This window comes from Rhyacophila brunnea, unplaced genomic scaffold (genome assembly GCF_057557595.1).
Source record: "Rhyacophila brunnea isolate RB1 unplaced genomic scaffold, BYU_Rbru_1.0 scaffold_21, whole genome shotgun sequence".
Lineage (NCBI taxonomy): Eukaryota > Metazoa > Arthropoda > Insecta > Trichoptera > Rhyacophilidae > Rhyacophila > Rhyacophila brunnea.
Window position 1 is genome coordinate 3101429 of NW_028232871.1, and position 243793 is coordinate 3345221.

Here is a 243793-nt window from a genome sequence, read left to right on the forward strand (position 1 = left end):
AAAAAAGTGCTTATGTACTAGCTAACAAATGAAGTGAAATTTATCAGTATTGCCCCTCGTTAAATAAGTCATTACCATTTTCATAATATAACCATTATCAATTGATTCTATTATTATGTATATATTATTATATAATGGAAAATGTCTGTTTTTTGACATTGTTATTATCAAAACTGGTGTCGGTGGTCGCCTTCTTTAAAAATCTTTATCACTCGCTCATGCCTATCCCAAAACGTTTCCTTAAAATTAAAAGTAATTAAAAAAAACGTCCCTGTTTAAAAGATTCTAATCAGGGCGTGTATTAAAAATAGTATTTACGGATTGTATAAATAATTAAAAATTCAAACAAATCTTGGATAGTTAAAGTTTGGGATAGGGCAGCAGCTAGTTTACAAAGTATATATATATAATATATATTTATAGATAGGCTTCAAATAAATAATTTTGTCATAATATGACAAGCGATGCGTCGACAAAATGGTTCCTCAGAAAAGATGATGACGTTGTATGTGATTTTGGAAATGTTTGATAGGTTCAAAATGACCAATAAAACGACTGTCATATCGCACAATTGTTTGAATTAAATATTACATAAATTTTCTGAAAAAACGGTATTTTCAATATTTAATATTCAGTGACAAACTCTAATAAGAACATAGCTCGAGAGTAGTCATGTTGTTATAATATTGTATGGTTGTTAAACATCTGTTTTTTTAATAATCTAAAATATTGTTGCGTAATGCTTTTTATATTTTTCTAATAATTACTCACATTCAAAGACTTGCCCGTGAGTCTAATAAATAACCCAACAATTTATTCTAATGATTGATTGATGTACCTACCATTTTTATTTTGTGTAAAGCTGTCAACTTGTTGAAATAATTTGTCAGTAAAACATTAAACTCACTCGATATAACATTAAATATTTACCATTGACAAGTAATATTCTGACGTACATAATTTAAGACGTGCGTTTCTTTGACGTACGTTAATATTTTTTTTTTTTTAATATTGTGCATAATTTAGGACAGTCCTTTTATTGGCTCAAATGCAATTATATTCAGTATAAGTTTGATTGGGACGAACAATTGTGTGCACTTATTTATTTGTGATGCATGATTTTCCGTATAAAAGTGTGAATGAATAAAAAATGCTTTGAATGATAATATACTATTACAGTTCGAAATGAATACGCGACAGTCTGTTTGTAGTAACTTATGATGCTTGGGTTTCGTATCTCTCGGGATATCTGAATGGAAAGTCACTTTCTGGAATGCATTTTTGTAAACTGACGGCCCAAATTGGGTTCTGCCATAAATAATGCGCGTTTGATGACAGAATCAGTGAAGGTGTGTTACGGAACGGCAAAATAACGCACGCCGTGTGTAAGCTTCATTTCATTATACAAAATAATATAAAATTTATATAACGTTTATGTCTAAACATATGAAAATAACCAAATTGTAAAAAAATACCTTTCGAAATATTTAAGAAAAACATGTTAATGAGCCTTGGACTGAATCAGTGACAAACTTAATATTATTTATCTATCACTTTGAAATAGATTTTAAATTATAAAATGTCATTACTTGACAAGAAAAAAAATATTTTTATTACAGTTTTATTTAAATTCTGTGCAATCGATAGGATTAACATATGAGCAGTGACGTCCCTAGACAAAATACCGACCCTAGGCAGCGCGAAAATGCGGCTCCATTTTTTATACAGTATTTTTTATCATTCTTTCACGACTCCAATATCTAAGAAATGTGTTGTATGTATACATTACTTACTAACAAATTATATATCGACCGCTAAAATATACAAAATTTAATTTACATATAAAAAGCGAATAAATATAATAATATGTAATCGTGTTAGAAACTTACCCAAATCACCAGAAGTCTGAGTTGGTGAATATTTCTGTCACATTTGGTCTGTATCATTTAGCAATACAAAGATTTATCATTTTCAGACCATTTTTTACTATACAACACGTAAATAAAATAATAATAGCTATTTATATATATTCCAAATAATTCTCCTCGATTTGCCGCCCTTCAAGTAACTGCCGCCCCCAAGCGACGCTCAATCTGCCTACCTCCACGGGACGTCACTGCATATGGGGTGGTTCACAATAATTATGGATCAAGTCCATCAAAATGGACCCTGAAACATTTGGACCTAAAGTTAAAACTCATTTTGTAAAATTCAGAAATGTTTTCACTGTATATACTTACCATATTTTGATAGTACATGGATCAATTTAAATAAATAGTCGAAACATAAATTATTTTCAGGCTTTATTAATATTAGCAAATTAATGTTTGCAAATACCTCTTTATACTGCTGAAGTAACTGTCAAAATGGACATGATTTACATTCAATATCAATACTAGTATTGCCATTTATGCGAATAATTGTAGAGCTACGATTGTGATATTAACACACAATATAGAAATCTGTTTTATCTAGCCAGTGAAATAAAAAAAAAACGAACGTGACTTGATCCAAAATTATTGTTAACCACCTCCCATATTATTATGATTTTTTTTAATTAAAAAAAATGTTTATTATTTAAATTTTAAACAATATTTATAAACCAGAGAAATATCGTAAAATTACATGCTTCTTAATAAAAATACAGTTAAATAAATAATTGTTACTGTATATTTAAGAGTAAATAATATATAAAGGTGATTTTTTTTATATTATTACATTAACACTTAAATTTGTAAATATGAAACATTTCTCATTAAATATAATATAATAACTCTCTTCAAATTTCATTTACAGCATTTGTAACAAATATACTTAACCGTTTTCTTATATTTCTGCCCAAATAATGTATTGTATTGGTGCATAATGTAAGATGTGAATTTTCATCTGAGTAATTAGTTTGGATTCTCAATCTTGTAAAGCCGATAATAATATATTTTTTCATAATAATTAAAGTGTTGTCTTACGTCCAAGGCTCAGCGAAATAAATTACATAAGGTAAAACAACCGGAACAAACTAATACTGTTGGTTTTGGATTCCCGTTTCATTTTTAATGAAAAAAAATATTATGAATTGTATAATATTCGTTCATCACTTTCAGACGACTTTATAACCTACATAAATACAATAAATTTTGAAGATAACACAGAAATTACATTCGTTTTATTGCCCCTATCAATCCTATCCGTGTGGTACGCCACTTTTTTTTCCGACCATGTCCGATCCTAATAGGATCATAATATCGTCTCTGTTCTAGCAGAACACACTAACTGGAGAATACTAGTTTTGAGTAATTTGACTTTGAAGTTGTTAAAATGTTTGAAATGGTCTATCATGTGAGTTTATTAAGTACTCGTAAAAAGGATGACTTTAAAATAAAGACTGTTTATTTATTAAGAAGGTTTCCAGACGGTAAAGTTTGTAATAAGGAACATTTTGGTATAACTAACTCAATATGTCATTTTTACGAATTAGTGTCTTCTGCCAGAATAGTGATGAATGGGCCTCCACAGAGTGCAGGTTTGTATTAACAGATTTTGTTTTTACGAGAAATGGATGTCAGCCACTTGCTCAACCTATTAGGTCCATACTCTGACTCATACACAAATTATTGAAAAATAATATGTGTACCTACTTGCTAGAATCAGGCTTCGAACCTGGGACCCACGACCCTATAGGCTGACGTTTAAGCCGCGCGACCATCGTGGATGGTACGCCACTAATAATTAATACACTGATAAGTATCACCAATCACCATTGCAGTGGGTCTATTCTATAGACAAGGCTGCTATCGACAGCTATCAAGAGTAGTTTAACATAGTTAAGTATAGAGGCGGTTAATTTTTACAATGAGTTAACCGTCTGAGCTGTCAAAAATGCTATGCTTTAACAGTACCTCTTTTGGCTGTGTTAACTTTTAGAGCGAGATACGCTCCTTTCACATTATACGGTTTTGACGGTATGGCAAAACATCGAACAGCGACATTCCTTTAGTGCAATGATACTCAACCTTTTTTTTTGTTCGGGCCAAATAAATATATTTGTAAAGTAACGCGGGCCGCATCACTACTGGTGTGACAAAAAAAATCATGAAACCCCCCCTTTTTTGCAAAACATTTTTGAGATTTTAAAAATTATGCGTGTTTCTTAAATTAATCGTGTGCAATGGCAACACTCTTATACCAGATCTGATGTGGACCATAATGACAATCCTCTTCGGGTGTCACTATCTGTGCGTCAAAGTCGAAACGAATCTCAAGATAATGATATACGAAATTCCTGATAGTAAATGTGTTTCGGCCGCACATAAAAGCTTAAAGGGCCGCATGCGGCCCGCGGCCCACAGGTTGAGTATCGCTGATTTAGTGGCATGAAGGCCCTTTTCACGTTAGACGCCGTGACGCCGCCGTGACAGCACGTCAGTGGCGTCTAGCTGAATATTAAACGGATTTATTATTTTTCTGATGTTATGGCAGCAGAAATAGTTATTTATTATCCGTGAGCATCCGGCGATTCCCCCTGTGGCATGTGCAGGTTCATAAACGTCACTAGCATAATATTTTTTTCCACATATCAATTGATAAAAAAAATCAATCTTGAAAGTTTCGGGATTATGTTTACTAATCCCGGGATTCATAGGAATTGAAAATTGGATACCCTATGCAAAACCATGACACTCGGAAATGTGTAAATTTAAAGACAAAAAGTGATATCACGTGTGAGGTTGGTGGTGCGACGTGATACGTGTGAGGTGACTTCAGTATGGTTTTTTTATACATTTACATACCTGGTTGAGCTGCACTTTCAGATATTTTCGGAATCGATAGAGCCGAAAATTTTTCGCGTTGGTCTTTAGCATTGCAAAAACTAGAATAAAGAAGGGCCGCTTATTGGAGTGGCGCTGGTTTATTTCTATACACTTTAACTTATATCACTAAATAAATTATATGAAATTATTTCTTGTTGTTTTTATTTCATTGTTGGCCAACAATAATAAATTCGTTTCTTAGGCAACGGAACAATTCTACTATCAAACTTGCATTTGTATACATATATACGTCAAATCATTTTGTTGAAATTTGAGGCAAATTTGTTTAGAAACGATAATTTTGTTGTTGAACTTGTCTATTTGGTTGAAATCTAAAATCAATGCAAGGACCACTAATGCATTGGAAATCAAAATTACAAAAAAATAACTACGCCATCCACTTTTAAATGATTTCTGCGCCAGATATATTGAAGCAAACCAAAATATATTTACTGAGTTCTTGGTTAGTTTACTAATGCACTTTTCACATTATTTTATTAATAGTAAAAAAATTCGGCTGCGGCGCTGCTTTGTTTCAGGGCTATTAAATATTTTAAATATGTGGTTGTGCGTTGTAATTTTATGTGATACTTATATGATGATTGATATAATTAAATGATAACTCGCTTGTATAATTTAGGAAACACTACATTAGAGCACCACACTGTCCTTAACCTCAGCGATAGGTAGCTGGGCCCGCCAAAGATCTTGGCCTGGGGGCCTGCTTCAGGATGTGAGGCCCATGATAGAATCCATTTGTCAATGAACGATTATGGATTTGGATTGACTACTATTGAAATTGATTGTGCTAATAAACAAGCACATTCATCGCATGAAAAACAAATTTATAATATAATTATAATAATATATTTTAAATATAATAATTTAAAAATGAATTTAATATAAGCAGTAAAACCTTGTTTATTTTTATATATATTTTTTTCATTTTTGTATAAGGTAGTACATTATAAAAAGGTGTCTGTATTATTTAATGAAATAAAGGGGGGGAGGCGCCGAGATTAGATTTTTTTAAAAGGGAGGCGTAGTAACATAAATCTTGGAAACCACTGGGTTACGGAATAAACAAGTATAATTACAATCTCAGAGTTTAAATAAATATTTAAATCCATTTCAATACATAACTAATAAGTGTTGCCTTAACATATTATATTAGGTTATCGCATTGTTATTTATTTCTGATACAACCTGCCATAATTATTAAATAACAAAATATTGAACAACGAAAATCATTATAATAATTCGGAAACAAAATAAACGCAAATATTCTTACGTATGTTACATAAACAAAACCGTTATTTTTCCATAGAATAATCCATTCTCTATATTATTGTTATGTACCTTCTCAAGTTATTTTTAAATAAATCCAAAAACCATCCATGTTATTATATTTTTCATTGGAAATAATAAAATTGTTTGAAGCGTATGTTCTGAAAGATTAACAATGTGCAAACAAACGCAAGCTGCTAACACGTGCCAGAGGAAAACTCATTGACACAGGGTTGACACATGATTGAAAAAGAAATATTTATTGATTTACATATTTTAATGAATTTTGATCGCAATCTCTGTGGCTCGTTGATGTACAGGATACGCTCCCCCATAATAAATCTACTAAAACGGATACATGTTGCAGCATAGATCTAAAAATATCTCTTATTGCTATGAATGAACTTTCAGCAGTTCATTCCCATCTATATACGGTAAATATGACCATCAATAATTACCATTGATACCAAATATGTGGAGATGAAACCTTAATATAATATGAAGATTAATGAAAAAAGAACCACATGTCTAAAAAAATCCAAATTAACGGAAAACAGAAGAGTAAACTGGAACTGGGACCAGGGAACTCAGAAATAATGGGAACTGAAATACCTAACGGGTGTGGAGAAGCAGGCAACCGATCTCGAGTATGGAAGAATACTGTACTTATAAACTTAAATACGTGTCAAGAACTGCTAGCGCTCTCGGTTTATGCATTGACGTTCATTTGATATTGGTGTATTGAAAGTTGCAACACACACTATTGCATGTTTATAACGCGTGGTTCATTTTCGTAGGACACTCACACATTCAAAACCCTGCGTCAAAATATAGTGTATTGGAATATAGCCTATCGGAATTCTATTTATTAATCTGTTCTGTGACTGGAACATACTTACAATTACATTTTTTATGGATGCGAGAAGGCTCCATCTTCTATATATGCAAAATCTTTAACGCAGACAGACTAAGTGTAGCTCCTGTGGTTCAATGCGTAATACGAGTACATTGGCTTCTTATCCTAGGGCTCCCGGTAATTGTGATGTCACAATTAGGGATTCCAATCCCGGGATCCCGAGCTATTTTCGATACCTATGAATCCCGGGATTGATAAACATAATCCCGGGATTTCGGGATTGATTTTTTTATCAATTTTTATGGAAAATAAAATAAAAGCGAAAATATAACAGAAAAAATACTTTTAATAAAAACATAACTATCTACATTAGAAATAAACTAGGTTTGAATGAAGTTTGATTTATACCCATGTGTAGGTTGCCGATTCATTTTATTTTTTCACATAAATTATTAAAAATGAGAAAGATTAGAAAAAACAATGCTTCGCACTTTTAACAAAGTAATTCCACCATGCTATCATACGTTTTACGGCAGTTTCATATTTGGCTGACTAATTAGATTTATGAAGCGGAAAGGCCATAAGTACACCATGATTATTTGCTTTACTATTTTAAATCTCGCTAATCCATTCATTATGTCTTTACTATCAGAAACAGCATTCCCATATTAAATTCACATTATTATTTGTATTACAATATTATTTTCTCCATTAAACTTGTGTATTTCCTAGATTGAACGTATACAATATTAACAATAAATGTCTTAAATAGTATAAATTATACTAGATTTATTTTTGACCGATTTTATCAATGTTATTTGTAAATATAAAAAAATTATATTAACAATGGAAAAAAATGCCAATCCCGGGACCAGTCCCGGGATCCCGGGATTGTAAAATTGTAATCCCGAATTCCCGGGATCAGAATTTTGGCTCGGGATTGGATTCCTTAGTCACAATACATTTTAACTCAAATCCTGGACGTTTGTTTGATATTGCTACTACTACACTAGTAACTTGCAGCTATTACTGCACAACTTCCTTTTACTACACTACTGTCTGCATTCATGTTGTAGTATTAAGAAATTAAAAAAGTCATTATACCAGTAGTAAAAAGTACCTGTTGGAGGGATATAGACTGTGGGGATCCAACAACAGCATTAGGACAGTCACACTTAAGTAAAATTAGTTGAATTTGGTTTAATCAGTAGTTTACTTACAATTTTACTGATAATAAAGATATTATATTTACTATTTTAAAATAGATATTAAACAACAACAAAAAATGACCAGCTACGAAATCAAACCTGGACTCACGTTTTTATCATGTTCGATCATAATATGAAGATCAGAACATGGATCTCCATAGAATATAAATTGTATACAGATCTTTGTTTATATGAGAAAAGGATCTTAGCCACTTGTTCAACCTATTAGGTCCATACTCTGGGTCCAAACTAACTTTAAAAAATAACGTGTGAATGTTTTTTGACTTACCCTGGATTTGAACTCAGACGCACGACTATATATCGTTACTGTGGATTGGTTTGTCGTATAGACTAAATGTCAAATGTTCAAGAGACGAAAACAAATTTTATTATCCTATATTTAAATACATTGAGGTATTTAAATTGTTGTTTTTACAGCATTTTGAGCATACGACTGCTGTATTCATTACAAAGCATTGAAAAGAAAAGGATGGTTTTGGTCCATTTAGATACAAAAAATCATTCTGCATTGAAAGGTTGATTTCTACAAAAACGGATATTCGACAAACCAATCCTATAGCGACGATATGCTGCCACGTTACCGCTCGGCCATTGTGCGCTTTTGTATAGAACGGCCAAGACCGTGGCGTAATATGTAGCGTGAATTCGTCAATACAGTAGAACCTCGATATAACGGACGAATGCGGGTGAGGGGGTTGTTCGAAAAAGCCGAAAGTCGGTTATATAAAAACACAAACAAAATCCTGTTTATTCGTCTTCGGATGATATATCCAGACACACCCATTGTGGAGTGGCCTTAATGTTTGATGTCGACGCGCTTGCTTTCGACAATCCAGCTTTGAAAAAAGAATCAAGTTTTGTTTGCACTTTTAACGTCTGCTGTTATTACAACGTTTTTCTTAGGTCGTATTCTTATTTGTCCGGTGGTTGTTTGTCCGGTACAAATCTTGCAATCGATTTTTAACTAATTTCCCGACTAGCTAGACATTTGAAACTTTTAGAATATATGCGATGCCAATGCATTTTTTTAATACTTTTAGCCATCTTTAAGTAGAATTGAATTCATTTTTAGTTAATTCTGTTTAGCGTGAAAAGTTATTTCGATACCATTATTGGTTGCTAGGGGGTCCTAGCAACTAAATTATTAAATAATATATACGTGCGTTACTATGGAAATCAATATGAAATGACATTTCATTATTCAGTATTTCTATCAAGTACCAATTTTCAGTCAAGTCAAGTTTATATGATTCAACAGAAATTTTAAAAACGTTTTATATAAAAAGTCCTTTTTATCTTGTAATTATTTTATAATCAACTCTCTAAAATTACGAAAATGCATGTAGTATAGTATAGAATTTCGTTATCTTGCTTTTCCCTCCACCATCCGCCCCGTCTCAACACCCGTTATGCCGGCGTATCCGTGGCGTCACGAACGGTAGGCGCAAATTTGTGTCCCAGGAGCAACTTCCCAAGACCTTGGTTGGCGTGCACTAGAGTGTGCGTGATTCCTACTTCGATATAATGTATTATGATGAGAAAAGACCTTCTCGCTCGCCGTAAAATGCCGCAAACTTTTTATAGGCTGATAGATTTTCTCTCGTAGATACCAAGTCGCAATGGCCGACCGGTCCAACTGAGGGTCGGACCGACTTGAGAAACTCTTCCCTTTCAAGCGACATATGGGGTCACTCCCAGATGATGTGATCGGCATCCTGCAATTTGCCACATAATCAAGTCGGAGATTCTAATAGGCCAAATATTCAATAAATGTAATTAGACACTTGGATTTAAGGCTATACTTCAGTTGAGGCATGTTCTAAAAAGATCGTGGCTAGGCGATGCGCGGATTGTGCAAATGACGCGTGCCGAACGAAATATAATTTGTCATAAAAATCCAACATGCGTCCGTTTAATGTTATGTTTATTGTTATATTACTAATAATAATAGTATATTCATTGACATGTTTTCTTTTTTAAGTATATACGTAAAGTTTTTTAGTCACCTTTACAAGATTTAAGAATATTTTCATCCGACGCCATGACAAAACAAATCGACGTGCAGACTCCTCGACTGTCGGTCTCTGATTGGCGACTAGTGAGAAATTTCGTCGCACCTACTGTTGAAAATTATTTGCCGTTTCACTGAAGTACGCCCTTAAATATGTATTACATTGACAGTGTTTTTAACAATTTTCACATTTGACCGGATATTTTGTCCATTATATTGAGGTTTTACTATAACATAAAATACTATAACACAAATAATTTAAATTTTTAAATTTTAAATTTAAATTTAAATTTAAAAAAAATTTTAATAAATTTACTATAACACAAATATTTTTTTTACAATTACATATTTAAATTTTGTACGTAATTACATAATAAATATTTACAGTACCTATCTACCTTTGTGTAGGTACCTTCGGTTACTTTTCTCTCTTCTTTCACTATCTTATAAAAGGCAGTTATAGCCATTGCATTTAAGATACATAATTATCTAAATATTTCAATAATAATTGAAAGTTAAACCAATAAGTATTTAAAAACGTATTGCAATTTGCAACAATGAAGTAAAAATAAGAATTTTACAAACGAAAATTCTTATATTTCGCAGTAAGCAATAGTTTTGTCATTTCTCATGGCAGTTTTCGCATAACAATAAAACACTAAAAATTGGGCTGAGATCCAAGAGAAACACTGGCGCCGGCCCTGCCTCCGTTGCGATGGCCCGTGATCGATATTGCAGGAGCCGCTGCGTCTGGCGACCAGTGTCTGCCGCCATGACAACCGCTGCCTTGCCGCCCCCCTTTAGCGCCCCCTCTCAAGCACAAAATATCACTCCCATAACAAGATGAATTATTTTTCACATAGCCGTTAGCATTGAAATCGGGCAGCCATATATCAATAAATGATTGATGACATAATTAGAATATGACTTTTTCCCGCCGTATTATTTGAATAATGGCTAATTTTGTTCATTTTATAATAGTAATTGTTTTAAATATCGTTTTACAACCTCATTGAGTGAACTGTGGAACCGTCAAAACGAGGGGTATAACTTAAGGGCCCACATGCTCAGCGTAGGTCAAAATGGAGCTTTTATGTTATTTTCAGAGCATAACCCTAGACATTCCTTAAACGTTGTAGATAATCCATATATATATATATATATAATTTTGAAGCCTTATTATCCTCTATATTTATTTTAAACATTTGATGACTGCATAAAGTATTTTTATTTCATAAAATAGTATTCTTTTAAACCTCTCGCTCTAATGTTTTAGAATATAGTCATATAGTCCATCCATTCCATGTGCAGTGGTGTTACGATTTTTTTGGTTTATTAATTTTAAACGCATTTACAAAACCATTAATAAAATTAATGTTAACATAGTGACATATTTACGCTAAAAAACATATATTTTATAATCTTTGTGATCCCAAATTTGACAAGAATTGGGCATTTTATTATTCAAAAATGGACACGATTAGCACATTTGAAGATAATTCTAAAGATACGGATTCTATGTATTCTAAATTCTAAAACATTAGAGCGAGAGGTTTAAAAGAATACTATTTTATGTAATAAAAATACTATACATAAATGCAGTCATCAAATGTTTAAAATAAATATAAAGGATAATAAGGCTTCAAAATTATATAAATAGATTATCTACAACGTTTAAGGAATGTCCAGGGTTATGCTCTGAAAATACCATAAAAGCTCCATTTTGACCTATTTTGACGTATTTTTATTCTTTTTAGTTTTTTTTTTAAATCGTGTTAAAGCAAAAAAATCGGGTCTAGGACGATTTGGCACCGGACAACTGGACGCCATGGAATTCGAAAATAAATAGACGTTAGGTACTTATAGGTACTTATTCAATATTATTATTTATACTTCAATGATTATATTATGATTTAATAGTTGGTAAGAATGTAAATATGCCGACGTAAACAATGATTTAATCGTGCATATGTTTAAGTTCCAACGAAAAAAGAGTTTTTTATTTTATATAAAGCCTTAGGCATGGTAATTCTCAATCCGCGATAAAGAATACATTATGTTAAGAGTAAAATGAATTCAAACTACTAAGTAGTAGATAGAAACTGATTAAAATACCTCGTCTATACGTGTCTACGACAGTGCGGCGTCCAATTGTCCGGAGGCCAGTCGTCCCATTCCCAAAAAATCAGTGTAAATAAAAGATAATAAAAAATAATCGGAACTTTTTTAAACCATGTTATTTCAAAACCGTGCAAAAAGAGGATCGGGTGTAATATAATCTGAATGTTTTAGTTTTGGTATAATTCAAATATATTATAGATATCGATTGCTCGCAATAAATACATGTTTCATAGTAATTTATATTAACAGAATCTGATTCATTTAATAACTAATCGATATAGGAATGCTTACGGTTTTTGAGAGATGCGGTAGGGATAGTGCGAAATTTTCTACAAATGGACTTGCAATGCGATATGAATGCATTGTAGCTAATTTAAACGGTACTCTTTAAGCCATTTTGTCAGCATTATTTTCATATACTTATTCAATGTTTCTTTGCTGTCTTTTTAATTTCAACATAAGATAGTTCATAAAGTTATTCATCAATTTGAATATATTAAAATTTTTATATTATATTGCCTCTCAAATAGAAATATTTTTTATTGTGTATATATCATTAGAAAATATGAAACACTAAAATCATTTAAATTTTAAAACAACATTCTATTAATTTACAATAATATGTATTCATAATATCATTATATTCTAAATTTGAAAATATCATCTCTAAATACACACATTTAAATCGGTTGCTTAAATACTTAGAAATTGAACGTGGGTAGTCAGAATATTAAAAGAGATCGAAATACCTACTTCGAGGAATTAAAAAATAATATAAAATAATTTATTTAATAACAAAATTTATTCTAAATTTAGAACATGGTCTTCAAACTGCTTAAACTCTTGAGTGTTGACAGATAATTATTGTCAAAACTTGAAAATACGGAATAAACCTTCCACTTTTGATGTCAATTGGTTGAGACCATTATTTCTGAGTTCCCTGGTTGAGATACTACCTCTAGTTTAAGCTTATCCCCCTACCCCTAGTCGGACGCAAATCGCAACTTTAGTGAAGTCACGGATACAGATACTCAGCTGTTTCTTGTTTCCGTTGCGTCTTATCAAAACGTTGCATTCCAGTAAACATTACTTAGGTACCTATATGAAAATTTTCTAAGCAAAAAGGGGCGTACGTACAATTTGCAATTTTCCTGGAGAGCAATTTGAAAATAGAATTTTAATGGTTTCGTCACCAAAATGAAATGAAACACATAAAAATCGTTGTAGTGGCCTGGCTTTATTGAAAAGATAATTTTCTGCCATTAGCGTATGGGATATATATATATATATATATATTGTGAATTTAACGGCGTCTCAATAATGGCTTGTGGATTTTCTTCACTCCAAATACGGCAATTTTGCTTATTGACATAGATAGCCATTCAACCAAAAATGACCTGAGGCTCTGAGTCGCTGAACAAAATTTTGTGGACGTAGCGCATGGTATGTTTCACGAACTGAACCACGATTTTCGAAATAAATTTGCACAATTTGCAAGCGTTGTTCTGGCGTAAGTCAATCCATGGTGAAATGGCAAACCAAACTGAGCATAAATCAGCTGTCAGCTGTCAAATTGACTGTCTCTGGAAAAAGTGTTACTAATTCGAAAAACAAACCTCTAAAAAAACACCCTTATAAGTAGGTATCTTAGCGGCTTTTTCCTAACACACTTTTGTGGCGCTGAATCTGACAATGACATTATAAACAATATAACCGTATGCATAACCAATTTTCACAATAAATAAACCGTATGCCCTTAGTGTACTTTATAGACAATATTGTTTTGTGTATATTTAATTAAATAAACTAGCCGAACCAGCTAGCAACGGCCAGCTGCCAGATTGTTTAATATTGAAAGGCAATTTATAGGACCGAGAGAAATGGAATCAGCCTTCATCCGGCAGTAGATTGATCCAGGCTGATGATGATAATGGTGATAAACCTACATAGGTATATGACATCAATAGTTAGTAAATGCTATTTAAATATTTTTAGGTACGAAGGAAATACTAGATTATTTCTAAATTAAAAATTGTTACATTGTTTTCATAAAACCAATAGAATGTGAACAGCAGTTAAAATAAATTTGGAACATTATGTAAAATCGTCTCTGTTCTGGCAGAACACACTAACTGGAGAATACTAGTTTTGAGTAATTTGACTTTGAAGTTGTTAAAATATTTGAAATGGTCTATCATGTGAGTTTATTAAGTAATCGTAAAAAGGATGACTTTAAAATAAAGACTGTTTATTTATTAAGAAGGTTTCCAGACGGTAAAGTTTGAAATAAGGAACGTTTTGGTATAACTAACTCAATATGTCATTTTTTTCGAATTAGTGTCTTCTGCCAGAACAGTGACGAAATGATGATTCCATCAAGGGTTTAGAATTTTATTAATATTTATCCTGTGGATATTTACACGCCTATGTGGTCTTATGGAACGTATATTTTGTCTTGATTTATCTGTAACGCATAGAGAAAATATGTAAATGTGTAGAAAAGAGTGAGACAAGAAGAGGACGCATGAAAAGGGACAAAGTGAGAGAAAACATACACGTAAACACAAATTCTAAATTTGAAAAATAAACAGACACGCAAAAAATAAATCGTTTATTTTAAGATAGAAAATGATAGGATACTCTCATAATAGTTTGACAGATGACTGAGAATGTTAACGGGTGGCACTGTCTACTGGTATTTTTTTCTAGCAGTATTAGAAGGTCATAATACACAAAAAAACACATTTTTGCACACAAAGCATAGTGTCGGTTAGAAACATAGTTTTTAACATGTTCTGTCTCTGCAAGTTTCAATTTGCTTAGCGTACATAAGTGAAACGGCAAATAATTTTCAACATTATGTGGGACGTAATTTCGGACGCGTTGCCATTCGGAGAGCGATAGTCGACTTGTGAGCACGTCAATTTATTTTGTGATGGCGTCGGAGGAATATATTCTTGAATCGTGTAAAGATGACTAAAAAACGTTCCGCATGTACTTGAAAAAGAAAACATGTCAATGAATATACTATTATTATTAGTAATATAACAATAAACATAACATTAAATGGACGCATGTTGGATTTTTATGACAAATCATATTTCGTTCGGCTCGCGTCATTTGCACAATCCGCGCATCGCCTAGTCCAGTGGTCGGCAAACCGCGGCTCGCGAGCCACATGTGGCTCTTTGGCCCCTTGGGTGTGGCTCGGCCACAAAAGACCACGTATGGGCTAAAACAGTGAAAGATAGAACAGTCAAAATATCTTCGAATATAACCAACCAGCAAGTCGGAGATCTTATTGGTTTCAGCTTTATCAATAGCAGTTAACGAATCTTGTGACATAAATGATACGCACAAGTTTCACGTTTTGTACGATTTATTTCATCTACCTACAGGTCCTAAAGAAGAACTTGTAGGATTATTGCCACTCAAATGTCAAACACGTAGAGAGGATATTGCATATGTTGTAATTGAGTGTTTGGAAAAACATCATATTATTCTACTCGATAAAATTGTGTCAATTTCAACAGACGAGGCGGGCGTTAAGTATGACTGGCGTAAGAAAAGGGGTTGTTGCTGTTTTGAAAGAAAAAAAAATCACGAGATACTTGCTTACCATTGCATCATTCGTCAAGAAGAGATTTGTGCGCATACATTTGCAAAGTTATGGAATTGGTGATTAAGATTATCAACTCTATTATAGATAAAGCTTATCGATAAAGAATTATGGAGTTCTAAATTTGAACATCTCTGTGATTATATGGACATATTGGAGAAAAACAAATGTGAACATGTTTCACAGCACAAGTTTGGTAGTCTGCTTTGAAAGACCTGGAGAAGGGAGACATGATGATTTTTAATACCTGGAATAGTATTTCTGACGCATGTGATCAGTTCAAAAAACTAGCGTTTGCTCTTCTTTCCCTTTCCGGATCTACATATTCATGCGAACAATCTTTTTCAAGCATAAACCTTATCAAGAGTAAATTGAGAAGTCGTCTTATTGACGAGAACCTGGAATCGTGCCTAAAATTAAAAACAACAGCATACAAACCTGACTTATCCAAACTTTTCAAGGAGATTCAAGGCCATTGTTCACATTAAGTGTTTTTCAGTCATTGTCATGATTTAATTTTATGGATACCTTACTTACAATTTAATTTTTATCAATAAATTAGATCATTATTAAGAATGATATCACGTCAACAGTGTACCTACCTATATAGTAAGTTTAAAAAATTTGGCTCTCAAAAGAAATCTCAATCGTTGTTCTGCTGATATTTGGCTCTTTTGACAAATGAGTTTGCCGACCACTGGCCTAGTCACGAGCTTTTTAGGTCATGCCTCAGCTGAGGCTATAGCCTTTCAGGATTACACAAATCAAACTGAGAATTTGAAAAAATCAACATAGTGGCGCTTAGATAATAAATTAGCAACTTTACTTAACCTAACCACAATGACGTCTTGTTTGGAAGCGCTTTATAATAATTTGTAAAAATTAAATTGCTGTGTTCGTACCCATTATAATTATTATTGTAATATTAAATAATATACATAATAATATATATAAAATACAATTAAATTTCATACGATAGATATGAGTGTGTTCTTAAGCAGTGGCGCACCCAGGGGGGGAGGGCAAGGGGCCCTGGCAAATTGTAAGGCAATAAACTATACCTTGGGCTTAGACAAATAAAAACACGGCAAAAAAATGATTTGTAATTATTCTCCAGCACCCTTTTTAGAAATTTTTCTTAGATTTTAATTTCTAACACAAAAATTTCGAAACACTAATGTCGGGTTTTTTTAGAAACCCAATCCGTAATGGAACTGTCAAAAAATTCCCAGTGTCCACCCGAATTCCGGAATGGTGTAGGTCATGGCTGGGAAGGGCTGACAGGGCTCTAGCCTGGGGACCCGGCGTGTCGGGTTGACCAGATAAGTGAGATAAACACACATCGTAAATTAGCTTTAATAGTAAAAAAGTCGCCTGCGGCGCTATTATACTTTGTACCCATGAACATTTTAAATTATATAATTGTGCAATATATTTTCTGATTATTATGTGTCGATACTCAACAGCTCCATTATTAAAGTATATGTATTAAAAATCCCTAATAATTCACTGTATAAGTAGATACTCTTAATTTGAACTAAAACACAATTTGAAAAATGTTAATGTAGTGTTTCACACTGCCTTTAATCTTAACGGTAGGTAGGGGGGCCGCCAAATATCCTAAGCCTGAGTGCCCGTTTCAGGATGTGGGGGCCATGGTGTAGGTACACTGAGTGCAATAGACAAAAGATCGATAAACGAAATTTAGGCTGTGTTGTATTGAGTAGGTTTATGTATAAGTTAAATGCAATAATACTTTTTTTTGTCCATTTTCAATTAATATTTTGGAACCTCAAAAAAAAAAACCAAAAATTGACGATATACATTCGGCGAAAAGAACGACTACACCCACTACAATCGGTGGTGGTGTAAATCAACAGAATATTTTTATTCAGTGGAATTCGGCATAAATATTGTAGCTCAGATATTAATTTAGTAATGTTTTAGCATACTAGGCGCACATATCCTGCATGGTCGCTGTTAGTCACTTCCAATCCGCCAGTCGCTGATGACACGCTCAACGGTTACCGCCACTATGCCTCCAATTTAATAAAAACTAGGAGAAACTGTAAAAATATACCGCCGTGTATTGTGAAAATAAATGTAAAAATAATTATACAAAGAAGAAAAAGAGCCTATGGGACTAATTTATATTCTCCTCTTTGCCCCCTCCCCCAATATTAAATCATGAGTGCGCCACTGTTCTCACGCATACTAATACACATTATCTCGTGAAATTCTTCATAGATTTTATATTGCCATATAAGAATCTCAAGCAATGCTAGCCAGCCTTATTGGCGCCGAACGAAATATTCGTTTCATGGTCAAATTTTATATCACACAATAACAAAAAAATGTTGATGTCTAAGATGAAAATTATGCTTCTTTCAAAAGAAAATATTCACTTTGCTTAATATACTACTAACTACAAACATAATAGAACGGATGTAATGTATTATGCAACATTGCAAAGTAATCACGGTGTCCATAGAAAATAATATATGGAACTACTTATTCAAATAATATTAATTTCTTTGCACAGTAAAATTGTTTATCACCAGATATGTTTTTGAAACATCACCCTAAATCTTTTTTTATACGTATAGGTACACTTGAAATCTCATGAAATCGGGGGATGTTCGAAAGACTGATAACTAGGGATTCCAATCCCGGGATCCCGAACTATTTTCGATACCTATTAATCCCGGGATTGGTAAACACATTCCAGCAACTTTCTGGATTGAGTTTTTTTTATCAATTTTTATGGAAAATAAAATAAAAACGAAAATATAACAGAAAAAATAATTTTATTAACATACAAATACATTAGAAATAAACTGAGTTTGAATGAAGTTTGATTTATTTCCCATTGTGTGTTGCCAATTCATTTTATTTTTTCACATAAATTAATAAAAATGAGAAACATTGAAAAAAACAATGCTTGGGCGGACGTGCTCAGCGTGGGTCAAAATTGAGCTTTTTTCTATTTTCAAAGCATGATCCTGGACATACCTTAAACGTTGTAGATCTCTCGCTCTAATGTTTTAGAATATAGTCATATTTCAGTACATAAATGTGCAGTGGTGTTAAGATTTTTTACATTTATTAATTTTTAAACGCATTTATAAAACCATCTGTATAATTTTTATCGACATTATTATAGTGAAATATTTACGATAAAAAATTATATTGATAATCTCTGTGATCCCAAATTTGACAAGAATTACGCATTTTATTATTCTTAATATTTAAGGTATGTCCAGGAGCATGCTTTGAAAATAGAACAAAAGCTCCATTTTGACCTACGCTGAGCATTTCCTCCCTTCACCATGTTTGAGTCCACCATGTGTGATTCCATGTGATTCCACCATGTTTTTAATGCATTTGTCATTTTTTTTATTTTAATTTAACTTGTATTTGTTATCTTTTCTTAAATAAATGAAACTGTTTTACTTTCACATTATTATTTATACATATTACAATATTATTTACTCCATTAAACCTATGTATTTCCAAAATTTAACGTACACAATATTAACAATAAATGTCTTAAATACCGTTTATCAACGTTATTTGTACCTATATATAGAAATTTTATATTAATTATTGAAAAAAATGCCAATCCCGGGACCAGTCCCGCGATCGTCAAATCGTAATCCCGAAATCCCGGGATCAAGATTTTGGCTCGGGATTGGATTCACTTCTGATAACCAACACTAAAATATTTCTCTCCCTCGACCATATCCGATCCTGATAACATCATACGTACTATGATCCTCCACAGAGTGAAGGTTTGTTTTAACAGATTTTATTGTTTTTACGAGAAATGAATGTCAGCCAATTGTTCAACAATAGGTCCATACTCTGACTCATACACAAATTGAAAAATAATATGTATAGTTGCCAGACCCAGGATTCGTACCTGGGACCCACGACGCTATAGGCCTACAATTAAGCCGCGCGGCCATCGCGGGTGTAAATATTTCAATATAAATATTTCGAATAGCCTCAAGACTATAACAATCTACAAGATAAAAAAGGTCTTGACGAATATCTTGCATGAAGAATATATTTTTATTAGAACGTTTTTATTGGCTCGTATTCTTGTTTGTCCGGTGGTTTTATGTCCAGTACAAGTCTTGCAATCGATTTTTAAATAACTTCTCGACTAGCTAGACATTTTAAACTTTTATAATATATCAGAACACGATGCCAATGCATTCTTTTAATACGTTTAGCCATCTTTAAGCAGAATTGAATTCATTTTCAGTTAATTCTCTTTTGTATGGAAAGTTATTACAGAAAAATCCGTAAAAAGTAAAAGACTATTTTTGGTTGCTAGAGGGTGGTCCTAGCAACTAAATTATTAATATATACGTGCGTTACTATGGAAAATAAAATAAAATGTCAAAATGACACGTCAGTATTCTATATTTGTTTGTTTGTTTGTTTTTTATTTACTTCATATCCAGTACAAGTTTGAGCATATTGAGCATAATAATTCAACAGAAAATTTTGAAACGATGTATATAAAAAGTTATTTTTATCCTGTAATTTTTATCACTAGATACTTTAATAGTCTACATTTTATAATATATGTCTTTTTAGTCTATGATCAAGATAATCTATGGTATGAAGTATTGTCAGATGAAATTATCAGTAGATTAACAATAATGTATAAGAATCAACAACTTTACTTGGGCGACTCTCGTTGTGCAGTGCCTAGGGCGCTGGTGACATTCAATTCCCGGTGAGGACACAAAATATTTATGTAATTTTCATAAAGCCTGGGTAGTTGTTCAAAATTACTAACAAAACCACCTTGTACGGAAAGGGCATATGGCTAATAATAATTAAAAAAAAAAACTTTACTTGATGAAAATTGGACCTTCAAAGCGTGGTATTATAATAATCATCTTCTAAAAAAACATAACTAAGTGTAATGTGTAATCCAATATTAAATAGCAGTTATACTAGATCTACAAAAAGTTCAGTAAATACGGCAACACTGGGTTAAAATTTTTTGAGATTTTTGACAGCTCATTTAAAAATCGAAGAAATTAACAAACAAAACATTTGGTTGTAGAACCTATACAATGCTCTGTGTTAATAATAATCGCCACCCATATTACCTACAAAAAAATGGTAGGTTAAAAAATGTATTATGATAATACCAATAAAATTCTATTTCCGAAAAACATCAAATCATTGAAAACAGGAATTGAATAGAAATTGAAATCGTCAAAAAATTATTTTGTTGTAAAATAGCACAACAGATTATTATTATGTATATAAATTATAAATAGTGGTTTACTTGTAATAAATATTTTTTTAGCATATTGTAAAATACATATTATGTACCTATTTACACAGATATATATACTACAATAGTCCAAGATGCCCAATAGCAGTTGTATAGTGAAACAGTACTAGTTATTTAGTAATATACTTACGTGAAACAATCACAAACACCCAGGCTTTGGGGAAATATTGTGAACCCACCGGGTCGAACCTGAAGCCCTCGGATGGAAGACCAGCGCCTTACGGACTGCATCACGAAGTATTAGCGAATTATAAATAAGAATGCAATTCTTATTTTCTTATTACACGGAGCGGTAGTCAAAAATAAAGCTCCTACAATAAAGTAGAATAATCTTCAATTCCATATTGATTTATTTTTATTTCAACATGCCATAGTATTATTATAATATGCTTGTGTTTAAATCCCTAATACGAAATAAATTAAATCAGTTGATGTAGGAATGTTGTTCCAAGATCCAAAAATAAATTTTGCGTATGCCTTCTAATAACACTGATCAAAATTATTATTGATCTATACCTATACTGTATACTCTATGTACGAATATGATACCCTATAAATCTGTACAGACATATTATTGCGAATCTGCGAATTACCTCAACGCGTGGGTGTTTGTAATTCACAACCCTACCAAATATATTTTAACCCTTATCATACAGAATAAATAAAATAAAAAATCTATTAAAAATAATAATAAGATAAAAATAACTTTTTATATACAACGTTTTTAAAGTAGGGAGTTTAGGGAGTAAAATTATGTTAACGCGCGTGTTTGAACATGTACCTAACCGAATTTTTTTTTATTTTTTTTTAAACGGTACATGTTCAAACACGCGCGTTAACATAATTTTACTTCCTACTTTAATTATAGTTTGTCAATTTATGGCTACTGCCGTATGTTGTAGCTTAACCACTAGGGAATGACAAAAGAAATGGCGTATTTCAAAAAAACACTACCTTATTCTTAGGTCAATAATTATTATAAAGCAATCATTATTCATAAGATGTTTATCACACTTGAATGGTCAAAGATATAACTTATAATGAATATCTTTAGAATCATCTTCAAATGTGTTAATCTTGCCGATTTTTTGAATAATAAAATGCCTAATTCTTGTCAAATTTGGGATCACAGAGATTATCAATATAATTTTTTATCGTGAATATTTTACAAAAATTATCTCGTAATAAATTATGCTAATAGTTTTATAAATGCGTTTAAAAATTAATAAATGTAAAAAATCTTAACACCACTGCACAGTTATGTACCGTAATATGACTATATTCTAAAACATTAGAGCGAGAGGTTTAAAAGAATACTATTTTATGTAACAAAAATACTTTATGCAGTCATCAAATGTTTAAAATAACTATAAAAGATAATAAGGCTTCAAAATGATATAAATAGATTATCTACAACGTTTAAGGAGTGTCCAGGATCATGGTTTGAAAATACAATAAAAACTCAATTTTGACCTTCGACGAGCATGTCCCCCCTTAAAGATGGCTAAAAGTATTAAAAGAATGCATTGGCATCATGTAGTGATGTATTCTAAAAGTTTCAAATGTCTAGCTAGTTGGGAAGTTAGTTAAAAATCGATTGCAAGATTTGTACTAGACAAACAACCACCGGACAAACAAGAATACGAGCTAATAAAAACGTTGTAAAATAAACTTTATTCTTCCATAGAATGCCTTAAATATTCTGAGTATACAATTAGCTGCGAAATTAGAATGTCTTGTAATTCCAAGTTCATACCAAAATACTGTCTGAATACGAATAATACAACGGTTTTTAACCTAAAACGATGAGTGCACAATTTTATTATTAGTCTGAAACTCAACGTACTTGCACATCCATTAAAATTACTATCAAATTAAATGTTGTTTTGACAATCTATATCATGGCTATTAAAATAATATTCCATTCGTCTAAATAATTTGTATTTTTTTTCGTTCCTTCAGGGGTCCGGACCCTAATCCCATGACCTTGTATACGCGCCTGTTGCTTACAGCTTCAGTCTACATAATTTCTGACAGTCAACGTTCTTCGAGATACTGATGAAGTCCAAGACGATGATGATGAAAAAGAAGAAGATATCATATATTATTAGGGTGTGAAAACTGCAAAATAAAAAAAATAGACAAAAAGGCTATGCAATGTATGGAGTTAGTTATGAAACTAAAATGGAAGTTGGCAGAATATATAGTTCGAAGAAGAAACAATCGCATGAACCAATATTTGCTGGATCGACGATATAGTTAAGTTCTACGGAATAACGTGCTAAAGCTAAACGAAAGCACAGTACCGAGAAAAATGGAAACATCTAAGAGAGGTCTTCATTTAACAGTGGATTGATCCTGAGTAGGGAATCCAATCCCGGACATTTTTTTATGCATATGAATCCCGGGATTAGTAAGCATAATCCCGAAACTTTCGGGATTGATTTTTTATCAATCATAATCAATTGACACGCGTACAAAATCAGTAAAGCCTCAATTACATTGAGCTTCTTTACGAGCTGTTTATTGGCGAATTTACAATCTGCCTGTAAAGTCGCCCAGTGTAATCATCGAATAAGCTAATAAGCATGTTGTAAACACTCTACCGAGAAAAGTTGAAAGCCGGTCAACTTTGAACGCTACACGCCGGTGTGTGGGCCTACTGCGTCTGCGCAGTAGAGCGCAGTACCAACCTCCCGGTAAAAAAACGAACTACGTTCCGTCAAAATAGTCGCTGGCTTGTGGCTTCTCAGCGAATGGAAAGTTTTGTGTGTAATCATCAAATCGCAGTAGCTGAATCGCCCGCTTTTGAATTCGCCAATAAACAGCTCGTAAAGAAGCTCAATGTAATTGAGGCTTTAGTCGCCCCGGACGTGCATGTACGCACTTGTTTCTACGCAAAATTTTATGAATGTATGTTTTAATTTTCTCATCGAATTTAATTATCAATTGATAATTAACACAATATCTATAAATGAATAGCAATTGTTAGAATCTCAGCTGAATTTTATTTTGTATTGTATTTATTGTCAACACAATATGTTATTTTTTATTTTCATTGAACTTGTAATTATTACCTTTTCTTATAAATAAATAAAACTGATTTACTTTCACATTAATATTTATATCACAATATTATTTACTCCATTTAATCTATTTCCTATATTGAACGTACACAATATTAACAATAAGTTAATATTCTCTATAAATTAGACTGGACATTTTTTTTATCAATATTATCAACGCTATTTCTATGTATAAAAATGTATATTAACTATCGGAACCCAATCCCGGGATCGTCAAATTTTAATCCCGAAATAATCCCTGGACCAAAATTTTGTCTCGGGATTGGATTCTCTAATTCTGAATGATTATGATATTATTGAAAAGAATTCTAATAATTTTCTAAAAGATTTATGTGTGTACACGGGTTGATTGTATGACTTTGTTGTTTTGCGGCAAAGATAAATTATGCTGCGGCGAAAGAAAGCTCTATCTATCGGTACGTATGTAAATACACATAGAATATACAATAACCCAAAGATCAGTCACAAAATAATTGTAATCTATTTATATACCTATTGAATAAAGTGATACGTAACAATTAACTGCCTAAGAATATATTTTTATAAAACATCACTATCTCTACTAATTATATAATTGAGTCGCTTAGAATCATAACTCACATATTGCAATTTTGTCGTTTTTTAGTTAAATATGCCAAGTGATTCTAAATGAATTAATCTATATACCGAAAAATAGTTGAGTATTAAAAGTCAATTTAAGCCATGTGAAAATCGTTGACAAAGTTCATTGTTGGTGTAATATGTCGTATATTTCAAAGAATAGAGTTTTGTCACCAACGCCTTCCTAACCAATCGGGGAGCTCTATTTCTCATAGTATGCTGTATGTCTGCAACGTTAGGAGTATTAGGTATGTATATTTAAAAAAAAAAAGTTATTCGACTCTCTCACTCATTAATATTCTAGGGAGTTCAATACAGTTCTTCTAATTACAAAAAATAGTGCTCTGTTGGTTTTTAGCGATTATCTCAAAACTTGATTTTTGGAATATGTGAGTTATGATTCTAAGCGACTCAATTATCTATCTTCGATTCCAAAATATTAAATTTGTATCTTCTTCATATTTGACCATTGAATCATATCGTCTCTGTTCTGGCAGAACACATTAACTGGAGAATACTAGTTTTGAGTAATTTGACTTTGAAGTTGTTAAAATGTTTGAAATGGTCTATCATGTGAGCTTATTAAGTAATCTTAAAATGGATGACTTTAAAATAAAGACTGTTAATTTATTAAGAAGGTTTCCGGACGGTAAAGTTTGAAATAAGGAACATTTTGGTATAACTAACTCAACATGTCATTTTTTCGAATTAGTGTCTTCTGCCAGAACAGTGACGATATGCACACCACCTCTAAATATCTAAATATATTATCGTCACTGTTCTGGCAGAAAACACTAATTCGAAAAAATTACATATTGAGTTAGTACCAAAATGTTCCTTAATTCAAACTTCACCGTCTGGAAACCTTCTTAATAAACAAACAGTCTTTATTTTAAAGTCCTCCTTTTTACGATTACTTAATAAACTCACATGATAGACCATTATTTCAAACATTTTAACAACTTCAAAGTCAAATTACTCAAAACTAGTATTCTCCAGTTAGTGTGTTCTGCCAGAACAGAGACGTTATGATGCACGTCGCGTACTATCACGTGACGTCACTGTAAGCTGCGGCTACGGGGAAAAAACGTGTGTAATGTCGTTTTTCGTGGTGTTAAAATTGTTATCAGACTGATGCTCCCATGCCGTAGCATATTTTGAAAGTTTAAACGAAGATTGTCAGTTGGCAAAATCTGCCGAAATCACCAGAAGAAAAATGAGGTCACCTCACGCTTACCGCACTGCATCGATATCTGCATGACTCAATGAACGTTTTTTTATCATTTTCTACATGCCTACACATTGTTGATTTAAGTCAAAATCGCGTGTTTTTTGTTTTTAGCGGTTGGCACTATATATTTTCTATAAGAATACTGCCTATTATCTACGGTCTGCAGGTTGGGTTCTGTTCAAAATATTATCTATGGATATAATATCGCAAGTAATTTTATCGTACGCACACGTATAAACTATTAAAATACTAATTGAAATTATCATGAATAATGAATAATAATTCAAAATACTAATACATTAGAGTTGGCTCTCTCCAACATTGAATTTACAGAGGTGGTGATCGAAATATTCTGCAAAATAGAGTAAATCTCCTCAATCACAACTTCCTACTCCTACACAAATTCCTCTCGCTTTTCACCTTTCTTGTATCTTCGCTACGCCGGACGCTACCAGAACGCCAATCCGCATGGCTTAAAGAACATGTTGGCCAGATTGAAATTCTTTTGAGACATCCGCAGCACCAACGTCGCCTCTTCACTTTCAGTGTGCTGAGAAGATGACTGATCCACTCTCTTATCTCCTCGTTACTCCTAAAGTTATACCATCACACACCCAATATCAGCCGCAAACATCTGTTCTCGAAGCTCAGTATACGGCTGCAGTGATCTATCGTAATGACGTGCCATGACTCGCTATCGTAAAGCAGTACCGTCGGAATGCAAGCGTCGAATAGGCGTCATTTGGATTTAACTGAGTACCATGGCCCTCACAAGGGGGGGGCTTACAGGGCTCTAGCCTGGGGGCCCGAGCTCAGGAGGGGCCCGGAGAGGCCAGTCGACCAGATAATGGGATAAACACAAACTTGCTTTAATAGTAAAAAAAGTCGCCTGCGGCGTTATTTCCCTTCAATAATGTTATAACTTAAATTTATATGATTGTACGATAAATATTTTAATTATGTATCGACACTCGACAACTCCTTAATTCAAATGAATGTATTAAAATATACAACAAAAAACACTAAATATACACATTAATTTTACCGCGTACACCATTTAGAAAACGCTACTGTAGAGCATCACACTGCTTTTATCCTTAAAGATAGGTAGGGGGGCCCGAAAAAGATCCTAGCATGGGGGCCCGGTTCAGGATATGGGGGCCATGCTGAGTACAGTTCCAGACATTCCGTATAGAGTTAAATGTTGCTCATGCATTCCCATTGAGATAGCGGGCTCTCTTCGTGAAGTGCCATCTCTTGTGATGTGCACCTTTCTCCGGCCTCCACGTATTTAAGGCTGTCTGTATCTAGATAAACAATATTATAATATATATGCCGTTAACACAATCTGACATTTAATAATTTTATCTTACCCAAAATTTTGAATTTTGAACGGGGCTATAAGTACCCAATATTAAATTCGTTTTTTTAATATTGTGAACAAATTAATATTAATTTTCCTAGTATTGAAAAGGTATCGAGCGATTTTATATCATTAGCAAGGTACTTACCACTAGGGAATCCAATCCCGAGCCAAAATTCTGATCCCGGGATTTCGGGATTACAATTTTACAATCCCGGGACCAGTCCCGGGATTAGCAATTTTTCCATTGTTAATATAAAAAATTTATATTTACAAATAGCATTGATAAAATCGGTCAAAAATAAATCTAGTATAATTTATACTATTTAAGACATTTATTGTTAATATTGTATACGTTCAATCTTGGAAATACACAAGTTTAACGGAGTAAATAATATTGTAATTTAAATAATAAAGTGAATTTAATAGGAGATTGCTGTTTCTGATATTAAAGACTTAATGAATGTATTAGCGAGATTTAAAATAGTAAAGCAAATAATCATGGCGTACTTATGGCCTTTCCGCTTCATAAATCTAATTAGTCAGACAAATATGAAACTGCCGTAAAACGTATGATATCATGGTGGAATTACTTTGTTAAAAGAGCGAAGCATTGTTTTTTCCCAATCTTTCCATTTTTAATAATTTATGTGAAAAAATAAAATGAATCGACAACCTACATATAGGTATAAATCAAACTTCATTCAAACTCAGTTTATTTCTAATGTAGTTATTTTTAATTAAAAGTATTTTTTCTGTTATATTTTCGCTTTCATTTTATTTTCCATAAAAATTGATAAAAAAATCAATCCCGAAATCCCGGGATTATGTTAATCAATCCCGGGATTCATAGGTATCCGAAATAGCTCGGGATCCCTACTTACCACCAAGTAAAAGCTAAATCTTAATATAATAGAACTTTTAGTTAAAAGTCAAAATTGATAATTACTCATTAATACTATCTACCGGAGGTACTTGAATAGAATGTACACCCGATCCTCTTTTTGCACGGTTTCGAAATAACACGGTTTAAAAACGTACCGATTATTTTTTATTATCTTTTATTTACACTGATATTTTTTGCTTTAATACGGTTTAAAAAAACTAAAAAGAATAAAAATACGTATGTATGTACATATTTATCAAAAAAATGCTTTGCAATCGACCGCACGCCACTGTTGCATACATATGTTGTCACCGGATGCTGCCCAGACATACATGGCGCCACTAGTCAATCACTTCGGGTTCGATACGAGAGACGCACCGCGTGCTTCGGCGTCAGCGTCATTAAATATTTACAGCGATGAGAGTGATTTTTCGCCAGAGAAAAACAGCAGTAAACGGGGACGTTTATTGTCAAGTAACGATGCTGAATGAATATATTTCTCTATGCTAAATTTAATTTAAATCGAAAACTATGTATTTTTGTGTATGCTTATTTTAATGTATACATAATAAATAAATTCGATTTATTTTTGAGTTCAAGAATTTCGTATTTTAAGTTGATTTTAAGTAATGTAACCTATCTACCATTTTTGTATGGGCACCTTATCTTTTTTTACACGGTTTTGTTTTGCACGGCAGTCTTTGGAACGTATCCCCCGTGCAAAAAGAGGATCCGGTGTACACAAATGGAACAGTACAAAACTTAAATCCATTAGATTAGAATTTTAATAATTACTCGTAAATAATTCAAATTCAAGTGTATTTATTTAATGTGACCATAATGTTTTTGCCAACGAATTTGAAAACTATATCTATTTTCACACATTTTATTGATTTTTTATTTGATATTATAACACACTATGTACATTAAAAAGATTTTTTAATATAAAAGTAAACTTACAATACATTTTTAGAAAAATGTGTATGAAATATGCGATTTTTTGAAGTCAGATTTTTATCAGTAAGTACGTCATATTTTATGAATATTTTTGTATATTGAAGCACACTATAATTATTATATAATACGATTATGTTGCGTTAGCCCTGTCGCACATACAAACTCGTCTCGACTGCAACATGTCGAATTTGTCGATGTGATTCGTTGTCATTAACTTAAGGCTATACTTCAGTTGAGGCATGGTCCAAAAAGGTCGTGGCTAGGCGATGCGCGGATTGTGCAAATGACGCGTGCAGAACAAAACATAATTTGTCATAAAAAGTCAACATGCGTCCATTTAATGTTATGTTTATTGTTATATTACTAATAATAATAATATATTCATTGACATGTTTCTTTTTCAAGTAAATGGGTAACGTTTTTTAGTCATCTTTACACGATTTAAGAATTAATTCCCCCGTTGCCATCACAAAACAAATTGACGTGTTCACAGCTCGACTTTCGCTCTCCGATTGCCAGCCAGTCCGAAATTTCGTCGCAGCTGTAGTTGAAAATTATTTGCCGTTTCACTGAAGTACCGTCTTAACACATAGCGTCGGTGCGTCATTTGTGGTAGAAAAAACATCAGCAATTGCGCAGATGCTGCTTTTCGCGGTTAGTCATTCGTTTCAACTAGCCATGTGACGTCACTTGACTGTCCCGGTATGGTCTCGCATGTGTACGGAAGAAAGTTGCAATATTACCGGCCACGTAGGTCCAAGATTTCAATCACTATATGTATTATAATATCTGCAAAATTCAAAATGTTTTCTATTTACTATTCAATAACAATAATTACTACTAATTCTAGGGCATGGATATTTGTGAAGTTGTTCCCCACTCACCCATAATTCTTTCCGCTGAGTATTCAAGTTTCCACTGTACAAACTTGGGGATTACGTAACAACTTTATAGAAGTTTTGTTCTTTTTTTTTTAAATACAGCGTATTAATTTAGTTTTGGAACCAAATTTTAAATAACGTGGAATAATTATATAACTATAAGAGAGCATCTTTCTTATAGGCGGTATCTATATGTTACTGCCTACAAGATCATAATATATTACCACCTACGGCGATACCTACATAATATAAAGGACCTTTGTTTTCAGTTTCTTTTAAAGAAATTTGACAGTTTCCTAGAACGCAAAGCGTCTATTTATCAATTTATCCAACAACGATCAATACCCATTATAAAAACATGAGTGGGCACGGTGTGGCACCTTGATAACATCAATAGGTTTCCCTGAAAATACAGAGAAAAATGAATAAAATTGAATATTTTTAAGCGGAGTAAAAATAACCGTGGACAATAAATTCTTAAGGAACCTTTTTCCTTTCCTTTTAAGACTGTCGTTCTATATATTTATTCTCCGGGTGTCCTATTCAATTTGGACGATTCATTATATCCATCAAGTCATGTCGAGTGAACAAAACCGCGCGGGCAGTAAAAATACACTCATAATCCGATCAAGGAGCAAACTTAGCAAGTGAAAGAACGAAAAAATTGTGAAAAGTTACCTGCAGATCGCGCGCAACATGCGGCCAACCTTTTCTTTTTTAAACTTAAGCTCAAATTTCATTGGCTCAACCTTCTGGCCCGACCGTCTGCAACTATCGTCCCTGTGTTGTGACCGAATTGGAAAAAAAATATTTTAGGGCACGATCGTGTAGAAGACAGGGCTCGAAATGAACCGGAGCGCACCTGAGCTCCGTTCCGGTTCATGAAATCGGTAAAATTATCGCTCCGTCTCTTGGAAAAATAATTTGACCGTCTGAGCTAGATAGATCATAATATACCATAATACTAATTTTTATATAATACTTTAATTAATTAGATTATGTTAATGATTAGAGTATGTTAATATCTTCAGAAAATTATCGGGCGCTCCGGTTCGTTAACTTTTCCATTTCGAGCGCTGGTAGAAGATTACCGAGAACGTTCGAAAATATCCGAATTGGCCGTGAGCTTTCAAGAGTGGCCGCGAGAGCATGTCCAGTCTTGCGTTTGACATTTGGGGATTATGAAGTGGAGGAGATGTAAGGTCGTTGTTGCTTGGTTGTTGAGAATACAATAATAGAGATGACCGCGTGAGATTATAATCGCGGGTAATGATGCACTGGTGGGATCGATTTGATCAATAGATTCATTATTATGTTTTTGAACTGAGAGACTTAATTGGAGTGGAGTGATGGTTAACTACGTCGAGTGAAGGACTCGTAACGGTAGCAGTCCGTCCCGTGACGACTCGATGAGTCAGTGAGGATCCATGCGTTATCTTTCCAAATTATACAAATGCAGTACATATTACAAGAGATATTGTCGCAATTAACTAATCATAACAGACCCTACTGATCTAGTTATGATTGAGGAAATGCTGACTTTTATTATCGCTCTATTGTTTTGTTTTGACAACAAAATATACATATTATTAAAGTGTGTCACTCATTTAATGCTGAGTGGTATAATTGCTACAGACACAAAAACACAAATTTGACGTTTACACAATGTAGGTAGTCTGACTTTATTCATTATTTTAACAGATAAAAATAATACTCTAGCAAACACGATCAGTAACTCGTTACTTGTCTAAATTTCATTTGTTGATTTACTTGTAAAATTATTCTTTTTTGTTCACACTAAACTAGTACCTAACTGAACGTATATTATGAACTATCATTTCACGTATATACATACATATAGGTACACACACTAGTAGGCTACCAGTGACGTCCCGTGGGTGTAGGCAGATTGAGGGCAGCAAATTGAGGAGAATCATTTTGTATATAATATAGAAATAGCTACATAAACTTAATAATAACGAAAATATCCTTCCATTAAAAAAATCGGCTTACTGGGTGGAAACAAAATGTATTAATTAACATAAACGGTTTAACAGGGCTGTGTTTGTCGGGTTCGCGATCTCTAGTTTATTTCCGTAGCCCTTCGACGTCCTTTGTGACCAGAAACGACCCGTGCAGATTTGCGAATAAGTACCTACAGTCTGACTTACGGACGGGATTCGAAACTAAAAATATGCACCCTCCTCTTACAGAGCGTCCCACCTACTGCTCCTGCGGGTCTATTCTATACACAAGCTGATTATCGACTGCTAAAGTGATAGTATTTAGTATACATTTGTATTGTGGTATTATAATTGTTACAATAAGTTAGCCGTCTAAACAGCCAAAACTGTCTATCTCGCTCTAAATTGTATCACAGCCAAGAGAGCTGCTGTTAAAATATAGCACTTATTGCTACAATTACAACCACCTTATTGTAATTGTTACAATAAGTGCTAATACTTTGATACAAACCTACCGTAGTCAGCCGTCGTATTTATCACTTTAGCGGTCGATAAGTATAGAATAGACCCACTGGTCCACGATGTTAGTCTATATCAAAGATAATCGATTTAATAATGCCTAAACCTTTACGATCTCAGACTAAAAATATCATTACAAATGTTGCCATTTGCCAAGTTTTGTGAAGAAACAAAGCGACACGGATCGCCCTTAATTCCTCAAGACAGAGCGAAGGCAGAGGAAAAAATATGTATAAACTTAATTTTGTATGTTTTAGTTGTAAGTACCTATATATTTTGTTAGTAATGTCTCCATACAACACATTTCTTAGATATTGTAGTTATGAGAGGGTGATAAAAATACTGGAAAAATGTGGCGACATTTTGGCGCTGCCTAGGGGCGGCATTTTATCTAGGGACGTCACTGTAGGTTACCTACTATATAGGTCCACGCTTATCGCAAATACTTAAGGGTATACCTCAGCTGAGGCATGGTCTAAAAATATCGTGACTAGGCGATGCGCGGATTGTGCAAATGACGCGAGCCGAACGAAATATAATTTGTCATAAAAATTCAACATGTTTTCTTTTTCAAGTACATGCGGAACGTTTTTTAGTCACCTTTACACGATTTAAGAATATATTCCTCCGACGCCATCACAAAACAAATTGACGTGCTCACAGGTCGACTATCGCTCTGCGACTGGCAACGCGGCCGAAATTACGTCCCACACAGTGTTGCCAACCGTACTATAATTATAGTACAATACTATAATTTTTATTCTGCAAAAAATGTTAAATACTATAATTTTACGCCAAATATGCCAAAATACTATAATTTTAAAGGATTTAAGCCGAAAAATGTTCCTGTACTATATTTTTTATAGAAATACTATAATTTGTACGCCTTTGTACTATAATCAGCATAGAAAAAGATGGCAACACTGGTCCCACATGCTAATTATTTGCCGTTTCACTTATGTACGCTCTTAAAATATTTGAAAAAAAATCTAAATACATTATTTTATACCGGTTCTTAATAAATTGTCTATCTATTAATAATTCATACATTTCGCTTTTTTCGTTTGTTATCACTGTCATTCAACGTCAAACTCCCACGCGTAAGATCGCAAACCCTTACGTATTTTAGTTCGTAACGCTTTCATTCGAATTACTCAAGATTCTCAGTTTTACCTTCGCTGGGTGAAAAACTTTTTTGTGAATCTTTCTATATCAACCAACACACAAACCAGAGTACCTTAAAATAGTTCGCGGGATACTTAGATTAATATTATATTTGCTGTAAAAAAATAATGATCGGAACGGTAAACTGTACACAACAGTGTTTTTTTGACATTTTTGTCGATATGCTCTTTCTTTCTGGATATTTCGTACCGGGTCCGGAAACTTGTACGCATGCAGTTCGCCGTAGCACACTTCACCGTGAACTGTTGTATCGGAGATATAATATGGCTGTACTGACATAAAATCAGGGCTCGAAATGGACCGGAACGCACCGGAGTGGCGTTCCGGTTCGTAAAATCCCCAAAATTATCGCTCCGTCTCGTGGATATATACATTTGACCGTTTTAGCTAGATACGCATGTAATATACAAATCTAACATACTCATTTTTATAAAATACACATACATACAAGATAACTATGTTAATATTTTCGTAAAATTATCGAGCGCTCCGGTTCGTAAAATATTCCACTTCGAGCGCTGCATAAAATTCATGTCTAAATAAAATACGGTTCTTGTCGGTTTACTTACACTTTACAGGAAGCCAGCAGCAAACAAATTTTGAACTAGCCGATATACTGGATTATTTGTTATGTTAGGTTTTCATTCTTGAATTCATGAATTTTGCCAAAATCAGCTATGAAAATAGAATTAATGTTCATATTGAATCTAATAAAATTGGAGACCGTATAGTATATGTCATCTCTTTCCGATAGAAAGCTCACGGCGAACTGTGCCACGGTGTAATGTTTTACGTCCAATTTACATGTATCCATTTCTTACAAGCAGGCACAGAGCAGAAAAATAACATGGGGGGGGGTCTATTTTGAAAGAAAAAAATCCGTGATACAATAATTTATTAATGTTTTTATAGAGGGGAGGATTATATTAAATTACCTAATTCTACTAGGTACATTTTTTGTATTTAATTGTGGGAACATAGAAAGCACACAGAATCATTGCTGTTAATATACAAAACCTAAAAATAAAATGTACTAGGTAGTTTAAATTACTATAATATTATTTAAACTACAGCATATGGTGGCTATAACTAGGTATATATTAGATATATTATATCAGGCGCACACACAAAGAGGGGATGGTGAGTTTCGGGTCCGGACCGCCCCTCCAGAAACGGAAATACATAAAATTATTTAGATGAATAGAATATTGTTCTCTTCTTCGTCAGGACCTCATGACTGAGGACCATGACCCGAATGATTTGACTGTCAAACAGTCTTCTCAACGGATTGGCCCCTACTCCTTTTGGCATTCTATGCAGTGACGTCCCTAGACAAAATGCCACCCCTGGGCAGCGCCATAATTCCGGCCCATTTTTGTATACAATATTTTTTACCATCCGTGTTCATGTCGTTTCTGGTCACCAAGGACGTCGAAGGGCAACAGAAGTAAACTAGACATCGCAAACCCGACAAAAAAATACAGTCCTGTTAACCCTTTTATATTAATTAATGCATTTTGTTTCGAACCAGTGAGATGATTTTTTTAAAGGAAAGATATTTTCGTTATGAAGTAGGTACTCAGTTAAGGTAGCTATTTCTATATATACCTACCAAATGATTCTCCTCGATTTGCCGCCCCTCGAGTAACTGCCGCCCCCAAGCGATGCTCAATCTGCCTACCCCCACGGGACGTCACTGATTCTATGAGACGTGGCCCCCGTGGTACTCTTAAATTGTTACAACCATCTGGGACATCAAATGTTTCCGATGCGGCATGTCTAAAAGATAATACACTGCGGATGAAACAAACGGACATTAACGATTCTAATAATTATTATGACCGTTAAACCACACGTATTCGATAACCACTTGTGGATACGACAGCTCTCACGAGTTTGGATTGATAGTAGATGGGCCGGGTTGTACCTGCGGACATGACCACCAAGATGTTGAACAAATCCTCTGGGATTGTCCGCTTATATATGGAACTCGAACAAGCGGAGCTGTTTGCCAGGGTCCGTCCTCACACGGGCCCAATTGGTCATGGAGATCTGATAGCAACCGATGCCGACTTTTCGGAATTCGAGAAATTTGCAGCGTCGTATGGGGAGCGGGATAGTCCCGACTCTTCTGTAGACTCATCCTTTTCAATTCGTGACACTCAGTATGAGGGTACACAAAGCGCTTAACGTCAGCGGACAGGAGAGCCAGTCCAAAAAACAAAAAAAAATCTTTCTTAACTTTCTTCTTTAAGCACTACGGTGCATGGTTGCAGCATCAGTCCCGTGCGGCTCCGTCTCGGGACGGAATGAGCACTTAAAATCACTTCTTTCAGACACGTTTAAAGCATAGAAAGCGGCCGTACATATCCACGGTTGTACATATATGACGGGTGGTGATGGGAACTTTAACGTAGCTCGCAATAACTCATAAATTAACACCCTTAGTTTATACCTGAAGATTAGGTATTTATCGCTAGACTCGAAATGCATATCTGGAAAAATCGGTATTACGCAGTTGAGGCGACGTCAGAAGCTATACGTAGTAGGCGGATTAAATATGGAAGTCAGTGGCACCTGCTAGATTTCCATACCCCGCCACCTTAAAAATCCATAAAAATATAATGAATATTTTTTCAAAGTTGACCCCTCCTAAACCACTGTTCTGTGTTTGCTTACCAACATCCATACAGTGCTATGAAATTCTGTATCTCTTGGGCATATTGTGCCTTATAATAATATTGTTTATACCTACCATACCTATTTATTTATTACGAACCAATATAAAAAAATATTTTTCTTAGATTTAAATGAACTGGCGCTATTGTAGAATAGTTAATACTTTTTCTACTCACCGCTAGAAGCGCTGCAAACACGGTACCATAAACTAAAAAACATTATTTTTTATCATTGATAATACATTTTGAAAAATAACTTATTATTATTATAATATATAAATAAAACAAATAATACTATTTTTAATTTAACTGTCATCAAATAAATTTATCACGTATTTTTGTTTTGTACGACATTATTTTCTTTGTTTAAATGCCTAAGTATATTACATTATCTCTATGGTCTATGACCTATCACCATTTTGTATTCTGTTGTTTATGGTCGTTGTGACTGTTTCTTTGCTATTTTTGCGACTTTTTTCTGGGACAAAAATAGCCATATTTTGTTATATTTTCTGCCGTTGTGGCATCCCTTATCTCCATGTTAACTTCAAGTGATTTTGTTCTTTTATTTCAGTGTTCAGAAGTATTAATGTTCGACCACTTGATGTATAGGTTACCATGTCAGCTTCGGCTGATCCAACTAAAAGCAGAGATAGCTATATGAAGATGCTTTTGACTACTGTATCGAAGAATTTAGATTTGGTAAATAGCTTTACGTCTAACGGGAGGATCCTTCGGAATTTCCTTTCGATTAAATGTTTGGATGATGTGAATTATTCGTGTTAGTGCTTTTGATTAACCTCACATTTGCATACTGTTGTTGATTCTCATTAACCACTAACATGTTGCGTGTTTTCCCATTTATGACCTTATGTTATTATTATTTTTGTTTAATTACATTTATTCTATATTAATTTAATGTATTTAGTTATATAGAGGCCTGTGTATCGTGAGTGATAATGCATTATGCAATTTTATTGTTTCCATTACCTACCATTGGTTTTTAAAAGACTCAAAACAATTAAACTTTAAAATGCGTAGGTACCTATATTGTACAAAATATATTATTTTTAATAAAGTCCCATCAAACTCTTGATGCCGTAAGTAGTCAGATAGCTAAATAGGACATGCTGTCTCTGTCTTTTGGCGTATGTAACATCCATAAATCAGTCATAGTTTAATTATTAATTCATGACATCATTTAATAACTTGTTTTTTCTTAGTTATCAAAATTATCATTATCAGCTCAAGAATAACTACAAATCTTAGGGTGCTTTTTACTGGTTCTCCGTTATCATTATCTGTCAAGTCGCCATTTTGAAATTCAGCTATCTTTTTGTCATCGAATTATAGTACGCGGTCCAAGACATTATAGTATTTCGACAAAAATTATAGGACGAGTATACAACGCAAGACTACGTCCATAGACTAATATCGCACGCTGAGATCTTAGATTATTTATATTATAAAGATTATACTTACTACGTCCCTCGCTTCACGTTATTACGATTTGCTTTGATTGAAGTACGATCATTTTACAGAATTTTAAACATCGACAATATAGACAACTTTTAAACGCAATGAAATAAGCAATGGGGAATATTCACAAAACCGGCGAATTCAGTTAATTCCATTTTTCAAATATGTGGTATTTTTGATGTACTATACTTTTGTGATAGTACGCGGACGAAAATGTTACTTTTTTAATAGTACGTGAACCAAAATGTACCATAATTATAGTTCGGTTGGCAACACTGCGCTCACTGACAGATGACAGCGAGCGGTGGCGGAGAACCAGTAAAAAGACCCAATCTTTGATATGAATCCGTTATAATTAAAATGCCACCATCGTTTGTAAAATGTTACATCGTATTGACAATAATGTTGATATTAGATATGGTTAAATCATTTTATTGTGGCACCATAAGCAATTCGCATGTGTATTGGTATTGTTTGTCACAATGCCTGTTTCAATGCTAGCAAACAATACCACAGTATTGCAAAAACGATTTTACCGTACCCGTGGCGCCACTGTAGAATTATTCAACTCGACCTTGGGGTACTGCGCTAAATTCTGAAAGAAATATCAAAACGGGACAGCATGTATATACCAGTTATATGCCATCCTAATTCGGTTCGAGTATAACTACAGCTACCCTTTTGTGATACCACAAAGTCTGCTCTGAAATCTAACACTTTGTTAAGTCCTGCTGTACGGAAAATATATATCTTACAATTGGCTGTACGCTGTATAATGTATTGTAAAAATAACCTCTTTTTCAACTCAACCAATCTCTGATAGGAAACATCCAAATAAAACTCGATGAAGAATATACTCGTAAGGTATACCTCGCCCATCACGAAGGCTGGACGCAACTACAACTCGCAGAATGTAACAGTCTCTATGTGAACATTTTGGGAACAGTTAGGACATGGAGATATTACACAGAGGGGTGCAGAGGTGTTGCACACCTATCAATTTGCGGTGCTGTTCAGTCGCAGTTCTTTTCCACAGATGGGCATACGACACTTCTGCACTCCCATTCGGAATATCTCCATGTCTGAATTGTCCCAGTTCATCTAAACTATTACATCCTACGATTTGTGGTCGCATTTGGTTGTCGTAATGGGTGGTGGGTCTAATAGTCAAAGACAACTTTCTGTTTTTTGTAAGTTAACCTGACGAGCAACGAGTAACCAATGCTTAATTAATAATTGAAAAAAATCATGTTTACCGGCCTCAGAAATATTAAAGTTTAACCACCAATAGCCTTAGTATGTGACTAAATTAAAATAAATAATTAAAACATTTACTTACTGATATTTTCTATATTTCTTTCTCATTTTGATAATGTAAAAGATAGAAAATACTAGTAGGTCTCACCGTACCCCACCCGTTTACTATTTTACTCGCCAAGCCGACTAAGTTCATTCTGTCATTGGAATGTAGAACATAAATAAACCTTTCTAGAAGTTGTTGCTTATTTTATTACCATATTTCACTGATTGTTTTCTCCTATTTTGGTGTCTCTGAAATCAGGTGTCTTATAATCGCTGTCAAAACAATTTGCAGCTTAATCTGTTAGTCACAGGTTGTTGAAATTCAGTTGAAACCAACTGCATTGAAACATAAACTTATTGCCTATGGAAAAGAACACGAAAATAGAGTTGCCGGATGAAAATTTGAAATGAAACGAATGAGTCTTGCAAAGTCTTGATTATCACAGTTTATTTTCTTCATGATAAATTTTTTATATTGGTTTTTAAAAATAAGATCATATCTTAGAGTGATATCTTACTGGGACAACATGGCAACATTACCAACCGTGTTGCCTAATATTATAATGTATGAAATTCTGTAATGGGTATACAGGAGTTATTTATATATTATCTTTGGCAGCGTAGCTGTGGCGTCCTGCTGAGATATGGCCCTTATAAAACAATGGAGTCTTCAATTTATTGTTGTAATAATGGTATTTTACATGTAAAATGTAGGATTTGAAGATCAACTGCACAAATTTGACCATTTTACTTGCTGGTCATAACTGATGAATATTCAACAGCACTTTTAACGTGTCAGCCTATATTGCTTATAATATACCTATGTCGGCTCTCACATCTAAACTCGCCTCGTGTGCCGCACAGCCATAAATCAAACCTTCCGAGAACGGCGATCCAGCTTTACTTGTCAAGACCGCACCGCGCACATCTACCTAGCGACAGTCGCATGTAGCCTTCGAAACGTATAGATTGAGGGCTCAGAGCCCGAGAAGCATGTAACTTGTCGATTGCAACAGCAGATGTTTTTTCAAACGAAACAGTCGCATTTGACTAATCTGCAGAGCTCCATTTGGCAACGTGTGTTTTGTGAATAACTATGACGTCAATTCGACGTATTCGATTCTAGGCGAGACGAGTTTTTATGTGATAGCTGGCTATCGCAATAAAGTGACTGTACATTGATTGCAAAATATAGTCCATACCTCGAGGTCAATTTTATTTATATTTCAATAACGTCACTTAAGACTATCGGTGGTGATACTTTAACTACATAATTAACCATGTTGTATATTTTTGTGTTATGAAACCCCCCCCCCCCCACTGTGTGACTAAATGGATTGTGATAATATTGTGTCCCCCGTAATACCTGATAAATTTTATCTATGTTAAACTTATTATTATAAAATTATTCTTGTAGGGACAGTCTTTATACCCTAACGATTGTTACATTTTTTCAGGAAACTAGCTCTGATAGAGACTTATATCAAAACGAAGAGAACCTACACGATACCTTTGTGTCGTATATTCAAGCGATAACAGGCTCTTCTGTAAGTAAGCCACGCTATGTAATCTAGCCGAATAACCCATGGAGGTACAATAATCTCACCGCCACACTACGGAGGGAGCATTATTGGACAACAACGCGTTAAAACTTATAAATAAACCTCATTTACAATAAAGATTTATTTTGTTTTACATACTACGCAATCAGCACGATGACACTCTCAAAGTAACATCGATGAATATTTTTAAGTCTTTAAATTTATGATAACACAAAATAAAATATATTGATAGTGTTATTCTCTTACAGTGGGTCTATTCTATACTTATCGACCGCTAAAGTGATAAAGTAATAAATATTATCATACTTAGGGTAGGTTTGTATCAAAATGTTAGCACTTATTGTAACAATTACACGAAGTTGGTTTTTATTGTTGCAATAAGTGCTATATTTTAACAGCACCTATCTTGCTGCTGTTGAAATATCGCACTTATTGCAACAATAAAAACCAACTTCGTGTAATTGTTACAATAAGTGCTAATATTTTGATACAAACCTACCCTAAGTTTGATACTATTTATCACTTTAGTGTTCGATAAGTATAGAATAGACCCACAGGGGTGTTAATTTCTGTTTTTCGTGTATTCGAGTCTTTGTCAAAGCGATGCAGTAATGCTTTTTAAAATGCAACTAACTTCACTCGTGACTAGGTCGTACTTTAATATTTACACAATATGCTCTCTCCCAAGAGATTAATATCTCCATGGTTATATTATTGTTTGTCCTATCAGTATTAGGTATTGCAGCTAGTTTCATTATTTGTTATTTTAACGTACATTACGCACATTTTGTAGTGGAAAAGATGTCGGATATCCAGTTGCAGCTCATTAAATTTATTTGTAGATATCTTCATATTGCACTAAGTAAATAAAAAATGCATTTGTTTTCAATGTTGCCAAATTACTTTTGGAAGGATAATCACATAAAAAATTAATTAAAACAAATTTTATTCACTTCAATTGTTTGTTGTCGCAAATAAATCGAAAGACTCATTTCATTAACTTCTTCACCGCAGAGCATTTAATTGCTATTTAATTACCACATTTAAATAACATGTTAATCATACCGAATGGCCAACTAATGAGGGCGCAACAGGTGTGCCGTCAGCGCACATTAAATTAGACCTTTGCTAAAGGCATTAAAGTAAATTGTAATATTATGCAGTAGTTGAGCGAATGACAGACTACAACTACCAATCCTTGCAGGTCTTTCAAGATACCTGGATGTTGTAATTGTCCATATTTTTTTTTAATACCATGTCTGACATTAACACAAATTGAAAAACAATATGTGTATTTGTCTGACCGAGGATTCGAATCTGGGACCCACGACGTTATAGGCCGACGCTTAAGGCACTCGGCCATCGTGGGCGGTGATTTTTTATGATATGTTAAAAAATTAAGCGGTTTGCAATTGAATATTAAATTAAATTTAAATTCAAATTTTTAAAATTTGATCGCATTATTAACCTTTTCTATGCCTCACGATGTTACCATGGCAGTATCTGACAGGCCGCAGATTTTTAACGACACGTTGAATGTAGAGCAAAGCTCTTACTAAAATCGGTGTAATATCGATAATTTTTGGCTTAGTATTTCATAATTATTCAAACAGATGTCACTGTGTGTTTAATTTTTTAGGTTATGCAAATCAATCAACAGTGGCTAGTAATTTGAATTTAGACCTGTCGATCACGGCCTTATAGAGAACTCGTTGAAGGCATAGAACCGGTTAAACTATATCTATTTAGTGCAAATTTATTCATGGTTATTATTTCAATGGCTGTAATTTGATAATTAGATTTCGTATTACAAATATTTTTGAATGTATTTGAAAAAATAAACAATTGAGCTAAAACCTTCAAAGAGACTGCGTTTGTGTTTGCTCATATTTTTCCGGTCTCCGTGTTTTTCTCACACTTTATCAATGACTGACCATTGGGTTAGTGTGGTTACAAATTAAACTGGTGATAACTGGCGCATAATTCAATATTCATATTAAATATGGTCTCCATACAGTTTGAAGCTTTCTTACTCGTTTTGTATATTTTTTTTCTGACAAAAAATACCTATATATAGTTATAAAATATACACTATCATCTATGTACACGTTATAAAAAAATGTATTAGTATAATATTCATTCATGTGCATCTATTCTATACACAAGACTGCTTTCGGCCGCTATCTAGGGTAGGAAAGTATTCAAGTATTAGCACTTATTGTAACAATTACAATAAGTTAGTTGTAATTGGTACAATATGTGTTAAATTTTCGATACTGTCCTACCTTAGTTAGCTGCCGTAAAGGCCGAAAGCAGTCCTGTGTATAGAATAGATGCGCTGATATATTTCAAAAAAAATTGCATACATATGAAGCTTGCCTATAAATTTTAAATCCAATGCATGTTTAGTAGTTAGATTGTTTTAAATTTTTTTATTGATTTGCGTGTGTGCTGATGGAATTGGAATATAACAATTGAATTATTTGTAGATATTATGTTTATTTAAATTCAGCAGATTTTATATATTTTACTTAGCACTACTGAATCTAGATAATGTGTTCAATTGGGCGTGAGAGTTAATTCTTACAAACAGGACACTTTTTGTTGTTAAATTCAGAGTAACTGTGGATGACTTACAATAGTAAAAATTAGTAATATGTGGTTTTATCCGTTAAATATTATTTCAATTGACTTTGAATGATCACCTGATTTTAGTATCATATTTCATATTGCAATAATATTGCTTCGGTTTGGGTTTGAGTAGATAGAAGTTTTTTAAGTTTAAGTGTGACTAAGTTGTGTGAAATTTATGTCATGGTGATGGGGTGATCTCAGCGTTGCCAAACTTAGCATTTTTTAATAGACATTTATAGGCCATCCATGGACTGAAACCGTATGCGGTTTCGAACCGCGTGCAATACTAAGCTTATCTTTTCTGGTTATGGAAATATATTTCCACAAAGTATATTATAAGCATTTGATCGTACCCGTTTATACCATACATTTGCACTTACAAATTTAGTGAAAATATATTTTCATGAACGAAAATCATAAGTTTAGTATGGCATACGGATCTAAACTGCATACGGTTTCAGTCCATGGATGGCCTCTTAGCTTGTAAAATTTCCATTTGCAAAGTCTGGTATATGGCGTTAAATCTAGCATTTTTCGACACCGCAAACAGTTTAAGATTTCTCTTAATAAAGCCAGAATATTACTCCAGATGTGCTTGAAAATCAACATGCTGGTCTTTTGGCCTTGATATCTTATTAATAAAATAAAATGTTAGATGCAAAATGATGACAAAATGTATTACATACCTACCTGCATTATTTTAACATAGTTAAAAATACAAAATTCTTCTTTGTTCTTGTAGAAACAATGTTAATGATTATGACAGAATTTTGAGATAATCTAAATGTCTAAAGATCTACCATCGTAAGTTGGCAGCCGGTCGAATTTGAAACTAAAATTGTCTATCGAGGATAAATTTGTTATAAATGGCATTTAATTTTACAACCATGTTTCTCGAATTATGGATTGCATAATATTTGTACAGAAATCTACTACCAATAAAAAATTATAAATTACCATTTTTTTGTTAGTTATGGTAAAATTCTCAATGTCATACTAGCGCCCTCACTGAAATGCCAATTTATGATGGCAGATCTATAGCTTATTTTCTTACCCCATATAGGATATTTTTCTGAATCGCATTTGGCAACACTGGGTGATCCTGAATCTAATCTTGGAATAATGAATAGGTGGGTCAATTGGGAGAATACATACTTAACAACATGTGTCGTTATATTTACTAATGGCATAGTAGCATTATAATACAATAAATTCTTGAGAAACAATATTTATCAATTTTATAAAGTTTTAATAATATTATATTGTCACAGATCGACCAATCGTTGGATTGGGCTAAAACGGAAGTTTTTTCTATTTCATCTGCGACTCTGAAAACATTCAAGAAGATATTTCTCGATCTGGCCAAAACTTCATTAAATCTCTAAAATGAGGTTAGCCTAAAATTGAGACTATTTCAATAAAAATACTGGCCTTATTCTCATGTTAAAATATACAGGTTTAAATTTATAACAATACAAGCGATCATGAGAGTATGTCATACCATAACATTATATTCCCTCATTGAATTAATGTCTTGTGTAATGACCATTAGAAGCGGATACCCTTGGTGTGGATGGAGCACAGCTACGCACGCTCGGGGGGCAGGGGATGCGGGGTGGGCGTGGCCGCAGGGGGCGGCACCAAGCTACTCCTGGTCCGCCAGCCTCCCAAGTGTCCCGACTGCCACGGCGCCTCTCCCGACGATGACGATCTACTCGATGTGGAGTCCTTCGACAGTGTAATACTTTATTCCATTACTCAATCTCATCTTTAAAATGTCATTGTTGCATAACATCCATAGATGGATATCTCATTTTGTTTTGTACCGTGTGATGTGTGTATAATTTACATTTAATTTTGCATTTGTAGGAACCCCTGCCACCCTTATTATTAGACGAAGTTCCTCCGATGGAAAATGGTCTGGGCGATGATGATATGATTCCAGAAGATGAAGAGAAACCAGACTGGGAAGAGAAACTTCGAAAGTATGATAATAGATATTATTTTATTACACCATTATTTAAAAAAAAAAATGTTTTGCGTACAAGAAAATCCAGTGATACAATTTTATAATGGCGAAGGGTGGAGGTAGGTTGTTAAGATCCGATATAAATAGTGCACACTAAATTTTGTCAGTCAAGCATATTTGAAGCGCCTAGTTTCAAAAGCCCCTAAAACGATTTTAGGTAGTTCTGAGAAAAATGAGAAAAACATATTTTAGGTAGTTTTGAAAAAAAATGAGAAAGAAGAAAATCATATCTATTAAATCTGTGAACTTTATATATTTATTTTTTAATTCGTTACATTCTAAGGAATATTTTGGCTTTCCATTTTAGGGGTATTTGAAAAGCACACCTAACCATTTTAGCACGTTTTGAAATTTACCCAAATTTTTGATCACACGTTTTGACGATTTTTAAAGTTCCATCTTTGACCATCATATAGGTAACAAAAATATCCATTTAAATACATATCCAACTCAAATTTCCAAAAACCGTTTTAGGGGCTTTTGAAACTAGGCGCTTCATTTGTTTTCATTGAAATAAGACTACAATGTGTAGATAGTATTTGTTAGTTTTTAAATTTAATTAAACCCTGGCTAATCCAAGCCATAGTAGATGGATAATAGTCAAAAAATATCTGTTTATACGAGGGTGGGTCAATAAGTCCTTAGAAAAGCTGACAGGTGGCGCGACTAGTACTGTAAGCGGTTTGTTTTCATGCAGCGGCACTACCGATTCAGTATGCTGCGAAGTTTCAATCAGATTGGTCGGGTTGTTGTTTTTTATTTTCGTACATTTAAAAAAAAAATTTGCTTGTTTACAAAAATGGAGAAAATTGAGTTTAGAGCTGTTATTAAACATTTTAATATAAAAGGGTTAACAGCAAAGGAAATAAAAAAAGAGTTGGATTTAGTTCACGGCATATCTGCTCCTTCACTTGCAACTATTTATAACTGGTTAAATGAATTTAAACGTGGTCGTACATCAACAAAGGATGAACCACGCTCAGGACGTCCTGTAGAGGTGACTACACCAGAAATGATCAATAAAATCCACGATATGGTGTTAAGTGACCGAAGATTAAAGTTGAGTGAGATAATTGAGGTTACAGGGATCTCAAAAGGTAGCGTCATTTCTATTTTACATGACAAATTGGGCATGAAAAAAGTTTCTGCAAGATGGGTGCCGCGTTTGCTCACAGTCGACAATAAACGCAATAGGGTGGTGGCCTCTAAAGCCCTGTTGTCGCTCATGCAACGCAATCCGGATGAATTTTTTCGTCGCTTTGTGACTGTAGATGAAACATGGATACACCACTATACTCCCGAGACGAAAGAACAGTCAAAGCAGTGGATTGCGAAAGGCGAACCATGTCCAAAGAAGGCGAAAACCGTAAAATCAGCTGGTAAGGTTATGGCTATTGTATTTTGGGATGCACGTGGAATTATTTTCGTTGACTATTTGGAAAAAGGAAAAACAATAACAGGGGATTATTATGCATCTTTATTGGACCAGCTAAAAAACGAAATTGAAGAAAAACGGCCTCATTTAAACAGGAAAAAAATCCTCTTTCATCAGGACAATGCCCGTGTTCACACATGTTTACTATCAATGGCTAAAATTGAAGAATTGAAGTTCGAATTGGTCGACCACCCACCGTATTCGCCAGATTTAGCCGCCAGTGACTTTTTCCTTTTCCCAAACTTAAAAAAATGGCTAAGTGGACAACGTTTTTTTTCATATGAAGAAGTCATCGATCGGACAAATGCTTATTTTGAGGACCTTCCGAAAACTTATTTTTCTGACGGTTCAAAAAAAATTGAGAAACGTCTAACCAAGTGTATTGAGCTCCAAGGAGATTATGTTGAGAAATAAAAAAAAAATACAAAAATAAAAACTGTTTTAATGCTTTTTTCTAAGGAATTATTGACCCACCCTCGTATCTAAAATTATGCCATTAAACCATATTAAATATTTTATAGAGAGAAGATTATTTTTTATGGATTATGGTTTGGTTAATGAATGTTAAAAAACTAACCAACACCATCTGTAATATTACGTATTCTTAATTCAACAAAAACAGATAAGTATGACTGAAGAAGTGTGCATTATTTTTGTCGGATCTCCCATAGCATACCTAAACTATTATGGTTTGGTTTGGACAGGGTTGAATTAAATTTTGAAAACCAGCACTATCTGCAAATTCTCAGCTCAAGAAAACAAATAAGTATGACTGACAAAGTTTAGTGTGCACTATTTATGTTGAATCTTAACAGCCTACCTCCACCCCTCGCTACTGCAATGAACATAATAATTTATAATTTTTATGAATAATCACACAAAAGTAATAGCGCCTGTACACGTGCATGGTTTTACTGGCAGTGATAGTGCGTATTTTAAACTATCGTGACAATAACTGTTTACAAGTAAAAGTGCAGACTGCCTCTCCAATCTCATTCTTCAAGAGTAAGCGAGACGCAATGTTGTCATTTTATGGTACTACTTGACAGTTAGTGAAAATCGGTTAACCTCAAAATGAGTATTGTTCATTATTTTGCCGGCAGGTTCGCTACTATCGTTCTACTGCGCAGGCGCAGATCGAAAAAATCCGTACTGTCGCATGAAAATTCAGAAGCATCCAAACTTTTTTGATTCATGCATGCAAGTTGGCAACTGCAGGATAATACATGTTTAACCATACATTTTCTTGTTATGGCCGCGATAATACTTACTGTTAACAGGCAATCCATGCACGTGTGAACGGGGTGGGGTATAAGTAACTAAAGCAAGGCGTCAAAGGAAGGCCACAATTTTATTTTTTATTTACAAACAATGCTATCAAGTTAGGATTGCTTCTATTGTAAAAATTCTATCCGTCAAGCAATTTTATTCTCGTGTGATGGTTACAGTCTAGCATGGAGCTCATCCCAAAGCCACCTCCTGGAAGGAACCCTGTCGTACATCTTGTCGGCACGAGTGGCTCTCTTGACAGTCGGGACGGGCGGTGCGAGGAGGGCAGCCGCATTAGGAGGTGCCTCTCGCTCTCTCCGGCATCTTCTCGCCTCACCTCCTACTAGATGGCAAACCAGATTAGTCCAGTGGCTCCACAATGTTCTGATCGAACACCTGCCGCCACCACTCTTGGCTTGCTACAAGGATATCATGCTGGTGAGGACGTCATTAGTTTGTAAATTTCCCAATGAGACATGTAGAGTACAACTTTTATATTGTGACTGACACGTTGCAATGGCCTCTTGGGAAACCACCACTTTACAAGTACAGTTAGACCTTGGATTGTTGGCATAATACATTCTGGATACTTGATTGTAATCTGCGAATTTCCACGTAAGAAATAATAAAAATTTAGATTCGTTCCAAAATCCAAAAATATTTTTGAAAAATGTTTAATTTAAAAATACTTTTTATATTTTTATTATTTAAAATAAATATAACGTAATCGAATTCATTAATTATTGTGTACAACGAATTTCACTGTCGCTATCGGAATCAATGCTATGCTTGTCGGCTCACTGGAATCTTTTTCTGCGTCTTTAATCTGATCACTACAACATATGAAATATCTCGTATATCTCATTAGTATCTAATCATTTAACCTTTCTAACGCGGCAACTGACTTTAGTCAGCCTATACGCGCGAGTCATCCGCGCGTCAGCTGACTAAAGTCATTTCGATTTTCGTTTGCCTAGTACTCCTTTCGGCCAGGCGCGAATAATTCGAACATTGATTTAATTTATTCAGAAATCATCCTTCTCTTGACATCTGTCAATGGATAGCCTAAACTTTTGTTCTATCTAATTTAAATAAATATTTTTCGGGAGCGTGTCTTGAATAAAAAAATATCAGTCATCGGGCCAATTCAAATTTGCCGCGTATATAGTGTCTTATCGCTTCTTAGTGCATGTGCGTCGAAGACATTTGACTGACGTGTTTGTAACGATACGAGTTTGCGATATAATAAGTTATATTGTTTTTTAATGATTGAAAAACTATTTGGTGCGTAAACTGTTAAATAGAATATTCGAAATTTACATTGATCAAAGTGAATTTACAAAATATTTTTACAAAAGGAATGCTTTTGGAGATTGCATTCATTCGCCTATCTGCTATTATATTATCCGCGAGTAAATAGTTTCGGAAAATAATTTGAACAAGGTGTCATTTAAATATACCTAGGAGTCCGCGATTCAATATGTCTCTTTGTTTATCATTGATTAACATTTTTAAATACTATTTTCTGGTTATAGAATTAGGTGAAACAGACAAAAATTATTTATTTACCCTAGTTATCAGCCATTTATAAAGAAAAGACACGAACAATCAGATGCCCGTTCCCGCATAAATGCGGAAATTGTCGTATTACGCTACACCAGGTCCCGCGCTACTGAATTTTTATACACTGCGCGGCAAATCATCGTCTGCTGGTGTGAGACAGACACTTGAGAATTATTTTTTTCGTAACACTATTCAAAAGGGTTTGATTCATGACTACTATTTTTTTTTATGGAGAATTCTTCTTATATTTATAGTCGAAAATAACTCGAGTTACTTACTATCATGTCATTATAATAAAATAAGAGATTACCTATTCTAGTACCAGTGGGTCTATTCTATACTTATCGACCGCTAAAGTGATAAAGTAATAAATATTATCATACTTAGGGTAGGTTTGTATCAAAATGTTAGCACTTATTGTAACAATTACACGAAGTTGGTTTTTATTGTTGCAATAAGTGCTATATTTTAACAGCACCTATCTTGCTGCTGTTGAAATATCGCACTTATTGCAACAATAAAAACCAACTTCGTGTAATTGTTACAATAAGTGCTAATATTTTGATACAAACCTACCCTAAGTTTGATACTATTTATCACTTTAGTGTTCGATAAGTATAGAATAGACCCACAGGTTATTGAAGTAATATAATAAAAAAAAAAACAAATGAACTTGAAAATAAAATTGTGGTGACTATAAAGCATTTAGAAGTGCAAAAAGTGTTTGAAATTTAATATTTTACGAATTGTAATAGCCTAATAGGTATTCGAAAAATAAACCGTTTTGTTATAAACTATGTGTCATTCGATTCCATTCAGTTCGGGGTCAATGGTAGGTACAAACCAGGCACTGGTGGTAAGTACATTACTCTCAAATAGCCAGTAGTTCTCAAGGATGATTTATTTATACTCGACCTGCAGTGCTGCAATGTGTATGGGAGTTCAAATAAAAGTTACACAGTTTGAGATGTCCTGGATGCTATAAAAATGAGCTATTTATGACTGATATTTTTTTAACACACTCAACAAAAATGCTCATAAAAGTCATAAACCATATTATTATTCATTATGTGTATGACATATTTGTCGAAATCGTAGCCGTAGACTATAATACTGAACTGTTCTTACACTTGTTAATCTGTCATCGACGCATTAGTCCAGCACCATTTCGTAAGTGTCATGGCGCCGCTCGAGTAAGCCGGCATTTTTTCAATGAAGAAATCTTGTTCGTGATTTCTTATCAGTTTTAGGCGACGAATGTTTATTTTTAGAGTCACATAAAATATTAGGTTCTGTCATAATCATTTTTGAACTTGACTCCGATTTTTTACTACTCTATTTGTGTATGTTTGACTGACATTTATTACGATTTATTGATGCTTGAAATAACAACGCGCACTGTTGTACTAAGTCGGGATTCGTAACGCTTAGAAAGGGTTAAAGCGAGAGAGAGACACAGCTACGTACTACTCGTATTGCAAGACCTCGCTCGTTTATCAAGTTAAAATTTATCAAAATAATTTGCTCGTCTTGCAAAACACTTGCAGACCAAGTTGCAAGCAATCCAAAGTTTTACTGTATCTTGTAAAGCGTGTTTTAATTTGACAGGTCGGGACTTGAAGCGTAGTTACGTAGAAAGCAGCCAGTCCAGAATTTGGGTAAAAATGGCTTATCACGTTTACATAATGTTTTTTTCTTCGTTCTGCATAAATCGCAGAGGCTCGCTTCATACAAAAATTTTCTGCAAATACATAAAGAAAATTTTAATGATCGCAGAATATGTCACCTTTATTTTGCTGAAAACAGTCATATTGTGTACACTAAAATAATATTTCATAATACCACATTAAGGTAACATAAATATGTATTATATTTATTTAAAAGTACAGGGGTCCTCATTATCTGAGTATTTGTTATCCGAGTCCCCGCAGTTATGAATTTGCAGAGAAATGCAAAAAAAAAACTATAAAAACACAAGCGCAATAGATCACAGTCATCAACTGTCACTTTCAATCATTCAATCCCACACTCCTACACTATTTCTGTCTTGCTTTAAGAAATATTTTTTCCGTCCCAATTACCCCTGGATAACATGGACCATGGAAAAAATCTTACACGCTGTATTATAATGGTGTGTGTAGTTTTAAATAATCACACCTAACAAATGCTTATTTATCTATATTGTGTTCTGTGTGATCTAACTGTTTTAATTACACTCAAATGATATACTCTGGTATCATTTTAACACTAAAAATTGTTTGATTATAATACCAGACCTTGAAAAGCAAAACACCAATCCTCGTGGAGAGAATGACGATGGGTCACCCTCTGTCGGGCCGAGTACGAGGTGCGGAGAACGGAGCAAGCGGTCCCACGATCGCGTCGGGAAGCAATCATCCCTCCGATCCAGGAGTTCCACTTCTCCTGCTCATTCCGTCTGGTCGCTGCAAGAGGGACGCCAGATGGGCCGAGAGACTGAGAGCCGTGGGACAGGTGCATGTCGTTCACTCGCATCAATGTAAGTACTGATTATTTCTAGCCAAAATTAACTAACTATACTCAATCTTAAAGATAGATATTTTATGAATCGTTAAAATAATATTAGGTGTATGAGAATGTTATCAATGTAGTGGCACCGTTTGCCAATCGAAGTTGATAGATCCAGTTCCCATGTGCAGGAAGTAGGCGGGGCTAGTATTGTGTTTATTGTCTATGGTTGACAGGGTTTTAGCCTGGGGGCCCGGCGTGGGGGTTCAACCAGTTAAGTGAGGTAAACCGACACCACAGATTTGCCCTAATAATAAAAAAGTCACCTGCGCTATTTTACTTAAAAATATTAACATTTTAAAATATGTGAGATACAATTTGATAGGATATGATCGATATAATTAAATGAAAATTCACGAATCGAATTTTATTTTATAATAATGTGTGTTTTCTGACTAATAAAAATTGCTACTTATCCTATATAGCGAATGGTCGCATGTTACTTGGCTATCATAAAAGGGGGTTGCGATCAGTGCTTGATAATATGATGTTGAGTGCAGACAACTTAATAATTCAAGTGGATTTATTGTAAGATAGAAATAAATCGCTAAAAGTACACGGAATACCCTCATTGGGTTCTACGGAATACCATTTTGGGTAACTACTATAGAACATCAAACTGTCCTTAACGCGATGGGTAGGGGGGGCCCGCTTTAGGATGTGGGGGGCATGATGGTTACTATCACTGATTATATTATGCCTATTGTACCGCCTTGTCTCACCCGGCACTCCTGCACTCTTTCTTGTTTCTTGCCAAAACTATCATACCTTATAATGTGGTACATTTCTAGAATTAGTAACCTTTATTTTCGTATATTTAAGTTCAATTTTAATAGGTTTTCTTCAATAGCTTTGCTGACAATATTGTTTATCTCTAGCCAACTGGCCGGCTAAACTGCCGCTGTCTGCCTGCCTGGCTCAGCTGGTTGGAGCAGGCCGAGCGAGGGCTTCCTCTCTGCGATCAGAACATCCGCATCGACCACTTGTGCTAGTGGGGCAAGGTGCGGGAGCCTCCATAGCCATTCAGGTAAATTGGTTATATTTTTTCATTTCATTTTTCAATTTTGGTTTCTATATTTTTACCACCCACGGTGGCCGCGCGGCATAAGCGTTGGACTATCACGCCGTGGGTCTCAGGTTCGAATCCTGGGTCTGGCAAGTACACATATTGTTTTTCAATTTGTGTGTGAGTCAGGGTTTGGACCTAATAGGTTGAGCAAGTGGCTGACATCCATTTCTCGTAAAGACAAAATCTGTTAATACAAACCTCTACCCTGTGGAGGCCCATATGATCCTATTAGGATCGGACATGGTCGGAAAAAAAAAAAAATATTTTCACTTAAAGGTGAAACGAAGAGATATAATATTTAAAAAACAGTTTTTGTTCTAAATCTAAACATGTCATGTAATGTATCTGGAATTAAACCTTTGACCTTCTGTAACAGTCCGATGCATTACAACCTTCGCCAAATGTTTTACATTTATTTATGTGTTTGTTATAATTTACAGTTGGCGGTGAGTGTTGCGGGTGTTGCAGGGCTTGTGTGCTTGGGTTTACCTTTATTGACAGCCGATGGACCCCGGGGTACTCACGATGATTGTATCTTGGATATTCCATGCCCCACCCTCTTTATCATCGGACAAAATGGATGCCAGTCCACGTAAGTTAACATTCTGTGTTCTCAGTCTGTTTATTTCCATAAAATATTAATCACTAACTAATCCAAATAAGTGACTGAATTATTTTTAAACCTACTAAACTTATGAACTTGCAGGCAGCAAGATGTGGAAGAATTGAGATGCAAACTTCGAGTGAGGAGTCGTTTAGTGGTGGCGGGCGGAGCCGATGACCTTTTGAGGCTTCCCAGGCTCAAGAGACACATCGAAGGAGTCACTCAACGGATGGTGGAATGCGCTATTGCTGTAAGTGATCAAAAAATTACCCGTTGGATGTCTGAATTAAAGCTGTTGGCGAAAACATTCTCTTTGTATACGAAGCCTAAACATAATATGAAAATATTGCAAGAAAAAAACCTCCGGCACCTCCAATTTTCATGTACAGTCGAACTAGCGAGATCTCGGATGTAATGAGAAAACATTCGTGTTTATGATTTTCTCTATACATTTATTCACTTTTATAACGAGCTACTTCTCTGGTATACCGATCAAAACTGTTAATGTGTCGATCGTTTAAAAACAACATTTTCGGCCCTAAGCAATAAAATCTGACTGGGCAGGTAACTAGACCGATCCCTCCGGGATCGGATTACGTTTATGACACTATTTATTGTCTTAGTACCTAATTGGTGTTTTCGCCGACAACAATGAAAAAGTATCCACGCATATGGTTGAAATTGCATGTAAAAAATCCAAGCTTTGTGAAGTCAGTAGGTACCTATCAGCGCCGGCAGCTCAGCACTTCATTACAATAAACAACTTCTTTTGTAGTTTATGAATGCCATGCTTGTTTCGGGGATTTTTACGATGGTTTTCAGATTTTTTATGTTCTATGCTTAAATAGAACGTGGCGCGAAAAATGTTATATGACGATATAACGAGTAATGTCTATAACAAGCAAATTCAGTCAGTCCCATCTTCCTCGTAACAACCAAGTTCGACTGTATATACAAACTTCTAACTGGAACTTTATTTCAGCGATTCAGGTTCCATCTGGAACAAGATTCAACATCTTTGGTCTAAACATAAAAATGTTTCATGTTCTAAATTCATTATATTCTCACCCAAACATCAGAAGATCTCATCTTAGAATAGGTATTATCTTACGATTATTTCCAGGGCAACTGTTACTAGCGTTTTGTATCAAATAACCCTGAAGGCGATTATTGTTGGTCGCGTAGAATAATGGAACTCACTTCCGCCATTTTGATAGAGAAAAATAGAAAGCTTGGTCTCGCAGAAGAAGGTTTTCTTCAACATCTTAGCTGTTAGAGACCGACAAGTTTAACGCACATGAATACATAAATTAAATTGGTTTCAAACCGCCCAATAAATAATAAATAATTTTGGATGTCAATGGGTTAAGGCTATACCTCAGCTGAGGCATGGTCTAAAAAGATCGTGACTAGACAATGCGCGGATTGTGCAAATGACGCGTGCCGAACGAAATATAATTTGTCATAAAAATCCAACATGCGTCCATTTAATGTTATGTTTATTGTTATATTACTAATAATAATAGTATATTCATTGACATGTTTTCTTTTTCAAGTACATGCTGAACGTTTTATAGTCATCTTTACACGATTTAAGAATATATTCCTCCGACGCCATCACAAAACAAATTGACGTGCTCACAGGTCGACAATCGCTCTCCGACTGGCAATGCGGCCGAAATTATGTCCCACATACTTTTGAAAATTATTTGCCGTTTCACTTATGTACGCTCTTAAGGTTACACAGACATTAAATTTGACTCGGCTCTTTATCTGAATTAAGAAAAGCTTACAAAATTTTGTTTCCCAGTGGAAGCTTATTACATATAATAAAACGTCAAACCGACTAAAGGTCATTGAATAGAAAATCGTCAGATGAAAAATCAGGAAAAAGGCAGGAGTTAGTCCAGAAACCAAAACCATATTATTAGAAGAATTTATGTATTGGGGGATGTATATTGATAATGGTCCAGTAGATGTGTTTGTTTGATAATCTCTATTATTGTAGGATGAAGTAGGCAACTTCCTTACGTGTCTGAGCCAATGGGAGGGAGAAGCGGGCGGTCGATCGTCTCCCGACAGTGTGGTAGGAGAAGAAGACTCTAACCTCACCATTCTTACACCACCTACGCCTCAAAACATTGCTCGGTCGCGCCCCCTGCCACCAGTGAAGCGCAGACTCGAAGTTATCCCCAATGCATTGCCTCAGCCGCCCAAAAAGAGAATTAGAGTCAAGAAACCAAAGATAAACGTAGATGGCAGCCTAAAAGGTTTTAATTTCATTATTTGCTTGCTGATTTATGAATTTCGCATGAGTACTTAAATTTACTATTGTTGAAGAGTGCAGAATATCGAAACTAAATAACCAACCCGATGTAGTATTCATTCTGCAGTTATGTAGATTCAAAATAAATTAATAATGTTGATATTACTATGTCACTCAGCATTACCAACTAAGAGCGCGATGCAGAATCGTTGATGTTAAGCGCTCTAATATGACTTATGTCTTTCTCACTGAACTTAGGTTGTCGAAATCAGCTCCTTAAAGTTAGGCGTGTATCTTAGGGACTTACGCGCCTAAGTATGATTCTGCATCGCGCTCTTAGTGTTTTCCTTGCCAGATTCAACATTTTTTACTAGTCATAGATACAAGTTAAAAGCAAATGTTGCATCTGGTGTGTGTGATGTTAAATTTAGCATATTTTTTCAATACAAAATTTCTTTGACAAATCAAATAGCAAAAAACCAATACATTCTTTTTTTACTGGCATATTTTGTCGACTACCACCATTTAATATCAGAAGATAGAGCTTATGGATTTCCATAGTTCGTAGATATTGTAATAATAGATTTTTTACAAGGATTTGCTATTTACCATTTGCTCAACCTGGATCCAAATTCGCATATTGGTTTAAAAATCACATAGTGAATTTTAACGCAGCCAGGGAATATAAATCTCGCCAATTAAGAAGCTATCCTCTGGTCCACAGTGGACAATTTACATACCTACTCTACTACTTCACCATGTTCGATCCTTAGAGGATCAAATGGGTCTCCACAGAGTGGAGGTTGTATTAACAGATTTTTGTTTTTCGAAAAATGGATGTTAACCACTTGCTCAACCTATTAGGTCCATACTCTGACTACAAACACAAAATTGAAAAACAATATTTGTATTTGCCAAGCCCAGGATTCGAACCTGGGACCCACGACATTATAAGCCGCTCGGTCATCGTAGGCATTTTAGTCATCTAAATTCATTAAATATTTTCTTCTCTTCATAGATCCTAAATCGACATCCCCCATCAAAAGTCGAGGGAAAGCCCTTTATAAAGTTAACAACCCACCACCGGAGGGAGCTACAATTAGTATGGGGCAGTTGCTCTCTACAAAGGGAGGAGGTAGGATTGTTTAATATTGTCGGTGTTTTGTAAAAAGGGCGAATCAACCATTTTGGCGAAATCGAGATTTTAATGAAAATACAATATGTACCCCACTAGCTTTGTTGTGTAAAAACGGCGAATTTGTATCTCCACAGGAAAGTACTTAAAAACGATAATCGACTAAAATTAAATTAATTAAAATTACGAAATAAAAAGCAAATGTGACATATTAGGCCTTTTAAAATATTATATAATAATACCTATTATAATGACAGTATTCTTTCGAAGCTTTATTATAAACTTGTTAGATATTTATAATCATCTACAGGTAATAAACAAATAAATGTCAAAAGTTAAAAATCCTCCTGTAAAATAGCATTTTGGTTATTCGCCCTTTTTATAAAACACCGACGATATCATTCACATACCGTTTCAAATAACTGTCTGTCTTAAAATTACCAGTTTTAATCTTTTTCGTCTTTTAAGCCTAGTATATAGACCTACATACACATGCCCGCAAACAAATGCACGGTGAACAGTCCATGAAACATTTAGTCTATTTATGTTGGTTTACAAACACTTATATAATTTGTCTCCGGGCATATTGCAACTCCAGGTTTTTGTTAAGGTAAATAAATTGGATACATTTGTACAGAAGGCAACCAAAGGAACAAATGAAAGGCAAAAAAATAATAAATGTCAAGCATTTCCTTGCCTGACAAAAGCGACAGGATGTGTTACACATTAATATGTTATTTATTAATTGTTTTTTGTGTGCTGGTTACACTTCTTTTTCATCTTTTTTCAGATGATAGTACTGCAGTTGATAATAGCAACAGCCTTTCGCCTCCACCAAAGAGACAGGACCACAATTCCTTCGTGCATAAATCCAATAATGTAATTAGCAGGTATGTGCATTTCAAAATCACCTTTTATTGAACATATTTTATGTTCACACTATTAACCAAATGGTAATTTAAAACCTTTTCTATGCCTCTTGATATCACTATGGCAGTGTCTGACAGGCCGCAGATTTTTAACGACACACTTTGAATGTAGAGCGAAGCTCTTACTACAATTGCTGTAATACTGATAATTTGTGGCTAGATGTCACTGTGTGTTTAATTTTTTAGATTATGCAAATCAATCGACAGTGGCTAGTAATTTAAGTTTAAAGTCGGACGAGATAACTCATGAAATTTGTATGTGCTGCCTGTCGATCACGGCCTCATAGAGCGAGATGACTCGCTGATGGCATAGAACCGGAAACACGTGTCTTCAAAATCGTAATTTTTTCTTATTTTATTTTTTTCAGAAACCACCCTATTAGTGGAAATGGCACATCTGGTAAATATCATAACTTTTGCATTGTTAAAATTAGGTATTTTTTTACAACCCCATATCAATGGATAGCTTCTTATTTATATGTACAAACACATTCATAAACAAGCTTTTCCTGACTTATGACCAAGAATCTAGATTCTAGAATATTATTTAGGTATATATTAATTTCTACTCCACAACCAATATAATATTATCATAGTTTCGTTTACATAGCCAATAATGTATGATAACATAGTATTAAATCAACCTCAACAGAAATTTAATGATTTTTGCCATAATCAGTATCCATACAAACTGTATTAAACTTGTTGCATTATAATATCTTCTTAAGATTTGTAAATTATAATTTCACAATATGAAATTCAACTTCCCACTTTAAATTTAACCCAAAATCTAATTAATAGTTAATACGACCATATTATGAACATAATATTTCAACTGCTATTCTAAATTTATAATTCTTTCTATCTTTTTCAGATAATTCAGGGTCTGGTGCACATGGTATTAAAGGTAATTTAACTTATGACTATTTTGTTTATAGTCTTGTAGCTCAAATTACATTTGCAGATTTTCAGGATTTGTGGCTCGTCCTGTCTTGCGTTTGAAATAGACAACACAAATTTGACGTTTACATAATGAAGGCTGCCTGACTTTATTCATTATTTTAACAGACAAAAATAATGTAAAACACAAATAGTATCAGAATAAATACGATCAACAGCTCGTTACTTGTTTGATTGGTATTTAAAGTAACAACATAATGAGAGAAGACTGTTTAGTGTTGCCGCCAAGCTGACAGATATGATATTTTTTGGTTAACTTATCATTCTTAACACTAGCAACTGAGCGTATATTATGAACCAATCAAATCAAGCCTCAATACGATCGTGTTGGTAGCTGAATCGTTCCGTGTAATTGCTATTGCAAGTCAACTATTGCTCGCGACGATCATTGAATCTGATTGGGTCCGAGTTTGCTGGTTTAATTAGGCCTTAAGGCAGTGGTCTCCAACCTTTATGTTACTACGCCTCCCTTTAAAAAAAATCTAATCTTGGCGCCTCCCCCCTTTATTTCATTAAATAATACAGACACTTTTTTAACACACAAGTTTTTACTACTTACTTATATCAAATTCATTTTTTAATTAATTTTTTTTTCATGCGACGAATGAGCTTGTTTATTACCACAATCAATTTTAAAAGAAGTCAACCAAATTCATCATCGTTCATTGACAAAAATTAATGGATTCTATCATGAGCTCCACATAGTGAATAGGGCCCACAGGCCAGGATCTTTCACCCATATATTAAAAATATTTAATAGCCCTGAAACAAAGCAGCGCCGCAGGCGACTTTTTTTACTATTAATAAAATTATATGAAAAATGCATTAGCAAACTAACCAAGAACTCAGGAAATAGATTTTTGTTTGCTTCAATATATCTGGCGTAGAAATCATTTAAAAGTGGAGACATGTATTATCGTTATATTATATTAAAGAAATCACGTCAAAAACAATTTAAAAAAAAAAATATCACACCCTGCCTACACGCTTCAGTTGACACTTTAGCTACGAGTGACATTTAAATTTGAGGTTATTGTTTTCATGCAACCAGCGGTCGTTTTGTGCATTACCGAAACAGAGCGTTTGCAAAAGCGCCATTTTTAAATTTCTCCGCTCCAAATATTTTTTTAATAGGATTTAAATATATGTATTATATATTAAAATAAACATTCATGCACTGAATTTTCACTGTTACGTTAAGATATGAACTTTTATTTATTTGTAGATATTATGGTATAAAAAATAATTTATTCAAAAATTTTGGCGCCTCCCCTGGCAATAGATCGCGCCTCCCAGGTTGGAAACCGCTGCCTTAAGGTATTTAGCTGACAGTTATGATTGTCATTATAAATAAATTGTCATTAACTATCATGATACTATGTATTTTTGCCAGCCGGAATGGAGACGTATCTTATGTTACGCATATTATATTGTTTTATTTACCTTGTATTGTCCAGCTTTCCATGATTCAAAATACACTCATTAGTAACAAGATTTTAGAAAGGAAGTAATATTGTGGATGCATTTCAAAGGTGTTGAGTTAATAATGTCATTCAAGGTCCAAGGTTTTTCTTTATTAAAAATTAGTCAAAAATATCATCAATGTCTCATAAAATTAACCTTGGTGTGCCTAATCATTAATTCAATTATATACAGGAATGTGTCGATTCCTTGTTGAACTGTAAAATTTCATTGTGCATTGCTAAATTCCATTAGACCAAAGAAAAAAACACATTTCCTTCAAAAATCGAAGCTTTAAAATAATTGAAATAAGAATTAGTGCAAAATAAGGTTTTTCTGAGTTGTTTCCCTATTGACCAATTGTATCGAAATAGTGTATATTTGATATTTTGGTTTAAATAAAAAGCTGTATACATACATAATATTATATCTCTATTAACTTTTGTTCACAGTTTTGGAAAATATCCCGTTCAAAGTGTCAAAGCTCCTAGGATCGCGGTTGATGGGCAATTCATCTGGAACTCCTAAACCTCCTTTGATGATACCGCCACGGAGAAATCAACTGGTGAATTTGCCATGATTTTTCTATAATATTGCGTTAAAATTTACAGTTTCAGTTTAAATTTCTTTATCACAGATGTCAGTATGGTGATACAACACCACAATGGCGAGAAGTTATAATCTGCAATATTAATGAATCTTCAGCTAATGATGATTTAACATATCAATTCAGACACCATAATTTTCTTGCCGATACATTCAATAGACGACATCGGGAGTGGATTATATTAATTGATTTACCTCCCGGGTGATGGTCTCTGTATCACAATGTCTTCATAAATCAGTGAATGTAGTGGTCTACGTATCGATGCAATAATCTTTATGTTATTGCTATTTTCAGATTTCACAAAGCAACCAATTGTCACCCATAAGCTCTACCAATATTATGGATATACCGATTATATTCGCTGACGACAATAAATCAATTGGTATGTAATGGAATAGTTACAAGTTCCCTTATCATTTACGAGGCATGTTCGTTAACTTCCCAAATTGACTGTGAGGAACCACTGCAATGGATTGCGTAACTTTAAGTTTCAGTGTTCTTTAGGCCGCTTTATATTCAAGAGTATTGAAGACCGTCGTTGTGAATTGATTACTTGTTTTAGATTTATAATAAAAGAGTGTTGTAACCAGTGTTGCCAACTGTCGTTGACAAAAACATGCCAGACGGGCTATGAAAACAAGCTATTTGGGCAGAAAAAACACTAGATTTTGTGAAAATAAAATTGCAAATAAATTTATTTATTCTACCTAGAATGAAGTCAATACCTTTGCTTTGGCATATAGAATAAATGTTAACACGTGTAAAAACCACACATTTTAAGAATAATATATTTCAAAATTGACAATAAATGCCCATGTTGTGTCAACGGCGTGGCGTTCAAGTTTCATTTCATGTTTGAAGATGAAACCTTTTTTGTAGGACAGACAGAGAATTAAAGAACATACTTTTTAGATGAATAATTTAATTGTTAAATTATTATTTTATACGTGCGGAGATTCTGAATAATATACAAAAACATTAAATAATGAAATTGTTTCATCGTGTTTCATTTCTCACTAAAATACGCACCGACCTAACTGCATTAAGTATCGGATAGTCAGAAATTTGATGCGCATGAAAATATCTAGCGTTTTTTCAACACATTTAAAGCTGTTGGAGGCTTCAAAGAACGTTAGTAAAAACACCACAAGCCAGATGCATTTTTTCCAAGCTATACCAATCGAAAAATGCTAGATCTGGCAAGAAACACGCGAAATTGGCAACGCTGGTTGTAACAAAAATATCTGTGAAAACGAAAACAACATGATTCAATTTAAAACAGTGAGTCTTTAAAATAAAATGTCTACTCTGCAAGAAATCCTATTTCGTTAGTGAATATCAATTATATTGATCATTGGATCAATATCTTTCATACTTCTTTTTCAGTCAGCATTCCACACGGTCATTTTGGGGTCTTTTGAATGCATATCTGTTGTGCCAATCACCACGTGTCTGTCCATTGATCGTTCATTAAAATATTGCTTAAGCTAGCCGTTCGAGCGTGGCGACCGAAACTGCGGCCACTATAACTACCTATGACAATATATTGCATTACTACTGCCATAGCGATATTGTTTCGACAAGTGACACCATGCTCGAATGGCTAGCTTTAAAATACTGCCATGCTGGGTGACAATACTTCTAATAATTTAATTAAATACATTCAAATCATGAAGGGTAGTTATATTATATGTAATTATAGAAGGCAAAAGTGTACAGTACAGTAAAACTTTATTAATTTTTAAATCTGGCTTGAATTTGACTGTTTGTTAATTTTTAATTACATTATTAATTAATCCTTTCCATATAAAGTTTTACAATACATGATTTGTAATTTAAAGTGTTCTTTCACTCAGTGAACACTTTAATAACTCAAACAAAGATACATAACATGCAGATACAGTAAAACCTCGTTAATACGAATTCCATGGGACCGAAAATCGAAAAAAAAATTCAAATTATGAAATATGAAATGTATGGGGGAAAATATTAAAATTTAGAAATTTTATTTTTTTGGTTTTCATTAATTTTGTTTCTGATAGATTTCATAGATGTGCCTACTGAATTGGGTCATAAAATGTCAGGATTATTTTTATTACCTTCATAAAATAAGTAATTTTTGATTTCTTAAGGCCATGCATTAGTTGAGGCACGGTCTAAAAAGATCGTTGCTAGGCGATGCGCGAATTGCGGGTCGCGGGTGTAAATGACGCCTGTCAAACGAAATATTATTTGTCATATAAATCCAACATACGTCCATTTTATGTTCTGTTTATTGTTCTATTAGTAACAATAATAATATATTCATTGACATGTTTTCTTTTTAAAGTAAATGGGTAACGTTTTTAGTCATCTTTACACGATTTTAGAATTAATTGGCCCGTCGCCATCACGCAGCAAAGTGACGTGCTTCTGACTCGACGTTTTCTCAATGAATGCAAGCGAGTCCAAAATTTCGTCGCGCATACAGTTGAAAATTATTTGGCGTTTCACTGATGCGTCACCTTAAGAAAAGTCTGTCACAATTTTCAATGACTGTCTCATGAAATAGTGTACTTTATTACGATTTATAGAATATTTTTATATGCCAGGACTCTGAAATCATTTCGAATTACAAAATTCGAATTAAAGGTATGGTTTTATATGAAAATAGTGTTCAAGGGACTTTTTTTTCAGGAAAATTTCAAATTACGGCGAATTTTGAATTATCAGTGTTCTTACTAACGAGGTTTTACTGTATTCTTAATTTAAAATAATACGTAACTCAACATACATAATATGTTAATACAAATATTATTTGGTTTGCTCTTATTTTGTAATTAAAATTTTATCTGAAATTTTAATTCCTTCATTATTGTTTTAATAAAGTTTTGCTACCTAAGTAACCTAAATCAAAGGTTTCTTTGAATTGCTACTACCCAGTGTATTAAAAATTGCAAATGGTGGATTTATGTTATTATGTAAGTAGTTGTAAATACATTTCATGTTTCTTTCCAATGCTTATGGTAGTTTTTGTTTTGTTTTTATAGTGAATCAACAACAGGGCACCCCACTGAAGCAAGGCATGCAGAACTCCAACATAAAAACAATAATCATCAACAAGCAACAAGTGATAAAGGCGGCCGACAATGATATCCATCAAAACAGCGCCGGAAGCAGCCAAATGACTCAGCGAAACATAGTCCAACTGAAGATGCCTCCGGGTGGTGGAAACACCTTAGTCAACTCTTCGAAACCTCCCACCATAAGCCTTAAAAGAGGCACAATAACCAACAGTACCTTGCAATATTTACCCAAATATATAATCGCAAAGAAGATACATGACGCATCTAAAAGCGACGGTTCAATCAATGACAGCCCCGAGAGTATCAAATCGCCACATGTTATGTCTACTAATAAGCCTATCATCGTAAAAGGTAAAGGAGGTCCTCTTACTACATTTAAAATGGTTCCCGGCACCGTCTTTCACAAGAGCCCGAATATGCTGAAGCAGAATCAACAGTTGATAATCAAGAGAGCCGTTCCGCCTAGCGCAGTCGGCGGAAACTCTATGGCGTCCGTTAAGAAGAGGAGTGAGATGATGAGGAAGAACTTGGCCAGCGATCGGGCCATCGAGGCGGCTGTCGCGAGTATCACGGGAGATCAGGATAATCTGGGAAATTAACTTAATCCATAGAACGATTGTTTCACATTCGGCATAATTTAGAGCTGTACGAGTACAAAGAGCAAGATATAGTTTTTTGGGTAAACTTCTGTTTGAGCAGGGTCAGGAATTAGTGTGATGTTTTCTTTAAACAAAGGCGTCCCCAGCTGGTCTGGATAAGCAGACTTCACACTGCTTATAAGGTATATTTCATTGAAATAGTAAAATAAATTTTACTTTAATTGTTTACATATAATATATATTGTGGATTCTCATTGTCACTAGGTACTATGACATAATTTTAAAATCAAAGACTTAGATATTTATGAAGAAGATATCTATTGAATAAAATTTGTGATTCTACGAAATCTCTCATTGGATTAACCTTGATTCGCTTTCTTGCATGTGTATATATTTTCTTAAAATGATTACTTTTAGTAAGTATACGATATGTGTTATTAGTTTTAATTTAAAATAATATGTATTATATTTTCTTGTCTCATTTCTTACATAATAGTAAGGTCACGGTCATTGTGATACATCTATAAATTTTTGCGACTGAGTAATCTCGGTAACTTAGTGATTTGCTCACACGATGAGTTTTATCTGCCAATATTTGCATTACGATATCTGCTGATTTACAATCATTCATCCACCATTGTCTCTTTACAATTCGGTGTGGATCTTGTCTGCATTCAGAATATCTCTCCACCCCTAATTGCCCTGTGCTGTGGTTCTCCAACTTTGAAGACAGGTGTGATGCCGTCAGACATGAAATAAAATATATTATGTGTAGTAGTTACAGATTTTTAACATATAGTGAAATAAAAACATAATACGTATGGGCAGTTCTTGTTTCTTAATTATGACCGCAGCTGTACTTACTATGCTGTGAAGTTGGTAATCCTTATTTAATAATTTATGTATGTATTACTATCTGACTTAACCCAACGTAATTCGAATAACAATTAAGTTTCATGAGTCTTGATCGATAGTGGTGTCATAGTGTGTTATGTTACAGTATTGCCAACTTAGCACTGCTGAAGTTAAATATCATTGAGCTGTTTACAATTTGAAATTTTACAGTAGAACATTTTTGCTTTATACATACTAAAATAGGTTTTTTAACATTCTTTTCTATGACAAATGGATGGTAGCCATTTGTTCAACCTATTTGGTTTATGCGGCTCTAAATACACATTGAAAAACAATATGTGAATTTGCCGGATTCAAACCGGAGACCCACGACTTCCTAAACGGACTCTTTACCACTCGTCCATCACAAGGCACACGATCTTATTAAAATGAGGCATGTTACATCAAACGTTTTTATAATTAATGTTATTTAAATTTGGTGGTACATATATATACAACTTGATTTTCACTAAACAATACGGTCTCTTATAAACAAACGGATTGTAATATAAAAACATTTTAACAAAATTGTTTCATCAGGGGTAATAGCTTGACGATATGTAAATATTTCTAATTATAGAAAGTACATACATGCAGTGCGTCTTCTATGTTATCGATACGTCCTACGTATAAGGCCGGAACTGCAAAATGGTACTTTTCAGTAGTACGATTTTAGTGACGCCACAACGTTAATTTTAAATGCTGAAATCGTAATTTTTTAGTTTGAGATATATTGATTGAATTTTTGTTTATTTTTTCGATTATCATTGTATTATTTTTAAAATTATTTAATAAAAAGCAGTCATGTCAAAATAGCCAAAAACGCAGTTACGGCTTTTTACGTAGGAGGTTTTCGTTATGACGATGTAATTAAAGCGGGGGATGGGGAAATAAATTAGATTTCTGTTCCATAGATGACCGCTTTGATATCGTAGCCAAAAAATAGAGGTCGTATTATTATGCGTAGCTACATTTTTATTTCATTACAGTATTTTATTTATGTGTGCTCTTTAGTTTTAATGTAATAAAATAGTTTTTTCGTTAAAATTGATTTGCCAAATTATTGTTTTTGGGTTAGAATTGTACATATTCTATTATGTGGAAAATTTGTTTTGAGGCTCTAATACAAAAGAACATTCCTTTTACGTGCATACCTACCTACTTATATAATAATTAATAGTTCTAAATGACGCTTACAAAAAACCTGCTTTGTATAAGTTATCTAACTTTACTCTGATAAACTCTGAGGCTAAGGCCACATAGGCAGGTGCTTCTTTAGTGCTGACCTAGGTGCTATGCTTGTCTACTAAAAACACTACTGCCACATTGCACGCTACGTGCTTAGGTACAAATTCATTTGACATTTGGAAGCGCTCAACTCAACAACGATGTCACTCTCAAAACTAACCGAAAAGCTACTACTCACAGAGAATTTAAGTATAAAATTTTGAAAGTCTCAAATTCGATCTTGCTGGGTGCATAATGTCAATTCATCCCATGCGTCATAATACATACGTTGTACATAACCTTAAAATATACAGTGTTTGAGGTTTGTTATACTGAAGAAACATCCGCCATCTTGCAAAATCACTAGGTGACACAATAAAAATAACCAACACGATTGTTCGTCGTGAGACTCACTAGGTGCCTAATAATCACGTAGCGAGGCGCGAAGTGTGCAGTGTGCCCGTTGCGATAGTATAGTGAGCGTCCGTTCGCTAGGATGTCACCTAGCACGTAGCCACCAAGCCATAATACATACGTCGTACATAACCTCAAAATATACGGTGTTTTGACGTTTGTCATACTGAAGAAACATCCGCCATCTTGCAAAATCACTAGTTGACACAATAAAAATAACACGATTGTTCGCCGTGAGACTGACTAGGTGCCTAATAATCACGTAGCGAGGCGCGAAGTGTGCAGTGTGCCCGTTGCGATAGTATAGTGTGTGTCCGTTCGCTAGGATGTCACCGAACACGTAGCCACCAAGCAAGGCACCTGCCTATGTGGCCTTAGCCTAAAGGAATTGGCATAATGGATTCTAATTGACTCGTAATTATTGTTATTATCAATATTTTCATATTACATGGAATCGAAAGTGAACATTTGCAACTTTATCGGAGTTAAGTTTTATATATAAGAATTTTGTTGGTTCATTCTATATTTTTCACTAATTACCTCTTGTCTTGGGGACAGGGTAGGGTTACTTTTTCTTACACAGAAGTGAGATTTCAATGTAATGATGTTAATGTATTTAAAATAGAAACGGAAATACTATTTAGTTAACAGATATATTTTTTTATTTGATTTGGAAAATAATTTTGAAATCTTAAGACTAGATTCACTATTTACTATACAGAACGAGGTAGCTCGGGATATGGTTTCAGAGCCCTTCGAAAAAAATCATGGTGGCGTTTTCCCTTGTTATAACTGTTAAAGTTAACAGCACATCCGACCCGGTAGTGAGAGGGGCTGCTCCCGCCGTCTTGGTTTTTCAAGCAAAAAGGCAATATTGCCATCTACCAATTTTAAAAGAACCCTTTTCCATGACAAAATTGTGCGAAATAATATCAAGTTTAAAAACCAACTAGATTTATTTTGATTTAGTTATCCCGATCATAGTACATCAGTTTGCAAGTCTTACTTATTGTGATGGGAACACTAACTACCCTACAAAAAATAGTTTTAACGCTGTCATGGAATAACTCTTGCTTACCCATGTTAGGGATGCTAAAGATTACATTCTAAACAATTAATTCCATAAATAACAAATTTTCAGCAAAACGTTTCGTCCCCTCTTTTGGCTAAACATCCGTGGTTGTATGTTCAAACTTTCTAAAATAATTTTATTTGAAATGTTTTCTAATCTATAGAGGTAAATTTGCTATAAAGTTTTTTTGTTTTAATTTAAATGCATTCCTAGCAGTTGTCATGCATTATTCATTTGTTTGTCTTTATATTGTTTGATCTGAATAAATAGAGGACTTGGGTGCCAAAGAAGTGAAATTATAAAATATAGGTATTTAAAACATTTGAAAATAATCTTGAATTGATTAATTTTTAAAAAGGAATCAATGTATTCATTTTCATACAAATAATGAGTATTGTCAAGGGGTACATAGTCTTTCATTTAACAAAAATACACCTTGAACTTGAATATAGTATATCGTCGTGGTAAATGCAATAGGTCGTATGTCAAAGATACCAAACTTTTCAGGAGAGACAAAAAACTATCCCATCTTAACCCCAATGCACCGATTTTTTTCACAAATTTATTTACTTGGTAGAATTTGTTCCCTGTTAAGACTGTTATCATTATTTTGATGTAAGATGAATAATAAGAAAGTTAGGTTGACATACAACTATTTGATCGTCAATGTTGGCCACTTTTGTTGACATAAGTCCAATTTTTATGCAAACATACCTAAATTGAAAACACTGAAATTAGGTATTTATAATGAAACAAAATATAATATTATATTAATATAGACATATTATTATACACTTGTACATAAACGTTTAAAAAGTAAGCTTAAACTAATGAAAAAGTTTTTTTTTTATTATAAATCTCTGTTTAATTAGGCACTTGTATAAAAACGATTTCAATGTTTAAAAGAAAAGATTAAACGTTAATATTCAAAATAACACACAATAATTTTTAAAAAGATTTATTTAAAAATAGCATAGTTTAATTATGTATTTGCATAAAACAGAGCAGGTAAATACCTACTTAAAAGAAAAAAGAACAGTTTTAAAAGAATACTTTTTTTTAGAAAAGTAATTTTTTTATTTAAACAGTAGGTAGTATTATTTTGTTTTCTTCCAAAAATTTGTGAATAGCAAGCTGCGTTGTTCATCACTGATTGTATCGCACTTAAAGGCTATTTTTGGCCCACCCTTTTGAGCATGTCACTATGCCCACCACAACGTGGACCTATGGTCATAGAATCTTTTTTAGACGTCTGTCTATACTTGCCGCCCTTGCCGGACTCTTCATGCTTCTCAAAACCCGCATAAGACTTGCCTAGCAATCGCAGTTGAGCTGATTGAGTTGAGTTGAGCAGTTGAGATGTATCTATAGTCTAAGCAGTTGAGAGTTTTTTTTGCCTCTTCCACTCTTTACAATTATTGCTTTGCCCTTTTCGTTTTCTTTGATTGACTTGCTCAGTAGGTTCGTCACCATGGGTGTCAGACTGCATAGCAAACTCCTCTAAGTCTTCTGATGAGCTTGATTGATTTGATTCAGGTTGATACAGAGCTTCAGAGTCACTACTGATATCAGATAGTAAATGTTCCACTTAGATGTTCAGTCATCGTCATATCACAATCTATATTTTATTTCAGGGCTGATTGTGTTGATACAATGTTCTCTGCTATCATTATGTCCGAAGGTTGCCTCAGCAATGATTCTGCTTGTTCTAAAATTGGAGTTTTGATAGTCAAAGTATTATTAACCTCAGCTAAATCGAGTTCTATTTCTGAACTGAAGTAATGTTGCTGACTGCTAAAGATACCAAGTACCGCCCACAACTTCCATTAATCATTTTAATAGCTTTTTACTAAATAATTTTTAACTAAATAAACAGTGTCTTATTAAAACTGTCAATCGTGATTGGTGAACAAATAATTACTTTGGCAATAAATAAATGAGACAAAAAGTCATCATCATCATCAGGGGCACGACAACCCGGTGTGGGTCTTGGCCTCCTCCAACAGCTCCCTCCACCTGTCCCTATCCAGTGTGGCCGCTTTCCAATTTGGTACCCTTAGAACACGGCAGTCATTGGCAGCTCCATCCAACCAGCGAATCTTTGGCCTGCCTCTTCTTCTACGCCCGATTGGATTGCCGGACATCATACGTACGTACATTCATACGGTGCACATGACCTAGCCATCGCAGTCCCCCAATCTTAATTGATTGAACTGCGCTGCAATCTTCGTATAGCCCGTAGAGCTCAGCAATATATCTTCTTCTCCAATTGGTGCCGTCCCTGATCGGTCCATATATACGGCGGAGAATTTTTCTTTAGTTTGAGACAAAAAGTAATGTTAGATTATTTGTAGAAAGAATCTTGAAAATTTTACTAAATCGGACAACAATAATGTAATTATAAAGTAGATTTTAAAAAACAGTGATTGGTAAATTACTTACATCGTATTATTTGACGAATTATTTAGTATAAAGTCAAGAACAAGGAATAAAAACAAACAAAAACATTATTATCATTATGATGAGCTCTGACATACGACTGTTTGGCGTGACCAATATCAATGACGTGTCGGTTCGTCTTTTTGCAAGTGTTGGGATAGTCGACTTCTTATTGGTCTAACGACATAAGACCTATTGGAGATGGTGTAGATGACTGGGCTGGTCACTATGGTGCAATAAAACAAAATTGAAATTTTTTTGACATACGACCTATTGCATTTACCACGACGATATATTATGTTCACTGTTTTAACTCTTGTCTTCACCAGTGCAATCACATTTATAAAATTGTAACCTTATCGAAATATAATTGTTTTCTTCTGTATATTATGTTATTATTGCTTTGCTGAATGAAATAATATCATGCTGGTCAATTGATTGTTGGACTTGTGAAAAAGAAACCGATTAAACATCATCATCTCCCATCAAAGACCCGCCGAATAAAAAATAACATTATATTAGTAAGTACTTACTGTGAAGAGTTATATAAATATTTTGTCACCCAGTTTTAACTAATTGTTTTATTTATTAGCTTTACGTTAATTGTGTTTGAAGATTACATCACAATATATGCAATGCTATCTAGAATTGTCATGTAGTAGAATTTCGAGTAAGACACCATTACATTACACCACCATGTGTGATTTCAATAGAATCATATGGGTCTCCACAGTGTAGAGATGGTAATAACAGATTTTTATGTGAAATGGATGTTAGCCACTTGCTCAACCTATGAAGTCCATACTCTGGGCCCAAACACAGATCGAAAAACAACATGTGAATTAAGCAGACTCGGGTTCGATTTGCGATATCTGGATGTCAAAAAAAGTTATTTTTCCTTACAAGTTATAAATAGAAAAAATAATACTATTAAAAAAAAAACAATATACATAATCTAATTTAATAATTCTGACTGAACCTTCTTATTTTAGAACTGTATATTATTTCTTTCATAATATTATGAAAACTTCATGACATTTGATAGAATAGGTACAAAAGTTTTGTTGGTTTCTTTTTCCAAGTTATCCAAACATTTGTCCAGTTACTTATTGATGTTTAGTATGGCGTTGTATTCTCATCTGTATTCTTTTGTACATTAAAATATATTCATGACATACAAAGGTTTTATTTTTATTACCCTTAGGCTGTATCCAACCAAGTGTGTTTGAGGCTACATTCTCGAGGGTTATGAAATTGCTTAGACAATTTGTCTTGCTGTGTAATCAGGTCTAACTCTGTACCTATGGTAAACTCATACATATGAAATGTATGAATCAAAAATCTTCCCGGAGGCTTTTTGTAATTTTGAATAAATCATAGAAAACTATTTTTGATACAGCATTTTTTTGTTCTTGTATGCTTCCGTGTTTTATATTTTCATACATATTAAGGGATGTCAAGTTCTCGGACAAGGATTATCGATACTGATATATTTCTTCCAATATTTGTGGGAACGCTTGATTTATCTCTGGAGCCAAACACTCTCATGTTAATAGTATATTTGTCATTTTATGTCATGTCATGTTAATAGTATAAAGGTCATTGACCAAACATAGGAATAGGTGGGACATTTGATTTTCTTTTATTCATAGCTGTGGTAACACTATACAAGTGGCGAATGGTAGAGGAAGGCTGTTAAAATTCTATACAAATAGTGCACACTAAACTTTTTCAGTCAATAATTTTATATGTTTTCATTGAACTAGGAATATTATAATTTTCAGATAGTGCTGGTTAGTTTTTTAAATTCAATTAAACCCTGCCTTACCAAACAAACCATAATTGTTTAGGTATGCTATGGGCGATCCGACAAAGGTCATTGACCAAACATAGGAATAGGTGGGACATTTGATTTTCTTTTATTCATAGCTGTGGTAACACTATACAAGTGGCAAATGGTGGAGGTAGGCTGTTAAAATTCTATACAAATAGTGCACACTAAACTTTTTCAGTCAATAATTTTATTTGTTTTCGTTGAACTAGGAATATTATTATTTTCAGATAGTGCTGGTTAGTTTTTTAAATTCAATTAAACCCTGCCTTACCAAACAAACCATAATTGTTTAGGTATGCTATGGGCGATCCGACAAAAATAGTAGATACTTTAATATTATGTATGGTTAATGTTATAATTTTAGATACTTTATCGATTAACAAATAATTTTTGACTATTATCTATTATGACTTGGGTTGGGCAGGGTTTAATTGAATTTTAAAAACTAACAATCACTATACATTGTAGTACAATGAAATCAAATACGTTTGACGATGTTTAGTGTGCACTATTTATATCAGATCTTAACAGCCTACCTCCGCCCTTCGCCACTGCACTATACAAATTTACGATAAAAGCTTAAAATGGTCTTGAACTCTCAAAAGGTAACGTTGAAATTTTAATGTACACAAATTACACACCTATTTCTAATCTGACTTCTGGAATGTAAGTAATTAATAATATGAATTATTTTGGAGCAGTTTTCTGTTTTTAATTCAATAGTGCCGTGATAGATGTCGCTACATATCGATATGATACTGACCATGACCCCCACATCTTGAAGCGGCCGCCAGGCTAGGATCTTTGGCGGGCCCCGCTACGTATTGCTAAGAATAAAGGTAAAATTAATGTGTATATTTAGTGTTTTTTTTATATATACATCCATTTGAATTATGGTCGAGTATTGATACACAATTAAAAATTGTATTGTACAGCCACATAATTTTAAATATTGGAAGGAAAATAGCTCCGCAGGCGACTTTTTTTACTATTAAAGCAAATTTGTGATATGTGTTTATCTCACTTATCTGTTCGCCTCGCCGGGGCCCTTCTGAGCCCGGGCCCCCAGGCTAGAGCCCTGTCAGTCCCCCCCTTGTGGGGGCCATGATACTGACACTATGTAAGTATTAATATTTTTTCTTCAATTTGACATCCTTCATGGTAAGTGTTAATTGAACTGGTAAATTATTATTTAGAAATGACGGTTTTAATACTTATTTTCGAATTTTTACTGTTACAGAGTCGAAGCAATAATAGTTATCATATTATGATAATAGTACCTACATGCTAAAAATGTAACTCACAGGCAGAATCTAAAATACACCAATATAATATTATGAAAGGATCACAGACAACATTATTTCCAAGCATGCAGGGCTCGAAATGGACCGGAACGCACCGGAGCGCCGTTCTGGTTCATGAAATCTCCAAAATTATCGCTCCGTCTTGTGGAAATATTAATTTGACCGCCTGAGCTAGATGTGTCATATAATAAAAAATCTAACAGACTTATTTTTATAAAATACATATACAATTAGATAACAACGTCAATATTTTCATAAAATTATCGAGCGCTCCGGTTTGTAAAATTTTCCATTTCGAGCGCTGCATGCATGTAACCATTCCATACTCAAATAATAGATGGTGTAGGTTATTTCTTACTCTACAAACAGTGACGTCCCGTGGGGGTAATCAGATTGAGCGTCGCCTGGGGGCGGCAAATCGAGGAGAATCAATAAATATATATAGGAATAGGTACCTAAACTTAGTAATAACGGAAATATCTTTCCATTAAAAAATTCAGCTCACTGGTTGGAAACAAAATGTACCTATTAGCATAAACGGTTTAACAGGACTGTATTTTTTTCGTCGGGTTCGCGATGTCTAGTTTACTTCCGTTGTCTTTGGACATCACTCCTTGATGGCCAGCAATGACACGTGCAGATTTGCGAATTATATTTGAATTATAGGTAGGTACCTAATTAATTTATCCAAATATTTTTGCCAGTCATTCGCGAGTTTTCGTTGTTGTCAGGTGTATTTTTAAATGTATCTGAAACCGTGGACTCGCAATATTGTCTATTGAAGTAGAGATGACATTTAAATTAAATTTTGTGGTACTTATATAATTATTTTGTTAATAATGTATTTCTTAGATATTAAAGTCATGAAAGGATAATAAAAAATACTGTATAATGGGGTGGCATTTTGACGCTGCCTAGGGACGTCACTGTCTACATAATATTATATAACTCCAACTTTGGTTTTCCCTTAATGAATAATTTTGTTTTTAACAAACTAAATTTAAAGAATATAGGTACGAAAAAAACTTCAGTCTACTTTGGTGGGTCATGGGCGTTTTTATGTCTTGAGTGCAGCCCTCTCCACTTTCATAAATTTAGGACCCATTTATAATAATACAATATAAAGACTTTATTCGACGTTTTTGGTTGATATTTTATTAAAACTAAATATTATTATTGGATCCAATTGTTTTTTTCAATATGATCGATAACATTGGCATTTATGTATTTAAAGATTTTCAAATTTTGTCAATTACTCAAAAAAATTAACAAGACTAAAGCTTCGCTAGAAAGCTCCAAACAGATGTATATTTTTCAGAATCTAAGGCTTTTCAAGAAGTGTAAAAATCCTTGCAGAATACCTCTATCACTCGAGACATTTTAATTTTTCCGTGCTTTTCTTCAAAAAAAAAAATGATTTCCGTCAAGGCGATTTTTCTTTCAAAAAAAAACGTCAAAATTCGGACATTCAAGATTTTAAAGTTTCCGTCCCAGCGGCTTTTCTTCATAATTTTAATTATATTCCAAATACAGACTCGGGAACTTTTTTATTTGTCTTGTTATCCTGCTTGTTATTCCTGTTGTTTTTTTTATATAAGTAGGAAGTACCCAACTAATTAGTTTTTCTAAAAATAAAAATAAGCTCAGACATCTGAAGTTTGTAGAACATTATCATCCAATTGCAGACTAAAGCGCTTTTATTTATTATTAGAAAATAAATAATTATGCACTTACGTATTAAAAAAACGTGATTCAACCGGGATCTAGATCAGGGAGCTCTTTTCCAGATTTCTCCAGTACGGTTGTCAACCCTAAATTCAACATTTTTTACTTGCCACACAACAGTGTACCTAAACGCACAGTGAAAAGCTCCATTACTAATCAGTAATTACGAGAAAAGCGAATCCCGCAACGCCACGTAAAAGTGTCGCAGCACAATACAGCCTCCCAGAAACCGCGCGTAAATCAAATCATTCAACGCTTTGAGCTTTCATAATATGCACCCACTCCTTAGCCCCGCGAAACCTTTGTTTCCCGCCCATATACGATGCTGGCTGACGTACAGATATTGTTATATTTGAAAGCTCGGGGTATGCTTTCGCCCGCCAAAATCAACTCTCCGCGTATATCACCAACAGGCGGCACTAATGAGACAATTTGGTGCTTTACTTGTCGTTTGAGATATTTATTATTAATTCTAGACAATGGAGTCATCGTTCACAGAATTAATTCTTCGTTAAGTCATGACATTAAGGTGTCAGGCAATATTATAGTAGGACAATAACTACTGCTTTATATTGAATGCTAGTAGGGTCACATTTTCCACATACAAAATACCCTATGATTACCGAGGTAGGTACCTACGTATTCAAGTTCATCACTAAACCATAATAATAGGAAGGTATAAATTAGTGAACGTGTGTTCAACCTTTTGGACTAGGGATCGACAACTTTTAAAACTTATGGACCTATTAATTTAACGTTAAAGTGTTTATATAATAGTTAATGTAAATACGTATCTAAAATATATCAAAAACTGGGCCCCTCAGATGATGGTTACTTAAACCCTGACGGCTAGAATTAATAGACATGGAACATGCTTTACTGATTGTGATGCCTACTGATTCTCTGAATGCTGATTACCCAAATTCGATAGAAAATTTATTTGTCAAAGTAACCGAATCCAAAGGATTCAAACAATTTTACTTTTCTGAAAATTATATAATTACAATAACGAAACTAAAAAAGTAGGTAATACGCAGAATGTAGGCTACTGAACGTAAAATTAAAATAATCGGCGCGCGTAAGTAATCGGGGCGGGCTGCGCGTCTGTAGTTATTCTACGCCTATTTCTAAAAATGTTGTAAAACAACAATCTGTCTGTACTCTGTAGTTGGGTTAGTACGTCATTGATGTCGACCAAAGATATTGAAAAAAATGAAAATATAGATGGAGCACAGAACAGATAATAAGTAGAATTCCGATAGGCTATATTCAACACGCCGCATATTGATGCAGGGTTTTTGAATGTGTGAGTGTCCTACGAAAATGAAGCACGCATTATGCACGTGCAATAGTGTGTGTAATACACCAACATTAAATGAGCGTAAATGCATAAACCGACAGCAGTTTTCAGTATTCGACGTACAACGCATTCTTGACACGTGTGTAAATTTAACCCGGATTCTTCCTTACTCGAGTCGGTTACCTGCTATCGCCTTACCCGTTAGATATTTCAGTTCCCATTTTTTCTGAGTTCCCTCAGATGGAGCATAACTATATGACACAAGTAGCACCATACGTCAAACTAAAATTCGCTTTAGTGATTTGTATAGAGAAACCACAGAAGGTGCCATCTGGGAAAAGATATAACATATTTGATGTCTACATTAATAACAAACTTAACTACAGATTTAACATATTTGAGTTGAGAAATATTCGTACTTCGCTACTTTTTTATGAAAAAACTCATAAATTTTGTTAAAAATTAAGTTTATAAATCTTCAATACTACTATTGAATGTGCCTTTTTGTGTTTGTTATTCAACTACATACCCAGATTTGAAACGTATAAAATAATTTATTTATTAATTTTAAAAAAACATAACATTGTGGATACGACAATTCAAGACAAGAATTCAGGACGTTCACAATATGAGATTTTAATTGAAAATGCTGGTTCTAACTAGGGATTCCAATCCCGGGATCCCGAGCTATTTTCGATACCTATGAATCCCGGGATTGATAAACATAATCCCGAAATATTCGGGATTGATTTTTTTAACAATTGTTATGCAAAATAAAATAAAAACGAAAATATAACAGAAAAAATACTTTTAATAACAAATAACTACATTAGAAATAAACTGAGTTTGAATGAAATTTGATTTGTACCCATGTGTACGTTGCCGATTCATTTATTTTTTCACATAAATTAATAAATATGAGAAAGATTGGAAAAAAAACAATGCTTCGCACTATTGACAAAGTAATTCCACCATGTTCTCATACGTTTTACGGCAGTTTGGCTAATTAGATTTATGAAGCGGAAAGGCCATAAGTACACCATGACTTACTATTTCAAATCTCGCTAACCCATTCATTAAGTCTGTACTATCAGAAACAGCAATCTCATATTAAATTCACATTATTATTTATATTACAATATTATTTACTCTATTAAACTTATGTATTTCCAAGATTGAACGTATGCAATATTAACAATAAATGTTTTAAATAGTATAAATTAAACTAGATTTATTTTTGACCGATTTTATCAATGTTATTTGTAAATATACAATTTTTTTATTAAAAATGGAAAAAAAATACCAATCCCGGGATTGTAAAATTGTAATCCCAAAATCCCGGGATCAGAATTTTGGCTCGGTATTGGATTCCCTGGTTCTAATTAAACAAGTTAAATAAAAATACATTGGTACTTGACTATTATATGGCAAATATTACCCTCACAAGAGAGAAGAAAAAATCATAAAGAATTTAATACAATAAAATAAGATTTCAACAACAAAATACATAGAACATCACTGAAAATGTCTGTCTTTAGGGAGCGCATTAACTAGTCTTACACTCCTCGCTAATAGTACCTTATAATCTTGGCACAGGGAAACGGTTCTGACCCAAAATAGGTCATAGCGACCACCTAAGTAATTGACATGTGCATATAAATTCAAATTATTATGCTATATGTTGTATTCATATAAAAAATATTATTGAAATGATTCACTAACTGACCGCATCGCCAGTCATTGATGGGCCGCAAAATGCACGTTTAGGCCACATATGGCTCGCGGGTCATCGGTTGTCAACCATCGTTTTAGACCTTTACTTGTAAATTTACTTTTCTGCCCTAAGGGAAAATCGACGTGTTTCAAATGTTATGAGTTATCACAAATGTGTTTTGGTGTCACATGTTTTGGTGTCTACAATTATGGGCTTTATTGTTACTTTGGTTCATCAACTCCAGTCTTCGCTACCCCGAATACTTATATTTATAATCTGCCTTATATAATAAATGAACATCACGTAATTGTATTAAAACTTCAATCCCGATTCATTCAAAACTAATGAAAATTACATTAAAATAGTATAAAAGGGTGACAATTAGAGATGTACATTTTTTTTTCTCAAATATAATAATAATATGTATATAAGTAGTTTTCTATGACATATGCATGTACAATATAATTTAGGTTGACATCTGAGATTTTCCTCACGAGGGTCCTCGCAGTATAAGCCTTGACCTCCATGCGACACTGCCATACCCATGCGGATTCCAAGTTCATTGGAAATACCACCATCGTCGGTAACTGTGGCACCCAAGTATTTGAATCTGGTCACCAGCTCGACGGGCAGACCGGAAACCCGCAGAGAAGTGTCGGCGTCAATGCATGCATCACTGCACACTGCGAACTCGAAACGTTTGGTTCTTCATCTGAATGTGGTTAAAACCAAATCCATCTGCAATAAATAACCATTTCGTATAAAATATTATTGTTTTTACTCTAATTAAAAAAGGTAAATTACCTTACACTTCATTTTAATTGAAGTGTACCCTACATATGTAGATATTTCAAACATTAATTGTATATTTAAAGGTAAGTATGTAATTGAATAGGTATTATCTTAACGAACCAACGCGTAATATAAACAGTTTTCTATTCAAAATAATTATTATTCTTATCTACGTAATAAAAGCATGATAGAAAACATATTTAATATTTTTTATCCCAATCTGGGGTTTTTGTATTTCTCTAATGAAATATAAATTTCACTCTCCTACGCCAAACGTTAAACAATAAATTAATGATATTGGCAGTTGGATAATACACATTACGATTACAAATTTTCATTTGAATAATCACAATAATTATTATAAGATAAAGATTATATATTTTTCAACCCGTCGATTCAATTATCGACACAACAACTTATTCACTCTTGGCCACCTTCAACAAACGTCTCCACTCTCTTCTGTCTCACACCAGTTGTCTACCACGCCTACTTTTCCGTTCCGCTTTTTATATAAGTACCTATTTACCTATATTTATATAGCGATAAGAACGTTTTATATACCACGTTTTTAAATTTTCTGTTGAATCATATATACTTGACAATTCTATGTATTAATAAAGACTTTTTTTTGTACTTGATACTGAATAAATATATAATACTGAAATTTCATTTTGACATTTCATATTGATTTCCATAGTAACCCACGTATATATTAATAATTTAGTTGCAAGGACCCCCTTAGCAACCAACAATAATAACTTTCCATACAAAACAGAATTAACTGAAAACGAATTCAATTCTGCTTAAAAATGGCTAAAAGTATTAAGGGCGGACGTGCTCAGCGTGGGTCAAAATGGAGCTTTTTTCTATTTTCAAAGCATGATCCTGGACATATCTTAAACGTTGTAGATAATCTATTTATATAATTTTGAAGCCTTATTATCCGTTATATTTATTTTAAACATTTGATGACTGCATAAAGTATTTTTATTACATAAAATAGTATTCTTTTAAGCCTCTCGCTCTAATGTTTTAGAATATAGTCATATTTCATTACATAAATGTGCAGTGGTGTTAAAATTTTTTACATTTATTAATTTTTAAACGCATTTATAAAACCATCAGTATAATTTATATCGATATTATTATAGTGAAATATTTACGCTAAAAAATTATATTGATAATCTCTGTGATCCCAAATTTGACAAGAATAAGGCATTTTATTATTCAAAAAATGGGCAAGATTAACACATTTGAAGAAAATTCTAAAGATACTAATTATAAGCTACGTCTTTGACAATTCAAGTGTGATAAACATCCTACGAATAATGATTGATTTATAATAATTATTGACCTAAGAATAAGGTAGTCTTTTTTTGAAATACGCCATTTCTTTTGGCATTCCCCAGTGATTAAGCTACAACATACGGACGTAGCCATAAATTTACAAACTATAATTGAAGTAGGGAGTAAAGTTATGTTAACGCGCGTGTTTGAACACGTACCTAAACGATTTTTTATTAAACAATACATGTTCTAACACGTGAAGATTACATAGAAATTACATTAAATTTCGTATGTTACTGCGCGGTGTCGCAGATTTACGACATTAGGTAATCTTACATTTCAGTATGACAAAATACAAAACCAAATGATAAAAATCATAAAAAACTAATGTACACACCTTATTTGATGTGTAGATATTTTTATTCAACCAATTTCAATCGTCTGTACATTTTTTTTATTCATTTACAAATGCGGATTTTCGCGTACTTATGAATTCGTCAACTGTCAAAGCAGAAATGCAGAGACTATAATGCAGAAATGCTTTATTTCTTGAAATGTCCAAACAAAATCGGTAAAGTAGGATGTTTATGGTAAAAAAGTTTTCTAGGCATCGAAAAAGGATATTATTTGATAATTTACACAGATGGCATTGGCTATATCGAAATAGTTTGAAATGTCGCAAATTTGTGACACTATGCAGTAAAGGGTTAAGATAATATTTGTTACCATTTATTTCAATTGCCCAATATCTAACGCACTTTTGTGTAATTTATCATATATAACCAGCACACTTCTAGTTTTCCTAAGTAAAAATTCTTGACAAATCAATTTGCAAGTTTCCCTAATGAGTGAGATTTTTTATTATGCACTATTTTTTTACGTTTTTTATTAGCTCGTATTCTTGTTTGTCCGGTGGTTGTTTGTCCAGTACAAATCTTGCAATCGACTTTTAACTAACTTCCCGACTAGTTAGACATTTTAAACTTTTATAATGTATCAGAATACGATGCCAATGCATTCTTTTAATGCTTGTAGCCATCTTTAAACAGAATTTAATTCATTTTCAGTTAATTCTGTTTTGTATGGAAAGTTATTTCAGAAAAATCCGTAAAAAGTAAAAGACTATTATTGGTTGCTAAGGTGGTGGTCCTAGCAACTCAATTATTAATATATACGTCCCTTACTATGGGGATCAACATGACATATCAGTATTCTATATTTGTTTGTTTTTTATTTACTTCATATCAAGTACAAGTTTGAGCATATTCAGCATAATAATTCAACAATAAATTTAAAAACGTCGTATATAAAAAGTTCTTTTTATCTTGTAATTATTTAAACTTAGAACGGCATTTATTTTTTATAAGGTTACTTATAACGTGTGTTTATTTTAGAGGTATAGAACTTTAAGCTGGCAGCACTTTTTTAATTGGCGGCCATTTTGTCAGCTGTTAAGTGATTTATGTTTAGTTTGGTTTGGCATTTCAACATGAATAGACTGACGCCTGAACAACGCTTCCAAATTGTGAAAATTTATTTTAAAATAAGATTGCCGTTGATCCCGATTTTCATAAGCGAATTTTGTTTAGCGATGAAGCTCACTTTTGGTTGAATGGATACGTCAATAAACAAAACTGCCGTATTTGGAGTGATGATAATCCTCAAGTGTATGTTGAGACACCGTTACATCCAGAAAAATTGACTGTTTGGTGTGCTTTATGGGCTGGTGGAATAATTGGTCCGTACTTCTTTAAAAACGATGCTGGCTAGAACGTTACAGTCAATGGTGACCGCTATAGAGCCATGATTACTGACTTTTTCGTTCATCAATTGAACAACCACGATGTGCAGGAGCTGTGGTTTCAACAAGACGGCGCAACATGTCACACAGCTCGTGCCACAATATATTTATTGAAGGAAACGTTTGGTAACCGCATAGTTTCACGTTTCGGACCCGTGAATTGGCCTCCAATATCGTGCGATTTAACGCCGCTTGACTATTTCTGTGGAGATATGTGAAGTCGCTAGTCTACGCCGATAAGCCCGAAACGATTGACCACTTGGAGGACAACATTCGCCGCGTTATTGCCGATATACGGCCACAAATGTTGGAAAAAGTCATCGAAAATTGGACCTCCAGATTAGACTACGTCCGAGCCAGCCGTGGCGGTCATATGCCAGAAGTCATATTTAAATTATAATGCCAGAAGAGCATTTTTCGAATAAAGTAAATTTCATATCAATATAAAAAGTCATCTTTGTTTTATTCCATTTCAAAGTTCTATACCTCTAAAAAAAACACCCTATACAATACGTCAAAGTGAGCACTCTTAGTTGAATTGAAAACGTAGTCCAGATTATTCAATATTTATCTGAAAATTGTGAGAACTGTGGTTTAAACCTCTTTAGTATGTACCACACCCCTAATTAATAATAAGTCGAAAGTTAGCAATTTTCAATTAATACTTACTTACGTCAAAAATTTATTCTCGAAGCTAAAAAAATCGTCAATGATACATAAATAGTATGACGTAATATATGACGCCCACGATTGTGAGATTTTATCTATAATAGGCATTCAATGCAATCTCTTTGGTATGAGAATAGCGCTGTTCCGGTCCACTTGAAGCACTGGATATGAACTTGCTGGCATCACCTATCTATCATTCTTGGAATAGTCGCTCACCTTACGGAGCTTTATTTTCTTATCGCCCTTATAACATACGACAGTAGCGTCGATTAAAAGGAGCATAGATCACTGAGAAGGAAAAACTTGATAAACATATTGGGACAATGAAAAAAATATTGTTTTCATTGTTTGCAAATGGATGACAATGTTGAAGAATATGATAAAATATGACACTACATATACATATTTTAGCTACATATTTTTTCAGACTAATACGCGGCGTAAATGTGAACTCTGCCATTCTTGGTGGTGTTGGCTTGTGTGTCTCTGATAATTACCTTAGGAATCGAGGGCATCCGTTATTTGTTCTCCCACGGTGCAGAACTAACCTGCCATTAGTAATGCCAATTGGGAGGGCAGTAACCATGTTTAATGAAATCGCATCGGATATTGATATATTCCACTTACGTGAGGGTGAATTTAGGTGGACGTTGTTTTTTATATTCTTAAAATAGGGTCTGCTTAACTCATCCGGTGTACTTCCTTGTACCTATATACTTAATATTTTTTGTATTTACACATTGTGTTATGTACATAAAACTGTTTTAATAATATTTCTTTGTTTCTAAATGTCATGTTGTGAACGTCTTAAACTTATAATTTGTAATGTCCACAATATGTAAAATAAATAAATTGAAATTGAAAAAATGACACTATTTTTTTAAATGCTTAGTAATTCTCAACATATAGCATCATCATCATCAGCCTTAATCTATCCACTGCTGGATGAAGGCCTCTTCAAGCTGCTTCCACTTCACGGTCCTGTGCGTTGCGTTGCCACGTACTTCCGCAGAACTTTATCATTTCATCGATCCAGCAGCTTCTAGGTGTACCTTGTGGACGTTTTGTACCTCTTGGGTACCACTGGATGACTAAATTTGTCCAATGAATGTCACTTTTTCGAGCTAGCGTCCAGCCCATATGCATATATTTCTTTTTCTTTCTTTCGACCATGTTCAATCCTATAGGATCATAATATAGGCCTCCACAGAGTAGAGGTTTGTATTGACAAATTTTGTTTTTTACGAGAAATGGATGTCAGCCACTTGCTCAACCTATTAAGTCCATACCCTGACACACACAAATTGAAAAACAATACGTGTACTTGCCAGACCCAGGATTCGAACCTGGGACCCACGGCGTTATAGCCCAACGCTTAAGCCGCGCGGCCACCGTGGGCGTTATGCATATATATCGTATGCATATATATATCGTACAATAATAAATTTTGTTGATCAAGTAGTTAATATCCATTTCTCGTAAAAAAAATTCAACAATCTGGTGATACAATCTCTACCTCTACCTAATTAGAGTTAAAACAATAAAATCTTGTACGAACTGGAATAATTTCCCAAACTTTACCTGCCACGGAACACTTCGCATATCCTGAAATTTTAACCTTGTTTATTTTGTAATTTGTAATTTTCCTAGTTTCATTATAGCATGTGTGGCGTTTGAACTATATATTGTTTAGTTACTTCAAGATAAATTAAGTTTTCATTTGTATTCGCTTATTTTGTTTAGTTTAAGATCTGGATGGGGAGGTTAATAAACTTTTATAGAACATAATTTGGCAACACATAAAAAATTCCCCGAACTTAGCTTTAAATCAATAACAGAAACGTTCAAGGATAGCAATTTCAAATTTATAAAAAATATGATACCTGATATATTTTCTTTTTTTTGAAATAATAAAATATGTTACGTCATGTATATATTATATGGATGTAAATCGGTGAAATTATAAAACTGAAAATGTCTGATTCGATCTTTAATAGTAGAAGTTTTTTTTTTTAAATAAAATAAGATGGTTAAACCTTCACTTATAATATCACAATTTAGAAGTGATCTTTATTTAGCTACGTATTTTTTTCGACTTATACGAGGCATAAATAATGAGAACTCTGCCATTCTGGGCAGTGTTGACCTGTATGTCCCTGATAACTATCTTAGAAATAGAGAGCATCAGTTGTTTATTCTCCCAAGGTGCAGAACAAATCTGCCACTGGCAATGCCAATTGGGAGGGCGATAACTATGTTCAAACAAATTGCTTCGGGTGTTGATATATTCCACTTACGCGAGATGAGTTTAGGTGGACGATATTTTATGAATTATTAAAATAGGGTCTCCTTAGCAATCTCGGTGTACTTCTTTGCTTCTATAGATTTAAAATTGAATTTTCACTGCTTTTGTATGTTCATATTATGTTTTCTTTTTATATTTTCATTTTTATCGTTTTTCTTACTTTCGTCATATTGTGAACGTCTTAAACATATAATTTATAATGTTCACAATATGTTAAAAAAATAAATTGAAATTGAATTAAAATCACTTATAAAGAATATGTCTAGCAAATTCAAATAATGAAATTTTTAATTATTTTTTTACGTATGTATGATTTAACATGTAGTATGATACATTTTTACCACGTTTTTCTTAGCTCGTATTCTTGTTTGTCCGGTGGTTGTTTATCCAGTACAAATCTTGCAATCAATTTTTTACTAACTTCCCGACTAGGTAGACATTTGAAACTTTTAGAGTATTTCAGAACACTATGCCAATGCATTCTTTTAATACTTTTAGCCATCTTTAAGTATAATTGAATTCTGTTTTGTTTAAAAAGTTACTTCGGAAGAAATCCGCAATCCAATCCACTATTATTGGTTGGGCGGTGGTCCTAGCAACTAAATTATTAATATATGCGTGCGTTACTAAGGCAATAAAAAATTTCAGTATTCTATATTTGTTTTTTTGTTGCAAAATAGCAAAAAAATGATTTGTTGACAATTGCCTTAATTGTCCTAAATTATTAATACATAGAATTGTCAAGTTTGTATGATTCAACAGAAAATTTAAAAACGTGGTATATACAAAGTTCTTTTTATCTTGTAATTATTTATAAATACTGACAGCGTCAGAAAAACGGCGACCAGATAACTGTTAGATATTCACGAACGACACTGTATTTTCAGTTGAAATAAGGGTGGGCGGCTTTTCCACGAATCGCGAAAACCCCGTCGATAATTCGCCGAAAGCGCGCTTTGAAGTATGCTACTTTTACCAATTTAGATGAGTACCTATGCATTCTACATTGATTTATACGTTTACTGAAACCTCTTCTTTTAAAATAAAGAGAGGTGTCTTCAGTCTTCCTTACGTCATAATATCGTCAAACAAAAATAATATCTTTTGTTCTAGCTGAAGAAAGGGACTTGATGATTTTGCAATAATACCGATTCCTACGGATGACATTTCGTATAAGGTTTTCGTTGAAAATTAATTAACCCGTGGGTTTTAGGTTCAAATTCTCATTGATCGTTTTCGGATTTGTGCTTTATCTCGATTAATGACTCACTTGGTTGAGCAATTGGCTGACACAGATTCTTCGCAAAAAGCTCTGTGAAAGCTCGTATGTTTTTTATGTTTAAATAATTACAAGATAAAAAGAACTTTTTATGTACAACGTTTTTAAAATTTCTGTTGAATTATTATGCTCAATATGCTCAAACTTGTACTTGATATGAAGTAAATAAAAAACAAACAAACAAACAAATATATAATACTGAAATGTCATTTTGACATTTCATTTTGATTTCCATAGTCACGCACGTATATATTAATAATTTAGTTGCTATGACCACATTAGCAACCAATAATACTCTTTTACTTTTTACGGATTTTTCTGAAATAACTTTCCATACAAAAGAAAATTAACTGAAAATGAATCAATCCTACTTAAAGATGGCTAAAAGTGTTAAAAGAATGCATTGGCATCGTGTTCTGATATATTCTAAAAGTTTCAAATGTCTAGCTGGTCGGAAAGTTAGTTAAAAATCGATTGCAAGATTTGTACTGGACAGATTGATAATAAGGCTTCAAAATTATATAAATAGATTATCTACAACGTTTAAGGAATTTCCAGGATCATGCTTTGAAAATATAATAAATTCTCCATTTTTGACCCACGCTGAGCACGTCCGGCCTTAATGAATTAAAAAAAAACCAACAATATGTCTAATACGTAATTCTTAACCCAACGAAAACAAATAAGTATGAATGAAAAAGAGCGCACAATTTTGTCGTATCGTCCGAAGTATACCAAAACTATCATGGTTTGATTTATGTAGGGTTATATTGATTTTTAAAAACAAACCAACACCGTCTGTTAATTGTAGTTTTATTTCTAAGAAAACAAATTCGTATGACTGACAAAGTTTAGTGTGCACTATTTATGGCGGATCCAGCCTACCTCCACCCTTCGCCACTACCATATAGCCTTCCTAGTTTAGTCAGGTAATTCTATTTGTTGAATGTTTAATGACATTTTATAGAGGAACGCGATTCTTTCAATTCAAGTCTGTTTTACTCCAACTAATAAATTCGTAAGTGAAAAAACATGACGGGAAATTGAAGGGAAGTTTGCAGTTAGTACGAAATAAGGATGCGGGCGTATATGAGTATATGAAAGACTTTCACAAAGGTCTTTCGCGTTAACTTATTTTACGAGCGATTAACAGAGTCTTTCATGCATAATAAAGCATACATAGATATTACATAATATGTTCATCACAGTCATGACTGATTTTAAGCAAATTTGTACACTATAACAACGGCGTAGACCGCGTAGCTGCTACATCATCGCCTTAAATAATTGTCTCGTTTTCTGTAGTCACATAATAAGAAGAGGTCTGAGCTAGGGATTGCAATACCGAATGAAAATATCACTACCGGTTTTTCGGTACTTATTCTTGAATACCGGTATTCGATAAAGCATATGTACCTACTTATCAGTAAATATAGCTATTACAATCTCTTCAAAACATTATTTTACAGAAAAAAACCCACTTATCTACATTTATTATGGTGACATTGATACCAGATGGAAGTCTCCCACAGGAGACCACCTCAAAGGACGGACCGAACCATCAACTTTCCCATACCCCTCAGCCTACGTCCACTCTTCGCGGTTCTCGCAACCCTCGGCCAACAGAAGTCCGCCTCAAAGAATCGTAAATTCAAATTCGTCAGCGCTCCCGCCAAAACACAGACGCGGCCTGTCAAAAACGGCCGCTCGCGCCGCCACTAGTCAATCCGTCGGTAAAACAGGGAGGTTCCCGACCGACGGACGAACATGACGCCGCCTGACAGTTGGACGCGCGCGAAAAATCTCTCTCGTATCAGACGTCGACCAGCCAGCATCTCTCTTTCCTCGGATCTCGGACAGCTAGCATCACCTCTACTCGCATCGGACGCGAAGCTACAAGCATCTCCAGCCCAGCCAGCATCTCCCGCCAAAAAAGACTGCATCGCCAAGCCGCATGCACTGACTCTCACCTCGGATGCCAAGCATCAGCATCCCAGCCCGCGACACCACGTCTGCGCCCGCCAAAGCGCCAATTACCAACCGACCGCCAACAACAATACCCTGTAAGTATCAAATACGCCATAAAATATACCAGCCTCGACACCATACACCGTGCGTTTCTGTCTCCCACCCCCGCTTTGGCCTTGACGTTATCACGGCCTGCTGTCTCCGCTTAAGAGCGCGCAGAAGGCCGGTGATAACATTAAAAAATATGTATTAATCACATTATTATAGAATTGGTGGATTTTAAAAATAATTTGAATATATTGATAATTATTTCAACTAAACCCTCAAAAAGGCTAGTTCTTTAAGTGTAAATAAAAGCGGCTGCAGGAAAAGCTTTTTCAATTCAACACTTGTACAACTTGTACAATAATCAATAATATTATTATAGAATAATTGAACATTTCCCACGGATGTTTTTTTTATTTCGAAATAATATCAGCAGGTTAATTTATCAAGACATTTATAAATGAGTAATGTTTAATGAATTGTGTTTTATTGTTATTTCACCTATGTTGGATTCAGTATTGGATTCAGTCAATATTTTGCATTTTATCAGCACATAACTTATACACTCAATTGAATAGGAAATACAATATAAACAAACAAAAACGTAAACGAGTGTGATTTATTAATATCGAAAATTTCGGTATTTTGGATTTTTAAAACCAGTATTTTGGTATTCATAAATACTGGAGTACCGATTTTAAAATACCGGTATTGCAATCCCTAGTCTGAGCAGCCTGGAGAGAAGAGTGATCTCTGGTGGCGTTGATGGGGGTTGCGAATTCGTGCATATTCCAGGTAAGGTGACATCATTAAAAAGCGACTGAAGCGACAAGATCAGCGCAGGATCACTCTGGATGCATGAAGACTATTGGCAACGCCTGTAATTTCAGTTACCATTGTCTTTAGTTATGAGGATAGGTACGTCTATTATTTTAATTAACTTCTAGAAAATAAATAATAAGATTTCATCTTGAAAAGACTCAGAAACGTATGTAAATACAATATAGTATATTATAATATATTTTTGGCTAGGAGATGAAATAAGGAACAAGCAGGGTAAGTTGGTTTGACTCCCAAATGAATAACTCAGAATTTGGTCTGTGAATGAAATGAATCCTGGTTTTATTATCTCCTTCCAAATAAATATCAATCTAATTATTACAGGTAAGTTTACAGATTATAATTTAGATGGGTGAAATCACGATTATGCGTTCTGATAGATTAACGAAATCGATCGGGCAAAGCGTAACGATAACCTTACGGTTAAATCCTTGATAACTGAATGACTATGTTGATTTCTTCTACTAAGTGTTTTATAGTGATTCGATATAATAGAAAATGCTGCTATTAATCCTTTCTATGCCGCAATTAGTTAATTGATAGTAATTAACATACAAATTGGTGTAATTAGGGCGTCCAAAGACGCTTTGGGCACTTAACCGGTTAACTAGGTACTTGAATATTTTTGATAATCATGTTTATTAGGTTTATTGTGCAATGCATGATTCGTTTTGAAAATTATAAATAATTGATTTTAATTTGAACAATTATGGAGTTTTTAATAATTGAGCAAGATTAATTTTATACAAATAACTTTTGTGCATATCATAGCAAACTAAAATAGCATTATTTATTAATTTGCGATATTATTGATTAATTGAATTATTAAATTATTTTGCTAAGTTAGCTTTCTGTTGAAATTTGATCTCGCATAAATCGCATGTTTTGCAATTTTGACAATATTATGTTGCAAGATACATTGTAATTATAAATTAACGGTTTGCTGCCAAGTCATGCTGGATGGTAGGGTATTGACCCTACATATGTGATGGTAATACAATCTGATATCGATGGCCTAATGTCAATATCGTGTGATTCGAAGTGACTTTTTACAAATTGTGCAGGAAGCTAAAAAACTAAATATTTAATATTCTGTATCTGACTATTCACACATTTTGTAATTACATAGCATCCCAATAGCCCGTAATGTAAAGATTGTTAAAGCAAAGCACATTACGCCTAAGTATAATGATAACGTCCAATAAAATGTGACATATTTATACAGATAAACATCCAAATTTGTTATATTACTTACTGTTTTACCTTTTAAATAATTCGAAAGTGACATTTTGAAGCTGAATTTAACACACGTCATGCAACAAGCTTGACAGCTTAGAGCCAAAATACGGCCTATTACATGTTTATTTCTGTAATGTTAAATACCTACAGATATGGGAATTTTGCAGTCGATGGGCGGTATTTTTGTTATTTTTAGTACATCAAAAAGTCATTTTCGTCATATAGGTCAGATACGGGGTATTGACATTAGACCATCGATATAGAACTTGGCCGCCTCATGAGGAGGTTTCATAATAGATTTTTTTATATGAGAAATGGATGTTAGTCATTTTCTTAATGTATTGGTTCCATCCTCTCGGACCAATTACATATTGAAAAATAAAACTAATGAATTTATTAGGTACAGGAGTCAGAATCCCACAATAGTATATTACGAGTATACTTTGATATGTGGTAGGAGAGATGGCAACACCGGCGACAGTCGGAAAATATAAATATTAAAACCATAGCAACCAAAATCAACAACCATATACAAGACCAATCGCGACGAACACAAAACTGTTATTACTATCATATACAATCAAATATAAAGACATTGAGCATTAAAACGATTCTTCTAAAGATATATACTTACATTACACCCTGTTTGTGATTTAAAAGGGATCCTGAACATCGAATTCTTTTCCGTGACAATCCCAGCCAAACCTTAAATGGAAACGACCTGAATACATCATAATTTTAAAAAGTTACAACCCTTGACATCCAGTGCTAAGAGTAATAATTGAAAAATCGTTCAACTTCGAATCTAGTGCGGTCAAAATTTCTCGAGAAATCATACAAAAACTGGATTGACAGTTTACAGGTTTCTTGTTGTTTTGAATTTTGCAGATTCTCATTTCTCGAGAAATTATGAATGAGATTCACGAGAATTCGATAATTAATTACGAAAGAACACATACAACATTGAGATTCAGAAGTAGCACTGTAACTTAACACCAATAAAAACGACATTATACACTTTTTTCCCGTAGTTGCAGCTTACTGTGACGTCACGTGATAGTATGCGATGTGCATCTGAATATAATCACAACTTTAGTGTTTTTCTTTCCGGTAATTAGTCCGGTGAAAAGTTTTGCAGGAAGAGCTAAAAAATATTTAAAAAGCAGTCGCTTTATTCTGGTAAATTATTTGAGGATAATATTTTTTTTACCGAAGACATTTTTAAGGAAAATTTATTGCGTTCCTTACCTGGCGTCAGAGGTGAAGGGTGTAGGTAAACTGTTAAGATCCGACATAAATAGTGCACATTAAACTTTGTCAGTCATACGTATTTGTTTTCATTGAAATATGACTACAATTTACAGATGGTGTTTAGTTTTAAAAATAATAGTAAAAAAAAAGAACTTTTTATACACCACGTTTTTAAATTTTCTGTTGAATCATATAATCTTGACAATTTTATTCTACGTATTAATAAATACTTTTTTTTTGTACTTGATAGAAATACTGAATAAATATAGAATACTGAAATGTCATTTTGACATTTCATATTGATTTCCATAGTAACGCACGTATATATTAATAATTAGTTGCTAGGACTGGACACACAAGAAAATGAAATGTCATTTTGACATTTCATATTGATTTCCATAGTAACGCACGTATATATTAATAATTATGTGCTAGGACTGGACACACAAGAAAATGAAATGTCATTTTGACATTTCATATTGATTTCTATAGTAACGCACGTATATATTAATAATTTAGTTACTAGCAGTGGACACATAAGAAAAAATTTGTACTGGACAAACAAGAATACGAGCTAATAAAAACGTGGTAAAATACTCGTCTATCGATAAAATATCTAAAATTATGCAATTAAATCATACATAACTTTGGATATTTTATAGATAGACATAAATATTTACATAAACATTTTTAAACATATTTACATAAACATACATAAACATTTTTATGTATTATAGTTTGTCGTAGGCAGGTCTTAATGAATTTAAAAAAATGAACCAGTAATATGTGTACTATGTTTTCTTAATCCAACGAAAGCAAATAAGTATGAATGAAAAAGTGAGTACAATTATGTCGTATCACCCAAAATATACCAAAACTATTAAGGCTTGGTTAGGTAGGGTGTAATTGATTTTTAAAAATTAACAACACCATCTGTAAATTGTAGTCTTAGTTCAATAAAAACCAACACTTATGACCAACAAAGTTTAATGTGCACTATTTATGGCGGATATTAACAGCCTACCTCCGCCCTTCGCTATTGCCTGGCGTAGCATCTGTCCCGATTCAAATTTCTGGCGATGGGGAAAATACCCGAGAGTCCACACCACGGGAGATGCTGCTTTTCAAAGAAAGCAACATTCAACTCAATGCGGCGTGTCTGAGATTCACGACTGTACTCGAATGCCGCCTATTAGACGCTTGCGTTCTGACGGTGCTGCTTTATGGTGGCAAGTCATGGCAAAGTTTCGAAAACGGGTGTTTGCGACGAATACTAGATGTGCGTATGAGATTAGATAGCGGAACAAGCAGAGTGAAGAGGCGACGTTCTGGCGACGGCCACGTATTGTAGACGCCTGGAGAGAATTTAACTTGGATTGCCTGTTCTTCAAGCCAACCTGATTCCAGCGTTTTGTACCGTAGCGTCATGTACCGTTTAAAAAAAAGATTTTTTTTTCGTTTAGGTACGTGTTCAAACACGTGCGTTAACATGATCTTACTCCCTACTTCAGTTTTAGTTTGTCAATTTATGGCTACGGCCGTATGTTGTAGCTTAACCACTGGGGAAAGCCAAAAGAAATGGCGTATTTCAAAAAACACTACCTTATTCTTAGGTCAATAATTATTATAAAGCAATCATTATTCGTGGGATGTTTATCAAACTTGAATGGTCAAAGACATAGCTTATAATTATTGTCTTTAGAATTATCTTCAAATGTGTTAATCTTGCCCATTTTTTGAATAATAAAATGCCTAATTCTTGTCAAATTTGGGATCACAGAGATTATCAATATAATTTTTATCGTAAATATTTCACTATAATAATGTCAACATAAATTATACTAATGATTTTATAAATGCGTTTAAAAATTAATAAATGTAAAAAATCTTAACACCACTGCACATGCATGTACTGAAATATGACTATATTCTAAAACATTAGAGCGAGAGGTTTAAAAGAATTTTTATGTAATAAAAATACTTTATGCAGTCATAAAATGTTAAATAAATATAAAGGATAATAAGGCTTCAAAATTATATAAATAGATTGTCTACAACGTGGAATGGCTAGGATCATGCTTTGAAAATGCAATAAAAGCTCCATTTTGACGTACGCTGAGCATGCCCCCCCTTTATGAGAAAAGGGACATGTCGAATGTACATCTAAATCATTAAATTTTACACAGAAATAATTACAAATAAAAAGAACTTTTTATATACAACGTTTTTAAATTTTATGTTGAATCATACAAACTTGACTTGACTAGCTTAAACGATCAAAAAAATTGTACTTGATAGAAATAATACTGAAATGTCATTTTGACATTCATATTGATTTCCATAGTAACGCACGTAGGTATATATTATTAATTTAGTTGCTAGGACCCCAGACCCCTACCAATAATAGTGGATTGGATTACGGATTTCTTCCTTAATAACTTTTCATACAATACAGAATTAACTGAAAATGAATTCAATTCTACTTAAAGATGGCTAAAATTATTTAAAAAAAATGCATTGGCATCGTGTTCTGATACATTCTAAAAGTTTCAAATGGCTAGTTAGTCGGGAAATTAATTAAAAATCGATTGCAAGATTTGTACTGGATAAACATCCACCGGAAAATAAGAATACGACCTAATAAAAACGTTGTAAAATACAGGAGTTCCCACACAAAATTGTCCAAAACTTAATTTTCTTTTGACTCTCATAAAAACAGTAATTTTACACTTCATAATAATATACAGAAATACATTTTTAATAATGATCCCTCTTTGTCAGTTGATTACGTTAGCTCTTTCACGTTTTTTTATATATTGCACCAAAACACACGTTTCATTATTTCATTACATAGCTTTTGCATGAATTTAATCATACGTCTTTTGACGTAAACACCTACGTAAAAGAACCAGGAGAAATTTACTTAGAATTTTTATCGCGAAAAGTGTCCTGCTATATAGACGCTTTTGAGATGTCGCAGTTACAGTACAATAATTAATTGTATTACTGTAGAGCTCGACCAAATATGTATGTCATTCGAATAAGTTAATTAAATATTTTATTAAAATTTAACACAATAATGTTTACCTAGTATTTATTCTTGATAATAATCATCAGGATGGTTTCTTTCACTTCAATGTTACATTGTCAAATGATTTCAATTTTCAATTTCAATTAATTTATTTTTTAACATAATGTGGACATTAAAAATTATAAGTTTAAGACGTTCACAACGTGACATTTAGAAACAAAGAAATATAAAACAGTATTACATAAAAAAAGAGATAGATCAGTAGATAAATTAGATAGGTACAAGGAAGTACACCGGATGAGTTAAGCAGACCCTATTTTAAGAATTTATAAAACAACGTCCACCTAAACTAGTTCTCACGTTGGTGGAATATATCAACAACCGAAGCAATTTCGTTGAACATAGTTATCGCCCTCCCAATTGGCATTACCAGTGGCAGGTTGGTTCTGCACCTTGGGAGAATAAACAACTGATGGTCTTTATTTCTAAGATAGTCTATATGATACAATTGTACAGCTATTATTTATACTAATAAAATTCAAAGATACAGTTGTTTATTGAAGAAATGAACAATAATTATTAAATACAAAATTCTAAGAAATTCACTGTTCAACAATAAGTGAATTATTAAATTTATATAGCATTTTGATGCGTTTTTCAGTTACAACCAGAGCATTGAAGCGCAGCTCGGAGAGGTGCATGGAGCAGTGGAGCAATGTAATTTTATCCGGAGCGTGCGGAGCCGAAGCACTGAAAAATTGTAGTGCTCCACTGCTCCGAATGATTTTTTTATTATTATTAAATATTAAATTTTCGTCCTAAAATTCAATGAAAATAAGTGACTATTTTTAGTACCACAGTAAGTGAGAAGAGGTAGATAACGAAAGGCGATTTACTGTCGACAATTTTGTTTAATAGAATTAATGATGAAAATGAGGAATAATAAACCTTGTTTTAATACTACTTATTTTTTTATCTTTAACATGTTTATACATATAATACCTGGTGCGGAATTGGAGCAAGTATTAGGTCCTGGAGCGTTTTGGAGTGGAGAAACTCAAAAAAGAGTTCACCGCAATCATCTGGTTACAACTACTAACACTAAATCATATTACCGTTTGTATTTTTATTAATTTACATTTTAAAATAAAAACAAAAAGAGTGATTTATTATGGTACACCAAAATTAATATAATCTATTCATAATTTTTTCATTTTAATTTTTTGCATTAAACGTTCATACGTTCATCAACATACTTTGGTTTGTCTTACTCTACAGACTTCAAATTAGGGTTACGAAATTAGGAATAGGCACAATTCCACAACCTTCATCAACATTTCGGATATAAATTAACGGACCGTTTTTATAGTCGTTGTTGATGCCATTATCCCCGGTCTATATTTTCCACAATGGTGACCCGTTCTGCCGTAAAAGTAATTCGTTCTTTGAACTGTCAAAACTTTATACATGAATGTTGCAACATAATATTAATAATAAAGAAATAGCTTTCCCCTACCTTAAGCTACCTAGTGATTTGTTTACTTTTTTCATTTCTAGACATTCGAAAATTCTTGTTTTCAAGAATATTTGCTTGTCCGAGAATTCTAGAGATTCTCGAGAAATCGACATGTGTACATAATTGTAAAATTAGATCTTCCGGCCATTTTTTTACCATGAATCGAAGTCTATATACGAGTCGAATCTTCATCGAGAAATCAAATTTTCTTGAATAATTCCATTCGGATTTATAAAAGCTTAGAGTATTATCTATTTTCCGAGAATCTCATTGATGATTTCTCAAAATTTCGGAAAATTAATTTCTCGAGATTGAAGTTTGGTTTTTTCTGATTATTTCTCGAGAATTCTCGAGACGAGATTCCTCTTTCACAATTTCTACTCATACTTTCGACATGCAAGAGAAGGAAGAATAATCTTATAGAAAAAATAAACATTTTGTAAACAAAAATAATCCTAGAAAAAAAATAATGATAAAATAGAATTTCAAAAAAATACATAGTAGCTAGTGCATCACTAAAAATATGTCTACGTCTCTAGAAAGCGCATTTACCAAACGTTCGAAAAGAAAACTATTATTTTGTAGCAAATTTATACCATTAATTAGTACGTACGTCTAAATACATACAGATTACTAATTAACTATTCACATAAAAGACAAAAATAAAATCGTGTAAGTTTCTAAAAGCTACCAAATTTTCCCAGAATATTTGACATTGCCATATAATACCCGTGCGAAATTTATCGAATACAAATAATTCATAATTGTTTCTTAGAATAAATGTATTTAAAATTGAGCAAACAAATCGCATCATCCAAGTCACTTACTCAGGACAAGGTGTGTACAGGTAGGCGACTGTGATATGACACCGAAATTAAGGTGATGCTGACGTCAGTCTATTGAAATAAGCTAAGTATAGATGGAGTATTTAAACTTTTTGAGCTATTTATAAAACATCTCTAAATACAAATACCGATAACTTTATGACCTTCCATTAAAATTTAAAATAAGAACGCCTCAATCGCTAATTTTCTTATCGGAAGTTTGAAAAGCTCATTTTTCATCATAGTATTTTAAGACCTACATGCATAGAATGTTAGCGTTACGTTAAAAGCGTACTTCAGTGAAACGCCAAATAATTTTCAACAGTAGGTGCTCCGAAATTTCTTACTAGTCGTCAATCGGAGACCGACCGTCGAGGTGTACGCATTTCGATTTGTTTTGTCATGGCGTCGGATGAAAATATTCTTAAATCGTGTAAAGATGACTAAAAAACTTTACGTATGTACTTAAAAAAAGAAAACATGTCAATGAACATACTATTATTTTTAGTAATATAACAATAAACATAACATTAAATGGACGCATGTTGGATTTTTATGACAAATTATATTTCGTTCGGCACGTGTCATTTGCACAATCCGCGCATCGCCTAACCACGATCATTTTAGACCATGTTCACTCAACTGAATTAGTATAGCCTTAAATCAAAATAACGAAAAAAAAATCATACATCTATCAAAACAGAACGAAAGATGCCACTATTTTAATTAGCAAGACAATGCTGCTTACCGCAATAAAAATTGTTTTGCCAGTTTTGAAATTTCAATTGCCCAATAATTATAATTCAAACATTTTTTAATTGCCACACAATGGTATAAGTATGAAAACTGCCCAATGTAAATTTTATATTTAAATTAGTAGTCAATATAAACTTTATATTACTATTTAATCGTTGATTTATCAGTGGTTAATGGAATAAATTGATACATCGCGGATCTTCCTACATTGTTTTTTCATTCGTATCCATGTAACCCATGTTATATGTTAAAAATGACGGATGTTTATATAATAGGTGTCAATCTAAATTCAACAATATGTATGATCCATTAAACACTGCTAGTCTTTCGTGTGTACATATATAATCGATACTAAAAATAAAATGATGTCAGATTTACAAGTTCACAATCAGTTATGCGCTTGCATTCGTTTTCGATAAACTAATTTATATACCCGAATATTTGTTATTAAGTATATTGTGATAAATTAGTAGTCAATATAAACTTTATATTACTATTTAATCGTTGATTTATCAGTGGTTAATGGAATAAATTGATACATCGCGGATCTTCCTACATTGTTTTTTCATTCGTATCCATGTAACCCATGTTATATGTTAAAAATGACGGATGTTTATATAATAGGTGTCAATCTAAATTCAACAATATGTATGATCCATTAAACACTGCTAGTCTTTCGTGTGTACATATATAATCGATACTAAAAATAAAATGATGTCAGATTTACAAGTTCACAATCAGTTATGCGCTTGCATTCGTTTTCGATAAACTAATTTATATACCCGAATATTTGTTATTAAGTATATTGTGATAAATTAGTAGTCAATATAAACTTTATATTACTATTTAATCGTTGATTTATCAGTGGTTAATGGAATAAATTGATACATCGAGGATCTTCCTACATTGTTTTTTCATTCGTATCCATGTAACCCATGTTATATGTTAAAAATGACGGATGTTTATATAATAGGTGTCAATCTAAATTCAACAATATGTATGATCCATTAAACACTGCTAGTCTTTCGTGTGTACATATATAATCGATACTAAAAATAAAATGATGTCAGATTTACAAGTTCACAATCAGTTATGCGCTTGCATTCGTTTTCGATAAACTAATTTATATACCCGAATATTTGTTATTAAGTATATTGTGATTACGTATATAGTGATATTGAGAGATAGGCGGGGCACATTTCTCGCCGAAAGGACGGCCGCTGGACAAATGCCGTCATCCAGTGGTACCCAAGGGGCACAGGGTCGCCCTAAAATTGACGAACTGGTAATTTTTGGCGGAAATACGTGACACCGGACCGAGAGAATTGGAAGAAGCTTGAAGAGACCTTCATCCAACAGTGGATTGATCCCGGCTGATGATGATGATATTGTGATTAGTGTCATTATATGCATCTCGTCCTAAGAGTAATCTGAATGTATACAGTGATGTATCTATAGTCTAAGTATACAGTAAAGTTATTGAAAAAAAAAACAGTTAGGTATATTCCTCATCGCAATATATTTGAACATACATAACTCTAAAACACCTCAGATATAAACGTACTAGAAAAAATCACATTTTAAGAAAATACACCGCCCGACAGGATTTGTACCCGCATATCCACTTTAACCATTAAACTATGGGCCTCCTATATAATGAAGACAATATCTGAGGTGTTTTAAAGTTATGTATGTTCAATATGTAGAATGTTACATTTTCAAATCTTGTGAATTATTCGTTGAATACCAGAAATGCAATATGTTTGGTATTATAATATTTTCTTATAACTGACTCCGTAGTAAAGTTATATAAAATGAACACTATTAATCTTTTTACTTGCACTTAAATACTTATACTGACACTTTTTTACATTTGTACTGATACTAAATTACTTTTACTTACCACCTAATAGAGTGAGAGGAAAATGGGGGTGAGCATGGGAAACAAAATCAAAAAGAGAATATGTAACGTTGTTACGAATCGGAGTCAAGCCTATTAACTGTCAGTAAACCGAATTTCGTATGAATTTTTAAAAGAAAGCATCACCGAAACGCAAACACTTTTTCGCGTATCAAAAGTCTAATGAATAAATCATAATACATTTCATTTGAAATAGATATCATATATTTCCGGGAATAGTAACAAAGTATTTTCATCTTAGTTATCAGAGGATTTAAAAGTCATAGCAAATGAAACATTAATAGAAATTAAAGCGATAATTGTTTGGTTCTTTATACCTACAAACACGGAACAGATAATATATACTATATAGAATACCGATAGGCTATATTCAATACGCCGCATATTGATGCAGGGTTTTGAATGTGTGAGTGTCCTACGAAAATGAAGCACGCATTACGCACGTGCAATAGTGTGTGTAATACACCAACATTAAATGAGCGTAAATGCATAAACCGAGAGCAGTTTTTAGTATTCGACGTAAAACGTATTCTTGACACGTGTGTAAGTTTAACCCGGATTCTTCCTTACTCAAGTCGGTTACCTGCTATCACCTTACCCGTTATGTATTTCAGTTCCCATTATTTCTGAGTTCCCTGCCTACAAACTATATCTTAATTTAAGTGAACTATTTATATAATTATTTTATTTTTGCATCAATGATAGCTTAGTTGGTAGAGTGGCCATATCTGAAGTCGCGGATTTTATCCCGCAATTGGACAAAAAATGCATCTTGTTATTTTTTCAATGTGTGTTATATAGTGTAAGAACCTAGTGCAGTGGTGGGGAACCTATGGCACGCGAATGTTTTATTTTGAAGAGAAAAATAATACATGTATTAATAATGAATGACAGATCGCATTGTATAATAATTACAAGATAAAAAGAACTTTTTATATACAACGTTTTTAAATTTTCTGTTGAATCATATAAACTTGACTTGACTAGCTTAAACGATCAAAAAAATTGTACTTGATAGAAATACTGAATAATGAAATGTTATTTCATATTGATTTCCATAGTAACGCACGTATATATTAATAATTTAGTTGCTAGTACCCCCTGGCTAGCAATAATGGTATCGAAATAGCTTTTCATACAAAACAGAATTAACTGAAAATGAATTAAATTCTACTTAAAGACGGCTAAAATTATTTAAAAAATGCATTGGCATCGTGTTCTGATATATTCTAAAAGTTTCAAATGTCTAGCTAGTCGGGAAGTTAGTTAAAAATCGATTCCAAGATTTAAACCGGACAAATAAGAATACGAGCTAAGAAAAACGTTGTAAAAAATAGCAGGTACATACTTTTCAAGAATAAGCATTACGTTTAATATAAATATATAATTGCATAGGTTGGTCTTTATGTTTCATAGGTCACATATAATATTATGGCACTAACCTCATCAGGTGGCGGGGGAAGCCACGCCGCGAACTTCTGATTTTGATCGATTTACAATGGTTGAGACCACTGTAGCGAGAGAATGCCTAATCTGATAGGAGCAATTGTGATGTCAATTTGTGCATAGAGAACCAAACTAAGTAATAAAGAAACAAACAATTTCAGTTCTAACCACAAAAATAGCTGTACCAAATAAAAACAAAAACTTTGTAGAGCTAGTAGTAGTAATAAAATTCTGGCAGACAGTTTCAAAATTAGTGGACCGAAATGTATGGCGTAAATGAAAAAAAGTGATAAAGCTATATGTGTACTTTGTTCTATGAGTGGTATTTAGAACATCATCACTTTTAAATAGAATTCTTAAAAACTATTTTTTCTGCATGAAAACTGCTCGGCACGTCAGACAGTTGAAACATAATATTTAGGAAATTTTGGCACGCGTACGTAAAAAGGTTCACCAACCCTGACCTAGTGAGTTTGAATGACTAAACTTTTCTCAAATTCAGGATAATAACTTCGCGATATACTGTATAATTATGATTCTTTTGGTTGCATAAATAAACAGTAAAATTATATATTAATTTTCCATGTAATTGTCTACGCAATCTATGATTTTAATCAATTTTATGTAAAAAAAAATCGGTGCGTGTACTTATGTACGCGCGTTAGAAGTTATACTGCTTTGGCGTAACAAAACCTGTGATAACCTAGATTCTTCGACTAGCTCTTAATTATCTTGTTAAATTACACACTCAAGAAAAAGGGCCGCTTATTGGAGCGCCGTTGGTTTATTTTTATACACTTTAACTTATATTACTAAATTACATAATTATACCTCGTAGTTTTTATTTTTAAAGTAACAACTGTGACGTTTAATCGTTTGTTTACGTAAGGAATAGCAAATGGCCGACAATAATAAATTCGCTGCCTAGGCAACGGAACAATCCTGCTATAAAACTTGCGTTTGTATATAACTAACTTCATACTGTCGATTACTTTCGTAATGGTGTGCGCTCGCAGCTCTCAATTTCACTCTCTACCAAACGCCCCAAAAAAAGACGTATTACTTACTACAATGGTACTTACACGATGGCCGCGGGATTTAAGCGTTGGCCTATTGCGTCGTGGGTCCCAGATTCGAATCCTGGGTCTGACAAGTATACATATTGTTTAAAAATTTTGTGTATGAGTCAGAGTATGGACCTAATAGGTTGAGCAAGTGGCTGACATCCATTTCTCGTAAAAACAAAAATCAGTCTACAAACTTCCACTCTGTGGAGGCCCATATGATCCAATTAGGATCGGACATGGTCGAACGAAAGAAGACTAACTACAAAAAGGTCTAATTAAAAATACAAAAAATACATACTTAATGTAAATTCAATGATTTTTTGAGTCTAGAAACAAATAAACACACTAAAATGCATCCAGCTTAAACAATGTTTAACGCAGTTTTTTTTTGAATCTCAGGCAATTTAGTTTTCAACCAAAACAGGTTTTCCGCATTCGCTTTTCCCATATGTCTTCATTAAGTGGATTTAGTTGAGAGTCTCGTAGAGTTACGATCTTTTTTTAGTGACTACGTTTCGACTAAATTAATTTCACTTTCTCCCACCTGTACCAGCACACCTGTAGATGTATTTATTGTAGCACTTTTACGAATATCTTTCAAAACACAATATGCCAATACTTCAGTTACATATGAAAATTACTTTTACACAAAACACAGGTATCCAACAAATGATTAATTTAAATTTATTATCCATAATTTTCTCACAAGACTTTATTAATTAATTAGTTATGAATTTTCTTCCATCGATACAAAAAATGCATAAATTAATAAGTTCTATTGTTCAATAAATGTAATCTACATAATTTTGAAAACACTTCTGAGAAAATATATTATAACCAATAGAAAAAATCTTTTTTGAAAAAAGGTAAGACAGTAAGGACAGGCAGGAATCGAACCTGAATCTCTCGGGTATCAAGCTCACGCACATTGACAGCAATGCTAAAGGATTCATACTTAATTATGATAAATTTTAACTAATGAATTTTAATACTCATTGAAGCGCTTTCTAAACTGAAGGGGTTATTGCAAGACAATGCAATTTAATGTTCTTGTTCGTTCATTATTGTAACAGGAAACATTACTATCCTCATTAAAATATTCGATATATCTCACATCTAATTATTCTGTTTGGAGCAAAAGGCATGGATGACTGACCGATATCAATTTTGACTGGCATGGCATATCATATTATTGTTATAAATAACCATTTTTATAGCAAAATTTGAATTTGTAAGAACTACACATTGATCATTGTCTGTGTATTTTTTTAAAGTGTCTTAAGGGGGTACATGCACAGCGTAGGTCAAAATGGAGTTTTTGTTCTATTTTCAAAGCATGATCCTGGACATACCTTAAACGTTGTAGATAATCTATTTATATAATTTTGAAGCCTTATTATCCTTTATATTTATTTTAAACATTTTATGACTGCACACAGTATTTTTATTGGATAAAATAGTATTCTTTTAAACCTCTCGCTCTAATGTTTTAGAATATAGTCATATTTCAGTACATGAATGTGCAGCGGTGTTAAGATTTTTTACATTTATTAATTTTTAAACGCATTTATAAAACCATTAGTATAATTTTTGACGAGATTATTTTTGTAAAATATTTACGATAAAAAATTATATTGATAATCTCTGTGATCCCAAATTTTACAAGAATTAGGCAATTTATTATACAAAAAATGGGAAGGTTAACACATTTTAAGATAATTCTAAACATACCTACTCATTGTAAGCTATGTATTTGACCAAGTGTGATAAACATCCTATGAATAATGATTGCTTCATAATGAATAAATTATGGATAATTATTACCATGATCATGCTTTGAAAATAGAAAAAAGCTCCATTATGACCCACGCTGAGCACGTCCGCCCTTAAGTAAAACGTGAATGTATGCCCTGGGAATAGGTTTCATTCAAAATCAACAATTTCATATTTATGTGGCAATTCATTGTCTTGCGATAACCCCTTCAATTGAGCTACATTGGCGATTGACTTTTGTGTTTTAAATCAAAGTAGGTATTACTTTAATTACTAACCGACGTCATGGATCAATGTGCAATAATTAGAATGTTATATTCTTAAAAATCTTGTGAATTATTCGTTGAATAAAAAAAAATAGTTAATTAAAAATGTAATCTATATCACTGATTTGTATGAAACCTATTTCTATTATTTAATTGATGTGTATGATTACAATTGAATCCAATTGAAAATCGTTTATATTATCTCTTTGAAAAAATGTCACATTTTTTCATTGGAAAATACTTTTCGCACAATTCCAACAATAATTAATACATTTTATTTGATTGCTTTTTGATGTTAAGAGAGGAAAATGTGGAATAATAAATCATTTAAATGAAAAATGAATTCGTATCGCAACGTCGCTTGGTACGTACGATATAAAATTTATTGGTAGCATTGTTTATTTTATAAAAAGCGTGTGATTTTTTTGTAATAATTGATATTGTATAAAAGACACAATAAATTATTAAACGAGGGTTACACACTTATTCCGGTAACGGTTTAGTATTTTTTTTGAAACGTACTATTTTGGTTTTAACCATAATAAGTGTAATAACTTATTCTTCGTCGTGCACTCATGGCTGAGGATCGTGACCACATTTGAATTTCGCCATCCTTTGAGTGACCAAGACTTTCCATCCTTCTCGATCTTCCGCTTCTCTCATGGGAGAATGTATGGTGCCCCCAGTCAGCTCTTTCACTTGGTCGCTCCATCGCGCAGACGCTCTTCCTCTGCTTTGCCTTCCCTGGAGGCCACCCAAAACTACCAGTCTCTTCAGGTTGTCCAGTCCGTGCCTGATGTCCAAAAAACTGCAGAATTCTTCTCAGATATATTGTCGAGAGCCGTTCCTTTATCTTTAGTCTCTGGATGATTGACTGGTTCGTCCTGTGCTCCGTCCAAGAAATGCGAAACATTCGGCGCCAACACCACATCTCAAAGGCATCAATTGCCTTCCGTTCCCTTGCCTTCAGGGACCACGACTCGACTCCGTATAGAAATATCGAGAACACTAATGTTTGCACAAGCATCATTTTTGCGGCAATCGAAATTCCCTGATCCTTCCATATAGTGGTAAGGCGTGTCATCGCATTTTTTGCAATCTGTGTGCGCCTTCTTATTTCCGCTTCGCATCCGCCCTTTCCACTGATGGATGGAGTGTAATAACAGCTAAGATATTAGAATAAGTTAAATCAAGACATCAACACATTATAAATGTACACAACATTGTCGACAAAATATGTTACAAAGTAAGAATTTTATATTCTATTCTGAATTTATCAAAAAATTAATAGCCCAACTTGTTAAAAATCAAAAAAACTAAATCCTTTGAATAACTCCAGTCAACAAAACATTTAGTTTATATATTTATTTAGGTTTATTTGATTTAAAATACGCCTTTAGTTATATTTCAATGTATTGATCAGAGTTTCAGTACCTATGACTTCATACGACAATACAAATCTTTAAATAATGGACTTCTCAGAATGTTGCATAAAGGGCCAGCGAGTTACTTTCTAAAATAATAATTACAAATTATTACCCTACAAATCATTCAAAAAAGTTGTTGAAACAACATTAAAAAACCATCACGTAGATAACCTACTTCCAAAGAAGGGTCTTTAGACTTCTACGATTCAGTAAATATTCATTATAGTTGTTTGTAGCCTATCCAATCCAATCTGATTTTAAAATTACTATTTTTTATACTTATTATGAGATGCCAACGTTTTGTGGTTCTGTGGTGTTGTGGTCCAGATTCAAATTCCGTCGGATAGATAAAATTCTAATAATAATTCCTTCAAAAAGTTGAAAAAATTTAAGAAAACATGCATATTAGGAAAATATGCCAGAAAAGAGGTAGACCAAGTGGGACTCGAACGTCACATCTTTCACTGTCTGGATGAGTGTTCGTATAATTTGTCTCATCTATCTGCTACGACTCATGACAATTAAATCTAATCTGTTCATCATCGAATATGTTTCAGTAATAAGAATCTAATATATTTAAATCTTGAGCACGTAAACCATCTTATTGTAAATATTTCAATCCTCCCTTGTTGAAGTTATACTTCTTATGGCGCGTTTGGGAAATCAGACCAGAGTGTATTTTTTGCATGTGACGAAGTTGCGCGCGCCGATATAACACATAATTTATTATTATGATTATATTCATTTCGGTCTCAAGGGTACATGCGCATGCGCACAGTGTCATTTAGTTAGTCGTTCAATACATCCAAGTAAAGAGCACGTGTTGTAAATATAACCAATATTGCGTCATAATAAATATATATGTTTATAATCAAATTTCTGGAGACTAATACTCTACACTGTTAATTTATATTCATAAAACTTTATTTATACTGGAGTGTATATTTATTTTTCATTTTAAAGATTGTGTATCAAGATTTGAGGCTATATTTATGTAAGTATTATTTATGAGTAAAATTATATATCAATAAATAAATAAATTTTGTGAATTAAAAAAATATATTAAAAATTGTTTTTTTATTAATTCATCATGGGCACTTCTGAATCTATTATAACCGCTGTATGGAAAAGATGAGTTTTGGTCCAGTATAATAATTAAATTATAATTATCATGTGCATAAATGAATCGCATACGTTTTCGTCAACCTAATCCACTGTAATATTAATAGACTCAGGTAACGGCTTATTTTGTTTTGTTACGCCAAAGAAGTATAACTTCTAACGTGCATATATAAGTACACACACCGATTTTTTCTCCTGTTATTCCTCATATCATTTTACTTTATAAGAATTCAAAATACTATTGTTATCTTGTTATACATGAGAATATAATTTCAAAGCCCTACTGTTTGAATAAATTGTAAATATTTTTTTTTTTATATATATCTAATTTAATTCAGATTTGATAATTTCCATAATGTAATATTATTTTCGTTTCAATTTACATTGTCTGTAAGAGTGACAATGTATCCGGCGTACATAAATATTAAGGAGGTAATAATTTAACCTGAAAAATAAAGATAATGTTATGTTTCGAATATAGAACATTCGAATCGAAATGCATTTTTGATATTCGCGCCATATTCATTCATTCAAATCGAATCGACACGTCCTCCCCTTTTTATTTTGCCCTGATACTTTATTTTTCATTTCTTGTATCACACATGACGTATTTTCAACACGTATCGCTTTTAGGACATGTAGGTACATCGTTAATATTGTGTTCTCTCTAAACGTAAAGATGCCGATCAACAACCATACAAGATATAACTTTGTTCTCCTATACAGATACATAGGAATTGACAGCAATGACTTTTAACCCATAGCTTACGGGCCGCACAAAATTGTGTTTTTGCTAATTACTTTTCAAATGCAAATTAACACGTTAATTACAAAATTAATTAAAAGGGCCCGTAAGCATTGTGTTAATACTTCTTGAACACCATTAGAAATACTTTCATGCTGTAAAGTGAAGTTCGTCAGGAAATTTATAAATTTGTTTTTTTTATTGTGTGAGCGAATGGTTAACAACATACACTGTAGACGTCTGAATCACTTGAGATCTAATACTCATAAAATGGTTGTCGGAACGCAGTTATCGACGCCAGTTTTCTCCTACCTGTCAACTAGACTTTGAAGGTCCGATTGATTTAAACTTGATATCTACTGTCAGGCGACTTCTTTGTCTACACAGTAAAGTTGTATAATCTCTGTTTATTTCTTCAGGCATTATAAATGATAATAATGTAACACTATTTTGGACCTACGACCTATCCTGCTAAATATATAGACGCAGTTCTACGTCAAAACAGAAGATACTTATTATAACATTTTGTTTCAAAGTGATTGCGTGTTAAAAATAAAATAAATTTGCAAAGTACATCGGGTATATTAACATATTACCTTGTCATTAGATAATGAAATTAATATTCTCAAAATATGTCTGTCATTCTGTGTTGACAGAAGTGAAGCTATTCAAAAATAAAGCTCGGTTCCTTTTTTATTAATAAGCAACATAGTTTCAGCTGATTGATGATTATAAACATATAAAACATGCACATTATTAAATGTTAACTTCAACTATTTGGTACTATAATCTAGTTTTGCAGGTTAAATTTTCTCAGAAACATTTGAATACATAAAAACGCTCTGATGTTTGGCTGAGCTATAAACATCTCAAAATCTCAGGTGGTAATTGATAATTTTGACTAATTAAGTTAGTCTTCGTCTTTGACTGTTTCCAGCGACTGGAAAAAACAAAATATTGTAGTAAAACAGTAATCCAAATCGTTCTTATTGTATCTGGTTGCTGAAAGACCATTATGTACACCATTATACCATGTTATGTGGAAAATACAAGAACTGGTCATCTAGAGCAAGGATTCTTGGACGCGTAGTGTGGTGTCCATATGCTCCAACTAAGTGGCAGAAGAACCACTATTAGGGACGTAAACTGAAGTATACAAAATTATGGGAATGGGACAACTGGACGCCAGGACAATTGGACGCCGCACTGTCGTATAACTAACACTTATACAGAATGTAGACGAGGAATTTTAATCAGTTTCTATCTACTACTTAGTAGTTATAATTCATTTTACTTATTATTATACTTATATTATTATTATTATTTACTTACTCTTTTTTCGTTGGAATTTAAACATATGCGCGATGAAATCATTATAAACGTGCGCATATTTAAATTATTACCAACTAAATTATAATATAATAATTTAAATATAAATAATAATAAGTATTTAATATTTTTTTGAAAATACCTATAAGTTCCTAACATCTATTTGTTTTCAAATTGCGTGGCGTCCAGTTGTCCCGGCGTCAAATCGTCCTAGACCCAAAACTATAATGAAAATAGTCAACAATTATTTTTAGATAATTATTAATTTTCTTCATTATCACTGTGAGTATGTAAAAGTTTTTTTAATATGCTTGAAAATCTGTCCGCGTTGTCAATTACCCGTATGCGCACTTAATTGAATAGGATTTCTAGTTCAATTTAAGCTACTGAGTCTGGTGAGAGATTCTACTAAATGTTTACGCATACAAGCAATGTGTCATACTGCAGCATAATCTCTCCAAAATGGTGATTTAATGTAATCCGAAAGGACATTTTTTTACTCTGCCTGGAAACTTTTATCATAAATAAACTTTTAGAGAGAAAGTGAATCAAGATTCTGCGAATGATGACAAATTTTTTAACTTGATAAACTTTTTTTGATCAAGTTTTTCACAGTAAATGTTTTTCCCCATAAGCTTAATGAGCCAAATGGCTTTGTTTTTCAACCACTCATCTATTGTTAGGTGAGTTAATTTAATTGTTTAATATTCCCCGTTAACCTGAATGCTTTACTAAATATTTTTTATTTAGTTTATTTTTTTTATTAAAAAGGACTATTTTTCAAACTAGGTTACCTTATAAACAAATGCGTTTAAAATATATAGATATTCGCTATGATAATAATAATTATAAGATAAAAAAGAATAAGTATTTTGTCTCCTTTTCTTTGGTTATCCATTAGAAATGAGGTCTGATTTTCATGAAGATAAATGTTCATTAGAGCTAAGTTAAACTAATTAATGAACAATAATTATCAGTTAATATTTTTTACTAGACATACTTTGTTTTTTATATGACAATAAGAATATTAATTAAATTGTTTATATTGACATGCTGATATCATCATAATAATGTTGGTAAAATTAAGTTTTTGTAGAATTTAAATTGTAGAGTTAAAATAAATAATAATTTCTTGAAAATAAATATCTCGTTCATGTATTACATCAATACATTTTAGTGTATAAAGCTTATCTATACATGAAACGTAAAAAATAGCCAATCTTAACTTATCTCTGTCTACGTACTGGCAAAAAAGTTGATTCTCTGTAATGAAAATGACGAACTTAAGTTATTGTATGATATCGGTTATCTAAAGCTCTTCTACGGGTCAATTTGGACACAATACTCATATTCTGTGATAGGGTAGATTGAATGGGAATGGGGCAACTGGACGCCAAGACAATTTGGCGCCGCACTATCGAATGAAATGAATAGACGTTCGTTACGATTTTTTACAGTAAATAGACGAGCAAATTTAATCAGTTTATATCAACTACTTAGTAGTTTTATTCATTTTGATCATAACATAATGTTTTTTAATGCGAATTGAGAATTATCTTTATATAAAAATAATAAAATCTCTTTTTATTGGAAGTTAAACATAGTATACACAATTGAATCACTTTTTACGTGTGCATATTTACATTCTCACAAAGTATTAAATCATAATATAATAATATTAAATATATATTTTTAAAGTATCTATAATTCGCGAAATCTATTTATTTTTGAATTTCATTCGATTGCGTGGCGTCCAGTTGTCCCGGCGCCGAATCGTCCTAGACTCGATAGAACAGTATATAAAATTTTCATAAATTTAACCATTAAGTAATTGCCAAAATCTGAATCATTTCGAATATTTGACTCCCAACCTTTTACTCCCGACATAAAGTTAATATTTACACAGAAAATATCTGTTAGACTATCACTATAATATGTAAATTTCCCATAGAATTATTTGTATAAACTATGTTAATACTAGTTTAAATAAAAAAAATGATAATAACTAATCGAAACTATAATCACCATACACACGCTGACAACTTTTAAGTAACAAGCTTTTAAGTCCTCGCAGACATATACTTAAAACACAATTGAATAGACCGAATTAAAAATTTAATATCTATTCATTGTTTCTCACTGTGTGTACGCCACAATACACGATACAAAAATTTAACCATAACAAAAATATTGTAATGTATATATATCATATAATATATGTATTATGAAATATTTACGACAAAACTTGCTTCCGCGTTTCTGTGTTGAATCAAATCTAATGATACGTTATTAGTCGTCAGGTGTATTCTACCTACATTTATTTATAGTATTATTAAATATATATATATTTAGGTCTCTGTACGGTTATAGGATAATAATGTGTCAGATGAATTGATAAAAATACTGCAATTCCAAACAATTTTCAATGAAATAAAGAAATAAAACTGGTTATAGTTAATTTCTACCAGACGACCTAAATGCCCATGATGGCCGATTGGCTTACGCGTCGATTTATAGCATCGTGGGCTCAGGTTCGAATCCTGGGTCTGGCAAATACACGTTTTGTTAATACACATATTGTTAATATAAAGTGGCGCATGGTTGGCCAGATTGACTCCAGACCAGTTCTTAACCGGACACGGTGGTTTTGCCTCCAAGCTCTGTCAGCTTGGCCTAATAGAATCTCCGACTTGCTTATGTGGCGAATTGCAGGATGCCGATCACATCCTCTGGGAGTGTCCCCATATGTCAGTTGAAAGGGAAGAGCTTTTCAAGTCGGTCCGACTCTCAGTTGGACCGGTCGGCCTTGGTATCTACGAGGGAAAATTTCTCAGCTTTTAAAAAGTTTGCGGCATTATACGGCGAGCGAGAAGGTCTTTTCTCATCGAGAATTGACCGTAATACATTATATGGAAGTAGGGATCACGCACACTCTAGTGCACGCCAACCAAGGTCTTGGGAAGTTGCTCCTGGGACACTTTCGGCATAAATTTGAACAGCGCCTATCGTTCGTTACGCCACGGTATATGCCTGCATAACGGGTGTGGAGACGTGGCGGGGGGTGGAGGGAAAAGCAAGTCAGAGTATATGGTCCTAATAGGTTGAGCAAGTGGCTAACATCTGTTTCACGTAAAAAAAAACTGTTAAAACAAACCTCCAGTCTGTGGATATTTAACCGTGTAATTACTAATTAAAATACCTTCCTAAACAGTTTATTGTGTACAAATCTACACAGTACTTTGGTAAATCAAATTCAATACATATACATATTATATTACTGAATGAATTATGCCATGGAATTGTTATCCCGTTGAGATTATAGCCCGAAACTTTCCACAAGCCAGTACTGTTCGTTTCTAACAGAATACTAATAAGTTGTAGCTCAGATATCTACGAAACAGATTATAACCTCAAACTAATTTAGAGGAAACTGATAGTTTTAGATGTGGGCTTTTCATGCGGTTTCCATGGAAACTTATATTTGAATCTAATATTCTGGTATTTACGACTTTCACCCTCATTTTCTCTGAATTTTAGTAACGTTTCTCTAAAAAATTACATTTTTTATTTTTAATTTGTGTTTGACTTAGAGCATACGTTGAACCAACAAGAAATAACCATTCATTGTATAAAAATACAACCTGTACTGTGTGAATTATAAGCGAAAATTTTAATAAAGCTTAATTGAACATACATAATTAGGAAATACCTCAGAAAAATCGACCACGCATACATTGGATTCCCAGTCAGCATCAGGATTCTTGAAAATTTTTGTCTAAAGGTGAATCCTCTAACTACCAGAGGCATCTAGCGGAAAAATCGAGCTTTAATATTTAAACCATACCTAAATACGATTCGATATGAATAAAAAGGATTTCAAGTTACTTTTTTAAAATCGATGTTTTTAAAATAAATATAAAATATATTAAAACTACGAATTAGTCAAAAATCTTTTCCTTAAATTATAGAAAACTTAATAAACTAAATTTTAATAATAAATTTTACCATAAAATAATATGTAATAATAAGATGGAATTCTTTAACAAATTAACATTTTATAACACTGTTTTTTTAATTGTAAGTTTATCTTTGGCTTAAATAAAGAAATGTTTTTCTTTTTAATGTTTTTAGAAACATATTATTTATTAACTAATATTGTTTAAATTGTAAATTATCAAAACGACGTCTCAAATTCAGCGCTAGAAATGGAAAATTTTACGAACCGGAGCGCTCAAGTCATATGTCCACGAAGCGGAGTGATAATTTTGGGGATTTTACGAACCGGAACGGCGCTCTGGTGCGCTCTGGTCCATTTTGAACCCTGCTCAAATTACACGCTTCGTATTCTTCCGCTAGGTGCTTCTGGTAGTTAGAGGATTCACCTTAACGTACTTACACGAATGTTAATAATTTAATAAACTATTTTTTTATTCAACGATATAATAATATAATTCGCAAATATCTCATAAATATGCCTACTAGAAAAAAATATTGAAAAAATCAATATGAAGGCTGCATGCTTAAATTTTGTGAATTATTCGTTAAAAAAATAATTTATTAAATTAAAATTATTAATTTCTTTTGTAGCCCTCTAAAGATGGTTTAAAAAATAAAGTCCACCAACATGTTAAGAATGGGGGATGTTTGCGTTTAATTATTACAAACCTTTGGGAAATTATGAAGACTAAAAAAATGTAGGTATATGTAATTCAATTTTCTTACAATTTTTAAGTTACACGTGCTGACAAGTTCCCCTTAAAACGATAAAACAAATCATATGTAAGTGCATCAATCATCGCAATAATAGACAATGTTGAGATATCGAGAATTCAGTATTTCTACTTACCTACTTATAGATTTTTAGTCATTTTTTACAATTGTATTTTGTTTGATCTAGGTAGGTACGTACCTACTAGTGTTGCTAGATAATTATTTTACGAAATCGGGAATTTTACCATGTGTAATATTAAAACATCTGGATTAAAAAACAAAAACCCGCACACCCTATAAACGCATACCCATTGGACATTATATATGTATCACTTAAAAAGGCACACTGATTACTAAAATTGATATAACTCATTTATTATTCATTTAATTCAAATAAATTCGTTAAATGTTTGTATGTATTGAATTTTTTTATTATGTATTTATATTTTAAGTTAGTTTTATGTATCAGTGGAATCAAGAAAACATGTCAAATTGTGTTTTTTTTAGTCTTTTTTTAAACAAAATGATAAAGGTAAAAAGTCTATGATAAGATTAAATGATAAAATAAAAATATACTAAAACTGGAGCAAAATATAATACTTTTCAAGATATTTAAAAGATGGACGGCCGTTATAAGTTTTTTACTCACTCAAACACCTCATATCTACCAAATTGGTCATTTTCATTAGGCCATGAAGGTCATCGATAATAAAACGTTTCTTCGACAATTATCCATTAATGCTACCCAACAAACTCAATGGTAAATTTTTAATTTAATTATTTCTTTTATTCAATGAATAATTATTGAACATACATAATTTTGAAAAACACTTCTGAAAAAATATATTATAACCAATAGAAAAAATCTTTTTGAAAAAAGTAAGACACCCGGCAGGAATCGAACCTGCTACCTACTACTTTAATTACTAAGCGACGTCACGGATCTCTCCAATATTTTATGTTGTAACTTACTCGAACTTGCTAATAATTTTTAATTAATCATTTCAACTAATAATTCACAAGATTTAAGAATGTACCATTCTAATTATTGAACATACAGGTACCTACTTTGATTTAATAAACAAAAACCGATTGCCAATAGTAGCTTGGTTTGGATGAGCGCTGGTGAGCAGGTATTAAAGGCCAATAGTTAAAGTTTGTCGTAATTAGTATGTCATATTGTAGCATAGTGGACAATGAGCACGGGGCGTAGCGTAGCGGGGCGTAGCGGGGCGTAGCGGGGCGTAGCGGGGCGTAGCGGGGCGTAGCACGGAGCGGGGGAGCACCTGCCGGCTGTCTTACTTTTTTTCAAAAAGATTTTTTCTATTGGTTATAATATATTTTCTCAGAAGTGTTCTTCAAAATTATGTATGTTCAATGGTAAATGTTTTTCTTCAATACCGACTAATCAAAAGATGGATGGTCTAGGATCTTTGGTATTTTTTTCAAACCCCATAGATATGCTCCAAATGTGTTTTAAAATATTATTTCATTTACACAGTTGTATCATTATGAGGTTCGACTCATGCATTGTCGTGATTTAGCACGTCAGTCTGTCATACTATCATATTGCGTTTTAAAATTGCAATAACGCAACCGTGCGTCTATTGCGACGGGCGTTTCAAACGCAATAATAAATCTCAAAGTTTTTCCCTCGCCAGGGGTTGCATGGCTTACCGGCTGTGGGCGGCCTCCAGGGCGGGGGTGCGGAGGCAAGGCGGCGATGCATAATATATATAGGGCTGCGAAACCTGCCCGCGGTCATAGTAACCCAAATCGTGTCCGTATACGCACTAGCAGTCGGTTGGTGACTGCATCAACTCTTCGCCACGGACCTCAGTGATTCAAGCTGAAGGATGCGGGCTGTTTGCCACTTGACTATCCTGGGCCTGGTCATCATGCCGCAGCTCATCGTGGCTGGACCTTACGTCTTTGCTGGTGAGTATTTATTTTTATTTTTCTAAACAGCAAGCATATTATGAACAAACTGTTTTAACGCTAATATTCCATACAATAATTAGTGAAATATTTTATGAATAAAAAGAGTGACAATTATATTGTTATTTTTAAAAATTGTGTATAGTTTAAAATGACCTAAATGATTTAAAACATAAATTAAAAGAATGCTTTATGAATGCATCATTTTTCCCATGATAAGAGAAGGTATATAATATATACATTACGAAACAAGACAAAACGATATTTTTATTGAAAATTCTTAATAGAGAGGCATTGTATTACTTTTAACAAAAAAATAATACATATAAAGTATTTAATCCGGATATTAAAATAAAAATCAGATCCAGTTTCGTATATTTAGATTCATACAAACATACATCTTTAATACATAATTATCTGTGTGTAATTTAACTGTCAAACCGGTCCTGATTATTTTTTAGTTTGTGTATGTACCTACATAATACTATATAATGTAAATTACTTAATTTAATTTAAAATACAATCACATCGAGTTTACTAAGCCAAAAAGATGTACGTAACGGATATTTTCACGAATATAATTTTAAAATTGCAATCTTAACATTACAAAAGTGTATTTTGCAATAATAATTATTATATTACAAAATTACAACTATCTCGTATTAGAGTATATAGTGTAAAATAATTCATGAAACCAATAATATTCTTATTTCAAATTTATGTGTAAATATACTACGGAAAAGTTGTGGTAATATGTTTATAATTTATATTATAAAAACTCTAACATTAATGTGATATTAATACAATTTAAAAAATACATAAATATTTATATATATACGTATTATTAGTTGACTAATTGTTCTATGTATTTCTAAATTAGTCATTCTAATATTAGCAGCCATGTAGAAAACTCAATGAAACTCATAAAACTAACTTCTCATATTCATTATAATGTATATTTTACCCATATATCGTAGGTTTATCTGAAAGGGTTTTCTTGTTTGAAAGTATATGTAGGTAGATCATTGAGTACAAAGGTTATACACAATCGGTGTCAGTTAGATAAAAAACAATTACTGAAAATAAAACTTTATCAAACTTTAAGAAGTGGTTTTAAGTTTTTTGAATATTATATTTTATATAGTCTGAGTATGTATTTATTAGGTTAATATTATAATTTATTCGTGTATAGAGCAATCGTTTACGTCATCTCTTGTTTGAATCCATGCCATGGACACGATTGTTTATGCAAATGGCTAACGACCATTACTAATAAAATCTCTTATAATATGCTTTATACTTTAGTGGTTTGTTTGATTCGTTTTATACTGTGATATTTTTTTCGCAAGATTTAAGAATGTTGGACTTTTATTATTGAAAATAAATATTTGAAGAAAAATATAGCAAGTATAGGGGCATTTAAGTAACTGCTGATGCCAGCTATAAATCTTTAGTAATATATATTTTCTTGACATTATTTGAAAGACCTAAGACAGCGTAGTTATTGGTAATATTTAATATAACTCATAGAAAGATCAGTGGTCTAAAATATAAAAGCACACATCCGGACAATGAATGATGTGAATTCAAACCCCACTCGGTCTAATTTTTTTATTGATAATTTCCTAATAAGTATTTTTCTTTTTGTGGTTATGCAAAATTATGGGTTTTTTTAACATTAATTAGCATACATTTTTTGAAATCGTTAAATATAGTGTAACATGTTTAAAAAGAATTTATGAAATAAGTACTTCCAATTTACAAAATATATTTTATAATACATAATAACGGTTTTAATGAATTAATTATTGGTTATAATATAATATTAATTGTTATACAATACATTAGTTTCTCAATCGATTGCAATTATTTTAGTTGTAACACCATTATCAAGACTAATCTTGTAGTTTAGTCGTTGCAACAATGTTGTCCAATAAAAACAATTACCGATTAAAAATTATCTTTGTGAAATTTAACATTAATTATAGTAATTAATGTAATAATAACTTAGTTAAGAATTTCGAAATATCGTGATTTTTTTAAAAACTCAAACAAAATATTTTATTTCGTAGATTTGAAAAAAAATACGGTTCTTGTCGGTTTAAGGGAAGCCAGCGGGAAACAAATTTTGAAAATAACCGATATACTGGATTATTTTTTAGGTTCGGTTAGGTTAAGTTAGGTTATTGTTGTTTAATTTAATAAAACGCATTTTTTTATAGTACTTATTCCACTTTTAATTAACAAATTAGGACCTGTTTCGTCCGCCTCAGAGGAAAATTTTCAACTGTTGAAAATGTCCCTCTATGGCGGACGAAACCAGTCCTGATTTATTGATTAAAAGTGGAATACGTACTACAAAAAAAATGCGTTTTATTAAATTAAACAACAATACAATGCAGTTCCACCATGAATTGACACTTATCAAAATAAAAGAAATTAAGTTAGGTTAGGTTAGGTTTTCATTCTTGAATTCATGAATTTTGCCAAAATCGGCTATAAAAATTGCCGCGGTTCCAATAAACCAACTTGAACCAAAAATACTTTAAATACACATTCTTAAAATGCCATGCTATTCTCTAAAAGAGGGAGAATATTATTAATTATTAAATTATAATGTTATGTAAGTATGTTGAATAATAATCTTTTATTCATTTATGGAAAACTCCAAACTTCCGTAAATTTATGTAAAAAAAAACTTCTACGCCGTGGTTGCCCATATTAATTATTATCATACGTAGCAAATTTCTAAACAAACAAGCGTGACCGACTACACTGATTTTTGACGAATTTATTGTCATTTTCTTCGAAATTTATTCGACATGCTTTAGAAATGTTCACAGTGGTTTACGCCCAAAAAAAAAAACAAAGATAAGCATCTAACATTTCCCCCCGTTCTGTATCATGTTCATATCTGTAGTTTCGTTTGAAGGCTTGCTAATGACATTATAATAGACAAACGAAACGTTCGAAAGCCTTTCCAGCTACAAATGTTGAAAAATGCAACTGATTTTCTTTTTACTACTAACTAACTAATAATTATATTTACTATAGAGACTTTTCCAAATCAACGTAATACAATGTGGTTACATGTAAATTGTACGTATTACATTTCACCGTAGCACAGTTCGCCGTGAGCTTTCTCTTATCGGAAAGAGATGACAGTATACTATAAGGTCTCCAATTTTATTAGATTCAATATAAACATTAACACAATCACTGTTAACCTTTTAATTACCACATTTAAATAACACGTTAATTATATCTAATGGCCAAGTATATATAATAAATATAATTACAATAATAATAATAATTTATTATTATAATTATATTTATAATTTATTATAATCTTTTATAGGCAATAATAATTTTCATCGCCAATTTTGACAGAATTCATGAATTCAAGAATGAAAACCTAACATAACCTAACAAAAAATCCAGTATATAATCCAGGCTATTTTCAAAAATCGTTTGCCGCTGGCTTCCTGTAAAGTGACAAGAACCATGAAGAAACCATTTAGACATGAATTTTATCTCAGTATTATACGACCCAAAGAGGTTGGACGGTCTTTAATATACGACCATTTATTTCCGATACAACATTTCACGGTGAAGTGTCATTGGGCAACCTGAATATAACCTGAATATAAAAATAACCTAAATATAATATTAAAATTGGTTACTATCTTCGGACACATTAAAACTTTATCGAGTACAAAACCATTGGAATGGATAATTTACAAGAACTTCGTTTGTAATACACGAGATTTGTGGAACGTGTTGCCATTTTAATAATAAATTAAAAGAATGCTTCGAACATAATATTATCCACGGTGCATGCATTTATTCAAATAATCCACTGATACCATAAGTTTATATATTATTCTGATTATTTATAAAAATATCAATAATAATTTGCAAAAAAACATAAAAAGTCATACTTAAATACATTTAAATTATAAAAACTCCGTATAAAAAAATATATATATCAATATGTCCCTATATCCCTTGCTAAGATTTTATAGACACGCTGTACTATTTCGAGTTAAATATTGCGCTGTCTCAAAATGTCAATTTTTCCGTAAAAGAGCGTTATAACTATAGTTGTAATTAATAAAATCGTATAGAGTAAGAAAAATGCGACGTAAAACAAGGTTTCTATCTCAGAATATGAATGTATTATGCGGAGTCAGTAATCTATTTCGTCCTCGCAAAAGCATGTTGAATCGAGTCGAAATATAAAGTGCGTAATATTATTACAAATAAAAACAATTTTTGGACATTATCTCAGCTGTTAATTAATTAATCACCATTAAATTTTGATAGTAATATAGACCATAAAATGGTCGATCTGATTTACTTAAATAAGATAAGAAAAAACTTACTCATTTTATATGATGAATTTAATAGCGTAAATATTTTAGTTTTTTCGCTCTCCTGAACATTTATGATTTTAGACTAACACCGGTTTTTCCTGGGGCCGTCGATATTAACTTTTAACGTATATTGATTTAATTTATATTGTGCAATTTGTATACATATAGCATTTTATATCAATTAAAAAATGTTCTTTTAAATTTACACAGAATCCTAATTTAAAAATTGGTAGCTTTTTTCAGTCACCAAAAGCGTCACTATGTTATATATTATTTTTTCAAACTGTCAACTCTGCATTGGGTTTACAATTGGTTAGTTGTGCACAACGTAGACATCTTTGAATTAAGCATTAAGAATAATAATTATTGAAATGGATTTTTTATGATCGGCTATAGATTGGTTTCCCGAATATCCGTTTTTGTCGAAATCGACCTCCTAATGCAAAATGTTTTTTGTATCTAATTGGACGAAAACCATCCCTTTCTTTAAATTACTTTGTAATGGTAATGAATACATCATTCATATGCTGTAAAAATAACAATTTAAATATATCCATGTATTTAAATGTAGGATTATGAAATTTGTTTTTCGTCTCCTGAACATTTGGTCTATTCGGGAAACCAATCTATAGTGACGTAATAGTAAATGCCTGAAAACATACATGCTTTTAAATCTTCATCATATTTAATTTGTTTATTTATGTTGACTCTAACGTATTATTGTAATGGTATTTGCACATATTGATTGAATTCACACCTAGAGTTTATGTAGACTTTTATCTTTCAGCTTATGTATCTCAGATAATATGATATACAGTTTATGTATGTATTAGTTTGTCCATAATTATATAATTATGTTAACTATTATGATAATACGTTATTATAGTTTGTTATAAATTACCGTAAAACAGAAAATATTACATTATACTCATTAATTTCGTGCGGTAACAATAATATAAATTGTTCATAAACTTATAATAACATCAGAAAATAATATAATAAGATTATCAAAACAGTGGATAAGTGCCTAGATTCCTATTCATATTCGCATATTTTCCACAAAGGTAAACACTATTAAAATCACACTGTGACTCTAAATTGCCAAGAAAATGTGTAACGAAATTTAAAACCTTGTTATAATACCTTGAGATGTTTTTCTTATATTCTTTTAAAAGGCTTTAACGTGACAGAGAAAATGGAATCTATATGTCATTACAAACTTTTTCAATCTGCTGCCTTTTTGTAAAATTACATTACAAAAATTGTTAATCCCTTCTTATTTGGCTTCTGTTATATTTTCGTAAAATTATTATTTAATATTAAAATCTGTAACAATTAAAGTAAAAGTTTTGTTTTGTGATACAGGAAATTATTTTTCAGCCACAATGCCTACGTGAGAGTTCAAAAACTTGACCCTGCAGTTAAAATTACTCTTCATTGCAAACATATTGTATAAAAATCGTCCCTATTGTCTTTATCCATGTAGATTCCGCATACATTTTCCGATAATTTCATACAATCTATATAATTATCATTTGACGCCTTGTGTTATCACAAGCTTTAGAATATTCAATGTTATTACCACGCTTTTCTTAGCTCGTATTCTTGTTTTTCCGGCGGTTGTTTATCCAGTAAAAATCTTGCAATCGATTTCTAACTAACTTTCCGACTAGCTAAACATTTAAAACTTTTAGAATATATGAAAACACGATGCCAATGCATTATTTTAATACTTTTTAGCAATAATTAAGTAGAATTGAATTCATTTACAGTTAATTCTGTTTTGTATGAAAAGTTATTTCGGAAGAAATCCGTAATCCAATCCACTATTATTGGTTGCTAAGGGGGTGGTCCTAGCAACTAAATTATTAATATATACGTGCGTTACTATGGAAATCAAAATGACATGTCAGTATTCTATATTTGTTTGTTTGTTGCAAAATAGCAAAAAAATGATTTGTTGACAATTGCCTTATTTGTCCTAAATTATTAATACATAGAATTGTCAAGTTTATATGATTCAACAGAAAATTTAAAAACGTGATATATAAATCTAATCTAATATTTATCTTGTAATTATTTTATAACTAAGTATATTAGGAACTCTATTTGAAAAAATATTTTTTGTAAACTTAATGATTGAACATTGAACTAGAATATAATCTCATTTAAATATCACGTTTTATTACGTCATATCATTTAGATCAGAGTGACACATTCTTATCTTTGGAATATATTTTATTGGAAGATTAGTAAAATTAACTCAAATAATATATTATGTACCTACATTAATTATTATTGATGTCCGGTCTTACGATTAGCGATTATACCGATTGGGCCAAATTGGGCCTCGCGCTTTAATAATATATAATTGTCCTTGGAGGTTAAAATATCAAAAATTGGAAAAAGAAAACGAAAGATAAAGGTGTGTTTTAAATTTTTGAATCTTTAAAATACACATGTACAATAAAATCACAAAATTCTTCGAAGAATTTTGAGAATATCTAAGTTTTTCTAATAAAGTTGTTCGGGACCACTAAATGGCAAAATACATTCAAAATGATGACATATCAACATTATCGGAAATGTTGTACAAAGCAAAATTCCATTAATTGTAATAAATTATATTATAGTATACAAGAAAATAATATTGTCACTTTAATACAGGTCATTTAGATTAAAATCATTTTGATGGGTTTTGGAAATTATGCATAACTATGTGGAAAGCTCATCCAATAATGAACGACAAAATATTTAAATTATTGTTACTTATTCGGATCATTATGCTTGTATCTATAATTTAGAAATTTCCTTCATGTCAAATAATAGACAAAGATTATCCAAAAAAGTCCCCATATAAAATTGGTTTCTAATTTTATCGTTTTTTACAACCACCTCGGAAATAGCTTGCTTGTAAAAGTATTATTCATGTTTTGCAAAATTTTCTTTGTTATTTTAAAGAACCATCACAATATATTATAATATTCATGTATAATTTAATAAATAACTATTTTTTCAGTGCGTAATGCAAATGACAGCGACGCTACACAATATATTATGTATACTCTTTTTAGAATAAAATAATATAGTCATACCATACGTATATATATATAGTAGATAGGGGTCGCAAACCGGTATTCAATTATTTATCAATACCGCAATACCAGTTTCAAAAATTAAAAATACCGGTATTTTCGGTATCAAGAAAGCATCCGCGTTCGAATATCGAAAATGAATTTAATGCTATTTTTTCATTACTTACTACTATATTGTATAATATTAAATTTAGTTTATAAGATTTTTCGGTTCGGAGATGAAATAAGGAACAGGCGGGGTAGGTTGGCTTGACTCTCAAATGAATAATTTGGTGCGTGAATGAAATGAACCCTGGTTTTATTATCTCCATCCAGATAAATACCAATTTAATTATTACAGATAAGTTTACAGATTATAATTTAGATGGGTGCAATCACGAGTATGCGTTCTGATGAATTTACGAAATTGATCGGGTGAAGTGAAACGATAACCTTACGGTTAAATCTTCGATAACTGACTGACTATGTTGCTTCCTTCTACTGAGTGTTTTATATTGATTCGATACAATAGAAAAATGCTGCTATCACTACTTGAATATTTTGGTAATCATGCATTATTGGGTAACGTATGATTCGTTTCGTAAAGTATAAACAATTGATTTCAATTTGAACAATTATGCAGTTTTTAATAATTGAGCAAGATTGATTTTATACAAATAACTTTTGTGCATATCATAGCAAACTTAAATAGCATTATTTATTAATTTGCGATATTATTGATTGAATTATTAAATTATTTTTGTTAAATTAGCTTTCTGTTGAAATTTGATTGACTCGCATAAATCGCTTGTTTTGCAATTTTAACAATATTATGTTGCAAGATACATTATAGTTATAAATTAATGGTTTCCAGCCAAGTCATGCTGGATGGTAGGGTATTGACCCTACAGATTAATGCCTAAACGCAATTATATTGACTGAAACAAAAAAATGTTAAATAATTATAAAAAAAAATCCCTCAACTATATATTTAATATATAATGGTCGTAATGAATGATTAACATATTATTTTGAAAAAGAAAACAGTCGTGGAAAATATTTCCAATTATTCTATAACTACTATTAATTGATTCAACGTTGATAAAACATCAAACAAAACGTTGAATTTGAGAGAGATTTTCCTGCACATGGACTTATATTATTTGTAAAAATTCTAGCAGTTCTAAAATATTATGATCTATAAATATTTATAAAGTTCAATATAGGTAGGTACTTTAGGTTGATATAAAGAAGTGTTTTAAATATATTTTTATAGCTATATTTGTTGATAGTTTTTTTCTATATGTTTTGACGAATACCGGTATTTTGCAAAGAAGTTTCTTCCGAAAACCATTAATATCATTATATATGTTTATACCTATATATTATACCTATATATAAATATGAGTATATTATTCCCAACACACTGATCATATTATGTCTAGTCAATGGTTAGAGATGAATAAGCCGCTCATTTATGACGTTGTTTAAAGGTCGTATTCTTTGAGTAAATTACCTAAACGCTAATAAAAAGCCAGCAAATGAAAATGACAAAACGAGAGAAACAAAACAGACCAGACAAACTCGACTTTATTACTTAACAATCATTCTATTCAACGAATGTGTTACATCGAGTATTCATTCACTAAATACAAAAGAAAATTAATACAAATTTTCTTTCAACATTTATCTCTGCTTCTTATTAGTCATGTATAATAATTGAGTGTCTAAAAGCAGAACGAGAATATCTATTTACAGGGGTAGATTGGTAACCTTGGACCGTCTCGGTACATTTTGCAATTAATCAACCAAACAAAGTGTTTATATGAAAATTAATTATTGGAATATTGAACGGCTCGGAGAGAAATAAAAATTCAATAAAAACAATGAATTCAATCATTCAATTGTATCGATTTTTTGTTATATCTTACTCGTACCTATATGTAATCGGCCGCAAAACAAACCTTAAATTCAAATTCCATCAATTTCCCTCGGTTGATAGTATTAATTGTATATATGAATAAATAATGATCATCCATCAAATGAATGATTTCTTAATGTCAGTAACAGGGAACACAGAGTTAATAGGAACAGAAATACCTAACGGATGTGGAGTAATAGACAAGCGATCTCGAGTGTAGAAGAATATGGGATAAACTTAAACACGTATCAAGAATACGTCATTCTAAGCTTGTTCTTCGTTTTGACAACTGCTCTAGGTTTATGCACTGACGCTCAATCAATTTTGATGTACGAGTATTTTAAAGTTGTGACATACACTATTGCACGTCTATAATGTATCATTTTCATAGGACACTCATACGTTCAAAACTCTGCTTCAAAATGTAGTGTATTAGGGTATAGCCTATCTGAATTCTATTTATTAATCTGTTCTGTGCCTTAGACTGCCTTAGAGTGTCTTGGTACGTTTTGCAATGAATCTACCAAACAAAGTGATTCTATGCAAATTAATTAATACTATTTTGGAACATTGGACGGTTCGGAAGGAGATAAAAATTTAATAAAAACGATCATCACGTTCAATTTTATCCATTTTTGTTATATCATATTTTGTAATCGGTCGCAAAACAAAACTTAAATTCAAATTCCATCAATTACCCTCGGTTGATGGTATTAATTATATAAATATGAGTATTTTTACAAATGAACAAAATAAAACTCCCGTAAAATGTATGATTTCTTAACGTCACTAACGTCTTTTACTAACCTAAATTTGAAAATATATAGATATCCTTTTTTCCCCGCCTGAAAAAAATATTCTTCTGGGTGTATTGTTAGAAATTTATTACAAAAATACAGTTTTCACAAAAACACCATACGTAAAACACGTGTTTGTTTATATTATTAGTTATTACAAATAAGTTATTTTGTATCCACACTAGTTCGTATAAATTACTTATTTCTTTTACGTTATACGGCAGTGATTTAGAGACGCAGTACATGATTTATGTGAAACACAGGTTCAAAACCCCGCGAATGTATCAAAAATATATGGTGTGTAATGTATATTTGTTAATTCCGGTACTTATACTTAATTAAGCTCATCATGCAATTTTTAAATCAAGAGAAACTCATTTTATAAATCATCATTAATTACTACCAAGTAAACTTTAAAGCTCACCAAAAGAATGTTATAAATTGCTCAATATGTTTTAGGTTGAAAAAAGCTTCTTTATATAAATTTGTGATTTATTTAGATACTAATTTTATTTAATTATACTATAGTGTACGTTATGATAAAAAAAAACAATTATTAGTGATCGAGTACTTTTGTCGAAAATTATAATTTAATATATTTATAAATAAATACCTATTTGTAAGTGTGAATAAGTGTTTATAATACAAAATCTAAGAATTTTCATTAGGCATATCGTTTTGATTTTATATCGGAGATACAGAAGGTGTTAACTTAATTCTATTAAGCTTTTAAAAGCTCCTTCCATGAAATATGTATATTTTCGGAACTGATTTTGGTTTGTAAAACATTTATGTCTTATTTTGAAATTAATATTTTCATTGACAAACGCGTGTTTTGAATTTCATGAATTTGATTTCGTATTGAGTTTATTATTCTTAAGTCAACATACTCGTATCGATCATTTACAAGTTATTGTAACAAATTCTGGATATCAATATAAATTTGTTCATTCACTTAACAGCCTTGGTAATTATTTTAATTACTATAGTACGCTTGCCAACCACATATATCATACAGATTAATTAATTTGAGCAATTTTCAATACTTATACAAAATATATTATTGCGATGTGAGACATTCTTTTCTAATTATTTAAAAAAAAATAGATATTTTAATAAAATATTTATTTTATTCAACGAATATTTCAAAGGTTTTGAGAATGGAACATTCTATATAGCTTATCTTCTAGCTCGTCGACAGTGGATATGTTTTCAAAGTATTTATGTTAAATATAAGATAATATAGACACTCTTAATGTGAGATATTTTTTTAACATAGTACCAAAGAGATATTACCTATTTATAATACTTTAAAGATATATATGGAAAATTTTCAAAGACTTTTAAACATTCTGCAAAATCAAAATGTTGACAGTCAACGATTGATTACATACTAGTAATCGCACAAGACTTCGACCGCGTGATGTACAGAAAGAATACGTAAATAGATTTACATACTGAAAAAAAAGGCTGATTCGAAAAATTTACTGTATGTAACCATTTCTTCTACTCATGCCTTGCCTCAAGTTGCAAGTGCGATATTATCGAGAAGTATACTACTAACTCGGCACCAATAAATTCAGTAATAAATTCATCAATATGTAGTTTTAGCATTCTAACCAAACAAACAGAAATATAGACGTATCCTCCAAGCTTACTATTATTTCTTGATTATTGTCATATTATTGTGTTTCTGTTATAGCATTATGAAAATAATAATAACAAACGGCCTACCGTTGCTAAGTTACAATATAAGAAAGGAGTTTGCATCTCAACCCCACTAATAAATAAATATAGAATAGTTTTGAATCGACGTTCTTTTGTTAACTGAGGTAAGGTTACAAAATAAAAGATTACTAGCTGAGCCAGCTGGCGGTCGCCAGTCTGTCTCGCTAGGTCTTGCAGACGGCTTGGCGGTGTTGGATATTAATATAATTGTGTAGTATGCATAGACGGCGCCATAGTTTTCCCTTAGGGATGGATTTTCATTCACCTCAGACAGTTTGACATTTCGCTGATTTGTCAGTTTTACAATTTGCAAGTTGTTACTGTAAATATAAATTTGGGCTCATATACGTAGTCTATTCTGGAGTCTGGCCTGAACAATATCGTCTGACACCACCTCAGGCTGATAGGCTTAGCAGAATAGCTGCTAATCGCCGATTGCTACCACTGACATTTTAATAGAATATAATATGTTTATATATTGCACTTTTTCATTCATACTTATTTGTTTTCGTTTAACTAAGAATACATATTACACATGTTGTTGGTTAGTTTTATGTAATTCATTAAACCTTGCCTAAATCAAACAATAGTATCTAGTTAAAAATATTATTCTATCTATTAAATATTCAAAATGATGTATGATTTAATGGCATAATTTTAAATATTTTATAGACAGATGAGTATTATGGCTTGGTACCACTACTTACTGTTGCTGCCACTGATATTTTAATAAAATATATATGTAGGTATATAAATGTTTAGTTAAATCACGTGCTGTCATTCGAATATAAAGCAATACACTGTAATTTAAATTCAAATTCGATCAAGTAACCTCGGTCGATAATATTAAAATTATATGTATTTTAGCAATGAAATGTCGTTTATTTCAAAGCTGAAACTATTTTTTGTAAAAAATAATTAACCAAAATGTAATAATTATCAAACTGTTTAAACAATGTTTAGTTATAGGCAGTGTTAATTGGCTATATCTGTTTAGTTATAGGTAGGGTTACTTGGCTACATCTGGGTTTCATTGTGTAATATATATTTCTGTTTATATAATTAAAATTGCATTTCACAATAGCAAAGTATTATAATGTAAAATCATCGTATTCCTAATCCTTTCTCAGGTAGTTTTATTTATAAAAGTTGCCATACCGTCACTGTGAACTCATAGCGTGCAAAATCTTGTTTTATTTCCATTACGCCGAGCTAAAGAGGCGGTTTTCAGGAAATTTGAAAAATCTCAGAAAAGCAACAAGTCCTGAACGCAGCGAAACTTCTGAGAAGCAGCTTTTTATAACGCTTAAAGTTTACCTTATTATCCGCCGTTAAATCTATTATAACGAAATAACTCACAAAAAGCTCTGGAATTATTACGAATAAATAAAAGGTCATTGCTCGCGGCGTTACTTTTTATTTTTTGCTATTGTTATCGCTAAACCGGATAAACTCTTTAGTTACAATACACTATACATATTGTGTAACATAATTATATTATATACAAAGTATTAGGGCGTATAATACCGAAATATTGATAATGAATTTCCGGTATTCCAAATGTTAGGGTCCTGGAATTTGGTGATTACTTTTAAAAGTAACAATTTTTCAGAATTTTTAAATCACCTAATCTAAAATAATCATAACGTTTCCAAAGCTAGTATGCGTTACATTTAATACCTCAAATGGGAATGGGCTGGACACATAGCTCGAAGAATAGACAATCGCTGGACAAGTGGTACCCAAGAGTTACAAAACCTACGTAAGGTAGACTCTGCTACTAGGTAGTTCTAGGGAAGTACGTGGCAACGCAGCGTACTGGACCGAGATAAGTGGAATCAGCTTTTAGAGGCCTTCATCCAGCACTGGCTAGACTCAGGCTTATGATGATGACATATAAAATACACACATGGCGATATTGCCTCCAGATCATTACACCAATCAATTATCAACTGGACATGGTGGCTTCGTTGGCTGGCTCTATTAGCTTGGTGTTGTCACACGTTCAACATATCAATGTGGAGGAGAAAAAGGTACAAGATGCAATTCACAACCTTTGGGAATGCCTTAAAATATGTACAAAAAAGCAAGAATAGTTAATGCAACAAGCTGTTAAGCCTATCGTGCCGTCCGACTTGGTCGGCACAAAGACTAATTTTGTTGCATTTAGAAAATTTGCAGCGTCATACTACAGACATGAAGATGTCTTCACTAACATTATTTTAAGTTAGCTTTTGTTTTATATTTTATTACGTAGGTATCTAATTTTCGTTTGTTCTCTGTGCTCCTCGCTCACATTGACATTTTGAATTATAGTATTCTGATAAATTTCTTTTTAAATATTCTATACGCATCTTAGGAAATTAAACTTCTAAGTTACAGATTTTTAAAAAAAACTATATATAGTTTGGTTTATGTTAGTAGAGACCCACAAACTTATCTAAAGAATGGCCAAATATGGAACTACGAACTACCATAGGACGCCATTTTGACACAATTTTGTATAACTAAGTTGTTCTGTTATATTACCAAGAAAATAGTTTTAAAAATAACTCAGGGCAGTAATATGTATAATATGAATAAATTCCGGAAAAACTAATTGGACATATCTATAAAAATTCGTAATTCCTAAAAAAAACGGTATAAATTTGAATTTTAGCAGTTGCTAAAAATAGTATTTTTTCTGATATTAAATGAAACGGTAATACTAAGAACTGTGTGTTGTGATTCACACCCGTTGCTCTGCCAAAACTCTCGACCTAGAAAATGCTAATCAATCCATTTCATCGCCGGTTTTCCAGCTAAGTCGTTTGATTTAATAGTGCAATGGGAAACGATCGCGAGAAAGGGTGGCTCGAAATGGCGATATCAATTAACCCAGATGTGTATTTTTTTGAAATTGTTACATAATTCCGATGCGTGGGATATAAATTATTCAGTAGCTACCTATTACATTTCATTTATGCGTATTAAATTGAAATATATATCTATACTATAATTTCGAAAATATATTTGGATGTTTGTATGTACCGTCGCGTCGGTTTTTCTTTATGCAAATCCACACACGCAGTCGGATTTCGACAAAATTTGGAGGGTAGACGGAGGCCGAGAAGCCGGAGTGCGTGGTGGGGGTCTCGAATTTCAGATTTAACCAGCTCCTTCTTCTTTATTCTATCTTCTTTTTTTCGTATGGTTCCTATACCATTCGTCCAATTGCAATGAATCTTTCGTCAGTTGTTGTGCCCACACCCGCAAAGGTTTCTGAATCAGTACAACTATCTTCTTCTATTCGTATGCGTTCCTATAACATTCATCCGCAGTCAGATTACAACAAAATTTAGAGGGTAGACGGAGGCTGACGAGCCGGAAAGCGTGGTCGGGGTTTCGAATTTCAGATTTAACCCGTTGCACCCCGGAGACAGTTTTACGTTTTTTGTGGAAAAAAGGCCGCCGCGTACAGGTCCTTGAAAAGCAGAAGTCAATGCTTCAACCCCCATTTTTTATTGAAAATGTCGCAAAAATGTGTACATTTAAATAATATTGGCGTTTATTTCAGCTCGATCGGAGGTCAACTGGCAAAGTTAGATGCAAATATTTGTGTTATTAGAATCGCTAATCGGTAGGGAGCCAACCGAGCCGGCGCGGCGCGGGAGATGCAGTGCTGCCAAATTTTCTAATGAATCCAATCCAAAAAGGCTCAGCAAGAGTCACCCTATGTACAATTTTCAGCTCTGACAGATTGCATATAGATAATCTGATGATTTGGCGTAAACATTTCCATCGCGTTTCCGTGTTTTATAAAATTCAATCCATTGCACTCTACGTATTAAATTTAGAATTTTAAATTTTAAAACATTAAACCATTCCACTCCCGGCAGCACCGGGTGATACGTACTGCTAGTATAACTATATCAGCGGCGCATAAGCTATGTAGTCCAATAAATCATACAAATCATTATACATTACATACATAACTGTTTCTCTACCAATATTAACATAACTTTTTTGCAATTCAATTTACTGATAAGCCACCCTCTTGAATACTCTTTGATGTGAATGGATCACAAAAATATGAGAGAGACAAGACAAAAATACGAATATACAATATATAAATATTATAGGTTGCACATCTATCAAAATTTAATAGTTGAATACCAGCAACTTTTAATTATTATTAACTCCGTACCCACACAATTATTATCTCGATAAGCGGTAAATAATTCTTAAAATGAAGCATCTATAAAAATTAAAAGCGTGCGTTTTGTTTATGGAGAGATGGGGATAGGTTATTATGATAACAATAAAAAGCACGTCAAGGCTTCAGGCTTTAGGCACCCTTCGTACACGTCCCATAATGTTGAGTCTACAACTCTTAGTGTTAGTCTCTTCCAGCAACTATGTTCATCCCAAAAGATCTAGCATTATCATTATTAAGTACTTATTACATTATAGAATTTTTAATTTATAGATAAAATTATGTTATTTAATATAAATATTATTATATTACTTTTTAACACTCATATTTGATATTTTTAAGGTAATAAAACACGTATTGGTACATTAAAAAGTAAATAATACATAAAACATGAAAATTAAATCAACAAAAAAAACTATTTTTTGTCATTTAACTATCGTGTGGCATAATTTTGTTTTCACACACAAATATTAATTATTTACATCGTAGAGCACACTTTTAGACGTGATAAAAATATATAAACAACATTAATTAAGTAGGAACTCATATGACGTTGTCTGTGTGTTCATTAGATAACAACTTTAATGGTGTAATCAGAAACGTCCCTAGGCAAAGTGCCGCCCTCAAGCAGGCATTGAATGCCACCCCTTCAATTTTTAGTTTCAAATAATTGTCTGGAAATTCTTTAGGTACCTACCTAGGTACTTACATATTTTATTATTTATTTTCTTAAACAGAAACAAAAAAATCTTTAAATTGACATACCTAAATAGCATTCGTTGAGAATTAGAGCATTTCCGTATATACGAGTACGTAGATGTGTGTAACACGAACAGGTTTGGCAGTAGCCTTGTGAAAATTATATTTGTGCAATAAACCGCTATTATAATAGGATTTACAATACAACGATGGCTTATGTCGTCAGGATTTTTTATCCTTCGATTATTTTTTTAAACTAAGATGTTGATACTTTGGTAAGTCATTCAACGCCTTTTATAATGTGTCGCCTCTATGCAACGCATGACTTTCATACCCGCACGGTACGTCACTGGGTGCAACAATTTTTGGTAGAAATATAGTATATTATTGAATAAAATGCGACATAAATATTACAAGAATATGGTTCATTCGCTCAGAGCGACATTGTCAACTGATCAGCTAATATTTCATTAAAATTTCTTGTAGGTAATTTATTTATTTATTTATTTATTTATAAAAAGAGTATTACGGCATTACAGCTATTGGCCAATGCGCCATAATATATAATAAATACAAATGTATAAAAATATCTTAATTACAAATAACAATAAAAAGACAGCATACGTAAATATTAATGAAATATGATAATTTATGCAATTATAAATTTAACCTATTTAATACGTCCACAAACATTATATAGTTAATAAAAAACAAATCAACCTTTATGGTTCCATCAAATAAGCTAATTGCACGATACACAGCTTCATGAAACATAACATCTGCCCTGCGACGAGGTATCTTGAAGACCGTGGAGCTACGAGTGATATTGGTGGAAAGATGAAAATTAATATTTGCCAGTATATACGGATTGTAAATGAACCCACGAAGAAGTAAAAATAAATGCTTTAAAAGAACAATCACTCTTCGGGTAGACAGGGATTGCATTGATAGCATACCCAGAAGAAAACGAGTCGGGAAATTCATTTTATTGTCATTATCATAAGGAAAGAACCCGTATGTTCTTAAGTAGAGAAATCTAAGAAATCTATTGTGGACTCGATCCAACTTAATTGTGTGGATGAATCTATTAGGACTCCAAATAATGCTGGCATATTCAAGAATACTCAACACAAATGATACGTATAATGTACGTAGCACTCTGACATTTTCGAATGATTTTGAAACCCTCATAACAAAACCAAGCATTTTGCTAGATCTAGATGTTAAGAATATGCTGATTGAAAGTAAACTTTGCATCATACAATACACCCAAATCTTTTATCTCCGTTACCCTACTCAATATTATACCAACAATGTGTATGGGCAAAATAAGGTGTGCCTTGAACGACTGAATGTCTACATCTACAAAAAAAATGGATTTCGTCAGTATGTTAAAATTTGAAAAATATACATATCTGGCCGTCAATGGTTCCGTGAGAACCAAGCAATGTCATCAGATCCTTGACATATGAATCGCTTTCAAATTAATATTATTCATTTAACTATTGTTTAGTACGTGCAGTTTATTTGTATACACTTTTCACACAGTAGAATTATTACTTAGTACAGTTGTTTACGTCAGCGATATTTATTAATGTTTATTATATTTAAAACATGCCCTTTAGAAGATTTTAGTGAGTAATGTTTTACCAAGTGCATAGCCAACACGCCAGTGTTGCCATAATATAATTTATAAAAACATCGCTTGTAAAATTATAACATTGGAATAAATATTCGATATCTGGCAACACTACGACATGCACACTGTCACACATATTTTTGAACAACCCAGGAAAGGGTCGTGGAAAAAGCGTGAAGGGGGCGAGGCAAGTGCGTGAAAAAGTTCGTCATGTTTTGAGGGACAAACACTTGCAATAGCTCTATCTATATTTTTCTATAATCTAAGATTTAAAATGTATTTTCTCACTAAATTCTTGAGATACTAAGTATAAGCATTTTCCATCGGTACGGGTTCAATAAAAGGATACCGCAATGGAACAAATTACTCACTCCGATATACTCACTCGATATTCTCACTCCCCATTATTTCTCAATCGTGTAATATCGTTATTATAGTGTGTATCGATGTAAACTGTTCTTCTATCAAACACACAATTTACATCATCCTCAGACTTCAGTTCTTCACTCCTCTATCGTCAACATCCAGCATATCACTTACATCCAAAGTGGTGACCTCAACAACTTCCCCACGCATAGATATATAGATAAGAGTGATAAGACATATAAAATATATTCCAGAAAGCCGTTCATTTGTCGAGTTATTTTTTCAAAACTCTTACTTAACAATATAACAATAATTTATAATGTTGTTTTTTCCTAGTATGAGTAGTATAAAACATTAAAAAATTATCACAATTACTACCCTATGTTAGTGTAAACAAGTAAATAAGATTGTTGATATTTATTCCTGGAACAAATCGTATATATCATTAAATTTACACACTATACAATGATATTATAAAAAGTAGTCGATAAAATAGGAAAGCACTTTATTACATTTCATAAAAGCTTTCAGTTTACCTTTAGAACGAGACAATTCATTTAAATATGACGTGTACTTTGAAAAATTATTTCCAGTAAAGCTCACTTGCATAATATTGAATTTTTTACGTTTAGTTATTATTGTATTTATTTTGGTATTTTTGTCCTATCATTGTGTATTCTTTTTCCTTCTTTTATCGATATTTTGAGCTCATTGGGCCATTGTCAAGATAACTGAGTCTCTTAAGGTCTCTAAGTTTGATTTCGAGAGCACGGTACTGGGCCGGAAGAAGGGGTACTCTATGTATGCTATTTTGACTCTTTAGCAGGGGTATTGTACTTAAAATATTGCCGGGTAGCAGGATCAATAATAACAATAACTATTTCAAAAACATAATTTTTAATTATTTAAACAACTAAGTATCGAGAAATTTGTAAGGTTGCTAGCACATCTAAACTCGCACGTCTGCCCTACAGTTATAAATCAAACCTTATAGGAATGTCGCTTTAATGTTGCATAATATTAAGATCGCGCACTTCTACCTAGCGACAGTCGCACGTAACCTCTCGAAACGTATATGTATATTGTATATGTATGCGGCGACCGGCGAGCCGGTATAGGAATGACCAATTCGTAGTTATACGTGTGCGTTCTGGCGGCATCAACTAGCAGCCCGAGACGTGTGCAATTTGTCGATTGCAACAGTAGACGTTTTTTTCAAACTAAAAAGTCACATTCAACCAATGTGCGGAGCTTCGTTTGGCAACGTGTGTTTTGTGAATATCGATGTCGTCACATCGAAGTATTCGACATGTTGCAGACGAGACGAGTTTTAATGTGCAAGCCGACTTACATTAACAGACAACAATTATCAATTGATAAAAATATAAAAAACAACCATGCGATGAAGATGTCATTTTACCGCTAAATCAGGCAGTACATATTCCTATAATCACTTCGGAATTGGACTGACTAATCGCTTCTTTTGATTTTTTTTATTTAAATTCAATTTATTTTCCATTTTAAAAATAAAATCGACATATTCACGGGATATAACATTGTATTTATGATAAATGTATAGAGAAGTTCCGGAGCACGCTCCAGTTCTACTTCATAACTGCTCATTAGATGATATAAATAAATACAAGAATGATGATAAATTTTATAATTAGAACTGATCATGTAATAATTGTATCACAGTAGGAAAGTTAGTATCAAAAGGAATTTATGAAAAGTCTGAAATGAAACGTTTGAATATTTTTGTTTTGTAACTATTTTTTTGCAAGGCGCATTGTTTAATATAAAAGGACTGTTATATTATGAAAGGACCCACAGAGATATTCTGGTATTATCTATTTATGTATACAAATTAGTATATTATAAGTGTCACGTTTTTTAAATAATTAATATTACGAGTTTATACTAAATAGTACACAATAAACATCATTAAATTTACATGGGTCATAATACTTAATGGAAGGTCATTTATCATTATAAATAAAATATTATATATTATATTTTCCAAGTTAATGTCGTTTCGTTGTTATTTCTAATGGACCGAATTCGTCTTCAATGTCTTTTCGCAGTGACAGGAAACGTCGATATTATATTTTTTGAATATGGAACAAAATCGTTTTCTTACTAAAATTATACACAATATCTGCAATATAATATTTTATAATAAGTATCTTAGAATAATTTTATAGTGCACACCTGCACATCTATTATATACACAAGGCTGCTATTGGCCGCTATCGGCAGCTATCGAGGATAGTTTTTAATTTTTTGTATTAAGGTATTACCACTTATTGAAACAATTATAATAAGTTAGCCGTCCAAATAGTCAAAACTGTCTATCTCGCTCTTAAATTTAACACAGCCAAGGGAGGTGCTATTAAAACATAGCAACATATACAACAAGAAGTTAGTTGTAATTGTTACAATAAGTGTTAATACTTCGATACAACAAAATGAAAAACTACCCTTGATAGCTGCCGATAGCGGCTGATAGTAGTATTGTGTATAGAATAGATGCGCTGGCTTGCAGTTACAGCCACTGTTTGGATGTCTACCTACAAGTCGTTGCGACCGATCGCACTCATAAATGATTATCGTGTACACATGACCTAACGATCTTAAGTATAAGTAGAGGTAAACCGTTTTACAGTGGCACCATGGGTACGGCAAATGCGGCTTGCAGCTGTAGTGGTATTGTTTGCTAGGATTGAAACAGGCATTGTCGCAAGCAATTCAATACACGCGTGAATCGCCTATGGTGCCACTGTAGAATGATTTACCTATACTAGTCATGTCCGTTTGTGTCATCCGCGCCGCGCTATCTGGTATTTTAAACATGATGCATGATATTGTATTATATATGTATTATATATTAGATATCAATTGTGTATATAACTTCCTTTTATCATTTTTTTAATTTTTGTATTTACACTTTCTACTGTTTAATAACTTACTGCTTATCTATTTTTTATCTGTTTTACTGTTTTAATAGTTTTCCTTTCTTTGTTTTTAAATTTCATGTTGTGAAGGTAGTAAATTAATAATTTGCAATGTTCACTATAATATGTAAAATAAATAAAATTTGATTTGGATTCCATTCACTTATACGCACATATGAAATGCACTTAATTTTTTTTTGAAAAAAATACGTGAATTTCATATTCAAAACGTATATGACTCGCTAGTAATGTTTATAGCCGTAAAATTAATCTAATCTATGTAAGTGATGGTTGTACTCATATCAGTTAGGATTAGTTGTTATTACAACGTTTTTATTAGCTCGTATTCTTGTTTGTCCGGTGGTTGTTTGTCCAGTACAAATCTTGCAATCATTTTTTAACTAACTTCCCGAATAGCTAGACATTTGAAACTTTTAGAATACATCAGGACACGATGCCACTGCATTATTTTATATTTTTATCCATCTTTAAGCAGAATTGAATTCATGTTCAGTTAATTCTGTTTTGTATGGAAAGTTATTTCAGAAAAATCCGTAAAAAGTAAAAGACTATTATTAGTTGCTAAGGAGGTGGTCCTAGCAACTAAATTATTAATATATACGTGCGTTACTATGGAAATCAAAATTAAATTTCTAAATGATATTCCAGTGTTGTATATTTGTTTGTTTTTTATTTACTTCATATAAAGGACAAGCTTGAGCATATTGAGCATAATAATTCAACAGAAAATTTAAAAACGTTTTATATAAAAAGTTATTTTTATCTTATAATTATAAATACTAGTAGGGCTCTTCTTCCTGGTCACCTTTGGCGGCCTAAAATCTTGATTAGAAGACTAAGCCCACTGGCCATCACGCTTCAGCCCCAGCGCCTTTCCATCCTTACAACCCCCTATAAGTTAAGGCTTCATATATATGCGATCATTAACAAAATGGTTAGTTTTTTTGAAGAATATTTTATGCAGACCTAACCAAGTATAACAAGTATATTGTCATCGCATTTTCACCTGTGTATCGAATTCTTGGCTATACGGAAAGTACGCAAAAATTGACCGTAAAATCGTGACATATAAAAAATCTTGACCTACTCAAAAACCTGGAAGGAAACTTTGCATTTGAGCTTTTTTATTATAGCGCATAAAATATAAAATTGTAATAATGAAACTTTGATATTTTACAGAATTTCAGTAGAGTAATGGCAAGAAAATACTCTTGCCGGGAAAGCTTTTCCGTTATTAAATTATATCTCTTAGTGACAAACTTAACAGTAGCTTTTTTCAGGAATGTCTTTCCAGTAAAGTACATTTGTGGTAAAGTGTATTTTTTTAATATCTACAAAAACGTTTTCACTTTAAGAAAGCAGTATGGTTAATATCTCACAATCATAGAGTGTACATATCCATGTGTATTTGTAAATTAACTGATATAATATCCGACTTTATAAGAAGTCAAGGATTTACAAAGTTATAAATATTAGTCTCTATGCGCGTTCCTTTATTAATATTGCCATACTTGACCTGGATATTATAAAAGTAGGTATTTAGAAACATATCTTAATAGTTTAGAGTCTAGAGGTGGGTAATATTTTCAGATTTACGAGCCACATGCAACTTTGAATGTTAATAATAGGAACACAATTTTTTAATAAAAGATAAAGTGAAAAAATCAATTTTCTCATCATTGTATAATATCATCTCTCTGCTAAGTGTGAATTTGTATCTGTTTCTTCTTAGACACCCTATATATATATATATATATATATATCAATTTTAAAACTTGAGATGATAACTCGAATTGAAGAATAAACTTTATTATTATATTATCTAAAACTCATGGCAGAATATTCTTGTTCATAAATTATATATCAGTTTATAATTGGGTGGTTCACAATAATTATGGATCAAGTCCATCAAAATCGATCGTGAGATATTTGAACCTAAAGTCAAAACTCCTTTTGTAAAAATCAGGAATATTCTCACTGTATATACTTACCATATTTTGATTTACATGGATGAATTAAAATAAATAGTCAAAACATAAAGTATATTCAGACTTTATTAATATTAGAAAATTAATGTTAGCAAATACCTCTTTATACTGCCGAAGGAACTGTCAAAATGATTCACATTCAATTTGATGATCAATACTAGTATTTATAGTCATGTATGCAAAAAATTGTGTAGTTACAATTGTGATATTAACACACAATATAGAAATCTGTTTTATCTAGCCATTGAAATCAAATTTTATGAAAATTGGACTTGATCCACAATTATTGTGACCCACCCAAATAATCATCTTCAATAATACTAAATAAAAGTGTGAGTGCTTGATAGCCCTCGGTTTAGTATATAATATAAGGTAAGTACCTACACTATTCTTTTGATAATGATTCCATAACAATTTTAGTATGATTGAATAAATTAACGTGTATAGAAAAAATTATATTTTCTGTGTTGGAATTATTGAACACTTATAAATAAAATAGAAAACACACTGTTACTTACGATTATGCATAATGATGTATAAACTTATTGTAACACTAATTTCATACGTTTTATCTGCGCAGCCCTTGAAAATAAATCTTTGTACACAAGTTTGGAGTTCTCAAGAAAAATCCATAGTTACTTTTGCCTATAACATGTAACTACTCTCTACTACCATCTGCAATAGTTCCCGTTTTTTTTTTTCATTTTACTGCACTAAGAAATCCAATTCATACAGATACAACGATTCAAACGGGAAAAGATATGTGTGTCGCTAGATTTCAGAATCAGCCAAGTCCACAATAGATGAATAGAAGAAAAACAGCTTTTTGTTTTATCAAGTACACAGTCACAAAGGTGAAAGTTTATATTGTTTTGAGTATAGAATATTTAAAATTAATAAATTCCACATTTTGATTATGCAGAAATGTTAGAAACCAGTAGTTCTTCAGCAAAAAAGTAAAAAATACCTAAAGGTGGACTTGGCTGATTTTGAAATGTAGGACACATGTAATTTTTGTAATTGCTAATCGAGTATAATGACTTGAAAATCGAAATCCAAAATTATGACAATCACAGATTAGAAATGAGGCTTTATGCAGAGGATTCCACTGTTAATATCAGTGTGTAAGGACCATCAGACTTGGCAAAGGATTAATAAACCACTCGTTTATTTGATAATCACACCATCATAATTACACCCACGGTGGCCTCGCGGCATAAGCGTTGGACTATAAAGCCGTGGGTCCCAGGTTCGAATCCTGGGTCTGGCAAGTACACATATTGTTTTTCAATTTGTGTGTGTCAGGGTATGGACCTAATAGGTTGAGCAAGTGGCTGACATCCATTTCTCATAAAAAAACAAAATCTGTCAATACAAACCTCCACTCTGTGGAGGCCCATATGATCCTATCAGGATCGGACATGGTCGAAAAAAAAATATATTTGATAATCAAATAATGGAAAATACTTATAAAATTATGCAGAGGCATTTTCCTATTATTTAACTCTAGATTTTTCTCTATATAGATAATAGATCTCGGTACTGTTCGGTTATCAGGAATACAGCGAAAACACATTTTGAAAATATCCGATATACTGGATTATTTGTTAGTTTGTGCTAGTAAGGTTAGGTTAGGTTAACCTAACAAATAATCCAGTTTATCGGCTATTTTCAAAATGTGTTTTCCGCTGTATTTCTGATAACCGAACAGTACCTAGATCTCTAATTATTTCTAGAAACACCTTTACATTCACAAAATGTGTATGTTAATAAGTATAGAGGCGTAATTGTACCGTATTTTTTAAAAACAGAAATGGCAATGCAGTCATCAATAGAAAACGCTACAGAAATATGATAACTGTATTTTTCTGGCATCAATTTGATGATTTTGATCTGGACAATATGTGATTTCAACAAAATTTTGCAACATGCCATACAGCTCGTGACACAATCAACTTATCGAGAGAAAAGTTCAGTGAATATAACTCTTATATCTTCTTCTTATTGTGCCATCACCTTGCGGAGGTCGGCCACCATCAAGGCGATCTTATATTTGTCGTCTGCTACCCGGAACAGTTCGGTGGAGCTGCACTCGTACCAATCACGGAGGTTGTTAAGCCACGAAATGCGGCGCCGTCATCTGCTACGCTTCCCATTGATCTTTCCTTGAATGACAAGTTGGGGAATGCTGTATTTTTGTCCTCTCATGGTGTGGCCGAGGTATTGTAGTTTCCTGGTTTTGATACTACGTAGAACTTCTCGGTCCTTCCCCATTCGATTGAGAACTTTAACATTTGTCACCCGGTCAGTCCAAGGAATTTTGAGGATGCGTCTTATATAATAACCCTATAATGCTGACAGTATTATTTGCATTAGGTAAGGAGTAATATTACTAGAAGAAATTAGTTAGATACCTCCTGCGCTTTTAATGGAAGGCATTACATTGTGAAATAATCTAATAATGACTCTCAATATATCTAATAGCCTGGAAGAATATTTCTAATAATATGAAAGTCCTCTGTAGTCCACCCGCAGTCTATAATAATGTTATAGTTTTGTAATTATGTCGTTAACCCTCTGATTTGATGTCAATAATCGAACATTGTATTTTTATAAAATAAAAGTATGCATCTTAATTAAAATTAATATTTGTATGATTACCTATTTTTTTTTATTCAACGAATAATTCACAAGATTTAAGAATATAACATTCTAATTATTATTGAACATACATAATTTTGAAAACACTTCAATCACACGATCGCCAATAATTAGCTCAATTTGGGAAGCGCTTCAGTGAGTATTAAAAAGTCAATAGCAAGGCCTGAACAAAAACGATGCATGAGTGCGAGTGAGAAAGTATTCAGCACCCTTACAATCTCTGCGACGCGCGCTAGAGTAAGATAAAAGGTCTACTAGCTACAAGCCAGTTTCCAAAAGTATCGCCATCAAATTGGGGCGAAACGCTTCACATAGCGTCGATAACTTGCGAGCTCGTGTTGCTAAAATTGATATTTTTTGTGTTAAACATAAAGTCAGTGGTAAATATTTTTGGTTAATTAAGTAGAAAAGATAGTTCTGTGTCTTGTCTTAAAATGTGGTAGCCGTACTGATAAGCAAGAAGATGGTATTACGTTTCATAAGTAAGTTGATACATGTTCGTGATAATTTATTTGTATTTTATTATATATTTTAATATCAGTGACCTAGTGTTTCTTTAAAATAACTTAAATTATGGATATCTTTATCTAATGGTTGCATTTTGACCGCTTAAAAATACTATATAACGTAAAAAAAATAGAAAATTATATTTTAATTCTGAGCGTCTAGTGCGAGCACTTTGGGCGAGCACTAGCAAAATGGTCTATGGTCTCGAACATTTGTAGACGAATGCGTTCGCTCGCTCACAAACTAAACGCAAGGCACGCGGCTTCATTTAGCAATGCAACGGGTGGCGTCTAGATGTATCTATAGTCTAAGGCCAATAGTTAAAATTTGTCGTAATTAAGTATGACTCCTTTAGTATAGTGGACTATGTGCGTGGGCGCGATACCTGAGAGATGCAGGTTCGATTACTGCGGGGTGTCTTACTTTTTCAAAAAGATTTTTTCTATTGGTTATAATATATTTTCTATTTACGTTTTCAAAATTATTAAAAAAATCATTTCCTTCATTTGTTAATTAAAATTAGTACTTTTTGACAAAATAGCAATATGACGTGTTATCTATTGAATCCGACAATGGCGAAGGGTTGAGATAGGCGCTTGAGATCCAACATAAAAAGTGCATACTAAACTTTGTCAGTCATACTTAAGTATTGGTTTTCATTAACTACTAACATCAACTAAGAACACAAATTATTGCAAATGGTGTTGGTTAAATTCAAATTTCAAATTTATTTATTTTTCACATACCGTGAACATTACAAATTATAAATTTAATACGTTCACAACATGACATTTAAAAACAAAGAAATAGTGTAAAGAAGAAATAAATATATGCAGTATCACAAAAACAGTATGGCAAAACCATAGCAGATACACACTTATATCTATAAAATATTTAAAATTATTTATGATTTAATGGCATACTTTTAGATATTTTATAGATATAAGAATATTTGTATACTTATAATATCTATTATGGTTTTTACTCTAGGCAAAGTTTATTTATATTTTAAAAATTAACCAGTACTGTATGCAATTTGTATTCTTATTTCAATGAAGACAATTAATAAGTATGACTGACAAAGTTTAGTTTGCACCATTATATGTCGGATCTCAGCAGTCTACTCCCACATTTCACAACTGGAATCCGATGAACTTATAATCAATCAATCGTTTTTGCATATATAATATATATTATTTATAAATATGAGTAAATAAATACTTGGAAGAAATCGTTTAATTTTCTTATTATACACCTGCTTCATTGTATTATAAATTATTTAACTCTATGTCTATAATTTTAAATTGTAATTAATATTATATATTATATAATGAATATCAATACAATTACAAATATGTGTCTTTATAAATATAGTCCGCTAATAATGTTATATAATATTATAAACATCTTATGCTTAGGACAAAACAAGTGGTTAAAATTTTCTTACAGAAAATGCGATGGGTTAAATTTTGTTGATAAAATATTTTCCACGCTCAAGAGTTTTCTTTTATTTTGTAAGAATAAAGAAGATTACCTACGTAGTTAATTCAATAAAACGGCTTTGCATGACATCTGCATGAAAATTTGGGAGCATTAAAAGAGGAATAAATGGTGAATATTACAATAATTTTCTTCTTGATCCCGACACAAACAAAATAATCGAAAGAATTTTTTTTAAACAAGAAAATACGATTCACCCATTGGTTCTATGTATCATAAATACAACTGGACATAGAACGGGAAACAAACCCTGGAATCTGGAAAGCCCTTGATTATTTCGGAACCAGCCCCAGTTCTGAATTGATTGTTCCGAAACAAAGCGCCCACGCACATTGATTGAAAATAGTTAACTAAAAATTATTAGTAAGTTCAAGTAAGTAACAACAAAAAATTTGAATGATCCGTGACGTTGGTTAGTAATTAAAGTAATACCTACTTTGATTTAAAAATACAAAAGCCGATCGCCAATAGTAACTGAATTTAGAAAGCGCTTCTGAAAGTATTGTAAGTGCCATTAGTTAAAATTTGTCACAATTAGATAGGACACCTATAATATTGTGGCCAATGTTCGTGGGTGCGAAACCTGAAAGGTGCAGGTTCGATTCCTGCTGGGTGTCGTATTTTTTTAAAAAAAGATTTTTTTCTATTGGTTATATATTTTCTCAGAAGTGTTTTCAAAATTATGTATGTTCAAAAATAATTGAAAAATTGTTCAAAAAGCAAGACACCCGGCAGGAATCAAACCTGCATCTCCTGGGTTTACGCCCCAATCCACACATTATTCACTATGCTACGAGGTGACATACTAATGACGACAAACTTTAACTATTGGCGTTTTAATGCCTGCTCATCAGCGTTCTTACAAATCAAGCTACTATTGTCGATCAGTTTTTGTTTATTAAATCAAAGTAGGTACCTACTACTTCAATTACTAACCGACGTCACAGATTTCTCCAATATTTTATGATGTAACTTACTCGTACTTGCTAATAATTTTTAAAAAACTATTTCTGTTTATAAATAAAAATATAATATACGTAGTATACTTATATAAGTCAGTAAGTATTTTAGCTAATATATAATATAGATCCCAGAATTCTGCACAATTTATTGATCCTGTAACCCGGTGTAACATAATTGAAAATGTTTGACAACTAAACAAGTGTGACATATTTATACACAAGTATAATAATATATTTAAAAAAAAAACATTGAGATCTCATGCCATGAGAGTGTTTTTATGGCAAAATTTAACTTGTCTCTATAAACCCGATAACTAATCTCTTTATTCCGGGATTCAAAAATCGATCCAAAATTCATTTTGCTTTAAAAAAAATATTTCATTATATTTTTTTCAAAATTAATTTAAATTAAAATTTTTGACTCATATTAGGATACTTACAAGATTAATGATCATTAATAGCATTATAAAAGTCTTGTAAAATATAAATAAAATGATCTCCTGTATAACGTTTGAAGTCGTAAATTGACTAAGTTGAGTACAAATTTACTCACCGAAATTTGTCAAGGGACACAACTTTTTCATTAGTTTGTAAAATTTCTCACTTCAAAAATTTCACAGTAAGTAGTGACGTAATTAGTGTTTTTAATTAAATTAAAATTTCAACATTTTGTTTTTCGTAAAATATTTCAAACTAACTAGGTATCTGTTTTTTTATTTAAATAATGTACGCTACTATTGTCTTCAAAGAGTATATTGATTTCTTTTCAATTTTATTAATTGACACATGAACCGCTTAGTTTCAAAAGCCCCTAAAACGGTTTTAGGTAGTTCTGAGAAAAATGAGAAAAACGGTTTTAAGCAGTTTTGAAGAAAATGAGAAAAAATCATATCTGTTAAATCTGTGAACTTTATGTATTTATTTTTTAATTCGTTACATTCTAAAGAATATTTTGGCTTTCTATTTTAGCGGTATTTGAAAAGCACACCTAGCCATTTTAGCGAGTTTTGAAATTTACCCTAATTTTTGATAATACGTATTGACAAATTTTCGCGTTTTTTAAAGTTCAATCTTAGGCCATCATATAGCTCACAAAAATATCCATCTAACTATAATTATATCCAACTCAAAATTTTTCAAAAACTGTTTTAGGGGTTTTTGAAACTAGGCGCTTCACATATGGCAGTAGGCTATCTTAGCCTGCGCCATAGCGAAACAACACCTCTCTTAGCTATGTTAACTTTTAGAGCGAGATAGATAGTTTAGACGGCTAACTTATTGTAACCATTATAATACCCCAATATTTATATGATAAAATACCCTCGATAGCCAACAACAGCCTTATGTATAGAATAGATGCGCAGACGTCTTTTCTCATGAAACATTTGAACCACCTTATTAGATATACCTTCTTGCGCATCTACTATATACACAAGACTGCTATCGGCCGCTATCGGCAGCTATCGAAAGTAGTTTTGTATCTAAATATTAGCATGTATTGTAACAATTACAATAAGTTAGTTGTAATTGTTACAGTACGTGCTATGTTTAACAGCACCTCTTTTGGCTGTGGTAAATTTTAGAGCAAGATAGACAGTTTTGACTGTTTAGACGGCTAACTTATTGCAACAATTATAATATTTCGATACAAACATATGAAAAACTACCCTCGATAGCTACCGATAGGAGTCTTGCATGTAGAATAGATGCGCAGGAAGCCATATCATGATTTTAACCAACATAATAATATGTTCGTAGGGATCACGTCCTTGGAGGCAAGTGATTAACTACTCCGCAGTGAGGCTTAAAGTATAATATAAATATTGAGTGAAAAGGAACCAAATCGGGTGATTTGTAGGGGAAAGACGATAAAAGTAAATTCATGTAAATCTGGTTACGTATGAGAATGGGTTAAATACGATAACTGGCAACCTAATAACGTGACCCTTTTAAAGTAAATATCATCATTAAAAATTGAGATAATATATAATTAAATCGATTAGCATGTTCACCTTTACCATGTGATTTTTTTTTATATTTTCTCCAAGAGATTCCCATTCTCCGTTTTTCTTAAAATTCGACGCCAGGTTATTAAATATTTTTCTTTCATTGAAAAAACGCCCTCCCTTTGATTAAATATTTTAAAACACGCGCAGCCCATGTAACTCAAAAATTAGGCGACACTCTGGTGTCGTTTTACTGGGGGAAAAAAATACTTCTTTTGATCTCGATAGATAAATAATAAAATTGAACTTTTAAAAATGCGGGCCTGTAATCATCTATTTAAATTACCAGTTAAAAGAATAGAGTCACTTTCGGCCCCGGGTTTCTTTGAAAGCCTTTCTGTATTTTAAATTCTTGTCTTGTATTAGGTACATAATATATTAAAAAACGCCTCGTTTTCTACTTATTTATGTCACTTGACAGAATTGTTTAATGGTAATTAGCTGTAACGTACACCTACATAATTAGTTTCTGCTAAATTTCTCAAGTTGTCTTCGTCCATGCTGAACTGTAAATACGTAACCAAATGATAATATAGTTAGCATACTGATTATTCACAATGGAGCTTTTAACTGCTCTGGAAAGGACACAGAATCGACTAAATTTATTTTATTCTATCTGCTAAAGGTTTTTCAATAATTTCTTTCACTCGATCTCTCCTCATAATTAAAGCATTTTATCTATTTTATTTTTGTTCTTCTTCCTTGAACCGCTTTTCAATTACTCACTTCTCGTTAGTACTAGTTAGTATTAGTATACCAACGCGTGTAAACAGGCTGAATAGAAAAAAATGCGAGTGCGAGTGAATACAAAACCAACCTATTCACTAATCATTATTTTAAAACATATCATGCATATGCACACTAAAAAAAATCATTTTGTAGAAAAAAATACGACACCCGACGGGACTTGAACCTGTATCTGCTGGACTTGCGCCAGCATGCTTTTCCAATTAATTACGACGATTTTAACTAGTAGTTTTTACATAAAATTCTTATCGAATTGCGTTATAATGTTGGCTATCGGTTTAAGTATATTAAATTAAAGTAGGTATCAATTAATTCCTTTGTTACTAACCGATGCCGAGGATTACTCCATTATTTAATTTTATTGTACTTACACTTGCTAATAACTTAATAAAAAAAATAGTTTATTTAATTACTTACCGTTAGCACGTACCCCCACCGTAACTCCAATCAAACTTACAGCTTATTGCAACGTGTAAATCACCCAACTGGCGTTTAATGACAAATAAATAAGAATATGAGCTATACTGCTAATAAAACATTTTTAATTGTCAACTTGTGTAAACTTTACCCATCGTTTTAAGTAGCCTAGTGGTAAGTGCGACTAGCGAATACTAATGCTTAGTACTAAACCCGAGTAAACAAGCCTTTACTAATTTATTATCACGATAACCTATTCTATGATAACATCTTCTTGGCTACGTGTTAAAACTGTGAACTAACATGCTCCTCCCTTTTTAGCCGCACTTCCATTATAAACTAACAAGCTCCTCCCATATAGTCGACAACAGCGCCCTCCTTTACATAGCCAAGAAGATGTTGTCGTACAATAATTATAAATATAATTAAACTGAAATAATAAACACTTCAAAGTATTTAGCTGTAATTTTATTATTATGTACCTACATATTATGTAGTGGTCAATTTCCTCGGGCATTGTCATCATTATTTCAACATTGTAATAATTAGCAAATCATTTAAACTATCGCACAATAGTCGCATCTATAGTCAGCATATTCTCCACCCGTGACATCGAAGTGCAATAATGCAAAGGCCAGCAGATTTCTTAAAAGCAAACTTCACCAACAATGACTCGCAATTTACCGAATATTCATGTATATAATTAGCAGGTAATAGTTGATTAGTTGCTCAGTCTAAATATCTATTAGTATCAATCATAATCTCTGTCCGATTGGTAAGCTTCGTGTAAGTTGCTCCTGTCCCACGAATTCGGACATCGGGACAATATATAATATCATAAGTATTGTAACAATATAACGCTCTTGTACCATCTGTTTACGGTGCAAATAAAATTCACTCCTGCATCCATCGGAGCAACCTCCATTAAATCTCGTCTTCTTATCTCTCCTCATAACGACTCTCCATCTACACCTCCTGGTCATCCCTAAACACAGCTCATCTCTCTCATCCAACAACGAGACCTGTAAAACATATTTCACAATTTATTTGTTATATTACACGCTAGTTTCATTCTAACGGATGTTTTCAATTGATCAGCAATGAAAAAAAATATTAAACTTGAACTTTTCTTCGATACAAAGTTCGTCGCTGGTTAACAATGTTAATATTAAATGAGAATAGCTCAATTGGGAAAGATTCAGTGCGTAAACATGGCTCTGATTAACGTGTTTTAGTGAGCGACGAAGGGGCAGGGCGTGGCATTGACGGCACGCGATTTCAAAATGGAAAGGGGTAACGAATCTACAAATGCAAAAAATATTAAAATTTAATAATAATAACGGCTAATGGAAAATGGATCCAATTTTTTTGAAATTCAAAATCAGTAGTCAAGAATATGTACGTCTGTTTATTTAACGGCTTTACTTAGAAAGAAATCAACTCATTGTGTCAATAATAAATTCGTTTCCTATACATATTGAGAATACTTTTCATCGAAACCGTAATTTTGGGTAAAGCAGATAATGGTGATTACAGATATGTGGCAAATATACCACTCAGCATTAAATGAGTGACACATTTTAATATGTATGTTTTGTTGTCAAACCAAAACAATTGAGCGATAATATTTATCAGCATTTCCTCAATCATTACTAGATCAGTAAGGTCTGTTATGATTTATTAATTGCGACAATATCTCGTATAATATATGTACTGCATTTTTAAATTGGAAGAACAATGCATGAATCCTCACTCACTCATCGAGTCCGTCACGTGGCCCACTACTATTGTCACGAGTTCTTCGCTCGTTATAGTCAACTATAAATCCACTTGAATCAAGTCTCTCAGTTCATTAATATAATCAATCTCTTGATCACATCGATCTCACCAGTTCTCATCAATCTCATGCTGCCATCTTTATTTTTGTATTATTTATTTATTCTTGTAATAATAAATAAACTCTCATCTTAAAACATCCAAGCAACAACGACTATTATCTCTTCCACCTCATCATCCCCAAAGATAGATGCATACTTCGATTTTAGTACCCACCGATTTAAATTATAATGTCGCTATAATACGACGGCCGAGCGGCTTACGTGTCCACTTTATAATGTCGGGGTTCCAGGTTCGAATTCTATGTCTGACAAATACCTAATATATTGTACATTTATAGAGTATGGATCTAATAGGTTGAGCAAATGGCTAACATCAATTCTCTCGTAAAAATAAAAAAAATCTATTAATACAAGCTTCCACTCTGTGGAGGTTTATATGATCTTTTTAGGTTCGGATATGGTCAAAAAAAGCTTCATTTAACCTTTCCTTTACGATCCTTAAAAAAATCAGTCTGTTCCGGTGATGTCACCATCGATTACTGTAGGAAATGATTATTTATTTTATATGTATGGCAACATACACAAGCCTAATAAGGTTTCTTCGTCAATATTTTCTATTTGGCTATAAACTATCAAAAAGGCAATATAATAATCATAAGAGTATTTTCATACAATCTTGCAACTTACAAGAAGACAGTCATAAGTCCAACTGAAATCAGATGGATATCTATCATATTATGAAACACTTAAAAACCACCATAAAACAATGGAATGACAAAAGAAAATGGGTAGGTAAGTAAATGAAAAATACAATCATTTATACAAAATTATAGTAGGTGCTTGTGTCTTGTATATATCAGGTCAGATAACAATGACAGTATTATTATCAGATATTTGATACCAATCAATATAAAATTATATTTTACAATTATTGAATCTAATCAAATTGGAACAATACTGTCTGCAACGCTCTACGAAAAACGCGTATTTTTTATCTCAATGCTATACACCCACCTCACGGTAAACTGTGCTAAGACAAAATATACTACGTAAAATTTACATGTAATATATTTAGGTTCCGTTTCCTGGAATATCCTTTCTTTAACATTTGTTACTAACCAACTAATTACACAAGTATTATTCCATTTAAAATACATAATAAAACAAACGTTTATATCTGTACATTTAAGAAAATTTAAATATCTGTGTGGGCTTATTTACTGCTTTAGTAAATTATTGTCAGTGCAATAAAACACGGAATATATAGATATCATTGTAACACTATTTTACAGTTATTTAATTTTCTTCATGTATTTTAAGAAAATTCACTCAACCATTTTATAAAATTCCGAGAAAATATCTCCCTTCGTTAACCAAACGATAACCCAATAAAATTTAATTCGCGAGGGCGACACTGTGGCTGTTAAATCTTTATTTGCACTTAAATATTGAATGAATATTTCGATGTTCTTTGAAATCATATTATTTTCAGACGAGATTTGCAATAAACCTTTTTAATATCTTTTTACATTTCAAATTTGCATTGAAAATATACAATATTTTGACATTATAAACCACGATTGTGTAATCCTTGATTTTTTAAATATTTAAACATACAATACCAACTCGCTAACTAAAATAAAATTGTATTATCGGTAGGGAACACAGAACAGATTAATTAATAGAATTCAGATAGGCTATACCCCAATACACTATATTTTGAAGCAGGCTTTTGAATGTGTGAGTATCCTACCAAAATTATACACACATTATAGACGTGCAATAGCGTGTGTATCAATGTTCATATACTATTGAATGAGCGTCAGTGCATACACCGAGAAAAGTTGTCAGAACGAATGACAAGCTTAGAATTACGTATTCTTGACACGTGTTTAAGGGCGGATGTGCTCAGCGTAGGTCAAAATGGAGCTTTTTACATACCTTAAGCGTTGTAGATAATCTATTTATATAATTTTGAAGCCTTATTATCATTTATATTTATTTTAAACATTTGATGACTGCATAAAGTATATTTATTACATAAAATAGTATTCTTTTAAACCTCTCGCTCTAATGTTTTAGAATATAGTCATATTTCAGTACATAAATGTGCAGTGGTGTTAAGATTTTTTACATTTATTAATTTTCAAACGCATTTATAAAACCATCAGTATAATTTATATCGACATTATTATAGTAAAATAATTACAATAAAAAATTATATTGATAATCTCTGTGATCCCAAATTTGACAAGAATTAGGCATTTTATTATTCAAAAAATGGGCAAGATTAACACATTTGAAGATAATTCTAAAGATACTAATTATAAGCTATGTCTATGACCATTCAAGTGTGATAAACATTCTACGAATAATGATTGCTTTATAATAATTACTGACCTAAGGATAAGGTAGTGTTTTTTTGAAATACGCCATTTCTTTTGACATTCCCCAGTGGTTAAGCTACAACATAAGGCCGTAGCCATAAATTGACAAACTATAATTGAAGTAGGGAGTAAAATGATGTTAACGCGCGTGTTTGAACATGTACCTAACCGATTTTTTTTTTTAAACGGTTCTATATTTCTAATTTAATTACATACATATTTTGTACTGTCTTTCCCTTGTTTTTCTGTAGTTTTTATGTATTTTGTAAATGTTTTAGGTACAAGTCGGTTAACAGTAAGCCAGATAGGAACCACGCCAATTTTCATACCCGATGTTGGCAAAATTCATGATTTCAAGAATGAAAACTTTACTTAACCTAACCTAACTAAACCTACTAACAAATAATCCAGTATATCGGCCATTTTCAAAATTTTTTTGCCGCTGGCTTCCTGTAAACCGGCAAGAACCGTATTTTATTTAGACGTGAATTTTATCTCAGTACTATACGACTGAAAGAGGTTGGACGGTCTTTAATATACAACCATATAATATTTCACGGTGAAGTGTGATACGGCGAACTGCATACGCAGAAATTTCCGGACACGCAAAAATACAGTGAAATCATTTATTTTTTTCCGCAGCTCACAGACAGGCGCTATTTCAAATAGGTCACCCTAGACTGCACTTGTAAATCATTTGTTTTTAATTTAGGTAAAAAAATATCTTTAATTATTCTTAATACCTTTTTCTAAATACTTTGTAAATGCCTACATAACTGTACCTACTTTCCGGAACCGCTATTTTCATTTATAATGTGGATCATTAATTATACAAGTAACTAATTTACGGTTAATTTTTTTTTGCATAGGTACAACGATCTAAAGTAATTTGTTTTGGTTGTAAAAAAATATTCACAAACATTCAAGACCAAGTATTTGAAAATGACAAGAGGCATTGAACCCTCTGGAAACATTGGAATAAGAAACTCCTCGTTCGAGAGAACCTCTCTTTTCAAGTACTTGGGCTCCAACATTACCTCTAAAAATTAAATGTCCCTAGAGCTCTCTGACCGACTGAGAAGTGGAAATGCAGCGTACTTCGCGCTGAGTCGTCTGTTCAGGTCCAAAATGCTGTCCATCAAAACGAAATTCCGGGTGTATAACGTGGTCATCAAGCCAATCGTCATGTATGGATGTGAAACGTGGGGTTTAACAGAAAAACAAGAAAAGGCGCTCCAAGTGTTTGAAAACAGAATCCTCCGGAGAATACTTGGACCCGTCAATGAGAACCACCGGTGGCGCATCCGCACAAACGCTGAGCTCTTCGACCGATACCAACCTAGAATCACTAATATTCTGAGGTCAAGAAGGCTCAGATGGGCGGGCCACGTTGTACGATCTGAACGATCTAGAACTCTCTATAGGATTTACAAAGGCACACCAGCTGGCACTCGACCTCTTGGCCGCCCTCGACGGAGATGGGCGGACAACATTCAAAGGGATGCGGAAAGGCTGGGGATAGTCAACTGGGAAGAGAGAGCGCTGGACAGAGATGCCTGGAAAAACGTTGTGCAGTCGGCCATGGACCTGAACGGCCCCTAGCGCCAGTTTAATAATAATATTCGTATGTACCTACCATTATAATCTCGTATTATATTTTTGTGGTGTTCTATCAAATTTTGGCTTCTAACGGCCCACGTGCTCGTCGTAGGTCAAAATTGAGTTTTTATTGTATTTTCAAACCATGATCCTGGACACTCCTTAAACGTTGTAGATAATCTATTTATATCATTTTGAAGCCTTATTATCTTTTATAGTTATTTTAAACATTTGATGACTGCATAAAGTATTTTTGTTACATAAAATAGTATTCTTTTAAACCTCTCGCTCTAATGTTTTAGAATATAGTCATATTTCGGTACGTAACTGTGCAGTGGTGTTAAGATTTTTTACATTTATTAATTTTTAAACGCATTTATAAAACTATTAGTATAATTTATTACGAGATAATTTTTGTAAAATATTCACGATAAAAAATTATATTGATAATCTCTGTGATCCCAAATTTGACAAGAATTAGGCATTTTATTATTCAAAAAATCGGCAAGATTAACGCATTTGAAGATGATTCTAAAGATACTTAATATAAGCTATGTTTTTAACCATTCAAGTGTGATAAACATATTATGAATAATGATTGCTTTATAATAATTACTGACCTAAGGATAAGGTAGTGTTTTTTTTGAAATACGCCATTTCTTTTGTCATTCCCCAATGGTTAAGCTACAACATACGGCCGTAGCCATAAATTGACAAACTATAATTGAAGTAGGGAGTAAAATGATATTGACGCGCGTGTTTGAACATGTATGAACGAATAAAAGAGTTTTGTGCATAATTAGAACCGCTACGACTGATATGGTACAAAGTTTGGTTTCGCGTAAATCTTGATGGACAATGAAAACCTACCCTTTCGAGTAGGTTTGGCGAGTCAACAAAACCATAGATAATTTTAAAAAGAAAATATTGATCAGATATAGAACGTCGACTTTCCAAAGATGGTACTGTTGTGTACACTAATAAGACATCACACCTATTTAATTTACAATGCTATTTGATTATAGCATCATACAAACTTTAAGCTTTTAAAGTAAACAATATAATATAATATAAACATTTATGCACCCACTTGACTGTGTCAACTTAAGAAATGTTCAAAGAGATCTCACAGCATTCAGGTCACCATCTAAAAGCAGTAAATTAACTAAAATAACGTCTTGAACCGAATGCACACCTTCAGTAATAAATAAGATGATATATGTATCTTTTTATACAAATAGCACTTTACCCTCTTTTAAAAATACTGAAACGAGTTAAGAAATACATTTAAGTGATAATTATTAATATTATTTACGAGCTCATGCAATCTCCTTTTGGGGTAAACACCTGCACTTAACTATGTTGATTTAAACAAATGCATCATTATGAAATTGCTCTCACGCTTTTGCAAGCGTAGAAATAAACCAGAAAATTCACTTAACTGGTAAACATCAATATTATTTACGAGCTTATGTTTTATACTCGAAGTAAAACAATCTATTATCTACATTAATTGCATAAGTGTGCATCTTTTTGGATTAGTTTAGACACTTATGAACACTTGCATAGTCAAATAATGTTATAAATGTTATTCCTTGTTAATGTAAAGCATATATCATAATGAACACGTGCAGATGAAACAGACCTTGTTCAAGTCAAAAACCCATTAAAGTGAATAGTATATAATCTCAGGGAATGTCACCCCTGTTGTCTTTCGTTTCCAACCATTGTACAGTACGTAACCTCTGTCTGTCAAACACTTTGTACTAAAATTATTACTGAAATAAATAGTAATGTTTTACTTTACGTAAAACACTATTTGCTCCGCCGTGTTCACAATCAATTACAAACGCCCACCGCTCAAGCATCCTAGAAGGTAAATCTCCTGACAAATTACCTTCAAAGACGTACAGTCTATAAATGTACAAGAAAACTGTGAAGAATTACATAAAGGAGTTTCACAGAGTGTCCCAATTCTGGTAAGAAACTTAAGGAAGGTTAATATCATCAAACCATACAGGACCTGCCAACACAGATCTCCTACTTCCTTAAGCTACTCATCACTAGGACATAACAGTACCATAAAAGTTGCAGCGGTTGAAATAGAATTAGATAAATCATAACAGTAAGCTTTAAAATTGGCATGCTTACGAAATCGCTTTTTTACCGCTTCGAGACGATTTAGTTGATGGTTAACTCATTCGTTGCTGACTAGATAATGATTACCACCTTTAAAATGCACGTTAATTACATCGATCGGTCTACTGGTCATTACGCGCCAGGTGCGTCTTCAGCGTCCAAAGTATTAAATAAAACTAACAATATGTATTAATATCAATATCATAGAAGCGTAGTACGGCGTATCGGTTAGAACATCCTAACAGACAAATAGCTGAAGAAGCAGAAAACTAAATATTGCTATTAGTTTAATTGTAAAATACAGTAATTCATAAATAATTAATATCACACAAATTGCGTTAATTATAATCGTGCTGTGTTGAACCGTTAAGGGTTAACGTTTTTTTCAGAATAACAAAGTTTAATCCACCAGACCTACAATATTAAATTAAATGCTATATAATTGCACTATTACATATAAATAAAAATATGTATATCTACATAAAATATGTGTTAATTAGAAAAAAGAAAACCATTAAAAACATATCAGCATAGTAATAATAATTGTAGTTGCAATCAACTAAGTATAGTAAAATACCGTATTAATGAATTTAAATAATCAACCCAAACTGGAACGCACGAATATATCATTTCCAGATGAAATTGGGCCAAAATAATTTCGAGCAGGTTTGTACTTAATGATTGTTTTCATTTAAAAAAAATACAACTAAAACACGATTTTCTTTAGTGTATTTCCACAAAATATTATACAAGTAGCCAATATTAGCAGGTGGCAGTACATCTGTTCTTACTGTCGGTGTCCTGGTGTTTCAGACTCAATTATGTGTCTGTAAACTGCTGCATCAGCATGACGGAGTCTTTGTAGAGTCTCCTGACTAGCAGAACGCACATTTAGACTTGATTTAGTCTTACCTTTACACCAATTTAAAAAAACACTTATTTTCTTTCACGACCCGATTAAAAAAAATATCAGTTTATTTTTCAAATTTTGAAATTTTGAACCATGTAATAAGTATTCTCCCTATCTCGCTGTCTCCTGCAGATTTACACAATATTATATTTTATCTCATACGTTATAAATAATTTTATTGGATAGGAATTATCGCATTAAAACATGCGACTAGTGTTTTGTACGATTATGACTGCGTATGGAAATTTATTTGTAATACATTTATACCAATTATAGATACCTAGAATTATAATTAGAAGATATTATTTTTAAAAAAATGTAGTGTTGCTAGTTTTAAGTCATCCTGGATGGACACTATGTGCTAGTGGCTGGTAGGCTGAGTGTGATCGATTGATTATCGAATGACATTCATTTTTTTTTTTGTTTAGCCCCTGCTTTTAATTTTCACTGACTGACAATAATTAATTGTTGTCATTTTTTAAATCACTATTTTTTTGTAAATTAATTAGCGTAAAATGATCAAAGTTTAAAAACTACACAATATATAGCACTAAATTATTATAAATTAATACACTATCTAAACCATATGTAATTTTATGCTTATTTCACTACCTATTATTAGTGTTTTATTTGTAAAATGTACATATCGCGGATAAATTATTTACAGAATTTTGTTTTATTTTCATTTATTTTTGGAATAACAACAGGCTATCCATGTTCTTTAATATTATTCAAAAATTCTCCATAAATTATTCATTCGTTTTGTATTGGTGTCGACATAAATAATCGGTACTCAATAGAATCTGTTGTCCGAAATATAATTATAATACTATTTCTATTTATGTTGAATTGCGACATCGGCTATCAGTGTTATTTCAATAATTCAACACTAGCCCGTATCTATGAATTTTTAGTCGCGATACAGGCAATAATACGAAGTATGTTCAAAAAACTTTTACTATTTTATCGTGTATTCAACTTTAGTTTCAAGATTATTTTCTGATTATTATTGAACTGTGCTGAAAGATTATTTACGTTTTCATTTTTCTCTATAACAGTTTTCCTAGTGAATTTTATAATATAAATATAAAGTTCATACATAGCCTGTGGGTTGATACTGCACTTGGTTTATTCCGAAATCCTTACGGGACGAAAAATCCACAATGGAAACATATGTTTTCTTTCATATTCTTAGTCCGTGGAATTTGTCGTATCGAATTGTTTAAAATGCCTGAAGCCATCTTATTTGTACTTTCAACCGCTATATTTATAATCAAATATTAAAAAGATTCTTTCAAAACTCATTTTGTCTAAAGATCCGTTACATTTTTTCTTATAATTTCTTCCACGAAATACAATAATTATTGACATATTTGCCGGGTAAAATTGTATACTTTTCATTTTCTGTGTTATAAATAAACAAACGAAATTGATATATGATAGTACTCCATTATATTTTATGGGATTAATTTATATAAAAGTAAAATATTTTAACAAAAAATAACGTAATAATAAAAACAGGTTCTTTTAATACTGACTTCATAATAAAAGGATTATAAACTTGAATTTCCCGGCTATTCACATTTTTCCAAATTCAATTAAAGAGCAAATATTATCAGGGGGGCAATACCATCTGTCAACATCTTCTTCATATCTCCCCCTCTCTCATACGTTTATGTGTAATGTGTATAGTCTGTCTTACTATCGTTGTTCTGGTGATTCCAACTCAATTACTTATGTGTGATATTCTGCATCAGCCTGGCGGAATCTTTGTAGACTTGTAGAGTCACCTGACTTTTCCGAGCACGCCATCGCTGAACTCATTCATTTGTCAAACGGCAACGCTTAGCTTATGGTTCTTCCTACCCGACAATTTTTTCATTTTTTGATTGATTGTGTATGTTGTCTGTAAGTCCCTATTATAATTGCTCTTAAATCTCTTAGTTGACATAACAGATTAATTTATCGACATGTAAAACTATTATGAGAGTGTCATTTGTGTTCTTTCACGACCCAATTAAAAAAACGATTTTTCAAATTTGGAATTTGTGTTTATACCTGTATGTTTACATCGTTTTCTCTGTCTCGTTCTCTTTACACATTTATATACTATGTTTTCTCTCATGCATTACAAATAATTCTACACAAATATGTACAAGGTAATACATAACACGTTCATTTGAATATTGTTCATTGACCCAGTCCGTTTAATAACGAATAAAATTGAATTGAGTCTTGAGCTAAAATCGATAGCTTTATTCAGTTTCCTTGAGATATAAAACATTGTACTAAACTGTAATACTTCATATGGATGTAAAAATGGTCATAATGTCATTCAAAGTGTTAAAGATGCGATGCCCAGCTTAAGAACGATTATGACATCATAACTTTGATGAAACTATAAAATCGCTCAATAGATGTCACCGTCACACTCTCTTACCAAGAAAACAGTTAAGTTTTACGACACTTACTAGTACAGAAAATTATTAATGATCATAATATTGATTATTACTTTCCTTTATTATTTTCCATTATAGTGAGCTTTCTTTAAATTGGTCATTACTTAAAGCCTCTCTATAAAATAAAATTAACTAGATTTATCGGTAATAATTCTCACAGCTTCCGCTAATTTTCTCATGTATCACACATAAAGGGCCGGAAATATTAGAATGATTTGACACTCCAATGCAAAGTGCCACCCTTTTGGACCCGGGTACTTTTTACTGGTCAAAAATGAAAATTTTGGGATATATGCACAATCTGTTAACTTTGTAGGAACGATATATCGTAATTTAATATAAGTGGCCCAACAACACAAGGCTTGTCCTAGCCTACCCCATCTCCCACTATCCTAGGTTAGTGTCCTCCAGTTGGTGTCTCCTCCGGCCGCTCTGCTCTCCGGTTATGCTGAATACGCAAATCGTCTTCTTATAGTTAGACTCCAACATCCTGACCTGTAGGTCAGTATTAGTCTGATGAGCGTCTTGTACATCTGATTTTTTTTCACAACCGGACGGGATGCGAGACTTTAGTAGTTTCGTTGAGCACCCATTCGCTGCTATAAGGAAAGGTGTATCTTTATTATTATTCCATGTCTTTTCTCATTCAATAAATCTATGGGATATATTAACACCTACAATAAAAGACTAATATTATAAACGTTGTCACTTAAAACTGATAATAGAGCCATACTTTGGTACATCAGGTGTCAGTGGATATAATACATTTAAAAATTATTCTGCATGCAATAAATATGCGTTTAATTTTATTAATATAACATAATATTTTGTTTTTCGGTATTTTTACCACGTTTTTATTAGCTCGTGTTCTTTTTTGTCCAGTACAATTTTTTTCTTGTTTGTCCAAGATTTGTATTGGAAGATTGAAGATTTTTAACTAACTTCCCGACTAGCTAGACATTTTAAACTTTTAGAATATATCAGAACACGATCACAATGCATTATTTTAATACTTTTAGCCATCTTTAAGCAGAATCGAATTCATTTTCAGTTAATTCTGTTTTGCATGGAAAGTTATTTCGGAAAAAAATCATAAAAAGTAAAACACTATTATTTGTTGCTAAGGGGGTCCTAACAACTAAATTATTAATATATACGTGCGTTACTTATGGAAATCAATATGAATGTCAAAATGACATTTCAGTATTATTTCTATCAAGTAAATTTTTTTTTTGATCGTTTAAGCTAGTCAAGTCACGTTTATATGATTCAACAGAAAATTGAAAGACGTTATATATAAAAAGTTCCTTTTATCTTGTAATTATATGATATAATAATGAAAGATTTGATTTATTGCTCTTGCTCTTCTCTTGCATTTGCTGTATCAAACCATACTGCAACAAGTTATTGTCTATAATATATATTATATTAATTAGCTTCTAATAAAAAAAAAAAAAAAAATATGACAATGATCCCGCCGTTCCATAATACTGTTCCAGCATTATTTTTAGTTACCCATCGCCTATCACCCTCCAACCCTTTGCCATTAATATAAAAACAAGTTTCCCTGATGCTGAATGCTAACACACCAAATGCCTACACAAATATAGGTATACCTGAGTGCAAAATTATTCACATAATAAAAACAAAATTGCAAATATTTACTGCCTGTTTTATCGCCAATAAATATTATAGAGTACTTAAGAGACCACTAAATAAGTATAATATTTTACTATTGAATTCGCACGTTCGATGTTAACTTGTTTGGAAGGGTGAAGTTGTCAACAGTTTTACGATTAGCCGTCAATACAAACGCATGACGAGAACGCATTTTCTCGACATGAATAATTTTGAAAATAATAAACTGTATTTTTGTAATGAAGAGCTTTACCATTAAATACCCATGTTTTACTTATTTATAACATACCTACACGTCAGTGACGACGAATTGATAGTTAGCGGTTATTTAACGTTTATATTGACTCGTAAAACTAATATAACTAGTAAAACTATACCTTGTGTGTATTTTAAACTGTCGCGATAATAACTGTTTATACGTAAAAGTGCTGTCTGTCTCGCCAATCTCATTCTTCAAAAGTAAGCGAGACGCGTTGTTGTCATTTTATGGTACTATTTGACAGGTCGTGAAAATCGGTTAACCCCAAAATGAGTCTGCGCGGTGTAGCTCGTTTTTTACCAGCAGGTTCGCTACTATCGTTCTACTGCGCAGTCGCAGAGATATTGCACGGTCCAATTGTCGCGTGAAAATTTAAAAGCTTCTGAACTGTTTTGATTAATACATTCAATCTTGTAATTTGCACGATAAAACGTTATGGCCGCGATAATACGTACTTCCAGCAGTAAATCCATGCACTAGTAAATGGGGTATAATACTTACAAGGCAATTACCATTTTTTACTTTAGCAGTGTTAACTAACAATTCTTGGCGGAAAGATTTATTGGCGGGTTTAGAGCTTTTGATGCCCCCCGGAATAAAAAATAAAATAAAAACCATAAATTTCAACTCCCAACGTATATATAATAAAAATAACAATGCATCTTTATAATATCAAATTGTTATCAAATATGACAGTGATGAGTGGATGACATTTAACTAATAATATTTGGGATTATTTTTGTGTAAAACAAGTACGTATGTATCCGTTTCCGTGGTTGTATTACATGCCCTTTTGATGCTAGTTGTAGGGATTTTGTTGAATATGTTGTACTCAATTTGTGATTTAATAATATTGAAAGATTTTTTGCAATGTGTCAAAGCCCCCTTCTAAATCTTATGACGAATCAATTGCGTCATCTGCGTCAAAAAAATTGCTGCCTATGACATTGTATCAATTAAAATAAAACACAATATTCAGTACCTACTTATTTAATTATTTACAGCGTTTTCTTCAATATCTTTAGTTTTTCTAGACAATTTGTTAATATACATACCTGCAATATTGTATATTGTGTATCAGTTGACAATGTCCCATTAAAACGGAGAAAACTGTGGATTAAGTGTTTTATGTTAAGTAATTAATTTAATTACCATCAATAAATAATACGAATCATTTTACTGTATCATCCAAAAGTAAATTGCAGGAAATAAAACTACAGACACCTTCAAATACTATGCAATTATTGCATCCGTAGTTGTATATTATATTAATAATATTCAAATATTTAATCAGTGGAAAATTCTTGCAAATCAGACGATTAGAAAAAGAGGAAGCTTATAAAATTAATAAGATAACATACCTACTTGTATATGAGAATGCAAAACCAAAAGGTTTTTGACTTGGTAAATACACATACTATTATGTCAATTATATATTTCAATTATTTCATATTTATACAGTAATATATTTCCATCATAATATACGCAATTTTTCTCACATTCTCCCAACATTTCAATTATTTTTTTAAAGCTACACTTTTTCTACGAAAAATTGAAATAAAATATCACATATCGCTGTTCTAAAATCGTCATGTTGTATGATATATAATAATGTGAATGCAATATTTCAGACGGTGTTGTACGTATTTCCAAAAAAAACAAAAATAGACGATGCTTTTAAATGCGCGTAAATATATTTGGTGGGCTTTTTTGTTGATAAAATTTTTAGAAAAATATAATAAAATGATTTTTCTCTTTGCTTGATCGAATTATCAATAAAATTGGGTAAACTATACACTATCTATATATTAGTGTCTTATTCAATTATATTGAGCTACTTTACGAGCTGTTTGTTGGCGAATTTAAAAGCGGGCGATTCAGCTACTGCGTTTGTGATGATGACACACAAAACTTTCCATTCGCTGAGAAGCCAACAAACTAGCGACTATTTTGACAGAACGTAGTTCGTTTTTATCGGAAGGTCGCTACTACGCTCTACTGCGCAGACGCAGTAGGCCCACACGCCAGCGTGTAGCGTGTAAAGTTGACCGGCTTTCAACATTTCTCGGTAGATTGTTTACAATCTGCTTGTTAGCTTGTTCGATGATGACACTAGGCGACTTTACAGGCAGATCGTAAAATCGCCAACAAGCAGCTCGTAAAGTAGCTCAATGTAATTGACGCATTAGTGAACGCCATTCATATCACAAGTTGAAAGCCCTTTTTTGAGTTTCCAGTAACCAGTATGTAGGTATTCGTCATTATATTATACATATGAGCTTCTTTTCTGCCTGACATGACCATAGAGTGTTATATTCTTTTTCAAACAAGGTCCGCAGAACATTTCACGGGATAAACTCCAACTCGTAAAGTTACCATTTTTTAGCAAACTGGAATAAAATATCAAAATTATATTAAACGATTGATATTGAATATTAAATTATTTGGTGATGGTCGTAAATACAATTTATGCTGAAATAAAATTATAATAAAGCATCATAGACCTGCTAGTGTTACAGGAGCTCAAACTTATTATAAATACAACAAAAGATATTTTCTGGACGGATAATAAAATGGTGAGTGTATTTCCTCAGCTCTAGAAGAGAATTTTTTTTATATTCTTTTGAATTTCCAACATTTTATATTGTTGAACCTGGATTTTGTCGGATTATTATTCTTCTACTTTCAAAACCTCGTAACCATAGACCGTAACAATATGGTGAATATACATAAAACATCTCGTTAGTTTGCATCAGTTCCAAGAATCCCAGTAAATAAAGTAGGAATGGTGAATTTATTACAAATGTTGTTATAATTAATATTATTATTTAAAATCAATTTTATAATATTGATACAAACGGTGCAATTTTCAATGTTCATTTTTCATTTATTTCTCCCTAGAGCAACTTTACTATTGTTTCACATAACTCTATATAATATAAATAACTATAAAATACTATCTGCGTGGTTATTAACTGCAGTGTCTCCACTAAGTATGTCCAAAAGCAGACCTGGGCAACCTTTTTGGTTGAAGGGCCACATTAGAAATATAAAATGAACGGCGGGCCGAAAGTAAAATACTATTTTTAGACATACATTATTTATTATCATAAAAAAAGAATTTTAACATTAAAAAATAAATAATTCTCTTATAGCCAACAATTTAATGAGAAGAATTAAACTGTTTTACATTTTTCAACATTTTTTAAATTTCAGGTGTTAATTTTGTAGTTGAGATTCTTAAAAATGCTTGTAAATGTTCATCAGTGATGCTTGATCGAAAAGAGTTTTTAATGATATTCATAATTGAAAATTTTTGTTTACATATTATTATTTGATCAAAAAATCAAAAAAACATTTTTCGAACAGAATCTTTAAGGGCCCACGTGCGCCACGTAGGTCAAAATGGAGATTTTTTTGGTATTTTCAGAGCATAAACCTGGACATTTCTTAAACGTTGTAGATAATCTATGTATATAATTTTGAAGCCTTATTATCCTTTATATTTATTTTAAACATTTGATGACTGCATAAAGTATTTTTATTACATAAAATAGTATTCTTTTAAAACTCTCATTCTAATGTTTTAGAATATAGTCATATTTCAGTACACCCATGTGCAGTGGTGTTAAATTTTTTAGATTTAATAATTTTTAAAAGCATTTATAAACCATTAGTAAAATTGTTGTTACCATTATATAGTGAAATATTTACGATAAAAAAATATATTTATAATCTCCGTGATCCCAAATTTGACAATAATTAGACATTTTATTATTCAAAAAATTGGCACGATTAACACATTTAAAGATAATTATAAGATACTGATTATAAGCTATGTCTTTGACCATTCAAATGTAATAAAACATCTTACGAATAATGATTGTTTTATAATAATAATTATTGAACTAAGAATAAGGTAATATTTTTTGAAATACGCCATTTCTTTCGCTGGAATGAAATGCCAATAGACTCATTTTCTCATGAGTGTTTTTAGAATGGTAGATTCTTATATCTTGTGAATTATTCGTTGAATAAAAGAAACAGTTAATTAAAACAACTAACAAATTGACAAATTCTTCAATACACTATATGTATATTCAAATTTTATTTTTAAAAAGACGTTAAAATGTATAACAAGTTAAGATTTTTTCAGAAATACAGTTAAAGCTCACGGGCCTCACAGAAATATTTGGCGGGTCGCGCAGTTCACTCAGGCCTGTGCTAAGGGCTATACATGATCAACCAATTCGAGTGATTTTTAAGTTAACAACGATAAAATTAATTCCATCCTAAATCAGTGATATATATTCAGATAGGTTAATGGAGTAACAACTTAAATCCGCACTGCTTTTATTAAATTTAATTGTGAGGATTAATCTTTAACAAAGTTCGATAAACTTATTACAAAAGCATCACAATTAATTTCATAAAACAAACATGAAAAACGGCGTGCTTCTACTAAAATCAAAGATTAAAATATTTATTACGTATTAAATAAATTATTAATCTTCCAATTCTTCGATGAAAATCTAAGATGAATAACATATTCATAGATTGGGCAGGTCACGACTTTCGCCGTTGTATTGGATACTGTAAAATCTGCTAAAGGCGTTTGGATGATTCTGTTCTGATATTTTAATCGCCATATATATTAATAACTTGATCCTTCCATAATTTCATTGTCGCATAGAACGTGGCTTAACATAATGGTATTTCAACAATATTAAGCTTACTAGAAAGATACAAGGATAACTTGAATATCGATTTTGATATCTCAACGAAATATTACAATTTCCAAATAGTAAGTTTCAACGGCTAAGCTAAGCTGACGTTAGGGAAGTGTTAAGAGATGGCGTGGCGTTATCATGAAAATTAGTTACGTATTTTATTGGGTTCAATGAATACATCGGCAATAGTTATTCCGTGATGAAATTAATTATAATAAAAAAAATATTCCTACAACGTTAACTTATTTATTAGGTTTTGAACCGTCAAAATGTTATTGAAATATCAATAATTGAATGATATTTTCTTTAAATTTCTGTCTGTAAAAATATTTCAATCCATTTGTCGATAAAAAATTATTAATTAAAAATACAGTATGAAATACGTATTTATTTTATATAATTGTATAAAGATCAGGACCGATTTCGTCTGTATAACCAATTTCAACAGGATTTATTATAAAATGCTTTTATTTAATATAATTTAGTGTAACCGATAATAGACAGTTAATGTATCAAAAGAAACGTATATATTCTTCAAATATATATATGCGAAAGGAAGGGGGTGACAAGTATTTATAATCATAATATATTATATATTCGTAATAAAATATTTCTTTTATTGAACGAATAATGTCCAAGATTTGAGAATGTAACATTCTATATATTGAATGTACATAATTTTAAAACACCTCAGATATACCAGAAAAATATTTTCAAATGACAAAATGAACGCATGTTGGTAAGCATTTCATGAAAGAACTACTAGTTAAAATCGTCGTAATTAACTAAGGTGCCCGTAACCTAATTGGAAATGCACACTGGCGTGAATTATTAGATACAGGTTCAAGTCCCGTCGGGTGTCGTATTTTATTATAACGTTTTTTACAACGTTTTTATTAGGTCGCATTCTTGTTTGTCCAGTACAAATCTTGCAATAGATTTTTAACTAACTTCCCGACTAACTAGACATTTAAACTTTTAGAATATATCAGAACACGATGCCAATGCATTATTTTAATACTTTTAGCCATCATTAAGTAGAATTGAATTCATTTTCAGTTAATTCTGTTTTGTATGGAAAGTTATTTCAGAAAAATCTTTAAGAAGTAAAAGACTATTATTGGTTGTTAAGGGAGTGGTCCTAGCAACAAAATTATTAATATATACGTGCGTTACTATGGAAATCAAAATGAAATGTCAAAATGTCATTTCAGTCTTCTATATTTGTTTGTTTTTTATTTACTTCATATCAAGTACAAGTTTGAGCATATTGAGCATAATAATTCAACAGAAAATTTAAAAGCGTTGTATATAAAAATTTCTTTTTATCTTGTAATTATTTCGAGATGTTTTAAAATTATGTCTACTAGTCTTGTGCTTTAACCGATAAAATAATTAATACTTACTCAATCTAGTTAAACATACTTACTTAAAATTATTTTGGTTGGTTGGTAGGTTTAATGATAGTTAGGTACGGTAACCATCAATGTACCAACAATGTAATCTATATCCTGTACAAGTTTCATTAACACTCCTGTTACTTTAATGTCATCTTAGGTTATCCAGTCCATTAAACTACAAATATTTCAGTTAATATGCATTTCGTCGTCTTCATATTTCGGCTATTCCTAGAATCATCAATATTGCATTTAATTAAAGTATTATTATTTTCAAAATCGATAGTTTTATCCAGTAAGAATACATATAATTGATAGATCTCCGTCAAATTATATTTACCTGTCATAAATTATTATCAATGTATATTACATTACGAACAAAAGAAATACATCTAAAAGTATATGCAACAAAGATAAATATATATAATTACAAGATAAAAAGAACTTTTTATATACAACGTTTTTAAATACTGTTGAACCATATAAACTTGACTTGACTAGCTTAAACGATCAAAAAAAATTGTACTTGACATGTCATATTGATTTCTATAGTAACGCACGTATATATTAATAATTTAGTTGCTAGGACCTCAGACCCCTAGCGACCAATAATGGTGTCGAAATAACTTTTTATACAAAACAGAATTAACTGAAAATGAATTCAATTCTACTTAAAGATGGCTAAGAGTATTAAAAAAATGCATTGGCATCGTGTTCTGATATATTCTAAAAGTTTAAAATGTCTAGCTAGTCGAAAAATTAGTTAAAAATCGATTGCAAGATTTGTACCGGACAAAGAACTACTGGACAAATAAGAATACGAGCTAATAAAAACGTTGTAAAAAGTAAGGGGTAAAATCAAAATAGTACTATGACTAATGTGCTATAAAAATGTAACTATATAAATTCGTATGATTTTAATTAAGGGGGGAAATGCTCGTCGAAGGTCAAAATTGAGTTTTTATTGTATTTTCAAACCATGATCCTGGACACTCCTTAAACGTTGTAGATAATCTATTTATATAATTTTGAAGCCTTATTATCATTTATATTTATTTTAAACATTTTATGACTGCATAAAGTATTTTTGTTACATAAAATAGTATTCTTTTAAACCTCTCGCTCTGATGTTTGAGAATATAGTCATAATTCGGTACATAACTGTGCAGTGGTGTTAAGACTTTTTACATTTATTAATTTTTAAACGCATTTATAAAACCATTAGCATAATTTATTACGAGATAATTTTTGTAAAATATTCACGATAAAAAATTATATTGATAATCTCTGTGATCCCAAATTTGACAAGAATTAGGCATTTTATTATTCAAAAAATCGGCAAGATTAACACATTTGAAGATGATTCTAAAGATATTTATTATAAGCTAAGTCTTTGACCATTCAAGTGTGATAAACATCTTATGAATAATGATTGCTTTATAATAATTATTGACCTAAGAATAAGGTAGTGTTTTTTTGAAATACGTCATTTCTTTTGTCATTCCCCAGTGGTTAAGCTACAACATACGGCCGTAGCCATAAATTGACAAACTATAATTGAATTAAGGAGTAAAATTATATTGACGCGCGTGTTTGAACATGTACCTAACCGATTTTTTTTTTATTTTTTTTTAAACGGTTTTTTTTTTACAAAAATTATCTCGTTTGCGTAATTAAATGCGTTTAAAAATTAATAAATGTAAAAAGTCTTAACACCACTGCACAGTTATGTACCGAAATATGACTATATTCTCAAACATCAGAGCGAGAGGTTTAAAAGAATACTATTTTATGTAACAAAAATACTTTATACAGTCATAAAATGTTTAAAATAACTATAAAGGATAATAAGGCTTCAAAATTATATAAATAGATTATCTACAACGTTTAAGGAGTGTCCAGGATCATGGTTTGAAAATACAATAAAAACTCAATTTTGACCTTCGACGAGCATGTCCCCCCTTAAGTTTTCATACCTTTTTGATATTTTTTTAGATAAAACAAATATTAAGTAATGATGGTGAAACCTTATTAGACTTATTTATGTTGCCAAAATAGGAATTCTTTTTTCATATACTTGTAATATTGTCATTCTAATACGGTAACATCACAGGAACGAACAGAATATATTAGCTTCGTAAGGGGATGGTTAATATTTTATAATAATCGTTCTAATACTCAATGTCTTTATATTTGATTGTATATAATAGAAATAACAGCAAGTATTCATCGCGTGTTCGTTGCGATCTGTCTAGTATATGGTTGTTGATTTTGGTTGCTATGGTTTTCTACTCTTAAATTTTCCGCCTGACGCCGGTGTTGCCATCTTTGCAGTGACAATATCTATTAGTCCGATGTAGAGTTATAGCTAATAAAAAACTAGCATGTATGCAGTCTAATTATATTGTTAGGAATATGTGAATTAAACTTAATGAAGTACACCTCTTCATATTTTAAGATTTTTGCAGTAGATTGTGCCAACTATTTTTTCTTTGTATTTTTAAATTATTACGTTAACATTAGCATATTTTTTTTCTTTTCTGTACAAAGATTGAAGATTTTCGAATACGTACACAATGCATAGTCAAGATCTGAAACAGCTTAAACATTTACCCTGGAGCCCCTAAATTCCAAAATGGCGTATAAAAATTTAAAGTTCTATAATCACCATCTGATTTGATTGATTTTTTGAACACGTATCTTATGGTGCTGAATACAAATTTGTAGTTAAAAATTACTTTTCGCAATTGAAAGCCTATAAAATACTGAAGATGGTGACCAACATTTCAATTTCGTATAATTATAGTCTATATTGATTGATTTTCAGTGTAGACATATTTTGTATGGTGTTGAATAATAATTCTAAATTACAATTTACATTTTGCAATTGGAAAATGGAATACTAATATGGCGCTCAAAAATCACATTTTTTATTTTTTTCTAATTCGATTGACTATGTTCACTTCTATCGTAGGTTACTTCTGCTATTGAGACATTTTTTTTCTATTATCGTGAGGGGTAGTTTTCAATCCTAGTGGCCTAAAGAATTTGAATTTACATGCGCCTGTCAATTACTTAGGTGGACGCAGCCATGATCTATTCAGGGTCTAAACTTTCCTAGCATGACTAGTCAATGCACTCCCCAAAGACACAGACATTTTCAATGACGTGATGTGTATTTTGTTTTCGAAATTTGATTTTACTGTATAAAATAGTATGTTTTTTTAATTTTTTTTCTTCTCTCTTGTGAGGGTAATGTTGTTATAATGTAAATTTCATATTGTGAACGTCTTGAATTTAAATTTTTAATGTCCATAATGTTTCGTTTTCCTAAATAAATAAATAAATGTTATAAGTTATCCATTATATTAATAGTTATAATAATGATCTACGTACACAATTTAAAACTTTGCTTTACTGTGTGATGTCTTTCAAAAATAAAATATTTGCTGACTAAAAAATAAAACACATCATCCCTGAACTTTTTTAAAAATAGTACTCCACTTATGTAGTATAATCAAACCACTTTTATTAAATTTTTGTCTAAATTAAAATGGACATTCAATTAACTCCTAAATAATGACAAGTGCCAGAATAATGATTCGAGTAATTTTCAAGTCATTTTTAGATTGATTGAATTGATAAAACATATGATTAACAACCCACTTATTGCTATAATAGAAGAGACATTATGTATAAATGAAAAAAAAGCCTTGTTATTATTTATAATTATTTTATCAATCATAACCGTTGCATAATTATGTACTTAATTTATTTTTCGTCGTAAATTATTATTGACAGCTTCGCCTTAATACTTTGGACGCTGAAGACGCGCATGCGCGTAATGGCCAGGCGGCCGATCGATGTAATTAACGTGCATTTTAAAGGGGGCAACTATATAATCTCATTATATAGTTCGCAGCGAATGCGTTAACGGCATTTTTAAAACTTTTTTAAACTTATCATTATTTTCTATAGTGTTTCTGTACATATTGTATGTTAGTAGATGTTGAATAGTCTTATTATTTCAACGTTTCTTGAAATTTAATAAGCCTGGACAACATATTGCGAAACTGCACAGAATTTCTTAGAAACTCTCGCGTACAGAATTCTATTCAATTGTACATTTTGTAAAATATCATTTCTCGGCCACTTTATTACCTTTCATACCAATGTTTAATAAAGTAGAAAACATTTAGAAATACCTGATCTTTTTTAAGATCGTAAAACATACATTCTTCATTAAAATAGTTTGCACCGAGGAACAAAGTTTAATGATAATTAATTAAAAAAAAAACTGAACATAAAAAAACATTATTGCAATATTTTATATTAACTAAACGATAAAGCTCATTAAACTTAGAAATCCGTAAACCAATTTTTTGCTCTTATCATTTTCCAAGGACTACAAAAATAAACGCTCAAAAGATACACACCGTAGAAGTGGTAAAACTATGCTTACAACTTATTATAAACTTATTTTTTTCGGTAGATTTTCTAGTTGAGATTCGTGACCATCCAGTGACGATTTGATCGTATATGCATACTAAGAGCTAATTCCAAAAAATAGCCATAACGAACTATGTTTCTGTGGCGCAGCTTAAGGACTCCACATTATGTTTTAAAACTAATATAGCCTGCAGCACTATTTCACTGTTAACTTGATAAACATTTTTCACCATGACACCTCAAAAGTAGTTAACATTAGCGATAGTGCCCATAGAACGCGTCGAGCGGGCGAAGTCGGTGTATGAAGCGTTTATTCATAACCATAATCACACGTCTCTAGCCGCGCATTACCCTTCACCTATGTAATAAGCGGCCCAAGCAGCACAAAATAATTATTATTACAGCGTCTCTCATAACAAAGCAATAAAAATATTATATTATTTCGCGGCTTGTAATTATTATTTACGACGACATTATTCAACCAGCGAAATATAGGACACGGGATAAAATTAAACAAAGAGATCTCTGTTATTAAATAATTGCTTCTCGCCCGTCGATCGACGACGCCTCGGGCAGCGTGATTTTGGTAGCCGTGTTCAATGAATGGACTTATTTGTATTTAATATCATTTACGCGCCACTTGTAGAAATTTTGCGCGAGCGCCGCACTCGCTGCGTCAATGGGCTTTATGCCTTAGACTCATCTTTTTTGATACGTTATGAAACAATACTACGCTTATTATAGGTTATGTTAATTACAGTTTTACAGCCGTACCGTTATTACAACTCCATCTGTGAATATATTTTACTAAGTCAATTATATACCTAGTATTCGAAATTCGAAATATTACTTTATGTATTACTCAAGTATGTACCGGTAAGAAATAATGTTATCATTCATACCAAATATTATGGGTTTAGCTTAAATGATCACTCATAAAACTTTACCCGCGAACAATAATCGATGTTGTAATGAAAATCAGTTTAGTCAACATATTATTGGCTATAATAATGATTAAAAAAAACACTGCGAATATTAATGGAAGAAATCAAATTTGACCATATTGGATTTGTAGTGATTTATATTTTTAATGGCCCAAACCATTTTAATATCATAAATAACACGAAATTATATTATTATAGTAACAAGCTACATGTTGTGTCACAAAATTAATGCAAAAATTACGTTTAGACAAGGGTTGCCCTTTCTTTATCCAATGTAACCCTTTGGAAGCGATATGGCGTCATCTATCAGTCATAACCTTTACGATGCGTTCAATCTATGGGTTAACAAAAAAAATGAAAGGATAAGACATGAACTCGCCTTCTCCGTAGAGTGATATTAATCAATATTGAAAACTGATAAAGCGTACTTAATAACTCAAGTACTTTTACAAATTTTAAATACTTCATAATATGAAAATCCGATAAAGTATCACTTGTAAACTATAATATAGATAATATATATAATTTAAAATTTTCGAAACTTTAAAGCCTAAAATATATGCACAGGTTTTCTGCGCAATTATACTTTTTAAAAATTATTTAGTAGTCAAACAACCACATTATAACAAATGAAAATACCGTTACTGTCATTCGAATTACAAATTGGAAAAAAAATATTAGAAGGTTTAGGAAGACTATTTGGATCACTTCATTAATTATTATTAATTACATATTCTGAAAATAAATCGAATTTACGAGGCGGTCCTCGTAATCCAGTGAGTAGAGCGCTGATTTTCATCCGGGGACTCTGGGTTCGATACCCGTTGAAGTCACAATATGTATGAGTTTTTCTAAAAGCCTGGGTTTTTGTGATTGTTTCATTTTAAGTGTTAAAATGAATATAAAAGACATTATCTTTGATAGTGGTTAGAAAATACCCAATTTATAGGGTGATTTTAGACAATCCTTTTCCGTTATTTTACATGTGGTACGTTCCTAATTTAGAAATGTCAGCAAAAAAAATCTGATAATTCACAATAAATTAGATATCTCAGTCTATGTACTGTCAGTTTATTTATATTATTGTACCGATTGTATTACTGTACTTATGTGAACCATAAATAAACTCTCACTCTTCCCATCATCACGAATAACCACGGTCGTCTTTCATCTACAACACCATCGACCCTCACATCGACCACTCCCACATACTAATATAATATAAATGAAAAAGGTTTTCTGAGGCAGACGCTTTGTCAGAAAAAATGAATTTCATAATAATATATTATGTATTTTCACCACGTTTTTCTTAGCACGTATTCTTGTTTGTCCGGTGGTTGTTTATCCGGTACAAATCATGCAATCGATTTTTAACTAACTTCCCGACTTGCTAGACATTTTAAACTTTTAGAAAATATCAGAACATAATGCCAATGCATTATTTTAATATTTTTAGCCATCTTTAAGTAGCATTGAATTCATTTTCAGTTAATTCTGTTTTGTATAAAAAGTTATTTCGGAAGAAATCCGTAATCCAATCCACCATTATTGGTTGCTAAGGGGGTGGTCCTAGCGACTAAATTATTAATATATACGTGCGTTACTATGGAAATCAAAATGACATATCAGTATTATATATTTGTTTATTTGTTGCAAAATAGCAAAAAAATGATTTGTTGACAATTGCCTTATTTATCCTAAATTATCAATACATATAATTGTCAAGTTTTTATGATTCAGCAGAAAATTTAAAAACGTGGTAAGTATATAAAAAGTTCTTTTTATCTTGTAATTATTAGTTTTATAGTGTAAAAACAATTGAAACGTTGAGCGATCAATATAATATGTACATAATTGTAAAAAATTCTATAAATATAACGGTTACTGTATTTTAACATACAATTTTATAGTTGGTTACAGGCGGCCTCATAATTATAATATGTACATCACCAAAATAGCCTTCTGTTGATGGTTTGAATAAATAATCATTAAGTAACACGATATAATAGTCCAATGTGTGGGCGCCACAACTTAAAATGTCATGGTAGACGATTATTGTCATATCCCATTATCTACCATTCATCACCATCATCATTCCTTATCATGCAGGGTGGCAGTAAAAACTCTTTTTTGCACTAATTAGAAGGTCACATTTTCTGAAAGCGTCAAATTATTTTTTCTTCCCTCTAATTGCGTAGGTTATTAAGACCAAAATCTAATTTTAAGACGTAAAAGTGTTTCGTAACAGGAGGCGTAAATAACAAATAGATTTGGTAATACTTTTTAATTGTCCGGCTGATAAAAATAGACATTAATTATAACCTACTTCTAATATTGCCATCGTAAAAATATACAGTGAACAAAAATAATGGGGTTTTAATATCTTTGTACCAACTTATAAATTAATATTCAAATAAAATTGTAGAACAGTATATTTTTACAATATATCGTCACCTCAATACTACAACTAGATAACTCTGATTTGGTCATTGTTGGGAAAATGAAATTTGAACTTTAGTTTATTAACATAAATCTAGGCTATAATTATTATTTAAAATAAAAATGGAAAATTCTTCTTGTCTAATTGGGAACAATTAATTAATGATCAATTATATGAAAAATATTGTAGATATATTATTTTATTAATTTAACGCATTTATGGTTTTAAAGTTATCTAATATTTTCAAGCACAAAATGAATACAATTTCCATTAATTTCTGACTTACCTAGTTTTATAATGTTGTAGAGAAGGCAATGTATCATATTATTCAATAGCTATCTCAAACACAGTGAAAATCAAGTTATCTAGTTGTAGTATATTGAGGTGACGATATATATTTGACAAGTAAAGTTTGATACGAATATTTTTTTTATATGAACGTTTTGAGTATTTCAATGATACTTTAGAACAGAATATACACATTTTGTTTATTTTTTATTCCGTTATTACTCAAAAACTACTAAATCAATATAAATGAAATTTGCACTACTTGTAGACTGCATTGTTAAACTCGAATTACATTGGCAGATTAGCAAACCGTCTGGCTCGACCGTCTGCCACCATCGCCCCCGATCGAGAATAGTCGTTTTTGAGTCGTTATCTAAAGTCGTGATCGAATTGGAACAATTCCTCAGCTTCCAAATATGACCGCACGTAGCGTGTCATGTCTTGTGTTTGATATGATTTGTCATCAGATTTCATTAATTATTTTAACCGACAATAATAATTCAAAATAAAAATAATTCCCTAGTAAATACAAACAGAAACTCGTTACTTATCTAAATTGCATTTGTTGCTTTACTTATAATTGTTAACACCGGCAACTAAACGTATATGATGAACCATTCAAATCAAGCGTCTACGCGATCGAGTTGGTAACTGAAACGTACCGTGTAATTGCTATTAAAAGTCGAAGATTGCTCACGACGGTCGTTGAATCTGGTTGGGTCTGCAAATCGACTGGTGTAATTAGGCCTTTAGGACCGATTTAGCAGAATTTAATCTCGATATCTTTAAAAAATCCAAAGTTAAAATAACTTACTTTCACCAATTCATCATGAGAAGATAAAGCGGTCAGATAGCAACGGAGGAACCTTAGACTATAGATACATCTAGACGCCACCCATTGCATTGCTAAATGAAGCTGCGTGCCGTGCGTTTGGTTTGTGGGCGAGCGAACGCATTCGTATACAAATGTTTGAGACCATAGACCATTTCGCTAGTGCTCGCCCAAAGTGTTCGCACTAGACGCTCAGAATTGAAATATAATTTTCTATTTTTTTACGTTATATAGTATTTTTAAGCGGTCAAAATGCAACCATTAGGTAAAAATATCCATAATTTAAGTTATTTTAAAGAAACACTAGATCATTTGATATTAAAATATATAATAATACACAAATAAATTATCACGAACATGTATCAACTTACCTATGAAACGTAATACCATATTCTTGCTTATCAGTATGGCTACCACATTTTAATACAACACACAGAACCATATTTTCTACTTAATTAACTAAACTGACTTTATGTTTAACACAAAAAATATCAATTTTAGCAACACGCGCTCGCAGGCTATCGACGCTTAGTTAAGCAACAAACTAAGATTTGGCGGCGACACCGTAAACCTTTTATCTTACTCTAGCGCATGTAGCAGAGATTATAAGGGTGCCGAATACTTTCTCACTCGCATTTATGCATCATTTTTGTTCAGGCCTTGGGAGGAACAGTATGGTGCGGACAGAGGAGTGTGCGCCTATATTCAATTGTTGTCAATTGCACGGCCTAATTTAGAGATTGAATTACCAGTATTCACGCATATTATTGAAGTTATACTACGTAAACAACAGTTGAATTAATAAAACACCATAGTTTATTATTAAATTTGAAGTAAATCAAAGTCTGTATATTTATTCAATGTCATTTGCTTTGATGAAAAACTTCTCTTAGGGGTTTTTAAGACTATACATAGATAGAACTGAAGTTTCCAGCTCCGTCAGTTTTAGCTCGTAGATTACCGTCAATTATTAAAAAACTTTTTACGATATTGGGGTGAACTTTTGTTTGCATTTTAAGCTTTAAAGCTAACAAGGGGATGGAACGAGGGAAAAACCACTTTGATGGTATAAATATAGACACATATTAATTTATTTCCGACATAATTAATTGAATATCGGCAGTTGAACATGAACTCATTTCTTTCGCTTTCCGAGTATTAATTTGCATACATCATAGATTGGTAAATAACTCAAAGCCTAGAGCACGGACTGGAAAGTGTAAATGGTGAATTCTTGTCCAATTTGGACAAACTTTATTCTAGGATTTTTCCTATTTTTATTTTTTGTCACTTTGATATAGATACGGATAAATAATATTATTAGGATTGGCTAGCTGTTAGCGTTATGCATTGATTTATTACTCATATATTTTTTCTTTAAATTTTCTGTGATTGTTCATTCAAATAATGGTATATTGAGATTTTTTTAAAAAATTGTAAAATCTACCGTAGATTTTACGAATAACAAACTATCTAATTAATATTAAATGTTTTAAAGTATATTTCAACATTATTGCTTCTACTTCATCAGGTATTGACCCAGCGCTTCGTCAACAACTCGAATACGATCTGATGTTCGGAGCCGAAGACACAGCTGATTTAGGAGCGTCAAAAGGACCTGCAGCTCATTTAGGACCTCCGCCTGATCCTGGACTTCTGGACCTTTTCAGCGATAACGATGAAGACTTAAGGTAGATAATTGTAAAATTAAAATATTACATAAATGAGGCGTCTAATTACAAAAAGCGACTCCGTTGTATTCTATGTCGAAATTAGAACCAAATGGCAATTTGGACTACACGGACTAACACGGACTTGGCGCTTTTTTTAATAAATCGAGACTTAACATATTTTTTTTCGTAGGGTTATGTCGTGTTTTTGGAATTTATAGATCAATACATATTGTGTAAAATTATACAAAGAATACGTGCGTATTTTTTTCTCGATTTTGACCAAATGTGGACTTATCGCTTTTTGGAATTAGACACCTCAAATATCATTACCCAACATATTCTACTTCCATTCTTGTATAGACCTTCTTCAGTATTATCTAAAAAAATAAATTTTATACTCTTATCTTTCTTCTGCTCTCGGGTTTACTAAGTGAAAGAATGTCAGCTTTTGAACTGATCGGAAAAACTCTTCTGGAAAATTTTCGCTTGAACATTTTCTATATTGACCATTGACATACATACTATATTGTGTTTACAGTAATTCTATTTTTTACGATAGTGTCGTTTAATTAATCTACTATGCACTATTTCAGGGTTTCCCAAACTTTTTCTGCAATGGAACACTTCGCAAAACCGGAATTTTTTACGGAACACTTAGTTTATTTTGTAGGTTATTTATTAGCGCAGCTAACCGTTCTGCCGATTTTGGCAACTGTCGTTAAACTGACAAGACTTGTCAGCCGGTCAGTTAAAAACAATATACCCTATCTTTTTCATGCGCACGTTGTGAGAAAAGATGGTTCTCCGTCTGTACCTTGATCATGGCCCCCACATCCCGAAGCGGGCCCCCAGGCGAGGATCTTTGGCGGGCCCCCTACTTATCGCTAAGGTTAAAGGCAATGTGACTATCTACAGTTGCATATTCGAATTGGTGTTTGAGGTAAAATTAAGGGTATTTTTAGCGATTTTTTGAATTTTTAATACACTCACTTTTATGTTGATATACACAATTATGGACATGTCAAATATCGACAATAATTGTAATTTTTTTACTATAAGTGCATGTTTGTGATGTGTGTTTATCTCACTTGGCTGATCGATCTCTCACGCCTGACCCCCGTAAGCCCAGGCCCCCAGGCTAGAGACCTTTCAGCCCCCCCTCCCTTGTGGGAGCCATGACCTATCTAAATACTTGACGTCATAAATATCAGTGGAGACGGCCAGGTTCGGCGGAATACTGGTGTTCCGCGGAACATAGTTTGGGAAACCCTGCACTATGTAATATAAAATAGGTAGCAATGTTTAATTTTTTTCAGTTTCACTTATAATATGCCATACATAGAACGTGAAATGGTCAAAAACAAAACCTATATATAGAAAATGGATAGCGTGCAATGCTTTTTACTTTGAGAATAATATGAATGGGTTAACCTAACTTTACTGCATTGACATTGAGGACTTTTTTTAACAAGTCACTTTGAATAGTATTTTTAACACTCTTACGATTAACGAGTGAAAAATGGCTACTTATGAAGCCATTGGTTGTCGGTTTGAATTACATATCTGGGAAATTCACATGTTGTGTCCATTCAATGTTTATGTACATGTAGACTGTAGAGCATTGTCCCAAAAGGTTAAGCAAATGTTTGAGCGGTGAAAACAATACGTTAATAAACCTCTTCAGCAAAAATCAATGTAAGATTGTACAGCAAATGAAACACAATATAATATAATTAAGGCTGTTGGTTTCAAAGTCGGTAACATATATATTACACCATTTTAAGATGATCGTAAAAAACTGTCATGTTCATTTTGGTCTGCAATTATAATAATTTATTTTGTCAAACGTATATCAAAACTATTAGAAATTGCAATTAGCGAAATAAATGTCCCTAACGTCAATTACGTTAATAAATAAATACGTTTTAAGTTAGTTATAAATTATAGAAAATGGCAGCGTCTGGTTTAATTCCATTTAACTAGTTTTTTTCGACCATGTCCGATCCAAATAAGATCATATGGGCCTCCACAGGGTGGAGATTTGTATTAACAAATTTTGTTTTTACGAAAACTGGATGTCAGACACTTGCTCAACCTAACCAGTCCGGTTACGTGTAAATTGTTCGTAAAACATTTCTCGAAAACGTTTATCGGTAAGAGATGACCGTATACTATACGGTTTCCAATTTTATTAGATTCAATATGAACATTAATTCAATTTTCATATCTGATTTTGGCAGAATTCAAGAATGAAAACTTAACCTAACCTAACCTAACAAATAACCCAGTATATTGGCTATTTTGAAATTTTATGCGCTGCTGGCTTCCTGTAAAGTGTAAACCAACAAGAACCGTGTTTTATTTAGACATGTATTTTATGTCAGTAGATACTATACGACCCAAAGAGGTTGGACGGTCTTTAATATACGGCCATATTATATTTACGATACAACATTTCACGGTGAACTGTGATACGGCGAACTGTATACGTACAAGTTTCCGGACACGATTAGGTCCATAATCTGACTCATACACAAATTGAAAAACAATTTGTGTACTTGCCAGACCCAAGATTCAAACCCGGTACCCACGACGATATAGGCCGACGCTTAAGCCACGTGTCCATCGTGAGTGTATTTAACTAGAGTTCGTATTATTTATGCTGGTGTGCGGTTTCCCCCACCCCCGCTTCAGTTTCTAAACACTGTATTCCCACTCATTCCTTCACATTGAAAACTTGCAACAGTCGAACGCGATGACACAATGCTTTCCGTTCACGAGTGACGTGACGTGAACGCCAGCATAAAGAATACAGACTCTAGTATTAAGTAGCTAAAAAAGTACTTAAGCGTCGATGACATTGAGCTACTTTACAAGCTACAAGCCGGCAAATTTATAATCTGCTTGTAAACTCACCCAGTGTCATCATCGAACTAGCTAACAAGCAGATTGTAAACAATCTACCGAGAAAAGTTGAAAGCGGGGCTAATTTACTCGCTACTCGCTGGCGTGTGGGCTGATATGCTTCTGCGCAGTGAAGCGATATCTGCCGATAAAAAAACGAACTACTCTATACGTTTTGTCAAATAGTACCAAAAGTGATGGTTTTAACTCGCTAGCTTGTTGGTTTCTAAGCGAGTAGAAAGTTTTGTTTGTCATCATCACAATCGCACTAGCTGACTCGCCCACTTTTAAACTCGCCGACTAGTAGCTTGTAAAGTAGCTGAATGTCATCAACGCTTTACTTCAGAATCGAGAAAATGTCTTCTTTGAAACTCATTTTCTCTCTCTTATCATCTCATTTTATCTAAAAACTTGTATTTTTTGAACGCGTTTTTCTCCAAATAATTAATTTGACACGTCATATGCCCTTATTTATTTTTAAAAAATCCTGACACAAACTTCTTCTTCTTCTTCTTCGATGGCGCTACAGCTCAAGTCGAGCCCTGGCCTCCTCCACTGCCGTCCTCCAGCCGGAACGGTCCTCCGCAAGTCTTTTCCTGTTCATGATTTTTAGCAGCTGGTTGTCATCTTTTGTAAAGTTGTCACCCCATCGTGTGCGTGGCTTTCCCACTGGCCTTTTCCCTCCTGGATTTCCTTCGAGGATCTTCTTCGGTATCCGTGACTCAGTCATGCGCTGGACATGGCCTGCCCAGTTCAGCCTCTAGAGTTTTATGAAGATTGAGAGTTTTGAATCTTGGTATAAGCGGTATAGTTCCGTGTTGTACCTAATTCTCCACTCCCCACCATCATTCATGGGTCCGTATATCCGCCTCAGGAGTTTTCTCTCAAAGTATTCCACTATTTCAGCTGCTTTCACATTTAGCGTCCATGACTCACACCCGTATGAAACGAGTGTACGTATGACGGTTTTATAGAACCAGGTCTTAGTTTTTCTGTGGACATTTCTGGATATGGGCAGCAATGAGAAGTACGATTTATTTGCAGCGGTTATACAGGCTTTTATTTCTTCCAGTTCCTCGTTCTCTTTTGTAATATTGGAACCCAGGTATGTGAACCGGTTGAAAACCTCGAATGATGGTTTCCAAAACTGGAACTTTGGCCCAGCCTACTCTGATTTTTTCGGCTTTGTACCATGACTTTAGTTTTGTTTTCGTTGACACAATAAACTACGTATTATATTATCTACCCGTTACGTTACTAGTTAGTACTTATAGGTTGTAGACCGACCGTTGTAAAATTTATACCACCATCATATTATTATATGGAGAGGAAATCCTATATAATCTACGTAAGTGTAAACTTCCGGTAATTTCAGGAGGACATCAAGCACAGTATATGTCAGTATTATAATCCAAAGTACAGTGTATAACTGACAACCTCTATCTACGGTTATTAAATTACTGAATGTCTTCACATAATATGCGGTGCGGAGCTGTGTGTCCACTGCTATAATCTAGAAAATTGATAGGCTAAAACAGGGGTTTCCATTTACCTAATTATACAAGTTAAATTTTAATGCAAGCCTTCAACAAACGAGTAGTCTCTGCATCTCTGGGTACAGGTTTAAAATCCGCGTCTGGCTAAAATCGCTTTATTTGAAGTTATACTTCTTTAGGCGCGTTTGGAAAATCAGATCAGAGAGTATTTTTGGCGTGTGACATGTAACACATAATTTATTTTTTCACACGAAAAAAATCGCACTCGATTAGGTTCGAAACACGATTGTTTGTTTGTCAGCCGAACGCACTGTCTTTACGCCACAGTATGATAATGCAACTGTGACGATTATACAGTATAATATTATAGTTTTGAATTGTTCCGTTACCTAGGCAGCGAATTTATTATTATATGTACGAAGAATTGTTCCGTTGCCTAGGAAACGAATTTATTATTGTCGGCTTTTTGCAATTAATTACGTAAACAAACGATTAAACGTCAGAGTTGGTACTTTAAAAATAAAAACAACGATAAATAATTATATAATTCAGTAATATAAGTTAAAGTGTATAGAAATAAACCAACAGCGTTCCTAAGCGGTCCTTTTTTTGAGTGTGTAATTTAACAAGATAATTAAGAGCTACTCGAAGAATCTATGTTAATCACAAGTTTTGTTTTTGTTTTGTTACACCAAAGAAGTATAACTTCTAACGCGCGTTCATAAATACACACACCGATTTTTTTGAATACCACATTTTTTTAGCTCATATTCTTGTTTGTCCGGTGGTTGTTTATCCAGTACAAATCTTGCAATCGATTTTTAACTTTTAAGTTCCCGACTAGCTAGACATTTGAAGCTTTTAGAATATATCAGAACACGATGCCAATGCATTCCTTTAATACTTCTAGCCAACTTTAAGTAGAATTGAATTCATTTTCAGTTAATTCTGTTTTGTATGAATAGTTATTTCGGAAGAAATCCGTAATCCAATCTACTATTATTGATTGGTAAGGGGGTGGTCCTAGCAACTAAATTATTAATATATACGTGCGTTACTATGGAAATCAAAATGACATTTCGGTATTCTATATTTGTTTGTTTGTTGCAAGCAAAAAAATGATTTGTTGACACTTGCTTTATTTGTCCTAAATTATCAATACATAGAATTGTCAGGTTTATATGATTCAACAGAAAATTTAAAAACGTGGTATATAAAAAGTTCTTTTTATCTTGTAATTATTATGTGATTTTATCAAAGCCTGGGTGTTTGGAATTGTTCAAACGACCACCTTGTACGAAAAAGCAAGGATATGGTTATTAATAATTACAAAAAATCACTCCTTGAATTTATAAATCGTAATTTATAAAAAATCTAATAAGAAAAATTGTATCAATCACTGGCTACTGTTTATTAAACCATGGCTTAAAGTATCACTAGATGCCTCTTTCAACCCCTTGTCATTGATTCTCTGACCGACAATATGATCTTTCTATCTGCACATTGTAACTGGTGTGGTATCATGTCTACCACAATATTAATATCTGAATTACTTACTGATAACTCCGATATGTTGCCTTAGTTACTAAACACACCCTTATCACGTGTAATCCCATGCATCATATTGCGTCTTAATAATAAATAACTTATGACTAGGGATTGGAATACTGGATGAAAATATCAATACCAGTTTTTCGGTATTTCTTATTGAATACCGGTATTTCTTAAACATTAAAAAACAGAAGTAGGTGATTATCAATATATTATATAGCTTTTAAAATCTTTTTAAAATATTATTTTGGTACTGTTCGGTTATGAGGAATACAGCGGCAAACGCATTTTGAAAATAGCCGATATACTGGATTAGTTGTTAGGTTAACCTAACCAAACCTAATCTAACATTATCTAATCTAACTTAACCTAAACTAACCCAAACTAACAAATAATCCAGTAGATCGGGTATTTTTAAAATGTGTTTTCCGCTGTATTCCTCATAACCGAACAGTACCATTATTTTATAGCAAAAACCTACATACCTACATTTATTATGTTGACATTTCAAAACATGTATTGATCAGAATAGTGATTTTTTACAAATAATTTAAATATATTGATAACTTTAACTAAAGCCCTCAAAAGTTAAATAGGATAAGCACCTACTTCTGTTTTTTTAATGTTTAAGAAATACCGGTATTCAATAAGAAATACCGAAAAACCAGTATTGATATTTTCATACGGTAATGCAATCCCTAGCTATTGGCTATGGCTTATTCAGTATTTTCTAAGTGCAAGAACGTAGTGGTCGCGCGGGGGCGGCGCGGCAGCGTCTTGCGCAACTCAAACGTATAACCGTGTGTGAAATGTTCGTAGACAGTGTCTTTTTTAGGGTAAAATACACACGGTTATACATTTGAGTTTCGCAAGACGCCGCCGCGCCGCGCCCGCCAATTCACTACGACCGAGCACTAACAGGAGTGCAAGAACGTAACATGCTCTAAAAATATGGCCAAACACACAACCTTCCTACTTTACTTAAAACTCTAGTTTGGTGATTCTTTTCCTGACAGTTCTTGAATATTTCACAGATTGCAGGACAAGAGATCTGGTCTCCGAGCGGCATTGGTAGCCAGAGGAGGTAGAGGACTCCGAGCAGTGAATGGAGCAGGGGCGCCCATGGACGGAGGGGGCATTATCGCTAGACGATCACAACCTGCTAATGCGGGCTACCTTAGTGTCGGTAAGAATAAACAAACGCTTTTATTGTATATGTAAATACCTACCTAGTTTTTGAGTTTTCTTAGAAATATCGCTGACTATAAGTGTTTTTTCCAATAGTTATATACGTTTGTGGTGTGTAGTAACAAACCGGCCAACGGGATTTCATTTCCCAGCTGAATACACACGAACAGATAACTTATAAAAAATAATTAGAAACAAAATAATACCACATAATAAATATCATATTAAAATAAATAATTACAAGATAAAAAGATTTTTTTATAGACCACGTTTTTAAATTTTCTGTTGAATCATATAAACTTGACAATTATGTTTATTAATAAATATAGAATACTGAAATGTCATTTTGACATTTCATATTGATTTCCATAGTAACGCACGTATATATTAATAATTTAGTTGCTAGGACCCACTTAGCAACCAATAATATTGAGTAGTAAATATTACTTTAAACGATTTTTTTCCGAAACATACAAAACAGAATCAACTGAAAATGAATTCAATTCTTCTTAAAGATGGCCAAAGGTATTTAAAAAAAAATGCATTCCCGTCGTGTTCTGGTATATTCTAAAAGTTTTAAATGTCTAGCTAGTCGGGAAGTTAGTTAAAAATCTTGGACAAACAAGAAAAAATCTGTACGGGACAAACAAGAGTACGAGCTAATAAAAACATGGTAAAATAGCACACCATTTTTATCGGCGATCTATCGGCAATCTAAAATACTAATTTTAAGTCTGGCATGACGTAAAATCATGTTCCATTATCATACCATATATTATAACACATAAATTGATACGTTCATGTTACATATATGTTCTTTGAATCTAAAAGATTGGACGATGGGAAGAATGGATAATAATATATTAAAATACATATTATATGATGTAAAATAGAGAACGCAAAATGTTGCAATTTCTACAAAAATATATGAGTCAATTGTACCTAAACTCCAGTGTAAGTTTGACAAATAATATATTTCACTATATAATTTTAAGTATATATTAATAAAAATTAAAGCATAATTTTATACGACACTGTCTTATGATCAGATGATCAAAAATGATGTATTTAACAAAATATCTTTATTCTCAATTTCAACCGACAACGTTTAAATACCTTTGTATGGTAATAATATATTATTTCATAAAGTGAAGAATTCTAGAATGAAAAAAATATATCATATTAATGACATTATGTACGTACTACAAAGTCTATAAATTTTTCAGACTTACATTCCAAAGATACCCTAAATTCTTAATTATCAACCTTTACACGTCACGGGTTGACTCTTTTGAGACAGACAGCTTTTGGCCGAGTCAGGTCCAAAATCGCTTCTTTCAATGGGAGGTTACATCGTCCGTCTTCCTATCTTCTAGTTATTCTTAAATTTCTACCATTTAACACCCTATATTCACCACAAGTATCTGTTCTCAAAGCTCAGTATACGATTGCTTTGAGCTTTTTAAGGAGCCACTACTCTGCCCGTGGAAACTTGATTGGAACACGTTGGCTTTCTTCGAATTTTTTATACAGCTTGTCAATTATTGTTTCTTTGATGCTTCTGATTGACTTGTCGAACAAGAGAGCGTCATCGGCGTACTCCACCGTGGAGGTGACAGCTATGCCTTGCTCAAGTGGTATTGACTTTCGTAGTGTGAAGATGCTATGAAACAAAGTTATTATTGATTTATATTACATTTTTTATTTCAACATTGTATTATAAATAGCTCATTCAGATATACAGTAAATATTTAAATAAGGATATACTGGCATGATTTTGAAGAGAGACCCATACATGGCGCGGCTCATTGACTGGACGTCGCAAGCACTATGTAGACGGATTAGGATTTAACTCTATGTTAACTCCGTAATTGATATCTTTTTCGAAAATAAATAGACGTTAGGTACTTATAGGTACTAAAAAATTATTATTCTTATATATATTTAAATGATCATATTATGATTTTCATAGTTGGTGAGAATACAAATATGCAGACATAATGATTTAATCGTGCATATGTTCAAGTTCCAACGAAAAAAGAGTTTATTTTTATTTTACATAAAGCCTTAGGCATGGTAATTCTCAATCCGCAATAAAGAATACATTATTTTAAGAGTAAAATGAATTAAAACTACTAAGTAGTAGATAAAAACTGATTAAAATACCTCGTCTACGTTCTGTATACGTGTCTACGACAGTGCGGCGTCGAATTGTCCGGAGTCCAGATTTTTCTATACTTTCCAGATGTCTCGGTGAGACACATGACGAGGAGACTGGTGCCGACCCACTGGAGTAGTCAATTCATGACTGGCCATGGAAACTTTGCGGCCAAACTGCAGGGGTTTGGTTTGGCAGGACATGGGTCGGGTTGCTCATGTGGACACGACCAGCAGGACGCAGAGCACGTCCTGTGGGACTGTCCACTTATGGGCTCCGAACGAGCGGAGTTGTTTTCCCGGGTCCGACCCCATTCGGGCCCAATAGGACACGCGGACATGGTGGCAACCGAGACCAATTTTGCGGCCTTCACTAAATTTGCCAGAGCGTACGGGGGGCGGGACACTCTCGACTCCCCTTGCGACTCTTCAAATTAAAGTCACTGATAGTTGCCATATAAATTAACATCATGCATTCGCACTTCGGTGCAAGGTTGCATCACCAGTCCCGTGCGGCTCTGCTTGGGACAAAATGAGGGCTTAAATTCCTTGATCTGGCATACGTAAGGGTTATGTTAGCCGGCCGCGTATGACGTGGCTGCATATACATAACGGGAGCGGAGGTGGGAATTTACACAGCTCTGACACTTTTGATCATAGAGGTCCTCTATTTTTAGAATAAGCACCTTACACTATCGAAATTCGTTTCTAGTGATAAGTGTGGTATATAGTTGTCAAATTTGATACCTACCTGAACTGAACTAATCCTTTGGCAAGTTCATATGCTTATTTAGTCGAGCGAGTCATCCGGTCTTGTTAATTTGTTTGCGTATACCGTTTGAAGTATTCTCGGTCATTGTTGGTTAATCTCTGTGAATTCGAAATAAACATTAAATTCGGTGTTAAAGTATTTCTATTCCACAACTAAAATATACTATAACTGGCGACCAATGTGGGCCCTGTTTTCTAAGTTATAAATAAATAAAAACCATTCTATAAGGGTTATTTACTGACTCCATAATTAACTTGGTGACAATACACGAAAGACAATAGAGGTCATATTGTTATGTTATTAGGCATATCTTATTTATTATTTAAACGTTGGTGCTTTTATGTTGACTTAAACTACGGAACAAACCTCACGTACCACGAATGACATATTTTCACGGGACAGGCGCGGCGCGGCGGCTTGGAACATTTTCCGAAACGTATTTTTGATTTCTTCCCAGAAAAGCACTCACCTACTAGAGCGTAGTCATCGTTTTCATTGAACAACTTTTGACTTTGAAAGTTTTTAAAATTTGTGGAAAAATATTTTTTTTTTCTAATAACAATATGTATATTATTATGGAACTGACAAATTTCTCTGAAATAACTATAAATCATAGAGACATGACATTAACGTAATTATAAATATTCACATAAATCTCTAATTTCATTCTATTATCCACTGGAAGTATTTAATAAAACTATTATCGACTTTATATAATATAATAGATGATTTTTATTACAACGTCTTTATCATGTCGTATTTTTATTTTGTCCGGTACAAATCTTGCAATCGATTTTTAACTAACTTCCCGACTAGCTAGACATTTGAAACTTTTAGAATATATCATAACACGATGCCAACGCATTCTTTTAATACGTTTAGCTATCTTTAAGCAGGATTGAATTCATTTTCAGTTAATTCTGTTTTGTATGGAAAGTTATTTAAGAAATATCTGTAAAAAGTAAAAGACTATTATTGGTCGCTAAGGCGGTGGTCCTAGCAACTAAATTATTAATATATACCTACGTGCATTACTATGGAAATCAAAATTTGTTCAAAATGACATTTCAGTATTCTATATTTGTTTGTTTGTTTGTTTTTTATTTACTTCATATCAAGTACAAGTTTAAGCATATTGAGCATTATAATTCAACAGAAAAATTAAAAACGTTGTACATAAAAAGTTCTTTTTACCTTGTAATTATTGTATTCAACGAATAAATTATAAGATTTTATAATTCAACCGTTTTTAAATTGAATATACCGACATAATTTTGAAAACAATTTTTTTTAAATACGACATCCAACGGAACTTGAATCTGTAATCACTGGATTCTCGCCAATGTGCTTTACCAATACAAACATAGACCCCTTCAAACCAACCTGTCCCGCACCACACTCGGTCTTAATCGAGCGTATCACGAGGTCCAACATTTTCATGTGAAGCATCAGTAGTTTTTACGCCTGGGAAAATCTCAGGAGCAGATGCCCAAGTCATGGTCTCAAGTGAGCTTTGACTGTATTTACTGAAAGACGTAATTTAATAAAAAATGCCATGGTAGAATAATGCACGCAGACTTTAATTATTTATAGAGAATTTAATGATATATACGATACAAAAAACAAAGCTAAAATAAAACGGACAAACAAAATTATGTGAAGATATCTTCACGTCCGCAATAAGACGCCACAATTTTTTGTAATACAATATGATTGGCCTTTGTGGCGACCAGGTCCGACGCCTCGATGGGCCCAACAGCTGGTTGGACCGACTCAAGCATCTGTGCTTAACCAATTAAGCTACGGGCATCATACTTAATTACGACGGAATTAACTAATAGATCTTACAATAAATGCTTATCAAATTGAATAAATATTGTCTATCGGTTTTTGTGTTTTAAATCAAGGTATCAATTACTTACCCTAATTACTAGACAACGCCAGAATCAACCCAAATTTTAATTATATCGTACCTACTTGCACTTGTTAATCATTTATTAAACTATTTCTTTAATTCAACGAATACTATTCACAAGATTTCAGAATGTATCATAAGTCCCATCGGGTATCGTATTTTTCAAAATTATGTATTGTAAATATATGTATTAAATAATATATTTGATAAGATTTGAATTTTTTAGTTTTCCATTTGAATCATCGTTTTCTGAGTAATGACAGTTTAAAGGGGTTGTTTAATGTACTAACTTCTTCTTCCTATCGCGCCATCCCCTAACGGAGGTCAGTCACCATCACGGTTATCTTTACTCTATCATCTGCTACCTGAAACATTCGATGAAGTCGCACTCATGCCAATCACGGAAGTTCTTTGCCATCAAAAGTAGCGTTGTTCTCTGCTACGTTTACCATTGATCTTTCCTTTGATAAAAAAAATGGCTAATGCTGTACTTCTGTCTTCTCATAGTGTAGACGAGATACAGCAGTTTTCTGGATTTGATACTGAGCACAACTCCTCGGTTCTTTCCCATTCGTTTGGGAACGTCAACACGTATCACCCGGTCAGTCCAGATTACAAGGAAAATTAAAAATGCATTTATATAGTGACACCTCGAAAGCCTCAACTCTGTGACAGACGGACGTACAGACTACCGAACGTAATATACTGAATACTCACATTATCAAACGACTTACGGTTAGCAAAATAAAAATATAATGACCAATCCTACCATGCCAGAAGTGAACGCGGTATAACTAAAAATTCCACCTTTCTGGCCCAATAATGCGAAAAATTGGTTCGCGCGCATCGAGGCACAATTTAAGATCACGTCGGGGTCACCACTTTATAATTCTAATGTTTAATGTCTTTACTACAAATTGTATTTATAATCGTAATAATAATTCAGTTCGTGTTCGTTGCGATCGGTCTTGTATATCGATGTTTTATTGGTTGCTATGGTTTCCTTCTTCTATTTTCCGCCAGTCCTGTGTTGCCATAAACGTATTTATAGTAGCTATTAATGTTCAATATTTTCAACACGTCAGATTTGTCAATGGCTGTTTATTTTTTTATTTAATAATAATATTTCTACGCCTTTTTATGTATTAATTTAGTATATAAATGGTAATTCATTATATAATTCTATTTCAGTTGTATATTTTTTATTAGTAGGAATACATAGTACATGATGATACCGAAAGGCAAATTACTATTATGGGCTTTATGAGGAATGGTTATTCGCCTTTTGTACATCCATACCCATCCTTTGTACTGTATCAAACACGCATTTAAAAGAGAACAAGTATTTTTTAGAGTTAGGGTTAGTATACGAAATAGAAAACAGTTCTTATGAAAAATTGTATAAAAAATTTCCTGACAAAAATGACATTTGTATATAAACCGTTGTTCAGGTCAATCAGGGCGGAAAATGATTTATCAAATAATAATATTATTTCACGTCATTGCTTTTGTATTAATATTGTCTTCTTATCTATTTTATCAAATATAGAAAAAAAAATATTGGATTCATTCATTAAAGACATATTCAGAAAGTTTTGGTAAAGTACCTACATAAGAATACGAATCGTTGTTGGTTACTTACAAACTTTTTGACTGTTATTATCTTCTATAAATATTGTTCGTTCTCTGGCAATATTGAATGGTTAAGTTAGTAGTTAAATAATAAATTTCACATTATGCTCTAAAAGGATCCTAGTCATTTAACTTCAATCAATATGACTGTATTTTTTATTACGCTTCTAAGGGGTTGAACGAATACCTGTCAACTGGTTAGTATAAAAAATCTGTTAAGATAAGCTTAAACTAGACTATGGTGGTTTAAAAATATTTTTTTGTCTTAAAGCGTAAATTTTTTTCTACCTTTAAGGGGGGACATGCTCGTCGAAGGTCAAAATTGAGTTTTTATTGTATTTTCAAACCATGATCCTGGACACTCCTTAAACGTTGTAGATAATCTATTTATATAATTTTGAAGCCTTATTATCCTTTATAGTTATTTTAAACATTTGATGACTGCATAAAGTATTTTTGTTACATAAAATAGTATTCTTTTAAACCTCTCGCTCTAATGTTTTAGAATATAGTCATATTTCGGTACATAACTGTGCAGTGGTGTTAAGATTTTTTACGTTTATTAATTTTTTTAACGCATTTATGAAAACATTAGTATAATTTATTATGAGATAATTTTTGTAAAATATTCACGATAAAACATTATATTGATAATCTCTGTGATCCCAAATTTGACAAGAATTAGGCATTTTATTATTCAAAAAATCGACAAGATTAACACATTTGAAGATAATTCTAAAGATACGTATTATAAGCTATGTCTTTGACCATTCAAGTGTGATAAACATCTTATGAATAATGATTGCTTTATAATAATTATTGACCTAAGAATAAGGTAGTGTTTTTTTGAAATTCGCCATTTCTTTTGTCATTCCCTAGTGGTTAAGCTACAACATACGGCCATAGCCATAAATTGACAAACTATAATTAAAGTAGGGAGTAAAATTATGTTAACGCGCGTGTTTGAACATGTACCTAACCGAATTTTTTTTATTTTTTTTTTAAACGGTACATGTTCAAACACGCGCGTCAAAATCATTTTACTCCCTACTTCAATTATAGTTTGTCAATTTATGGCTACGGCCGTATGTTGTAGCTTAACCACTGGGGAATGACAAAAGAAATGGCGTATTTCAAAAAAACACTACCTTATTCTTAGGTCAATAATTATTATAAAGCAATCATTATTCATAAGATGTTTATTACACTTGAATGGTCAAAGACATAGCTTATAATAAATATCTTTAGAATTATCTTAAAATGTGTTAATCTTGCCGATTTTTTGAATAATAAAATGCCTAATTCTTGTCAAATTTGGGATCACAGAGATTATCAATATAATTTTTTATCGTGAATATTTTACAAAAATTATCTCGTAATAAATTATACTAATGATTTCATAAATGTGTTTAAAAATTAATAAACGTAAAAAATCTTAACACCACTGCACAGTTATGTACCGAAATATGACTATATTCTAAAACATTAGAACGAGAGGTTTAAAAGAATACTATTTTATGTAACAAAAATACTTTATGCAGTCATCAAATGTTTAAAATAACTATAAAGGATAATAAGACTTCAAAATTATACAAATAGATTATCTACGACGTTTAAGGAGTTTCCAGGATCATGGTTTGAAAATACAATAAAAACTCAATTTTGACCTACGACGAGCACGTGGGCCGTTAAACGTAAGGAGAGTCGTGAGAAGCTTTTTTTTATATGATATCAGAGAGAATAGCTTTTAAGGTAGACGTCATATAGTAAAGAAATATTTTCAATTTATGAGGGTGAAACGACCACGTGGCCACTACATAGAATGCAGGAGGAGCTATCAGCAAAGTGGGCTATGTATGCATCCTCTGTGGGCAAAATAATGTCATACTCATATATAATGTCCATGGCTGGATGGTGCCACAGGGGATTTTAAGATGCTCTGCCAATAGGATGGAAAAAATTTCTAGATGAGGGAAAGATTTGCCAACGATAGAGTAAAAATGGTGATGATATTATAATATTTAAAGATTTTCTTTAATAGTGTCATCGGTTATAAAAGTGATGTAAAAAGGGAATGTTGAAAGATTCATAATTCCAAAAAGTATTTAACTAAAAATACGATAACTTTCAGAATAGTTAATAGAAACAAGTTGTACGATTTTCTATATTTGTACATATTCTATAAATTTATTAGGATAACAAAATTTGGAAATAGATTGTAAAAATAAATTATAATACCTATTGTGTATAATTTATATAAAAAATTGTACAATCTTTTCGCAAACCTCAGAAATATACAAAGTGTTTTTGAAACTCACTTGGTGTCACATTTTAATAAACAGAAAATACCTACTATTGTATCCCCACATTAATATTTTTTAAAACAACAACATTTACGCTGTTTGCCAAATTTAGAAAATTATTTTCATTCAATATCCAAAACTTTTCTTTGGTTTACTTATGTAAATTCATTATTTTAAAAATAACTACACGGTAAAAGTGATCCGTTTTTAATGTCATGGATTGCAAATTGAATGAAAAAAATCGTTGCGTGTATTTATGTACTCGCGTTAGAAGTTATACTTCTTAGTGTTTTAATTTATTTATTTTATGAAGGTTTTAATTATCTTGTTAAATTAAACACTCGAGAAAACGGGCCACTTATTGAAGTGCCGCTGGTTTAAAATTATCTTGTTGCTTCATTCCGTTTTACTTTTACTATTAATTATTTTGTTAAATTACATACTCAGAAAAAGGGCCGGTTTTTGGAGCACCGCTTATTAGTATTAGTTAATATTACTATTTCAATTATCTTGTTAAATTAAACACTCAAGAAAAAGGGCCGCTCATTGGAGCGCCGTTGGTTTATTTCTATACACTTTAACTTATATTACTAAAATATATAATTATTTCTCGTTGTTTTTTTTAAGTAACAACTGTCACTCTGACGTTTAATCCTTTGTTGTTGTGTCGCACTTTCGTAATGGTGTTTCAAAAATCTCAATTTTACCCTCTACCAAACGCGCCAAAAGAAGTATAACTTCAAAAAACGAAAGCTATAGAGCTATGAATTAGACATTAATACATACAGTTACGAGTGAGTAGTCAGTAGCTGGAAATATAATTCTGGCGTGATGAATTGGTATTAAACAGTTTACCTCCTACCAGCTAGATGATTGGTTTAGAAATGTGTGGTACGTTTACAACGAACAATAAACATACTAGGGGTTCTTTCTTTTACGTAAAAGCTTTCAACTTAAGACACGACGTATACACGTCATCATCTATATAATTCAGGCGCACACATAATTGGGTGTTTTCGGGCCCTGAATTTAGGTTAACGGAATATTAATATTCATCAGGACCTCATGACTGAGGATGGTGACCGGGATGATTTGGTTATCAAACAGTCTTCTCCATACGTTGGCCCCACTCATCTCGGGTCTAGGAAGACTTGGCACCGAACAACTGGGCGCCACGGAATCCGAAAATAAATAGACGTTAGGTACGTATAGGTACTTTAAAAAAAATATTTAATATTAATATTTATATTTAAATGATTATATTATGATATAATAGTTGGTGAGAATGTAAATATGCAGACGTAAATAATGATTTAATCGTGCATATGTTTAAGTTCCAACGAAAAAAGAGTTTTTTATTTTATATAAAGCCTTAGGCATGGTAATTTTCAATCCGCAATAAAGAATACATTATGTTAGAGTAAAATGAATTAAAACTACTAAGTAGTAGATAAAAACTGATTAAAATACCTTGTGTACGTTCTGTATACGTGTCTACGACAGTGCGGCGTCCAATTGTCCGGAGTCCAGTTGTCCCATTCCTCTCATCTGGGCAGTCTACGAGATTTGTGCAAATATCTGGGGCAACTAATATTTGCTTATACCGATGCGAGTTGCCTAAACCTAAACGACAACATAGCGTGGGTGATGCAAGTTGATATTATTGTGAACTAACCTGCCATTGGTAATGTCAATTGGGAGGGCATTAACTCTATTCAACCTTATCACTTCGTATATTGACATATTCCACTTGCGTGAGGATGAGTATAGGTGGGCATTATTTTATGAATTCTTAAAATAGGGTCTGCTTAGCTCATTCGGTGTACTTCCTTGAAGTATATAATTTTTTTTATGTATTTACACTATTCTGCTGTTTCTCTTTTTATATATAATACTGTTTTATTAATATTTATTTGATTCTAAATTAATGTCATGTTGTGAACGTCTTGCAATAATAATTCACTATAATTATGTAAAAACAAATAAAATTTGAATTTGAAATAACCAATTGTAGTTGCGACATCTCGAAATAACCCGTAGGTGAAACCCTTAGTTATACCTGCAGGTGTTTAACGCTAGTCTCAGCTTATGAAGTATCTAGGTATGGAGAATGTACCTGTAAATATGCGTTATTCCGTGGTTGAAGCGACGATAAGCTATTAGTTGTACGCGGGGTAAATGTGAAAGCCAGTGACACCTGCCAGATTTCGTTAACCCTTTAAATTTAAACCAACGTCTTTAAATTGGATAAAAATTAATATGATATTTTTGTAGCATAAATATTTATATAAATAATACACATAATCCGTTATTAACTCGAAATACCCAATTTATCGACTTACCAACTTTTGGCAGCAACCCTATGGTATGTCGTCCTGGCCCAAGCTGTATAAATTAATTGAAAAAATAGGAATTCTGTATTAAATGACGTCATTGTATTATTAAATTTTCTTATGAAAATAACAGCATTCCAAAATATTATTCGTAGCAAACAAACATGTTGTATTGTTACGAAACAAAATTATATTGCAAAACATCCAGACTTCTCTTTTACGATTGGGATCGTGTTTATGCTTCACTGAATATTTTGAAATATAATACTCGTATAATGCGTTCACACAAAATCAATCTTTAAATTACAGAATGGAAGATATTTGGCATAACGTTTTTTTATTAAGGGCGGACGTGCTCAGCGTGGGTCAAAATGGAGCTTTTTTCTATTTTCAAAACATGATCCTGGACATACCTTAAACATTGTAGATAATCTATTTACATAATTTTGAAGCCTTATTATCCTTTATATTTATTTTAAACATTTGATGACTGCATAAAGTATTTTTATTACATAAAATAGTATTCTTTTAAACCTCTCGCTCTAATGTTTTAGAATATAGTCATATTTCAGTACATAAATGTGCAGTGGTGTTAAGATATTTTACGTTTATTAATTTTTAAACGCATTTATAAAACCATCAGTATAATTTATGTCGACATTATTGTAGTGAAATATTTAAGATAAAAAATTATATTGATAATCTCTGTGATCACAAATTTGACAAGAATTAGGTATTTTATTATTCAAAAAATAATTGAAGTAGGGAGTAAAATGATGTTAACGCGCGTGTTTATCTTATAATATTGTTTATCAATATATTTTTTTATCGTAAATATTTCACTATAATAATGTCGATATAAATTATACTGATGGTTTTATTAATGCGTTTAAAAATTGATAAATGTAAAAAATCTTAACACCACTGCACATTTATGTACTGAAATAATATGACTATATTCTAATACATTAGAGCGAGAGGTTTAAAAGAATACTATTTTATGTAATAAAAATACTGTATGCAGTCATCAAATGTTTAAAATAAATATAAAGGATAATAAGGCTTCAAATTATATAAATAGATTATCTACAACGTTTAAGGTATGTCCAGGATCATGCTTTGAAAATATAATAAAAGCTCCATTTTGACCTACGCTGAGCATGTCCCTCCTTAATAGTGTATATTATTCGCATCCAGCGTATGGCGTTAAATCTAGTGTTTTTCGACACCGCGAACAGCTTACAACTTCTCATAAAAAAATCTAGAATATTATTCCAGATTTGCTTGAAAATTAACATGATCGTCTTTTGTACTTTATATAATTATTAATAAAATATATATGTTACACCGAATGTGCGAAATTAACTTTTTAATGAAATGGGCTAAATTTTGGCTAATTCATGTAATAGTCAAGCCTGTCGCCTTATTCATGAATTAGGTAAATTTTCTGCCGAGTACATGAATTCACCAGGGCATGGAATTCTTAAACTGTCAACATGACAGTAGAAAAAGTAAATTTAATACGGATGGTTTTATTAGTTATAATTGGACATAACATAATATTATTAGGTTAGGTTGGGTTGGGTTAGGTTAGGTTAGGTTAGGTTAGGTTAGTCAATTTCGCACATTCGGCGTAACATATACATAAATAAAATAACGATGACCAATATCTTACCTGCAGTATTTTTATATTGTATGACTTTTAGCTGTAGGTAAACTACGAAAGTCTTCTTCGACTTTGTCCCTGTAAAAACGATGTTAATATTAATAAATTATTGAATAAACTATTTTTTTATTCAACAAATAATTCACAAGATTTAAGAATGTAACCTTCTTTTTTTATTTTCATTTAACATACATAATTTGAAAACTAGTGAGAAATATAAATAACCACTAGAAATTAGTAACGCAATTTATAAAGCGCTTCAGAGAGTATCGTTATAACATTATTTAGTTAAATTTGTCGCAATTAGATATGATAGGTACCTATTATAGCATAGTGGTTAGTGCACATGGGGCGAGGAGTCTCGTATTTTTTTCAAAAAGATTTTCTCTTGTTATTATTTACATATATATCAGAAGTGTATTCAAATTATGTATGTTCAATTAAAGTAATAATTGTAACATGTTTTTTTAATCTTTAATGCTAGTCTAGACACTGTTTGAATTTTGAGAACATCTAGCATATTACAACGTTTTTATTAGCTCGTATTCTTGTTTGTCCGGTGGTTGTTTGTCCAGTACAAATCTTGCAATCGATTTTTAACTTTTAAGTTCCCGACTAGCTAGACATTTGAAACTTTTAGAATATATCAGAACACGATGCCAATGCATTATTTTAATAATTTTAGCCATATTTAAGCGGAATTGGTTAGTTAATTCTGTTTTGTATAGAAAGTTATTTCAGAAAAATCCGTAAAAAGTAAAAGACTATTATTGGTTGCTAAGAGGGCGGTCCTAGTAACTAAATTATTAATATATACGTGCGTTACTATGGAAATCAAAATTAAATGTCTAAATGATATTCCAGTGTTATATATTTGTTTGTTTTTTATTTACTTCATATCAAGGACAAGCTTGAGCATATTGAGCATAATAATTCAACAGAAAATTTAAAAACGTTGTATATGAAAAGTTCTTTTTATCTTGAAATTATTTTTGTTAATGACAGGTTGGCTATACTGATCAGGACACCAGTTGAGAATATAATATATTTGAGCCGGTAAAAGTAATCGTTTCTAAATTATTCTGACTAAATAATTATGTAGACTACAACAGGCATACTGCATACTTGGTTTTTTATTTAATACTTTTACAATTTAAAAAATATTTCTTTCTTTTCTTCTTCTTTCGACCATGTCCGATCCTAATAGGATCATATGGGCCTCCAAGGAGTGGAGGTTTGTATTAACAGATTTTATTTTTACAAGAAATGGATGTCAGCCACTTGCTCAACCTATTAGGTCCATACTCTGACTCATACACAAATTGAAAAACAATATGTGTACTTGCCAGACCCAGGATTCGAACCTGGGACCCTCGACACTATAGACCGGCGCTTAAGCCACGCGGCTTTCTTTATGGTAATTTAACAAATATTTCAAATACATGTGATTCAAATTCATTTATTTACATTAGGAAACAATGCAAAGAATTTTAATATTATCTTCAAGAAGTTCGTAACATGATTTGAAAATAGAAAGAAAAATATAATACGTACTGACATCGTGAGATACGTATTTATGTACTTATAAAGAACAATGTGACAAAACAAAATATTAAAAAAATACATTTAAGAATACCGAAGTACACCGAGTGATCTAAATCAGAAGCTGCGGAACTTTTTTGGGTATTTCCCTTAAATCTATTTGTATCAAATAATAAACATATACCAATTATTATTGATATTAAAATGAAGATTAGTTTGTTCATTGTCAGGAATTAATAAGAGTTTTGAAAAGTTGTACATGCCGTAATAATAATATTACTTCTTTCAAAATATCTCTACTTCAGGTTATTGAAGAATTGAGTTGTTTAGTTTCTGATTTAAAAAAAAATGATATTGGGGTTTTTGTATGTCAGGGTGATTTGATTTCTGTTCATAGCCTTTAATTTAATGCGTGAATAAAATTCTTATTTATAAATGTAGCGTGTGACTGGCGGTTATAGACACGTTTTCTTCAGTGTTTGGAAACTTGTACGTATGCAGTTCACCGTATCACATTTCACCGTGTAATGTTGTATCGGAAATATTATATGACCGTATATTAAAAACCGTCCAACCTTTTTGGGTCGTATAGTACTGACATAGAATTCATGCATAAATAAGACGTGGTTCTTGTCGGCTTACACTGTACAGGACGCCAGCAGCGTCTGCACCAAACAAATTTTGAAAATACCCAACACAATGGAATATTTGTTAGGTTAGGTTAGGTTTTCATTCTTGAATTCATGAATTTTGCCAAAATCAGCTATGAAAATTGAATTAATTTTCATATTGAATCTAATAAAATTGGAGACCGTATAGGCAGCGATTTCCAAACTAGGAGGCGTGGAGGGTTGCAAAGGGAGGCGCGAAAAGTTTAGCACAATTAATGTAGCCACAGGTTTGCAGTTCGCAAATGCATAGTTTATAAAACGGTCGCTAGTTATAAACTACATAAAAAAGCAGTCCTATAAAGCAGTGCTCCGCAACCTTTTCCCACCCACGGCACACCAAAGGTCTTCCCAGAATTCCGTGGCACACCACACGTAAAACAATTTATACACCAAAACATGGACCCCACATCCTGAAGAGGGACTCCAGGCCAAGATCTTTGGCGGGCCCCCCTACCTATAGCTAAGGTTGAAGACAGCGTGATACTCTAAAATAATAGTTTTCTAGGTAAAATTAATGGTATTGATTTTATGTTCAGCAATTTTTCGTATGGTTATATTATTTTAATATAATTACGGTTAGTTGTCGGGTTAGAAATAATTATTTGTCGAGTATTGACACAATAATAATAAATTGTACCCTACAATCACATGTCTTAAAATAATAATACCAGCGTGTAAAATAGCGCCGCAGGCTACTTTTTTTGACTCGAAAATGGGAGCTGAACTGCGATAGTTTTGTCGGAAATCCAAGGATATTTTTTATTAACCTAAATCCAGAAAATAACCAATGGAACATCGGCGAAGTTCAGTTTTAGCGTCCCGTCATTTATCAATTGAACAAATTCCTCTCGAATTTATAGGAAAAGAGCTTCTATAGAATTTTCGGCATTGGTTGCAAAAGGGTTACATATCCAGTCGCATTGATTGTATGAAAGTACTGATGAAATTTCTTTTGCAGCAAAGTTAAATGTTTTTGAGATTGATTGCTTGTTTTCAATGGTGGTCTGGTAGTTCCTTTGGAATACTTGTAGAGATCCTTGTCTTAACTCCTTCTGCCAAATTTCGAGTTTATTTTTGAATTCTGCTAATTTATCAGAGCACGTCAATATATTTTCATTCTGACCTTGCATTGTTTTATTAAGTTCATGCAGGTGCTCAAATATATTACCAGCCATGTACGCAAATTTGGCCATTGCACCACGGCACACCTAGCATCGTCTCACGGCACACCAGCGTGCCGCGGCACACCGGTTGCGGAGCACTGCTATAAAGGGTTGTTTACAAACATGTCTTAAAATATGGAGACTAATTTTATAATACCTTACTGCAATACTATTGTGAAGCGCGCTGGTTATCTCGTGAAGAAATGAAATAAAAGGGTCAAATCATAACGTTGAAATTTGAGGCAAATTTGTATAGGAATGATAATTTTGTTGTTAAACTTGTATATTTGCTTGAAATTTTGAAAAAAAATAATGAATAAATCAATGCAAAGACCACAAATACATTCACTGCTTGAAAAAGACTAAGTGAAGGCATTCATAAAAAATTGGAGCTTTGGAAATCCAAATTATAAATAAAAATAAGTTAGCCATGTTTCCACTTTTAAATGATTTCTGCGAAGGATATATTGAAGCAAACAAAATCTATTTACTGAGTTCTTGGTTAGTTTGCTAATGCACTTTTCACATTATTTCATTAATAGTTAAATATGTGACTGTGCATTACGATTTACCGTGATACATATAAATGAAGATTGATGTGCTTAAATGATGACTCCCGTGTATAATTTAGGAAACACTGCTTTAGAGCACCACACTGCCCTTAACCTCAGCGATAGGTAGGTGAGCCCGCCAAAGATCCTGGCCTGGGGGCCCGCTTCAGGATGTGGGGCCCATGATAGAATCCATTTTTCAATGAACGATGATGAATTTGGGTTGACTACTATTGAAATTGATTGTGGTAATAAACAAGCACAGTCATCGCATGAAAAACAAATTAAATTTAAAATAAATAATTAGTAAAACCTTGTTTATTTTAATAATTTTTTTTTTTCATTTTTTTTTTTTTGGTACATTGTTGACTATTTAAAAAGTTATCTGTATTATTTAACGAAATAAATGGGGGGGAGACGCCAAGGATGTTTTTAAAGGAAGGCGTAGTAACATAAAGTTTGGAAACCACTGGTATACGGTAAGAAAGATAAGAAAGCTCACGGCAAACTGTGCTACGGTGAAATGTTTTACGTGCAATTTACATGTAGCCGTTTTCTCCAGTTGGAATATTTCACTCAATATTGAGAATAAATCGTGATCGTAAAAAACATTAAACGTTCTTTTAATATTAGTTGTATGAAAATTGAGACAAATAATGTGGTACGAGTATAAAGATCTATTATTATACAAATAATAAATTAATAAATACACAAGTATTTTCAATTTACAAACATTTATGTTCATAATAGTATTATAATTGTAAACTGAGATGACACGTATAATAATTCTTGACGTTCTGTTTCAAAATTAATTGTCATTGTTTATCAAATTCCACTTACGAAGGTTTCACTAGCTATTCTGCGGCCCATTAGTGTTATTACACTTTTTACATTAGCCGGAGCTCGAATTTTGGGTGGGTCAACGTGTGAAGACCCAGTACCCGAAATCTGCGTGACAAGCATCCGTACACAAAATTTAACAGGCATTTCGTTTAGGTAAATTTTGTAAAATTATCCATTTCGGGCACTGGCTTTGTCAAATAACGATGACAAACTGTAGTATAATAGAATAACTGTGGTATATGATCATTAACCCTTAATTTTCATTCCGAACTTTTTTGCATAATTTGTTCATAAATATTTGTGACTCTAATAGTGTATAAGCGTTTAATTTGTCAAATAATGTTATTCAATTAAAACCATATTATTATCTAATACAATTCCTACGTATGCCTGTAATCAATGGTTGTTTTTTGTAATAGTTATTAATTTATGCATATTGACATAATGTCTAGCTTTGATAAATGAGCAACCGTATCTAAACGCTCGACCATCGTGGGCTTTTAAACATAAATAATCATAAAATATGTGCAAATATTGAAGAATGCATGTATTGTAAAATCTCTGAATCCGGTTAGGTACCTTACATTTAACGCATTAGATTGTTATTTTTAATACTCTACATTATTTGTCCTTTTACTGGATAATAAATAAGTTGTTAGCAAATAAGTAAAAATTTACTAATAAGGCTATACTTCAGCTGAGGCATGGTCTAAAAAGATCGTGGCTATGCGATGCGCGGATTGTGCAAATGATGCGTGCCGAACGAAATATAATTTGTCATAAAAATCCAACATGCCTCCATTTAATGTTATGTTTATTGTTATATTACTAATAATAATAGTATATGCAATGACATGTTTTCTTTTTTAAGTGCATACGTAAAGTTTTTTAGTCATCTTTACACCATTTAAGAATATTTTCATCCGACGCCATGACAAAACAAATCGACGTGCAGACACCTCGGCTGTCTGTCTCCGATTAGCGACTAGTGAGAAATTTCATCGTTCCTACTGTTGAAAATTATTTGCCGTTTCACTGAAGTACGCTCCCTTATTGTGGGGTGTTTATGCTTTATCTGGAACGGATATATAAATATATTTGTGTTATATCTACTTCAAACGTAGCAAACAAGCAGATTAAAATATGGATTTTAGTTGTCAGTCATTTTTTTTTTGCTTGTATGTAAATAACTTAGATTTAAAACCATCGAATGCTAGTACCTAGGTATAGGTACATAAACACATATCAGTTACTTCAGACTCCAAAGGATATACTGTATTCTTCAATTAAATGGTGTTTCTTGTCAGCAGGTATTCTTAGCGATGTAGAGAAGTATTTCAACAGCCTCCGCGAGGAGTTGGAGACTTACGCAGATGGAGTGGAAGGAAGCGACAAGCTTGGAGTACCACCCAATCTTCACGCTCCAGGCCATTTTCATGGTAAGTTTCCACTTATCTAAGATTTAAATGACATAATATTTTAATTTTTTGTTTACATTTCGAATTTTATTGCCAGAACTGTATTTTTTTACACCTCAAGAGAATTTTTACTAAAATTATACCGCTGCCATTCTATACCTTTCCCACCATCATGAGTTGAAATAAATAAATTGTATTTCTCAATTTGGAAACTATTGCCGAATAACGCAACTAAATCCGCATGACATGTTTATATAGTAAAAAAAATAAGAATCTCAGAGATACGCTGACACAGTTTAACTTAACTTAACGCACCCACGATGGCCACGTGGCTTAAGCGTCGGCCTATGCCCTATAGTGTCATGGGTCCCAAGTTCGAATCCTGGGTCTGATAAGTACGCATATTGTTTTTCAATTTGTGTGTCAGTCAGAGTTTGGACCTAATAGGTTGAGCAAGTGGCTGACATCCATTTCTCGTAAAAACAAAAACTGTTAATACAAACCTCCACTCTGTGGAGGCCCATATTATGATCTTATTAGGATCGGGACATGGTCTACAAAACATAGTATATTCGCCGTCTGTGTCATCGCTATAGATGAGACTCGTTTCAGTACTGAATCAAAAATAGTACCTAATATTAGATATTTTAACTCATTTTCCAAAATATATTTATTACTTGGTACTCCGGTGGCGGGCTTATAAATAGACGTGGAGACCCAAGGCACTGACTGATTTTGAGACACCCCCCCCCCCGATATAAAATTTAATTTAATTCCAACTAACAACGCACCTACTAAAAACAATAATATTGATAAGTTTTATTTATGTACAAAACGTAACTGTTTGAGTGCTTTGGATAATATTTTATTCGTAATTGATGAGAAAAACGCATATTTTTTAAATATCAGTGTGATATAATAATTATTGTATAAATAGTATAAACTGTTTCGAGGCACCCTTTTAAATATTTTAGCGAATCGATTGCGTCATCTGCGTCAAAGGAAATCTCCAAGGTGGTATTCACCAAATGTGTATGTAAATTGTTTGTCACTTATATAGTAAGCTTTACGTATGGTTATTACATAATATATTAGCCAAATACGACGTGCCCTACAATGTTTATGTGGTGAATACCAATAGTAGATTTTACAAAATTAACATCCATTATATTAGTACCAACCAAGTAATTTCTGAAATAGATAAAAGATTCATTAATAATAATTATGATAGCTTCCCGCCGACATGGAGATAGCTATTCCAGTAGGTCTATTCTATACTTATCGACCGCTAAAGTGATAAAGTGATAGATATTATCAAACTTAGGGTAGGTTTGTATCAAAGTATTGGCACTTATTTCAACAATTAAAATACGTTGGTTGTATTATTGCAATACGTGCTATATTTTAACAGCAGCAAGAGAGACGCTGTTAAAATGTAACGCTTATTGCAACAATTACAACCAACGTATTGTAATTTGTTACAATAAGTGCGAATACTTTGATACAAACCTACCCTAAGTTTGATAATATCTATCACTTTATCACTTTAGCGGACGATAAGTACAGAATAGACCCACAGAACTTCATCATTAATTTTTTACAGTAAAATCATACCGAAATTAGATTCGATATAAATAAAAAGGATGTAAAATTATACATTTTTTTAAAAAGAAAAATCGATATTTTTTTTTTAAATAAATGTAGAATACACCTCTGGTAGGCTGAACGTTATGTGGAATACGTTTTATTCCTACATTGTGTTTTATTTTAATTAGTAGGTACATTCTTAGTTAAAGTATTTGTTATGTTTTTTCGGAAATGTTTACACTGCTCAGTGTTTATTTTAAGAGATGATACACATTTTTCGGAGTACTTTTGATTATACTGTTATTTCGTAGTTTTTTTTTTTGATGTTATCTGGCTTAATGTACGCAATTATTACTCGCACACATGCGACAAATAGCCATTGTAAAAAAGCATACTTTTCGAATAATTATATTAATATAAAACAGACATCGCGTAGGTACGTATACCAGTATTTCTTCTCTTCTTGGTCGTGCACTCATGGCTGAGGATCGTGACCACATTTAAATTTCGCCATCTTTTGAGCGACCAAGACTTTCCATCCATCTCGATCTTCCGCTTCTCTCAGGGCAGAATGGATGGTGCCCCCAGTCAGCTCTTTCACTTGGTCGCTCCATCGCGCAGACGACGCTCTTCCTCTGCTTCGCCGTCCCTGGAGGCTACCCAAAACTACCAGTCTCTCCAGGTTGTCCAGTCCGCGCCTGACAATATGTCCAAAAAACTGCAGAATTCTTCTCAGACATATCGTCGAGAGCCGTTCCTTTATATTCAGTCTCTGGATGATTGACTGGTTCGTCCACATCTCAAAGGCATCATTTGCCTTCCGTTCTCTTGCCTTCAGGGTCCACGACTCAACTCCGTATAGAAATAAGTATTTATCAATACCGAAATACCGGTTTTAAAAATCCAAAATACCGGAATTTTCGGTATTAAGAAAGCACACTCGTTTACGTTTTTGAAAATGAACTAAAAGTTATGTGCTGCTAAAATGCAAATATATTGAGTGAATCCAACAGAAGTGAAAAAATAATAAAACAAATTTCATCAAATATATTTAAATAAGTAACTGTCGCGATGAATTATCATAATATTATTTCGAAATAGAAAACATCTATGTCAAAAATGTTCAATTAATCTATAATTATTGAAGACTGTACAAGCGTTGAATTTAAAAGAAGCTTTTCCTGCAGCCGGACGTATTTGCACTTGATGAACTTTGAGGGCTTTCGTTAAAATTATCAATATATTCAAATTATTTGTAAAAAATCACTAGTTCTACAATTATAATCAAAACATATTTTTTAATGTCAACAAAATAAATGTAGGTATGTAAGCTTTTGCTATAAAATAATATTTTAAAAAGATTTTCATCGCTATATGTATTGATAAGCACCTACTTCTGTTTTTTAATGTTAAATAACTGCCGGTATTAATACCAGTAATCAATAATTTTCATTCGATATTGCAATCCCTATTCAATACTAAACACCTATACTCAAGATTTAAAAAAAAATGTAAGTATTCTTTATTATAGAAAAAACATAATTTTGAAAATTGTCAAATAAATACCTGGAGGTCTATTCTATACACAATGCACGACTATCGACGGTAGTTTATCATATTTATGTATTGAGGTATTATAATTTATTTTTACAATAAGTTAACTGCCTAAACCAGACGTGGGAAAATACGGTTCTTCGTTGAGTTAAGTGCGGCTCCTATATAAAAATATAGGTATTTTCTTTCCCCATTTTTTTTTTTATATATTACATATTTTTCTTACTTTATATAGCAATTCAGATTTGTGTATAAATCTAATCTAATTTAAATTTTTGTATTTAATACTACGTGAGAGCGTGACTATGGTGTGGCTCTTTATACATATTAACATCCAGAATGTAGCTTTCGTTGACCTCATATATGTCCATCCCTGGTCTAAACTGTCAAAACTGTCTATCTCGCTCTAAAAGTTAACTCAACCAAGAGAGGGGTTGTTACAATATAGCACTTTTTGACAGTTCAGACAGTTAACTTATTTTAACAATTAGCTCCCTCAATACATAAATATGATAAACTACCGTCGATAACCGTATTGTATATGAAAATAAATAATATGAACAATACAATTAGTAATGCTTAAAATTGTCGATATTTAATACGAAACATACAAGCTATTATAGCTATCGATTGTTCTATAATACAAGTGAATTATTTCTTATAACGAGATTTTAAATGCAATACTTCCAATTACGAATTAGAGACAATCTGCTTTATGATTAATTAAGGTAAATGACATTATTAACTAAATCACAACAGACGTCCGGCGCAAGCCAAATTTTTATTATTGACGTTCTGATACTTTTTTTATTCCATACTAAATAAATACTCCCACGATGACCGCGTGGCTTAAGCGCCGATCTATAGTATCGAGGGTCAAGTTCGAATCCTGGATCTAGCAAGTACACATAATGATTTTTACAATTCGTGTATGAGTCAGAGTATGGACCTAATAGGTTGAGCAAGTGGCTGACATCCATTTCTCGTAACAATAAAATCTGTTAATACAAATCTCCACTCTGTGGAGGCCCATAATGATCCTATTAGAATCGGACATGGTCGAAAAAAAAATACATACAATATAAATATGTATAATAGTATAATTATAGAAAAAAACACAGTTATTGATGTCATTTACCTTAAAACCCACTGGCTGCGGACCTTTTAATTAATATTTAATTATCCTATTTAAATAACATGCTAATTATATATAATGACCACCTGATTGGCATCGCACCAGTTGCGTTGGACGCAGTACAGTTAATTGATCACAAGCAGACTATCTCCAGATTGGTCGACTTTGAAATACCACAGTTAAAACGTTATAAGAAAGAGCGATCATTTATCCGGAAAGTAAATGATGTAAATTCAGGTGCCACTCGGTCCAAGTTTTTGTTCAACAAAAATTTAACATCACATTTTAGAGACGCGTTATAATAGAAAAGATATAGGATAAACGACAAAACTACTGTTACCAATAAAAAAATAATATAATATCCACAATTTACTGAACTGTACATCTTTGGCATCAATATGCAAAAGTAGTCGCTTGAAAATATGATAAATTTAATAAGTTTTACATATAGACAGACATGCTTGCATAAAATTCGTAGACAATATCAATACCTTGACACGATTCCTTGTGAAACATGAGTAAAATAAAGTTCTACATAACATTTCAATGTTAAAAGCTTTGTAATATTTTTCTCCGTTGAAATATGTAAGATGCTCTTTTAGTGTTCTCTCAATAGAGTAGAAGAGTATTACATTTCCATATATGCAATATTAACAATACAAAAACGCAATAATATTTGTATCAATGTGCATAAAATTTCTAAACTCGTGTCAAGCGTTACATGTCATTTTAAATGCAACTTAAATTATATTCCAGGAAACTAAATAATATATTATAAATTTATATGCATATGGATATAACGGCATAATTGCACCAATAACACTTCTGATTTCCCAGACTTATATCTACATTTCAAAAGAGATTTAAATAGATTCCAGCATCAATTAAATGAAAAAAAAGGGTAATAAAAATAAATAATATGAACATGCAATCATACATTGACAAGTGAGTAGGGAATCCAATCCCGGGATCCCGAATCCCGGGATCCCGGGATCCCGGGATCCCGAGCTATTTTCGATACCTATGAATCCCGGGATTGATAAACATAATCCCGGGATTTCGGGATTGATTTTTTTATCAATTTATATGGAAAATATAACAGAAAAAATACTTTTAATACAAAATAACTACATTAGAAATAAACTGAGTTGAATAAAGTTTGATGTGTAGGTTGCCGATTCATTTTATTTTTTCACATAGATTATTAAAAATGAGAAAGATTGGTAAAAAAACAATGCTTCGCACTTTTAACAAAGTAATTCCACCATGATATCATACGTTTTACGGCAGTTTCATATTTGGCTGACTAATTAGATTTATGAAGCGGAAAGGCCATAAGTACGCCATGATTATTTGCTTTACTATTTTAAATCTCGCTGATCTATTCATTATGTCTTTACTATCAGAAATAGCAATCTCATATTAAATTCACATTATTATTTATATTACAATATTATTTACTCCATTAAACTTGTGTATTTCCAAGATTTAACGTATACAATATTAACAATAAATGTCTTAAATAGTATAAATTATACTAGATTTATTTTTGACCGATTTTATCAATGTTATTTGTAAATATAAAAATTTTATATTAACAATGGAAAAAAATCCCAATCCCGGGACCAGTCCCGGGATCCCGGGATTGTCAAATTGTAATCCCAAAATCCCGGGATCAGAATTTTGGCTCGGGATTGGATTCCCTACAAGTGAGGCATTATTTGCCCTCCCAAAGGGTATAATAATATAGGTCAATATTTAATACATCACAACATATTATTTCAATTTTTAATTAACCATTTCTTTTATTTAACGAACAATTCACAAGATTTGAATGTAACATTCCATAATATATTAAACATACATAACTTGAAAACATCTTAGATATATCCAGGCATCGTCATTTTTCAAATGTTATTTTATTACAACGTTTTTCTTAGCTCGTATTCTTATTTGTCCGGTGATTCTTTGTCCGGTACAAATCTTGCAATCAATTTTTAACTAACTTCCCGACTAGCTAGACATTCTAAACTTTTAGGATATATCAAAACACGATGCCAATGCATTTTTTTAATATTTTTAGCCATCTTTAAGTAGAATTGAATTCATTTTCAGTTAATTCTGTTTTGTATGAAAAGTTATTTCGACACCATTATTGGTTGCTAAGCGGATGGTCCTAGCAACTAAATTATTAATATATACGTGCGTTACTATGAAAATCAAAATGACATTTCAGTATTATTTCTATCAAGTACAATTTTTTTTGATCGTTTATGCTAGCAAGTCAAGTTTATATGATTCAACAGAAAATTTAAAAACGTTGTATATAAAAAGTTCTTTTTATCTTGTAATTACTTTCTAGTAGGTATAATATATGAGGTGTTTTCAAGTAATGTATGTTTAATATATTATGGAATATTACATTCTCAAATCTTGTGAATTGTTCGTTAAATAAACGATATGGTTTATATATATTATAACTATATATTTGGCGAGGGCCCAGCGTCAGTTATTAATTAAGGTAAATAATATTCCTTGATTTAAAACACAAACACCGATAGTCGGTAATAATGCAAATACCTACTAGTTAAAACTATCGCAATTAGGTAGGAAGCCCGTAGCTCAATTGGTTAAAGCATATTGGGACGATTACCAATTGGGTATCCTGATGGCATCGTATTTTTTTCACATATGATTTTTTCTATTAATATCTAAGGTGTTTTCAAAAGTTATGTATGATCAATATTTCAATTTCATGAAGAATGAGGCCGAATTCTATTGCGGTTTCTCTGTGGCTTACAAAGAGCTTTAAAAGCTTTGAAAATTCTTCATTGATCGATCGCAACTCAAGTTGACGCCTTGCAACTCATTGGTGACGTGTTCTATTATCAATAAATAGTTGGCAAATATAAATGCATAGTTACGACAAAATTACTTGTTGCTGCAATGTAAAGCTGATGAGCCCTTTGCCTTGTCTGCGTGTTTCCATTTTCAGGTTAAGTAAACGTCAAAGGGCCAGGGAACTACGGGGTGGCTGCAAATTATAAACTGCGATGCCTATGCGAAATATCCAACATTTGGTGGAATAAGAATATGCGTTTTCTTACATACACCACCTTACACAAAATCCTGGCGGCGCCCATGATTCCCGATTTGTTAGATAATAGTGGAACAACTTAACCTTGAAATTGTGCAGATTGCGATTTCTTCGAATTACATAGGTTAGATTTTATCATTGTTATTATTATTATTTCCAACTGCTATGACTTATGCCGGCGCTCCATTGGCACGCAAGTCAGACGATTTACAGTCTTCAAATTTTTTTTTCGCGTGGAGCACCCCAGATCTGCGGACTTTCGCACCCAAAAAATAATCTGTAATTGTTTTAAACATTTTCATTGATTAATTTGTTAATTTACACATTAGAAAATAAAAGATTTACCAATTATTTTTTTATTTGTATTTATGAAATTCATAAAAGAAAACGTAAAACTTGTGTTGTTTTTACTGCTATATTATTATTTTATGCAAGTCTACATATAAATAACACAAAATTATAGGATTGTCGGAAGACATTACGATAATCGCAACCTTTGACTTTTGACAGCTCGACTTTTTTATTCGTTCGTTGATCAGTAGCAGAGCATATACAAATCGAACGATTTATTGTCCTCAGACTTTTGGCTCGCCAATGGAGCGCTGGCATTACATGAAGCCTATTGCATCGTTTTGTCTCGCTCGGCGTCGCTCTATCTATGTCATATTTTCCGTCAAAACTATCGAACTTCATGGCTTATATTATCAGGGTTGGCGAACATTTTTACGTAGGTACGCGTGCCAAAATTTCCCAAATATTATTTTTCGACTGTATGGCGTGCCGAGCGGTTTAAGAAAATCTATTAAAAAAATGATGATTTTCTAGATATCACTCACAAAATACACATATAGCTTTAGCACTTTTTCAATTACGCCATACATTTCGGTCCAAAAATTCTGAAAAACTGTCTGCCAGAATTACTCTACAGGCTACACCAAGTTTTTGTTTCTTTTTCGGTACAGCCATTTTTGTGGGTAGAAATGAAATTGTTTGTTCCTGTATTACTTATTTTGGTTCTTTACGCACAAGTTAACAGTAGAATTATTGCTCTAATTAAATGAGACATTCTCTCGCTACAGTGGTTTCAATCATTGTAAATCGATCAGAGTTTCACGGCACGGCTTCTCCCGCCGCCTGATGAAGTTAGTGCGATAGTATTATATGTGACGCATAAAGCCTAAGGACCGACCCATTCATTACACTATATATTTACACTAAACGTACTGCTTATTCTTGAAGAGTATTTACCGGCTATTTTTTACAACGTTTTTATTAGCTCGTATTCTTATTTGTCCATTGCAAATCATGCAATCGTTTTTTAACTAGCTTCCTGACTAGCTAAACATTTGAAATTTTTAGAATATAGCAGAACACGATGCCAATGCATTCTTTTAATATTTTTAGCCATGTTTAAGTAGAATTGAATTCATTTTCAGTTAATTCTGTTTTGTATGAAAATTTATTTCGGAAGAAATCCGTAATCCAATCCACTATTATTGATTGCTAAGTGGGTGGTCCTAGCAACTAAATTATTAATATATACGTGCGTTACTATGGAAATCAAAATAACATTTCAGCATTCTATATTTGTTTGTTTGTTTGTTTTTTATTTACTTCATATCAAGTACAAGTTTGAGCATATTGAGCATAATAATTCAACAGAAAATTTAAAAACGTTGTAAGTATACAAAAAGTTATTTTTATCTTGTAATTATTATACAATGCGATCTGTCATTTATTATTAAAATATATATTTTTTTTCTCTTCACAATATCAAATATCTCTTCAAAAATCTTCGTCGCGTGCCATTCAAAATCATCTCGCGTACCATTGGTTTGCCATATGGTATTTTTAATGTTTATAGCAAAGTTAATAAGGCAAAGTTATAACGTTTATAATATTAGGTAAATTTCTAATAAATGTCGTAGTTGACAATTGTAAATAAATAAATAAATGATTATCTGACACATTTCTTAAGATAATTATAATAATATGTATGTGCCAGTGTGAAATAGTTAATGTTTTTATTTATCGTATGTTTCGCTAGTTCATATCAGATCCAGTGTTCTTTATTTTGAAATTAATTACGAACGCCACCGCTAAATAAAAAGCAATCCATGGAGCAAATCTGCCGTGATTTGTTGACATGTTTATTGAATTTTTGACAGCTGATTTACCGGCATTCGGTGCAAAATGCTTTCCATTAATCCTCGTCAAACAAAAATACACGATAAGCTCACCTGTTGCTTCTAAAGGCAATCAGAGAGATATAACACAACTATGCAGGATACGGGTATACACACATTATGAGATAAATATTATTTTATTTTGGACAATTTTGATGCTACTGGACGTCAAAGGTCAATGTACGATAAATGCATAAAAATGGATTAGGTCACCGCCATCTTTAGATCAATAAAGCCTGAGCATAAATTTTTACACAAACAACGAGTGATCCACTTTTCGGCTGTCAAAATCAGATCCCAGATTGCTTGACATATTATTGATTCGCCCTTTCTCATTTCAAATTGAATTATAAAAAATTCTCACATCGAATATAATATTAACTATCAGTGTTATTAAAATATAATATACATTCCTGTTATTTATCAGCTGTCAAAGTCAGACTAGTCCTTCACACAAAAACCGGTGGTTATATTGTAGTAGTAGTGTAGTGTATGTAGTGGGAGCGATCATTTATCCGGAAAGTAAATGATGTAAATTCAGGTGCCACTCGGTCCAAGTTTTTGTTCAACAAAAATTTAACATCACATTTTAGAGACGCGTTATAATAGAAAAGATATAGGATAAACGACAAAACTACTGTTACCAATAAAAAAATAATATAATATCCACAATTTACTGAACTGTACATCTTTGGCATCAATATGCAAAAGTAGTCGCTTGAAAATATGATAAATTTAATAAGTTTTACATATAGACAGACATGCTTGCATAAAATTCGTAGACAATATCAATACCTTGACACGATTCTTTGTGAAACATGAGTAAAATAAAGTTCTACATAACATTTCAATGTTAAAAGCTTTGTAATATTTTTCTCCGTTGAAATATGTAAGATGCTCTTTTAGTGTTCTCTCAATAGAGTAGAAGAGTATTACATTTCCATATATGCAATATTAACAATACAAAAACGCAATAATATTTGTATCAATGTGCATAAAATTTCTAAACTCGTGTCAAGCGTTACATGTCATTTTAAATGCAACTTAAATTATATTCCAGGAAACTAAATAATATATTATAAATTTATATGCATATGGATATAACGGCATAATTGCACCAATAACACTTCTGATTTCCCAGACTTATATCTACATTTCAAAAGAGATTTAAATAGATTCCAGCATCAATTAAAAGAAAAAAAAGGGTAATAAAAATAAATAATATGAACATGCAATCATACATTGACAAGTGAGTAGGGAATCCAATCCCGGGATCCCGAATCCCGGGATCCCGGGATCCCGGGATCCCGAGCTATTTTCGATACCTATGAATCCCGGGATTGATAAACATAATCCCGGGATTTCGGGATTGATTTTTTTATCAATTTATATGGAAAATATAACAGAAAAAATACTTTTAATACAAAATAACTACATTAGAAATAAACTGAGTTGAATAAAGTTTGATGTGTAGGTTGCCGATTCATTTTATTTTTTCACATAGATTATTAAAAATGAGAAAGATTGGTAAAAAAACAATGCTTCGCACTTTTAACAAAGTAATTCCACCATGATATCATACGTTTTACGGCAGTTTCATATTTGGCTGACTAATTAGATTTATGAAGCGGAAAGGCCATAAGTACGCCATGATTATTTGCTTTACTATTTTAAATCTCGCTGATCTATTCATTATGTCTTTACTATCAGAAATAGCAATCTCATATTAAATTCACATTATTATTTATATTACAATATTATTTACTCCATTAAACTTGTGTATTTCCAAGATTTAACGTATACAATATTAACAATAAATGTCTTAAATAGTATAAATTATACTAGATTTATTTTTGACCGATTTTATCAATGTTATTTGTAAATATAAAAATTTTATATTAACAATGGAAAAAAATCCCAATCCCGGGACCAGTCCCGGGATCCCGGGATTGTCAAATTGTAATCCCAAAATCCCGGGATCAGAATTTTGGCTCGGGATTGGATTCCCTACAAGTGAGGCATTATTTGCCCTCCCAAAGGGTATAATAATATAGGTCAATATTTAATACATCACAACATATTATTTCAATTTTTAATTAACCATTTCTTTTATTTAACGAACAATTCACAAGATTTGAATGTAACATTCCATAATATATTAAACATACATAACTTGAAAACATCTTAGATATATCCAGGCATCGTCATTTTTCAAATGTTATTTTATTACAACGTTTTTCTTAGCTCGTATTCTTATTTGTCCGGTGATTCTTTGTCCGGTACAAATCTTGCAATCAATTTTTAACTAACTTCCCGACTAGCTAGACATTCTAAACTTTTAGGATATATCAAAACACGATGCCAATGCATTTTTTTAATATTTTTAGCCATCTTTAAGTAGAATTGAATTCATTTTCAGTTAATTCTGTTTTGTATGAAAAGTTATTTCGACACCATTATTGGTTGCTAAGCGGATGGTCCTAGCAACTAAATTATTAATATATACGTGCGTTACTATGAAAATCAAAATGACATTTCAGTATTATTTCTATCAAGTACAATTTTTTTTGATCGTTTATGCTAGCAAGTCAAGTTTATATGATTCAACAGAAAATTTAAAAACGTTGTATATAAAAAGTTCTTTTTATCTTGTAATTACTTTCTAGTAGGTATAATATATGAGGTGTTTTCAAGTAATGTATGTTTAATATATTATGGAATATTACATTCTCAAATCTTGTGAATTGTTCGTTAAATAAACGATATGGTTTATATATATTATAACTATATATTTGGCGAGGGCCCAGCGTCAGTTATTAATTAAGGTAAATAATATTCCTTGATTTAAAACACAAACACCGATAGTCGGTAATAATGCAAATACCTACTAGTTAAAACTATCGCAATTAGGTAGGAAGCCCGTAGCTCAATTGGTTAAAGCATATTGGGACGATTACCAATTGGGTATCCTGATGGCATCGTATTTTTTTCACATATGATTTTTTCTATTAATATCTAAGGTGTTTTCAAAAGTTATGTATGATCAATATTTCAATTTCATGAAGAATGAGGCCGAATTCTATTGCGGTTTCTCTGTGGCTTACAAAGAGCTTTAAAAGCTTTGAAAATTCTTCATTGATCGATCGCAACTCAAGTTGACGCCTTGCAACTCATTGGTGACGTGTTCTATTATCAATAAATAGTTGGCAAATATAAATGCATAGTTACGACAAAATTACTTGTTGCTGCAATGTAAAGCTGATGAGCCCTTTGCCTTGTCTGCGTGTTTCCATTTTCAGGTTAAGTAAACGTCAAAGGGCCAGGGAACTACGGGGTGGCTGCAAATTATAAACTGCGATGCCTATGCGAAATATCCAACATTTGGTGGAATAAGAATATGCGTTTTCTTACATACACCACCTTACACAAAATCCTGGCGGCGCCCATGATTCCCGATTTGTTAGATAATAGTGGAACAACTTAACCTTGAAATTGTGCAGATTGCGATTTCTTCGAATTACATAGGTTAGATTTTATCATTGTTATTATTATTATTTCCAACTGCTATGACTTATGCCGGCGCTCCATTGGCACGCAAGTCAGACGATTTACAGTCTTCAAATTTTTTTTTCGCGTGGAGCACCCCAGATCTGCGGACTTTCGCACCCAAAAAATAATCTGTAATTGTTTTAAACATTTTCATTGATTAATTTGTTAATTTACACATTAGAAAATAAAAGATTTACCAATTATTTTTTTATTTGTATTTATGAAATTCATAAAAGAAAACGTAAAACTTGTGTTGTTTTTACTGCTATATTATTATTTTATGCAAGTCTACATATAAATAACACAAAATTATAGGATTGTCGGAAGACATTACGATAATCGCAACCTTTGACTTTTGACAGCTCGACTTTTTTATTCGTTCGTTGATCAGTAGCAGAGCATATACAAATCGAACGATTTATTGTCCTCAGACTTTTGGCTCGCCAATGGAGCGCTGGCATTACATGAAGCCTATTGCATCGTTTTGTCTCGCTCGGCGTCGCTCTATCTATGTCATATTTTCCGTCAAAACTATCGAACTTCATGGCTTATATTATCAGGGTTGGCGAACATTTTTACGTAGGTACGCGTGCCAAAATTTCCCAAATATTATTTTTCGACTGTATGGCGTGCCGAGCGGTTTAAGAAAATCTATTAAAAAAATGATGATTTTCTAGATATCACTCACAAAATACACATATAGCTTTAGCACTTTTTCAATTACGCCATACATTTCGGTCCAAAAATTCTGAAAAACTGTCTGCCAGAATTACTCTACAGGCTACACCAAGTTTTTGTTTCTTTTTCGGTACAGCCATTTTTGTGGGTAGAAATGAAATTGTTTGTTCCTGTATTACTTATTTTGGTTCTTTACGCACAAGTTAACAGTAGAATTATTGCTCTAATTAAATGAGACATTCTCTCGCTACAGTGGTTTCAATCATTGTAAATCGATCAGAGTTTCACGGCACGGCTTCTCCCGCCGCCTGATGAAGTTAGTGCGATAGTATTATATGTGACGCATAAAGCCTAAGGACCGACCCATTCATTACACTATATATTTACACTAAACGTACTGCTTATTCTTGAAGAGTATTTACCGGCTATTTTTTACAACGTTTTTATTAGCTCGTATTCTTATTTGTCCATTGCAAATCATGCAATCGTTTTTTAACTAGCTTCCTGACTAGCTAAACATTTGAAATTTTTAGAATATAGCAGAACACGATGCCAATGCATTCTTTTAATATTTTTAGCCATGTTTAAGTAGAATTGAATTCATTTTCAGTTAATTCTGTTTTGTATGAAAATTTATTTCGGAAGAAATCCGTAATCCAATCCACTATTATTGATTGCTAAGTGGGTGGTCCTAGCAACTAAATTATTAATATATACGTGCGTTACTATGGAAATCAAAATAACATTTCAGCATTCTATATTTGTTTGTTTGTTTGTTTTTTATTTACTTCATATCAAGTACAAGTTTGAGCATATTGAGCATAATAATTCAACAGAAAATTTAAAAACGTTGTAAGTATACAAAAAGTTATTTTTATCTTGTAATTATTATACAATGCGATCTGTCATTTATTATTAAAATATATATTTTTTTTCTCTTCACAATATCAAATATCTCCTCAAAAATCTTCGTCGCGTGCCATTCAAAATCATCTCGCGTACCATTGGTTTGCCATATGGTATTTTTAATGTTTATAGCAAAGTTAATAAGGCAAAGTTATAACGTTTATAATATTAGGTAAATTTCTAATAAATGTCGTAGTTGACAATTGTAAATAAATAAATAAATGATTATCTGACACATTTCTTAAGATAATTATAATAATATGTATGTGCCAGTGTGAAATAGTTAATGTTTTTATTTATCGTATGTTTCGCTAGTTCATATCAGATCCAGTGTTCTTTATTTTGAAATTAATTACGAACGCCACCGCTAAATAAAAAGCAATCCATGGAGCAAATCTGCCGTGATTTGTTGACATGTTTATTGAATTTTTGACAGCTGATTTACCGGCATTCGGTGCAAAATGCTTTCCATTAATCCTCGTCAAACAAAAATACACGATAAGCTCACCTGTTGCTTCTAAAGGCAATCAGAGAGATATAACACAACTATGCAGGATACGGGTATACACACATTATGAGATAAATATTATTTTATTTTGGACAATTTTGATGCTACTGGACGTCAAAGGTCAATGTACGATAAATGCATAAAAATGGATTAGGTCACCGCCATCTTTAGATCAATAAAGCCTGAGCATAAATTTTTACACAAACAACGAGTGATCCACTTTTCGGCTGTCAAAATCAGATCCCAGATTGCTTGACATATTATTGATTCGCCCTTTCTCATTTCAAATTGAATTATAAAAAATTCTCACATCGAATATAATATTAACTATCAGTGTTATTAAAATATAATATACATTCCTGTTATTTATCAGCTGTCAAAGTCAGACTAGTCCTTCACACAAAAACCGGTGGTTATATCGATTTCCAAAAAATATGTAGCATTGACCTATGCATTACATTTGTAGAAGGTGTTTTAATGCTAGTGTATTATTTATCATGTAACTCATATATCCAAATCAAACCATTTTCTTTGTGAACACGACAGACACGTCAGTATGAGCACTCTATAGAACAATGACAGGCAATGACAGATCATCCATTGACAACAACGGGAGCGTCGGAAAAAGTAGGACCAGTCGTTGTGAATGTATCGGCTTTCTACTTGAGTGGGCAATGATGAGGTACGTTATACTTAGGGATTGCAATACCGATATACCGGTTTTAAAAATCAAACAATACCGATATATTAGGTATTGAAAGTGGAAACAACATTTATTAATTAACATAAAAGACTTAACACGAATATAATTTTTTATCGGGTTACGCGATGTCTGGTTTACTTCCGTGGCCCTTCAACGTATTTGGTGACCAACAATGACACATGCTATAAAATATCAATATTTTAAAGAGATTTTTACATATTATATGTATTATATTTATTGATAGACACTTCCGTATTTTGCAATTATTTTAACACTGATATTTATACCGGTATTCAATAGTAAATACCGATATTTCGGTATTTCCTATTGAATAGCAAAAGTATTTTCATTTTGTATTGCAATCAGCGCTCGAAATGTAAAATTTTACGAACCGGAGCGCTCAATAATTTTACGAAAATATTAACATTGTTCGGTATCTAATTGTAAATATATTTAAAAATAATTACAAGATAAAAAGAACTTTTATATAGAACGTTTTTAAATTTTCTGTTGAATCATATAAACTTGATTTGACTAGCTTAAACGATCAAAAAAATGTGTACTTGACATGTCATATTGATTTCCATTGTAACACACATTTATATTATTTAATAATTTTGTTGCTAGGACCCCTTAGCAACTAATAATGGTATCGAAATAACTTTTCATACAAAAAATAATTAACTAAAAATGAATTCAATTCTACTTAAAGATGGCTAAAAGTATTAACAAATGCATTGGCATCGTGTTCTGATATATTCTAAAAGTTTCAAATGTCTAGCTAGTCGGGAAGTTAGTTAAAAATTGATTGCAAGATTTGTACCGGACAAATAAGAATGCGACCTAAGAAAAACGTTGTAAAATAAGTGTGTTTGTTGTTTTTATAATATGGCATATATCGCTCAGACGGTCAAATTAATATTTACACGAGACGGAACGATAATTTTGGTGATGCTACGAACCGGAACGGCGCTCCGGTGCACTCCAGTCCATTTCGAGCACTGACTGCAATCAATATTTATGCCCACGGCAGAGTAACATAAAGTCCGTGGCTCGCATTTTCAAAATAATGTGTGCCCAGAGGGAATAGCTATTAACAACGAAACTTCGAAATATTAATTCGTCTTGTACATTTTTAATCTCGATCAGTTTTATTGACCGTATTAAATTTATTATCACATTAAATCAAGTATTCAATTTTCTATAGATTCGTCTGGAAGATACAATAACCCCACCTGCTTTTGTATTGGTAGAAATGAGATTCCGAGCTTTTGTGTATAGTAAAGTTAAAACTACAACACCCACTAGTATATCACATAAAGCTCAAGATTCAACAAAAGCTCACGGCGACACTATGTAATATGAACCCCAGCCACTTACACAAAGCATCGACGCGACCTCAGCTGAAAGCCAACAAAATCTCTCGTCCGATCCGCACACAGACACGATTTATTTCATAAAATCTAAACACCAATACTGATTCAACTGTCAAAATGGCCGAACGTCATTAAACAACATGTCATTAGAACAAGAAACATAATTGAGTACATTGACACCGTGTATTTTATTGTTGCAAGAATATTAAATTTCCTAACGAAAATTACGTTTTATATATGAAAATGACTGCAAGTTTCACCGAAAACGAAATACGTGTCAAGTCCACTGTTAATTTAGTTACACGCATAAACCATTTTTTTCAATCAATAATATCTATTCAACGCGTACATCATGTTGTCAAGAAATGTCAACTGCAATTTGGAAAAGTTTTCAATAAACAAATTAATATTGACTTATTCCGTTTTATAATTAGATTTTTACAACGTTTTTATTAGCTCGTATTTTTGTATGTCCAGTACAAATCTTGCAATCGATTTTTAACTGACTTCCCGACTAGCTAGACATTTGAAACTTTTAGAATATATCAGAACACAGATGCCAATGCATTCTTTTAATTGGTACTTTTAGCCTTCTTTAAGCAGAATTGAATTCATTTTCAGTTAATTCCGTTTTATATGGAAAGTTATTTTAGAAAAATCCGTAAAAAGTAAAAGACTATTATTGGTTACTAAGAGGGTGGTCCTTGCAACTAAATTATTTATATATACATGCCTTACTATGGAAATCAAAATGAAATGTCAAAATGACATTTCAGTATTCTATATTTTTTTGTTTTTTTATTTACTTTATATCAAGTACAAGTTTGAGCATATTAAGCATAATAATTCAACAGAAAATTTAAAAACGTTGCATATAAAAAGTTCTTTTTATCTTGTAATTATTTTATATAAACTACAAGTATAATATCGAGATGTTATTACATCCCACAAAATTTAAATTATCCAGGACTCAAAAAAACTGTCGTTCTTACTTATGGAATTATTAAAGAGATCGTAGTTGTATTTTTTTTTATCATATAAGGCTGTAATATTTTGTACATAGATAGTTCATAGAATAATTATTGGGCATTAAAAAGCTAATTTTAGAAAAATGTGTCACTCAATAAAAATTGGTACAATTACCTTGTAGTTATTTTTTTTTCTGCAATATTTTAATTATATAATATACAAAAAAGTAGTTCTTATCGATTGCTGTACTATTTACAAAGTATTTTTAGAAAGAGTAATTTAATAATTAATATCTTGTACCAAATTTGTATTGTGTAATCTTTTTTTGCAACAAATTGACCTTTTTATCTTCCACCAATTCAATATTTAATCTTTAGAAGTGAGATGGAATAGGGAACAGGCAGAGTTGGTTGACTCCAAGGAATAACTCGTGCGTGAATGAAATGAACCCTGGTTTTATTATCTCCTTCAAAATAAATATTAATTTAATTATTATAGATAAGTTTACAGATTATAATTTAGATGTGTGAAATCACGAGTATGCGCTCTGATGATTGCGAATTCGACCGGGCGAAGCTGAACGACAACGTAATATTGGAATCTTTGGTAACTGAATGACGATGTTGCTTTCTTCTACTGAGTGTTTTATACGGATTCGATACAATAGAAAATGCTGCTATCAACTACTTGAATATTTTTGATAATCATGCTTATGAGGTTTATTGTGCAATGCATGATTCGTTTCGTAAATTATAAATAATTGATTTTAATTTGAACAATTATGCAGTTTTAATTATTGAGCAAGATTGATTTTCATACAAACAACTTTTGTGCATATCATGGTAAACTTACATAGTATTATTTCTTAATTTGCGACATTATTGATTAATTGAATTATTATATTATTTTGCTAAATTAGCTTTCTGTTGAAATTTGATTGACTCACATAAATAGCTTGTTTTGCAATTTTAACAATATTATGTTGCAAGATACATTGTAATTATAAATTAATGGTTTCCTGCCAAGTCATGCTGGATTACAAATCTACTAAATTCGCTATTCATTGCACCAATAAAAATATTAATAGAGAATATATTTATAATATGACTATGACGTTGTTATATCAATGTATGAGGTGTAGTTTTTATCACTTTACATCGGGATCACCATAATAATATTATAGTATATAGTTTATTATGTAGTTGTTTGGTATGACGTTCAACTACTTAACTGTGTTTAATTTATATGGATAAATATTAATTGATTAATAAACACAGAACTGTTTGAATGGTTGCTTATTGTTTCATATCTATTTTAATCAGGAAATATAGGATTAACGAGAACTGCGCATAAATTCTATACACAAGACTGCTATCGGCCGCTATCGAGGATATTTTTTCATATTTTTGTATCGAATTAGTTGTAATTGTTATAATAAGTGTGTTTTAACAGCGCCTCTCTTGACTGTGCTAAATTTTAGAGCGAGATAGACAGTTTTCACTGTTTAGACGGCTAACTTATTGTAACAATTATAATACTTCGATACAAACATACGAAAAACTACCCTCGATAGCTGCCGATAGTCGTATTGTGTATAAAATAGATGCGCTTAAATACCTAACGGATGTGGAGTAACAGGCAACCGATCTCGGGTGTGGAAAAATATGGGATAAACTTAAAAACGTGTCAATAATACGCCATTCTAAGCTTGTTGTTCGTTCTGACAACTGCTCTTGGTTTATGCACTAACGCTCATTCAATATTGGTGTTTTCGAAGGTTGCAACACAGACTATTGCACATCGATAATGTGTGTTTCATTTTGGTAGGATACTCATACATCCAAAACCCTGCTTCAAAATGTAGTGTTTTTAGCCTATCTGAATTATATTTATTTAATCTGTTCTATGATTTAAATATTACATGATAGTATGGCATAATTATTTTGATAGTTTTCTGTATATTGCGGACAAACACAGTTTGCGAGGAATGATTATTCAATTGAAAAATTATTTTGGAACACTTGATTTAAGGTTTGATATCGACTAATCTTTATAACAATTATCTAATAAAATGTAATATGATAAGTTCGTGTGACGAGTACTTAATTATCGTCGGAGATCGTTAGTTCTTTTTTATGTTGTTAGATTGTAAGGTTAGGTCAGGGGTCGGCAAACCTTGGACCAAATATGAGTATAGCAACGGTTAAAAAATTTTTCGAGAGCCATACATATATTTTTATAAATATGATTTATTTCAGTGAATGTTATTGTTTATTTATCAAGTGAAGAAGATTTTGCGAATAACACTAACGGACTTTTTTTTTTTATTGTTGACATTATAAATATAATTTTTACAGAAAATGAGTAATATACAATTTTCACGCATTCCTTAAAACTAATGTGAACAATGACCTTCCTTGCATTTCTTTGAAGAGTGTCTGTATGTTTGGTATGTAACTTGTAGTTTTCAATTTTATGCGTGACTCCAAATTTTCATCGGTTATTTAGCTTCTCTAAATGCTATTTACATTGTTCATCGTAATATTTACCTTATTATGTAGATCTTTTAGTATTTGTTGTTAGTGTTTTAGCTGTGTTGTGAAATTAAATTGCATTTTTCTCTCTCCAAATCCTCAATTTTGGTGGCAAGACCTATAAATTTGGAGCTACATAACTCTTTTCTTGTTAAATCCACAAAAAAAAAATATTTCAAAAGTGCTCGTGTCAATATGAAATGGAGAAAAATTTAATTTTTCAACTATTGCAATGGGCGGATTTAAAACGACAACAATCATACCTTTTTGTAATTTTTTGTAAAGAATTGGGAATTTGGCAAAGAGCCGCACGCCAATACCCAAAGAGCCACATGTGGCTCGCGAGCCGCGGTTTGCCGATCCCTGGGTTAGGTTGTTATACAAAGAAAATAACATCAAGACAGCTCCCACTCAAATTAATAATAAATATTATGCAGTCATATTATTACTATTGCCTGGAAGAGAATCTCCAAGTTACAAAACAAACATAGCCATTGTATACAATGTTTTACTTTTGAGGCTTTCGCGGTTTGAAACTGAAACTCGCAGACAATACAGCTTGTGCTAATGACCTGACCTCACGGATTTCCTTCGTTTGTTTTCCTTGTGAACAGAATATCATTACGCCCAACCCATTTTTAAGTTATCCCATTTTTACCAACACGTAGTTTTTACATTTGTAACTATCATTTTGGTTGATAGTAGTAATTGCATACAATTACTTTATAGTACAGAGGTTTTCCATTATAAAATTGTATCTAAATATATAATTAAGATAACAAACATCAGATAATACAACAGGGCTTGAAATGGACAGGAGCGCACTGGAGCGCCGTTCCGGTTCGTAAAATCCCCAAAATTAGCGCTCCGTCTCGTGGACATATTAATTTGAGATAGATTTTCCATATAATATAAAAACCTAACACATTTATTTTTATAAAATACACATACAATTAGATCGAACGCTCCGGTTCGTAAAATATTCCATTTCGAACGCTGTAATACAATAATACAAAATAAATGGTTACATGTAAGTTGTACGTATGCAGTTCATCGTGGGACACTTATTCGTGCGCCGCAGTACGTGAAACATGAGTTAGTATAACATCTTATCAAATGACGAGTTCTTCGTTGAACATTTCGCCGTGGAATACATTTGTACGTATCTTACAAAATGCGGCGATAGTTTGCAAATAGTACTGTTCCAATTAGATTAACCCTAACCTAACCTAACCTAGTAAAGACATCTCATAAAATTCGCCACATGTTGTAGCATATGTACAAATATACTCCACGGTGAAATGTTCAACGAAGAACTCGTCATTTGATTAAATGTTACACGAACTCTTGTTTCACATACTGCGGCGCACGAAGAATTGGTGTCCTGCAGTGAACTGTTTACGTACAAATTTCCGGATAATATGAAAATAAATAGTTATAATGTACGAGTACCATCAAGTATGTTGCTATATATTTAACAGTATTCTTTTTACTAAAATACTTAAATACTTACGCATATAGTTATAATGTATCAGTAATGTTATCGTATTTTAAAATATACGTTAATCTAGTAAGTACGATTTATTAGTTTTGAAAATCCAAATATAAACCCTATTTGTAAATACAGTAGAGTAGAACTCCAAGTAACAAATACTTTCCTTCCTTCATTCACCCTGTCACACCGCAGCGTTGCTGCATAGGGAAATCACAAGTTGGCACAACTTCCCTCGGTTCATCGCCAACTCTCGTGCCTCCCACCGTGCCAGACCTGTAGCGCGTAAAGCCTGTTTCAGATGGGACACCGGTGTCGCATTCGTATTAATGAAGGAGGCCTTTGTATTCGAATAAATGGGCCTTTGTATTATGTTTATGAACGCCTAGAGCTAATGAGTCAACGCGTGTCTGATACACTTTTCTGTCGGCCGCTACATTCTCAAGCCGCCGATGTACTTGTTTTTATTACCGCAGCGAGTTTTATGTTCTAATTTATAACGCGAAATTATGCGTTGACTCATTAGCTCTGGGGCGTTCATAAACATGATACAAAGGCGCCTTTATTCGAATACAAAGGTCTCCTATATTATATCGAGCACGACACCGGTATCCCGTCTAAAACCGGCCTAAGTCGCTTTTGTAACATCACTGCAGGGTACGTAGTGTCACATTCTCCGGAGGTATTCGGAACACATGTCCCAGCCACGTGAAGCGTCTCTTCATGATTACCTCAATCACCGAGGGCTGTCGTGTTCGCTCATGAACTCGAGTGTCTGTAACGCGGTCGTACCAGTGTACTCCTAAGATTCAGCGGCAATTTACTCGATTGATAAAATATGGCAATTCAAAAGATACAACAAGATCTTTATATTATTGTTATTTAATTTATATGTATGCATACCTACTAACACATTTAGTTAAATGCGAGATAAATCTCTATATTACTTTCGTGATTTCCTTTAGTTGCCACACCTCAAAATGGGCCTCCACTGCAGTGAAGGGTGGAGGTAGGCTGTTAAAATCCGCCATAAAAAGTGCACATTAACCTTTGTTAGTCATACGTATTTGTTTTTATTGAACTAATACTACACTTTACAGAATATAGTATTGGTTAGTTTTTAAAAATTAATTAAACCCTGCCTAAACAGAACCATAATAGTTTTGGTATATTTTCAATTCAATTCAATTCAATTCAATTTATTTATTTTTACATATTGTGGACATTACAAATTATAAGTTTAAGACGTTCACAACATGACATAACATTTTGGGCGATACGACAAAATTGTGAACACTTTTTCATTCATATTTATTTGTTTTCGTTGGATTAAGAATACATATTACCTACACACGTTGGTTCATTTTTTAAATTCACCAAGTCCTGTCTAAACCAAACTATAATAGATAACTAAATATTATTATATCTATTATATCTTTAGTATTTTTTGACTATTATCTATTAAGTATGTGTTGTTTTTCACAGTGCTTAATTGAATTTTAAAAACTAACTAACACCGTCTGTAAATTGTAATACGTATGACTGACAAAGTTTAGTGTGTACTAGGGATTTCAATCCAGGGCTATTTTTGATACCTATGAATCCCGGGATTGATAAACATAATCCCGAAACTTTTGGGATTGATTTTTTTATCAATTTTTATGGAAAATAAAATAAAAACGAAAATACAACAGAAAAAAATACTTTTAATAACAAATAACTACATTAGAAATAAACTGAGTTTGAATGAAGTTTGATTTATACCCATGTGCAAGTTACCGATTCATTTTATTTTTTCACATGAATTAATAAAAATGAGAAAGATTGGAAAATAACAAAGTAATTCCACCATAATCTCATACGTTTTACGGCAGTTTCATATTTGGCTGACTAATTAAATTTATGAAGCGGAAAGGCCATAAGTACACCATGATTTGCTTTACTATTTTAAATCTCGCTAACCCATTCATTAAGTTTTTTCTATCAGAAACAGCAATCTCATATTCAATTCACATTATTATTTATATTACAATATTATTTACTCCGTTAAACTTATGTATTTCCAAGATTGAACGTTTACAATATTAACAATAAATGTCTTAAATAGTATAAATTATACTAGATTTATTTTTGACCGATTTTATTAATGTTATTTGAAAATATAAAAAATTATATGAACAATGGAAAAAAATGCCAATCCCGGGATTGTCAAATTGTAATTCCGAAATCCCGAGATCAGAATTTTGGCTCGGGATTGGATTCCCTAGTGTGCACTATTTATGTCAGATCTTAACAGCCTATCTCCACCCTTCGCCACTGGTCTGTCATATACCTACCCACACGAAGTCAACGACATCAAAGCTTTATACGTATTTTGACTATCGCGTAGAATATAGACGTAGACCATTTTCACGAGCAGAGTCTGACTATCACGTATATTTCAAACCGATATATCTACATGAAATCAATCAGACAATGTTATATGATACTATTTCCTATTGCACACAAGTAAGCGATGCATCGAAATGTAGTAACTCAAGAGACCATCATTATCCTTTGTGCAACTGTTTCGGATGTATTTGTACAATTAGAGTTCCTGCTACATGCAACAGTGTCATATTAATTGTGCTTGTTAAGAGGACGTTCTACAGAATTGGCCTTGAGAATTGAAAATATGATTTTTTAACATGTGGTCCATAATATCTGGTCTACTAGTTAATATAAAAAGGTCGTGTCAAAGTTGTTTGTGTTAATAAATTTGCTCTGTGACTGATCCGACTCATATTTCACATTTATTTCATCAGGGCTGTCGAAGACATAAATCATAATATATATTTATAATTTTAAATTTTTATTTATAATATATATTATTTAAGTTTTGTGCATCTAATGCCGGGTCCACACTGGCAACAAGTTAATTTGCTGGCAACCTCGTTAGATTTTACGATAATTATTGTAAAATTTCTTAAGCAATTATGGTAAGTATCGTAAAATTTAATGAGGTTGCCAGCAACTTGTTGCCAGTGTGGAAATGGCTTAATATCCACTGTGGTTCACGTAGTGGCATGGACCTGGGGTTAGCTAATTCAGGAAGTCAACACCCATGATAGAATTTTTTCCAGTTTTGGTTGCATTATATTCCAAAACTCTTCTGTAAAAATCGTTTCCGAGTTTATAAATGGAAATTTCTCGGTGTACATAGTAAACAAACCTACGAATAAAAAAAGACAAAAAGGAACATACTGATTCATCGCAGTAAAATCTGGTAATCAAATTCGCCATTTTGAAAAGCGACGATTTTGCGTAAACAAATATCACGTGGTCTGTACGTGTGCGGCAAACTTCGAATGTGTTTGTAATTTTGTGCAAAGTGCGAATGTAATGTTTTCAAATAATTGATATGGATTAATTATACCATCGTATTATTTTCTCGAAATCATAAACATACTATAATAGTATTATCAACCTATGTTCAATTTGAATTGGGTTATAATAATAATATACCCGTATATATATCAATAGTATGTTTGCTACAAAATCCACCCAAGTTATCAGTACGTACTTGCACAGGTTTGATTAAAAACCATGATGAAATTAACATTTAAAAAATATGAATGCTTAATATTATTTTGACAGCCCTGTTTTCTGATCGGCTTCATCTTGCAGGTGTTCATAAAATAATAATAATTCTCCGCGCGGCAGAAATTATCAGTAATAATAATAATATTTCTTGAAATAAAATCTCCGATGATTAGTGATTTTTGCGAAAAGATCGATTTAAATTGACGTAGTTACGACGCCGAGGTCCTTTTTATACTGAATTATATTTGAACGGCGGCCTCTTCAGCGGGCCCTTAAGACGTACTTATATATCATACTATTGTTGTATCCCCAAGAGTGACCTGAACTTGTCGCAATAATTGCAGGAAGCTTGATTTAATTATAATTGGATCATGTTCATCGATGGAATTAAACTTAATAAAATAAGATAATAATTATTTATTGGACTGAGTTGTAATAAACTTTATTTTTTAAAGGTTCGGTTCCTGCAGAAAATTTTAATGGGATTCAATTTCATTTCCATCAATGATGGAAATCCTTCGTCGTTAGATTTAAATATATTTTACAAATCAATCAATATTTGCGTGAATTTATATTAATAACAAATAAAAATATTGGAACCACGGTTCCTTGGTTCAATTCCGATTCTTTAAAAAATAAAGATACTTTTTTTTATTTATGTACACACATTATATACACACGTTTAAATTATACTGTTTTAAACCGAGAGGACGCTGAAAGAATCAAATATTTGTTACTAATTTAAATTCACGCAAATATTGATTTATTTGTAAAATATATTTAAATCCAACGACGATAAACTTAACATATTTTAATAAACATCGTAAGGCATAATAATTCTCAATCTCAATCAATATTATAAAAAATTAAGTAAGTAGGTATCTGTCAAGTAAGTAAGTAGTTTATTAATCAAGCTACTGAAACATATTTATACTTAGCAGATAACTAACTTATTTTGTTTATAATTTCATAATATCTTAAAATACGTATTTATGCATAATAATTACACGTTTAAATTTTATTATAATACATATTAATATGACAAAACGCTGAAATATAATGCTATTTTCATTCTAACATTTAACATTATCTATACTATTTGTTGTAAATATAAATAAATACCCATGTATAAACAATAAATTAATTAATTATGCATATCTTTAAGTTCGAACAAGGGAAGAATTCTTTTCATTTTGTAAACATCATAAGGCATAATAATTATTCTCAATCCATAATATTAAAAATGTGTCAAGCGCGAAATGTATTAAGTACAACTACTAAGTAGATAGAAGCATATTAAACTGACTTGTCCACTATCTCTACCAAATCGTTAAGTACGTCTATTCATTTGCGCATTTAATTCAACCGTGCGGCGTCCAATTGTACCAGCGTCCAATTGTACCAGCGTCCAATTTTACCAGCGTCCAATCGTCCCGGCGGCCAATTGTACCGGCGCCAAATCATCCCATTCCCGACAACTACTATATAACGTGATGTATGTGCGACAGTTATTGATGTCGTTATCGTTATTCTCCGGGAACACTCACAATTAGGGATTCCAATCCCGGGATCCCGGGATCCCGGGATCCCGAGATATTTTCGATACCTATGAATCCCGGGATTGATAAACATAATCCCGGGATTTCGGGATTGATTTTTTTATCAATTTTTATCGAACATAAAATAAAAGCAAAAATATAACAGAAAAAATACTTATAATAAAAAGTTACTACATTAGAAATAAACTGAGTTTGAATGAAGTTTGATTTATACCCATGTGTAAGTTGCCGATTCATTTTATGTTTTCATATAAATTATTAAAAATGAGAAAGATTGAAAAAAACAATGCTTAGCACTTTTAACAAAGTAATTCCACCATGATCTCATATGTTTTACGGCAGTTTTATTTGGCTGACTAATTAGATTTATGAAGTGGAAAGGCCATAAGTACGCCATGATTATTTGCTTTACTATTTTAAATCTCGCTAATCCATTCTTTAAGCCGTTACTATCAGAAACAGCAATCTCATATTAAATTCACATTATTATTTATATTACAATATTATCTACTCCATTAAAATTATGTATTTCCTAGATTGAACGTAGATATATAATATTAACAATAAATGTCTTAAATAGTATAAATTATACTAGATTTATTTTTGACCGATTTTATCAATGTTATTTGTGAATATAAAATTTTTATATTAACAATGGAAAAAAATGCCAATCCCGGGACCTGTCCCGGGATCTTGGGATTGTCAAATTGTAATCCCGAAATCCCGGGATCAGAATTTTGGCTCGGGATTGGATTCCCTACTCACAATCCATAAGATATCGTTGTCAGTCTATAATAATTCCAAAATCACGGGATTTCAATATTTTCAACCTGGTTTTTTAAGGATCAAGAAATCGATTGAGATCCCGAGATTGCAAACATAGTACGAGCAAAGCTGGTTCATCTACAATACTGTAAACATTTATCCTCTGTCGCCATTCATTTGCCGTCGTCAAATTTTTTAAGTGGATTGGATACTCGTAGTAACGTTAAATGTAATTTTCAAAAAACCTTATTAACCCAGGGTATTTATAAGATTGTTTATAGCTAATACTATACACTGGTTTTTTACTACTACACTATTGTAACTAGACCATATAGATGGCCAGCTATAGTGTTAAAAGGAAGAAGAAAAAAACATGATGAACCAAATCAAATGTTACAGATTTTCAACTAGCACAGGTGCTGGCACATTGTATCTTTTATTAAATAAACATTTAAAACATATTATTCATAAACATTTGAAATATCTCCCCTTATAATCTGTTCATATTTCCAATAGAATATTATTGCTTAGAATTCAATAGCTACATATTAAAAAGATAGCTATTGTAATGAGACTATATCAGGTAATTTGGTGTTAGTAGTAGTACTAATCAATAGTAGTAGGTAGGTATTCATTATTCTCACTTCAATATATTATTATTAGTACCCGTTTCCATTTTAGTGTATCTATAGAAGATGACAGTGTCAACTTAATAGTTTAGTTTAACGTAAAGATATGGCGAGCCTTTCTTCTCGTGAAATACTTCTTCTCATAGCTGTGCTGTGTCACAACTTTTTCTTATATTTTGTAAAACTGCTTACCTACCGAATGTATTTAATAGTATTTACAACAGGTTTTTAGAAATACAGCAAATATTCAAATTATTCAAAATATTATGTTTTTGTACTTAATCCTTTACTTAGTAGGTATCTAGGTAATAAGGTTTTTACCCTTTCTTCGTGTATTAACTTATAATCTTTTTTTATTTTATTAATAAATAATAATAGTACAAAACTTAAATCAATTAGAATTTAAATTCAAACTCCATCAAGTACCCTCGGTCGATAGTATTTATGATGATGGTATATAATAGGCTCAACAATAGGTAATTTTCAAAACGCTTTCGATATAAAACAGTCCAGCTCCAAAAGAAGCAATAGTGGGAAAATAAATGTAGGTATAATGCAATATTATGTACTGATTTTATATTGATTTATTTACCCTTGTACGCCACTGTAATGAAAGATAAATACTCTCGCAGCAGGGTGCAGTTTCAAAAAAAGGCGTTTATGAATCCCCTTGAAAACCGTGTTTTCTCTTGGACAGCATCGTCGAAATATTGACGCATTTGACACGCATTTAAAACGCAATCGGCTCGCAAACAAAACGTAAACGTCGTTTGGCGGATGAATCCGAAACTTCGCTTTGCCGTGTGCGCGCAGCCTAACGTGTGACTCCGGAGGTTGGATGATGGCCAAATCACTCTAGTCACTGTCATCAGTCACGTGCTCCCGAAAGAGAAGAGGAACACAGATTATTATTTTATTGTATTGATTTGACTTAATTATTATTTTTTTCAATCTTCAGGTATGGTGAGAGAAGGTCCAAGACCATCGGCAACGGCCGCTTATCTCCACGCCTTGCGATCGCACAGACCGTCACATCGTGTCAGGTCAGTATTTTCAATATGTCTGCAATACATTGAATGTTTATTATGTTATATAATGTAGTAAAATATTTTTCAATTAAAGTTTTACCAATTAATAGTGACTGTAGATCATCACCAGTTAATCTAGAAACATATTAACAGACTTATTTGTATACAGCGTGATAAAATTTTATTTCAAATTCAAAACGAACAAAAAACAAAAGATAGCAATTTACCGAAAAAATGTTTTTTTTTTAATCTATGGGTACTGAATATTGACAATGTTTGATTGTTTATAACTAAATAATTACAAGATAAAAAGAACTTTTTATATACAACGTCTTTAAATTTTCTGTTGAATCATATAAACTTGACTTAACTAGCTTAAGCGATCAAAAAAATTTGTACTTGATAGAAATACTGAATAATGAAATGTCATTTCATATTGATTTCCATAGTGCACGTATATAATATTTAATAATTTAGTTGCTAGGACCCCCTAGCAACCAATAATGGTATCGAAATAACTTTTCATACATAACAGAATTAACTAAAAATTAATTCGATTCTAACTTAAGATGGCTAAAAGTATTATAAAAATGCATTGTCATCGTGTTCTGATATATTCTAAAAGTTTCAAATGTCTAGCTAGTCGGGAAGTTAGTTAAAAATCGATTGCAAGATTTGTACCGGACAAATAAGAATACGACCTAATAAAAACATTGTAAAATACATAATTATTGTGTGTTTAAATTTGGAAACATGGTAGTTTGGATAAAATATCCGATCCTAATAGGACCATATATATGGGTCTCCACGGAGTGGAGGTTTGTATTAACGGATTTTGTTTTTTACGAGAAATGGATGTCAGCCACTTGCTCACCGTGTTAGCTCCATACTCTGACTCGTACACAGATTTGAAAAACAATATGTGTACTTGACAGACCCAGGATTCAAACCTGGGACCAACGACGCTATAGGCCGACGCTTAAGCCACTCGGCCATCGAGAGTGGGTGGGATATATAATTATATTATATATATATATCAATGGCGTACGGTCCATAGATTGTAGATGCAGAGCATCCTCAGAAATATTTGATAAATTACTTTTGATAATAGTATACTTTTATTAGTTTTATCGCACAGTTTTATGGTAAATATTACTAAACTATATACTGCTTCAAATGTTTCTATAATTATGTATACATTGCTTGTAACTTTCTTGACAGATTGTTATTATTGTTAAGAATATTGCAGAGTTATATTCCAAACTATTTCGACTTCTGCCGACCATAGCACAATTAGTTACATAATATAAAATAGATATTAAATGTAAGAAAATATGTATTTTTCAAACAGAATCTACTACTCTACCAGCAAAATTCATTGCACGCCTACGTTCGGAATTTGAATTTAAAAACGATGTCATAAATGTTAAGATATTATACGTACCTATGTCAAATCTATTGACATCGTATTAGCACGTGTAATATGTCTCGAATTTAGAGATTGCAATACCGAATAAAAATACGAATACCGGTATTAATACCGGTATCTGTGAAACATATGGAAAAAACAGAAGTATCTACTAATAAAATAGAAAGCTCTTTAATATAATAATATGTTATAGCACTTGCCAATATTGGTCTCCAAGGGCGTTGAAAGGCAACGGAAGTAAACCAGACATAGCGTAATCGGACAAAAAATACAGTCATGTTAATTAATATAATATTATAATACTGTTTCCATTTTCAATACCGAATATATCGGTATTGTCCATTTTTTTATACCAGTATTATTTCGGAATCGAAAAATACTGGCATACCGGTATTGCAATCCCTAGTCTCGATGTATGAATTAGTTAATAATATATAAGTAGTTTCTTTTATTTTGTTAACTGTCAATTCATGGTGGAACTGCATTGTATTGTTGTTTTTATTTAATAAAACGCAATTTTTTTTTTGTAGTACTTATTCCACTTTTAATCAATAGATTAGGACCGGTTTCGTCCGCCTCAGAGGGACATTTTCAAGTGAAAATTACAAATGAAAAATGAAAATACAGTTGAAAATGTCCGCAAATGAGTTATAATATAATTAGGCCTGGCTCATTATTGAATTCTATTTAACTGTCAATCAACAATTTTATTCACCAAATACGTTGGAATTTAGATAGAAACTATTCTACATAATATTTTGTTTTTAACATATTATGCATGTTTGTAGCGCGGCTCAAAAAAATGGTAAACCGTTTTGTTTTTGATAATTTTACGTGATTTCCTTTGGGATATTGGATACGTTTTCCATTTGCTTTCCTGCAAGCAAAACATTACGTCAGGAAAACTGATTATTGCAATAATAACACAATTGTCTTTGGTACCTAGTATTTTTTTTAACATTCATTAATTAGAAAATATAGACTTTTGGGCTTTCTAGGTGCCGTTTCACATTTTTTTGTGTTATACACATCTTCCATATCGAAAATATTATATATTATATAATATAATGCCTTTTTTCCCCGTGACTGAAACATGTGGTGATATTTAAGAATTGTTTTATAGTAGATATATGTATATAACGCCGTGTTCTGATGTCGAATAATATAACATTGACCCATTCTAATAATATATCCACTCATGGCTCCCACATCCTGAACCGGGCCATCAGGCTAGGATCTTTGGCGGGGCCCCCTACCTATCACTAAAAGGCAGTGTGACGCTCTACATGTATTTCAATACATCCATTTGAATTATGGTGTTGTCGAGTATCAATACACAATTGAAAATTATATCGAACAACCACATAATCTTAAATAATAATATTATTGAAGAAAACCAGCGCCGCAGGTGACTTTTTTTACTATTAGAGAGAATTTGTCATGAGTGATATCACTTATCTGGTCGACTTGCCACGCCGGGCCCTTTCCGACCCCGGGCCCCAGGCTAGAGCCCTGTCAGCCCCCCCTTTGTGGGGGCCATGTATCCACTATCTCTCCCATATGTATCGACACTCAATCTTAATCACGCCTATCCCAAAGTGCAAATTTATCAACAAGCATCCAGAGTTTTATGTTTAGGATCAATCATTTTACTGTCAATTTACATGTAAATTGTACCTTAAACGTTTCACTGTGGCACAGTTTGCCGTGATCTTTCTTATCGGAAAGAGATGACCGTATATATGTACCTATAAGGTCTCAAATTTTATTAGATCCAATATGAACATTAATGCAATTTTCATAGCTGATTTTGGCAAAATTCATGATTTCAAGAATGAAAACCTAGCCTAACCTAACCCAAAAAATAATCCAATATATCGGCTATATTCAATTTTTTTGCCCCTAGCTTCCTGTAAAGTGACAAGAACCATGTTTTATTTAGACATGAATTTTATCTTAGTACTATATTTCGTCATATATTTCCAATACAACAGTTTACGGTAAAGTTTGATACGGCGATCTGCGTGTGTACAAGTTTCCGGTCACGATAATTGGGTGCTTAGCTTGTCAAGCATTTGCGTGAGCTTTCTAGATTTACCATACACTGGGGATGATAGTAGATAATGTAGACTGTAGACACTATGATAGTAGAAGATAAAAAGAGATTATATTGATCAATTTCAATAAAAACAGCCTGATTGTATACTGCGAGGATTTCAATTACTGACTATTCTGAAAGGCGAAACTTTTGTACATTTATTATCTATCCGCCAAATGGTAATTTATCGTGGATATGAATAAAACGATATAACCAGAATTGATTAAGTACACTTTAATTTATAACAAAATAAAACTTGTAAAATTCACTTAGGTACATAATCGATTTTGTTTCGTTAGCCCGGCCTAGCAAATTACAATAATTAATTTTGATTTAAAACAATATTTTAAAAACATTTAACAGCTTTATTTAAATTACAAAATAGCGGTGACATAAATTAATACTTTCATATTCACTTACTAATTAAATAAATACAGTAAGTAGTTCATTCATGTTTTTGCGCCTGATAAGTTACAGTCATACAAATTGACTATAGATACTAAAATAATGATGAAAACATCAATCTTAGTAGCAGTCAGAATAGATTAATTTATTAATTTCACAAAAAGTATTACAAATTAATTTTGGTTGTATGTGAGTATTCTTTTCAATTGATTTACAAAATCTAAACAGATTATTAAATTTATTATTTTTCGTATTATAAGTTTTTTTCTAATGAGCTTTTCTTAGAAATCTTGATGACATTAGAAATAAAATATGGCCGTTGTGAAAATCCATTTTCACAAAGTAATATTCGAAAAAAATCATTTGAAATTTTCACCCTTTGAAAAACAATATCGTTCGAAAACTGATCAGTGCCAGTCGAAGACCCTAAAAATTCATAATAATATATTTTTTTTAAATCCTTATAATATACATTAGCATTACCGTCAAACGTAGAGTAACACGTTCCATCTGCAATCAATAGAGTATCGGGTCGAATACTGACTTGTTAAAATCATATTGAACATACATCATTTTGAAAACACTTCTGAGAAAATAATATATTATAACCAATAGAAAAAATCTTTTTGAAAAAAGTAACACACCCCGCAGGAATCGAACCTGCATCTTTCGGGTATCGCACCCACGCACATATACCACTATGCTAAGCATGGCCCCCACAAAGGGTGGCTGACAGCGCTCTAGCCTGGGGTCCCAAGCTCAGGAAGGGCCCGGCGTGGCGAGTCGACCAGATAAATGATATAAACACACATCACAAATTCTCTCTAATAGTAAAAAAAGTCGCATGTGGCTCTATTTTTCTTCAATAATGTTATTATTTAAAATAATATGGTTGTACGATACAAATTTTATTACGTATCGATACTCGCCAACTCCATAATTCAAATGGATGTATTAAAATATGCAAAAGACACTAAATAATAAATATACACATTCATTTTACCGCGAACACCATTTGGAAAACGCTATTGTATCACACTGCCTTTATCGTTAGCGATAGGTAGAGGGGCCGCCAAAGATCCTAGTCTGGAGGCCCGCTTCAGGATGTGGGGGCCATGATGCTAAAGGACCCATACTTAATGGCGACAAACTTTAAGTAATGGCTTTTAATATTCACTGAAACGCTATCCAAATTGAGCTACTATTGGCGATCGGCTTTTGTATTTTAAATCAAAGTAGGTATTACTTTAATTACTAACCGACGCCACGGATCACTCCCAGATTTTTTGTTGTAACTTACTTGAACTTGCTAATATTTTTTTTTATTCAACTAATTATTCACAAGATTCGCATTTATTTCGCACGACACTGATATTTGTGTAATGTACTAGAAACCAAAACACGACAAAATGTCTTGGGATTTAGTAGGTACCTACTCAACAGAGTGACTGAAGGAGTCAAAAATTCTTCCTAGCAAAGCATTTTCTTTTAAATTGAGATTTTGTTTAATATAATATGCTTTTATGCAAAGCATTTTCATTTAAATTGATGTCGTTATCGTTATTCTCCGGGAACACTCACAATTAGGGATTCCAATCCCGGGATCCCGGGATCCCGAGATATTTTCGATACCTATGAATCCCGGGATTGATAAACATAATCCCGGGATTTCGGGGTTGATTTTTTTATCAATTTTTATGGAACATAAAATAAAAGCAAAAATATAACAGAAAAAATACTTATAATAAAAAATTACTACATTAGAAATAAACTGAGTTTGAATGAAGTTTGATTTATACCCATGTGTAAGTTGCCGATTCATTTTATGTTTTCACATAAATTATTAAAAATGAGAAAGATTGAAAAAAACAATGCTTAGCACTTTTAACAAAGTAATTCCACGACAAAATGTCTTGGAATTTAGTAGGTACCTACTCAACAGAGTGACTGAAGGAGTCAAAAATTCTTCCTAGCAAAGCATTTTCTTTTAAATTGAGATTTTGTTTAATATAATATGCTTTTATGCAAAGCATTTTCATTTAAATTGAGATTTTGAATAACATAATAATATAATATGCTTAAGTATCCAATAATAGCAAACATTAATAAAAAAAAAATATAGCATAAAAATAAGTGGTTAAAATAAAAAAAATATTTTAATTTTCGCACAGCCTGGCAACTGTCAGTAAATCAATACTTACAGATTATTTTTTAACTCTCTTCATAACTGTCAGAACAAGAGCCTTTTTTAAATGTTATATCATTATGTCAATAAACAGGAGTATGTGTACCTATTTTTGGATCAATCTCCAAATACCTCATTCCGGATCTTCATTCTAAAATATTTAAAAAAAAAAACCATCATCATGATGAAATATTTTCTCGTATTACCACGTATAATAATATTGTTTGACTTTGTCAATTGAAGGCCCATTGAGCTGTCAACTGCCAGAAGAGCGCATATTGTATTTTAAAGGGAGACTCGTGTAAAATCAGTAAACGTCAGTTACGAGGCGTGAAAAATGGAATTGTGAAAAAAGACATTGCATTTTTGTCAAGATAAACTCTGAACTATGACTTTATTACAAATGGACTGTATTGTTTTACTTGCTACATACATTAACCATTTTGTACACAAAACATGTTTGATTTCTATAAGAACACAATGCATTAACATTGTAATACAAATATTTAATCATAACTGCCTGTAAAACGAGAAACTGCGACAATTGTTCATTATACGCAGAGAGACAGCCAAATACGACAAATTTAGTAAAATTAGGTTAGATTAACAATTCAAAAAATCGCACATAAATGATAACGTTCTAAATATACCTAATATAATATGATTTTTGGTTCTCGTCTGTTTAGTGGAACAAATTTTGAAAATAGCCGATAAATTGGATTATTTTTTAGATTAGGTTAAGTTAGGTTAGGTTAGGTTAGGTTAGGCTTGGCTTGATTAGGTTATCTTTGAATTCATGAATTTTGCCAAAATCGGTTGTGAAAATTGCCACTGTTCCCGCCTGGCTTCCAGTAAACAGACTTGTACCTATTTTTTTTTTAATTTTTAACAAGTAATTAATAAATTTAAATACAAGGTCGGTTTCATTCTGATTGATATCTTCAATAAGCAGTGACGTCACTAGACAAAATGCCGCCCCATTTTTATACAGTATTTTTTATCATCCTTTCACGACTCCAATATCTAATAGATGTGTTGAATGGATACATTACTAACAAAATATTATACCACTAAAATATACAAAATTAAATTTAGTTATAAAAAGCGAATAAATATATCCAAATTATCAGAGTCTGAGGTTATATATGGTTGATATTCTGACACATTTGGTTTGTACCATTTGGCAATACACAGATTTATTATTTCCACACCATTTTTACTATGCTATTATTTTAAGTAAAAGGTGTAAACAAAATAATTGTATATCCTAAATGATTCTCTTCGATTTGCCGCCCTTCGACTAACTGCCGCCCCCAAGCGACGCTCAATCTGCCTACCCCCACGGGACGTCACTGCAATAAGTGACAAACCTTTAGACAACACAATATTGCAAAACTCTGCTGTTGACTTATACAACCATCAATGCTAAGTGTGTTTGTATAGCTGTTATGTCAACAGAAATGATTATAAGTTTTCTGTTTAATTAAGGTTGGTCACCAATAAATAATGCCGCCAGAATACAATTAGTAACCGGCCTTATATCAAAAATTATTAATTAATAAACTGTGTAAAAATACAGAAAGTATATTATATTTTAGGTAGTGTTTGTTTTAGTCACTAAATACTTTAATAGAAAAAAAATAGGACTTATATTTAGCTGAAAATTTTTTGATTTCGGCATCTACGTCTTCGAATTAATTATGTACCTACACTACGAGAAATAATTTACATGTTGAACATGTTAATATTATCATTCAAAGAATCATCATTTAAACGTGCAATTTTTGTATTGCTTTTAAATAAATTGGCTTTCAGATATTCTCAGTACTGTTTTGACTTTGGGATTGTCTATAAACCCGGACAGTCAACAGCGAATACCTAATACTGAGTTTTGGTATTTCTCTTGACAGAACGTTCCCATTGCAGATCATTCGTCGAGGACCAGGGTCCCGTGGAACTCCGGGGGGCTAACAGCCACGACCCCGCTCTGCTGTGGACCGGGCTGGGTCGCCGGTAGGCCCGTCCCCTACCATCGACGCCTACCCACCCCTGAACGCCAAACGCGACATCGGTCAAGTTTCACCACGTGCACTGTGTCTGTTATATTTGAAATTAAAAAAAAAAAACTCTTATAAAAATGTTACTGTCAAATTCGACTTCTAAGTATTATGAATAAATTTCTAACGATGAATCTTTCGCGGCTCTGTCTGAACTATGTATTCTTGTGAGCCAGTACTGTGGATTATAATAATAAAAAAATATCGATTGTGTCATATATATTTTTTATTTATCACTGCTAAATTTCCCTATTTATCAAATTATTTTCTCTGTAATACTGTACTTTCTACGAATTCAAAAAAATACTCTTAATTCCAGTGGTGTAGTTAGGACCTTTTTAAAAACATTTTAAAACATTCTTACTTTTATTTTTCGTTACAAATAATAAAATTGTTAATATCATGAATCCAAAATATTAATAATTGTTTCTCGTAATTTTGATTGAGGGAAAAAATATACCATCCATACAAATATTCTACTTGATATCGCTAACCGAAAGCAACAGTGAATAAGCCAAAAATACTAGTTTCGAGATAATTGAACTTTAATATCGTCTCTGTTCTGGCAGAACACACTAACTGGAGAACACTAGTTTTAAGTAATTTGACTTTGAAGTTGTTAAAATGTTTGAAATGGTCTATCATGTGAGTTTATTAAGTAATCGTAAAAAGGATGACTTTAAAATAAAGACTGTTTATTTATTAAGAAGGTTTCCAGACGGTAAAGTTTGAAATAAGGAACATTTTG

The 243793-nt window shown here is 32.3% G+C and overlaps 3 protein-coding genes across 3 annotated transcripts in view; all 3 read left to right on the forward strand.

The window, feature by feature from the left end:
- Positions 1–3152, forward strand: part of Actbeta (inhibin subunit beta) — a 6562-nt gene extending 3410 nt beyond the window's left edge. The window contains exon 2 of the mRNA XM_085949045.1: positions 1–3152. This exon is cut by the window's left edge and continues 2272 nt beyond it. The gene's annotated coding sequence lies outside the window, so the exon portion shown is untranslated.
- Positions 3153–37025: 33873 nt separating this feature from the next.
- Rcd1 (Reduction in Cnn dots 1) lies at positions 37026–66822 on the forward strand. The gene is made up of 17 exons (XM_085948907.1): positions 37026–37306; positions 40843–40932; positions 45134–45319; positions 45451–45566; positions 48494–48752; positions 52152–52395; positions 53303–53451; positions 53934–54085; positions 54200–54347; positions 56106–56367; positions 57382–57498; positions 58289–58388; positions 58796–58827; positions 59302–59334; positions 61301–61413; positions 61750–61837; positions 64485–66822. Exons 1-17 carry the CDS (start codon positions 37223–37225, stop codon positions 65117–65119), a joined length of 2808 nt encoding a protein of 935 aa, XP_085805033.1. The 5' UTR covers positions 37026–37222; the 3' UTR covers positions 65120–66822.
- A 49392-nt stretch (positions 66823–116214) lies between these two features.
- On the forward strand, positions 116215–243260 carry LOC147070612 (uncharacterized). The gene is made up of 6 exons (XM_085948908.1): positions 116215–116389; positions 178788–178947; positions 185915–186066; positions 204927–205055; positions 234802–234886; positions 242915–243260. The coding sequence occupies exons 1-6, from the start codon at positions 116308–116310 to the stop codon at positions 243003–243005; spliced, it is 699 nt and encodes a 232-aa protein (XP_085805034.1). The 5' UTR covers positions 116215–116307; the 3' UTR covers positions 243006–243260.
- The last annotated feature ends 533 nt before the right edge of the window (positions 243261–243793 follow it).

Bases quoted from the DNA above. Each gene is read 5' to 3' on its own strand.
- Rcd1 (XM_085948907.1), top strand. From the start codon at position 37,223: ATGTCAGCTTCGGCTGATCCAACTAAAAGCAGAGATAGCTATATGAAG. The intron at 58,828-59,301 runs GTAAATATCATA...TATCTTTTTCAG, and splicing joins TAGTGGAAATGGCACATCTG to ATAATTCAGGGTCTGGTGCA. The intron at 61,838-64,484 runs GTATGTAATGGA...TTGTTTTTATAG, and splicing joins TGACGACAATAAATCAATTG to TGAATCAACAACAGGGCACC.
- LOC147070612 (XM_085948908.1), top strand. From the start codon at position 116,308: ATGCGGGCTGTTTGCCACTTGACTATCCTGGGCCTGGTCATCATGCCG. The intron at 205,056-234,801 runs GTAAGTTTCCAC...TTCAATCTTCAG, and splicing joins CGCTCCAGGCCATTTTCATG to GTATGGTGAGAGAAGGTCCA. The intron at 234,887-242,914 runs GTCAGTATTTTC...TTCCCATTGCAG, and splicing joins AGACCGTCACATCGTGTCAG to ATCATTCGTCGAGGACCAGG.